The following is a 288,358-nucleotide window of genomic DNA, read 5'->3' as shown; positions in this document are numbered from 1 at the left end:
TTTGCCATCGCGCGCGTCCACAAAACAGGACCTCACGCAGCTTGAAACTTTACCTTTGGCCGATCCTTTCTTTTATACGTCGGGTCGGATCAATCTGATGATCGGAGCCGACCTCTACGGTCAGCTGCTACGCCCGGGTCTCAAGCAGGTTTCGAGCTCGGGCAAAACACTGCATTCGGGTGGATAATATCGGGCCCTACCTACAAACCCTCGTCACGGCGGGCAGTACACGCGAACTGTGCGTCGATCAAGGTCCTTCGGTGCGTAGTCAATAGTGACCTGAGCGAGCTGCTACAACGCTTCTGGACGCTTGAGGAGGTGCCGGCCGTCACCGATTCGCTAAAACCGGACGATAAAGCGTGCGAGAAGCTTTCCACTGAAACGCATAAGCGAGGAAGCGATGGTCGTTACCAGGTACGTCTTCCGCGTATAGGAGAGATACCACGCGTCGGTATGGAAACGCAGCGTATGGCCTTGCTCTCGTTGACTTATCAGCACAAGCGCTTGGCTCGTGATCCGCAGCTCAACCGCGCGTACACGGAGTCATGCAGACCTACTATGATCTCGGCCACATGGAGCGGGTCCCCGACCATGAGAGAAACAATCCCTACGCGTGGTACCTGCCACACCACGCGGTTATGCAGGCTGCCGCGATACAGCCGAAAATACGCGTTGTTTTCGATGCGTCGCGTCAAACTCGGGACAAGTACAGCTTGAACGACTTTCTCATGGCCGGGCCCCCGCTTCAAAGTGACCTCGACCTCATTTTACTCAATTGGCGCAGATATCGCTATGGCTTCACGGCCGACATAGTGAAAATGTTTCGGCAAATTCGTATAGCGCGCGAAGATCAGGACCTCCAGCGCATCGTATGGTCACCTGTCGCCGAGTCACCCCCCATTCACTATAGACTGACGACGGTAACCTACGATACCTCCTGCGCGCCATACTTAGCTATTCGTACTTTCCAACAGCTAGCTCGAGGGGATATAAAACTGCGACTCTTCTCTGTATATTGAACCTCTAAACATCATCCACTTCCTTGGACCTACCTAGTACTCACTCACTTTCTCTCTCTTCTGCATATACTATTGAATTTTGTTCAAATTAAGAAGTAAAAAGAAAAACGTCGCTACAGTAATACAGTTAACTGATTAGGGCCTTTTTGTCGACAAGCAATGTCACTATGCATTAGGAAACAGTAATCGAACATTTTATCTAGTTACAGATGAACCAACGCATCAAAAATATAAGCATAATATTCATATATTCTACAAGCAGAGCACAACACTGTTAATTATTGACCAAAAAGCCGTAATTATATATTTCTTACCATCGTTATTATTATCATCGTCATCACTGTCTGGACACTCAACTGCAACAATAGACGGGTAACAGAATTAATTACTAATATAAACATAAGTAATAGATATACTCGCTAAGAATTTATAAGCAGATACAAATTCGTACAGAAAAGCAATTTCATTTTTATATGTCTGTAAGAAAAAGATACTCAATAGTTCAGATGATAAATTTGAACGTATGGAAGTAGATGAGACGAATTAGAGAAATATAAAATCTCGACGAGAGAATCGCGAGGAAAGTATAATGAACATTGTGGAAAGCAGAAAATTTATTATAATCTTTAGCATTTTATAAGATCCCAATAGTTAAGTAGTTCGGAACCTGATAAAAACACCAGAAACCTAAGAAAAATAAATACGAATTTCTGTCTGAAAAATGTATAACCATTCAGAGAACCCATCAAAAAACCAGATACAGTCCTGTTGCTTTTCAAATTCAAATAGATTTTTAACATTCATCTTATAATACATAATTTCCAACGGATGATAAATAATTTAATTAGAAATCAGTTATAAGTTTGTACACCCTTTCAATGTATCAATGCGGCACAGGTCCCGAGGAGGGTGCCAAATTAGCGCTACGAATCTGAGAAAAGAGAATCCTCATTGAATCTGCAATCCACGTGAACGAGCTCGAGATGTGTGATCTCCGAAACCAATAGTGACTGTATGGCTACTTTGAAGCAGGTTGTGAAAGAACAATTAGACTTTTTACTCCAAAATTATAAATACCACGGAAACTAGGTAAGGTTCCGGCATTAAAATCGGATTATACTATGACTGAAAGTACCGTAACCATAAAAAATATCAATACTGTGTCGAGTAACACAATATTTGAAGACATTTCCGAAGATCTGTTGTCAGAGGAAGCTAATGACTCCGAAGAACGACCGCTGCGTGAGTGTCCTTCCATTCCTATTATGATAGAAGGCGTAGAAGTAAATGCGTTAATCGATACCGGCAGCAGCATTACCTGTCTTGCCGAATCTATATTCTTAAGTAACTTTTCAAATTTTAGTTTATGTCCTACTTTTCCAGCCATAAGCTTGCAAGCAACCTGTTTCACAGGTGAAAGATCGGCGCGAATCGAAAAACAGTTACAAGCTAAAGTTAAGATAGGTAGTATATTGTTAGAATTGAATTGTCTAATAATTCCGAAATTAGTGAAGCCTTGTTCGTTAGGGATAGATAGTCAATATATCCTAAACACAAATATAGAAGTGCGTAATGAATTAATACATTTCACATTTAACGATAAATTCGAAACGCTAACTTATAATAAAACGAAACTGTCTTCCGGTGAAAGAAAAAGAGTAAATTTGTTTAAGAACGACTGAAATACTCGCGTTGATGTTATTTATCATAAAAGATTCTAACGGTAAACGAGTCAAAAATTATCCCTACTAAAAATTATTCACACAATGGAACACACTGTAACTCACTTTACTCGTTTTGTTTACGAGTCTTAAAGCAAGATTTTTTTCAAAAAAGGCGTTTCATCCAAAACTGTTGGATTGGACTCCTCAGTAAGGATCCAACAGTTCTCCTCAGACGCCTTGCTGCAAGGTGGTATGCAGCGGCCTTATAGATTAGCGACGCTCTTACTTCTCTTACGAAGAGATGTAAGCCATCTACTAGCAAAATTTTCAACCAAATGCATAAATTTCTTTAAGAACGACTGAAATACTCGCGTTGATGTTATTTATCATGAAAGATTCTAACGGTAAACGAGTCAAAAATTATCCCTACTAAAAATTATTCACATAATGGAACACACTGTAACTCACTTTAACAAACTGTTGGATCCTTACTGAGGAGTCCAATCCAACAGTTTTGGACGAAACGCCTTTTTGAAAAAATCTTGCTTTAAGACTCGTAAACAAAACGAGTAAAGTGAGTTACAGTGTGTTACATTGTGTGAATAATTTTTAGTAGGGATAATTTTTGACTCGTTTACCGTTAGAATCTTTCATGATAAATAAAAAGAGTAAATGAAATAAATCTTGAGTTCACTGTATCGTACTTCTATGAAGATAGACAAGATAGATTCTTCCCAAGTTATGATCGGCCTTCGATTGAATTGTCTGATCATGAATTAAACGAAAAATTAGACGCAATCGAAAGTTTAGATCCACAACATAAAAATCATTCATGTTCTCTTATCCGGAAGTACAAACATATTTTTCGTAAAAAACCCGGATGGTTCAAATCATACGAGCATAAACTCCTTTTGAAAAATAAAGATCCTTATTTCTACAAATCTTATCCTGTACCGTTCAATTACCGAGATGCTTTCAGTGAAGAGATTAATAGGATGTTGAAAATGGGAGTGATCGATTATTCAACAAGTCCGTATATTAATCCAGTAGTAATAGTCATAAAGAAATGGCGATATACGTTCTTGTCTCGATGGAAGGATGCTGAACAACAACTTACAGGATGACCACGATGGACCTGAAGATATAGAAGATGTGCAGCGAAAATGCTCAGGTGGTAAGGTAATTTCTTCTTTCGATCTCATGAAATCTTTCTGGTAGATTCTCTTAGCAGCTGAATCACGTGCCTTCACAGCCCTTATGCACGCTGGTCGTACAATGCGGACGCGCAAAAGAAAAACAATAGAACGAAAGTACGAAGTTAAATATGGATACCATGTTCTCGTCTATTACAGAAAGAGCTTTCGCGACCATCCCATGGAGGATGTGCTCATGCATGTACTCATTGTGCTGATGAATGTTGCTGACGAAATCATTACTCATAACATGTTTCTCATACCATTACAAGTTTATGCACCGGTAAGGCAACGTGGTAAAAGGTAAAAAAAGGTACTTTGTTTGACACTTCTACGGTAGTGCAGTAATATCACCACCGTTCGCCAACCCAACTCCATTGAATATTTTATAGCCATGATAAAATTCAAGTGTATTATTATGCTTTTGAATATAGGGCATTCGACGTACTTGGTCGTACTGTGCTAGTGCGACTAGTATAACGCGACCAAGTGCATCGAATGTCCTATGCTGTCATGTAACGGAAAATGAATATTATGAGTCAGTTAATTTATATATATATGTCGATTAGAGCGACTTCATATACGATTTTTCCGCCGTTCGTTACTGGCCACAATTACGCAGGTGAATACGTTAAAGGCTCAGGATTAGAAAATATCTGACTACTAAGCACGTTGATTACAGGTTACCAATTTCTGAACCACGTTAATTGTTCTTTGTATTGTGAATGTTTGTCTTTGAAGGGGAGAAACTTTACAACAATAGCGTCTTATCGATATATTTTTGTTTTGCACAGCTATTAAAGAAGAAAGTGAAACGGATGAGGGCAACGACGATGAAAATAATGAATGTACGACGAACGATGATAACAATGGCGACGATGAACTGGATTGGTGTGCAACCGTATATAGCGATGAAAGTTCATCGAAATCGTCATCATTCAACGAAGCATCGAGTATACACGAGTGAAATGACGAATATGTGGCGAACCATCGCCGTGCCAGTAACGTCACCAGTTTTAGACTTAACAAGAGTTCAGTTTTCGAGATGACGACAAGAGACAATGTCCACGGTTTACGTTTCTAATTTGTGCGTGGTGTAGCACGTGTGCACGATTTGACTAAGATCAGACGAATTGACGTGGTGTATTGGAGCGTGTGGCGTTCACGAATGTTTTCCACGAGAAGCCAGTCAAACAATTGATCGATTTTTACGTACATGAAAAAAAAGATTTCGTCAAAATCATCGCTATTGCACACAACACGCGAAATTTATACTCGCTGAACTGAGTAAGCGTACAGAGTTACTCCCGAAGTCATGCTCAATGATCCTAGAATTTTCTTGCTGCAATTGCTCTATCTGCGGCGGTCTACTTGCCCGAGAAGACGACAAACATTCTCAAATAGCCTTTGGGTGGCCGTTTATTAACGCACAAGTATGTACTCCCAGAAGGTTTCATTATGAATGGCTGATACCCAACGCAGACAGCTCTTTAAAAGAAGTATTCAGATTCGAAGGTTCCTACGTGTCTGGGTGTTCCAATTGTTTATCCGAAAATCGCGATTGCAACTTGCACTTTGGTTGCACTTTCTACATTACTTAAAAAAATTAAAAAGCGAAAAGAATGTTCGAATTTGGAATATTAATACACGTGATGTGAGAATCAAAATTCAACCAAATGAAACTTAATTTTCAAGATTCACATATGATATAACACATATTGACGACGGTTTGGATTGCAATCTCATGCAGATGTCAAAGAGTATAACGAGAATTTGCTCGTATATACTGGTTGTCATGGATTCCTTATTGGAACACGCATTGACCAAACCATTGGAGGATAAAACGCGGCGCGTAACGTCGCGCAAACATTAGAAAAAATACTGAAACGCTCTAAAAACAGATGTTCGGTAATGCTTGTCTAACAGAATTCAAGAGTGCATTCTTCCAAGCAATTTTGAAGAAAAATAACTTCCGAGTTTAGGAACGTAATCCAGATATCAAGACAGCTGTCGTAGATAGATTGACCAGAACTTTGCGTAAGCACATTGCCGGATACTTTACGTACAGAAACACCAAAAAGTATGTAGGCGTTGTACGGCGTACGCATAAGATCGTAGTGTACATAGCAATACAAGAATGCGATATAGCAAGGTGAATCTTGATAATGCCAGCGAGGTGCTTGAAAATGTATGATAACGTGCAGCGAGCAATGGTAACGTTGTTGACAGCAGTAACAATAAAGGCAATTTAAAGGTACTAGATACTGAGTTAACTTATAAGTGCGCATCAGTTGTACAAAAAGTAATTTTGAGCGCGGATACGAAAAAATGTTAGCAGAAATATATTTTTTGTGAAAGGAGACCGTGTATACTCGTATAGTACATTTTCCAGAATTTCAATGGCGAAGAAATTAATAGATTTTTTATATCGGAGACTTGACGGGAGATAAATACAATTTTTCACGCACTCATCTGATGAGAGCCACGGCTTTTAGTAGCCGGCCTAATCTACATCTCTCTCTTTCCCTCTAAATCTGCGGCGCTGCCGTGTCATAGTCGACTATGTGTGCAAGTCATATTACATGCTCGATTTTTGTATTTGCAGCTAAAAGGCAGAGATTAGATTAGATTAGATTAAACCATTTTTATTTAGCCATGGGGTAGAACCCCGTAGGATTCAAGAAAAATAAAGTGCTATTACAGTAATAAAACAATAAAACAATAAAATAACAATAATAATAAGCAAAAACAAACATTAATAAACCAATAATACACAATAATAATAAAACAATAAAACACATTAGATAACATACGCTATACATTGGCATTATAACAAGAAACATAACAGGATAAAACGCAATAAGAAAGGCAATAAGAAATGACGGAGTGTGAGACAATAATATCACACTGATAAAATAATATAAATAACAATACAAAACTGGAGATACACAGGTCGCAGAGTACAGGAAAAAAATAAGTCGCATAAAAGAAAGAGGGAAGAGAGTCGTGTGAGCAAAAAGAATAAGTGGGCCTCAAAAAAAAAAGAAATGACCTCAAGGAGGCAGATAAATCTAGTTGGTAATGACAATTAATGCGAGTCATGTGACAACTACGTTGGAAGGATAAAGGGAGGCGAAAAGGGAGAAGAAGAAATAAGATCTAGACAGAAGACGGAGAAAGATTCAATATTCCAGGATTTATGAGTTAAAGGGTGGGAAATTATAGGAGAGGTAGGAACCAGGTGTCTGAGGGTAATTTGGACTGTCAGTGAAGGCTGAGACGTTGAAAGGAAGGGATACTGTGGGTAATTTTCGAAGGGATGAGAGATTTGTTAAAGATTCGGACGTGACCCTCTGGATAAAGTGCTGATGTTCCAGGACCGTAAAGAGGGAGAACAGCCATGACTTAAGCTCCTTATATCTAGAAATGTCAAAGTCAGTTATGGATAGTTGAGTTAGCAGGTACATGGAACGAACTGTAAAAGAGAGATTCCAAGTCGAAGTACGTGGAGCTGGATATGAGAAAGCTGAAGGTGGATTACGAGAGGAACGTTTTAAATAAAGACAGTTTGGAGATTGGAAATAGGTAGTAAGGTATGAGGGATGAGAAAGACAAACTGTTTTGTATGCAAGAAGGATTAGTGAAATATTTCTGTGAGATTCAAGGGAGAGCCATCCAAGACGTAGTCTATGAAAGGTGACGTGGGATTCAATGTCAGAAGATGGGATGAAAGGGATGTAACCAGTAGCAAAACGGACGCAAGCATTGTGAGCAACTTGTAGAGCAAGCCGCCTGGTTTTATCCAGGTTGTGGAAAGCAATAGAAGCATAAGTGAAGTGAGGGAAGATGAGGGATTTGATTAGGTAGGATCGGGTGGAAATCGAAAGGGACTTCCTGTAAAACTTAAGTGAATTTAGATTCCTGTAGATCTTTTTGAGCGTATTGTTGATGTGAGTTTTCCAATGTAATGATGAGGATATCGTGAGTCCTAGGCTTTTTACGGATGAGGAAAATGGAATGATGATATTATTGATGGAGATTTGGGGGAGGGAGTCAAGATGTAAAGAGGATAAGTAAAGCTCACTGCCGATAACAATGACACGGGTCTTGGAAACATTTAGTTGCAGACCATTTGAGGTAGCCCAGTCCGCGACTGCCTGGGCGTCAAGTTGAACTTTGGTGAGGGCTGGAATAATTTCAGAGGAAGAGCAATGATGATAAATTTGAGTGTCGTCAGCATATATCATATGCTGACAGAAATGCAGTACCTTGGGAAGATCATTAATGAAAATGGAAAATAGAAGAGGTCCAAGAACGCTGCCCTGGGGCACTCCTGAACAGACACGCAGCCAGTCAGACAATGAGCCCGCCCGATCAACCACAGCCTGCGACCGACCCGACAGATAGCTAAAAAACCAGCGAAGAGCTGAGTCAGCCAGTTTACAGGCCCGCAGCTTCCGGACAAGCAAGTCATGGGGAATACTGTCAAACGCTTTGGAGAAATCAAACAAGACAAGGATCGTGAGCTGACGCATCTCAACAGCACATCTGACATCCTCCAACAGACCAATCAGAGCGGTCTCAGTTGAGTGCCCCCTGCGAAATCCAGCCTGTCTTAGGTCAAAGAAATTGCTGGCCTCCAGATAGTTGCCTCAAGAGTTGTTTGTGAAGTAAGCTCTCCAGGACCTTAGAGGACTCGCAAAGCTGAGCTACCGGCCGTGTATCAGAGGGAGACTGGGGTGATTTAGTTTTTGAGAGAGGGCAGATGATAGTGCGTTTCCAGGCTGAGGGAAAGACTGAAGTGAGAATGGATTGGTTTATTATAAGTGTGAGGAAGGGAGCTAGAGAACTAAGACCAAGTTTTAGCATTCGGGAGGAGAGGCCATCGTTTTCCTTGCCTTTGGAGCGAAGGGCAAAGACCTCGAACTCAACTTCACGTTGGGAGACAGTAGAGAAGGTGAAGGATTGTGGAAAATGAGCGGGAATCGGTTCGAATATAGGAGCATTAATTATGTCATCGAAAGCTTGTTTAGTTAGAGCAGGGTGACGAGAGGCAACTGAAACGTAGTAAACGTTTAGAATGTCGGGGGAAAAGAGGAGTAATGGAGAAGGAAGAGGGTTGGAAGCTACACCCATGTCCCGGAGGGCTCCCTATTTGTGTGTGATAGACTTTGCATTGTGGATGGTGTCATGAATGAAGGAATTCTTTGCAGTGTCTAGGGAATTTGAGATTTGATTACGAAGTAACCGGTATTGGGAAAGTACTTCAATAGAACCTGTCTTTTTGTAGCGAAGGAAAAGATGATCACGTGTGCGCATCTTGGATCGTAGCTCCCCAGAGACCCAGGGCTTTTTCATGGATGGGATAGTGATCTTGCGAGGTGGGGCAAGCTGATCAAATGCAGCAAGTACATTGAGAGTAAAGATAGATTCAAGCTGATCAAGTGAGTGTGAGAGGCCCGGTAAAGGACCGGAGGAGAAAACTGAGAGATTAGTGTCGATTATCAAATTAAGGGCTGAGGGATCAATGTGTTGGAGAGGACGGGAGGAAAAAGTTTTCATGGAATTTTTGATGTATGTAGCTGAGATTGAGACAGCAATTAAGTCATGATAAGGAACAAAGGGTGAATTAGATTGAGCAAACTGTAAGATGTTAGTTGAGTAGTTGGTGATAAATAAATCAAGGGTTGTGTGTGTGATTTCCCCAGTGGTTGAGATAGGATGATGTGTAGGTACAGTAGAAACAACCCTTAAGGCAAGAGAGTCCAGGTGATCACGGAAAGCACGAACATGTGGAAGATCAGAGGTGAGATCACAGTTGAAATCACCTGTGATTAGGATATCGTTGTAATAAGGAAGAAAAGTAGAGATGGAGTCAAAGAAGAAAGTGGGGATGGAGGCTGAGGGACGACGATAAACTACGGCAAAAAGTAGCCTGTTACGTCGATTCTGTTGAATGTCGGCAATTATAAATTCAGGAGTATTATCATAGACGGGATCAGACTCGGCTAGTATTTTGATCATCAATGGGTTCCGCGCATAAAAACCAACACCTCCACCCTCCTTGCCCACACGATCATGTCGTACAAAATTGTAATCCGGAAGAGCAAGGTGAGCATCTGATACAAATTCGTTGAGTTTGGTTTCGGAAATAGCTATTAGGTCGTAAGGGACGGTCAGGACTTCAGCCTCAAGAAGAGAGAAATGAGAGGGTACATTTAATCCATTAATATTGACGTGCGCAGCAGTGAAAGATAAGTTTGACTCAGCTAAATTGTTGGATTTCAGTGTATGTCAGATTTGGTTGGTATTAATTTGATGGGGCGAAGAGGGTAAGGGGGACAATCGTCTGTGAGTATGAGTATGCTGAGTGGGTGGCCTCATGGCAGACGGTGTCACGCGTTGGAGAGGCACGAGCCCGCGTAAGTCAGCCTCAGTTAAAATGGGGATCAGCTCGGAGCGCTGAGTCTGCCTGCAGAACACTCTCAGATTACGGACCACTGGCCAGGCATAACCAAGCTCAGCACTAACCTTTCTCGCCTTTGTGAGAAGTTCGAAGACCGGCTTCGGCCATATGGGGCGAACGTAGACTCTCGTCGGTCCACCGGTACCAAAGATGGACTGGGCGGTGTGCTCCTTTAACTTCGGCGAGAAACGCAGAATCCTATCCCTGATTGATGGAGAGTCCACAAGAAAAGCGAATGAGCGAGTAGACCAACGAGCAGCGCCGGGAAGTGATAAAGAGCTTTGGGAAGTGACAGAAGAATGGCTCCAATCACGCGTATGTATGATTTACGGCAGATTGTGCATCCCGCCAAAACCAAGCGCAACAAGCAGTGAAGTTGCTGCTTGGAAGAGTGTACCTTGATAGTCAGAGGGAAGACCGTGGACGAGAAGTTCCGGCTCATCTGTGACTGCAAAGAGAGCATCCCTGACCTGGTGCTCCATGCGCAACTGGGACCACAAATCGCGCATCTCTTGATGTCTGCCGGCATTTAGTTGGGCCTCTTGTTTGAACCACTCAGGTGCATCCGCCATGGTAGTAGAGCGATCTACGCCTTGATGTGAGATTGAGTGCGACGACGATTGAAGGTGGTACTGATTCGCAGCGAAAACGTTGGTTGCAGAAACAGAGGACTCAAGCTGAAGTCTCACGTACATTCAGATTAAGATGGAACAGGTTATGTGACAACTGTAGATTGAGGTAATGTGTAATTCCAGGGCAAATTATGCACTAACTATCTCAAGCCTAGCTGCCCCTTGGACTACACATCACCTGGAACAAGTTACTCGCAGAGGTGCAACAAAATTATATTAGTAAAACTATAAAAACCTGGAGCCGATGTAAAGTGCGTGCGGCGCTCACCAGAGAGAGAGAGAGAGAGAGAGAGAGAGAGAGAGAGAGAGAGAGACGAAGAATAGTGAGCGCGTTCATGCGGGCACATTAGCTGTCAATGTCGCCGGCAACGTGCGAAGTGTTCGGAGAGGCTCGGCGTTCTTTCGCCTGAGCAGCGAAGCATCGACGGTAATCAAGAACATTCGTATATGCCGCTGCTGAGAGTTTAAGAGGTCCTTTGCTAGAACTCTCTGGCTACGCGAATCGCAGCGAAAGTTATATGAATATTGTAACGGCGGTCCGTCGCCGGTTGCACAAAGAGCAAAAACGAGCTCTAATTGTATTAATTAACTACGCCTACTCTCGTTTGTTCTCTTTTCGCGCGCGTGAGAAATATTGCTCTTTCGTGCCCTCGTGAAGCAGCAGAGCCCTCGGATTTTCACTCTTTCAATCAAATAATTTGTCGCTATTTTGATGGGTAACGTTAATCAAGGAATAGTGTGACACATAAGAAATACGATAGAGTTGTTACCGCGGATCGTCCAATATCAATGGCACGTGCCATAACTGACCAGATGTATATTTATTTATACGGATATCGGCACCCCGTATACGGTCGGCGATACTCTCAAGGTGCACTCTTGCGCATCCCTTCGTTTAAAAATTCCAATTATAAATTTGATAATAACACAACTAAAAATATTGCACCAAAGTACTACATTTGCAACGTACTACCTTTGTTGAATTATTCTTTTTAAGCTATTGTGATTGATACAAAGAATTCACAAGTTAGCGTTAAGCCACTTGAATACGGGACCTTTACAGCGACGTTATACTTTCAGAGAATATGCTAAGGCAGATGCATCGTCGTGGCGCTATCGAACAGTCGCACTACAAGTGTAACTACGATGAACAAGCAGGTGGTGAACTTAAAAATGATTTTGTTGGTTCAAGTTATACGAGAAGAGAGGAGTAGATGCTTGGTTCAGTGATTTAACGATGAAGACTCTGCCGTATATCGTAAAGGCCGTCGGCAAGAAAGCTGTGCGAACAGGTATAAATGCACAGGCTCAATATTCGATTTATTTTTATTTCCATTAAATTGCCCCCGAAAGTAAAATTTCCTGAAAATTTCAAACAACTTTTTCTTGAATTTTACCTTCAAGTGATTTGAATTTAATTGTTGAAGTCAAGCTATGTGTAGATCCGGATTCAACTTGTAAAAATACACGAGTATATATGTACATGTCGATTTTGATACAGACATGTATTTTCTAGACTACAGTAAAAAACACTGTTAATTCTCATAGACATATACGCATGCACGTATGGGTGTATAATAGTGTCTGTTACTTGGAAAAACCTAGAACCAGTCTCAGTGCTTTTTGACAAAATCGTTACTTGAATCCTATCACTGTCGCCTCCTGCCTAGATACTTTGGTTTATCGAAAGCAAAATGGACAACTAAATATTTTGACTCACACATTTGAAGGATTTTGTACAAGAATATGGCTATGAAGTAATTTATGCCCGAGTTTGATAGCAGTCAACATAGTTTTACCTTGTATATGATCATCCTTTCTGATACTAAAAATATACTTGATACAGGATTTACTTAGTCTTTGCATTTATCTAAATATGCAACCGCACAGTAATCCAATTACGGCTGAAATGACTCGACCGACCCCTGTCGAAGTCAATAAGAGGTACAATGTCTGATGAAGTGCAGACTATAAAGCTTTTTGTTAATTTTTTACGGCCCTAATCAATGTAGGGCCTCCGTGTTAGCTTGCTGTCCAACGCAACACCGAAACTGACCACCTTATTGCAAAGCATAATGAGGATTCCACCCCGCACCTCCAATTTCGGTATTTTTTACCTAATAATAGAGTTAATATTCGACCATCATTTAAATATAATTGCTTTTATTTTGCCAGCATTGAGCAGCAGCTCAATCGAACGTCAACCGTCCCACTCAGACATTCGCGCTATACGTTCTAAAAGCTGCTTTTTGTCTTCGCGTAAGGATATCTGCAGGTCATCAACGTAGAAAATATGGCAAATGTTAGATTCGTCAATGCATAAAAGTCGTTTACAAAAAAATAAAAACGTTAAGATCCTAAAATGAAACTATGTCCAAATTGAAAAAAAAAATCGCTACAGTCGTTTGCAATGCACTTTGCTATTCTGTTAGCTTCTTAGGAGATATACCGTTGCTATACCTGAAGGAATAATAGCATTTTACAGGCGTCGGTGCGTTTACATCAATGGTCATAACTATGATAGCATGCTTGCTGAAGAGAGGCAACCACTAATTAATGTAGACTCTAATTACGTCACGGTCATCCTATAGAATTACGTCGGGGTCATTGTCACTGTCTGGTCTGCAAAACACGTGTGCCTTAGCACTAATAGTTTGCTTCTTCGGATATCCGTTGGTGTTATTATCGGGCATTAAGGCTTTAAGTTATGAAATAATGGATAAAATATACATATTATTTATAGTAAATTTCAGCGTTTGATTCCTTGACGATCCTTACCCACCGACGTTCAAATTCTTTCATGCGTGCGTTCGATCGGCGAAAACTTGGTCTTTCAGCGGTAAAGCCATGAGTTTCATAACTCCCGATCAAATTAGGTCAATTCGCGTCCCGAGTTACTAGAATCAGTAGATTCCGATATAACGTTTACATGTATGTAAGAGTACAAATATAGACGTAAATATAGACATTTAGATGTTTTCCATTACAATATATACATACCAAATTTTTAAACAATAAAACTACAAAATTATGTATCTTACCACTAGTAAGAGGCGTGGAACTACAAATGTTTTCTTGATCAGAAAACCTGAACGGCCCAGACTCATTGATAGAACTACCAATGACTTCTAATTCGTTTGATTGTCCTGTGAAGTCATCAGTGGTATGCAAACATTATCGTCAAGTTCATCTAAAATACAGTTCATTTAGTTTATTATATCTGACATTATTGCCGAAATTTTTTTAACAATAGGTAAAAATGAAGCTCTTACTATCATTCCACGATTCAAAAGAATCTAGTACATCTTCATTAAGATGAAGATCAGGCTGCAGTTCGATAGACAAACTATTCGCGTCACTAGACTCTCCGGCTTGTGGTATAGTCAATGAAGTATTTGACAAAACAGCATCTATATATAAAATACTATCATATTATTATCCATTTAGAAAAACTTTACCGTACTCATGAGACATATTACACAGCCAAAATTTATAATATCAATGATATTTGACGTTTTCTTGCGTGTGAGAGCAGGCATAATTATACTTAATGATTTAGGCAGTAGTTTTTGGATTTAACAATACGTAAATAAGAAATATTGTAAGCGTCCCATTAACGGACATTCAACTTCGCTCTAGTAACTCAACGGCGTAACAATCTCGTTAAGAAAAAAATCAAGTATCTCAGAATTTATTTACGATCAAATACCCTCACACAATATACATAGATTAAAACAGTATATTCAAGACAATATATTAAGAACAGTCTAGATTTCACAGGCCTGCAAGGTTTTGTTCTTTTGCAACTGAGGGTCATTTCCGAAGTAATTTTTGGCGTAGAATTCGAATCCGTCGTCAGAATTTCTCCATCACGTCAGGTTTTTGAGTAATCGTCCCCTAAAGGTCGAAAAAACACGTTTTTTGGCCATATTCAAGGCTTGATTACATCGTGAGTTTATATTCTTTTCAAAAACGGTTGACGGCATCTTAAAGAAGCACTCTTACCCTTCAAAACCCATTTTTCAAATTTAAGATATCATTTTTTTTCATCAAGATATCATCAATGGAAATTTGCCATTTTTGAGGTTTCACCATGAGCTTAAAAATTCGGCCAATTGTCCTGGAAGAATACGATATATTTCTTAGTATTTTTTGGATAATGATTCTAGAATCATACGCCAAAAATTACTTCGGAAATGACCGTAAGTTGTAAAAGAACAGTGACGACTCTCTATTTTGCAAGCCTGTGTTTTTGATACTCACGTGACTCATACAACCATGGTTTTTATTACAATCCATAACTTCCTTCCTGCGATCTTTATAATCAAAAGTCAGTTCCTCTCCTGGATTTATATTTTTTGCCGCAAAAAATACCAATTTGGGCTCTGATTCAACCATCAACTTAACATTTAAATTTCCATTTAAATTGTGGTTGATCAGTCTTCCAAAATAAAGCATTTCTTCTGTCGCATCAATACTATAATAAAAGTAATAAAGTCCACATGAGTTTTGTTATAAAATATAATTCAAGGATAAGTATATTATGAGGCTACCTATTGAATAACTCAGAAAAAGCATACACAGCATCGTGAAATTGCAGTGTAACATACAGAAATATTATTCATTTATTATTCACGAAAACTATAGAGTCGATAATAGAGACACGCACGTACGCAAACACATATACAGACATACACAACATGGAAGATCCTTGACCACATAATCTACAGTAGGATTGAAGAAATCTTAGAGATACACTTGTCTGAAAAACAATAAGACTTGCCTGAGGGTCGCTCAGTCCGTGACGCGATCGACTTTGTCACGGGTATTGTCAAGGAAGCCATTTCCGATTGAAAGTAAAAAGAAGAGAAAACGAAATGGATATCAAGAATGCATTCGACTCGACGATATAGGACCTAGTCAAAGTAGAAATAAGTTATAGGGCTGAAAAAAGAGGCTAGTACTAACGCTTTGCATGATGTTATTTATAAGACATTTTTGCAAGAGTTGGATTTATTTGGAATAATCATTAGACATCTCTATGTAAAAGCACTATAAAATCTAAGTACGAAAAAAGGAGCTTTATCGTTAAAAGCCACCTTAGTAGGTTAAAATAACTGATCTCTCATCGATTACGATGAAATTCCAGCTAAATAACAGCAGCCTTGCGATTCTGTTTTCCGCTTTAGGTTGCGTGATTTATGGGTAAACGAGAAAACGTTGCGATTCAGCTAATAATAAAAATATATACCCAATGTATTGTTCAGTAGAAAAGTCAAAAGGTATTGAACAATGAAACCTCGCAAATTTAAATAAACAGATGCAGCAGGATTTTGACATTGAAAATCTTTGCGTCGCGGTGATTGTAATAATAGTGCAATAAAAGGGCATTTTTAAATCCAGATGCAAATACGCGCAAGAAGGGTAAAGGTTAGGAAATAAAATTACTTTCGAAACCAGTCTTGATGCTAAAAATTTAGTAAAGAAGGAATTAGATTTAATTTCAAGTGTATCTACTAATTGGAAACAGATATGGTATAACAATTTCAAAGGGCTTACCGACGCCACGAGTATGGATATACCTCATTCTAGATTTGAGAATGTAAATAAGCCGAATAAAATTAGGTTAGTGTTTGATACAGCCACTAAAACGGGGAAACTGTCGCTCAATGATTTACTTGAAACGGATCTACATTTGTTGGAGTCGCTACTCGGAGTTCGTCTACGTTTTCGTTCAGTTAACTATCTTTGTAAATGTTGACATTAAAGATATGTACTTGATAATTAAAAACATTTAAAGGGATGATGGATCGCAAGATTTCTTTGTCGAAAACCTGATCGTGATAGCAAACGGGACGATTATTAAAATACTAGCTTAATTTAGAATTCGATATCTTCCTAGTACGGTGATATTTACATAAAAAATATATTACATACAAAAATATACAAAAAATTTTTTAGAATAATTCATTTAATTTAAGTAAATAAGAGTTAGGGTTTTCCCAAATGAATCTAGCTCAAGGCACAATCAATTCCAATTCTTTCACTCTCATCCTTGGTGGGGAACAAATCTCTGAATTAGAAATCTAATAAAACTGCTGATCAGTTTATTGAAGAGAAGCCCAAAGCTCAAAGAGGATTCAGGACGTAATCTCGATCAACAGTGAAGCAAACTTCAAGATGCATGGATGAGTATTTAACGATCTCCATGAATTATTCAAGGTGTAAGCGCCAAAATAAAAATGGATAAGGGAGATAAAGCGAGTCTTCGTAATGAAGATGAGCACAAATCAGGTTTATATTGAGATAAGAATAAAGATTTGCTCAGTTTTATTAATAGAATTAATGCGCGGTGAAGTAGCACCGACGAAACGTGTAATTTATAGTAAGATTATATCAGTGTACGATTTTTTCGAAATTCTATTTCCAGCCACACTTTAATCAAACCTCATTATTCCAGATTTCTGGCGTAGCGAGGTCAAATAAAATAACAAAATTCGCCAGAAAGAGTTCGGGTAGTTTGGCTACAGAATTTTATTGCGATGAAGTACTAAAAAATATCGTGCTGTTATTTCAGAGCCAGACTTAAAATCGTCAATATACAGCTTCATATTTTCTGCAGTGTGAGTTTGATGTCGTCCGCTACAGTGCTTTATTTGCGAATTAATATGATCCCTGGCAATTTATCTATCAGTAAAATCAGAGCGGACACTATTTGGAATGAATTAAAGATCACGGTACACGAACGAATTGTTTGGTCTGACTCTACTGCTTTTTTACAATAAGAAACTCATATTCATAGCAAATCGTTTGTTGAAATTAACGAATTGTCCGCAAAATAATGTTCGATACATAGGAGTTTAAATCCCATGGATGCGCTATCGGACATGCTAATACATTTAACCGATTAGTGGCTGGCTGAACTATGCCATCTTTTCAAGGATTGCAATTCGTGGCCAAAACGAAAAAACATTGAAAATAGACGGAAAGAGTGGGATTGATTAGTTAGAAGCACAAAAAGAGTTTATCGAAGCAATTTTTATGGACGACCATGAGAAATAATAAAGTAGAACAATCTTAGGAAAATAACCATGAGCATGTGAAATATGTTTTTTATTTGGTAGCAAAACACAAAAATATTCGCAAGAAGTTCTGGCGCGGGATGGAGATCATATAGTACAGCTGTTAGTCTGTGTCAATGACAAATCGCCAACAGAAAGTGTTAGAAGCCCGATATCGCGATATTTAGTCGACATTTCTTCCTCATGAAAGTAAGCTTTTAAAAGTGGGTAGTATATTATTTGGATTAGAGTCCTAAATTGACGAAGGTTTGAAACACGCGAAAAGGCAAATGATGAAAATTCAGAGAAAGAGAAATGTGAAAAGTCTTCCTTCGACTCGACCGATCATTCTAGACGCAGGCCTTTACGAGACATAATTGACAATTTTTAAATTTCATCGCAAGACCGTGTCATGATCACAATGCTATAATCGGCTTCGTGAGATTCAATCCTATATAACTTTCGGGTATTTGACCTCCTAAATTTATTCTGTTTTATCCTGCTATTTTCGCTGGGTATTTCTTAACTGCAGCTGACTATAGCTTACGGGATAATTGAGGCACGTTAGATTTATTTTTAATTTATTGTGTAGACTGGATTCTTTGTCATGATGTTTGATGCAATGAAGGAAACTGATTTTAATTTGCATTGTCATTTCAAATGTTTTAGTCTGTAACAATTTCAAAAATTTTTTGTTTGAATATGTATAGTTATACAGATTTCAGAACTTTATGTGGCTCCTGAAGGTGATCTATATACAATGCATGTTGGAATGAGCTTATTTTTTTCTTTTGACCGTCTTGTAAATCTTCGTACACTGACAATTCTAAGTGTTTCTACCGGGAAGTAATAAGTACCACAAATTACAATTTTATCTAAATGTTAGATGTGAAATTTCCAAAGCTAAAAACATTTCATTTTTCGCATAGCATCATCATTTCAACTTCATAAATGTATTATATTTGCTAACTACATAGAGTCCGTCATTCACTAGGCGTACCTTAAAATCGGTAACAACATTTTCCGTTTAGTAATTAGAACAGTCCAACCGCATAAAAGAGCATACAAAGTTTGGAACGTTCTCCATCAACTTGAAAATAAAAAGGGTCCTTCATTTTAAACTGTAACAGATGTTACTATGACTAAATTGAAGATTAAGAGTTATGTTAAGAAAAATATGTTCTAATGAGTTACGGCGAGTATGTATTAACATGACTATGATCACCTGTGTTCTGGACTGTTTTCTGCCTGTTTTAAGAGATCTTGCCAGTTTTTTCGAAAAGAAAATGGAAAAATTTATTTAGATGTTCTGAAAAGAAGCTCTCTATTCCATCGCCGTCATAGATTCATCCAAATTAATTAATATCCGATTTTTATTCTGTTATTTTGAGTGGTTTTCATGTCACAGGAACTGTTTCCTGTTGATTGGACTTTTTCATGATTGTTTATCAGCTGCTGATTGCTGCGGCTTTTTTGTTGCCTGTTTTATGTTCTTGTTATTCTCTGCAAAAGGATTCGTGATGTCCTAACCGAGGTGCTTTTCATGCGCATCTAAAAGCGCTATAGTTGGTGATGCTATTGAGTCCTCTGGTTGTATGTTCTTTACTTCGATTCGATTTTTATGTGCGCCGGATTATTTAAATCAGCTTATGTTTTGCAAACGACCGGCAGCTGCTCTGTTCGGTTTGCTTATTTGTTTTAATCGACTCTGTCGGTCATGGCACTCATATCACCCTTGCTGCGTCATATACTTAATTGTTCGTTTCCCGGTTCAAAGAGCAGTTTCGTTCAATCTCTTTGTTTACATCTATTTAAATTTCCATCTCAATTCTGCATATTTGCTAGTTACATCTATTTCAATATTAAAGCTCTTTTCATTAGCGTTGGTTTGTTTTTCGTTCCTGTTCTTGTTGCCTTGGTGGTTGGATACTATTACTCCTCTTGTTCAAGTGTTATTAACCATAAGGCAGATCGCTCTATTCAGTGCTCCCTTTGTAACAAATTGATCCTCAGCGAATGCTTGGGCGCAGGTGGATTGACCGGCCCTTCCGACTTTTTCGTTTGCGTGATTTGGTTGCAGCCGTGTTTTGAAGTTTTTCACGGTTCCTCAGTGGAAGCGAGCATGTTCAGGCAATCGAATAAGAGACAGGCGTCTTCGCCACTATTGTCCTAGATTAAACAATCGAGGACAACTTGACGAGACATTTTGCTGTCCTCGACCTTCTGTTGATTTTTCTGCCATAATGACTGATCCGCCTGCGTGGTTTGAGCCATTTCTTCACCGTTACATGGAAGATACTCGGAGGAGCATGGAGATGGATTAAGCAATAAGTGAGATGGGAGAGCGTACACAGCTCTCGTTGAATCTCTCCACTCAGACTTGAATATGAAATCGACAGATGATCTCTTGCAAGATAAATACGCGGTCATGGCAAATGCTTACGAGCTCCTCGTGCACGATTTTCCCAAGGAGTACACTGGTAATCTGCCCGACGCTGCTCATGCCTTACTGCACGCCATAGGTTACGGGGATAGCCATAACTGCCCCGCCATCATCGACACTCAAATCTGGACCTTTGACAGGAATGTTCCGGATGACTCGCAGCACCACATCACGACGGCCTTCTTATTGGAAGTGGACATTTCCTTGTTGCGTGATAAAGTTTTGCAGAGAGCCCTTCAGTTCCACAATAAGCGCTTCTGAAATATTCAACTGAGGGGTAAATACTACTTTCTTTATCAGAACTCTCTAGCCTAAACTGATACACGAAATATTCGTGGAGGGCATTAAAATTTGGTAAGTCGCTGAATTATTATACCTATCATTAAAAACTTGATTGTTTGTCTGTGGAATAAGCTGAATAAAATTTTATTGGATAATTCGCATAGTGTTTCGTCTTACTCCACCTCCACTCTACCTGTGTCAGCAAACGCAAACCTTCTTTGACTACCTGACACAGTCTTAACTTATTCTCCTGGTCAAGTCATCTTTGCTCACATCAATATAAATAGACTAGACTCGTACTCGCATTTCTTTCTTCTCCAAGCTCAGGCCGTAACTACTTACTACCACGTTATCGCTGTCACTAAAACCTTCTTATCACCCGATATTCCTGACAATTATCTACAGCTTGATGGATTCAATTTCGTTCGTCATGATCGTGTGGACAAACAGGGTGGTGACGTTGCCATCTATATTCATAATCATTATCGTTTCAATACTCTTCTCACCTTTGACCAGCAGTTTGATAACACTCCGGAACTTATTATCGCTCAGATTAGCTTCAATAGTGTAAAAATATTATTTGAAGTGATTTATCGACGCCCTGTTGTTTTCTTTGCCTCTTTCTTTTTTAACTGTGCATCCTCTTTTCTCCCCCACTATAAGAATGTCATAATAACTATCAATTTTAACGCTGATCTCTCTCCAAACCTAAATAATACTTAAATTCTCAATACCCTACTAAACAACCATGCTCTCTCTGTAGTCCCTCTTACTTCAACACCCACAATTGCATCGATGAAGACTCCTTCTCATACCACTTTAGACCTGTTCATTGTTAAAGATTTTGATGAAATTGTCGATTTGTATAAATCCCCTAGCCCTTTCATAGCTGGCCATGATTTCATTAGCAATTTAATTCTCTGCGGTCGGGTCAAACACTTCACAAAAATTATTCATACTCGTCAACTTAGTTAAATAGATCCTAACAATCTTCTTAACACACTTTATCATAGCTTCAATAATCTGTCGCCCGTCTCCTTACAATCCTTAAACGCCGCATCTCAGTCAATTGTTCCTTCAAACCTCATTTCATATAAATCATCCATAACCTCACTATTAAATTCTACATTCGATCAAACAGCCCCTACACGTATCATCAATCATTCATTCAAGCGTAACCCACGTATAATACCTAACGTTCGTGCTTTAATGTCAAGTAGAAAAACCATGCATATAAAATTTCAACGTCCCTGCTCCTCGCACCTTGGAGAAGAGAAAGAACATGTATAAGTACATATCACTCACACAAGCTCTCGACCCCGCGGTAACAAACGGATTAGGCGAGAGCAAACGGCAAAACGCGCTCTAAAGCGATATTCTCTGTTACAATGGTGATAAGAAATATACATGTTATGTGTTACATTAATTATAGAACGCAGAATGAAATAATAAGAAAAGTTGTACAATGTGAACAGTAATAACTAGTAAGACAATAGAAACGCATAATAATAAAACAATAGGTTTTGCATGATAATAGGGAAGCGTTTAAAGTATAATAGTAAAATATACATAACGAGAAATAAAAAATAAGATTCACTAGAAAAACAATTTGTTTCACTACGTGAAATCTAAATATTGTTTTTAATGTCGCAATTTGAATGATAACATTTTCGTCCTCACCATTGTAAGAGGTAAAATCACCATAAGAATTTACTGATAAGAAGAAAGAAACATAGAGGAGAAGAAGAAATTTGAAAGGAAAAATGTATAATGTTGAAGTTTAGAGGGATGGTGGGCTGGATGTAGAATGGAGACCAAACGATTTGAATTTAGGTAGCGACCAGGGACAAGCAGATAGTCGGAGTTGCAGGTGAAGGACGAGGTATGAAACGGAAGGATTAAGTGAGGTGGAATTTCAGGCAGGGAAGAAGGTGTAAGGTTATCGTTGCAGATTCTAGAGCGCCAATTTAATCTTTTCATATTATATAGCAAAGACCGGAGCCAAAATTTGAATTCGTCGAGTCTGTCAATGATAATTTATTTAGAAGGCGCGAACCGGTTATGGTAAATGAATTATTCCAAGCTTCTGTTCTGGGCATATGGTAGGTAATAGATGACGGGGGTTTCTAGTGCCCTTTGGAATGTTACGTTGAGTCATGGAAGACAAAAGTAACTTAGAAAGATGGAAGGGAGAAGCATTAGCATATAACTTGAAAAATATGGAGCCTAGAGAAAGTAGGTATTTGTCAGAAATATTTAGCTAACTTAGAGAGAACCTATGATAGGTTATGTGTGATGTAACAAGAGGACCAGATATAATAGCGATAAAACCAATTAAGAATCGAACGCAGGCGTTTTGAGCGGTTTGTAGGTGAGCAGTTCGCCGTTTATCAAGGTCATTGAGAAGTAATGAGCAATCAAAGTGAGGGAAGATTAATTGTTCGACAACTTGCTTTTTCAAATCGATTGATAAGAACTTTTTATAGAATCATAAGGAGTCTAAGGAATCGTGAACCCTACGAATAACAAAATTGCAGTAAAGCTTCCAATCATGCTTGTTTGACAGTATGACTCCAAGATTCTTTACTATTAGAGAGTGAGCGATTGCAACGCCGTTTAGTTATAAAGATGGGAGTAAATTCAAGCTCATTCTTGAGATGTAAAGTTCATTACCGAAATTTAAACGAAATTTAATTTGGATTTAAACGAAGGCCATTTGCATGAACTCAAGCAGCAACAATTTAAAGTTAAAACAGAATGTAGATCGTCAAATTTACAGTTGAAATAAATTTGTAGGTCATCGGCATAGATCATATAGTTTAGAACTTTTGGAAGGTCATTTATAAAAACTGAAAAAAAGAGGAGTCCAAAGACACTGTGCTGAGGCACTCCAGAAGAAGTATCTAGCCAGTCAGATATGTTACCTTCATCATCGATAACCATTTCAAGTCAGTTTGAGAGGTAAGAGTTAAACCAAGAAAAAGTAGTGTCATCGAAATTTAGGAAGCGAAGCTTTTTTTACCAGTGAGGCGTGTGAAGTAGTAGAATTAAATACTTTAGAGAAGTCAAAGATCAATAGCAAAGTCAACTTTTTATTTTCAGTTGAAAGGCGGATATCATTAGTGACAACGATGAGGGCGATTTTTGTATCGTGGCTTCGGCGAAAACCGACCTGGCAAGAGTCACGGAGCTGTTTGAGGTGTTCTGATAATTGGTTAAACACAAGACGTTCAAGGATTTGAGAAAAATTACTAAGAAGAGAAATGGGGCGAGAATCTGCAGGAGTGGTTGGAGAATTAGTTTCTAATAATGGGCGAAATGAAGATTTTTTCCACTATTTAGGGAACACACCTATTTTAATAGATTCATTAAAGAGGATAGTGAGGATATATGGGAGAATAACGTCCAGAATAAGTTTTAACATTTTTTCAGAGATCTCAACCCTTGACCAAATGAGAGGGAACACTTTAATGATTTGAGTACTTTAACCTCAGACACTTTTTTAAGTGAGAAGATTGTTGGTATCTACTGGGGAGTTTACGAGTATAAAGAAGAAAGCGATTATATAAAACAAAAACCTAGAGAGCAAAGTCCCTGCCATTTAGCCCTGACATTTGGAGCGCTATCAAGTTGTTCATTTATATAATTATTTTTGCCAGTGTTGAAACGATTTAAGACTTAAGATCATAAAAACGTATAGGTGGTTAGGTCACGAGCAGCGCCGAGAAGATAGCGCGTGAGAGAGCGAGATAGAACAGAGAAGAGTTGCGTGTGCAAGTGGGTCCGTGCAGTAAGGATCCGCGAACCGTCGCAGCAGCGATGAACCGGCTCAGTCTCTCTCTTTGGATCATCCGTGGGATGAGGAAGTAATTCTTACGACGCGTGCTACGCATCGAAAAGAGATTTCCAAACAAAGGGTCTAGCGGCAGCAGATCCACGCAGCAGAGACACCGTGCCAAGGAATCAGCGGTGTCGTTATCTACGACCTACACGAGGACCTGGACAGCAGCAACAGCAGGTCATCCAACTTCCAGCAACGTCATCTGCAGTGAGCTCACCTCTCTCTCTCTCTCTCTCTCTTTCTCTCGGTGAGTAAACACACGCAAAATTTTATCGCTCCTGAATTTCAATTAATATTAGCTCTTCGTTCAACTTTTTTACATCGAGCTGCGTGTCTGGCGGATCCACCAGTGGTGAGGAGGCTCTTCATCCAAAAATTGCAACTTTTATTTGTAATTAAACTGCCACTGGTTGAATTTTCGCCAATTTCTGAAAAACTAACCTAAGAGAGCATACATTTCAACGCAAATTTCAACATCAAACTCTGCACACCAAACTCTACACACTCGTCACACCAGCTACAATAATCCATCCACCCACCCACATCGAGACTTCAACTTGCAACAACAAAATTAACCGACAATACAAGTTTGTGATTATTACTTCGTTCTCTAATTGCGTTTCTCTGCGACACTCTTGCAGCGTTGATTGTACCAAATTTGAATAGAGTGTGATCGCACGGGTCAATCACCCGTACTGTTATTATTGTGACTTGCTCCGCCTGACATTGGCCATCTCATATAATAAACACACCTGTTTTGTGTATGCTAATTTAAAAGTCTAGTTCACACTAGCATTATATTCTATTTACCTTTATTTAAATCGCTCTCCCCTATTTTCTCGCTTAAATTATATTCTTTCTGTCAGTTTTTACTGTTTATTGCTTTAATGGTAGCTTATTACTGTTCAATTTGTTCGCGAGAAATTGACCGCAAATCTGGTCGCTCAATACAGGGCTCCTCGTGCAAACAATTACTGCACAGTGACTGCTTAGGCCCTAGCACCTCTTCTCATCCTTCTGCTTTTCTCTGTGTGTCCTGATTGCAACCAAGCTCACAACTAGCGAATCCAAACTGCGGCACATCAGATTCTACTGATCTAGCCACCTCTCCCAAAAAGGGCAAGCGACCTCACCTCTTGCTTCTACCAACAAGTACTCACGATTTGCTTCCTGCGCTTCATTGTCTTCATACCCTTCTCCAGCATTAAATTCAGTTGACATTATGGCCGCGCCTCGAGCCTGGTTTTTCATTTTTGGATCGCTATACAGCAGATACACAGAGAAGTGTAGAAATGAACCAGTGCATGAGTGGTATGTGTGAACGTACGCAGGCCCCTGTGGAGTCTCTTCGATCAGATTTAAACAACAAATCTGCTGATGACCTGCTGCGTGACAAATACTCTGTTATGTCCGATTCTTGCGAGCTCCTGGTTCACGGCTTACCGAAGCAATTTGATGGCGGTTTGCCTGAGGCTTCTAGCTGTTTTTTGCGAGCTATTAGATTTGGCGACGGACATGATTGTCCATTAATAATTGACACTCGCCTATGGACATCTGATAGGCCTCTTCCTGAGGGTTCAGAGCAACCAATTATGTCTGCTTTCGTTTTCCAAGTTGATGGTCCCCTGATTCGCGATAAGGTTCTGTAAAGGGCAGTTCAACTCCAAAACTTGCGTGCCTCATCTATTTTTAAATGCGGTGGCAATACCTCCGTATTTATAAGGGCCTTATGGCCCAAACCTATACATGAACTGTTTGTTGAGGCTTTAAAAATCAGCAAATCTCTCAACTTCTCAAGGCTAATTGTAAGGAACTTGCGCGTCTGCTTGAGAAAGAACCTCAGATCCGAGCTCACACCAATATTATCTCTTGAACAATTACGAAAGTTTCATGCCGACAATTTGTCGTTGGAGTCTGAAAATAGCCCTACTCATCCTGCATCTTCAATCCCAAATCAGTAATAACAAACATCCTACATTGATGAACTTATGTCCACCGGCACATTCAAAGCAGCTCACATAAATATAAATAGTCTGGATTTTTTCTCATATTTCTCCCTAATTCTATTCGCAATCAACAGCAAATTACTATATTTATTCCGAGTGTTATCTACAACTTTATATCACATTTAAATTACTTTGTATATATTAAATCATGTATATTACACAAATACTGCGCATATTAATTTCCAACTTAAACTAAACACCATTTAAAATGTTTTAGTCTAACTTAATTTGCGAAAATGTAATATAAAATCTATTGCGTATCTACTTATTATTATTTTTACTCTAATGTTTCATGAATCTAGCTATAACATGTATCAATGCTTCTAATCATATTTAACTATTATTGTAAATAAACTATGTACATAACAAACCACCATATAGGGTACTACCCCAAGGTGTTAATAAAATTAATCTAATCTAATCTAATCTCTCTCAAGCTCACCGTTTTCCGCAAAAAGAGTTTCGGTTGTTTCGTTGCGCACAGAATATTGCTTCGTTGCACAGCTACCGTCGTTGCCGACGCGGTTGAGGCAATTTGTCTTGGTGGTGCATTAGTGCGCACCACGATATCTGCGCATTCAGCCGTTGGATCGCGAGGAGCCTCCGACCGCGGAGCTATTTTATATGTGATTTTCGAAGGCGAGATAAGTAAAAAATTGACTTCAATGTAATACATGAATTTCTTTGTATCACCCGAACTCTCTCTCTCTTCTTTCCCGTGCGTTTTCGCGAGCTTTATCTCACATTTTCATGTATAATTTAACAATACACTTGCAAAATTGGTGGCATCGTATTTTTAAAGTATTTAGTTTTGTTTTTTAAGTCTGTTATGTAGCTAATTTCATTGCATAAATTGGTTATTGTTTGATTTTTGCTTTTAAATTATATCTTTTTGGACCCTATACGTTAATTTCGCTAGTTATAAGTGTTATCTTTGATGTTACAGTCAAATCTTACCGTCTTAAACCAACATTATGTTTTATTTAATTAATTTCTTTCATTTCGCATGGTTTAATTTGTCTTATCTTTCATTCACATTCTTAATTTTTAGTCTAAGTCGTAAGTTATCTATGAATGTTTAAGAATCGAAGAATGAATTGGAATCAGAAAATGTAGATATATTAGAAAGGTTCCAATCCAAGACGACCATTTATCTAGTCCTCTTCCAACTAAATTAAAGAATTATACAGTTCGAGAAGCCGTGGAGGGGAAGACTGCTAAGCTGTATGCAGTCGAATGCATATAGTTACATCGTACACCATCTATTTACCAATATATTACAATTTGCATGTAACTCAAATACGCTTTTGCCAAGATTATAATATTTTTCAAACTAAGCGCTAATACAATATGGAGAAGTTGTTTGTTGCACCAGATAATAAAGGTCGAGGCAAAGAGCGGAGCACTACTAGCGGAGAATAACTAGGTCAGCAGGTCAAAATATATAAAAGAAAATTAGGTTAACATCTCAATAAAAAAAAAGACTACACATCAGCGAGTAGACTACACTGAAAACTAACTGGGCAATTCTTTACGAAAGAAAAAAACCTTTTTTCTATATAGATTCAAAGAAACTTATATAAGATCTTATAAAGTATGAAAAATCAAACATTACGAAACCAAACATAATATTGTGATCCGAATGATTACAAAAGTATATTAATCTCATCTATTTGTCAATTAAGAAAAATTAAAGGCTCCTAACGGTTATGTTTAAACCTCTTGGAAATATCAATAGCCTCAACCATTACTTTACTAATTACGAATAGTAGATGATATGAATATTTACAAAAAAATTAAAAATGAACTGCGTGAATTGTAATTTTCAAGATTGGTGAACAAATCTTGGTATTTTGCCCGTATCGTTTCTTAAGACTTACTGGGTATTCCTTTTCAAAGAAATGTAAAAAAAATTATTTTTTCCACATATTATATAGCTTTTTAAAATAAGTATAATATATATATATATTGTAACGGGGTAAAACCGTTTAATTATATTTTATTCGCGTAATTAAATCGAAGGGGCGAATGTAATTATCAATGCTCAAAATGCAGTCCGGAGAGCATGTGAAGACAGGCGCCAGTCAACCAATAATTCTTAATAACCTATAATCAATTGAGTGGAAGCTGTAAGATGTGAGCGAGTCGGGAAAAACACTTGTTAGTAATGCGGACTAAACCTTTTATTATTCCTCAAATACTACACAAAGTCGGCCCGCGCGTTTGTTTACATCGACGCTCGCTCATCGACAACGTACAATGTCGGGACGCTCGCTGCGCTTTGTCAATATCGCTATTACATACACGCTTCGGAAACGATACTTTATTTGTTAACCATGCAACCGCGATCGCGAGATTAAGCTGGCCAGCTTACCTTGTTATTGCAGACGTACGGAGAAAACGACAGTTACACACTGCGCGGAATTGTTTTTTGTCCGTTTATCGCAGGTCGCGAATGCGCGCACACACGGTTTCGCCCTCGATGGCGAAACCACACACACTCTACCGGTCTCCTGGAGGTCTACGCTTCCTCGCTGGCTCAGGTCTCTCTCCTGGGCTGCTGAACGACGCCTTGACGATAGCAATGGCTCTGGCTACTACTGGAACGGGCGTCCTCTCGATTTTCTTTGGCGTTAACTGCAGTGGATCGGTAGTGGCAAACAAACAAAAGCGGACGAGCGTGTCGGTGGTCTAAGCTTCACTCGTTCGGTTTCAATCGCGCGCGTTCCGTCTGCTCGCGTGCCGAATTCCTTCGTTATGAATTTCGTCCCCCCGGCAGGTGCTGCCCTCACAGGCAACAATTAAGTTATATTATCAGCGCTAATTTGACGTTTACCGTCACAATATATATAAGTAAAGTAAAATATATACTCACGATTTCTTTTTATTTTTATAATGGAAGAAGAACTGATATTCGGATTCTCCTTTTAAAATAGCATCTTTTGCATCCAGTAAAGTTCCTTTATATTCAACAACAAAATCACCTTTCCTAAAAAATTTTGTTGTTTCAATTCCTCTACCCTTGACAGGATATTAAACAACTTTTAAGCCATCTTGGCACTCGTTTTTTATTTTTTGGATGTTTTTTCTTTGGAAAAATTTTTTAATAATATTGATATCATTTCTTTTTAAAATGGTCGACTCTAGAATAAGCAATACATAATATATTTAGTAAATATATGAAGAAAGTAATATTACTCGTTACTTGAATAAGTTTCCACCACCGCATGATATCGATATATGAATATTGCTTCAAAAATAGATAATGAAATCAGCTGTGCAAAGAATCGTTATTGTTGATGACAAGTTAGATTTATGGCGGTAATTAAAAATCGAGAAGGTTATTTTAACCAGGCCAACCATGAACTGAAACGTCATAGTGGAATTTGTATGTAAGTAAGTGATGTTGTATATTTAGGACAAAAAAGGTATATCGCGAGTTGCTGAAAATGAATGAAATTATAACTGCTAATCGCTATGGAAACAGAATCATTCATTTTAGTAACTTATCAGAGAAACAATTTCGTAATATGCAAAAAAAGCATAACAAAATCATCAGTTAACTGTTAGGGGTGGTTCGACCAGGGAAAAAGTCATTGGCCCATTTATTCTAATTTTGTTTATGATTCACTTATCTTACCGAACGATAGAGCGAATAAAAAAAATAATTAGAGCCGCCACGTTACGATGTCAACACGGCTAACTCGAATGTAATCAAGGTCGTTACTGCCTTCCCCGCTCGCAAGAGTGTTCAAACACACATCTATACATGCACCTGTCGGACCCACTCCTATCGATCAAAGAGATAAGGGCCGTGGTCAGCTGCGGAAGTCCTTTACCTACGCTATTAATTTTGAGCTATGTTAAACTCTCAGCTATGACTTTACCTCCGTCAATTTTATAATCAAGTTATCGGTTAATTAATTTTACTCAAGGCTAAAGTGTGCCTGTAATTTTTGAGACCTAATAAGTAGCAATTTGAAGGCGAATTTGAATGGTCCAGCCATATGTTCGTAATTGTTGGAACAAAAGTGAAAATCTGAATTCCTGTAATCAAAGTTCAACGTAAGTTTATTATTTCTCATCTCATTTTTGCAATTATTTACGCCATGTTTGCTCCAGGAGATGTCAGTATCATTTATTAACTTAACGAGTATTCTGCTCACGATCGGCTCACTGTGAAAATCGGCTTAGATAGTCACATCGCAGTTCTCAATTTAAGCTACACACCTCGTGCGTTTACTTTGTATTGAATAAATTATAACATGTGCGAATGACACCCGTTATGTCTCTCTCTCTCCCGCTTTAGTTACTGTATATTATATTTATTCATATTTTTATGTACCACTTTCTTGTGTATAGCCTCCAGTAGCTGGCACGAGGTAAGTAAAAGAGGAATGGTCAGATAGAGAGAGAGAGAGACGCGTTTGATAAATCGACCGCGAGGACATTCTTTCGTTGCACTGGATCACCCTTTCCTCCGGTTTTCCACTAGACTTTCGTGCTGTGAGTGTTTGTGTGCGAGCCATGGACTTGTGCGGTCTGTATGTTAGCTTACTGCCGCCCACACCCAATACCGGCGAGTGAACTTCACCCGGATTTGGAATGCCTTCTGCGAGGAACTGCGACCGTTAAGGCTGCGACCTATAAGTACCGGCCGCGATATACCTCTCTTTCTCTACTTGCTCGCTTGTTTTCTGCTTTATTTCACTTCTGCTACGCTACTTATTTTGTATTCTTTTTGTTTTATATAAATTTCCACCTTTTCTTTTACCTTGCGACCACATTTATTTTGCGCCTTGTCTTAGCGATTTCTTTTACCGCGTGACCATAGGACGCACGAATTTGCACGCTCTTATTTGGTATTGATCATGACGACACCCAGACGGACCAAAAGGCCAGAAGTCCTAAGAGCTGAAGTCATCTGAACCAACACCAGCTTAACCTCTTGTTGTCTCTTTTTTTTATGATAATGGTCTGAATCCCCGTTAAATAGTGATAATTTAATTTTTGTTTTTACTTCAACAAATTATATTGCCTACCAATTAGTATTGAATTACACTTAATTTATGTATTTGTTTTATACTTATTTTCATTTTTTATTTAGCGTCTCGAGAGAGATAAAACTCTGTCTCTTAGTAGCGTTAATTTTGGATAAATTAAGTTCATAATTCAATTGGTTTTCCAATGGGTCGTTACGATCATCTTTCCTCCTCTCCTTTTCTCTTCCGTTAAGATAGTCCAAATGCCCCTATTCCGAAATAGGAAACTGAGGTTTGTAAGTCTATTATACATCTGAAAATAAGAAGTTTGCCGCCAACCGGACCTTCCTAGATTACTTTCTAAGTCGTCATAGCCAGTAATTTCCATGCTCAAAATTCTAAAAAAACGTTTTTAGCTATTTTTCGGTCTTTTAGCATATTTTAGATTAATTCCACGATGAAACGATGAAACAATAGACCATCGTATGTAAGGGGATAAATTCATCGAAAACATATATCTTATTCTCGGAAATAATTATATTGGCATCCCCTAAATAATTCAGCAAATAAGGCCAATCAGGGTAGACAACAATTATTTCTAGAATAACATACATAATATTTTTGGTGTATTTTTTCCCGTAGAATACGATAGGGCTATTAGTTTTATCATTTTTCTGTATAACGTGTCAAAGGGAAAATTATATTTACTTAATGCTAGACTCAGATGCCCGTGGTTTTCTCTGTGCCAATATTTTTTTATTATTGTTTTAGTCGTGGGAATCGGGAGGCACGAATACTCCTATTACCGTTTACCCGGGCGAGTAAATCGTCGTTCGTAGGATAGGAGACAGACGGAAAACAAATAAATACGAATGTACATTTCATTACTCAACTCAGATTTCAACATTGGTCGGATCGACACGAGTGAGAGAATTCACTGCAGCGTGCACGAATGCACCGCGGCAGCGAACACACCTGATGATCGACTGAAACTCCTCGCCGACATACGTCGCAAAAATTGCACACGAGCGTGTTGTCGAGGTTCGCGACGACGAAGTCAAAATGGCGCGAGAGAGAGAGTAAGCACGCGAGAGCTCACTGTCGCTTCCAACGCTGTTGTCGAAGATGTTTGGGTCGATGAAACCCGTCCAAACGCGTCCAGGGCTTCTCCGCGGCTGGGTTGTCCGACGTATTTTCCTCGTACCACAGTCCTTTCTTTCACGGTAGAGCGGTGTCGTTGCCAAACTATACAAATGCGGCTAGTCTTTCCTCTAGCCGGTCTTCTACTGAGGAGCGGCATGCACCACTCGTCACTCAGTTGCGGGGCCTAATGCGCGCAGACATGCTTTCTTTCTCTATCTCTTTTTCGAGTTTTTTGAGTTGGACGCGTAGACTAACAGTAGTGCTGCTGGAGCAATTTAAAATTAATTCATTTATTCCTTGATAATTATACAAAATCTATCTGACTGTTTTGCTAGACCTAAGCAGGAATTATTCCCCTCCTCATTAACTTATAAGTGTATTAGGTGTATTGTATATGTAAGATTATCCTGTACGTTGTCTATTCTAGTCTAACCTAGTCGAGTTGATAAATGATAAATATAAGTTATGTACTGTTTGATGCTTTAGACTTGACGCAGGAAGTCAGCTATCATATCCAAAAATTTACACTAAGTAATTTATAATAATACACTGTGATATTAATAATTCATCTGTGATACCTGACTATAAACGTAGAATCTAGTCTTTATGCTTGTCATATATTAATATATATATATACAAATGTACCTTATATTATATTTTATATGTAATTGTTGTTTTGCTAATCTGCAAATAAAATGATATCAATCAATTAATCAATCAATCTCTCTCTCTTTCTCACGCTCTCCGATGCTGCTCACGCCGTTGCCGTCGCCGTTACCACTGCCGCGTCCACCATGCTGCCACGTCGTACCTCGAAGACGAGAAAACATGTATGAGTAACACGCTCACACATTCTCTCGACCTTGAGCCGACGGACGGATGAGGAGAGTTAAACGGCGGAATGCGCTCAATAACGAACATTCCCCGTTAAAAACGGCTTAGGAGTCGTCTAGAACTGCTGTCACGACTACTCCGCTTGCCTCGGGGAGTAATACCTCATCTACTCTAGCTCCGTCAATGTCCGAACGCCATTGGTATTGGTGCAAGTGTAAGGACGTGACCATCAAGACGTACGATAACCCATCTTTTGTGGAGCGAAAGCAGCAATGGGGAAACGCTTGGCGGAGATGACGGTCAGGGTCGACATCGTCCCCTACGCCGACGACTAAGTAACTTCTGGCGAGATTGTGTGTGCGTGTTTCTTTAGCGCTTCTAGTAGCAGCCGCGCATACGATTCTCATTCTAACTGCCGTTGCAAGTGGATACACATCGATATCAGGTTGTTGTAGACTCTAGATCGATGCACACGTACTTTGTTCAGAGGACTTTTGACGATTTGTCAGCTGCACAAAAAAACGCAGTTGTATCTATGGTACGACTAGCGGACGGATCCACTGCAACCACTGGAGATGAGATTTCACTAAATCTTGCCCTTGGTGATATCTGCCAACCCCTTAAAGCACGCCTCTTCCCATATGGCTTCATCCCATATTTGGCTTATGACTGCGTGTTTGAAATCGATTTGGAAGGATTTTGAGATCAGGTTCGATTTCAGAACAAAGGTATGGGCGCTTTCTGGCTCAATGTTTGGTGAATTTAATACAGAACCCAACCCTGTGGAGCAAGGTTTCGTATCCGGCTTTTAGCTGCTCTTACTAAAGTCTCAATAGCAGAGGAAACTCAAATTAACGAAATCTTCGTCCGCTTTTAGAGATTTCCAGTGGCTGGTTCTGACGTGACGAACCTTGTGGAACACTCCATAGACATGCAGGGCCATGAGCCCATAAAACTCCGATACTATTTGGTCTCTACACCAGTTGAGGTAGCCCTCCAACTACAACTGGACTAACTCCTTGTCAGCGCCAAAGTCGACAGGTCCAACAGCTCTTGGTTCAGTCCGGTCGTAATGGTCATCAAATTAAACGGCACATGTTGCTTCTGCATTGGCTTTTGTAAAGTCAATGCAGTGACCCAAAAGGACGCACATCCTTCGCCCTACACGAAGGATATCTTGCGTAAGTTGAGCGCTGTCAGGCGTATACGCACCATTGACCTAAAGAATGTTTACCATTGAATACCCTTAGTCAAGGACAGTCAAGAAGTTACAGCCTTCATGATACTTGATCAAGGTCTACACCACTACATAGTGATGCCTTACAAGTTGGTCAACCCTCTAGCCGCATTTCAACGGCTCATGGACACGCTGATCACCGGAGACATCGACCAGTTTGTCTTTGCATACCTCGACAACCTGGTGATACAAACACTTTTCAGTGCTTACAAGGTACTCACCAGGATCCATGATGCCAACTTCGAAATTGGTTGGGACACGTGCGAGTTTTGTCGACTATCCGTCAAACATCTTAGCTATAAGCTGAGTACGGAAGACATCATCCGATGACGATAAAATCGCTCCTATTCTCAACTAACCAGCCCTGAAAATGTCAATGAATTGAGACGGCTGATAGGTATGGCATCATGGTATCGTCGTTTCATTAGTCACTTTTCGGACATTGAACTTTGGCTAAGGCTGATGAAAGAATATGTACGCTTCAAATGCCTTGAAGACCAGGAACACGCACCTACAATCATTAAGTAGATACTGACAACAACACCAATCCTTGCTTCCCTGATATGAAACTGACGATTTTCTGCAAACAGGCGCCTCTAATGTTGGTTTAGGGCTGTTCTCACGCAAAACCACGTTAGCATCGAAAAGATCCAAGTGTATGCATCTCGCTCCCGGAAAAATATGAGATAAAACATTCTACCAACCCTGTCTATCACCCAGAAATCAATATCGTGTAGTGAGCTAATCGCGTGGGGGAAACCATCATAAGGCCGTTTATTATCAATATCCAACGCGACTAAGACATTCACCTTCTTCAAATACGCTTGCCAATAAATTCAGCAGTCAACAGCTCCCTCAAAGTTTTGCCTGTCTTCCTTAATTTCGGCCGTGAATCTAGATTACCTGAAATGACCCTGCTACGTAATACCAATGCCGACATCGTACTTTTCGATACGTTAGCATAGAAGCAGCGCATGAAAAGTCTTGCGGTGGCCAACGACTCGGTAGTGCACGACCTCGAGGGTGCAACAAAGCGCCAATGGCCGTACTTTGACGTTAAACGTCGGTCAGCTTTCTTTAATATCAGTGACAAGGACTGACGCAAATTGCACACCCTCTCAACAACAAGCATTCTGGTCAGTACAGGTGTAATTCCAAAATTCACTGCGAACTGGTATATCACTGCTATTTTATTCCCCATGGTTGTCCTCATTACGAATACCTCGAGTCGTAAGTTAACAAAGGTCTACTTACAAGACCTAAAGCCCTATATCCGTCCATAGGTGGAAATCTCGTAATCCGCTAGTCTGGGACGGAGCCCGTCACCGCCTTCGACGTCACACACCAGATCGCCGACTCCACCTAGGGCGATCCAAATGGAGGACATTGTCCTGGTGTGTGCCAGCACCCACGTTTCGGAACTGCCGGGCGATGGGCCATTCGTACACCCGGTTAACGAATAGCTCACTACTACGAATTCTGCTACAGCTGCGGCCGTCATGCGCTGCCCAAATTATGAATGGAGCTACGCCCACAGCTAAGGTTTGCGTGGGCCGGACGTTCACTTGATCCACAGGACCAGTGGCGTATCTGGGCCGTCGTAAAGAAGGAATGTGAAGGGTAGGAGGATTGATCTCGCTTTTCTTTATAATTTTTTTTTCAATTTTATTTACAATATCCTGTCTTTAGTAACAGCGTAATTTTCTTTAGTTATTTTTAACTTTGTGATTTATGAAAAAAATGAAATTTAAGTTTCCTTTTTCCATTTATCACTAGTTTCATTCACTTTCTCTTTTCTTCTATGTTCATTTTATTTTCTCATTTATTTAATATACTGATTGTACTTTTGCATGAAGGTGGTACCACGTCTCTCTTTTTTTTTTATAAATTGCCGTATCCCCTCAAATTTGGCCCTTCCTCGATCCCTTAAATTCACGTCTACCACGCAAATTCCCCTTTATAGGTGATCGAAGATAATACAAGGTTGTGGTACAGTTCTCGGAGCTACAATCTTAAGCTTCACTTCATTTTATACCATTTCATTTATTTATTTTTTTGTATGCCTTTACTTACTATTCTTGTTTTACTAATTTTTAATATTTTTATTATTAGGCAGCATCACTATGCGCCTTCATGATCCAAAGCATAAAATTTTATCAGTTAGTAACTGAGCCAGGCCTCCGTCTGGCAAGGGGAAGTGTATCTAGTGGTTCGACCAGGTAAAAGTTGGTCGTTGACCACCGTTGGTCTCTCTTTCCATTAATGTACCTAAGCTCATAAGAACGATGTGCGATTACGACTTGGCCGGTTTATTCTAATTCTGTTTGTTTCACTTATCTTACCGAGCTATGGAGCGAAATTGTGGCTCTCAATTTAAGCAACTTATTCTTCAATTTTATTTTTTCTTTGTTTATGTCGTCGACACGTACGGCTCGTCTTACGCCGAAGTCCGGAAATAATACAGGTCGACAAAATTTTCTTAAAGTCCAGAACCAGAGACCAGACATAGAGTAATCAAAGGATGTTGATGCGCTGAATTAGAATCCGAGCACAGAATTTTCCGTATACGTCAGGTCTCCGAGATATCCTAACCTAAAAGTGCAAAAAACTCGTTTTTTGACAATATTTGAGACCTTACAACATTAACATAACATTTTTTTTCTAAAAACGACACAGCCCATCTAAAAGTGTAACTCTTTCCCTTCATAACCCATTTTTCATATTTGGAATATCTTTTTTTTTCATCGAGATATCAATAGTTTTTCATTATTTTCATCCGCCACATTGGATCTGCTTTATTGAATTTTAGGAAATAGATTAAGGGTTCGTAATCAGCGACATGATACCCCCTGACTAAAACCACTTTATACTTTCTAAATAACCTCTTGAACCCCTCTCGCATACTACACCCTGAAACTTTGAAACGTTCATCTTATTTTCAAAATTTAATATGGCGGACGAAATACTTAAATCTTTTGATATTTTGAAGAATTTGAACCGAAACAACTTGTTTCATTAGAATCTCATTAAAACTCATGTAGCGGTATTTTTTTGATCGCTGATTACGAACCCTTGATCTATTTCCTAAAATTCAATATGGCGAATGAATATAATAAAAAACTGTTGATATCTGGATGAAAAAAAGAGATTCCAAATATTAAAAAGGTGTTTTGAAGGGTAAGAGTTGCACTTTTAGATGGGCTGTGTCATTTTTAGAAAAAAAATTTTATCTTGATGTAGTAAAGTCTCAAATATAGCCAAAAATCGTGTTTTTTGCACTTTCAAGTTGGGATATATCGGAAACCTGACGTATACGGAAAATTCTGAGCTCGGATTCTAATTCAGCGCATCAAAATCCTTTGAGTACATTATGTCTGGTCTCTGGTTCTGAGATTTGTCAGCCTGTGTAATGAAATGGACAGAGGTGAAAGTAATGTTGTATCATTCCATTAGCACATCTGTTCAAGTACATTATTTTTGTACTATAAATGCACGAGCCTGGAATTTCGTCTAATTTGTGTAAGTAATAGTTTTTTATTGTTGTATGTGTGTGAGTGAAATTGAGCGAATGGCTATAATTGCAATATTTACTCCTAGCTATACCAAAATTTCCGTTTCGAAGAATCGACGTCGTGTTTAAATGTAACGTTGAAGGCTTTGTGCTGCGTATATCGCACCAAAGTTACAACTATAAGTATTCAGCGCGGAAAAGGTTGAGCCGTTAATCAAATAAAGGAAGGTTGTTGGCTTTGTTTTGTTTACGCGTAGCATAAGAGGGACACAATACCACTGGCAAGATCGCCGAAACGACCGTAGCTAGAAATGCATTGTTGTCGGAAATGCGAGTTTGCCGCGACATATCAAGAACAGCGAGATGTCAGTGAGAAAGCAAAGTGATACCGTACGATGTCTTTGGACTTCTCCCCGGCAATAGCAACGAGCGGTAAGAATGATTTAACCGACGTGGTTGGCTCCGGCTGCGCTTAAGAAAAAAATGCAGATGCACACGGCGAACAAGTTAATGTTCTAGAAAACGCGATGATGCGCAGTCCTAGAAACACCAGCACGCCGGGGCGTGGAAACGATGAGGCGATTCCTGAGACGAAGTATCAACCGCGGGAGCATATATACGAGAATACGTACTGATGGAGAAAAACGTTGCAGAGAGAGCACGCAAATACAAGCACGATATTGAAGAGGAGCATGAGGAGTCGTAAACGAACGATGCAGATTACGACTCAGCGCTCAACGATGACGATTCGTGGCACGACGACTCCTCGGAGTAAGACGGTGGAATGATAACCTAAGTTATTGAACGAGATCGCGTTTTCTTTGGCAAGGCAAAGATCGGAATCGAGAACCTGACATTTACGAGAATACGACTTTAATTTTCGGCTTAAAATCGTCTTCTTGTAGTGCGATATAGGTGAAACATAAAAATGCTATATGAGATCCGCGAGTACGAGATCTGAAACAGTACGGAGCATGATAAAAAACATGGATGATTATCTACCGTTAGATAGTTCAGAGGATGAAATGCGTACATGCGGTCATGTTATCGAAATCAACGCGGAGGCAAATTTCCATTTCCACGGTTGGGCGTCTTATTAATCACGACTCGTTAAAAAAGTTAAACAAGAATACGAACTCGGAAATCAGAGCAAAATAAAGAAGATATCTTTAGAATGCATGTTGGCTTAAAAAATTACACGCTAATTTATTTTACGGAAAAATAAAACCGACAAAGCGTGAATTTTTGTAGAGTAGCTGTGTTCGTGTATGATCCACTAGGCAGTGGAATAGGTTTGGAAGCGCAACTACAAGTCACAGAATTCGAAGCTTGGCACATATTGTTAAATAATCTAGAAACGATACAAAACATAAAAATAACATGCTGTTATTTATTCGCAAGGTCCAAATACGTGAGAACGCTTTTTGTAGATGCAAGTAAAAAAGCATTCGCTGCGGTTTCATATTTAAGATAAGAAACACTAAAGGGAACTGTTCACTTCTCCCTTACTATGTCTAAATCGCGAATCTACACAAAAAAAGCAATGTCCATTCCGCTTTTGAAATTACAAACGGCCGTACTTGTAACAAGAGTAGCAAAAACAACAGTCACTGAATTTGATATAAAAATTGATAAATGTGTTTTCTGGTCTGATTCAACAACTGTCATACCTTTGATACGAAGGAAGCCACGTAAAAAATAAATATTTGTAGCAAATCGTATAGGTGAAATTGGTGAAACAACGAAAACGGTGTAAAATGGCATTGGGTACCATCGAGTATGAACGCAGCCACGTAATGGACCACCTAAGAATTTATTTTTTATGGCGGTACCACCGGACATTCATAGATAAAATCGATCGTCAAAATATTCGATTACGGGGCAGAAGGAGAGAGAGAGGAGAGGTGATGAAAGTACTCACACCGCGAAGAACGCAAGAGGAATCACGACAGAAAAAATTATCGCAGCTCAAAAGGCTGGTACCATAATGCCAAAGTTGCGTGTTTTTCGCGAGAACTCAAAATATTACGAAAAAACAGTAAAATTTCCAAAAGGAGCAAGCTACAAGACATATAACCATATACAGATAAGCAAAATCTACTGAAAGCGAAAGAGTGAGTGGAAAAATTCTTCTCCACGCTTTTCCAAAATCAGCCACTAATTCTGGACGCGACTCATTAAAATTCTATGAAGTTGGTCTTCGCACACGTTTGCGGTGGCTCGTGAACAAAGTTGTATTATCTGTCAACTATGTCGAGCTAAGCTTTGCAATCCGCTGGTGGCAGAATGACCAATAAGTAAGTCGTAAAGTATACTTACAACGACAGTTCTAGTATCTATGAATAAAATACTTCCACATCGAACAATGCAAAGTCTTACAACTAACTTAAATACTTGTCTTATATTCAAACAAATATCCAAATAATACTCATTATTAAAAGCTATATTTGATTAATGTTTATTAAAATAAGGAAAGTAACACTTTAAGATATTGAAAAAAAAAGATCAGTTATATATTAGTTATGAATCAATTTTCTCGGGTTTCCACTCAATTAAAGGTAGCTCAATTTTTCCTTTTATTATATTTAAATGGTAGAAGCTTCTCAGGGAATAACCATTTTTTATTCTACCGATGAATGTACAAAATAAAAATAAAAATGAATCTAAAGCACAAAAAGCCACGTGTTAGTTATAGTGTCAGAAAATAAAAAATAATAACGAAAAATGAAATAACGTTGTATAAATAACAATGAATAATTATATAAATAAAAATAAATAGAAAACAACAAATTAGTAGTGTGAGTCACCATTTTCAAGCAATTATATCATTGCTGTTGTTAGAAACATAATAAAAATTAAAAAATAATTACGTAAAATAAGCATGTAAAATAAAAATAATAAATAAAATAAAAACAAATAATTGTAATTATAAAATGAATTAAATTATAAATTACATATTGTTAGTAGATGAATCAATGCATAAAATTGTTAATCGACGGTTAATAATGAAAGTCCGTGACGTCTCCGTTGCCAGCTATACGTAGAAGCACAGAAGAGAATTGAACATGATTTTAGATAACAGTACGCCCTGAAATATGCTCTAGATTTTGGTTTTCCTTCTTCATTCCTAACTTCATTCATCATTATAAAATTGTTTTACATTTGTTCTAGTGTTTATTAAATTTGCTATATTGATTCTTATTGTAATTAATCATTATTTGAGTTAAAAAAACAATTTTAAAACTATCATTGAGCATATTCTTTACTAGATCAACGAACTGCGGATACGCGACAACCAAAGACGATGGTTCGATATGATTTCTTATACGGGTTTGAACCGAAAAATATTTGGTTCGGGTTCGGAATATTCGCTACATGCCGTATTAACCAACATAATCAATTCACTTATTGAAAAACGTTTGAATTTGATGCACTTAACAAATACCTCAATGCACCATTATGTAGCTTCCTAAAAAAATTTAGCTCTTTTCCAGTAGAATATGTATAAATATATATACATATAGAATAATTGGTAGATAATTCAATAATTCTGGTTGCACTAATATCTATAAGTTTTTTTACAAATACTTTGAGAATTTGATTATGCCAAAACTAAATTATAAAACGTTGAACTAATTTTCCTACAGAAATCATTTCATCATACATTAAAAAATTTTAAGATTAGAATTCTAGGTATGTGTATATAAGAGAGGAAGAGAAAAAGTGAAACACATGTAGATAAGTGTATGTGCCCAGTCAGGTATGACGGAGCTTCGCGATCCCATTGTTTAGTTCTCCATAAGCACAGGAGCTACTCTAGTTATATGACCCATAATATTAGCATGACTGTAAACAAAAATTATTGAATAGATAAATCTCTTGTTACCGCTTACACCAATTGTGTAAATATTTTATATGAAAAAAATATTTAAATTTGATTGAACTTGGAAAAATCATTGCGCTATGTAACCTTTTTTAGAAAACAATCAACTCTAGGGAAGACAAAAACTACGTACACGATGAGAAGGTTTAGAAAAGTGATGGTGTGGATGTGATGTTTCTTGTGTTAGAGTCGAGAAAAACTGGGAAACATGTACTATACTACTTGTCAGTATAAATATACTATACATGAGAAACTATACTACTTGTCCGCCAAATTTTCGGGTCTGGCCGAGCGTCGCAGGTTTGGGAATCTTCAAGAAGCCCGGTAGAGTTGTAAACTACATAAATAAGGCCGGAGTAGGCTCTTATCGCAAATACGTTTGAATAGATGCTTTAATCATCAATCATTGGAATTTGTAATGAAGATTAAATTAGAGGCGAATTGAAAATCATGCATGCGTTAAATATTCTGTAATGTATAAATAACTATGTAATTAAAAAACAGTGAATTTTTAGTACAACATAATATTTATAATGATTAACGTTTTTATAAAACACTTTGCCTACTTGTTCTTGTATAAAGCATCTTTCGAATTTTTATAACAATTGTTCTGTACCCTTATATCAGTTATCCTATCTTGAAGCCTTTGCTATATTTGATACTTATGCGCAAACAATATATCAAATTAAGAAAGTGTGTTAGCTCACGTAGTTATACTTGGATAAGCATGTAAATGCAGCATTTTTCTATATTTTTTTAAAAATCTCAACATGAAATTAAACATCAATTAAGAAGAATTAAAAGCATGTCCACAAACATAAGTAAACTTTAACAATTTTCAGAAGAGTATATGGTCTAATACTACTTTATAAAAATAATTTTGAAACAATTTTTAATTCAACTGAGGTCATTAACGATAATATCATTTTCATATAACAATACTAAAAGAAAATTTAATGTACTTACCTTTGGATATGCTAATTGTGAAGGTGATATAATGCATACTTACTTAATTTTTTTTTCTATAAAAGTTACAAAAATGTTCTACAAACATTTTGGCATTTCAACTTGAAAAATTTTATTGGAAAAAGGGAACGTTTTTTAAAAAATTTAGCAAGGTTTGCCAATATTTACAAAAACTGTTTCTATCATTTCACATAATAAAAATAAGCACATAACTTTCATATATTAGCTGCACACTACGATAAAGCAAGATGTCTAAAGTATTTTTACAAAATGATTCTGACAATTACTAGGTAACATGAGCTGGAATCATACATGGTTGAAAATAACAAGTAACTAAATCATCGAGTAACAATGAAAATGCAGCCAGAGGTCTTTTTGGAAAAAAAGTTTAAATAATATGAACTGTAAAGTGTAAACTCATTAATTATTTTTATTTGTGCCTCAGACAACGAAGTTAGTTAAAACGCAATACAAAGGCGTGCGCGAACAAAAGAAAAAAGAGAGAGAGGTGGTAAGAGAAATAGGAAGATATGACCGTGTGTGAACGAATTGTCGGATGAGAAGAGAAAAGCATGACACTTTGTGATAAACCGGTTTTAATTAGTACACGGACAAGAGCATAGAAAAGAAAGTAAGAAGAAAAAAGAATGTGAGTATTAAAATGGAAGTTGCTCGAATGGCAACCAAAAACCGCGGATCGTAATTACGCACTTGCACTTGTAGTGCCGTGGAAAATGCTGAATTCTGTGAGTTTGAACTACTGATTGTCAGAGCGAGCACTAAGCAAATTTGTCAGAGGAAGAAAACATCAGCTTCATCTAAGAGCGACCGCTGGGGGTAACGTCCCATAAAAAGTAAAATCCAATGCTTAATTCCGAAATTTGTTTTCATACACGATTCTTTTAAATCGTCGCTAGAAGCAGCAATAGGACCCCGATCTCACGGTTTCAACGCACATCTGTAAAACTTCAATCCTCTCTCGCGCTCTCTCTCTATTTCCTTTATGCAATTCTGTATACCTTTACTACCGCGCTAATAATCTCTTGGCTACACAGATGAGATACTGCTCAATAGTAACAAATAAAGTATCTCGATCAAATTAATAATTTTTTTTGAAATAGTATCTCTTAAATGAAAATACTCGAGGTATCTATATATACATAATATTAACACTTTAAATATAATATATAAAATACTTCACGAAAAATTGTGTACGAAAAACACTTACCCATGACACATAGTAGCATAATATTAGGGATTTCAAAAATACTCACCTGAAATCAAAAAACAATTATTAATATAATATTTAAAATTATTAATTTCTAGTGATTCACTAATATTAAATTTTATTTCAAAACAAAATTATAATACTCGTGTGTGACGAACTGAAAGATTAAACTAGCCGAAAAATGTACTTCTTACATTATTCAATTAACGGTCCCTCATAGCACGAAATATTTCTGAAATGCGAGAATGTCAGGGGCAAAAATCGAACTGACAGATTTTAAGAAATATTTTAGACGACTTATTCAAGACATTTCATATATATTTCAAGAAAGATTTTCGAAATCTTTCAAAAGTATTTTGTAATTAGCTTTCATGATACCTTTCAAAAACATTTCTAAAATGTTTCGCAATCTGAATGTTTCCCTGAAATATTTCACGAAAGATTTCCTAAGTATTTCAAAGGTGTTTCGCAATTTTTCTGTAGCCATACCCACAGAACATGAAATGTTTTTGAAATATTTCAGATATATTTCATGAAATATTAATAAATGCCTAGGTTTAAAATATTCTCTACGAGTAAAAAACTTCACAAAACAGTTACTTCGACATTTCGAAGACTTTATTTGACTCCCTCTTCAGGCAATCAAAATTTTCCTCAATCAAGTCAAAAATCATTATATGAACTTGTTTATGTCAAATAGTTAACAAACACACATCACACATAGTCACGGTCCCAAAGGAAGCAAGCAGTCTACAGTTTGACTTGATTCAGGAAAATTTTTATTGCCTGAAGAGGGAGTCAAATAAAGTCTCCGAAACGTCGAAGTAATTGTTTTGTGAAGTTTTTTACTCGTAGAGAATATTTTAATCCTAAGCATTTATTAAATTAAGATTAAACGAGTATTAGAGTTTTTTATTAGAAAAAGTTCATGAAATATTCTCGAAAAGATTTCCGTAAGGTTTCAGAAATATTTCCTAAAATTTTACATTTTACCTTATTTTTATTTAACAATTTTATATCGTAGAATTCAGTATATCATAGTTCGTTTTATACTTGTATCTACAACTTTCGCAATGTAATTAAACAATTATTGTCGAAGAAAATTTTTGCTCGCGATGGGAATCATCGCATGGGGTAACTCGCTGAAGTTTAACTAGCTACGATACCGCAACGCTGAAAACCGGCAGGTACATTTTATGCTTTAAGGTCTAAAAGAATTCTATAACACTGCAATTAAATTTGTGAAGACAAATGTGTGTTTATATAAAATGAAAATAAATAAATTCTCTCGTCGGACCTCGTGAACCAACATAGCATGAAATATTTCAAGATGAATATTTTATGAAATATTTCATGACCGATTTCTAAGATAAACAAGCAATATACTTGTAAAATTTCGAAATATTTCAAGAAGATATTCTCAAAATTTTCTGAAATGTTTCATTCCAATAATACGTAAATATTTCGAGATCTATTTCTAAAAGACACCTGAAATATTTCTTGAAATATTATCCAAATATATTTCGGAAAGCTTTCATTGAATGTCTGAAAGGTAAGTAGATATGTTTCAGTATAATATTTCTGAAAGATTTTCGAATTATTTCAATGGAAAATTTTATAATCCTTCCACGAAATGTTTCACGTAATATTTCACGAACAATAACAACAAGGTTTCTTGTAATATATGTATGAAAGATGCAGACCATATTTCCCGGAAACGTTTCTGAATGATTTTCGGAATATTTCAAGGTCAGATTCCATTAACATTTTACGAAACATTGCACATTATATTTCAAAAATATTACAGTAAGAAACGATGGAGGGTTTTTACATGGTTTAGCGTACATTAATGAATCACAAGTAGAAATAACCAAGTAGTAGACCTCAAGCTTTGCTAAGTACTAAAAGTTATAGGCAGTTTTCATTCATATATTACAAAAAACCTTTTTGCCATCTTTCGTGGAATACTTCTCCAAGATTTATGAAATCTTTTACATTGTGATGCAGAAATATTTTTGAAACATTGTGTGAAACATTGCTTGGGAAGATAATGAAATCTTCCATTGAAATAATTCGAAAATCTTTCAGAAACGTTTCCCGGAAATATCGTCTGCATCTTTCATTGATATTTTACAAGAAACCTTTCTGCCATCTTTCGTGAAATATTTCTGCAATATTTGTTGGAAATCTGAGAGTCTATGACTTTTCCGATCACTCGGTAAGATAATATAACTATCGTAAATTGGGTCATATAAGTGTGTACTGTACGATTTCAATAAGGGAATACTCTCACAAATGAAACAGGCATATAACGGTACCTGTGATACTGCGAATACGATGAACTAGTCTACAGTCTATCAAAAGGCTACACATATTTTCTAGCCATTTGCGGATATAAAGTGCTGAAAGTTCCTTCAGTTCGTCGATACGTCATACAACAAACTCAAAAATATAAGGAGTGTAAGGCCGGTACCGACGAATTGATAAAAAATTTTTTCTACAGATAATCTTACTATATAATAGTTTCAACGTCGAATTCAGGCGTTATCCATACTGTTGTGAATTATCTTGCAATTGGTAAAATCTAAGGAAAAATGAAAATATAATTGAAACGCAACCGAGTAAGACGACTTTGGATGGCTGATTTTCAACGACTAAATGAGCGAGCCTGTGACTGTCTCTATTACTCGTTAAGATGCGATGACTATCGTAATTTGTGTCGTATAAGTTTGTACTGTATAATTTAGAATATCATATGCTCCAGTTGTCGTTCTCAAGGAGCACCTTTGGTCAATGAACGATCACTCTCACAAATAAAACAGACATAAAGCTGTACCTGTCATATTGCCAATACTATGAAATAGATTATCGATTATAAATAGGCTACACATATTTTCTAGCCATTCGCGGATATAAAGTGCTGAAAGTTCCTTCAGTCAGTCGATACGTCATACAACATACTCAAAAATATAAGGAGTGTGTGGCGGGGAATTTCGGGAGTCTTAACCGCGCTCCGAGTTTCTTCCGCCACAAGGCCTGTTCGACTCACTACCCCCGATTATTTATAGCGCCACACCGCCAGCTAATTAGTGTAGTTGTATCAGTTACCAGTGTATTAATTTAAGTGTAGGTATCAAACTTATTGTGGTTGATTTAAATTAGGATACGAGATAAAATTATTAATGAGTACTCTTGTTATTATTTCAGTCAAGTGTTTGATTGAAAGCTTATATACACACAAGATTTTATTCAATAATTTAAAAAGGTACAATTGATTCAAACAGTATTTTTCACTGAAATATCATTTGTATTGAATATTAGAGATTTCCTTCAAACACCTAAAAACTTAAGAGTACATTGGTAGTTGATACTTTTGATATTTTAAATGTTGATACTTTAAATGAAATGTATAGTATCAACTACCAATGTATTGTTCATTTTTTAGGTGTTCGAAGGAAATCTCATTTAAAGTATCCAAATTTAAGATATCAAAAGTATCAATTACCAATGTATTGTTCAGTTTTTAGGTGTTCGAAGGAAATCTCTAATTTCATTTAAAGTATCAAAATAAAAATATCAAAAGTATCAATTACCAATTATAACGAGTCGCATTCTCGTTATGTCTCTCTCTCCCTGCAGCCAGTTTGTTTATTAATCATATTTATACTTTACCATGCATTATAATAATTTGTAATTTGTAGCGCAGTTGAAATGTCAGCGAACAAGGTAAGAGTCGAGTCCTACGATCTATACTATCGATAGTCCCTAGCGCGGATGTCGCGGAGAGACCGCGATCGCGAAGGAGAGAGAGAAGGAGAGCGCGCAATAAGTCAGTTGGCATGCTAGCAGGGACAAGTACGGACGCTAGCATAGTTTGACAGTAACACCTTTTCTTTTGCATTACGAGAGATCTCGAGGGAGTGAGCGAGTACGTAGTGGCGATTATACGAGTCCAAAGATCGCCAGCGATAAGCGAAGGCGCATAGCTGATGTTGACAGGAATTCCGTCAGCTATAAGGCTGGGAAGCGAGAACGCCCACGTGAGTGTAGGACAGGAGTAAGAGTGGTCGCGATCTACTGTTCGTGCGTTGCTGCCGTTCTAATAACCGACGACAACTACTGTGAGTACCTACTCGATTCTCTCTCTCTCTTAGGCTCTCTCTCTCTTATTGCTTGCTAACTGCATTTGTCACTTAAGTTTTTCGCCCGACTTACGCTCTCTGTCATTTTGCTCGGCATTGCGTCTTGCCTCGAGCCGCTTTAAGCGAATTCGTTGTCCGATCTTGTTCGGTTACTGACAAGATCGGCGCGCTGCGTTGCATCGTCGCCTTGTTCGCTACCGCTCACATTTCGCCACCACGCGCACTTGTATGTATTCGTAAGTGCCTGAAATACACGATTCGTTTCTACCAAAATCCGCAGCAACTTATTCCGATACACCTGCCCTATTGTATAACTACTTCGCCGCGAGACTCTTTAGGTTGTCCCTCACCAAGTAACCTGTGGCTCACGACACTCTCCGCGGGCCGAATTTCTACGTAAGGAAGGAGGCAAGCTGATGCGGCTGGACCCAAGCACTGTTCGCACTGGCGCACAGGGTTGCCTTGGATAGCGCACTTCGCTTTGTTAAAATATTAATCCACGAGAACTATTTATTATATAACTGATTTAGCCCGGAAAGAGCACGAGCTAAAACCCCGTTATACAATGTATTCTTTAGTTTTTAGGTGTTCAAAGGAAATCTCTAATATTCTATACGAATGATATTTAAGTGAAAAATACTGTTTGAATTAATTGTAGCTTTTTAAATTATTGAATAAAATCTTGTGTGTATGAGCTTTCAATCAAACACTTGACTGAAATAATAACAAGAGTACTCATTAATAATTTTATGTCATATCCTAATTTAAATCAACCACAATAAGTTTGATACGTATACTTAAATTATTACTCTGGTAACTAATTTTGAATCTTAAATTTTGAATGATATCATAAACTACTTTATAAGTTATTGAAGGAATAATAGTTCAAATATATATATGTGATTTGTTTCTTGTAGTTTATGATATATATCATTCAAAATTTAAAGTATCAGCTACCAGTGTATTAATTTAAGTATAGATATTGTAACAGGCTGCCGTTTAGTCAATATATCGTTGAATCCACCTACAAGTGACTATACGACGCCTTGTTATCTGTGTGCTCTAAGCACAGTAACCTACCTTGCCTCGGAGTGCGCCTGCGCAGAGTCGCTTCGATGTTCCGAGTTGGGTTCCCCCAACTCGCCACTTGGCGGCGCTGTCGCTCTAACTAGTAGCGCTCGTGCGGCCGCTTTCGGAACCTAGATTGAGGATTCCCGTCTAACGTCTCACACACTTCGTGCTGCGTTACCGGTGAATTCGAATATAACGTAAACAAAGCTAGGCGCGACCTCCGGACAAAGGATTAAACACAATAACGGAAACTCGTTTAAATGAAACCACGGAACGATTTATTCAATTAGATAAATTACACGGGGAATTGGCCGAGAGGCTTATGCACGCACGCGTGATTGACAAAACACGCTGACCGAGAGAGAGAGAAAAAGACCGCGATTAACGCGAACTACCTGCTCGCACGCAATATATAAACTCTTCGCGCTCGCTGCGCGGATTCGCACGCCAAATTGTAACGACGGTCAAGAAAAGGGAAGGTGCACCTACCGCAAGGACGATGTGGATACGGTGGCCAACCGTATCCGACTAGCGAATTGTTAAACTGCCGCTTCGCTGCTTGCCGCACCACCGGAACTATTGCTGTTGCTGTTGTTGCTGTGGTTGCTTCTGTTGCTGCTATTGCTGCTGTTGCTGCTGTCGCTGCTAACGCAGTTATCGCGGCTGCTCCTGCTGCTGCTGCTAACGCACCCACGCACTCACGCTCGCAATGTCACCAGGGAAAACAAACGAGAAAACTCGAACGGATGGAGGTTAGGCGCACGGGTTGACTGAGTCTCACAGTCGTACTGCCGGTTGCTACCTCCCCTCCCGGTCATTGCCCCTTACGCGCTCTCTCTCTCGCGAACCGAGCGCGGCTACTTTCGTTTAGCCGCTCGTTAACCTCGCGCGAGTCCTACGATTTTCGACAATCGTTGCAGCCCCCTCCTAGCTTCGAACTACCGGATCGAGCTACCCTATTGACTCGCGCCCCAAGGATAGGATTGGTAAAGGAGAGAAACCAACACATCCTATTCTCAATATATACATTTTATTGGCCCATCCCGGACCACCGATGCCCCCCCGTCACCTGCCGGAGCCCCCTGGCGCCTTGTGCCTGGGGTAGCGCCAGTGCTCCGCTTTGTTGGGGCATTTCGACGTCGTCGTGATGCCGGGATGGCCGCAAATGTAGCAGCCCCTGCCCGGTCTCCTGGTGAGGCTGGGCTCCGCCCCATGGCCCTGGCTTCCGGACGGTTGTTGGGGCGGCGTGGCTGCTGACGCCGGGGCGGCGATGAAGGTAACGCTGCCCACCGTGGCGGATGTGCGTCCCCCTACGGTTCGCACCACCACGGTCGGGTCGGAAACCGACCCGTCCACTCGGACCACAAATTCCTGCCCGGCACCGGGGGCCCCCGAGACCTTCTTGGGTTGGGTCTTGGTCGGGGGCTTGGCCGGAGTCCTGGCCGCATCTCTACTTGTCGGGGCCGCCGGTGGCAACACTGCCGGCGGGCCCGCGGCCTCTGGGGACTCCAACCCCCGGTCAACGCGCAGGAGGGCCTCACCGTAGGCCCTCTGCCGCCGGACTACAGGAGCCCACTCCCCCAGCATCTCCTGGGCGCCTCGGAAGTCGAGGAACTCCCCCAGGTGTGCGTGTATCTGGCGCTGGAGTTCCCCGACGAATTCCCAGGCGTTCTCGAGCTCCTGGAGGCCCAACCTCACGTGCCTCCAGGTGTTCTCGAGACCTACCTGCTGGGGGACTCGTGGATGGGTGCAGACCCAGTGCTGTCGGCCGCAGGCCTCCCTTGGCCCGGGGCACTGGGTCGAGCTCTCCACTGTTACCGCGCTCGACCCTTGGGTCTGCACACCCTGGTCCGTAGTGGACTGAGACCGACGGCCCTCTTCGGATGGACCGTCGGTCTGGGTGGATGCTTCCCGGGTCACAGGCCTAGAGGTTTGAGCCCTCATGCCTTCCCGGAGGAAGTCATCCACCCGCTGACGTGAGCGGCCCTCTCGAGCGGTCGCCTCGACCTGGGCCCGGACGAATCTTCTTAAGTCACCGATCAGCCGATCGGCGCCCGGGCCCAATCCCAGGTCGAGCAGCAGCTGAGTGGCCGTCTCGAGGGCCTCCTCACTGATGACCAGCTTCCTCTCCATTTGTAAAAGAGAAGAAGTGGGGTCAAGGGGTTTCTCAGGTTCAGCCCTTAACCTACCCGTCGCCGTATGACGCTCGACGCTATTCTTTACGAGGACGTCCCGGTCCCCGGCGCTCTCCTCGCGAACATGGCCCATTTGCGGGGGCAGCTGGCAGCACCACCTTCCGCACGTGCTGAGCGGTTCTACGTGGTCTGCCCCTTCCCTTTACCGCATTGCCATCCAGGTCGCCTCCACCTGGTTCCTGAGGTGCGCGCGCGGGGTTCTTGCGCGGCCTTCCTCGACCTCGCTTAACCGGCGCCTCGATCGGTACTTCCGGAGCCGCCGCGGGTTTCTCACGCTCGTTCGAGGGGGCTGCATTCGCGACACGCTCGCGTATTGGATCCTCGCTGGATTCCTCGATCTTCGCTGGCGGGTCGCCTACGCCCTCCTCTTCGTCCAACGGTGCTGAGTCCCCGCCTCCTGGTTCCTCATCGTCCTCATCGGAATATGGGCCGAAATAGGGCTTGAGGTCCTTGGCGTGGATCAGCTCGGGCAACTCTTCCTGCTGGTTACCTAGGCGGTAGGTATTCGTCCCACATACCTCCAAAATCACGTAGGGACCAGCATACTTCGGTGCCAACTTCGCCGAAATGCCCTGAGCTGCGGAAGACAAGATGCGGTTCCGCCTCCACACCCAGTCCCCAACCCTAAAGTCGGCCTGACGTCTCCTCCGGTTGTAGTAGGCCGCCTGACGAGCCGCCTCCTCCCTGGACTTAGAGCCAGCGCGTTCCCACAAGTTTGGTAACTGGCGCATGTGCTCGCCCCATTCGGTCAGTTCTTGGCCCTCGGAAGCTTCCCGAGCCAACTGATCCTGGGCCCTCCGAAAGGTCGAGGGGGGAGTGGGCTGTCTACCGAAGACCAGCATGGCCGGGCTGTACCCTGTCGCGCTGTGAGTTGCCGAGTTCAACGCAAAGTTGAACTCTGGCAGGTGCTCATCCCAGCTCTTATGGTCCCGCTCCACATACGATATGAGCATGGCCTTGAGGGTTCGGTTCACTCGCTCCGTGGGGTTTGCCTGTGGGTGGTAAACTGGGGTAAGGGCGCGCTGGATGCCGTTCCTCGACAGGTAGGCATCGACCTCTTGATTTTTAAATTCGGTCCCGTTGTCCGAAAGAAAAATCTCTGGCGCCCCAAACCTGGTGACCACCCGCTCGTGCAATTCCCGTACGATGGTCCTTCCGTTGGCCTTACGTACGGGCACGCACTCCACCCACCGAGTGAACAGGTCTAAAAGGACCAAAATATACTCGAACCCTCTCGAGCTCTTTGGGAAGGGGCCAGTGATGTCACTGGCCACCACCTACCAGGGTCGCGAGACCTCTCGACGACCCATCAGCCCGCAAGGCGGCCTTTGCTCTGCCTTGCATTGCTGACATACCGGGCAACTCCTCACGTACTCTCTGACCTGATCGTACATCTTTGGCCAGAAATACAGGTGCCTAGCCCGGGAGAACGTTCGTTCTCTCCCCTGGTGTCCCGCTGCTGGCGCATCGTGCACCTCCTCAAGTACTTGATGCCTCTTCTCGGCAGGAACCACTAGCTTCCAGGCTTCCTCGTTGTCGATGGATCCTTCGCTCTCCTCAGACGGATGGTAATGGTACAGTCTCCCACCCACTACCTTCCAGGTAGGCTGAGAATGTGGGTCCTGGCATACCTCCCTGTACCTCTGAAGGTACCAGGCATCGGCAGTTTCCGGCTGATGAGTCATGGCACCCACTTCTACCACCCCCTCCTCATAGGCCCTAGATAAAGCGTCTGGCACCACGTTGAGGTCTCCTTTTCGATACTCTATATCGAACACGTGTCCTTGTAGGGCTAGCGCCCAACGCGCTAGCCTTCCTGTAGGATTCCTCATACTGTGGAGCCACTTAAGGCAACTATGATCGGTGATGACTTTGAAGTGGTGCCCCTCAACATAAGGCCGGAACTTCCCGATAGCCCATACTACTGCCAGGCACTCTCGTTCGGAGACTGTATAGTTCCTCTCCGCGCTGTTCAAGGAGCGACTGGCGTACTCAATTACGCGCTCCTGTCCATCGACTTCTTGCGTCAATACCGCGCCTATCCCGCTATCGCTCGCGTCCGTTTGTAACACGAACTGCGCGCTGGGATCCGGCGACTGCAAGATCGGTGCCGAGACCATTGCGTCTCGCAACCGTTCGAAAGCCTGTTCCTGTTCCTGCTGCCAAGCGAACGGGATGCTCTTCTTCGTCAGGCGGTTTATCGGCTCAGCGATTGTTGCGAAGTCGGGTATGAAGCGACGATACCACGACATCATCCCCATGAATCGCTTCACCTGTCTGATCGTCCGTGGTACTGGGTACTCCATAATGGGCTTGATCTTCTCTGGATCTGGCCTTACCCCTTCACGGTTCACCAGGACCCCCAGGTACTTGACTTCCGACTTACAGAAGTGGCTTTTGGTCTTATTCACAGTGAGGCCCGCACCCAGGATTCGTTGTAAAACCAATCCCAGGTGTCGCTTATGCTCCTCAAAAGACGGCGAGATAATAATCACGTCGTCGAGGTACGCAAAAGCGAAAGGATCTAAATCCGGGCCAATCACTCTGTCCATCAACCTCTGGAAGGTCGCACCGGCGTAAGACAATCCGAAGGGCATTCTCTTAAATTGAAAATGCCCCAGGCCAGGGACTGTGAACGCCGTAATGGGGCGCGACTCCTTTTTAAGAGGTATCTGGTGGTACGCGCTACTCAAGTCCAGTGTCGAGATGAACTTAGCATCCCTGATCCTTCGCAGGATGTCGCTCATGAAGGGTAATGGGTAGGCGTCCGGCTTGGTTACTGCGTTTACCTTCTGGTAATTTACGCAGAACCGATATTTGCCGTCTGCCTTCTTAACCATCACCACTGGACTTGACCACCCGCTGGTTGCTGGTTCAATGACGTCGTTGTCCAGCATGGCCTTGACCAGCGCGTGCATTTCGTCTCGCACCCTGTCGGAGACCGGGTAGTATTTCTGTTTACAGGGTCGAGCGTCTCCGATGTCTATCTCATGCTCGACCCCCACAGCACAGCCTAAACACTCGCCTCCGTCTGGAATTAATCCATCGACGAGGCTAGCCACTTCTTGACGCTGTGCTTCCGTGGCTTCTACCAGGCCTACGGGTGCGAGGCACGACGTACCAGTGACGCTTGCCACTTCCAACGGTACTGCCACTTTGGCTTTCGCCAAGTACAGCTGGTCCGTGTCAGGGTTCAGGTTGGCGCTGAATTCCCTCACGAAATTCGCGCCGACGTAGCAGTCATCAGACAGCAGTGGCGTTATGGCGACCCTTACGTCTTTTGTGATTCCCCCTACCGTGAAGGGGAAAATCACATGACCCAAGATGGGACATGGACGGCCGTCGGCGAGCTTCGCTTCCCCCGCTCGCGTGACGTCCAGGCCCAGTCCCATATCAGATGCCAACCTAAGCCCGAGTTGACCCATTACCGTCGATGAGGCCCCGGTGTCGTAGAGTGCCCTTAATTTATAGGCACCTATTCCCACCTGGTCTCATCCTCTGGTCTGTACCTGCGGGGAGCTTTCGCCGTCTCTCTCCCCTCTGTGGACGGGAGGCTTTCACGGCTCTTCTTGCCTTGGGCAGCCGCTACTCGCGTCGACGTGCTCTCGCCCGCAGGTGTCTGGGTCGCCGGCGTATCCTCCGGAGCGTCAGGTGGTCTCCTGGAGCTTTTGGGTCTGGTGGTCTCCGGCCCACTCAAACCCCTGCTCCACCACCTGAATCCGGCCTCCGTACCCTACGAGGATACAAAATGCCCGGTTACCCAGATCAGGCATCTGTTCGGTCGCTGTCGCTTCTAACGCCGCTGCACTGCTGGGTCTCGTGGGGTCCGATCTCCCTGATGAGACTTTCCTGAACCCTGGGGTCGCTGACAGGCCTTTGCCACGTTCCAGCGACCCGCGACGAGAGGTCACCTTTACTGGGAACGCGGAGGGGACCTCCGTCCTCCGCTTCCCTGCCCGTTTCCCTTGTTGCAATCCGGGCAGTACCTTCTGGTAAAGCCCAGTTTGCCACAAGACGAGCACTTGATCGGTTGGGAGTAATCTATTTTCCTCCGCTGACCCTCTCGTCGCTGGCCAGGAGACCCTGGGGGGGTTTTAGTCCTCCCCTTTTCTTGCGGCCGACCCCTCGACCGCCTGGGAGAGTTAGCCTTCCTCTCCTTAAAGTACCGGTCCATATCGCGTCGCAGGGTCGCGATCTGCGACGACAGATCCTCAATGGAGTCTGTGGCCTGCGTTGCAGCGATTGTGGGCCGGTCCTCGGGTCTTTTGGCCGGGGTTTTAACCGGCGACTCGGGTTGCCGCTGGTCCCTACCCCGAGGCTTGTTGGACATGGCCGCCGTACGGGGTCCTGCCCGGGGCGGTGGTGCCTTAACTGACACCCCCATGTGCTCGGGGTGCAACGTGGACGTTGGCTCCAACCTGGTCCTCGGGCGCTCGTCGTCCCGCAAGGCGGTCTCGATTTCGGTCGCCCGGGCGTGGAATTCGTCCACGTTGGAGAACGCATTCCTCCGCAGCTGCATCCGGATGGCGGGTAGGAGATTTGCATACAGCAAATCTAACTGCCTCTGCTCTGGTAACGGCGGACGTAGCTGGGCCAACATGAAGAGGAGGTGGCAGGCGTATTCTCGTACCAGCTCTCCCTTCTCCTGGTACCGGGCTTGGGCCTCTTGCAGCAATCTTTGTTGCTGAAGCTCACTCGACCCAAACCAACGTCGAGCGCCTGCCACGAAGTCGGCGTAATTCCTCCATTTAAGCTTGTTAAGCTCGTACCAGGTCCTCGCAACGCCTTCGAGGAGCTCTGATACCGAGCACAAGATTTCGCCGTCTGTTAGCCCAGACCCCGCGCGTAGATCTTCTAGCCTAGACAAGAAGGTGTCTACGCACTCTGAAGCCGTACCAGAGTATCGCAGCTTCCACCCTCTCACAATCCTACCCGCGTCCCGAGTCGCGTAGTACCCCGACGCCGCATTGGCGTCGTACCAGGCGGATCCTTCTGGGATCATCTGCCCTTCACCACTGTCGGAGTCTCTTGGTCCTCTTGTCGGTGGCTGTTCCGTCCTTGAAGGCACCTGCCGTTGGGGAGCCTCTCGAGGTTCGCCAGGGGTCGATCGCTGGGGCTCCGGGGTACTACCTGGTACCCTTGGGTCGTAGTGGCACGTATACGTGGACTGGAAGTCCACGGTCCTCCGGGGCCGCTCTGGTATGACTGTTCGTCGATTGGTGGGGTCCCTGTTTCTCAACTGCTGGACCTCAACCTGCAGAGCGGTCACCTGGTCGCTCCACCGTGCGCATACCTGGTCGTGTCTTTCTAACATCTCCAGTATGCGGTTGATCCCGACTCGGTTGCGCTCGATTTCTTCTTTCAATCGTTCAGTTACGCACCGTTCCTCTTCTTCTTCTTGAGGCTGTAGCTCCTCATTTTCGAAGCGTCGGGCTCTTCGCCTGTCCGGCGATCCGGTGGAGCCCTTGTGCTCACTACCGACCCCCTCCGTGGGCCCCTTGACCTCGCCGGTCCCCCCTTCCTCTGCGGGCTCTCGCTCCCCTATCTCGCTCTGGCTCTCCTATTCCAAGTTCTCGTAGACGGCGAGAGTCCGCGTCAGGTTCGCCTCCACCGCCTCATCCCTATATAGCAGCATGAGTGGGTGGGCGACCAGATCCTCGGCGTCGGCTGCTTCCAACTCCCGCCGCTTGGTTTCCAGCCACCTCTCTCGGCTCCGTCGCCTGCGTTGTGTGGCCTCCCTATCCAACGCCGCTCCTTGGAAGTCTAGGTCGATGTACTCGCCTAGCAACCAATATGCTAATCGGACTGCCTGCATCAGCCTGGGACCATCTGTGCGCAACTCCAGTTGCGTCAGGTATCTGTCCAGCTGTGTCGAAGGCAGTTCCGAAGCCCACCGGGTTATCGCGTCGGCGGTGTCCTCCATGACGCTTATGTTGGGGCGTGGGTGACGGTTGAGGTTAGTTTTCCTACTCGACCACTACCGCCTCCTATCGCCCAAGGCGCGAGCGGGGTGTTGCGATTTTTATCGCCAACTACCCACTTACGCCTTTATTTACAAGGCAACAATACGCGTGGCTTGTGGGTGTGTGCAGGTATCGCGTAGTCTAAGGAAGTACGAACTTCCGCTTCGCAGCTACCTGCCTATAGGTGGAGGCTAACTGTTTGTTAGCTCCACCGGGTTAGTTAGTCTAACCCTACACACACCCTAATTGCGCGCTCTGCTGGTACTGTCGCTCGGTGACTAACCCCCACTTACTTACTCTAATGTGTAATAAAACACTTAAAAAGTAAAAAGTTAACCCAAATACAGTTAGTCACCTTTTATTTTCACGTTAGAGCGACTACGGACGTCTCTTCGACCCCTGGGGTTAGTGTGCTCTCGGCTCACAAAAGCAGTTATTATTGGGTCGGAGAGGCGTCTTTCCCCTACCGCAGAGCACGTACCGGACGAGCCACGCGTTATTTTACCCGCTCGCACCTTATTACGCACGCGCGCAAACGTCTCTCTCTCGCGCGCGTTGCTCTCTTTTTTTTTTGTATAATTTTCCCCGTGTGTGAGTCCTAAATTAGTTGGGCGCCATGTAACAGGCTGCCGTTTAGTCAATATATCGTTGAATCCACCTAAAAGTGACTATACGACGCCTTGTTATCTGTGTGCTCTAAGCACAGTAACCTACCTTGCCTCGGAGTGCGCCTGCGCAGAGTCGCTTCGATGTTCCGAGTTGGGTTCCCCCAACTCGCCACTTGGCGGCGCTGTCGCTCTAACTAGTAGCGCTCGTGCGGCCGCTTTCGGAACGTAGATTGAGGATTCCCGTCTAACGTCTCACACACTTCGTGCTGCGTTACCGGTGAATTCGAATATAACGTAAACAAAGCTAGGCGCGACCTCCGGACAAAGGATTAAACACAATAACGGAAACTCGTTTAAATGAAACCACGGAACGATTTATTCAATTAGATAAATTACACGGGGAATTGGCCGAGAGGCTTACGCACGCACGCGTGATTGACAAAACACGCTGACCGAGAGAGAGAGAAAAAGACCGCGATTAACGCGAACTACCTGCTCGCACGCAATATATAAACTCTTCGCGCTCGCTGCGCGGATTCGCACGCCAAATTGTAACGACGGTCAAGAAAAGGGAAGGTGCACCTACCGCAAGGACGATGTGGATACGGTGGCCAACCGTATCCGACTAGCGAATTGTTAAACTGCCGCTTCGCTGCTTGCCGCACCACCGGAACTATTGCTGTTGCTGTTGTTGCTGTGGTTGCTTCTGTTGCTGCTATTGCTGCTGTTGCTGCTGTCGCTGCTAACGCAGTTATCGCGGCTGCTCCTGCTGCTGCTGCTAACGCACCCACGCACTCACGCTCGCAATGTCACCAGGGAAAACAAACGAGAAAACTCGAACGGATGGAGGTTAGGCGCACGGGTTGACTGAGTCTCACAGTCGTACTGCCGGTTGCTACCTCCCCTCCCGGTCATTGCCCCTTACGCGCTCTCTCTCTCGCGAACCGAGCGCGGCTACTTTCGTTTAGCCGCTCGTTAACCTCGCGCGAGTCCTACGATTTTCGACAATCGTTGCAATATGAAACTTATTGTGGATGATTTAAATTATATATAGACGAGTATATATAGACGCTTATAGAAGGATAGACCTGGGTACCCATTCTTTTCTAATTTTTTTTACTTTAGCGATTCTTGTGAACGCGGAAAATAATACATAAAACATTTCAACTAGAGAAGTCGATCGCAAATTGGCCACTCTAAAACTTTACTTCAATACATATTTGTGTTTTAATGCATAATTAAGGAGTAAAATTAATATAACTAGAAAAAAGTCAATTTTTTACTTTCAAGTTTTGAATATTTATATAACAAATATCTGATATATTAATACTGTTTTGCTGGAATCGGTCAAAAATATCATGAAGAATGATATTACAGCTTGCGGCGCGGATCGGCCACGGCTAACCGGGCTAGGCACATATATAGAAAAGATCTAAAATGTATAGTTTAAGCATAATTATTGAACAAAAGAGGTTGAGTCTATTTGAGAGAATATGAGTATGTATTTTATCCGAGCGTTTATTTTAATGTATACACACACACACATATATATATATATATATATATAAATTCATATTTGTTTAAAAAATATTATTTTTTCTGCTTGCTTGTCATAGTACTTTTCAGATTTTCATTACGATAAAAAATGGCGAAAATATGTAGGATATGCCGAGTACAGGGTGCTTGTGGTTTGAAGTTTGGAGCGCGTACAACTCGCAGAGTACAGGGAACTCGGGGCTTAAAGCTTGGTCTAATCCGTCTTGGCGTCCCTGTTGTAAAAATTCAGTTGAAAATCCAGGCTGGATATCCAGTTAGATATCCATGTGGAAATCCATCCTAGATTTCCAGCTGGATTTTTTCAACAGGGGCTGTAAACTCACAGAGTACAGGGCACTTGGGGTTTAGAGTTTGGTCGGATCCGTCTTGGCGTTGTAAACTCGCAGAGTACAGGGCACTCGGGGTTCAGAGCTTGGTCCGATCCATCTTGGCGCTATTAACTCGCCGAGTACAGGGTGCATGTGGTTTGAAATTTGGAGCGCGTACAACTCGTAGAGTACAGGGCACTCGGGGTTTAGAGCTTGGTCGAATCCGGCTTGGCGTTGTAAACTCGCAGAGTACAGTGTACTCGGGGTTTAGAGCTTGGTCCGATCCGTCTTGGCGTTATTAACTCGCAGAGTACGGCGTTCTTGGGGTATGAAGCTTGGCCCGATCTGTCTTTGCGTTATAAACTCGCAGAGTACAGGGCACTCGAGTTTCAGAGCTTGTGTTTGAACTTTCTGCGGGTACTACTATACCGGCGGTAACGCCGACCAGATACCATGCGATAGCGCGCGTCGAGTTACCGACGCACCGGCAGTCACCGCTAGAGGGTGCTCGGCCTCTAAGGCACCTTGGGGGACTTAGAGCTCCTAAACTTCAACACAGGCAGGGATAGCGCGCTTCGTCTCCTCTATATAGTCTCCATGGACCTAGGCTGCACTAACGAATCAAAGTTGTAATATAGTATAACTCTTTACATTGGCGATGTCAGCGCCCGCTGGTAGCTCGGTCACCTCACTAACTCTCAGGTTACCTAGCGGCTTAAAACGTGCGCCGTAAGAACTGTTCTTCTACAAGCATTTATATTCGTTGTCAAACGTAACATAGTATGTAGTCGTTTTTTATATAGTACGCTGTGGCGCTCGCTGGTGACTGACTAACAACACTAACTATGTGTCAGCCAGATGCTCGCCTTACAACTTCAAACCAGAGTAGACTGCTGCGCATGCGCAGTTCCGTATTACGACGACTGTGCGAAAACCAACGGCTTTGCATACAGAAAAGCATGTGCAAAATTGAACTTTACGCACGTTGTGTGAGAAATATATTTCTTGAATTATCCTAGTATTGTTGTTTTTGAGGATGAAGCGACTTTGAAAACGATTTTCATTCCATAATAATAATAATAATAATTATTTTTAGTGATCACTACTAGTTCCGAGATGGAGGAGTTTGAAAACAAAAGAGGTGTATTCAATATTATCAATAATACCGTCGTTAATGAGTATTATGATCAGCTATCAGAAGAGGATAGTCAACCAAAAAATAGTCCACCAAAAAAAATTACAAAAATAAATACCAGGACTAATAACGTTCATAAAGATTTCAAACATCAGCAGTTTGTGAGTTGCATATCTATATAATTTTATTACTTCTAGAGACTTCTTTTTGGTGTTTATTTATTTTCCTACTGAAAATAAATAAGCTATATGCGACCTCAACGGTGACAGCAGTCGTTAATTCAATATGAATGGATGAAAGTAAGTCTGTTGATATTTCAACGAAAGTTATGATAAGGCATGTAAATATTAATTCCTTCATTTTTACGTTGAGCAATGTGACGATCATAAAAAAATTATTTTCGGATAGCCTACTGGATACTTAAACTTACTTTCGCCTAGTTCGTTTCTATCCGCTCTGGCGCTTTGAAATTGCTTATACAGAATACTAATTACGTATATTATCTGAAAATCAGTATCTGTATAATTGCAACTTGAATTTCATTTCTTAAAATATGTCTTTTTCTGTACAATATTATAATACTGCTAATGATTTCAGAAATGTAATAAAGATGCGCAAAAAGACATCTTGGAAAGATTTCAACATGTCGAAACACTTGTGCTGAACACAAATTTAATAAATGAAAACCCAAAGAGCATAATCACATCACCTCTTATGGTACCACCGGTATTCCAATATGGTAACAGAAGTAATGACAATGAAACGATCAGTGCGCTAGAAAAAAAAATAGAAAGCCTCCGTAGTAGCAAAGAAAAACTTAAAATAACTTTAGAAATTCAACAGGGAAAACTGGAAACCTACAGAATTATCAACGAAAGGTTACAGGTTAAGAACCTTTACTTAGAAGAAAGAATTAAAGAGTTGGAAAAAAGAACGGAAGTTGGAGCCGAGGTAACTATTTTTATTTATTTATTTATTCATTTCTAGAGTAATCTACATAAATTACATAATAATATACATATATACATTACATATTCAATTTAACCCAGTAGAGGAAATTTACTCACCTTTAATTCACCTGGATTCCGCTCGAAAATCCACGTAGATCCACCGAGAAATCCATCTGGATTCCGCTTGAAAATCCATGTGGATCGACCGAGAAATCCACCTGGATTCCGCTTTAAAATTCATGTGGATTGAACGAGAAAACCAAATATCAAAGAAATATCAAATATCAAATATCAAATATCCACTTATTATTAAACTATATTTTAAAACAGCAGATCCAGGATTACTCAAGGAGCTTACCAACCAGGTCATCGACACCATTCAATATTGAGAATAATAATACTGAAAAAGTGGTAGTAGATGACGACGAAACGCAATGGACACCACATATTAATGCTGAATTCAATGATGAGGACAAATATGACAATCGCCATAGTACAGCAAAAAGTAATTAGAATTTTATACATTGTGACTAATTGCATTGAAATTTATTATCCTTTATAGGGAAACTGTCATTTGAACCGTCACTAGATATATTAAAAAGGCACATACCCAAAAAAATTCGTTCCAACGTACAAGATTGTATAATTGAAACGATTGGCGTAGAACCTTTAAATATTACAATGGGAGAGCAGCTATCAGACGAAGATTTGTTTGATGAAAAATCATTCGAAAAAAAATCATTTTACCTGACTCGGTGAAAAAACCGCGATCGCAAGTAGAGCTATCTGCTAAAGAGGCGGAGATTTTTACAAAAAATTTACTAGGTAAATAAAAAAAAAATACAACAAAAAAGGAAGACGAAGAGAATACAGACGAATCAGGGAAAATTATGGAAGATTATTTTTCAAACTTCGGAGAGAAACATACCATAACTAAAGACGATGGTGGCACAGTAAGTTTAATAATTTATTATAATATTATATTTGCCTCCTACACCTTTTCAAAAAGTAGTAGGGGAGACTGGTCTGCATCCCTCTCATGACTATAGGGAACTAAGGCTAATACGTACAGGTACTTTGTGTACCTTTGCAGAGTTCAAAAACTACACTTAGTCCTTAAAGTATAATAACAATTTAATTCGCGCTTCGCACGCTCATTTCTTTCACTTATTACTCGTTTGCTTTTCCATATTCATTTCGGAAAACTTATTCTAATAAATATTGCATATTTTACTCAATTTAATCACGAATCAATTAACCAATTTACATATTGGCGCCGTTATTTCCAGATAGTTTACATCTGGCTCAATAAAGACTTCAAAATTATATATGACGAATAGAAAGTTCTGACCAGGGCGAAAGACGCCAGTAAATTTACAAAAGGCATCTTAAGAGCGATGCATTCAAAAGGCGGCTATTATGAAATGTATTTGAGCCGTCGATGCCTTTCCACAAAGCCGTCATACACGCCAAGGGGCGTAAATAGACGAACACCCATAGACGAGTTTGAGTTAATGACCATAGAAAGTAAGAAAATTGAGTACTTGAAGTCAAATTCATTTGAGTTTTTATAAATATAATAATTATTTCATTGATTTACAGAATGTCTGAAATATTACTGCAAAAAAGTCCGGAAAATGGATGACGAGGATATAAAACAAATTCTAGCGAAAAAAATGGCTATATCACCGAAGAGATCAACACATGTCTCAAAAGTCAGAAAAAGTTATTAAAAACAGCAGAAATCGATGTTCTTACATAATTTATAATGCATTATTTATAATTATTGAAAGATTTATAATTTTATTTATTTATAGACGAAAAGTTATTTGATAATTTATTTATTAGCATAATAAACAATTTAGTGCCTTAACTTACCTTCCTTTTGTTTGAAAGATAACTCCACTTCGTTATCCTATTAATTATCGTACCAGTCATCAAACTAAATGCATGAATGACCAAATAAACGAACTAAAATGTACTTAAAAACTCATGTGGATTAATCTCGAAGTCTACTTGGATTCTGCTCGAAAATCCACCTAGATTCCACTAAAAAATCCATGGGTATCGACCGAGAAATCCACCTGGATTCTGCTCAAAAATCCATGTGGACCAACCAAAGAAATCCATCTGGATTTCGCTTTAAAATCCATATGGATGAACAGAGAAATCCACCTGGATTCCACTCAAAAATCCATGTGGACCAACCAAAGAAATCCATCTGGATTGCGATCGAAAATCCATGTGGATAGACCGAAAAATCCACTTGGATTCTGTTTAAAAATCCATCTGGAATCCTCCTGCAAACCAGCCTGGAATCCTCCTGGAAATCAAACCTAGAATCCTCCTGGAAATCTAGTTTGGAATCCTCCTGGAAATCCACATGGGAAATATATATGGAATCCATGGAAAATCCAAGTGGAATCCATATAAAATGCAACTGGATATCCACCTGGAAATCCAGACTGGATTTCCAGCTGGATTTTTTCAATAGGGTTAACTATTTTACCAACTGCAACAATGTAATCATTAACTAATAAGTTGTCAAGACATGACATAATGATAGCTTGATCGCACGTGTGACACTTTTCATTTAAAGTCTTATCTGAAAACTGTCGTTTTTCAAAGTCTTTAGAATTAAAGTTAGGAATAAACTAACGGTATCATGGTGTCTCCAGAAGGCAGATTGGTATCATAAATGCTCTCTGAAAAATTAGAGGACATTTCCACCGACGTATGAACAGCCATATTCACGGCTGTGTTTAACATGTTATATAACTATGTAGGGGCCAAAACCCACACAGTATAAGCATACGACGTAAACATACGACGTATCAATATAATTGAGGAGCAAATATAAATACGTCTGCTCACTTTTAATGCTCAAACGAGACTTGTTATGATAATCATTATGCTTACCATTTTTACATCCTGAATAAAAACAACGATCATATAATTCAATCCATGAACCATTATAATAAATAATTAGCACGTTTAGAAGAGCAAAATTTCAAAATGGACTCTACGGAGTACTGATCGTGAATGAGTCGAGAATACTAAATTTTACAAACAAAACTATAGTAAAGATGGAAAATATAGAGCGCTTGTAGTATAACAAAAATATAAATGTTGTTTGTTTTTGGGAAAAATCCAAAACCATCTCGTTTCCCAACAGTTAGCTAGTTTAAGTCAGTGAAAGGCGCATGGCGCTATAGTTGGTGATGTATCAACGATAGCGCCGCATATCTTAGTCAGTGCCTTATCGCAATAACAAACGAGGTTTTTCATCGTTACTATAGTTTTGTTTGTAAAATTTAGTATTCTCGACACATTCTCGATCAGTATTCTATAAAGTGTATTTCTAAATGGTAATTTGTTCGTCAATTAATTTGTTTAAACGTAATAATTATTTATTATAATAGTTCATGGGTTATATGATCATTGTTTTTATTCGGGATCTTAAAACGGTAAAAGCATTGTAACGGAAAATCATGGCATAGCCGTTGTTCTGTCGCCGAGCTCCACGTGCAGTGCAAAGTTGCGATTGTGTGCGTCTAGAGCACACACTCTAGCTTGGTTTTCTTTGTCGAGGTGCAGCGCATGGACGAGTGGCGAAGGAGGACAGAGCGAGGAGAGAGAAAGAGAGAGAGAGAGAGAGAGAGAGAGAGAGAGAGAAACAGACAGAAGAAAGAAGAAAGAGAGAGAGAGAGAGAAGAAGGAAAAGAGAAGAGATCGTGAGCTGCACCCTCGTGCTAATTTTTCGGGAGTATTCACTGGGATATAGCGAAGGCCCTCACGCGCGCTTTTTTTTCCTCCGACAGTTTTGAAGTTTTTCTCAGGTCCTCACCGACAAGTTTATTTTGTTCCTAGGGGTTGCGCCCGGGACACGGGATATGGTTATATTGTCTGCGTCCCATCCAGTCACTGAACTGAATTGGTGACCGACACCGGTGTGATTCTGGCGAGGCGTCGTGGGTGCACACTTGAGCGCCCATTGCCGCCAACAAGGTGTATGCGCCACAGAAATAGCAATAATAGGCGATAGAAGCAACAGTAACAACAGACGACAGCAGTAGGAACAACGAAAGATAACAGACGACAACAACATCAACAACTACAATGACGAGGATAACCACGACAAAAACAACGATGACGACAACAACATCGAAGCAGGGAATCCACGGACGAGGTCGATGTTGCGGTTTTCGTTCTCTCTCTCTCTTTCTTTATCTCTTTCTCTCTCTCTCTCACTTCTATATGTTTCGGGCGCCCATTTGTTGCGGGTACTGAGGCAGATTTGCCAGCTACATTGTCAGCCACGATTGCCGACGACTGTTTTGTATGGGCGTAATTTTTGTTGTGTTATATTAGCTATAAGGGTAGAATACAAATAGGGTAGCAGCCCTGCCACCGCTTTGCTTTCGCGAGCGTGGGAGGATTGTTGTTGAGCAAGTAGAAGAGCTTGCGTCGATATCGTCATTTTTTATTATTGTTGTTTGTCGGATAAAGACTTTCATGTGAAATCGCTGTCACATTTAATCATCGCCTTACTCACTCCTCATCTCAAAATTCTTCTCCGTGTATTTGGTTCGTTTACTCGGCGGATCATTTAGTCATAAAAACGTTCGCGCTTTCCGAATCCTTCTTTAAAATAATTTATACGGATGGTCGCGAACTACACTAGCGGGAACGGCCGGTTTTACTGTTACAGCATAATGATTATCTTTTGTACAAATTTTTTGCTATTAAAAACAGACAACAAGATTGGATCAAACTTTCATTTACGTTATATGCATTTTTGTACGAGTATTATTATACATTATATCGAAATTGAAGAGTATTTTGGTAAATAAACAAGGTACGCATACTAAATATGCTTCTGGTAAGCAAATATTCTCGAGTTTTAATGTGGTAGATACTGCAACGGTAGTCGGTTTAATTAATCAATCCGTTCGCGATTCTGCTTCTCGCGCGTTAATTCTAACAACTAAAAGAGAGAGAGGGGGCGCGCGATCTTTTGAATGAGCAGTTGCGCCTCAGCTTTGAACGCGAATTTACCGCCGATTTATGTCGCACTTTGTTTTCGCCGAATATATAGTATTCTGGGACAATTTCGTGCGTGAGTGTAACGGTATTCCCGAGGTAAAAAGCAGCAGCAGTACAGAAGAAATATCGTAGCTAATTGGAGGCAGTACAAGGCAGCACAGCTGATTAATCGAGGGGCAGGGGCAGTTGATAATTTTGCATCAACAATTACGGCTGCTCACCGTAATTGCACCGCATGGTCGATGCACCTTCCGTCATTATATGCGATACAAAATACATTCGGTATTTTGTCTATTCGTGTTAACGTTATTTTTTACATTCGCGTCGAGCGTTAGTTCGCGATAGAATTCGAATCTTCTCTCTCTCTCTTTCTCACCGAACATAGTGAATTGTAAAATCCTATTCGCGTGCGTTAGTCTTTCGGCCCTACAAAGACTGTAGTGATATTTATTAATTAAAGTCTGTTAAATTTATTCGCCGTTTTCGTCATTTAATTTTCCTAGTAGCTTAAGTAATTGAAAAAGGCTTAGGTTTTAATCTTATTACATATAGGGGATTAAGAAGATTGGGAGTAAAATCGCTCACACTTAAAATTCATCGAGTGTCACAAGACACTTGACTTAAGGTGAGTTCAACTCCGTTTGAAAGAAGATAACTAGGATAAATCATCTGACGTTAAGGCGAATACACGTACTATCATGCGTGTTTAACGGAGCGGCTGTTTGCTCTGCATCGAGGGAGTTTGTTCTTAAATAAATTTCCCATTTTTCAGATAACCTCCCCGTTACAATACTAATATTTATTTGAAGCATGATATTGCAGAATTTGATATAAACATTAAAAAATTAACAATCAAATCTTACACGTTCCAGTTAAATTACTTTCTTAGAAATACTACCAAAAACTGCAAACATAAAAGAAAAAAAAGAGTTTCACGGTTTACTCGATTATCGGAATATTTTCGACTCATCGAGAAGTATAATTAATTTGAAAACGTAAAGCTATATACTTCCATACATAGAAGATAAGAAAAATTCATGACAATTATTTATATGAATAGACTTATGAAAGGGAAAATCTTGGTACTAAATTCGAGCCGTTGCGTGATTGTTTTCCTTCATTATTTATCGCAAAAGATGCTGAAATACAGATTTGATAAAAAGTTATTTTGAAAAAGTGTTTTTGTTAATTACAAAAAAGTACGCCTGCAGATGACTTACGAGGTGTGATCAAAAAGTAAGGTGAATTTTGAAATTTAGCGGGCTACGTCCGTTCGATCTTCGACTTTTTTATTTGCTTATGTCGGTACACTCGTCTAGAACATACGATCCAAATTTCAGCTTTGTAGTATGTTTGGTTTGTTTGTGAGAGGCATCAAGGTTAGAAGTGTTTTGCGTGCTCCACGATTTGCTGCTGTCTAAAAACATGGATCAAAGAGTTTGCATTAAATTTTGTGTGAAAAATGGAATCAAATGTTCCAAAACACTTGAAATGCTGAAAGTGGCATACGGTGAGTCTACTTTAAGCCAAAAAAATGTTTACAAGTAGTATAAACTCTTCCAAGAAGGCCGAGAAGACACCGACGACGAACCTCGTTCTGGACGTCCCAGCACATCAACAACTGATGAGAATGTTGAAGAAGTGAAGAAAATAGTGTTGGGAAATCGTCGAATTACCATTAGAGAAATTGCTGATGATATTGGCATCTCATTTGGTTCGTGCCAATCAATTTTGACGAGTGTTTTAGACATGCGACGTGTGTCAGCGAAGTTTGTTCCGAAATTGCTCAATTTCGACCAAAAGAAACGTCGCATGAGCATCGCCCAAGAGCTACTGAATGACGTCAACGATGATCCAGATTTACTCAACAGGGTTATAACAGGTGACGAAACATGGGTATACGGTTATGACGTCGAGACTAAGACTCAATCGTCCCAGTGGAGGCATTCTGGATCACCAAGACCAAAAAAAGCACGCCAAGTTCGATCAAATGTAAAGGTTTTGCTTACAGTTTTCTTTGACTGCAGGAGCGTGGTGCATCATGAGTTCTTGCCACAGGGTAGAACAGTAAATAAGGAATATTACCTGCAAGTTATGCGCAATTTGCGCGAAGCAATCCGCCAGAAACGTCCGAATTTGTGGAAAAATAAAAATTGGCTTTTGCACCATGATAACGCCCCTGCTCACACATCGTTGCTTGTGCGCGAATTTTTGGCTAAAACCAACACAGTAACGATGCCACAGGCACCGTATTCCCCAGATCTGGCCCCCTGTGACTTCTTCTTGTTCCCAAAACTGAAGAGGCCCATGAAAGGACGGCGTTTTGCCACGATTGAGGAGATAAAGACGGCATCGAAGGATGAACTAAACAAGATCACAAAAAATGATTTTTTGAAACGCTTTGAGGATTGGAAAAAGCGTTGGCACAAGTGCATTATATCCGAGGGGGATTACTTTGAAGGAGATAAAATAAGAATGGATGAATAAATAAATATTTTTTGAGAAAAATAAAAATTCACTTTACTTTTTGATCACACCTCGTATGTTAATGTTTAATTATATCAATTTGTAGACAAAGACTTATAGTATAAGCGAGTTTTTTTCCAGTTTTAAAAATATTAATGTGATTAAAAGTTATCAACGCTCAAAGTATTAAAAAATGTTAAATTTTCGACCTTGAAAAATTTATAACTTTTGAAATATGCATTTTACGAAAAATTTTCTAAGGATTATCTCGTCTTAAAATAAGTCATATTTTCTAAAAAAACTTTATCTATTGTGAAAAAGCCACTGTTTGATGGTTTGTTTAAACAATTACACTTTAAACCAATTTTTTCGCAATTTTTGCTAAATCTTTAAATTCTGATTAATCGCCTCATAATTCATAAGAATAATGGGTGTTTAGTCAAGATATTTGATTTTCATACGGGAGTCTGAAAACCCAGGCGTCGAACTAAAATATCCATTTGTGCTTCAAGAAAAGAAAACACAAACATCTCAAAATATGAAATTGTAGGTACCTATGATGATTTATTCATCCCTCGCTTAAGCTTAGCCCATAATTCCCTCTCTACCTCTTACTACATTCTCTTATACTTCTTACTCGGTCAGCTCGGCTGTCTATTTCCAGCCCCTCATTTTCTCGATTACCATAGTTCCAATTGTGGCCATGAGGATCGCCCTAACAAAATCCAACGCACGAAGAAGCATCTTTAGCGATCTCTCTACTAATCTCTACTGTTTTCTTTTATAGTCCAATCAAGAGATACAAAAAAAGGTCATTTTTGACGAAAATTCAGATATGGAAAAACATATCGGAAATATGTCAAAAATAATATAAATATATGCCCTATATGCTGTGTAACTCGAGATTTTACATCAGTTTTTTTTAAGAGATCAAAGTTTGCAAAAAGAAGTCTGTAAGCCATGATATGTATATTAGACAAAAACGTTTAGATATAAGTTGTAGATAAATACGAAAGCTACATTTTGAGCCATTGCACGATAATTTTCGTTCATTAGTTATTGAAATAAGTACCAATAACTGTAAAAAATGGCCATTTTAAGATATGAAATATTTATTGCAAATTTTTTTTTAAAATTTTTTTCTGTTAAGAGAAAGCTTTTACAATTCTATAAAATATAATCTCTTGTTTGATTGAATATATTTTTTAAGTGCTTAGATATTTCAATTAGTTTACTAAGAGGTGGCTAAAGTACGGAGTTATAACATTTTTTGGCCAAAGGGATTGAATTGCCAAACGATTCAGTTTTTTTGTCAAAATATAATGGAAGCTATGACTATGAGTAGCCGACCTCGTCGGCGTCTCTCCCTGTAAGTCTGCGTAGCTACAGGGCCGTCGTCGAACATGTGTCTTGAGTTACTATGTATACAAAGTTGAATATGTAACATGTACACGTTCGACTTTGTGTACATGACAGATCAGCGGCATTGTTGAGGACAGCGTCAGACAGAGAGAGAGAGAGAGAAAGAGGGAGAGAGAGAGAGAGAGAGAGAGAGAGAGAGAGAGCGTAGCGAGCGTCTTCGGCAAGGCATAAAATTCGCCGCTGACTTCTAGCGAGGAGCAAGAGTTAGGAGAAGTAGTTAGTAGTTGATCGGCGACCAGAGTGATCGGTACAGTTGCGTGCGCGTGACTTGAGGGGACTTTCTTTGTTGCGACAGTCCATCGACGAGAGTTCAAAGAAGGTGATAAGAGTGCTATTGTCTTAGTGTCAAGGACTGTGGATTTTGCGATTTCGGAAAGCTTGCTGTACAAGGGGTCTTTTTGCAACGACAACATCAGCAACTTCAGAGGTTGGCCATTTGTTTTTTATAGTGTTCGATTCGAGATGTCGTTGGCAACACGAGAGGTATAGAGAGCGGTTTGACAGTCCTTTACATGAGTCACGGAGTTAAGAAAAGAGATAAGAAGCGGCTCCGTGGTCTGTCTTCTCGCGGTCCTTCGCTATAACTCGTCAGTGACGCGGAATCGCGTTTTGGTTTGTACCGGTGGTCATTCCTAGACCGAACAATGAGGCAAATTTGTATGTAAAAGAATTACAGAAAATATGTATATATGTGTTAATACCTTTACCAACCATAAATCCAGGTATATGAGTATAAATTATTTAGAAAAATTTAATGAATTTCAATGTATAATGCATCAATTACAATAAATTTTTTTAATCTGGGGTAGCTTCAAAAATTGTTAGTAATAACATACTTATGATCTATGTATTTATTAAGCTTAATTTATTATTTGCTGTACTTATGTAGCTAGTTAGAAGTTGCATGGTTAAATGATAATAATACGGAAAAATAATAGTCAACGAACTATTTTTTATAATGTTACATATTACAAATAAATAATTATTATTATTTAAATATATATAACGCTAGTCACTTTTTTTGAGGGCAGATTCATATGTATCAGTTGTTTCATACTCATTAATTTATTATTTGCTAAATTTATCTAGTCTACATGTAATGTTCTCTCATTAATCATTTAATCTATTTTCTTCATGTTATTGTCCGATGTAAGCTTATACAGCTTATTTTGAAATAACTTTACCAACCATAAATCCAGGTGAGTATAATAAGCCTCAGGTATACCAGATATGGGTTCTCACTTAAGAACCATCTATAACTATTCTTAATTATGGTTGGCAAGAGTCTATTAAAACGACTCAGTTTTAATAGACTCTTTTCACATCTGTGAAGGGTGAGGCAATCATTGAGATTGCTCGCCCTGTTTGCCTCTCTCTCTCTCTCTTCCGCGTACCTTCCCCTTCGCCTCTGCCACGTCGATGTTTTGGTAATTCGGACCAAGTATCGATGCTCGATGTAGCTTTGTTTCAGGTTTAGTTCCTGATCGGCGTCGGTATTTGGAGTTATGAGAGAGAGAGAGAAAGAGAAAAATCGTGTCGCTAGCGTGACTCGCACGTGTGTGCATAGCTAGCAGCGCTTGGCCGATGTTAGGTACTGAGGGAAGGGGCGAGAATACCTCGAGGAACAGGAAAGCGCGAGTAGCACTGGCCGGACCAGCGTCACGAGCGTTAGCGAGTGAAAGAAACAAGAAAGAGAAAGTGATCTACAACGAGCATCGACTCTCTCTTTGGCATGGGGAAGCAGCAAAGAGGCTGAGGAAGGCTACTAGCCCGCCCTAGATATTTTCCAAAGAAGTCGACAGGACCCGCAGCAGTAGTGAGGAGGACGTCGACGAGAGGCAGAGCAACATCAGCAGCTGCCGCTCGTAGGGTTACTGACGACGCCCCTTCCTCAGGTACTATTTTGTATTTTCGGTGTACCCATCGCTCTTCTCTCTCTTGAAGAAATCACCGGAACGTGGACAGGTAGTTGCGTGTGCTCTTAAATCGCATCCCTTCTGTTGGTCGGTCGGACAAGTGAGTGTAAGGCGATGCTTTGTCTTTGTTGTGTTTACTCGGAAGGAGTAAACTCGCATGGTCTTTCTCCCCGATGTGTTAAGTTGCATCGGACATTGTAATTAGAGAGTGAATAAAGACTGTTAACAGATAAATGATTTTTGATAATTCCTGTCTTTCCACCTGTCCCTTAATTGCACAATTAGGACTATTTGACGATGAAAGACCATCGACGCCTTCCGCGGCGAAGCGAAAGCGCCTTCCGTACTCTCTGCTTTATAAATAGTTAGTGACTCGACGTTATTTGGGTCGTTTATTTGATGTGCGAATCGCGAAGTCAGTTAAAAGAAACAAACGTGTTATACATCACTATCTTTAGATTTAAAAATGTCGCCCTTGAACTACAACACAATTATTGAAATGCCATTTTGGTCTGAATACCTAGTCACAAAGGTATACCAGTCAATGAAACCGCAGATAGCCTTACGAAAAGTGCACCGCACTCACGCATTTCACCGATCCTCTTTCTACCATACGAGGTTTGTCCGGAACATATCGGGCCTACGTTTATATCGTCCCGCTATAGTGTTCGAGTGACCTACACCGGACAGAAACGTCAACAGTAAAGCCTCACAAATCTATTGGTTACTTACTGTCACCTGCCGGACGTATAGTTCATGCGCAGCGTGTCTTTGTTTACAGTGCCTTTTTCGCGTTCGTCGGATTTTGATATTGTCAAAAATGACTGAAAAACAAGATCAGTGAATTTGCATCTAATTTTGCTTTCAACTCGGAAAAACGAGTTCGGAAACTATTGAAATGATGCAAAAGGCCTTCGAAAGCAAGTGTATGAGCAAAACACGAATAAAAGAGTGGTATAAACGGTTCAAAGATGGTCGCACTTCTGTCGATAGTGATTCTCGTTCCGGCCGACCTTCGACGACAAAATCCGCAGATAATATTGAGCGGGTGTGACTTGCAATCGAACAAGATCGTCGTATGACTGTGCGAGAACTAGAAGAAGACCTTGGGATACCGAAAACTGTCATTTCAGAAATTTTAACCGAAAATTTAGGAATGAAACGCGTGTGTGCGAAATTCATCCCAAAATTACTCACAGCAGAGCAGAAGAACATTCGCTTAGAAATCGCTCTGGACAATCTGGAAATGGTCAATAATAATGATAATGTGCTTAGAAAAGTTATTACAGATGATGAATCATGGGTTTCTGGTTATGATCCTGAAACAAAACAACAATTTTCACAGTGGATGTATTCTGAATCGCCAAGATCAAAAAAAGCACGTCAAAGTCGGAGCAATGTTAAGTCAATGTTGATTGTTTTTTTCGATTGTGAAAGTGTTGTACATCACGAATATGCACCAACAGGTCAGGCATTCAATAAAGAATACTATGTTCAAATTTTGAAACGTTTGCGTGATGCAGTAAGAAGAAAACGGCCGCACTTTTGGGAAAGTGGTGACTGGCTTCTCCATCACGATAATACACCAGCGCATTCATCCAATCTTGTGCAGCAGTTTTTTAGCGAACACAATATCGCATTGCTTCGACAACCTCCATATAGTCCCGACATAGCCCCTTGTGACTTTTGGCTGTTTCCAAAACTAAAAAAACCACTCAAAGGACACCGATTCCATGACAAAACAACGGTTGAAAATAATGCGACGAATGTACTCAAGACTATCCCTAAAAGTGAGTTCCAGGACTGTTTTGAAAAGTGGAAATATCGATGGAATCGTGTTATTCAATCAAGTGGGGATTACTTTGAAGGATGCCACCCATCAGATAATAAAGAGTAACGCTAGTACGAAAATATAAAGATAGGCCCGATACTTCCCGAACAGACCTCGTATACCGATTTTAAGCAAAAAATTAATAAATCATGCAACAACAACTTCAGAAACTTCCTCTTTAATAATTATTACAATGTCAGTTCCAAACCATGATTTCATAAACTTTCACCCTGTAAAAGAGAAGTAGTCATAATCACTTGAATGAGGAGCAACCGCTATAACCTAGCTTACACAGAAAAAACATAATCGACTCTGAACTATGCCTCGGTCTAAAGGACATAGAGGACCTTAATCACATTTTTTGGTTATAGATCCGATTCGACATCCAGCGTAGATCACTACTCATCAAACTCTTCAAGTTAAAAATTTTCCCTCCATATATTCAATTTCTTACTCAATTTCTATATAATTCTGATCCCAACATCGTATCAATCTTATGCAAATTCCTGAAAAATTGTGAAATTTCTCTCTAACTTATCATATTTACTATCATCTTTACTATTACACACCTCTACATAATCTACTCTCTATATTAATTATACTCTCTACTACTACTTATATTTACCGCTTACAGTTTGAAAGTGAGTGCACATGCGCATAAGTGGGCTGTAGCTCCGAACAAAACGTGTACGTTGGCCACGAGTTATCACATCTTCTCATTTCATTTCACTATATTAATTTGAACAAAAATCTATTGGTAAGATAAAAGTGACAGTGTACTACGAACAGACATTTTCTTCTCAACTAACATCTCGTAAACATTTCTATACTTTCTAAATAAACTATAATTCAAATATCTCTGAGCTAACCTATAATCTGAGTTGTTCAAGGAGCTCGCCCTCCGGAACTTACTGTAGCGCAGTCCTACCATGGACGTCCCTGACGATATGGAACGCCCTGACATAAATTTGTACTCCCCACTGAATTCAGATACTCAACCAATAATTGATGACACCGAAATGTCACTCATCCAACCATCTTCCCCCTCAAATACAACAGAAAAACAAAAACACAAAAAAAGACCCCGCACATGTACCTACCGACTCCCAGATAATATAAACAGACACAAACTCCCATACATAGACAACTCGCCCAATAATTCTCCCTCCCAACTCAATTTATCTCACAGAATAGAACTACCGAAAATCTCTGAATTCATTAGCGACATTCCTCCTCCATATAAAATCATTCTCCAATCACCACAACACAATGACACAATCATAAAATCTGGCCAACTATCCTGTAAACTCATCCCCTTCTTTCTAGACAATGCCTTCGATGAAATTAAATCTTCAGGAAAAAATAGATTTATCATTGTTACCCACCAAAGGAAAATTGCAAATAAAATCCTAAATAATGATATTGAAATCTTAAAAAAAATAATTGAGAAGCAATAGTCCCCCATTCCTTTGTTTACAAAAACGGCATACTCAAAGGAATCCCCACAAATTTATCCGAAGAAGAGATCCTTCAAAACATAGATCCCTATTCATTTTAAAGGCACTCACCCCATAAAAATACGTAGATTCAATAGAAAAACATTAGATGAAAAAAATCCAGATCAACCCACATTTCTTCCTACTGAAACCATCCAAATTAACTTCAAAGGACATACACTTCCCCACTTCATCTACTTATTCAGAGTTAAAATTAACATTAAAATATATATTCCTAACATAAGGCTCTACACGAACTGCAATCGATATGGTCACACTAAAACTATCTGCAAATCAAATAATCCTAGATCCCTATATTGTGTAAAGAATCATCCCTCCGATACCTGCCAAGTCATTGATAAAAAAAAGAACCCCTCCTGCCTCAACTGTCATCAAAATCATCTTCCCACCGATAAAAAACTGTCCCACCCAACAAAAAATACTTTCTATCTCCATAATAAAAAACAAATCTATACAAGAAATGAAAACAGAATACAAAGAAATAGAAAAATCTAAATCTCATTTTTCTAATTATCCTGATTTACACAACTCTCTCACCTACGAAGAATTATCTCAAAAAAATCCTAATAACTCCGAATCACCTCTTTCTAATCACCCTCTTCACTACCCCTCATCTTCATCTTCTCACAATATAAATAAATACACACTCTCATACTCTCAAATAACCTCAAAAAAAAACTCACACAACACTCCTATCTCAACCCACTCAACGAAACCTTCCTCTCCTTACCTCAAAAATCATCTAGAAACTAATAAATCCTAGTGGTATCTACAACTTAAATTCTAAAATAACAGGTATCACTCATGACTTCTCACAACAATATAAACCAACCGAAACAGACGAATACAACGTTGGTCATTTACATATCATTCAACATGATAACGGATACTTATTTAACAACATACTAATCTCACACGAAGAATATGCCAACATTCTTATCAATCTCTTGATAAATCCCAAAGTCATGCAATTTACATATCTAACACAGACATCTCCTCCTAACTCTCCCCAACTCCCACCATAAAACTTTCTCAATCTTATCACCTCAAACACTATAATCACATTTACAAAACAGCAAATTGACTCTCAATAACAATAATAATAATCAATCATATAAAAATCCTACAATGGAACACTCACTCACTATGGATTCCCTCTCACTCTCAAACACACATAACGAAACAGTAGATCAACTAGCTAAATCAGCTATCACAAAAGGCGTTAACACATTAATTCTGCTCCCATACACTGATTTTCTTGAAAATATTCAACACTCTCATAAAGCATATTTTCAATCCATTGTACTAGATCAAAGCTCCTACAAAGGATCTCACTACTTTCATAATTACTACTCATCCACACGTAAACCATGGTTCCACAAATTTTACCTTCATAGAAAACATATCACCTCTATTAAGAGACTCAGAAGCAATCACTATTCTCTAGCAGCTAGTCTATACAGAAAGAACTTTATAAATTCCCCCTCATATCAATCTTGATCTCCAATACAAGACATGAACCATATTGTTTGGTCTTGCCCTACATATTTATCTCAGAGAGAAACACTAATCAAAAAACTAAACAAATATTCACAAAAAATTAAAACTTCCTCAATAACTACAACAATCAATATATAAAACTCCCTACTCGTCCCTCATGTCTCTTCTTAACCGAATTTCTCAACAAATGCAAACTCTCAATTTATAAAAAATCCTAAATCACTAAACAAATATCTCCTTCCAATCCTTACTCTTTTCTTTATACAATCCTACACTGTACACAAATCTATCTAACCAATAGAATTAAATTTATCAACCTTAACTATAAACTACTTGTGGCTGTTTCTTGACTCGGCCGTCCACATCTAGATGGTATCGGCTAGCCACGAGCGGCAAGAAATACGCTCGCTAAATATATAAGTCCGCATAGCGGTACGAGCAGCACTTCGAGCGTATGAGGTAGATGTTACTGGCCGTCGAGCCTCACTGACCAGTCCAGCCGGTACCCTGCTATAAAAGTTCCATTGAAAACCATTGAAGAATTTCTGAATGGTTTTCAATCTTCGATCTGAACACTCCAAATGACCATTGAATATGATTCCTCATCCAACAAGAAATGTCAAGATATTAAATACTATTGGTTCCAATAATATAGATTACTATTGATTCCTAATCGAGATTAATCATTATCAATAGAAAAATATACTATTAAAGTAATGGTTTTCAATAGGATTCAATGAAATTTCTCATGTATGTTACCCAATCGATTTCAATGGTAAAATTCGTGGTCAAATCGAAGATTTGAAACCATTCGAATGCGATAATCAATTTGATTGAATTGATATCAATGGTTTGTTATTGCAACATTCAAGTCTCGTATCGTTGAATAATTTTCAATAGTTTTGAATATGAAAGTCCTAACATTTCAATAATATGCAATAGAAAATATCAATCTAATTGAATGGGTATTAATGGTCTTTTATCGCATGATCAACTTTTTTTCTGACGTTGAATAATTTTGAATAGTTTTTAATGTGAAGATCACATCAATCCATTTATTTACAATTGAAAAAAAATCGAATAACCATTAAAAATTATATTCGAATATGTTTTTACTTAAAAACTATTAAAATTGATAAAAGTCTATTCAATCAAATTATATACGGAGTTTTTTCATTCATGACCTATATAAAATTATAATATCCAAAGCATAAGATACGATTCTTCAATTATAGTATCGAACAACTATTCAAATTTATAAAAAATCATTCAATTATGGAAATTTTTTCTTTCATCATCTAATGAAAAATTATAGAATAAAATTATATTTGATAAGTTTGTAGAATGAAGGATTATTCAAAACTATACAAACAACTTCTCAATAGAATACGATTGAGTTTTACTTGCATTTACCAATCATTAGATTTCATTAAAAAATATTCAATTGAAAATATTTGAAATTTTTTTGTTTGCCTTTCATAAGAAATTATAGAATACTATACCTCATTGAATGCGATTGATATTCATTCAATGCAATTGGATAGATTATCATTGAAACCATTCCTATACAAAGTATTATTCAGAAAGATTGAATTCTATTAAATTTAATGGTAAGTTTTACTATTAGTTATGCTTACCATGAAGTATTATTGAAAATCATTCAGTTTCAATCGTCATCGGAACATTGAACCATTCAGTTCATTGATTACCATTGAATATGAATGATCCCGAATAGGAATGAATGGAACTTTTTTAGCAGGGTAGCATCGGGACGAAACGCTTTCTAACTTACCCACCTCTCGAGTGTGAGTTTGGCTACCTCACACTGCGACCAACCTTTTACACGAGACTCCTCATACACACACACACACACCTATACATACGCATACTTCTTACAGCCAAATACTCTTACTACTTGAATTTCAAACTTCGAATTCTCCTTGGTCAATGCATACGTTTTGGCATATCGGAATCTCAGCTAAGAGACTCACCGCCATCTAGTAAATTGAAACTAAAACTGGGCTGTAGCCCCTTTGGTGCCAATAACATGAACAGTGAACAGTGAACAGTGACCCAGCAATGAGCATTCGGTCACCCATCTTACACTTTTTTTTTCCTATTCGTAACGCCTCTAGGTCTGTTGTACACTTGTGGCTATTCTATCATCATACCGTGTCCGAATTCCGCGTTTCAAGTTCATTTTGTTTCAAAGAGAGAAAATAAGAAAATTCTCAATTGTACAATATGTAGCTATTGTTTGATATAAATTGATGTGAGCCTCGAGAAATACTGATTATTTATTTTCAAATACAATTCGATATGTAGCCTAGTAGTAAGAGCAAAAGTCCAAAAAAAGAGGTATTTTAACAAATATAGTTTATATTTTCATACTATTTTTTAAAGAATTAAGAAAAATGTAGACATATCATAAATTGTCAAATCCTAATTAGTTTATTCTTATTTGAGCTATGTAAGTCTGTAGGTTATATGGTAAATTTAGTAAATTATAATTCTTGTTTGAAACATTTTAAATTCTTTATTATAGCTAGACAATGTTTAAAGCGTAATGCTGAATCAAAATTCTAGAGCAAATTGAACAGAATATAAAGAGTTGACTTTGTTACTGTTATCGTCAGCAGTATGTTTTGACACTTCAGCATTTGGTTCAGAACTGTAATATCTAAATTAAAAAAGAATTAAAAATAATAAATATCAATCTATAAAATTTTAATAATTAAACATACTTTGACACTGTTTCACAATTACTTTCAACATTTTCAGTGTTAGACTCTGTTTGGACCGAAGTCTACTCTTTCCATTCTGTTCTATTTGCTCTGGAAATTTCAATTCGGTATTACGTTCTAGATATAATTATCTTATATTTATTGACTCATTTATTTTCAGCTGTTCTAGCTATAATAAAGAAAATGTTTCAAACAAGAATTATAATTTACTAAATTTACCATATAACCTACGGACTTACATAGCTTAAATAAGAATAAACTAATTAGGATTTGACAATTTATGATATGTCTACATTTTTCTTAATTCTTTAAAAAATAGTATGAAAATATAAACTATATTTGTTAAAATACCTCTTTTTTTGGACTTTTGCTCTTACTACTAGGCTACATATCGAATTGTATTTGAAAATAAATAATCAGTATTTCTCGAGGCTCACATCAATTTATATCAAACAATAGCTACATATTGTACAATTGAGAATTTTCTTATTTTCTCTCTTTGAAACAAAATGAACTTGAAACGCGGAATTCGGACACGGTATGATGATAGAATAGCCACAAGTGTACAACAGACCTAGAGGCGTTACGAATAGGAAAAAAAGAAGTGTAAGATGGGTGACCGAATGCTCATCGTTGCAGTGACCTCTTCAAAACAACTAATGCCAAATTTTAAGTTACACAGCCTATAGGGATTATATTTACGTTATTTCTGACATTTCCATTGAGTTTTTCCATATCTAAATTTTTATCTGTAATTTGCCCCTGATGATAATACTTAAAAAATTGATGTTGTAGATAGTGTCTGAATCGCTCTGTGAACGCCCTAATGTGGAAGAAATATGTTAATATGTACATACAAAGTAAAGAGTAGTGAATGTTTCATAAACTAAATATCTATTTATTCTTTTATTGATTATTGAGTTGATCATAAGTAAAATATCATTTATCGGTTGTAGCAAGCCAATTAAATATCATATTTCGTTATCTAAAAATATTCAATATTCAAAATTTGTGCGAGTTAATTAATTAATTAACCATAATTTTTAATAAAACATGATCTCACTACAGTCTCATAATCAAGTACGTATGAACATCAGCATGGTTTTATATATGTGTATTATAAATTATTAAATTGTTTAAGTGAATTATATGAAACATTTATCTAATGCAACAGTTTGAAATTAACCTGTAGTTTGTATGTAGCATTATTAACATTAATATGTATGCAAAAAAGTAACGGAGACACACATACATACACATGCATAAATATACAGAAACATAATCAAGAAAACTTCTAATTGTTGCATAGTTACTAAAAATTTATTTCACAATAATATATTGTTGACTGTTTAACATTATATTTTATTTTAAATATGATATAGTATTCTTTAATTATTTTGTGAAATTTGCAATTAAATAGTATTCTTATGTACTATAATTTTTCATGTTTTAGGTTCTTCACTATTTGACCCAGTTTACATCTGCCATTACACCTAAATCCATAACGTTTGCTATTCAAGTGCAAAAACAAAGTAATTCTTCTAAAATAAAAACTACAGACACCATTTTAAAAAAGAATAAATATTCAAAGGTAACGTTTTGAACTGTAGTTTAAGTATAATTAATTAAAATTTGATTGTAATGGAACTGTTGTTATATTTGTAACCTTTGTAAAAGAAAATAAGAAATTTCTTCTACAGAACAATAACATAGATAGAATGCATTAATTGTTAACAACAATTTATTTTTTCAATAATTAAAAGTATTCTATATATTTGTATATATGATTCAGATTAATGAAAAATGCAGTTATTTCACATTTGACCAATCAGATATTGAAAATTTAACATTACCTTTGAGGTTATTTAAAAGTGACGCCTGGCAAGTGTTAGAGAAATTATCTAAGAATGATAATATCAAGATTCCAATAAGTAATAATAAATGGAAAGTATCTTATATATCTAGTACTAGTTTTACGAAAAATAAGAATGGCTCATATTCTAGAAGCTTTCTTGATCAAGATAATATGTCTAGTATCTTCTTTCATATTAAACCTGATTGCAGGTTTAGAAAGAAATGTTTATCTACAACATTGCAACCCTATAACATACAGTTTAGATGTTTCAAAACAGATCGTAATATTAAAGCGGAATTGAATCGAAATCCAACATTGATTACTAGAATCCGTAAATGGTTTGGATTAAATACTAAATATGTAAGTAGATTAAAATTTTTTTTGTATAAAATAATTATATATTGTATATATTGAGTATCTATAAAAGATTTAGAGTTTTTACCTGTCATTAACGAATCAAGTTGTATTGAATGGTACTGATTTTTTAATGTTTTAGTAAATTCATATACATTTAGTTTTTTAAAAAAATACATGAGATGTTTAATGTTGTAACTATAAGTATTATATGTATTGAATATTCTAATATATAAGTATATATCTTCATGATAAGGATCACAATAGAGAAGGATTAATTAGTGATAAAATGAATGGCATTCTGTTATCCAGAGAATACACTGACTTAAATAAATTGAAAAAATTTCAAGGAGATAAATACATAAAACTTGATGAAGTTCAGCATATAAAAGCAGCTTTTGTAGAAGGATATTTAGCAGGTCATGGTCAAAAACCTCGTGGGCGTGCACAAATATTTTTCAAAATGTTACAACAAGTTTTTACAGCATTACCGTTTTTGGTGCTTATTGTTTTTATAATGGGTATGTAAGCAACATCTATTGTACTACATATTATATATGTAGCAATAGAAATATCTATCTATTAAATCGATTTCATATTTTACTTATCAGTACAAAAATTAGTTAGGCTTTTATCTTAACAAAATGATGTTAGTGGATTAAATATTGACTATTTGATGCATAAGGGCGCGAAAATGTTAATTTTATTATATTTTGAAACATGTGTTATGTATGTAGAAGTTAAGTCGGTATATATGTTAGTGATAAATTCAACTTATGAAAAATTTATATGTTCTAGCCTTATTTAACATGTTGGCACGTCTTTCTTTGTTTTTCTTTTATATGTTACATTATTTGTATCATTATACAGGGTGACCCAATTTAAACGGGCACCGCAAATGACTCGTCAGGGACGGCCCCAATCGAAGAAATGGTAGAGACCAAAGTTGTAGGATATCGAGAGGGAAGTCAGATGGTGACCTTGGATTTGATTTTGAACGCGATTTTAAAGGTCATTTGAAGGTCAACTTGGAGTTTATAAATAGAAACCCTACTTTTTAATTGCGAGAATAAATAGCGGAAAAATGTACGTTCAGAATGGTATGTTTGGTTGCACTACCGGAGGTCATCTCAAGGTCATGCAGTCAGTTTTAAATCCCACCAACATAAGTCCTCTAGCAGGGTCCCAATCAAAAAAATGGTAAAAACCAAAGTTGTAGGATATCGAGGGGGAAGTCTGATAGTGACTTTGGATTTGACGTAGTTCATTAAGATCATTTCGAGGTCAAATGTTTTTTTTTAAACAGTACCTTTTCTTGACTTCGGATTCTGAAAGCGCGTAAAATGTTACGTTTTAAATGAAGTAGTTAATTTAAAATAGAAGAAACGATTTTTATCATTTAGCGTACCATTTTCTGCATTTCGTCATCATTACGAAACTTGATGTCCAGGACCTACGACGAGGACGTAGTAGGCAGGATTTTTAGGTCCCATTGGGAACCGGCCGATGAATGCAAGAATCGTAGCCCAGCTGATGAAGGCAAGACGTGAAGGCACCTGCCGATGAAGGATTGAAATCATGCCCCGGTCGATGTTTATACGTTTAGTAACAAGATTAGTAGTTTCAACTAATTTCAAATTTCCCGCTCTTTTCATTCCCGCAATAAAAAAGTAGGGTTCCTATTTAAAAACTCCAGGTTGACCTTCAAATAACCTTGAAAATCGCGTTCAAGATTAAATCCAAGGTCACCATCTAACTTCCCCCTCGATATCCTACAACTTTAGTCTACCATTTTTTCGATTGGGGCCGTCCCGGACGAGTTATTTGCGGTGCCCGTTTAAATTGGGTTACCTTGTATATTTATTCAATGGCAATGATTTTCGACGGCCTCCGTGATATATTAGTATAAATAATCTATTTTAATATCATATATTATTTTGTTGCCTCATTGAAAACAACCATAAACATTCTTTAAATTTAATATTTTGATTAGTTTCTCTTTCCTATCATACATCTCACTTTACAATGAAAAAAAAAAATAAAAATGTAATTTCCTCCATTCTATTCTATTAACTTTTTCTCTCTTCAAATCACATTTCAATACGATACTAATAATTTCAGAAATTGTAATCAATTATTGATTAATACTAATTATCTCAGCATAATTTAAAAATATAACTTTCTATTTTCTTAAAACGATTTATTAATGGCATATTATCATTTTTACAGATTATTGACCATAATAATTACTCATAAATTGAAATTACTGTTGAAAGATAAATCTCTCACTTATAGATATATAATATAGCTATTTCAAACTATAGGAAAATAAAAAATTTCACACTCCTATTTCGCATCAATCAATCGTAACGGTGGATGTAGTGAAGTGGGGATTGCGAGCAGCTCGTACACAAATCAAATAGCAGAGTGAATTGTAGGTGGGAATTCAATGGGTTTATTGAAAAAAAAAATTATTTAGTGATTTTAGATCAATCTTTCCATCTCAAATTATAATTTTGCTTTTTTACCTTCTTAGAATGTCTCTGAAAGTAAATAAAAAATATAATTTTCAGAATAATTATATTTTTTCTATATGAAAACGACTAGTGATTGGTTGAATAGCTCTTAAAATTTCATCTTCTTACTTCATAAAATATATATGTGAATCGTTTTGAGCAGTAATCTATGACGTAGATCTTTCTCAAGATAACATGAAAGTCGATACTATTTTTTATAAAGAAAATAAATTTGACGTACAATACTACCTTTTGTCAAGGTCATTGAAAGTCAGTACTATTTTGTCAAGGTTAATTGAAGGTTTGTACTATTTTGTCAAAGTGACTTGATGATCAATGCTACTTTTTATGACTAGATCACCATTTATCGATTTTATAATATAAGTAATGAATAATTTTGCTCATAGAAATTAATTTTTGTGAAAGAACTTATAGCAAACTTATAACATCTATTCACCACGATTAAGATTATTTAAAAAGATTATTTGAAATTTAAAATGGTTTAATATAGTGTTAGAGTTGTATATTATTATTCCTATTTCATTTTAATGTCAATAACATTACAACTCTCTTGGTATGGCATGCATTTCTAACATCCAGTTTCGTTGAGCGGTTTGCTCTACTCCTTTAGCAAATTTGTCTGCTCTATTATTATTCTAGTACATTGAGGTCCATGTATTCAGTGATGAAAATCCGAGGACGCTACAAAAAATTTCATTTTTACGAAGTCGTATCACATCTATATCGTTTATACAGCTATGACCAATATGCTACGGGAATGCCGGCTTTGAATCTTGATCATAGTTATATAAACCAATTAGATACGATACAACTTCATGAAAATAAAATTATTTGTAGCGTCATCGGATTCTCATCACTGCATGTATTCAAGTGATGATAACGGTATTGGAATTGGAAAAGCTAACTTTAGCGCCCTTGCCGGCTGGAATCACGAGTCTTGAGACGGGTTCGCGTTGAAACGCGTCGGCATGTGTTTACATTGAAACTCGTACGAAGGCTATCATTTACATGGTATTTTATAGTTATACTTGGACTATTTGACTACACAAATTATTTGAATCCTTTGTAAAAGGTTCGTAAACATGTCTTACAAATTGAAAAATTAACAGCTTCCTCGGAGAAGCAATATTTATTGCTGTGTAGAAAATTGTGATTCTCGAGATCGCGTCAGTAATGAACTTACTTTTCACTTTTTTTTCATCGCCCACAAAATATATCTACCAAAAAAATATGTTTGGAAAAATAGGTTATTAAGGTCGAAGAAAATTGATAAAAATATCAATGATAATAATATTAATAATGAGACCTTAATGACCTATTTTTATATCTGCGCGCTTTTTTATTACTTTACTTGCCACGACGTTCTTTAGATTTTCATGAGATGGTAAATATAACGAGGGAACAGCTGTTTTCTTTAATCTTTTAATAGTTCCTTCAATAAAAAAATTTATGAATTAAAAAAGTACGCCCAACAAATAATAAGTTATTGCAGGTGGAATTATTTTTTTACTACTTAGGGAAAAATCATCTGCAGTAAAATGTTTGGAGCACACGTTTCAAAAACTTTTCAAGGGCCCTTTGATATTGAAAGCTTTGATCTACATGAGTTGCAAATTTCAATTTTGTATGTTTGCAAACATATTTTTTTGGTAGATATATTTTGCTGGCGATGAAAAAAAGTGAAAAGTAAGTTCATTGTTGACGCGAGCTCGAGAACCACAATTTTTTACACAGCAATAAATCTTGCTTCTCCGAGGAAGCTGTTGATTCTCCAATTTGTAAGATATGTTTATGAACCTTTTACAAAGTATTTAAATAATTTGTGTAATCAAATAGTCCAAGTATAACTATAAAAATACCATGTAAATGATAGCCTTCATACAAGTTTCAATGTAAACACATGTAGATGCGTTTCAACGCGAAACTATCTCACGGCTTGTGATTCCAGCCGGCAGAGGCGCTGAAGCTAGCTTTTCCAATCTCAATTTTGTCAATGCTACTTTATTTAAGTATGTTTGACCTCCTTTACTAGAGTTGAAGTAGTATACGGGTTTACTGATGTTTGCCTGTCGGTACATATTTCAAATATTCTGTTTCCAATATTGCTCTGTACCAAATTTTTGGCACAAGTCCTAAGACCAGATATATCTGTTTGGAACACTTCTTTAAACTGAGAGCTACGTCTATTTTCGTATTCACTACTTCTGTCTGTTTTGGAGCCATTTGTGAACCAGTTGTCTCCAAGTCCAAGAGCTTCTGTTAAAAGAATTCAATTAAAAACTATTGGAAATAAGTCAACGAGTCTTAATCATTGATCTGAAACGTACAAATGATCATTCAAACTTATTCAAAATTAAATTTGGAATTCTCTAGATGATTATTAATTTTCATTGAATTAAAATCACTGCAAATCATTTTTTGGATGTATTATCTTTAACAAGCTGCCATAGTAAAATAATTATTGAAACCTATTATTATTAATAGATTTCTATAACATCTATGTCAAAACGATAAGAACTTTTATTAACAACCAAAATGATATATAAATGCCTAACCATTTTAATTACATTTTGGTAAATTTAAATGAATGATATAAAAAAACAACTTATCATATTCAATTGCATCGTACTTTACAATTTTTTCTGACATTTCGCCACAGTATCTGCGATAGCGTTGTTTGAACCATATAATTTTCAGTTACGGTTGCTGCATATGTTTTTTGATAATTGTAACAGGCTGCCGTTTAGTCTATAATCTCTTGAATATACCTTTACAATGACTAGACGACGCCTAGTTATCTATGTGCTCAAAGCACATCAACCTACCTTGTCTCGGAGTGCGCCTGCGCAGAGTCTCTTCACTATTCCGAGTTGGGTTCCCCCAACTAGCCGCTTGGCGGCGCTGTCGCCCTTGCTTAGTGGCGCTCGCGCGACCGCTGCTGGAAACTCCGTTGACGATTCCCGCCTACCGGTATCCGCGTGACCCGTGCTACGCTACCGGCGAATTCGAATCGAATGTAAACAAATATAGACGAGACCTCCGGACAAAGGAAAGACAAAATAACGACTACTTGATTTAACAATGACGATTGACCGTTTTATTCAATAAGATCAAATACACGGGGGATCTGCCGAGAGTCTTGCGCATGCTTGCGCGAGTGACAATGCACACCGTATGAGAGAGAGAGAGAGAAAACCGCGATTACCGCGAACTAACCGCTCGCACGCAACAACTAATTTCCTCGCGCACGCTGCGCGGGATCGCACGCTATTAACAATAGTAAAATGGGGAAGGTGCACCTACCGCGATAACGATGAGGATACGGTGGCCAACCGTATCCGAACAACACGCTGCTAATAAGCTGTTTCGCTGCTTGCCGCACCGCCGCGATTACTGTTGCTGCTGTTGTTGTTGCTGCTGTCGCTATTACTGCTGTTGTTGCTGTTGCTGCTGCTGCTGCTATAGCTACTGCTGCTGCTGTTGCACCCAACGCACCACACCAAAGTTCGCACCTTTAAGTTCGCACCACCACACGAAAACTTAAACGGCTCGGGAAACAAAGGTTAGCTCGACACAGGCGGACTGAGTGACACAGTCATACTGCCTGTTGAACGCTCCCGTCCCGGTCATTGCCCCTACGCGCCCTCTCTCTCTCGCGAACCGATCGCGGCTTTTCTCGATCAGCCGCTCATTAACCTCGCGCGAGTCGAACGATTTTCGCTAATCGTTGCATAATCTATTAAAAATATAACGGAAAATATAGATATCGTTTTCTAACTTGAGATCCATTAGTAATGTAAAATGCAAGGGTATGATAATGAATGAAAAGGGTGACCTTTATGTATTTCATTAATTACCAAATATTATCGAAGCACAAAAAGGCAATGAAAAATAAATTATGATGATTATTTCATGATAATGTAATTTTTTTAAATATTTCACATCTTATACAAACTTGATATTTTTGCAAAGATAATTATAAAGGGACTTTTGTTGTATATAATTTATATATTATATATACGAAATAAAAGCTTATTGTCAGTAATTATAGATCTAATACGTAGATACAATTTGAGATTATTTTTTCCCATTTTTATTAATTTGAAATATTATTGGAAAAGATTGATTATTTATAAGTTACATTAGAAATCCTTAAAATTCAACGTTTAATTCAATTTCAAATATAATATAGTTAAAATTGAAAATTTTTTCTTTAATTCTGTTAACAATAATATTTTTTTCAAGATTTTCAACTACTTCGTTCTATTTAAAATATTATAATGTCTGAGACGAGTATCTATATTCATATATTTCTCTCACATCGATTAATGTTTTTATTCATGTTTGATCAAAACTGTAACAGGGGGAATAAGCCGAGCAAATGGGAAAAATATTTGTACAATATCCCTCGGTGCAGAGCTAATCGCCACTCTGTTAAGCATGTATAGGGTATACGCGATCTTGCCTTTACGTTTGACACAATCTCCAACCTCACATATCTTTACCAGTTGAACTCACCTTAAGTCACATGACTTGCGATACCTGTCTTCCATATTGTGTGTAGATATTAATATTTATCTGCTACAATCCCTTAGATCAAATCGTTCAAACATTTCTGGGAAACAAGCTTACTATATGTGAAGGTGAAGAGAAAATGTGGCAAGTTAAAACTATGATCCTTTTAATCGGTTGAGTACTAAATACAATAATGTGGACCGAAAGTCTTTCACGTACGCATATAGGTTTACAAACTCGGCGGGGAGAGAGAGAGAAAGAAAATACAAAAATAAAAATTGGCGCAAACTAACGCTCGGTACGGCTCAATCATAAATTTCTCGGCGTTAACCCTACTTACCACGCAATCCTAATCTAAAATAACGACGCGAATAAAGTAGGTGCACCCACCCTTCTTTGTGGTTACGGTGATCAGACGTATCCGTTCGTTCAATAATGTTACAGGTGCTCCTGGCCTCTGTGGTTGCATGCTGCTGCTGTCGTTGCTGGCTTAGACTGTATTATTGTAGTTGTTGTTTGCAGTGGTTAACATGATGGTTATTCCTTTTCCTGGTTGCTGTTGCTGTTGTCACTTACAGATCACTAATACTTTGCACACGAGAGAAAGTAGCATAACAAACAAAAAAATTCTAAAATAAATCTAAAAATAGGGTTTGTTGAAAAAGCTTTCGAATTTGGCGTCGCAGGTACGATCTCGAGGTAATTTTTCAAGGTCATTTCAAGGTTAAAATTATTTTTTTTTAATAGAAATCCCTATTTCTAACATCGGAATCAGATTAGAGCGGAATATTTTACGTCCGAAACCGTTTTTCAAATATTTTTTTGTGGCTTCCACAAGGTTCAATCAAACTTACATACTTTAAAAATGGTCTGAACGCGAAATGTCATAGTTATCTTAAGCAGAACAAGCCTTGATAGATCCATCCAATCAAAGGATGTTTCCTTTGTAGATACAACTCAGAATGCCGCCTAGCTGCTGCACGATAATTACCATTACATTGTCTTAAAACTATTATCATGTCAACTATTTGATCAGCTGGATAATTCACAGACACAAACCCGTCAACTTATGAATTTTGACGTACTAAAACCAAATCTGGGGTCAGAATTATGTCATCATCCTCTATTTTTTATTAAAATTCAAGAAATCACCCTCTCATAAATGAAAATTCATGATTTTGTAGGAATAAGCATTCAAAAAAATATAAAGTAAAATAAATTTTTTTTTATTACAGATATTCTCGATCGAGTAAGCTTCCACGCCCCAAATTACTACTCCCTAATTCCGAAATCCACGAGTCGATCATATTTAACTTATAAACAATAATATTCTCATATAATAAGCTGTCTCAACTAAAGCCTACCGCCTCCAAGTATCTTGCCATTTAAAACTTTCGATTTCACAAGCTTTAAATTACAGACTCGTCTGTTTTTCAGCATACCAGAAAACATACGAGGTCTGTCCGGAAAGTATCGGGCCTACCTTTATATTTTCGTGCTAGCGTTATTCTTTATCATCTGGTGGCTGGCATCCTTCAAAGTAATCCCCACTTGATTGAATAACATGGTTCCATCGATGTTTCCACTTTTCAAAACAGTCCTGGAACTCACTTTTAGGGATAGCCTTAAGTACACGCGTCGCATTATTTTCAACCGTTGTTTTGTCATGGAATCGGTGTCCTTTGAGTGGTTTTTTTAGTTTTGGAAACAGCCAAAAATCACAAGGGGCTATGTTGGGACTGTATGGAGGTTGTCGAAGCAATGCGATATTGTGTTTGCTAAAAAACTGCTGCACAAGATTGGATAAATGCGCTGGCGCATTATCGTGATGGAGAAACCAGTCACCACTTTCCCAAAAGTGCGGCCGTTTTCTTCTTACTGCATCACGCAAACGTTTCAAAATTTGAACGTAGTATTCTTTATTGATTGTCTGACCTGTTGGTGCATATTCGTGATGTACAACACCTTCACAATCGAAAAAAAACAATCAACGTTGCTCCGACTTTGACGTCCTTTTTTTGGTCTTGGCGATTCAGAATGCTTCCACTGTGAAGATTGTTGTTTTGTTTCAGGCTCCGGCTCACACCTCCGCCGTCGCCATGGCCAAATTGGTCGAATTAGGATACGAACTGCTGCCCCATCCACCGTATTCTCCAGATTTAGCCCCGTGCTACTTCTTTTTGTTTCCAAACTTGAAAAAGTCACTCGCCGGGCAGAAATTTGAGTCGAATGAGGAGGTAATCGCTGCCACGGAAGCCTACTTTTCAGACCTCGAAGAAACGTATTTTTCAGACGGGTTAAAGAAGTTGGAGCATCGCTGGGCCAAGTGTATCGAACTAAAAGGAGATTATGTTGAAAAATAAAATGCCATTTTTCCAAAATTTTCGTTTTTCTTTTGTAGGCTAAGTACTTATCGGACCACCCTCGTATGTAACGTAGTCTATGCTGATATGTTTTTTTTTCACCAAACAAGGCTTTCAACAATTTTGTCTTAGACTGAATTTAATAATGTGTATACTACTCTCAATACAAAGTTTTCTGTGACTGAAAGAAATAATTTTAATTTGTTGGGTTTTTTATTAAATTAAAAAATTTAATAGATCTTTAATATTTATGTTGAATTAAATGATGAATAAATATTTGGTTAATCTTTCAATATAGCTTGCGTATTTTTCATTTCAGTTTTCTTTCACTGAATATGGATGATTTTAATTCAACTGATGAATGCTGCTACTGCTACAAGAAAAATCTTAGCAAATCAACAGTTCAGATAAAGATTATCTATTCGAAGGATGAAGTTGAAGCTGTTTGAGAACAGCTAAATATAGATAATGTTGATGTTGGATTCAAACTTTGTGACAAATGCAGAAGACTTGTTTTTTGTTGGCACAAAAAAAACTATTGTTGATGAACAACCTTCGACCAGTGTAGAAAGTCAGCGAACGAGTTATAGTCGACTATGGAAATTCCTGAATCTGAAAGTTCACGGAGTGTATTCAAGATACAATTAAAATCTCAGGAAGAAAAAGCACCTACAGTCGAGCTGCGCCTCAAAAGGACATTTTCCTCTCACAAAGTGTGTTGTGTCTGTAGAAATAAAAATAACTAAACACTTGTGCCGTTGAAAGCTAGGTTGCAATGTTTCAATGAATTGAAAATTTTTATTCCAAGTGGAAATCGAGTATGCTCTGAACATTTAATAAAAAACGATTTTATGAAGATGATCTTAAACTAATACAAGTATACAGTAGTACAAGTTCCTTAACTGCAAATGAAAAATGTTTATTTTTAAATGAAATATCAAATTCAACCTCGCAAAGATTTTACTTTTAGATAAAGTAAAATTATCAGAGCTTAGTGAAAAACAGCTATTGTCTTTTACAAGTCTGACTGTTGATCAACTAGAAGGGCTGAGAAAATTATTAGTTTCTATGAGATCATCAAAAGTGAGGGATATTACACAATCTATGATCATATTTCTATTTAAATTACGAACTGGATCATTAAATAATTTGATTTCATCTATTTTTGAAATAGAAAATGACATTCAAGTTTCAGATTTTTGTGAATCAGTAATTAATTCTTTTGAAAAAGATGTCTTGCCAGAATACTTTGGACTAAAGAATATGACAAGAGAAGAACTCATTCGTGACCATAGTTCTATTTATATCAAGAAACTTCTTAATTTAACGAACGAGCTTGTTTTGATTTTCGATGGGACTTATTTGCGTCACCAAAAAAGTAAAAATAATGAGTGTTAAAAATGACTGGGATAAACACGATTACATCTGTTTAAATAAAATATATTATCATGCAAATATATACAACGTGGATCACATACTCAGAGACACGGTCCGCCTCAAGCAGCCGCTCTCTCTCAACTCACTTTTATGATACGTACAGATACATCTTGCCGTGTACTCGTGCGCTTCTGCGCATGCGCTATCACATACATATTTTACGCGGGAAATATGAATTCACATATTTCAACACACCTCCTTGAATTTATATTTCCTAGCAATAAACATTTTCAAAAATCCATAATATTCACAAGTTTCATAAATCTTACATTCTTTCTCTTATAATTCATTGTACAATATTTAAATCTTTCCTGAACATTTCGAACTTGTTTTTACCTAGTGCTTTTGTAAATATATCCGCAATATTCTTTTCGCTCTCTACTTTTACAATATCAATTTCATTTCTTACGTAGCTTTCGTTAACAAAATGAAAATGCGTTTTTATGTATTTAGATTTCTTTGTGAGATTACCATATTTGGCAATAGCAATTGCACCAGAGTTATCTTCGTAGATTTTTATAGGTTTAACAATATTTACGTCTAAATCTTTTAATAAATTTTTGATTACTTTTACCTCGCTAACAGCATCAGATAAAGCTACATATTCTGCTGCTGTAGAAGATTTAGCTACACTACTTTGTTTCTTTGCTTTCGAAAAAATTGTATTCCCATAATAACGTATAACAAAACCTGTCGTCGACTGTCTACTATTTTTGTCACCTGCCCAATCAGCATCAACATAACAATCTAGAATATTATTATTACTCGATTTTCTTATAAAATTCAATCTTTTTCCTTTGGTTAAATATAAATATTTCAGTACTCTTAAAGCATATTTAGAATGCGTTTTATCATAACAATTTTGTAACCTACTCAAATAATTTACACTATAGCTTATATCTGGTCGAGTACATGCACTGATATACAAAAGTGCTCCAATTAAATTTCTATATTTAATTTCATTAGATGCTGATTGTGCTGGAGGTATATGTAACCTTTCCTCCATAGGTGTTGAGTACAGTTTAGTATTTTCTAAATTATAAACATTTCCTAACGAGTTTACATAATCAGTCTGATCAAGACTCAATTTTCCCTTTTCAAGATCATATTCAACATTAATTCCTAAATACGTTTTTATTTTTCCTAGATCCTTTATAGCAAATCTTTTCATTAATTTCTTTTTAATTTTATCAATGACAGTTTGATTTTTTGAACAAACTAGCAAATCATTAACAAATAATAATATATAAATTTTTTCTCCATTCTCAGTTTTATAATATAAACAATAGTCGCTTTCACTTCTTTTGAAATTCATACTTTTAACAAAATTATCAAAACATTCGTACCAAGCTCTAGGACTTTCTCTTAAGCCATACAAAGCTTTTTCTAACTTTAAAACTTTATCAGAATTCTCATTAACATTTTCATAACCTTGTGGTATTTTCACATAAATTTCAGATTTAACTTTTCCATTCAAAAACGCTGTTTCAACATCCATTTGTTCAATATAAAATTCATTTTGGTTACAGTAAGCTAAAAGTAATTTCAAAGTTTGCAGTCTAGCTACTGGTGAATATATGTCCTCAATTATTTGATCTTGTTGGTATCCACGTACCACAAGTCTCGCTTTTTTCCTACCATCAGATTTATTTGTGTAAACCCATCTTAAATCTAAAATTTTCTTATCTATTGGTTTGTCAACTTTTGTCCAAGTTTTATTTTTTTCTATACTTTGAATTTCTTTTACCATAGTATCATTCCACAAATCAGAATCATTACAATTTACTGCATCATTATAAGTCTTAGGTGAATCAGCACTAACAGTATTTACATAAATAAAACTTGTCACTGGTTGACCGTACCAACCAGGTTTTCTTTTCTCTCGCGTTGACTCTCTCCTTTCAAACTTTGGGTTTGCTTTTTCATTATCATTACCGCTTGAATTTGTACTAGATTTTTTTCTTTTTTTAAATTCGTTTTCTTTCTTAATTTTCTCATTATCATAAAATACTTCATCATCACTCATACTTTCATAACTCATTTCAGATTCATTTTCACTCTCATTATCAGTATCTATTCCTATCCATTTCACATCATCTTCAACTACTTCTACGTGTCTAGCAATTATAATTCTACCATTCATTAAAACTCTATAACCTACGTTATCATATCCAACCAAAATTCCCATATCAGCTTTTCTGTCCTATTTTGAATGTCTTTTTTCTTCCGGAGTTTTTACAAAGATTTTACTTCCAAAAATTCTTAAATACTTCATACTCGGTCTTTTTCCAAAAAATATCTCGTAAGGTGTCTTATTAAGAAGTGTATTCGCAATTGTACGATTTTTTAAATACGCTGCAGTTTTTACTGCTTCAGGCCAATATCTAATATTTAACTTTACTTCCGATAATAAACATCTAGCGGTGTCCATGACCGTTCTATTGTATCTCTCCGCTGTTCCATTTAGTGGATGAACATACGGTGGGCAAGGCTCAAGATATATACCTTTATCTCTGATCAAATTAAAAACATTGTTATTTATGTATTCTTTTCCATTATCGCACCTCAATTTTTTAATCTTTTTACCTGTTAAATTTTCTACTAAATTTATGTACTCAAGAAAACATTGATATACTTCAGTTTTACTTTGAATTGGAAAAATCAATGTGCATTTGCTAAAGTCGTCAATAAATGTGAGAAAATATTTTGAACCTTCGTACCCCGCATTTCTGCGTGGGCCATTTAAGTCAGTATGAACTAATTGAAGGATTTCTGTTGCTCTTGTTCTATTGTTTTCAATACGTAAATTATGCATTTTATTTTTGATACAAATTCCACATTTCATATATTCTTTTTCTAAGTTTTTTGGAAGTCCTTCGATTAATTCATATTTGCAAAGTTTTTCTAAATAATCAAAATTTACATGGCCAAGAATTCTATGCAATTTTTCTTTTTGACTTATTATTCCAGAATTATTTACGCTAATATTTCTTTTATCAACATATGACGAAATTTTATATAGACCATTATCATTATACGCAGTACAAATTATATTATTGTTTCTATCGTAAATTTGAGATCGATTTCCTTGCGATAAGATTTAAAAATTTTTATTATTTATAATTCTTGCTTGACTTATTAAATTTCTATCCAATTCTTTTACATAAAAAACATTTGTCATAATTATTTCTGTTCTAAAACTTTTTTGATAAAATGTTGTTATAATATTTCCAACTTTTTCACACTTTATTTTTCTACCGTCTGCAATAGTTACATAAATTGGTCTTTCTAACTTTTTAAAATTTGAGAAATAAGAATCATCGTTTATAATGTGGTCTGTACAACCACTATCTAAGATCCAATTAATTTGTGTACTTTGACTCTGATTTATGGAATTTACTCTACTATTAAAATTTTTAACATCAGTACTTGCATGCAAATAAAACGTCTGTGGTGTATTATCGTAATACCTATCATTATAACTATAGCGTGCGTCGTGTTGACCTTCTTGTTGAAAACTTCGTTGTTGGTTGAACTCTCGGTGACCTCCTCGTTGACCGTAACCTCGGTTGTTGTTGTAGTTGTATCCTCTGTTGTTGCTGTAGCCTCTGTAGTTACCGTAGCCTCTATTGTTGTTGTTTGTATAACCTCTGTTGTTGTTGTTTTGGTAATTTTCTTCTTGATTGTGGCTGCCCCTTTGCCAGCTTCCACGAGAGTTGTTGCCTCGCCAGCTGCCTCGGGTTGTAGCACCTCCTCGCCAATTTGCTCGGAAATTCGGAAAGGCATTAGTTTTACAATCCATTTTTGTATGCCCTTTTTTGTGGCAAATAAAGCATTCAATGTCCTTCTTTTCAACTTTAAATAAATTTGACTTTTTACTGTTATCTTGGCTATGTTGAATTTCATACATTTTAATTTTATTTTTTATATAACTGCAATTTTTATCTTTATCTTGCAAAGTATCGACTAAATCTCCAATGTACGCAAGTGAATCAGGTAGAGTTTTTAATATATAATCTAATTTTTCTTGTTCTTTTATATCTGCTCCAGCACTTTTCAATTCATTAATTAATTTCTCAAATTCACTAAAGAAACTATCAGCATTTTCAAAATCTTTCAGTTTTAATTTATCCAGTCTATTTCTTAAAACTATTTGTAAAGAAGTTGATTTTTTTAAGTACATTTCATCAAACTTATTCAATATATCAATTGCTGTTTTTTCATCACATACAAACTCCAATTGTTCATTTGAAATACTAGAATATATTAAGTTCATAGCTTTACAATCATGCTTTTCCCAATCAGTATCTTTCAATTGTTTTTCGCGTGTGACTACCTCATCACAAGTTCTAAATTTCAGTAAAAGTAATAATCTTTTTTTCCAAAGGTTATAATCTTTGCCATCAAAAATAGGAATTTTCATATCCGTATCAGAAGCCATTCTGTATTTTACAACTTTCAAACAAAATTTTCACAACTTTACTCAACGTTCTCGTTCATGCACGTGTAGCGTATACTTCAATACTCAAACGTAATCTTTCAACATCAGTCACTTTTTTTCAAAATCTAACAAAATATTTATTAATCCTTGTTGATGTGTTATTAAGCTTCAATGCTTCAACTTTATTTTTGTTTCTAACTGTTTATGATTGTTTCAAACGACTTCATTCTTCGATAAAAAATTTATTACCTTGATATTTTCAGTATACTTATCAATATCCTCGGTGTTTCATTACATTGAGTACTTTATTATCTTCTTTCTACTCATTTAGTCGTATAGCCTCAAATTGCCATGTGCTCCTGCCATGCACCGCATGATGGCTTCAAAATCGTATCCACTTGCATTCTTGATCATTCAATAATTTTTTTCCACTTTCGCATTTAATACACTCTTGAATAATATTTCTAGCGATTCACGACACTATTTTTCAACTTTATAAACAAAATTTTATTCCTCATGACCTGATAACATTCTTTCCTATCTTTTCCATTCAACTTTTGACAACCATACACTCAATCAACCTCACTTTTAATCAACCACGCTCTGCTACCATGTTAAAAATATACTGGGATAAACACGATTGCATCTGTTTAAATAAAATATATTGTCATGCAAATATATACAACGGGGATCACATACTCAGAGACACGGTCCGCCTCGAGCAGCCGCTCTCTCTCAACTCACTTTTATGATACGTACAGATACATCTCGCCGTGTACTCGTGCGCTTCTGCGCATGCGCTACCACATACATCTTTTACGCGGGAAATATGAATTCACATATTTCAACAATGAGTATCAACGAAAGTCATATTCAGGGCAGAAGAAATGCCCTTTAGTTAAGCCATTTACGATTTTCGCCACAGACAGCTTTGTTGTAGACGTTTCTAGTCCATTTTCAGCCACTGAGAATGATGCAAGCATTATGAAAAAAGTGATGGAAGATCCAGATGGTATAAGAACTATTATGAGAAAAGGTGACAGTTGCGTTGTAAATAGAGGTTTCAGAGACGTGGTTACTTATTTAGAAAATCTTGGTTCTAGAATTCTCATGCCCGTCTTGACGGAGAAGAGTTCCAACTTAACAGCAATTGAATCCAATGAATCTCGTTATGTTACGAAAGTGAGATAGCTAATAGAGGCCGTTCACGGGATTCTCGGAAAAAAATATAAGCTTCTCCATCAACAGCTAAATAATAAACTTTTATAAAAAGTAGAGTCATATTGTAGAATTGCATGTTTTATAAACAACCGTTTTGGAAAACGTTTGAATAGTGATATTGATGATGATGGCTTGCAAGACGTTATTATTGAAAGAATGTTAAATTCCAATAAAATTGAAAATATTTTTGCATTAAAAGCTGAAACAGCCATATGGTCAAGACAGCCCACTACAACGACCAAGGTATCATCCGAAGATATAACTGACTTTCCTGAACTGACCGAGAGAGATCTCAAAATATTTTTTTCGGGTACCTATCAATTAGTTCAAGCCATTTGTTATCTGACTGAGTTAATGAATGATAGTGAAAATATCAATTTAGAGTATATAAAGATGAAACCAAATATTATTAAGGGGGCTCCAGCGCCGTGAGTTTAGAAAACTGCTATGGCAATTTTGGTAGACCAAAACGTGCTGAATGCAGTGATGTGCTTCATTACCCCTGTAGCCGTAGAAAATTTTGAAATATTTTACATCAAAGTTGACATATTTAACATAGGCTCTTATGGAGAGCAGTGACAAAATGGTACAAATTAATCATTGACAAACCTAAATGAAAGAGTTACACGGTGAAAAACTGATATTTTATCGATAAAAACTTAAGCTATCAGATAGTTTTTTGGAAGATATGGGTTAGCCGTGGAAAATATTGAGATATTTTATAAAAATTGAGCACAAAACTGAAGCAGACGTTATACACATCCGGCGTCTGAAAAGAAGCCATGTTTGTCTCGCTGACAAAGTAAAGCGCGCGCTTTTTGAATGATTTGAAATTTTATAATAGAATTTATTGAATAAAATTAATTGGATGTAAATACTAATAAATGTATTTAAGCTCTCTTTATTTTTTAAATAAATTATTTATTTATAACTATTATTTTTAATTATGTTTGAACGTGTCTTTATATAGTGAATCAAGTACATCAAACTATACAATATCATGTCAACATAACCATGTAGGTTATGTACGCGCAATTTTGGTATACACTTGTCATCCTGATCTAGTCAGACTGTAGCTATTAGCTCATTGGCTCATTGACAAAAAGTAAAATTGACGATGAAAAAAAAGTTTTATTTGAAATCGCGTTTTTTTGCAGTACTACTGCTTTAAAAACAATGATAAGATTTATCAATATAAATTTATACGACAATATACATATTTATTTTTTCGTTGATTTTCACTTTAGTAGGAGTCGCTGGAGCCCCCTTAAAGTCTTAGTAAGGTCAAGGCATATAAACACTAAAACTTACAAGTGATACGTTGAATATTTACATGTTTACGTTGATTCGATGGGATATAACGTTATTCTACGACATGCGTGTCAATGGTTTACGAACAGTAGGTTCTTATTCTCATATTGTCACAGTCGTATATTATCTTTAGTCATGCTAGATACTCAAAAATAATTAGACCACCAAAAATACTTACTAGTATATTTTGTACTATGGATATTGATCTAGTTATAGATAAAAATAGTGATGGAGACTAATTGAAAGTATTATAATTGGCTGTTGAAATAAGTAAGAATTTTGATTGATATAATATTGTCTTTTATATGTCATAATACATAATTACTTCTCTATTTTCTTGAACAATAAAGTATATTTATAACTTTTCTTATAAAAATTACATTCATTTCTATTAGACACTATACAAGTAGCTTACTTTTAGCTTTTAATTCATTATAATAATGAAGGATTAATCAAAAATATGAAGTTTTCCTGCACCTTGGCTAATCCAGGCCTTTCAATCTGTATGTATGTGTGTGTGTGTGGGTGTGTGTGAGCGTGTTTGTGTTGATTATGATTTGATTAATAATTCATATTTTATAATATGAACATATTAATGTGAATTGTGAAATCAGGCCTTTTGGAGCTTTTGCGATAATATTGATTGTTTTAAAAATATTCTGGGCTTGTGAAAGAAATTTTGGAGTATTTTTGAGTATTTTATTACTTTTTGAACTATATAATATTGAGGTTATATGCCAAAAACATGGTAAAAATGCCGAAAAAATCGGTTTTTTCAAATTTTGAGCAAGTTCCGGTCAGAAAATGGTGATTCTGGTGCCGTCATTCAAAAGAACGGTAAATGATCCATGAAAAATTAATATTTAGAAGTTAGCCAAGTATAATGTTCATAGTTAAAAAATTCATCGAAAAATTCAAAAATTTTTTTTGACTTCATTTTCCGTCTAAAAAATCTGAAAAAAATTAGGCCCTTTTCGGACGATAGTATACACCAATATGAATTTTTTCAAATTTTTTGCAAACAGTGAAGTAAAAAAAATAATTTTCAAAAAAACACGTTTTTTTTTATCATTGTAGGGTCCTATCACCCCCTAGGGAGCTAAAAATTGGCTGAAGAAGTTTCCAAGTATGTCCTTTCGAACAACTGATTCCAAATAAAAATACTGACAGGGGCAATTTTATCATTCTTTTCTCGCTATAGTATTTATTTTTTTCTGATGGTTTCAAAAACTTAAAGGATGCCCCGGAAAAGTGTATCGAGCTAAAAGGAGATAATGTTGAGAAATGAAAAAAATTCTACGAAAAAAAAATTGATTTTCTATCTTTTTCTGAGGATTTATTGACCCACCCTCGTACCAACGGGGCTACGTGTATCAAATGTGCAGGAAATGACACAGCTGATCAGTGTTTAAATAAAATGTTGAAGTGATTTAAACATTTCTAATTGTAAGTTTCATAACAATAATATAGAACAAATTATACCACAAATCGTAGTGTAAATAACAGTGATAATTGTGAATTGCTAAAACATAAACTTAAAAAGTTTATATAAATGATAACTATCCAACTCAGCCTACGTATTAAATGTATTTAGGTAAGGTAGAGTGCATAAATAAACCGCAGAAGGAAACTTACAGAAATTCAAGATTTATGAGTAGTACATTAATTACTTCATTATCATCATTAAGTCCAATACGACGACTTCCTACTCATAAGAAATAGTATGGAAGAACATGTTATTCTCTTTAATAAACAAATTTTGATAGTATGGACCAATTCAATGATTATATAACACAGGATAACTAGATAATATTATGTCTAAATATAAGAGGTTTGATAGTTAATTATAATAAATTATTATTATTATTCATAAAAAGTACGAATGTTTATCCTTATATTGTTGTATGTATAGAATCTTGGAATATTGAATATCGAGATTTCTTTAACATTCAGGGTTACAAAATGTACTATAATATTATTATTAATAGTATTATAATAATAGTAAAATAAATAGATCAGATGGTGTAGTTGTCTACATAAGCACTGACATTATGGAAACTGCTGAAATAAGAAATAAAAAAAATACAAAAATCATTAATACTGTCATTTTACTTGAAAATAAAAAAGTAATAGTTGTATCAGAATTCTATATATATTAAACTATATACATAAAATGGAATTCTTAATTGATCTAAAGGAACTAATTAACAATAATAAAAAATATCAAAATAATATAATAACAAGTAATTTCAATTGTGACATATTGAGTGACGAAGTCTAGATCAGGAATTTCTGCAAATATTACTTGAACATGGTTATGGACTAGGTATTAGCAACATAATCAGACCATCAACTTATAATCACAGTAAAGCTTCGTGCATTGACAATTTTTTCCTAAAGCTCAACAAAATTGAAAACAAAATATGAACTCAAAACACCTCTCAATAATCATTATCTACTAATGTTATTGTTGAAGAAAAAGTAAAAGAAAATCAGTTAGTCAGAAAAAGAATAAAAAAATTCATTTGAAAAAATATCTTAATATTTCTAAGAAGATATATCTGAAATTCAGAATATAAACGAACCAAATGAGTCGATAAATAAATTAATTGACACATTAAGAAAGTGCACACAGAAAGTAGAGGACAAAAATAAAAAATCCAAGCAACAGATAATGCAAAAGAAAAAATTGGATAACTGAAACTCTTCTACTGTCATATAGAAAAAAAGAAAAGTTATACAAAACATGATCTTAATAATAGAATAAAGAAAGTTAATGACAAGATTTATGTTACATTATTTAACAAAAAAATAAATAACACGAAGGAAGAAAACTATAATAATTTAATAAAACAAAACATAAACAATACTAGATATTTATGGAAAGTAATAAATAGCAAACTCGGCAAACAGAATAATAAAAGTAAGAATATAAATTACACAATAAATAATAAGAAAAATATCACAGAACCCATTGAACAGACAATCATATGAAAATTTTTTTTGTCACATTAGCAAAAAGTTATGTGAAAAAATACTTAAACTACAACGTAAAATTATAAAAAAGCCTTCAATGAATGAAAAAAGTAAATTACTACATCCTACTAATAAACAACAAATCCTAGAAATAATAAATCAAATAGAAAATAAAAATCGAAGTATTGATGTAATTAATATAATTGTATTAAAAAACCATATACGAGGTGTGATCAAAAAGTAAGGTGAATTTTGAAATTTAGCGGGCTACGTCAGTTCGATCTTCGACTTTTTTATTTGGTTATGTCGGTACACTCGTCTAGAACATACGTTCCAAATTTCAGCTTTGTAGTATGTTTGGTTTGTTTGTGAGAGGCATCAAGGTTAGAAGTGTTTTGCGTGCTCCACGATTTGCTGCTGTCTAAAAACATGGATCAAAGAGTTTGCATTAAATTTTGTGTGAAAAATGGAATCAAATGTTCCAAAACACTTGAAATGCTGAAAGTGGCATACGGTGAGTCTACTTTAAGCCAAAAAAATGTTTACAAGTGGTATAAACTCTTCCAAGAAGGCCGAGAAGACACCGACGACGAACCTCGTTCTGGACGCCCCAGCACATCAACAACTGATGAGAATGTTGAAGAAGTGAAGAAAATAGTGTTGGGAAATCGTCGAATTACCATTAAAAAAATTGCTGATGATATTGGCATCTCATTTGGTTCGTGCCAATCAATTTTGACGAGTGTTTTAGACATGAGACGTGTGTCAGCGAAGTTTGTTCCGAAATTGCTCAATTTCGACCAAAAGAAACGTCGCATGAGCATCGCCTAAGAGCTACTGTATGACGTCAACGATGATCCAGATATACTCAACAGGGTTATAACAGGTGACGAAACATGGGTATACGGTTATGACGTCGAGACTAAGCTCAATCGTCCCAGTGGAGGCATTCTGGATCACCAAGACCAAAAAAGCACGCCAAGTTCGATCAAATGTAAAGGTTTTGCTTACAGTTTTCTTTGACTGCAGGGGCGTGGTGCATCATGAGTTCTTGCCACAGGGTAGAACAGTAAATAAGGAATATTACCTGCAAGTTATGCGCAATTTGCGCGAAGCAATCCGCCAGAAACGTCCGAATTTGTGGAAAAATAAAAATTGGCTTTTGCACCATGATAACGCCCCTGCTCACACATCGTTGCTTGTGCGCGAATTTTTGGCTAAAACCAACACAGTAACGATGCCACAGGCACCGTATTCCCCAGATCTGGCCCCCTGTGACTTCTTCTTGTTCCCAAAACTGAAGAGGCCCATGAAAGGACGGCGTTTTGCCACGATTGAGGAAATAAAGACGGCATCGAAGGATGAACTAAACAAGATCACAAAAAATGATTTTTTGAAATGCTTTGAGGATTGAGCGTTGGCACAAGTGCATTATATCCGAGGGGGATTACTTTGAAGGAGATAAAATAAGAATGGATGAATAAATAAATATTTTTTGAGAAAAATAAAAATTCACCTTACTTTTTGATCACACCTCGTATGTGCACACTTAATAAAAATTATAAATAACTGCATTGATAAGGAAGTAAGGATATATGCGTTAAAGAAAGCTGAAGTTATATATTTATAAAAAGAAAAGAAAAATATTTTCCTATCAACTATTGTGGCCGGGAATTTCGGGGGGTCTAAGCCGCGCACACAAAATACTTCCGTTACAATGCCTGTTTGGACCGTTTCCCCGACTAGTGATAAGGGCGCCAGACTGCATTCTTTAATTACGGCGATCGTCGGGGATAAGATAAGAAATCGGCGGGTAGGTTTATCTGCCCACTGTGCGACTGCGCAGAGTGGACAAGTTGGTGGCCTCACGCCGATAACTTTTTCCTCAGGCCGTTTCAACAACAAATGGTTAATGTTATCCATTCTCTCCACATCCTGGCAATACCGGCAAATCAAGAAGTAACTCCTCGGCTCCGGTCGAGGGTTCGATAGAGTTAACGCGTACGTCACCTAACGTTCAGAACTATTAACAAAAAATCCTCGCTACAGACCGTCCACGGCTGAAAATAAAATCAGCATGCAGGAAGGAAAATGTCTACGAGGCATGAATAATAGATATCGGTTAAACTTCATTTTCCTTTATTCTCTAGCTAGGGTACATAGTCGATTAGAATGGCGGATGGTCAGCGTGGCTTGATGCGATTTAATACGCGGCGACAACGGATCGAAACGTCCCAGCGAATCAAACACGACGAATTATGCGCACAATTTCCAATTCTCGACGACGAGTAGCACTTCACCTAGCTATCTGAATCCTACACTTCTCTTACGCTCGTGTTAGTCAAGAAAAAAAATGGCGGTTGGTCAGCGCGATTTGGTCGGAGTACTTTGTTCTCAACATCGACGGATCTACGCATCATGAAGGAATCAAGGATACGGCAAATCACGCACAGCAACACCTAATTCTCGCTAATAATAAATCACTCGATTGTCTCGGCTAGTAGCGGATCTGCTCGCAGCGTAGCTCACGATTAATGGCAAAATGGATGAGCAACGGCTCTTCACAGTCAAAGATCCTTTACTTCTCCTCTTTTCGAGAAGAAATCATTTTATTGGCCAGTGTGCTAATTTGGATACCGGTAGCACCCTCTGAATATTCCCGTCATTGGTCATTATGCAAATTAGAAATATAACAGCGTTCTCATTTTATCTCCTACCTCATCGTTATTTTCCCTCTCTCACTCCCCACTAAGTCAGTCAGCATTGATTGATGAGAAAAATCTACCCCTACTCCTATTTATTTTTCGTTGCGGACGGAAATCAAATTTTATTCTAATTCGCTTATTAATCGTGACGTCACCGGCAAGTTTCATCAGAGGTTCAAATTTCATCAGTTAAATTAAATCATTAAATAAATTATGTTGATTTAATTTAACAGACTACTGTCACTTATGAGTACGCCTAGGAAATTGTAGCGGTCACGTAAATGTATTTCCAATTTTCCTTATGTACGTTACACATTTTAAGTCGCATCGCTAGGTATTTTTTCATATAATATAATAGTTGTAGGTCTGTTTCATTTTCGTAGCGCCCTCATCTTCGAGTTTGCGTTCGAATTAGTGTTGTATTTAAATTCTAGTTCGCTCGCTTTCATATGGTCTATCTCGCTCGCTCTTATTTAGTCTGTCTCGCTCGCTCCCGTTCAGTCTGTCTCGCTCGCTCCCGCTCAGTCTATCTCTGGACCTCAAAATGGCCGCCCCCGCTCCCGCGTGTAGACATCGTGTTCTGCTGCCGGTCTCTGGAGCGCTCCCCCTCCGTCGTATGTGTCTATCCGAATGTTCGCCGGTGGTCAGCAGCAGTGTATGTGGCGCTCAGGATGTCATCAATGGTGCGTAGCAGCCTGGCACAACTGATTGCCGGCTACTGCTTCATCTACGATTTCTTGGTCGCCGCATGTGTGACAGCTTCCCTAGAGTGTCTGTGATAGTACCTGGATGTGTAACGTGTCCGCGGGCATTTGTCATTCGCATGCATTTTTGCTGTATTTTTCTTTCAATTTTCCCATGCGTTTTCCTTCAGCCGGCAACACGTGGTCGAGAGTGTGTGTATGCTCCATTTTTCACTCATCCAGCGGATCGCGCGGTTTGCCTTGTTGCGTCATTTTTCTGGGCGTGGGTGGGCGAATTTGAAAGTAAAGTAGGATTTCTTTTAGGGCGCAAGTATAACAATTTTATTCGGCTGGTTACGGGGTGGTAAGGGACGGTAGTGGCTCCCTTGGGGTGTTGCAAGTAATGCAACACTCTCAGGCAAAGCCTTGTAATGCACCGCATTACACTATAAACCGATCATCTTGATTTCTAATATATTAAAAATATTTGAAAAATTCATACACAGAAGATTGATACATTTCATAGACAACTGCTATCTGATTTCAAATTAATAATATGATTTAAGAAAAAAGAAATGTATTAACGATACGCTATACTACATGAACAACGTAATATACAAACAACTTGATGCTAGCAAATCAATTTTTTTTTATTCCCATTTTTATTTACATTCTCTCGACAAGACAATCAGTAAATTTTTTTTAAGCTATAATAGGTACATTTAATTTGCGTACATGATGGTACTTCGCCAGTGTTCCGTACCTTAGCAATATTTAAATTTTCTTATTATATTAAATTAGTTAACTAATGATGTGTCAGTGGTGTAAATGGTGATTTATATTTTGTAAGTCTTAATATATTCGGTCTTGTTTTCAGTAGGTTTCTTGCCAAAGAATTTGGGTGCTCAGATATCCTGTTTATGTATTTTTTGTAAAATACTTCTATTTCTTCTTTTACAGTTGGTATGGTAACATCTTTCCTAATTACTTCATTTGTTACAAACCACGGTGCATTAGTGATTGCTCTTAGGGCTTTATTTTGGAATCTTTCAATAATATCAGTATTTCATTTTGTAACGGTGCCCTATAGTTGTATTTCATAAGTCCAAATTGGTTTGATAATAGATTTATATACCACAAGTTTGTTGTTTATAGAGTTTTGATTTTCTTGCTAGTAGCCAATATAATTTCCTAAGGTGTAGATTGAGTTACTTGCGTTTTGTCTAAATGTGCTCTCTCCAGGCTAATCGACAATCTAGGTGCATACTAAGGTACTTGGCCTTATCCCCTAATGGTATCGGTTGATTGTTTATACTGATTGCAGGACATGAACCTTTCTTTAAGATATAAGTTACTTAAATACACTTATCTTTATCATTATTCTCCATTCATTGTACCATTTTTCTGTTATGTCTGTGTATCTCTATCGCGCGGTCCCCTGGACTGCCGATAGATGAGAGGTAGAGATGGCTGTATCGTCCGCATATGTGGCTATTGTAATTCTGTTCATTTTGGGGAGATCCTGTGTGTATATCAAGTATAATAAAGGGCCTAGGACGCTACCTTGCGGAACCTCGGCTTTAATTGGATAAAGTTTTGTTAATACATTGTTTATTTTAATTTTGAATGTTCTATACTTAAGGTAGGAGGCTGAAAGTTTATATTATTTTTCTGGAAAGATATTTTGGAGTTTGTAAAGTAGCCCTTTGTGCCATACTTTATCGAAGACTTAAGCTACACTTACGAGGAAAGGTACCCCACCCGAACTCACCGATTTTGATGATTTTGATACATATTGTAGAACATAAAAAAATAAGACACGTTTTTTTTTATCGGCTAATTTTCACTTTTAAAGGGTAAAAGCCTCCCCTAAAGTTAACCCCCAAAAAGCGTTTTTTTTTAATATCTCGGCTTAAAATTAATATTTTTCAGTGAAACAAATTGGAGGTTATTTCTTACAAAAGGAGCAAGTATTTCATGGTGATTTGATGAGTAAGGGTAGCATCCCTTATATTTTAGGGGTTGAAAACATATATTTTTTAGCATAATTTTATAATAAAAAAGTTTAAACGGACTAAAAAAATTGGAAAAAATGTTTAAACATCCATAATAACAAAATTTAGTTGACGTCATTCGGTGTTTTAATAAATATTACCCCTAAGGGGGGTAAACCACCCCTAACACAAAATACCTGTAAATATGTAATTCAATACATAATATTTCATAGAAAGTTTGTATATAGAGGTTTTCGAGGTCGCTGATTACAAATCTATTATCAGATTTTGAAAATTTAAAATGGCGGAACCAATGTGGCGGACAGAAATATCGAAAAAAAATTTTATATAATAAAAAAGTGTTAAAGGACTAAAAAAATTCAACAAAATTTGTAAACAACTATAATAAACAAATTAAGTTTTTCGGCTTTTTTATAGATACTACCTCTAAGGGGGGGGGGAGGGTAAACCACCCCTAACACAAAATAACTATAAGTATACTTCAATCCATAATATTTTGTAGAAGGTTTCTATATAGGGGTTTTCGAGATCGCTCTTTACAAATGTGATATCAGATTTTGAACATTTGAAAATGGCGGAACTAATGAGGTGGACAAACGTGTCGAAAAAAAATTTTAACTTTCATAAAAACTTGTTTACAAATGTGTGATCTTTGTAGTCTGTACATGTGAACTAAAGAGCCTTAAACCCTAAACCCCTAAACAACAAATAGGCTAGATGCCTGTGCTTTTTAACCAAACCACCTCAAATTCCTAAATTTGTAAACAAGAAAATTCTGTGTTTGAAGCAGTTTTATAATTTACGTAGAAATAGTTATCAGAATGTTATTGAAATTCCTTTATTGTAAATTTATCTTATAATGTATTTTTGTTTATAATATTAGAGTATAATAATAATAATCTACAATCTTTTGTCTTTTGCCATAGTGCATTTTTTGTATTGAGTATAAAATATATTATTTTACGAAGTTTTTACAATAATGGTAGTCCTTATAAAAGTATTTAAAGCACAACGCTTTTTTGCACCAACCACATCGTACAATTGCAATGTTTGTGCACCCTTCTATTTCACAATGTGTTGCACAAGACTTTCCAAAACTGAAATCTATAGGATTATCAAATTTATCTGGTTTTTCATTGACGTAACCGCTTTCATATCAGGAATATTTAAACAAATCTATATATCTCGGCGAAGACAGTTGGTTGTGAACCAATGATTGAAGTTTAACCTTTTAAGGACGGGACTGGTCGATATATCGACCACCAATTTTATCAGGCACTCCACGTGACATATTCTTTCATTTTATGCACAAATATTGTGTAAAAAAAAAAAGTAAAATTTTAACGTAAAAATCCCCGTCCTTAAAAGGTTAATTATATTATTTCTCACATGTAAATTCATATCATGATTCATTAATATTACATTATCAGAAAATGTTTGGACAAAGTTTTTCCAAATATAGAATCTATAGACATCAAGTGGTTGTATTTTTCCTTTGGATCCAGTTGGAATTTTTTTTATTCTAGAACTTTGTCACAATGACCACTACAAGAATCAAGTAATAATATTGAGTGATGGCCTACATGGGGATAAAATATTTTTTCCAACCAGATTTTAATGTGATCTGCAATTAAACGACTTACTAATTAATTGATCAACGATATTACAATGTAAAAATTGTTATTAGTTCCCTTACTTGTTGTTAATTTTCCAGATTTAAATGCTTCCACGTACACGTTTTTTGGTCTAAATATGTTTTGTTCTACAATAGGGCCAAACTTGCCACTTGGTTCCTTTAAAACTAGAAATAGCGGACAACAGTTGTCCAGTAGCTGATATTAGTGGCTGTATAGTATAAATATGCGTTGTTGCTGAAATTAACTGTACCAGACATTGCACTTGCTTTTCTCCTTCTACTGCTAATGTTCTTCCAGAATGCATTTCTAGCTGAAATCCGCTCTGATATGAATTATACAAATTTTCGAGTTCAATCCTTCATATACACGATTTAACGTCATCGATAAATGCTTCAGCTTTAGCCGTAAGTTCTGCACTACTTTCTAGCGTTTTTCTTGTTATGAACTTATTTATTTTCCTAGAAACTATTGTGTGTGCTTGCTTAAATTTGCGTAACCAATGTTTAGAAGCTTTGAATCTAATATCATCAAAACCAATTTCTTTTTTAGCTTGTAAGGCCCATCGAATTATATCTTCATGATGGAGAATTGAACCACTGTTGAGAGCTGCTTTAAAATTATCCACGGTATACTGACAAATCTGTGCTACTTTTTCTCTATACGTGCCACCTTTATTAATTGAATGAGCCCAACGACGTAGCTGACTAATAGATGATACTTTTTTGAATCTGTTTTGTACTGTTTTGAGACTTAAATTTTGCTTCGTTCTGCTACTTCTCCAAAAATCTACAGCTCTTTTTTTGTATTCAAAATCTAGTTCTTCATTATCTGCTGTACATTGATTTGTTAGTGCTATATTCGGATCAGGAAAATGATGTTGCACTTCATCTTCAATTATTTCCGCATTATGGTCTTTATACTCTTCTTGAAAATTCAAAAAGTCATCAGTAATCATTTCTACATCGTTGAAATCATGTGTTACATCTATTAAAATTTCTTTTATTTTTTCGGCTAACTCTGTTTCATGATCATTCGTGACACTATATGGTATGTTTAATGCTTGAAAGTATGCTAATAATAAGTTTAGAACGTTTAACTGATTAATTTTCATTTTTCAGTCTGAAATAAAAACAAGCGGTAAAATTTATACAAGCTGTGTTTTTGCATGTAAGGCATGACTGCTACATTTCTATCAGAATAAAACGTGTGAATGTAAATTGAATCAAATCATTAATTTATGCATTGGAGAACAATTCTTGTTCCACTTTGTGATGTTCGGGAAACTCTATTTTTGGTTCACTTTATAGACGCCGAAAATGGTAGTTTTTATTCACATGTTATAAAAAAACTCTTTGAGTTTGTTAAAAAACTTTATTACATACATGTTGAAAATATCTTTTTGCCCTGCCTCCACTGAAGTACGATATGCTGTTATATGCATGTAAATCGGGCGAAAAATAAACTTACGGGCGAAAAAGTGCGGAAAAGGAAAAAATTTCCGTCGTAGGGCTTATATTCCATCCTAGGGCTCTAGAGCGGAAAACAGTGCTATAATTTCTACTCGCATTTACATGTATGTAATAGCACACTTATAGTGCAGATTAGACAAAAAATGTGGTGTGCATAATGGATGGAAAGAAGACGATCATAATAAGTGATTGCCACCCTCACTTCGCTAGGGTGACAACTTTCACACTCGTCTGTAATCGCCTTCTTTAAGCCCTTAATGCGTAATATATTAATGATTGTTTATGCCTAGTCGCAAGGCGAAAAATCACGTGATTTTCGTGGATCTTTTTGAGCAATTAAAACTGTCTTTTTGCTTACAACAAATTGTTGGTTCCAAAGTAGATATATTGAAAAACTTTCATGAATTTTGGTATTGAAAAATATTGTAAATTAAGGGAATTAGAGCCATGTTTGACAAGGAAACCTGTCTTTTTCAGAGTTGTTTTTCGGTGACCAAAATATCTTGAAAATCGTAAAAGCAATCGTCTTAAAATTTTGCTTCCTCGTAGAAGAAGCTTTGTAATAGTACAATTTTCAGCTTCATAAAAAAATTCGTTTGAAGTGCAAAAAACGTGTTTCTCGAAAATGTCCGTATGGATGTGTGTGTGTGTGTGTGTGTGTGTGTATGTACGTATACCATTTTTGAACTGTCCATCGGATATCGATAAAATTGCGTCAAAAGAATCCATTTTGATTTTATCAACACGTTTTTGATTTATAGTGAATTTTCGATTTTTGAAAAACGGTTTTTCCATTCTTCAGATGAAAAAAATTTAGATATTTAAATCGTACAAATTGTTTTTGGAAGAATACAAAATACTTATGTTTTCACTAAAAGAAAATTTACTTACAATTAGCTATAACCATAACTTTGTTATTCACAAAAAGGATTTTTTTTTAAACGTTATATCTTTTAAACTAAATCCGACTAGGCCCAAACATTTTCTAAAAATACGTAATTCGACCTTCAAACACCTTCAAACTTACTTCTATGAAGTTTTAACTGAAAATTTTACTATTATAAAGCTTTCTCTGGGAGGAAGTAAAATGAAAAATTGAGTCTTCGAAAAACCACGTTAATTCATAAAACGGCCGCCATTCTCTTTAAAATAATTTTTCGAAAAACCCTTTTGAACCAACAATTTTCTGTAATAAAGTACAGTTTTTAATTTCTTTTAAAAAAATCACCGAAAATCGCGTGTTTTTTCTCTTTGAAAACAGACATGGCAGCTTCAGGGAACTCATATTAGTTCAAAATTTATTTCACACATTAAATAATCATTTTTTAATTGGTTACACTTTTTGTTCAGGTGAAAATATAAGGCCTATTGTTTAGGAGTCGTGCCCAAATCGAATGATAAGTAACTATTACGATAGTATTCTTACACTCAAAATCGCTAAACAAGAGACTGTACTGGTCTAAACATTTTTATTTCTGAAGGAATTTTGAAAAAAAAATTATAAATTTTTTTTCGTTACAATAAATTTTCGAAACAAAACAGTATATTTTCTAGACGACCCCCTTGAGCGGTACCGAATTTAATTTGAAGAAGCAAAAATACAAAAGTTTATTTATTCATTTTATATGAAACGTAATAATTATTGAAAAGACGTTCAAAAAGTGAATAAAATACTTACGTATTTTAAAAATAATCACTTTTAAACTAATTATTTTTAAAATTTATAGAAACTTTTAATCACTTTGAAATTGAATAATGCAAATCTATACAAAATCACTAAAGAAAATTTTCTACAATTGTTTGATACCACTGACAAACAAAAAGACGTAATATTCGTACTTTCCGGCATCGAACTAGAATACCCACAAAACTCACTCACTGCCGAAAAAATAACACAGGCAGCTGATGTAAACACTCGATGAAAACAATCTAAAAAAATAATATACTGATTCGCACATATTGTCAACAACTTTTATTAGTGAAAGACAATTATCTGTGGAATTATCATTGAATGTATGATAACATTCATTAAACTAATGAATGTATATACAATTCCCTTTCAATAACAACGTGTTTTTTAATTGCAAATGAAGTTCGAGTATTAATATTCTTTTATGTATTTTTACCTAGAACAAAAATTATCATAGTAATATAATAATAATAATAATAATAATAATAATAATAATAATAATAATGCACCGGCTCCAAGGGAGAGAATTCCCCCAGAACTGACGGGCCGGCAAAGAGCGGAAAGACTGACAGACGAGACAGTCAAATTAATAGACAGCTTGTGCAGAGGCACAATGCCGAAACGTCAACAGACACAACAAAGACAACCACAATATTGGTGGACGAACGAAATAGTCGAGTTACGCAGGATATGCCTGACAAATCGGCAACGAATGACAAGGGCAGGGGCAGACCCGAAAGGGAAAACCTCCAAGCCATATACAAAATAGCATGGAAGACGCTGACAAAAGCAATACGGGACAGCAAGACGCGATGCTGGAGGAAGCTCTGCGAGGAGGTGAACGAGGATCCCTGGGGAACCGGCTACAAGATTGTGACCGGGAAACTAGGGGCCCGAGTCTCACCGGAACTTAAAGATGCCGAAATAGCAGAACGGATTGTTGACGGATTGTTTCCGACGCATCCGATTAGGACAAACGTGATGGATGACGTGGACGCACAAATGCCCCCCGCTTTTGCCGCTGAGGAGCTCATCAGAGCAACGAATGCGATGAAGACGGGTAAGGCACCGGGACCGGACGGAGTACCATCCGAGATCCTCCGGCTTGTGGCTCGTCTACGGCCGGAGATACTCCTCGACCTGTATAACACGTGTTTGTCGACAGAAACGTTCAGCAACCGGTGGAAGGTGGCAAAGCTCGTTGTAATCCCAAAAGGTAGGGGCGATCCTGGCACGTCTTCGGCTTACCGACCGTTGAGTTTACTTGACACGACTGGTAAACTCTTTGAACAACTACTGACACCGAGACTGATGGATGCGATACAGACCGGAGGAGGTTTATCAGATTTGCAGTTCGGTTTCAGGAGGGGTCGATCGACGATTGGAGCGATCCAAAAGGTGGTCGATTCTTTCCTGGAACTAGACAAACACTCCCACGCTGCGCGACCTATAGTGTTGCTGGCGACTCTCGACATTAGGAATGTTTTTAATTCGGCCAGGTGGAAGGATATCTTGGAGGCGCTGAAAAGCAACTTCGGGATCCAGCCATACCTGCTTCGGGTTGTGGAGGATTACCTAACAATCAGACGGATAACGTACGAGACGATCGAAGGACAAGTAACGAGACAGTTCACCGCTGGGGTGGCACAGGGGTCGATACTGGGACCTGACTTCTGGAATGGCTTATACGATAGCTTGCTTCGGCTTGGAATGCCGCTCGGAGTGACCCTCGTCGCCTACGTGGCTGATGACGTGACGGCGGTGGTTACGGAAAGGTCCCCCGATCTGGCGCAGCTGGCGTTGAACTAGACCATGAGACGAGTCGGACGATGGATGACAGACCACGGACTACAACTCGCAACGGAAAAAACGGAACTGATGTTTCTCACGAGAAGACGCATACAGACGATACTGCACATGAGGGTGGGGACATGCGAGATAGAGACCAAGAGGGAAGTCAAGTACCTTGGGGTAACCCTCGATACGAAGATGACCTTCTGGCCTCATATACAGAAAACAACCCGGCAAGCGGCAGAGAGGATAGCATCCTTGAGTCGCTTGATGGCAAATACAACGGGACCGAGATCGGGAAAACGACGACTGTTAATGGCGACAGCTCACTCGATCCTTCTATACGGCGCGGAAATATGGGCAGACTCCCTGAAGACAAAAAAATACTGTAAGACGACGATGATGGTACAGAGACAGGGCGCACTGCGAATCGCTGCTCCTACCGAACAGTCTCTGCGCAGGCTGTTTTGGTAGTGACTGGCGTAATACCCGTGGATCTTCTGGCCTTTGAACGCAAAAGGATCTACGGGAGCAGCGCGGACATAGGACGAAAGAGCGCGGCAATCGCTGATCGCGACAGGACAATTGACATTTGGCAAGGCCGATGGACAGAGGAACGAGGTGGTAACTGGACGAGACGATTGATACGGGACTTGAGGCTGTGGCTCGGAAGGAAATTTAGTGATGTAAATTTCTACGTCACCCAGCTCTTGACGGGCCACGGGTACTTCCGACGGTACCTCTACAATATGAACAGACTACGAACACCTAATTGTAAGTACTGTGGACACGAACGAGACGACGCGGAACACACGTTTTTCGCGTGTGACCGCTGGACAAGACTTAGACAGGAACTAGAAGAAACGGTCGGCAGCATCACCCCCGATAACATCGTGGCTCTCATGCTGCATGAACCCGAATGGTGGCGCTTATTCGCTACCTATACGGAAACTATACTGAGACGTAAGAACGCGGACGACTGCCTGACAGATGACTGAGCAGACGAAGTGACGCGACGTAACGAGATACGGAGAAACGACACGAACGGGCGATCAGAGACAGAACCTCCAGTCAGAAGTAATATCAACATAGTCCCTGGCTGGGGGGAAGGACACCAAGGAGATGGCGGTTTAGTGGGTAGGCCTATTTTTTTTTTTTCGGGGAGTTCCACATAACCCCTCATTCTGAAAGACTAAGGGAAATCCGCAAAAAGGATTACGCAACTTCTTGTAAAAAAAAAAAAAAAATAATAATAATAATAATAAAAATAATAATAAGAATAAGCATAATTGCAAAAGCAATAACAATAATACTGATAATACCAATGATAATGAACAATACGAATAATAATGAGAATAATATTTATTATTGAATTTAGATTTTTTGATAAATTTATTAAATTGTATCAAATAGTATTATTGTGGAATTCCAGACTTTAAATATTTTACTATAAATACAATAATCTTTACTTCGAGAATTCATCTAAAAAACTTTTGGCTTACGAAATAATTGTAACAATGAAAAACTCCTAAGTTTGACAACATTAAAATTTATTACACAACGCAAAAGAGGTTAATAAACTAATTTTATTAACCTATGTTTTTTCATTTACCAAAAAGTGTGGACTTTTTGAATTTATAAAATTATATAATTATGAAATTTACTAAATTAACTAAATTTTGCTATTGTGGATGTTTAAACATTTTTTCCAATTTTTTTTAGTACGTTTAAACTTTTTTATTATAAAATTATGCCAAAAAATATATGTTTTCAACCCCTAAAATATAGAGGATGCTACCCTTGCTCATCAAATCACTATGAAATGCTTGCTCCTTTTGTAAGAAATAACCTCCAATTTGTTTCACTGAAAAATATTAATTTTAAGCCAAGATATTAAAAAAAATCGCTTTTTGGGGGGTTAACTTTAGGGGAGGTTTTTACCCCTTAAAAGTGAAAATTAGCCGATAAAAAAAAAAAGTGTCTCTTTTTTTTATGTTCTACAATATGTATCAAAATCATTAAAATCGGTGAGTTCGGGTTGGGTACTTTTCCTTGTTAGTAAGACTGTTGCTCGATGTTCATTTCTTTCAAAGGTTTTTCTAATTTCAGTAGTGATTGGATTTATTTGTTCAATAGTAGCATGTTTATTACGAAATTCAAATTGATGTTTAGATATAATATTTTATTTAAATAGTTCTTTATTTAATTCAACTGCTATTATTTTTTAACAGACTTTCGAAAGAGTAGTCAGTAAGCTGATTGGTCTATAGGATGAAGTAAGTTCAGGAAATTTACTAGGTTTTGCAATAAGAATTATTGTTGCGATTTTCCATTGAGTAGGTAAGTATGACAGTCTGAAGATCGCATTTATTACTACAGTGATGTATCTTTTTGCTTTTAAGGATAACTCTTTTAGTAACTTAGTATTTATACTGTCATGTCCTGGGCTTTTTTGTTTTTCAGATTTGCTATTATATCGAATATTTCTTTAAGTTTAGTACAATATGGTTTGGAGCTGTTGCTGTTGACAGTTTGAACACTATTCAACATAGAAAGTTCATCAGTTTTGAGAATAATTCGTTTGTAAGGTTGAAGGTATTTTCTAAGTGTTCTGTGAAAACAGTTGCTTTATCTTCGTCCGTTCTGACCCACGTGACCTGATTTTTTAATATTGGAGAAGTAAATTGTTGGCATCGTTTTATTCTTTTAGTTGCCTTCCAAAGCGAATAGTCTGTTACCTCTTTAACTGATAAGTTTTCTAAATATTTTTGTATTCCCTCGTTTTATCCGTGTATAAAATTTGTTTTAATTTATTAATTGATCTATTGTAATTTGTTTTATCTTGTTTCAGTCTGCTCTGTTGCCATATTTTTCTAAGTTTTTTTTTCTTCGAGTTTTTCTAAAGCTTCTGTTGAGATCGGTATGTTGAATTTAGATGTTATTTTTAATTCAAGAGTTGCAATTTCAACAGCTTAGTGTATATTTTGGTTTAGTATGTTAATAGCTTTGTGAATATCTTCTTGAGTTTAAAGAGGTATTTTACAAATTATTCTTTAATTAATTACTTGTATCTTGCCTGTATATATCCCAGTTAGTCTTATTCTTATATAAGAAATTATTTTTTATATTAAATAACTTAATTTTTGCATCATATTTGATGATTATTGGAGAGTGGTTTGAGTTAAGATCAAGACAAGATTGGACTACAAAATGTTCAGGGCATAAGCCTTTGATGAGTACGAAGTCTATTAAATCGGGTAGTTTCTTCAAGTCAGAAGGTCAGTACTTCGGTTCTCCTGTTGATATCGGAATAAAGTTTCTTTCCTGCATTATTGAGTATAATTTAGCAACTTTTATATACGGGGTTACCGTTCTAGAGCCCCACCAGGGATGTTTTGCGTTATAATCTCCTCTTGACATAAAATAATATCGTAAGCTATCGAAATAATCTCCGTATTGTTCTTTTGTTGTCGCATATCTTGGTGAATAGTATATTGCTGAGAATACAATACAATCATTTTTATCTTCAATTTCTACATTTGTTGATAAGGTATATTTACGTGATGTTTAATGGAATTTTAAATTATAATTGCAGATCCTCCGTGTGCTTTACCGTTAGGATGGTTCGTATTATATACGACATAATGCGGTAATTGAAAAAAATTCTTTTGTCTGAAATGAGTCTCTGATATTAGCATTAAATCAATGTTATGATATGTTAAGAATGTTTTTAGCTCTAAATTTCTTTCAGCCAAACCGTTTGCGTTCTCAATTGCAATTTTAAATCCCAAGTTTATTTTATTTTATTTATTAGCGTAGTAAGCAGATGAAGCATTGTATCAATTCTATTCATTAGCTGCATCATTATAGCTTCTGAGTGACTGTTCTTGTTTACTTTAGGTTGCTGTGTCGCGGTCTGTTTGGATTCTCCAAGAATATTTGTATTACTCTGTGTGGCCTGTGCAAATGTATAATTTGGTTTAACGGTATTTTCGCGATAATCGATTTCGCTCGGTTGCATCAATCTTAGCGCGGGAAAAGTTTTTGTTCGAAAATTTTTCTAGCACTGCATCATTTGAAACTGGCTACATGGTTCCCGCCATAATTTGCACATTTAACTTCTTTAATTTTCATTTTAATTGGACAATTAGTAGTGAAATAATTTTCTGCGTATTTTACGCAAACTGGAATTCTATGGCAGTAATTTTTTGTATGGCCGTATCCCTGGCAGCGTATACGTGGTCTGTTCAAAAAGTATCGTGAATTTTGAGTTTCCAGGGGCTATGTAAATTTGATTTTTGATTTTTTTTGTAGCGTTATGTTGGTACTCATGTCCCTTAATTATGCTGACAAGGTGAGCCATTTTGAATGTTAAGTTAATTTTTGACAGCTGTTTTGCTTGGATGTGTTTCAGCTCGTCCGATTTTTTCCTATTTTAAAAAAATGGATCAAATAATCTGTATCAAATTTTGTGCGAAAAACAAAATAAAGTGTGCGGACGCATTCCAAATGTTGAAATGTTGACTGTGACATATGGTGAAGCTACCTTGGACCAAAGCAATGTTTATCGATGGTACAAAATGTTCTCAGAGGGCTGAGAAGATGTGAACAACGAACAACGTGCCGGGCGCCCGAGCACGTCAACAACAGACGAAAACATTGATAAAGTGAAGAAAATAGTTTTGGCCAATCGTCGAATCACCGTTAGAGAAGTTTCTGAGGATCTAAACATATCGTTTGGCTCATACCATTCGATTTGCACCAATGATTTAAGCATGAATCGGGTCGCCGCGAAATTTGTACCAAAACTGCTCAATTTCGACCAAAAACAGCATCATGTTAACATTGCTCAGGAGATGTTGGACTCGGTCCGTGACGACCCAAATGTTCTCCAGAGGATCATAACTGGTGATGAATCATGGGTTTATGGTTATGATGTGGAAACCAGAGCTCAGTCATCTCAATGGAAGCTGCCGCTTGAGCCAAGACCGAAAAAAGCGCGCCAAGTTCCGTAAAATGTGAAGGATTTGCTCACAATTTTCTTCGCGCATGGTGTATCTTGAGTTCTTGCCACAGGGTAGTACGGTCAATAAGAAATATTACTTGCAAGTTATGCGCAATTGGCGCGAAGTAATCCGTCAGAAACGTCCGGATTTGTGCAAGAAAAAAACTGGCTTTTGCACTATAATAACACCCCTGCTCACACATCATTGCTTGTGCGCGAATATTTGCCCAAAAACAATACAGTAATGGTGCCGCAGACCTGGCCTCCTGTGACTTTTTCCTGTTCCCAAAATTGAAGAGGCCCATGAAAGGATGACGCTACGCCACAATTGAGGAGATACAGATGGCATCGAAGGAGGAGCTGAACAAGATCACAAAAAATGATTTTTTTAAATGCTTCGCGGATTGGAATAAACATTGGCACAAGTGCATTGTATCCGAGGGGGATTACTTTGAAGGAGATAAAATAGATATTCATGAATAAATAAATAATTTTCGAAAACATATGAAATTAGCGATACTTTTTGAACAGACCTCCTACATTGAGGGATTTCTCTTTTTTTACGTGGAGGCTCAAAACTAATAATTTAGTGCATCAGCTTATTGATATCATAAATCTTTTTATTATTTTCATTAGATTTCAATTCAACGAAAAACATTGGTAAAGGCTGTTTGCATATTCGGTGTCTTACGTTAGATATTCTAATTACTGTATGGCCGTTTTGTTCAATTTCTTTCTTTAATTCATCCATATGAACTGATAGGTGAATGTTTTTTAATATCGTTTTGTATGGTTTGTTATCTCTTTTTTGAAATGTGTAAAATATAGTATTTTTGTTTTCTAATTCTTTAACTATCGGTGTATAGAATTCTGGATTTTCAGCTTGAATCTTAACTTCCTGATTATTAATAACTTTTAAGGAATAATTATTTAATGCTATTTTGTCCAATAATTCTTTTAATGGACTTATATTTTTTACGCCATTTACGAATATCGGCGGTACTCTTAAAGACGGTTTACTGTTGACATTGTTGGGAGATAAGGTTTTCAGATTCGGCTCAGTTTGACTTTCTTGTTCGAGAACGTTAAAGATATTGCTTATGTCCACTGGTTTTGTATTTGACTCTTTCAGCCAGTAATCGCTTAAACTTGATTGTCTTCTCTTAAACTCTGATTTCACGAGGGCTACTTCTGATCCTTTTGATGCTTACGGTTTTCTATTCGATTGTTTCATCTCTGGGTAATTCTTTCTTGTTATTAATTTTGTGTTGAGAGAGGTATTGCTGTTGGGTTACAGCCATGACGGCTATTTTTTATCTTGTCTGTTAACTAATTTGTTGTTTTCTATTGCTCTTGTGATACTCAATTTAGATGAACTTTGTTTATATTTATAATATTAAACTGTCACTTAACATAGACAAAACTATATACGTGAAATTCGGTACCCAGAAACATGAATATAAATGTACAATGCAATACATGATAAGATGTATTTATCACACAGACTATACAGGGTGTCCCATTTTAATTTACCACCCCCTAAAACAGGTTAATAATTTGCTCTGAGAAAAAAATGTTTCAAATAAAATTTGTTGGGTTCCAAGGGGGGCATCTTTTGGCTATTTCAGCTGCGACCTTGAACATGACCTTCAAGGTCATTTGAAAGTCAAGACCAAATTTTCATATGAAATGTGCATATTTTATGGCGGATTCGGATTCTACTAAAAAAGAGAAACACTTTTTGTCTGAATCATTTTTTGATCATCAATAGGTAGGTAGCTCTCGCTTTAACTGAAAAGAGAATTTGTTCTAGAAATAAGATGTTTTAGATGAATGTTACTAGCTTCAAACAAAGACAGAGGTATCCTTTGGATCACTTAAGGCAAGACCTTCACGTCCAACCACTTAAGGCAAGACCCCTTCGTTCAGCTAGTCACGGAAATTTCAATGTCTCAAGTGCTCTATCAATTGCCCATTTTGTTGAATGCACATTTGTATTCTCTGCCGAAAAATTCTTTGGACATCTATTAATGTTTGTGGGGTTAACGCCTGGAATGCTGCAACAATTCTCTCCATCATATTTTGTGCCGTCGTCGGGGCTTCCGCATAAACTCTCTGCTTCACGGCCCCCCCACAGAAAGAAGTTCAATAGGGTCAAATCTGGCGATCGCGCAGGGAATTCACAGATTGGACTACCAATTCCAATCCAACTATTTGGGTATGTCGCGTTCAGAAATCTCCTGACAAGTAGTCGACGATGAGCGGGAGCACCATCTTGCTGGAACCACATGTCTCGCCTTATTTCTAGCGGAATGTTTTCGAGAAGAGGTGGAATTTGGTTCTCGAGAATATCTAAATAAAGCTCGCCGTTTAAATTACGGTCATAAAAAATTGGACCCACAACGTATTCCCCAACTATGCCCGCCCAAACATTAATTGACCACCGTCTTTGTGTACGGTGATCTCGCTGCCAATGTTGATTTTCTTCTGCATAATAATGCGCGTTATAAAGATTAACTCCTCCCATATTGTCGAACTTTGCCTCGTCTGTAAAGAGAGTCCGATCAAAGAAAAATGCATCTATGCGCATTCGTGTTTCCGCCCATTGACAGAATCTAAGTCGTCTGGCAGGATCACCAGGCTCAATGGCATGTGTAAGATGCAAGTGATATGGATGAAATCTAAAATGACGCAAACCACGGGAAACTGTTGATCTGGGTACTCCATGCATTCGCTGAATTTGTCGCGTCGAAATATGAGGATCCTCGGCAATTACAGCACGAACCCCAAGCGCAATATGCTCTCTTGGGCCCGTCCGTCGCCTCTTCCTTCTTAAGTTACCTCCTTGAGCTCTTATCGTTAGAAGTTTAATATTCCTCCTGGTAGGATGATGAGCGTCCGGATACCTTTCAGCGTACAGCCTCGCTGCAGCCTTGTAATTGTCGTGACATTCTCCCAGAATCATGATCATGTTAACTATTTCTACTGGCGTGTAGTCAGCCATTATCTGTTTTAGGGAATATTTAATCTTAAAATAATAATTTAATTTTTATTTAATCTGAAATTCAGAAAGTCAATGAAAACCTAATGATGAGAAGCTTTGAGGAGCTGTAAGAATTTACAAGCCTTACCAATAGAACGATAACGAAGCAAAAAAATGTCTTTTAGCGAGAAATAAAGCATTTACGAGAAAAATATTCTAATTCTAATATTCTAATTCCTCGGATAAAATGTAATGGTTACCTGTAAATAAACATTTGACCTTCAAAAAATCTTGATGACCTTCAAATGACATTGATGGCTCTTAAGCAAGTTCGTGGTGAAGGTCACTACAGTATGTCCCTCATTGAATCTAGTAACATTCATCAAAATCATTCTTAACTGTGGGAAAAATTCTAACCTCAGTTTAAGGTAGAGATATCTAGTGATTTTTTCTACTTTTTTAAAGCCGTTTACAACAAAAATTTGGGATTTTTTCAAAAAATGATTCATACAAAAAGTGCTTCTCTTTTTTAGTAGAATCCGAATCCGCCATAAAATATGCACATTTCATATGAAAATTTGGTCTTGACTTTCAAATGACCTTGAAGGTCATGTTCAAGGTCGCAGCTGAAATAGCCAAAAGATGCCCCCCTTCGAACCCAACAAATTTTATTTGAAACATTTTTTTCTCAGAGCAAATTATTAACTTGTTTTAGGGGGTGGTAAATTAAAATGGGACACCCTGTATATATACAATAAAACAAAATATTCAACTTTTATTTTTTACAAGAGTCATGCCCACTGAGACTCTTAACCTTTAGAGGGCCGGAGAATCAATATATTGACGCTACCCCCGATTGACACTTTCCCTATGATCAATCAATGATATGAGATACCTTTTATACCAGTTTTCTGAGGGGGATAATATGCCTCTTGAAATCTTTAAAGGTTAATACTTATTTATTATGCATTTTTTCATCGTATTATTTCCTATAGTATCATTGTATGGGGAGAAGCTTACGAGTATGCTAGTAGAATTAAAATAATATAAAATTTATAATCAGTGATACGAAAATTAATAAATAAAAATTATTTCATAATAGAGAAAAACCTTCTTAATATTTATGAAATTTTTACCACTGAAGCACTGCTATATCATTATAATGAAATGCTAGAAATCTATTGATATAAAGCAAAGAAACTCGAAGAAATTGTATACAAATACCAAAAAGATCATTAAAAATTAGCACAACAAATAACTACATAAGGGCTACAATATGTTATAATAAATTACCTCACACTTTTAAAGCATTAAAGAACCATAAAGGTAAAAAAACAAAAATAAGGAAATAGATAACAGAGAATTACATATAAATTATTATAGATCAATTCAAGATATATGCTAGTGCATATGATACTACAAAACGATTATCAATTTCATAATTTGTAACGGGGGAGGTTATCTGAAAAAATGAGAAATTTATTGAAGCGCAAACTCCCACGATGCAGAGCTAACCGCTGCTTCGTTAAACACGTATAGTTGTACGTGTATTCGCCTTTACATCAGATGATTTCGCTTATGTATCTTCTATCCAACAGAGTTGAACTCACCTTACGTCACCTCACCTCTACTCAATCTGCTGCGCTGCTTCGCTCTCTTATCGGATGCAATTTGCTGCTGCTAATCTGTGCCACTGCTTCCTATTGCTGCGATCACTCCGTTACACTTTCGCACGTAAAATTGTCCCAAAAAACTTTAATAACGGCGAAGCACAGTGCAAAATTAGATTCGGCGGTAATGTCGCGTAAACAGCTGAAGCGTAACTACTTATTTAAATGCTTGTGCGCCCCCTCTCTCTTTCTCAATTGTTCGTACTAACGCGCGAGTTACAGAATCCCGAACGGATCGATTAATTGAATCGACTACCGTTGTAAATTATTTGAACGTTTATATTTTTTGCCATCGTTTCTTTTACGATATGAAACGTTCCCATGAGCATCAATGATTGTTTCTTCCTGATATTGTTTAGGATAATTTTTTGAGCAATTTCCATCGACTAAACACCAATCAGCGCATGGCCCATGTATCATATTGTTTATAATAATTTCATAGATCGGGAAATAATTGTAGATCAGGTATTTCTGCAGAAATATACTTATCGATTACATGAACAGAATTCATTCTATTTCTGCGAGGTAAATTGAATAAACAATGGCAATCTAGTAATTCTCGTTTTTAGAATTCAATCACGCATACGTATGAATCAACTAAAAATGTTGGAATAATCATCAACTCAAAATGAACAGATTAAAATTGTCTTTGACTACAATAAGGTTTGTTACGTACGTTGTTCGCGAAATTCTACTTTTATTGTCTTTACGCATCAAATTTCTATGCCGTCCTAATGAACTAAATAGATATAATAATGGATAGATCCATGGTTTAACATTAGGATTTATAGAGCTTACTCTTTCCAATTGTTTTGTACTTTTGTTTTTTACAACCACGTACGCATCAGGAATTTTTTCATCTGCAGTGGTAGAAAAGATTACAGCTACTTCATTTGGTCGTTGTGAATTATTGCGACGCTTGTCTAAATTCTCTTTCAATGAAAATAATAATTGTAATTCTTGCGCTAAACCGTTATTTATCTTTTTTAATTCTTCGCCCATCATTTCATTCAATTTCGTGAAAACATTGTGATTACGTACTGTTCTTTCTATAAGTTGTATTATATCTTGATTTAATTCGTTATTAAACATTATTTTATTTTTTATTGTTTCATTAGGATCTATTGTCTAAAGTTGTCCGTATGTTGGTTATCATTATTTTCTGGGTGTAATGCAGTATTTATTTGATAATAAATATGTCCTTGTAATTTAAAGCAATATGGACCTGGTTTTCTATTATTGAAATTCAGAATATTGACTTTAAATAATGCAAAAGAAAATATATTATTATAAACTCTAATATTTATAAAAAATTGCTAAGATAATTCATGTTCTGAATTAAATAAAGTTTTCAATTCATGATCATTCATTGTTACATTACCATGACTGCAACAATCATTAAAAGAATTTAGATTTATTTTGTTAGATATTCTCTCCAAGGAAATATTTAGTTTCACAGTGGTACCATTTAATATCCATTTTTCGAAGATGATTTTTAACTATAGCTTGATGTAGATCATTGTGATTGCTATTCACAGTAATAATATAATTATGATGTTGATAGATATTAATTATACTGTGCAACGGCAGTCGATTCAATTAATCGATACGTTCACGATTCTATTACTCGCGTGTTAGTTCGAACGATTAAGAGAGAGAAAGGGCACGCGAGAGTTTGAAATAGGCAGTTAAGCCTCAGCTGCTTTCGCGATTATACCGCCTAAATTTTTGCACTATGTTTCACCGTTAAAAGATTCCTGGGACTACTTTGATACGTGTGTGCGTGAGTTGCAAGGAAGTAGCAATAGCAGCATTTTGGTAGCAGCATTTTTGGTAGCAGCAACAGTATTGCAGATAGCAACAGATTCGAGAGCGAGGCAGCCAGCTGATTGATCCGAGGAGTAGATTTCTTCGCTTCAACAATTACGGCTGATCATCGTAATTGCACCGCAGGGTAGGTGAACCTCCCTTTATTGTTGCGTAACAAAATACGTTCAAAAGTATTTTGTCAATCGCGATCTTGAATCTTTTTGTATTCGCGCCGAGTGTTAGTTTTCGCGGTAATTTTCGAATTCTCTCTCTTTCTCACCGAAAATTAATAATTAATTGTAAATCCTATTCGCCTACGTTAGTCTTTCAGCCCATAGAAGACTGTAGTTTTTATTGATTAAACTTAGTTATTTTTATTCGCCGTTTATGTCATTTCATTTCCTATTAGCTTAACCGATTTATAAAGACTTAGGTTTTAATCCGATTTCATCTAGGGGATTAAGCGGATTAGGCATAAATTCAGTCTCACCTAAGATAGATCGAGTGTCACAAGGCAAGTGACTTAAGGTGAGCTCAACTCAGTTGGAAAGAAGACATTGAAACGAAATCATCTGACGTAAAGGCGAATACACGTATAACTATACGTGCTTAACGGAGCCCCGGTTAGCTCTGCATCGTGGGATTTTGTGCTTAAATAAATTTCCCATTTTTGTTAGATAATCTTCACCCCCGTTACAACTGGTAGGCATATTTATATCATATAATTGTTGTATAGTATTGCTTATTCCTTGATTAATATTTGATATAGAATTATGATTTTTATTCTGCCTTCTCACATTAATGTGGGCTTCTACATTTACGAGGGTCGTTTGAAAAGTCCGTGCAAAGTCAGAGAGATGGCGCTACTAGTGCGTATCAAGGTTATTTTCAGTTAGTGGCATATCTTGGAAGAGCATGCACCAAGTTTCAGCCAGATCGGCTAATTACTTTGCGTTTTACATTCGTTTCAATCAAAGAAATCGAGTGGTTGTAAAAAAATGGACGAAAAAGAATTTCGTGTATTGATTAAACATTACTTTATCAAAGGCAAAACGCCTCAGAAGATTAAACAGAAGCTTGATAAACATTATGGTGATTGTGCACCTTCGATTAGAATGGTTTATAAGTGGTTTCAAAATTTTCGGAGTGGCCATATGAGCACAAAAGACGCTGAACGTTCTGGACGCCTTGTTGAGGTTACCACTTCAGAAATCATTGATAAAATCCATGATATGGTGATGGCTGACAGAAGAGTAAAGGTGCGTGAGATTGCTAGTACTGTAGGCATCTCGAGCGAACGGGTACATAATATTTTGCACCAACATTTGGACATGAAAAAGCTATCCGTTAGATGGGTGCCGCGATTGCTCACGATTGACCAAAAACGATATCGTGTGAAGTGTTGCAAGAATGGTTTGCAGCTGTTCCAGCAAAATCCGCAAGACTTTAAGCGTCGTTTCATCACTGTAGATGAATCATGGATACATCACTACACTCCTGAGACTAAAGAACAGTCTAAACAATGGGTTACCAAGGGGGAATCTGCTCCGAAAAAGGCGAAGACAATTCCTTCCGCTGGAAAGGTTATGGCGACTGTCTTTTGAGATTCGCAAGGAATAATCTTCATCGACTATCTAGAAAAGGGTAAAACCATTACAGGCGAATATTATTTATCGTTATTGGATCGTATAAAAACCGAGTTGCTAGAAAAACGTCCACGATTGGTCCACAAAAAAGTCCTCTTCCACCACGACAATGCGCCAGCTCACGCCTCAGCAGTTGTGGCCGCAAAACTGATGGAGATAGGGATTCAACTCGTTTCACATCCCCCCCTATTCTCCAGACTTGGCTCCGTCGGACTACTATTTGTTCCCTAATATGAAAAAATGGCTGGCGGGTTTTATTCAAACGAGGAGGTGATTGCAGAAACGAATGCCTATTTTACAGACTTGGACAAGTCCTATTATTTGGAAGGGATTAACAAACTAGAGCAGCGTTGGATGAAGTGTATAAGCCTAAAAGGAGACTATGTTGAAAAATAAAAAAGATTTATTAAAAAAATCAAGCAGTTTTTATTTTTGCATGGACTTTTCAAACGACCCTCGTACTACTAACAAGATATCGTACAAACTTTCAGCTCGATTCATTAAGTCGTTTTTCTGTAAGCGTTGGTTGAACAAAATGTTATTGGTTTATTTGAAAAATGGAAAAAACAGAGTTTCGAGCGGTGATAACTGTTGCACTTTTATTACTTCCTGGTAACTGTTGATCGTGTAATGCATTTTTTTGTAAGTTATTAGCAATGTTTTGCTGTCCATTAAACGATACCATACTATGATTTATCATTTCATTCTTTTTTCTCTTTCTACAATTCGCTTGGTACTATTAGTTTTATTTTAAACGTCTTTTTTTTATTTCTTCTTCTTCATTTGTTCTTACAATTCTTTTTCGCCCCATTATTTTTATCTCAAATTATATATCAAAGAAATCACCAAAAATAGTATCATTTAACAAATTTCATTTGATTGTGCAATGTGAAATAATATGTCATATAATATTCGTTATTCACGTATAATATTCGATCTGAAATATACTCATATACTGTATAGTAAACTCAATAAAATTTGTCAATATTAAATCAATTTGAGATTATATTTAAATGTTATTCTCAGTTGGGCATATTCAAGATGATATTTCAAAAGTACATAGTATGATTAATCAATTTATTGATGATAGTAAATTAATACGTTCATACATGTTCATAATCAATATACTTAAAGTTGGAAGTACTTATATACGTAACTTTATACGTGAAAATGAAGATGTTAGAGGCGTAATTTTTTCACAAAAAATGTAGATCAGCTTCAATTGTATCAAATGTGTGTGTAAGTATATCATAAGTCATTGAGTGTCTTTCACATTTCTAATATGTGATGGACCAAGTATAAGTTTTTATTTCTTAATTTTGCTTATTCGTTTAATTTTCAGTGAGTTGGTCGGTATTGTAGATAACATGGAAATGAAGAATGCTGTACTTTAATTCACAGTGACCAATTGAACTGGAATCATTATACAGATGAATGTTTAGGAAGAAGATGTAAAACCAAATGTGAAGCCATTTATCACCCTGGTGGCATCGTTCATCTGGATGATCTTACAGTGACATTGAAAAATTCCAATTCGAATCTGAGCCACAGCAATATAAAGTATGATTTGACTTTTGGGATGAATAGTTCTATCCATGTTATTCGAGATACACAATGTTATGTTTCTTCAGACAGTTATCTAGACATTCTTGTCATTTCTATAGTAAATTCTGTTTAACACTGTGGATTAATCACTGTTGAAGCTTGGATTAAGCAGAAAATTGCAGAAGAATCGTTGCAGAGTTGTGCAATCAACAAGGGATATTTATCCGATTGCAGAAAATATAAGCTGGACATACGTATGTCACAGGTATGCGACATGTCAAAGTTCAATATTAGGGCACATGTTAAGGTAACATAGACAATGAAAGATGCTGTCCATCTATATCTTGTAATTTCATTCAAATCTGACATCATATTAGCTACGAAATGAAAAAAATTAGGGAAATTTTAGAAAGACACAAATATGCCAAAGCGGGTTTTGGCCGACGCAAGAAATTCTTGAGCAAAAAAATCCTATTAATATTTATTTAGTTATTTTAAATGGAAAAACATTTTCTTTGTTTCAATCTTTAGTCAATTTCTGTCTTCAAAAATATGCTTGTGTATTATCAAATGTTTAGTTCTATCAAGAATATTTAGTTAAATCATAAATATTATGTATTAGTTCGTTTGTCAAAGTGTATTTTGCCAAGAAACCACATTGTTACTCGCAGTCTACTTTTAATGTTTACTATAGTTATTTTTCTGTATTTATTTATACAGAACGCTAAATATATTTGAGTCTTTATCAGTATATTCGAAATATATAATCAATCTCAATTATTTGTTGCAAACCACTTTTCTGTCTTCTCTGACTTGAAAAGTAGGGATATATTAATATCTGTATGACTTAATATCTGTATTAGTAATGGCAACAGAAAAGTCAATTAATGTGTTCTTATTGATAAGTCTGCATAAATATATTTTTTAGTAGTTAATCTCTTCCTTCAAATGTATTTCATCAAATGTCTAGTTTAATCATGTAATTTATATGTGTATGAGTTTTATACGTTGTAACGACAAATCATCAAAGCAATAAAGCTTATCCATTCAATTTTATCCTTATTTTATTTATTAGCAGATATCAAAGAAGATATACATGTCTTCATGCTTCTTAAAGTAAAGATATATATATATACAGGGTGATCCATTTTAATCGCTACACCTGGATTTTTCGAATTCCAAGACAGATAGGAAAAAATGGTTCAGACAAAAGTTGTAGGGGACGAAGGGGGCCAAACAATGGTCCTAACAAATTTGACCTTGAACTTTACATTCAAGGTTATTTCAAGGTCAAGTGGTTTTTTTGAATAGGAATACCTTTTTTTGACCCCGGATTCGGAAAGAGCGGAAAATTTCACGTTCAAAACCATATTGAGACATTTTATTCACGGTCATTTCAAGGTCAAATCAATGTCAAACTCCGAAAAATTCATTTTAAGTCGTTTTTCCACGAGTCACAGACTTATGTGGTTCAAATTGATCGTTGATTTAAAACGGAAACCCATACACCCAAAACTTTCACATCCTAGTAAACAAAAATCGAACTTGCACATCCGAACCCTATTCTCTTCATAGCCTCACATGCTAAACTGTTACACCAGACATCCCCCAGTCCCACACATCTCTATCCCATGTATGATGTTTGTTTAACGGAAACTTCATGATCATTGAAGCTTCTGTTGTAAATGTGTCAACCTTACGTTTAGCGCTACCCAGAAACAACGACGTGGACGTAGTAAGGACTGTTTCCTTTGGGGTGCTTGAGTGAGTCCCCGTGCCTCTCACTGTTCAGGGTGCTTAATTAAAGTGAGTCCCTTCGCCTCTCACTGTTCAGGGTGCTTGATTTAAGTGAGTCCCCGTGCCTCTCTCTGTTCAGGGTGCTTGATTTAAGTGAGTCCCTTCGCCTCTCACTTATGTGTTTATCTAGCCTCGAAGCAAATGTTCGAAATTACGACCATTTGCTTCCAGGCACATAGTCAAACGCCTTTGGAAGTGTCGAACGGTGTTTAGCAAAGATTGCCTTGGAATGGCATCGCAAGCTCTACGAATTCTGTCCATCATGTCTAATCTTGTGGTGGGCCTTTCCGCAAAAACGGCATTTTTTAAGTATCCCCATAAGTAAAAATCTGGTGATGTAACCCCGGGTGAGCAAGCAGGTCATTCAACCGGACCACCTCGACCAATCCATCTGTTACCGTACTGATTATTCAAAAAAGTCCTGACAATTCGAGCGAAATGTGGTGCTGCGCCGTCCTGCTGGAGCCACATTCTCCGTCGCGTTTCTAAGTCAACATCTTCCATCAATACATCTCTTATTAGCGTTAAATACGTGTGTTGATTAACATTTTCTTCGAAAAAGTAAGGGCCAATCAAGTATCCATTAATAATCCCACACCATACCATAATACTCCAACGTCTTTGATGGTTTACAGTTCTGACCCAATGAGGATTAACATCAGACCAGTAATGACAATTATGTCTATTCAATTCCCCATCACTTTGAAATTTTGCCTCATCAGAAAAAAGAACAAAATTAAAAAAGTCTGGATCATTTTCTATCATTTGTAAAGCCCATTGGCAAAACACAATACGCTGTTGAAAATGAGCAAACTGTAGCTCTTGGACCAGAGTAATATGATATGCATGATATCTAAGCACCTTCATAATTCTAAAAAATGTACTTTTTGGAATACCGATTTTCCTTTCGACTCAACGAGCGCTTATCTGTGGGTAAGATAAATTATTGCCAGAATAGTCACAATCCGATTATCATTTTCATCATATTAATGGCGCCCACGTTGACGAACCATGTGTCCACCACGAGCTCTTTGAGTTAAACGTCTTATAGCCATAGCTTCGGGATGTCGTCTGTCTTGATAGCGTTCAGCATAAATTCTTGCCGCAGCACGATAATTATTTCGGCTTTCTCCTAAAGCCAACGTCATGTCAACGATCTCGTTGGGCGCGTAGTCAGCCATTTCAGAGGCAGCTATTAATTATTATTAAATTTGAATAGTGAAATGGTATAAAAAATAATAATAATTATAATATTCACCCGTATACGGTCGCGACCAAAAAAGAAAAATGTTCCTAGATTACGGTAACTTTATCTGACTAAGTGTATTTGCCACAAGTGTTCCGATTGTCACATTTTTGTAATTGTAAGTTTTATAATAAAGTAATAATCATTAAATTATTTCTAATTTGAATTGCACATAATACTAAAACTTGCTTTTATTTTAAATATTGTGAATTATTTCCGTTCAAACTTAAAAAATACTAATATTGATAATGTAATCATTAAAAGCACATTTACAAATAAATTCTGTTCAGTCAAAGATTCTTGTAATAATATCTGAACTGCTGACCGATTTTAATATTTTCCGCACATTTTTAATATTAAACTTTATTTTTGATACACTGCCGTCCATATTTATTTGCCCACCCAGAGAAAAAATTACATAAAATTAAAAGTTTTGTTACTAAGGAAGTATTCACCCTATCGCAGCCTCCGGGAGCTCATTTTGTAGGTTCTGGCGAGTACTTTAAGATACATGTCCTCCCGAATCGATTAATAATTTTTTTCCATGTTTTATCAAGACATAAAGGTAAGTAAAAAATCAAAAATTTTTTGCCCACTTTTAAGTCCGAACATTTTTATGGGAAAAATTTCCACGATAAATCTAAAAGGAGTATTTCGAAGCTTGTTCGAAGAGCTTTCGAATGCGAGGTAGCAGGATGTTTTTTCATAATTAGCTTAAAAGTTACAGACGTTTGAAAGAAAAAAAAACACTTTTTTTCGAGAATTATTATTTTGGTACCATCTACTCGCATGGAAAAACTTTACTCGGAAAAAACGTGTAATTTGTAGCGTAGAATCAACCTAAATTTTCTCAGATTTATTTCGTAAAATTTTTTTTCCTACATTTTGGAGTCGATTATTGTACGACTTTGTGGTATTCCATGAATGAAAAAATCGTTATTTTTATTTTCTACGGTTTTTCAATTCTTTGAAGCCGAAAGCAATCTAGGAATTTTCATAAATACAGCAAGAAAATTATCACAAAAGGTTTTTATCATCTCTAAATTACAAAGTATAAGTAATATAAAATCATATCCAATGAATCAACAACGTTGAATTCTTTCGGAATCATAAAAATAAGATAGACTCTAAGAATTGGTCACTTCACTTCAAGCGTAATTCAGCTTTGTTTATAAACATACGATGACACCGTGATACTCTAGGTAAACTCAGTTAATAAACTGCCAGTTCATTCATACAATCTCTTTAGTCGCCAGCATGGGAAAAACTGCGAATTTATCAATAGAGAGCCGTAGTGAGATCGTGGATCTTCACAAAATCGGAAAGAGCAATAGGGATATAGCTAAAACGCTCAAGTTATCACGGCGTACGGTTGATTATAACGTAAAAAAGTTTTTAAAATTTGGCACAGTGACCACAAGAAAAAATGCAGGCAGACCGAGGAAAACGACGAAGAAACAAGATGATAATATAGTTCACTTGAGTACTCGAAATCGCCGCCTAACAGCTGTAGAATTATCATCAGAAGTAAGTAAAAGTATTGGTAAATCGATTAGTGTCACTACAGTCAAACGAAGGCTCGCAGAAAAAGGGCTTCATGGAAGAATAGCAGTCAAAAAACCACTTTTAAGAAAAGTAAATGTGGCTAAGAGATTGAAATGGGCCAAAGAGCATAAGGATTGGACTGTGAACGATTGGAGGAAAGTATTGTGGAGTGACGAATCGAAATTTGAAGTTTTTGGTTCAAAAAGAAAAGTTTATGTTAGGAGGCGCAAGAATGAGAGTCATTCTCGGGAGTGCATTGTACCTTCTGTCAAACACGGTGGAGGATCTGTGATGGTTTGGGGATGTTTTGGAGGGTCCAGAGTAGGGGATTGCATCCGAATTGAAGGAATATTAAATAAAGAAAAATACAAAAGTATACTTCAAAGGAACGTAGTGCCTTCTGGAAGACGTCTGCTCGGTCCCAATTTTATTTTCCAACAGGACAATGATCCGAAACATACCTCGAACATTTGTAAAAATTATTTGGAGAGCTTGCAGAACCGGCAAATACTACAAGTCATGACATGGCCTCCTCAATCACCTGATCTGAATCCTATTGAATTATTATGGGAAGAACTCGACCGAGCAGTACGGAAAATTTGCCCTACGTCTAGAGAACATTTATGGACGATCCTGCAAGAAGAATGGAAAAAGATTCCAGCTTCCACCTTGGAAAATTTGATCCTGAGAATGCCAAGAATCTGCAAAGCAGTTATCAAGAACAAAGGTTGGCATTTTGATGAAAAAAACATTTAATTACAGTATTATAATTTTATAGTTCAATCAAATTCAAATAGATAATTTTTTGTGAGATTCTCATACTGTTATGTTATTAGGAGTGACTTGACTGTTTAGATGTTTCTCTTAATATTTATATATACATATATATATTATTATTATTACTATTATTATTATTACTACCAAGAAACATGAATTTCTAAAGCTATCAAAACGTATGGATTGATAATTTATTTATTTATTATATTTATTTCGATAATGGACTAATAAAAACTGAATATTTGATATTTTCTATACTATTGATTTTTTTATTGTTCCTTGTTAAGAAAATAATCATTTCAATCTATAATAAAGTATTCCAGTTATTACAGAATACCACAAAGTCGTACAATAATCGACTCCAAAATGTAGGAAAAAAAATTTTACGAAATAAATCTGAGAAAATTTAGGTTGATTCTACGCTACAAATTACACGTTTTTTCCGAGTAAAGTTTTTCCATGCGAGTAGATGGTACCAAAATAATAATTCTCGAAAAAAAGTGTTTTTTTTTCTTTCAAACGTCTGTAACTTTTAAGCTAATTATGAAAAAACATCCTGTTACCTCGCATTCGAAAGCTCTTCGAACAAGCTTCGAAATACTCCTTTTAGATTTATCGTGGAAATTTTTCCCATAAAAATGTTCGGACTTAAAAGTGGGCAAAAAATTTTTGATTTTTTACTTACCTTTATGTCTTGATAAAACATGGAAAAAAATTATTAATCGATTCGGGAGGACATGTATCTTAAAGTACTCGCCAGAACCTACAAAATGAGCTCCCGGAGGCTTCGATAGGGTGAATACTTCCTTAGTAACAAAACTTTTAATTTTATGTAATTTTTTCTCTGGGTGGGCAAATAAATATGGACGGCAGTGTAGTTTGATTCTAGAAAAAATAGCTTTGATGCTTTTTGTACAAAAAAGAAATGTTGCATATTTATTGTTTCGAAAGTTATGACTATTCTTTTTACACAATCACATTATTTACAGCTCATATCTTCAATTTTCTCATAACTTTCGAAAAAATAAATAAAGATACAACATTTCTGTTTTTTACAAAAAGCATCAAATTAGTTTTTTATAAAATTTACAATTAATAAAGTGTGACAAACGTTTTTCTTTTTTAGTCGCAACCACATAGAGGCGAATATTATAATTATTAATATTTTTGATACCATTTTACTATTTAAATTTAATAGTAATTAATGGCTGGCTCTTAAATGGTTGACTATCAGCCTAAAAAGATTATTGACACGACATTACTTTTAGGAGAAAGCTGAAGTAATTATCGTGGTGCGACAATCGGAAATCAGTATTTCAAGGTAGGGGCGAAGGGACTCACTTAAATCAAGCACGCCGTACAGTGTGAGGCGAAGGGACTTACTTTAATTAAGTGATGTAACTAAATCTACGATCAGGTTGAACCACTTAAGCCTGTGACTCGTGGAAAAACGACTTAAAATGGATTTTTCGGAGTTTGACCTTGATTTGACCTTGAAATGACCGTGAAAAAAATGTCTCAATATGGTTTTGAACGTGAAATTTTCCGCTCTTTCCGAATCCGGGGTCAAAAATAGGTATTCCTATTCAAAAAAACCACTTGACCTTGAAATAACCTTGAATGTAAAGTTCAAGGTCAAATTTGTTAGGACCATTGTTTGGCCCCCTTCGTCCCCTACAACTTTTGTCTGAACCATTTTTTCCTATCTGTCTTGGAATTCGAAAAATCCAGGTGTAGCGATTAAAATGGGTCACCTGTATATATATATATATATATATATATATATATATGTGTGTGTGTGTGTGTGTGTATATATAAGGGAAGATTCTTGCTGATAGAAATGGTGAACGAACAATTCACATTAATATCAATCCATTATTGATTCAGATTATTCGGATCTACTATTTCAATATCATTGGGATTGTCTATTTCCATTTGAGCATCCATTATGGTACGTAAAAGTCGAAGCGATGGATAATGAACGTTTCCGTGGTGTTTTGCGTATCCAAGGTACCAGATAACAGCAGCTACGTGACCACAGGTACCCAAAGTTCGAGCTCCTGCTTTGCAAGTACAATAATATCCGTCTATATCGTTATTTTCTTCTTCAGCGCCGTATTCTGGATTAAAAGCAATCCATAATTAATGTTTAGTAGCATTTCTGAAACGGGAAAGAAACCTGACTCTTATAAATCCTATTTCGTTCGTATTTAAGTCGATTTGGAAAGTCATGTCTTCTTGTTCACCGTCTTCCTGATCGGCTCTTAAAGAACTGTCTTGTATATAAGAAGGTGCTAAGTTAACTTGATATGTTCCATATGTCAGAGAATGTAAATCATCTACAGTTAATTCGGGAAATAACGGAACATGCTCTGGAGTAAGCAGAACCCAGCGCGCTCTTCTTTGTCTTAGATTTTCAGCCTCTACTCTAGCCTGTACTACATTTTCTTCTTCTGCTCGATGAAGCATTTGGTTGGCTAAATCTACGTCTGCGTTTGGCATTGTTATAGGCCCATAGTACTTATTTATAATTGCACCAGCAATGCAAAGAAAGTCAGACAAGTTTGCAGCATGAGACGTTGGTACAGTATTTGAAAATATTTTAAAAATACTTTTCAAGTGATCATTTCGTGCTTCAACAATCCACCTGGTTTTAGTAATTAAACGTGAAGCATTTGCTTCTTCAGTTCGAAACTGATTTTTGTTGCGATCTATCAATGGTGGCATCTTCGTAATGAGACCTATTTCTTGTAAATTGGTTTGCAAAAGGTGTGACATGTCTTTCTATGTATTCGTTCCTGGTAATAGCTTCAAATCCAATATTTTCGAGACAAAATCTATTTGATAATGATTGTCTGACTGTACTTATTGCCATGCTTGTAGCCTGCCTCGAAGTATAACGAAACATTACACATAAAAATTCGTCACTAAGACCTTGAGTTAACTTGCATAAAAAACAGAGAAGACCCTTTTTGCTAATATACCTGTATCCTCCTGGTATAAGTACTGGATCACAATAAGAAAATAGATCATTAAAATCAACTTTAGTTATAGAATAAAGCGTGCGAAACTCTTCGTCAGATACGTCGTGCTCATCTGCGTACCTGCGACGATCACCTTGTTCTATTTCTCCACACATACCTTCTAAAAATAATTGCAACTCTTGACTATTTATAATGTATGGCCTATTGATATATCTCAATTCGTCTATCTAAGCTTCTGTCAAAAATTCTCTATCATTCAAATGATTTCTACAACACACATATTTTCTGGGAAAATATATCTTTCTCTTTACGAAAATATGTATCCTACATTCTAATGTCAGTCTGTGGATATCATTATGACCATTACATATAAGGCACGATTGAGAAGAAGTCTGATAAAACATTTAATCTCAAGCATTGAGGATCATTGGCCATAATCTCTATTTCTTGACGCATTGTTACTATACAATTATTACACACGCGAGTATTGGGAGTTATCTCAGCTGGTGGTATACCATTTTCATCGCGTCTTGCAATTGCGATTTCACGTAGAAGAGAATTGTTATCACCACCAATAAATGCAGTAATACGTGGTATCTGACGATTACCACAGACATAACACCGTATTAATGCGCGGAAAGCCATTATTTAGGTGCTTTGATAGGAACTCTCAGAAATAAAACCAAATATCAAAGATTCAACAGGATTTTAAAAAGCTGTACAAAAACAATCACCGCCGTGCAGAGAGTATCTCCAACTATCCTGAAAAGGACTGTCGAAGAGGGAATCACCACCGTGCAGAGAGTATCTCCATCTATCCTGAAAAGGGCTGTCGAAGAGAAAATCACCGCCGTGCAGAGAGTATCTCCAACTATCCTGAAAAGCACTGTCGAAGAGAAAATCACCGCAGTACAGTGAAGATCTCCAACTATCCTGAAAAGGACTGTCGAAGAGAAAATCACCGCCGTGCAGAGAGTATCTCCAACTATCCTGAAAAGGACTGTCGAAGAGAAAATCACCGCAGTACAGTGTAGGTCTCCAACTGCCCTGAACAGGGCTACACATATATATCGTATATATATGATGTTGATAACCCAATAATACACGTATGCGGTTGCCTGGCCGTCGATATGATTTTTTGAGAGATATATGTATGTATATATACATGTCTATATATATGCATACATATATTAATAATTCTTTATTTGTTTGCTGTGTTATTTGTATGGGTGCGCGTATCAACATATGCATACTAAAAGTTGATCACGCAGACGTTACCGGTAATTCAGAAATCCATCATTTGGCCTATATTTGAGGCATCATATCTCGAAACCTAGTCATAGCCGGTCGATGCGCCCATGGAGACTTTTGATCTACATAATGTTGGCTACCTAATCCCAAATTTTGAACCATTTCGACAGAAAGTCCTTTTCCGTAAGGTTTGTGAGGGGTCCTTTATTATTTTCTTCATTTATGCACAGGGATGATCGGGCAAGGGTAAGATTAATTTTAATAACTCAAAAACTGAAATAACTTAATAACCCAATAAACCAACTCCAATAACCAAATAACCAAGTGATTTTTTTAATAAGAACTTTCATTTTTTATCATGGATTCGGAAAGAGCGAGAAATTTTAGGTTCAGGAAACATATTATGTGTGGGTCGTAGTCACCCCCCCCCCTCCTATCCCACCGGGGCAATAATAATAATAATAATAATAATAATAATAATAATAATAATAATAATGATAATAATAACCCAATACCCAAGATAAATAGAAGTTCGATTATCAAGGTCGTTTTTGATTAAATCATTACGTCTGTTCGTGCCACATTTAGTAACGTGAACCAATCTAACCAATGTATGCAAAGACGGAGTGTCCAGTCTATCTAGGCAAGGTGAGAATGCTGAGCCGATTAAGACAAGACGTTGGCTACCCAGCCAATGAAGGTAAGGTATTAATTACCCAGCCAATGAAGACAAGACGATGACTACAGATAGAGTTAAGGCCAAGGTTGTAACACAAACATTTATCTCATAAAATGTTAAAACTACCGCCGTTCAAATTTATGCAGTGTTGAATTCGAAAAAATCAGAGAAAAACGTCCTCACTTGAACATAAAAATACCTCTTTTCAAGACAATGGTCGAGTTCACACGTGTGCAGTTTTGATGGCAAAAATTAACGATTTAAAGTTCGAATTGACCATCCACCATATTCGCCTGATTTGACTCCTAGTGACATTTTCTTATTTCCTAACCTCAAAAAATGGCTTGCCGGACAACGATTCATGTCGAATGAAGAAGTCATCGCCGAAACAAATGCCTATTTTGAGGGTTTTCAGAAATCATATTTTTCTGATGGCTTAAAAAATCTGGAAGGCCGTTTAATAAAATGTATCGACCTTCAAGGAGATTATGTTGAAAAATAAAAACAAAATTACATACGCAAAACTTTTTTTTCCCTTCTTTTTGTAAAGACTTATTGACCCCCCCCCCCGTACGAGGCTCCATCTATGCTGATTATCAATATGACGTACCTAATGAGGGTTTTGGATAGACCAATAATGACTATTATGGCGATTGAGTTGTCCATTACTATGAAATGTAGCTTCGTACGAAAATATTACGTATCTGAAAAATTCAGGATCTTCACGAATCCTTGCTTGTGCCCAATTATAGTATTTGAGTCTGTGGCGGAGATCATCTGGCATCAAAGCTTGAGTAAAAGTTATGTGATACGGATAAAATCTATGAAGCCGCAAAATTCTACCAGCTATAGTTCTTGGGATTCCAGAACGTTTCTGAATTTCACGCAAAAAGATATGATGATCCTAATCAACCGTTGCCAAAACAACGAGAATTCGTGGATCATCGTTGTTCTGTCTCATAATGCGACGATGATTTCTGCGTATTCGTGGTCGACGTCTCTCTCTTCGTTCAATGATTCGGATTCTCACGTGGTTTGGGTACCGAAGTCTCCCTGGGTAATTTTGACGGTCAAGGCCGATATCGTGCTGCAGCAAGATATTACCGTCCAGTCATTTAGTTGGGGAGACAAAATATTATCAGCAAGTTATTGGGTTATTACAATTAATCTTACCCTTGTCCGATCATCCCTGCGCATAAATGAAGAAAATAATCAATTTGACCCCTACATGACTTTACGCTAGGGGGGGGGGGGTGGTTAACCGCATCCGACACATAATACCTTATCTGAACGTAGAATTTCTCGCTCTTTCCGAATCCGGGATCAAAATTATAGATTTCTATTCAAAAAATGACTTTGACCTTCAATTGCCCTTGAAAATAAATCTCAAAGTCAAATCCGAATTCTGGGAAAGGTGTCCCTCATTGTCCCAAACAACTTTTGTCTGAATAAGTTTTTTGTAGAACGCCAACCGTAGAAAATTTCGGGGTGGTTCCTTTAAAATGGGACACCCTGTACTATGTGTTTATGTATATAATATTTTTCATAAAGATTTGAAGAAGTTGAAAATTTCATCATAAAACTTCATCGAAAATTTCGGACTGTTATTTCTGTGGGTTTACTTTCAGAAATTGTACAAATTGAATTTATTTATTGAATAAAAATTAAATTATTTTATCGATTGCGGACTTAAATTTTGGACAATTTTCCTATGTATTTTAGAATAATAAGAAACTTATTAACTTTTGTTAAATAATGATTGACAATTGAATATTTATTTAACAACTATAGTGGCTAATGTTTTTGAAGTTACATCATTCATTGTGTTTATTCGAATCTTATAGGTTCATATCATTTGTTTGCGAAAATTCGATTACATTAATAAATTAATGCAAGAAACAAAAAGAGCTAGATAATGATAGTTTATACAAAATTAAATACTATAAATTTTTACTTTCTAGCTACAACAGGAGGAAGCATGTTCAAAATTCAAATTGGAAATAGATTACAAGTTGATCCCGAAGAAATTAATGTAACATTTAATGATGTTAAAGGAGTAAGTTATAAATCCCTAAATTATAGTTTTATAATTTTAAAAATAAAAACAAACAATTTATGCGCAGGTTGAAGAGGCTAAATCTGAATTGATGGATGTAGTTGAATTTTTAAAAAATCCTGATAAATTCTCAGCTCTTGGCGGAAAACTTCCAAAAGGAGTATTGCTTGTAGGTCCACCTGGAACCGGTAAAACATTATTAGCAAGAGCGGTAGCTGGTGAGGCTGGTGTACCTTTTTTTCATGCTGCAGGACCAGAATTTGACGAGGTACTAGTTGGACAAGGCGCTAGAAGAGTTCGAGATTTATTCAGTTAGTTACTTCATTGTTAATTTATTACTTATTTTCATGCAGATAATTGAATAATCAATTTTTTAGGAGCTGCTAAAGAACGTGCTCCTTGTGTAATATTTATTGATGAAATTGACTCAGTTGGCGCTAAACGTACTAACTCTGCTCTTCATCCATATGCAAATCAAACGATAAATCAACTTCTTTCAGAAATGGATGGGTACTTATAATTTAGTTCATTACTTTTAAATATAGACAATATTATGTGTAATACGATTGTTGAAATAACCTTTACCATTTCATATAGGTTTCATCAAAATGAAGGTGTAATTGTTTTAGGAGCTACAAATAGACGCCAAGATCTTGATAAAGCACTGCTAAGACCTGGTCGTTTCGATACAGAAATAGTGGTCAATAAACCGGATTTTTTAGGACGTAAAGAAATTTTAAATTTATATTTGAACAGGATTTTAACTCATGATGTTAATGCAGATATTTTAGCAAAACGTACTATTGGATTTACGGGTGCAGATATTGAGAATATGGTAATATATGCCTGAAGTTTAACTGAATATTTTTAAGTGTACTACAGAAAACAATTTTATTTATTATTTCATTATTTAATTTACCATTCAAAGATTAATCAAGCAGCATTGCGAGCTGCAATAGAAGGGGCTGAATATGTTACGATGCATCACTTGGAGCGCGCAAGAGATAAAGTAATAATGGGTCCCGAAGGCAAAAGAAAAGTAATAAATGAGGAAGATAATCATATCACAGCTTATCATGAAGCTGGACATGCCTTAGTTTCTTATTATACAAAAGATGCAGTTCCTTTACATAAGGTGACAATTATACCTCGAGGACAATCTCTTGGACATGTAAGCATACAATTTATTAACGATAATCAAATAATTTTATATACAAATTTTTAAATCGTATTTTTAAATTAACCAACTCCTTTTGAGTATGTTAGTAAAGTTCTTGCCGAAGAATTTAAGTAAAAACTACGTAAAAAATTGCTTAAGAAAGTAATTAGTGGGTGTGTCATGAATATATTTTTAGGTAAGAAATTACGACAGTTATATCTCAAACTTACTTTATACAACATATAAAACATAATTATTTAGTAAACTATTATTTCTTGTAAAATTCAAATTCTAATTGAGATCAAATGAATCAATTTAAACTCTAAATTCGAATTCCTATATCAAGAGCCAACTTTTCATAAAATCAAATGAAATGAAATCAACATTTTTACATAGTCCTGTTGTAAATGTTTCGCTAGATATATTCTTTGTTTCTTCAGTACTTTCTCATCAGTTAAATATTATTAGAAAAACATCATCATAGAAACATTATAATTTTTTGTAATTTTTACAACAATTAATATCAAAAGAAATCTAATTGGCTTCTTTTTATAATTGTTGTTCAATACTAGGGATATAAGTTAATACTTATGGTTCTGCGTTTACATTTCACATTTCAAATGTGCACTTTGTTGATTCATGACATAAAATGGAATAGCGTCAGACAAAAAAAATGAAAATTATTTTAAAAAAGACTTGAATTTATGCTTACCATAGATCAGTAATAAAATAAGCCTATGCAGAGGTTTATTTGTAGATCGTCGTACATGCAGATGCACAAAAATGGCCCTTTAATCGAACCTTGAGATACTGCTGCCATTAAATCGATTATTATTTCCCCTTTTTCAGGAATTATAACCAGCTTTCTATTCTTCAGATAGCTGTTAGTATCCATAGTAGATACTGTGGCATCTTTTTCTCTTTGCTGAGGGATTGATAGATGCGTTTCCAGATAACCGAGTTAAATGTATTCTTGGCTTAGCATTGAAATCGCCGGCTAAATAAGTAGGCCATTCCAGGTGTCGATAAATTGTTCTAGTATCGCCAGGTCTAGTTCCACTACTGCTTTATTAACGTTTGGATATAAATAACCACTACATATAGCCAGTGTTCCTATAGCAATTGCCACGTAACCACTGCCTGATGCCAGTTCTCTTGCGTTATAATATGATAATGTCCGTTATTTACGACATATATTACCACGTCTCCTCTTCTATCTCGAAATCACATAGCATCTGGTAGATCCCGGTTTTGTTCCGAGATAATAATACTGGGCCAACAAAGAAAATGACCTAGAAGTGTGATATCACTTATCTGAAGTACTTTGACGCTCTCAATTTTAATTCAACCTCAAAATTGAGCTATCATCTAAGTTTTCCGAGATATCCTGACTTAATAACACGGTTTTTCGCCATCTGTAGAGTCTATAACTTCGGGGAAAATTATTTATCCAACAACAAATTTAAAAAACTACCTTAAAGAGCTACTTTCTAGCTTTAAAGAAACATGATTATTTTTATGATTCGGACCTGTTTAAGAGAGATACCGTTCATTGAAATTTGAAAAATTTGAGATTTGATAGTGATCCTAATAATGGAAAAAAGTATATAAAAAGTATTTATTTATTGCACAGTACTTATTTGTCGTTCAAATTCCAGAAAGGTTAACCGAAGAAGGGAAACCAAATACAAAAGGTAAACCTGCGAGTCTTCATATCGAGTATACATCGAGTAACCGTAAATCTCTATACATCGATTAACCGTATATCTACCTTTATCTTCTTGTGAGTATCCTCTCTTCTCTGCTAAATAATGGTTTCAAAGATCGTGATTTGTGTTCTATCGATAGGCCGTTTCTCTGTAAAGACCAGCAATAGTCAGCCATCATATTCTCGTTTTTTTACCTTGATAATGTATTTCTTTTTGTTTGAAGTCCTGATGGAAACATTGAATGCTCCAACGTTTTCAAGGAAGAAGTTCAAATGAGAAAATAGGAAATGACATTTCAAACTCATAAGATACCTTAATGCTTTAAAATTTTTCAACATTATAGACATAATTGCTTTATAATTTCGATCTCTAGGATTCCCCAAAAAGTTCTCTACAACGGTTTGGAAACTTGTCCAAGCTTTTTTTTTCAACAGTTGTCATCGTTTTTTCGAAGTCATCATCCTTCACCAATTTTCCAATATCAGGTCCTACAAATGCCCTCTTTTATTTTGGCATCAGATAACTTAGGAAATTGAGACTGCAAATTTTTGTAACATTCGCTTTCTTGTTTCAATGCTTTCTTCGTGAATTACTTCATCAAGCCTAGCTTGATATACAGAGGGGCCAATAAAATCTGGTTGGTACTGATAAGGCTTTCATAAATAACGTTATTCATAGACTATACTATAATCAGAGAAAATATGAATTTTTTGTACTGACGGATTGTAAGCCTACCAAGATATTTATCATTTTAACCCCTTCAGCGGCAAAACTTTTCTGACTTTTCGTACTAAAACTGGCAGCCCTAATTCATACTTCTAGATGTATATAAATATGATTTCTAGGGATTTTCAGACCCGCTGAATCCATTCCCATAGTTATTTTTAACCAATAACTTACCTAAAAGATTTAAAATAGGAGTTGGAGGAGGTAAATTTTGATTGTTTTTTTCTTGAATTTTAAGCTTTTTACGGCCAGTTATTAGTTTTTTTCGTCATATCGACATTGGTTGGGATTGAAAATAAGGGTTAACAGAAGGAGTAAAAAAAATTTTTTTTTATAAAATAAAAATTTATTTTGTCTTTTTTTTTCTTGTAAAGTATATTATAATGTACTATTTATATCTGTTGCTCATGCTTCAGTATTTCACAAAAAATATATTTTTATTTGTAGAAGAATGATTAGGAAAAACCGACTTATGATCACAAAAACAATTTCCTCACTTCAAATTCTACTTTTCTTTCGTTGATTTTGTGGCTAAATGTCATGATGGAAATAGGATCAGTGCACTTAAAAACCATTATAAACATTAGTTCGTTATAACTACATGCATAATTATGTATAATATCGGCGGATACCAGATTTAGTGAAAAATGTTGAGAAAGTTTCCTCTCTTGAGGGTTTCAAAGATGCCGTTTTGAGAGCGCCATATTGAAATTATGCAATTATAATGTCAGATTTGGATTTAGCAACCTCAAAAATAGTTGTATACCGAATTCGGTCCATATTTTATACAAATTTTGAAAGTTATTCAAATATGTACGAGTACATATATAGTATGATCCATTGTCAGTTAACCCTTAAACACCCAAAACGCCACTACCAGTACACTGCTCTTCGACGGCCAATAACTAATACTATTCGTAACTAGAAAAAATTGAGATACATCCATTTTTATTGCTACAGATCTCCTCTATCCGATAGTGTGAATAAAATTTCCCCCAAAAATGATTATTTATTGCAAAATGCAGTTTAAACAAAAAAAAAAACGTGATTTTTCGTGCGTATTTTTTTTGTGATCGCTTTTTGAAAGGTTTCCCAGTCTGCAGTATACCTGGGACCTCACTAACCGGTGGAGTAAATGTCTAAACTTTAAGAATCCATGATTCAAAAATCGAATTTTCGTTTTCCTATTTCCAAAATGGCCTCTTAACGGCAATTTTTTTTTCAAAATATTCATAAATTTCTTTGCTAAATTAGGTGTACTTTTCGAAAAAACTCTCAAGAGTAAAAAGTTCTTAGAATCAACTGAAAAATACGTCTGAATTTTTTCAAAGAATTTATAGCAAATTTTTTAATTTTGCATATAACTAATTTTTGCAAAATTCAAAAAATTGCACGAAACGCTCCGGAAAAATTCAGGCGTATTTCTTGACTGATTCTAAGAAATTTTTACTCTTGAGTGTTTTTTCGAAAAGTGCACCCAATTTAGCAAAAAATTCCCGCGGTTTCTGGTATCATCTAAAGGTGTTGAAGATGATTGATGTGCATATGTATATCTATCGTCTGTCTGCCGCAAACAGAGTTTACGTTGCCCAACTATCACTAATGTGGAGGTCGACGAATCTCGATAGTTTCTTTTTTTTCTTTTTTTTTTATTATTTTTATATTTTTTTAATTTTTTTTTAATATTTTTTTTAGAGATTTTTGAAAATTTCAAGTATTCGTCAATTGAAATCAATTTGATCCTGCTGTTTCAGAGTGTGATTGAGAGAAACAACGCAAGCAATAATACATATCGCAATCAATGCAAAATCTTGTAGTCCTTTGACGACATTTTTAAAAATTACATAATAATCTTGTTCTTGACGCGAATCTATGAGTTTTAAAATCGCCTAATTTCGATTGCAACAAATATTTCCTGCTAATGTCTCTACAAAAATCTTTTGTTTTCAATTTATTTTTAGTACTCTTATTGCAAATTTTCCAAATTACTGTAGCATTTGTGATTGATGATTCTATTATTCTTGAAAAAATTTTAAAAGTCTATTTCTTCGAACTGATAGATGGAGAAGCTTTTTTACAACGGAAATCGTATAAATCTACCCCTTCCATGTATTTGTTGTACAAAGAAAAAGCATGAGGAAATCCTAGTTCTACTCTCTCTTGAGCAGTTCGTGAAAATCTTTTCACGGGTGTTATGGGAGTGACACCAACAGTTGTGGAAAGAATAGAGACTTGTTTTGAGTCTATGACAGTGATCAAATTCATACCACTGTTGCTATCATGACTTACTTTGTACGATCCTCGCGGATCTTTTTTTTCAAATTCATGTTTTTCTTTCACTCTATCCTTACGAACAGTTCCTGTTGATCGTAAACCATATTTATTCAGATGAATGAGTAAGTTTGGGCTGGTAAAAAAATTATCAAAGTAGATATGATAATCAGATAACTTTCTTATTGACAGGCCATTCAGAAGGGGATTGATCATTTGCACGACAACTCTCGAGCCAAGTGCACATGCCATTAACTTTATTCCAATACTTGTATCATTTTTGCCACAATAAACATCTACATTGAAAAGATATCCATTGGCTGCACATAAACCCCAGAGCTTTATCCCGTATCTATCAGGTTTACAAGGCAGATATTGTTTTAGGCTGGTACGACCAAAAAATCGAACCATCATTTCATCAACTGAAAGTACTGTTGAGAAAAAACCAAATTGTTGAATGTTTTTCCTGAATAAATTTAATAATTGACGCACTCTCCATGCCTTATCTTTATCATTTCTATCTTGAGTTTTTGAAAATTTTATTTGTGATTTGATTTCACAAAATCTATTACGGCTCATGACTGAAGCTACAGGAGAACATTTTACAAGAGGGTCAGTTTCCTAATACTCTGATTGATTACTTCGGATATTGTATGATAACAGCACTAATATACCGATAAAAGTGTTGAGTTCTTGTATGGATATTTCTAAGCCATTTTCTCGGCTAGCTTCAATGATATAGTCTTTTATTTCTCTGGAGAAAAACATTTCGAATATTTCCACAGATGTCATAGATGATATTTTTTTCCTTGTTGCATCTGTCAAAAAGATTTGATCATCTACATTACCAGAGCGAACTTTTTCCCCGGCCTTCCAAGAAAAAACGTGATCTGGTTCCAATTGTTTTTCAGATTCTGAGTAATTATGAAAAGTAGATCTATATGAAACATTTGGTATGGAATATTCCAAGGCCTCATTCTCGTCATCCGACGAGGAGTCTCCATCAGAGCCAGAGTCATCAGGATTTGGTATGATGGTACATTCATCATTTTCATCTGAATCCGATTCGGATTCAACATTTGTTGAAATTTCTGTGGCCCTGCGCTTAGGAATTTTTTTTTCGATGTGTTCGAAAAATTTTAGGATGAAAATCCGGTGAAGGTGTGATGTGGATGTCAGAGTGAGATAAAGGTTATTGAATCATTGGGAATTTTTTACTAAAAAACGATGAACTTTCCGAAAAAACTCTCAAGAGTAAAAAGTTCTTAGAATCAGCCAAGAAACACGCCCGAATTTTCCCGAAGCGTTTTGTGCAATTTTTTGAATTTTGCAAAAATTAGTTATATGCAAAATTAAAAAATTTGCTATAAATTCTTTGAAAAAATTCAGACGTATTTTTCAGCTGATTCTAAGAACTTTTTACTCTTGAGAGTTTTTTCGAAAAGTGCACCCAATTTAGCAAAAAAATTTATGAATATTTAAAAAAAAAATTGCCGTTAAGGGGCCATTTTGGAAATAGGAAAACGAAAAATCAATTTTTGAATCATGGATTCTTAAAGTTTAGACATTTACTCCACCGGTTAGTGAGGTCCCAGGTATTCTGCAGACTGGGAAACCTTTCAAAAAGCGATCACAAAAAAAAATACGCACGAAAAATCACGTTTTTTTTTTGTTTAAACTGCATTTTTCAATAAATAATCATTTTTGGGGGAAATTTTATTCACACTATCGGATAGAGGAGATCTTTAGCAATAAAAATGTATGTATCTCAATTTTTTCTAGTTACGAATAGTATTAGTTATTGGCCGTCGAAGAGCAGTGTACCGGTAGTGGCGTTTTGGGTGTTTAAGGGTTAAGGGGTTAAAGTCCCCACAGATTAACCAGTTGTAGCTTATGTAATCTATCTTATTCAGGAAGAATTTGAAACTTTAACAGAATTCTTTCAATTTAGTAGTGGCCTGTCGGGATCGATGCATACTCATTTCCGTTATGCAGAAGTATTGCCTTGAGAATTGTTACTGAGGAGCCTACAAAAATTACCAATTTTCTTGTTTTTAAACGTCTTTTATACCGTACAAGCCAATAAAACTTTCTATATCATTGCAATAAACAAGGTTATTTTCACTTTTGAAATATCTTCGAAATTTTTCATCTTTTCTTCTGTATGTAGTATATTGTTCCAGAAATTAGGAGATTTCTCTCTTTCAATCACGGTGTGAGCAACTATGCTGAATCTTTAGGAAGAATTAAATCATGAATCAAATCATCGAAGGCATTTTGATCGAATAGCTGAGATTCTTTGGATCCAGATGGAAATTCATTATCTCCTTTTTTATCCTCGAGATCTTCTTCACTATCTGCTGATTGAGATATAGGTTTAAAATTTACAGCTCTCTCTATCTTGCCATATTAAGGTCGTGTGACGCTAGATATATCTGGATAAATCAGCGATGCTTTATTTTTATGATTAAAACCAGATATGCCACATTTGCAGAAATAGCAATAATCAGTATGACTTATGAATTCACGCTAAACTATTGGCAACAACATTAACACTCGTTAAATTAAGTTTTTATGTTATCATTAATTTTGTTGCGATAACGAAGTACTTCAAATTTTTCGCAAATATAATAAAAATAGTCTTTCTTCTCTTTGCATTGTACTATAGACATTTTGATTGACTTATCTGTGTATAATTATTTGTAGGTAGTTCTTATGATATGTGGCATCTTGTATTTTATTCTAGTTGTAATTAAATATTCGACAGTGAGAACATTTGTTTATTCATAAAATAGACATTTAAATCAAACCGGATACTGTCATGGTCTGAGCCCAAACTCATATACGTATATTGTCTTTTGTGTATTTAGCGACACACGGTTTATAATTTAAATACCTCTTTATGTTGGATTTAGTATTTAACTAATCAGTTTTCTTTGTAATGTGGCACATTACAAGGCCTTTCCTGAGTGCTGCATTGTTTGCAACACCTCAGAAAGGTCATCCCCGTCCCTTGCCGCCCCGTAACCGGTTGTTTAAAATAAAGCTAAACACGCCCTATACCGAACAATTATTATTTTCCATGTCCGAACGACCACGCCGGAGATATGGGCGAAACAAACTTGCCCAACGCGATCCGACGGATGCTCAAAGAGCAGAAAAAAAAGGAGCGCACCACAGAAAAAGAGAGCGCACGCACACACTCACTCACAGACACTCCCGACCACGTGTTGCCGGCCGGCAAAAGAAAAATGCAAAATCTGACTGAGAAATGCAACGGAGATGCATGTTGATGACACATGCAGATCCGTTACACTCCCAGACATCAACACGAACACTCACGAGGCACTGACACTCCTGGGGCGAGCAGAAAATCGCCGATGAAGTGGCAGCCGGTAATCAGCTGTGTCGGGCTGCCGAACACCATCGGCGACATCCTGAGCGCCACACACACGAAAATCAGCGACCACACACACAAACACCCGGAACAACACCACAGAACCGACACGGGAGCGCCCCAGGAGGCGCTCCAACAACCGGCGCAAGGACACGAGGCGTACGCGCGAGAAACTGAGCGGCCATCTTGAAGCGCCGATATAGACTGAGAGCGAGCGAGCGAGACAGACTGAGACAGAGCGAGCGAGACAGAGCGAGCGAAGCAGACTAAACAAGAGCGAGCGAGACAGACGATATAAAATAATAGAATAATATGTAAATGCGAAGATGAGGGCGCTACAAATGAAACGGCGTATATTATATACGTATCTCCGATATTAAAATTAAAATTATAAATTGAAAATGATGAACACGAAACAAATATAGAATTGTAAAATTCGCACGCGACCGACACCCCTATTATGATGGCGAGCGACAACTACCCCCTTTAGGTTTAAATGATAATTTAACTAACCGAATTCGAACATCTGACAAAATTCGCTAGTGACGTCACGACCAATAGGCAAATTAGAATAAAATTTGATTTCCGTCCGCATAGACGAATAGATAAGAGTAGGGGTAGATCTTTTCCGACAATTAATGATAGATACCTTAGTGGGGGGTGAGAGAGAGTAAATAACGGCGAAAGTAGGAGAGTTAAGGAGGGCGCTGTATTATTCTAATTTACATACGGACCAATGATAAAAATTCGGAGGGCGCTACCGATATCCGAATTAGCATACCGACCAATAATAACATTTCTTCTCGGAAAGAGGAGAGGAGAAACGATCTTTGACCGCGAGAAGCCGATTCTCGTCCATTTTGCCACTGGATATCCGCAAGGAAGGAGCCTCTCTCTATTAGCTAATCTCGCTATCAGATTATTAGCGCTAGACGCCTCAGATATTTCGCCATTGGATATCTAGAGAGAAGGAGCCTCTGTTAGCTAATTTTTCGCTGTCGAACCTTTGCGCTAGACGCCTCTTAGACTCCCTGTTGCCAATTTTGTTTGCCAGTATCGTAAGGAAAATTTGTAAGTAGGCAAAATGCCGCTCATTTTTAATTAATCGCGGAGTGCGGGGACCAATAGTTCAGTGCCGTAGGTCGTCGCGACGCGTGGATCCGTCGACGCCGGTGCCTATAGGATCGTGCTGACCTGTCCGCCATTCCGTGAAAATAAATTGAGTGTTCGGTTACGAGAGAAATCGCGACTTAGTATTCGCGCTGACCTTTCGTCAACTTCTATTAAGTGTTCGGTTACGAGAGAAAATCGCGACTTAGTATTCGCGCTGACCTTTCGTCGAGTTTTATTAAGTGTTCGTTTTATGAAAGAGAATCGCTACTTGGTATTCGCGCTGACCTTTCGTCACGTTTATTAAGTTCGTCTTACAAAAGAAAATTGCAATTTAGTATTCGCGCTGACCTTCGTTAGTTATTTAATACAAACGTAGGTTCAATTGAATTAAATTGTTTTTGACTAATTAGTTGTGCTGACCTTTCCGCCATTTCGCAAACCGAATTTGAGCGTTAGGTCTTATAAAAGAAAATTGCGATTTGTTACTCGCGCTGACCTTTCCGCCATTTTAGGAACCGTTTAAATTGTATCTTTAGGGATTAATGAAAATTCAGAATTTTACCGACCATATTTATTCCGACCTCGTATGTGAGAAATTCTAATGCATCAATAAAGTGATTAGTTATCCTTATATCTATATATATATCTTACTTGATAACCTACCCCTGTTGCATGCTAGCGATTTTCAGCCGCGAGCGGTTACATACGGGTTTCATTAATTCGCTATATTTTCGGATTACTCGTTAGGTAAAATACGCGCGATTTCGAACGTCCTCACGACCTGACTTAAGGAGTCATCATCTGAGCTGCCGGCGTACTCTAGTCAAGGAGAAATCGAAGGAAAGTTGGACACCAAAGGCCTGAAGCTCGGATACAACGCGTATCCCCCCATCTGCCCACTCTGCGCAGTCGCCGTTAGGCAGACCGGGATACGCGTAACCCTACTGGCCTTACCCCCGACGATCGCCGTAATCAGCCGACGGTCTGGCGCCCTAAATAATCGGGGGTAGAGCCAAACAGGCCTTGTGGCGGAAGAACTCGGAGCGCGGTCAAACCCCCCGAAATTCCCTGCCACATCTTACTTATAATTATCGTATCGTCATAGTGTTGTTCGGTAATAACAGAAGTAAATTATTTTTTTCGGGACGATGGCCTGCGGTACGTTAAGTAAAACTCTTGTTCAAGCACTTTCACAGTTTTTATATTTCATAAATTGTTTCTTATTTTCCAAATAGCGTTCAAATAAGTCATTGTCTGAACCTGTTGTTCCATATCGTTCCAATTTTTTCAGTAGAATATCATGGTCATCTGTGTCACAAACTTTCGCTAAGCGTAGGAAAACAGTAGCCACTTTTTGTTTTTCATCAACTTCTTTAATCATTGAATAACTATATGAGATACGAGTCTTTTTCCCTTTTATTCTTTAAAATCAAAATGTTTATTACATATTACTTCGTTTTTTATAGAAATTAATATAATTTTATATGTATTGCTATGCTGTGCATTGCAAGTCTTTGCTGGAGAGTGCTGCACTATTTGCAGCATCTCAGAACAGCTACCTCCGTCTCTTGCCGCCCCATAACCAGCCGAATAATCACGCTCTACCCGCGCTCTAATGAAAACACTCTTTTGTTTTCACATTCACGCCCGAGAAAACGATGCAACAAGTTAATGAGCGCGGTTCGACGAAAGGCACACCATGAGAAAAGCAGGTGACCCGAAAAATGAAAAAAAAGAAAAAAGAAGTACACGACGGAGAAATTGAAAAGCCCGCACACACATACGCCCGACCACGTGTTACTAATAGAAGGAAAAATGCGGAAAATCAAGGGAAAAAATACAACGGAGGTGCACGCGAATGAAACCACGGCCATGTTACACATTTAGGTGCCACCAAAAACACTCCGGGAAAGCTGACACATTTAGGGCGACCAGGAAATCGAAGACGAGGCGGCAGTTGGCAATCAGTTATGCTAGGCTGCTGTACACCATTAACTGCATCCTGAGCTCCACGGACTGTGCTGCTTACTACTGGCGACACACCCGAAAAATACATACACACACATGATACAAAACCAAGGGGGAGCGGTCCAGGAGGCGCTCCAGAAACCGGACGCGAGACACGAGATGTATGTATGAGAGCGGCAGCGGCCATTTTCAGTTGCCGATACAGACTGAGCAAGAGTGTGCGAGATGGATTAAGTAAGGCGAGCGAGACAAATTAAGCAAGATCGAGTGAGACAAATTAAGCAAGAGCGAGCGAGACAAACTAAACAGGGGCGAGCGTGATAGAACATATGAGAGAAAGCGAGACCGATTTATTAATAAGATAAGAGGGAATTGTGAATTCGAGGTATATTGAAATTGGTGCTGTAAACTGACTATGCGTAGTAGATTATATCTTAAACGATATACATGACTCGCATATTGAGGTGAACAAGTATGCCTGAGATAGATTTAATAGATTTAAAATTGAAATAAGCGGAATAGAAATAGACAAAGTTTGACCAAGAAATAATTGTAAATGTACATAAATAATAAAGTAGCAGTGAATGAAAACGAGCAAATTATAATTATATTATATAGGACAAATAGGCAGGTAAGATCATGTATACCAGAAAATTATGATGAAATGTACTAAAACATGCGAATAATTAGAACTAGCATTGTGAAACTGCCCATATCGATATTAATTTCATAAAATTCGAACAAATTAGAAGAACGCCACTGATGTCACGCATTAGCTAAGCCAATAAAACGATGGCTTCTCAGAATTGATTTCTGCCCTCATCATTGATGCGCTTAAAGGTAGGAGTAAAAATTATACATGTGGCGAAATATATTGATAGACCAAGTGGGGCAATAAATCAGGACCAAGTTGCAAAATCTGCAAGGATGAGAGGGTGCATCCGATATCCGAATTAGCATTTAGACAAAAGACAAAATTTTTGTGCGCCGAGAAGGGGAGAGGAAACGGTTTTCGAAGAAGACAAGCTGCGTCTCGTCCATTTTGCCACTGTCCACTGCCGAATACGCAAGCAAATTGTTTTAAAGTGAAAACCAAGTCGCTGACCAGCATAGTCGATAGAGTTTTGCCGTTGTGAGGATCCGACGCAAATTGAGGTAAAGTGCCAATGTAAATTTCTGTGATAGTTGGTACGCGTCACTCTCGGAGAAAATCATGTGAGTAGGGGACAAGTGGATCTGTTACCGAGAGAATCGAAACACGAGTTCGCCGCGCTGACTTTCCGCCATTTTCGCCAGGAAATAACAGTGTAATTCGGTAGTAATAAAATGAATGAGATTTAACGGACTCTTTTCTCTGATCTAAGTTGTGGACCTTTTTTCCCGTGCATGCTGACATTTAATTTCAAACCGTGATCGGACAAATTAGACTTAGTTGGTAATTTGAGTGCTCGCGCAAGTTATCGGTCTTCGCAAATTCTTAGGTGAATCCGAGATTTTTGATAAAATCGACTCGCTGCCGAATAAATTCATAAAGGTAACAGAACTAGTTGTACGTTTCGTGATAAATTCCGCTCGTACCCTGCCCTGAACCATAGAGTTGCCGCCCTCGAGAGCTAGCCTGATCAACCTCAATCATCTGCCGAATGAGTGGTACGAACGTTTCGTTGGAAGAAGATAGCGCGCCATTCTGTGAAGGTTTACCTGGCCGTAAAACATTTTTATTTTATATATAAGAGTCACAGTGGCTCAGTGGATATTAACTCAAGTTTCTGTCCAAGAGATTGTGGGTTCGAGCCCCAAGCATGGATTTGAATTTTCAAAAATGAAATTTTCATATATTTGTTACCGTGATTCCGATGGTTTGAATTCCACCTCCTTAAACTATAAATTACAACTCCTTAAACTATAGGTCCAGTCATGATGCGTGAAAATCTTTCTTCTCCTGCACTATTTTAAAAAATGGTGGGAAGGTGGGTCTAAATAATCATGACTATAGTTAACCAAGATTAATGCGTACAGACAATTAGCATGACTATGCATCATTCCACGTGAACGTGATTCTTGAAGTCACAATAACAATAACAATATAGTTTTAAAAGCATTCCAATTTATTTTTCTCACCATGTTTTTGAGTTACTTATAATCAACGAATTGTATTTGGCATTATTTTGTTGTTTCTTTAAATTATTATCGAGAGTCAGTAGTGACAGATAGTGATCACTGAAAAATTCTGTTACTTTAAACGAGTTAGTGATGAGGTCTATTTTCGCAAATACATTATGTCCATATATGTCGCTTTATGTAGATTATTCATGTTTAGCCTTATTATTTTGATAAACAGTGGATTATAATTCTAAAATGTTTAATAACAGCTCATATGTATGATTGTTCTGCGCCAATAGATCAACATTAAAGTCACTTACTATAAAATGATTCTTAGTGAAAGAATTAAACTTTAAATATTCTTCCAAATTTCTTAAAACATTTTTTTATTGTAGGAATAATATCTGTATACTTGTGTAACTCTGATTCTATTTAAGTCTAATATTATATTACTAAATAGTTATATATATATTACTAAATAGTATTATATTACTAAAGAGTTTCTGATTGGTATTACTTTTTTCTAAAATCTTGTATTTATTACTAAAACTTGATCAAATTATTACATATGTTGTAACGATCCTATTTATGAGCTATTTATTAAATCTCTGAATTACTGCAACTAGTCTAACGTATCTATCTGTTTATTCAAATCAATACATTAAGCGGCGCTACCTCACTGTTTACGCGATTGTATACAAATAAGAGTCGAATCAAAATAAACAGCGTGACGTCACAAAGTAATAGATATAGATATAATGATTTTGGATATTAAGAAAAATATGTTAATAAGAGATAAATTTAATATAACAAAGTATTGATTATATAGATTTTAGCATGTAGATTCATAATATTATAACAAAAATTACATTCAATTATGAAATAATAATGAATATCAATATGCAAAGTTGATTTATTTATTACGTTAACATATGAAATATTAGAAAAATGTAAATAATTCATATGCAAAGTGAATAAGCATAGAACATGAGTAAGAATTGGTTTCATTAATAACAGCTGAATAATAACTGTTATTAGTAAATAAACAATTAATAATTTATTTAAACAATAAGCTATATATAGAACGAAAATATTAAGTTTATACTTGATAATGATAACTTTATGATTTAGAAATCTTAGATAATTAATCTAATAATTGCATAATAAGATTAGAAAAAACCGTTACAAATATGAAAAATTAGTCATAATTCAAATGTTATTAATTAATTTATATTATTTTATTTTTACGCATACTCAATCGAGCTGGCAGACTATAAGCCTACTCAAATTGTCGATATAATAATGATTTTAGGGAAATGTCATAACAATTATGCCGCTACATCGAGACTATATGCTGAACGATACCGAGACCGAAGACATCCTACTCATATGATAACAAGAAACTTGTCTGAAAGAGCACGTACCGGACGACATCTGGTGCGCGAACGTCGACATCATCAATACGGCGACAATGACATGCGAGTATTGGTTATTTTAGCAGCTGTTCATCTTGATCCACACATTAGTACCAGGCAGATTGAAAGAGAAACAGGAATACCACTACGTACAATCTTAAGAATTTTAAGAGTCCATCGCTTCACGCTTAACACATTACTCTGATGCAAGTCTTGAGACTACATCATCTTTTGGCACGTGTTAATTTCTGTCAATGGGCTTTGCAAATGATAGATGATGATCCTCATTTCTTTCGATAAGTACTTTTCTCAGATGAAGCTATATTTCACAGCGATGGACAGCTTAATAGGCATAACTGTCACTATTGGTCGGACAAAAATCAGAATCGATGGAGTCTAATGATATGGTGCGGAGTAGTAAATGACTATTTGATTGGACCCTATTTTTTTTGACGGAAACGTTGATAAACATACGTACTTAGAGTTGCTATGGAATTACCTGCCGAGACTGTTAGAAGACGTTGACTTAGCAATGTGAGTAAAAATGTCGTTTCAACATGATGGTGCTCCAACACATTTTTCACTCGTTGCGTGTCAGTTTTTAAATGAAAACTACAATGATAGGTGGATTGGACGACAAGGCCCACTTGGATGGCCTACTTGCTCTCCGGATCTGACATCGCCTGATTTTTATTTGTGGGGATACTTAAAAAATGTTGTTTATGCTCTAAAGCCAACGACCATAGACAATATGAGGAACAGAATTCGCTTGCGAAGCCATCCTTCGAGCGGTATTGCTTAAAATTATGGATAGTTTTGAAAGACGAATACGATTGTCTATTGAAAACAACAGAGGAAACTTTGAACAGTTTATCTTTGTCTAATGAAATCAGTTGTGGCAAACGTGAGAGGCAAGGAGACTTACGTTAAACAAGAACCCCGAACGTGAGAGTCAACCCTTTAATAACACTTCAATATAATCTCTCAACAATATCTCTGTGATGTTCTTATCACTTATAATAATAATTCGAACTCTCGTATCTAGCTAATGAGTAAGAATTTGTTTCTAATAATTTTACTCTACTTGTCGATAAAATAAATAGATAAATCAAATGTACTCTAATAATAATAAATAAATCAAATATATATAAATAAGTACAATGTTTCAGGGAAAGTCAGACGATGCCCTAGTTTCTTATGGTGCGAATTGTCCCATAAGTAGAGCTAAAGTCTTTCTTGGATAGGATATAATTCGGCCCAAGTTTCTTATAGCTGAGATGTTCTATAAGTCGAGCTCGAATTATAAGGAAGGAATAGTCTTGCTCAGTTAATCACAATGAGAGAAAGAACTTAGGTATTAGCCAAGTTTATTCAGACTCATGCGCTCACCTTGCAAGGCTAGAAGTGAATCCTAGCCTGTGCAAAGGTGGGCGTATTTATACATAGATTTTTCCGCTTATTTTTGCAGGAGAGATGTCATCGAATATTCGAGAGACATTCGCGAATTTTGAGAAATGAGTTTTCTTAATTTACAAGTAAATAACCATTAATAGTAAGCTTTTAACACATGTAAACTTTACAGAATTTGTTATTTGTTGATTTTATACAATATACAAATATCGCAAATAGTGTCGTCAAAAGTAATTAAGTAATAAAGTTAATTAACGTGATATTACGATATTTACAATAGAAAATTATTAAATTTTTATATAACTTTATAGTAGATTAATTTCGGAAGTATTTTCTAAAAAGAAATATTTAAATTAGTTAATAACATTTGAATTATAATCAATTTTCATATTTGTAACGGTTTTTTTTCTAATCATATAACGCAATTATTAGATTAATTATCTAAGATTCATAAATCATAAAGTTATCATTGTTAAGTATAAAATTAATGTTTTCGTTTTATATACAACTTATTGTTTAAATAAATTAATAATTGTTTATTTATTAATAACAGTTATTATTCAGCTGTTATTAATGAAACCAATTCATACTCATGTTCTATACTTATTCATTTTGCATATGGATTATTTACATTTTTCTAATAATTAATATTTTTAGCGTAATAAATAAATTAACTTTGCATATTGAAATTAAATACAATTTGTGTTACTATATTCTGAATCTACGTACTAAAATCTATATAATAAATGCTTTGTCTCTAATTAACATATTTTTCTTAATATCAAAAATCATGATATCTATATCTATTACTTTGTGACGTCACGCTATTTATTTTGATTATGAAATTCGACTCTTACGAGGGTGGTCCGATAAGTACTTAGCCTCACCGCCCGATGGCGCCACTCTCGCAAAAGAAATATTCTATCACGTAGTACAACCTTCTCGATGGTTACTGTCAAGATTTTAGTCGGATCGGAGTTGTAGTTTATTTTTGAGAGCGTGTGAAAGCAAGTGTGTCCTTTGATTTTTGAAAAATGGAAAAAGAGCAGTATCGGTTGGTGATTCGATTCTTGTTTTTGGGAGGGAAATCGCGCAGCGAAATCAAAAAGCGTTTGGATGCTGTGTATGGTGTCTCTTCTCTTTCGATGGCGACCGTCAAAAATTGGTTTAACGAGTTTCAACGTGGTCGTACATCGATTTTTGAAGAGCCACGTCCAGGTGCTCTGAAAACGGCTACCACGGAGGATAACGTGACAAAAATTCACGATCTTGCATTGGCAGATCGACGATTGAAGGTGCGCTAGATAGCTAAGATCGTAGGCATATCAAAAGACCGCATGGGTCATGTCCTGCATAAAATTTTGGTCATGACAAAGCTGTCGGCGCGATGGGTGCCGCGTTTGCTCACTCCGGACAACAAGCGCAACCGTGAGACAACTTCAGAGCAATGTCTGACGCTGTTTAAGCGCAATCTGAAGGAGTTTCTGCGTCGTTTCGTGACAGTCGACGAAACATGGATCCACTGGTATACACCAGAGACGAAGGAACAGTCGAAACCGTGGACTTTATCCGGCGAAAGTCCTCCGAAGAAGGCGAAGACTGCCCCATTGGCCGAAAAGGTGATGGCCACCGTTTTCTGGGATTCACAAGGTGTGATCTACATCGACTCCCTGGAGAGGGGCAAAACGGTCACAGGGCTGTACTATGCCGAATTATTGGGCCGATTCAACGTCGAATTGCAGGAAAAATGGCCCCATTTGGCGAAGAAAAAAGTGCTCTTCCACCATGACAACGCACCGGTTCACACCTCCGCCGTCGCCATGGCCAAATTGGTCGAATTAGGCTACGAACTGCTGCCCCATCCATCGTATTCTCCAGATTTAGCCCCGTGCGACTTATTTTTGTTTCCAAACTTGAAAAAGTCACTCGCCGGACAGAAATTTGAGTCGAATGAGGAGGTAATCGCTGCCACGGAAGCCTACTTTTCAGACCTTGAGGAAACGTATTTTTCAGACGGGTTAAAGAAGTTGGAGCATCGCTGGGCCAAATGTATCGAACTAAAAGGAGACTATGTTGAAAAATAAAAGACCACTTTTCCAAAATTTTCGTTTTTCTTTTGTAGGCTAAATACTTATCGGACCACTCTCGTATATGAATATAATCGAGTAAACAGTGAGGTAGCGCCGCTTAATGTATTGATTTGAATAAACAGATAGATGCGTTAGACTAGTTGCGGTAATTCAGTGATCTAATAAATAGCTCATAAATAGGACCATTACATAGCCCCCTCTTGGCACTGAATGATCTCTGAGAAAAAAGTCTCATGAATTCGTTCTTTGTGAGCTTTTATTAATATTTTTGTTTGTTTGTTTGTTTTTTGGTTTCTTTTTTATTTATTTCTTTATTACTACATTATAAAAATTTTCCAGGAGTTGGAGGTCGCTCTGGTTGTTTTGATGTCATCTTTTTCTTTATTTCTTCAATTTTTTCCTCCGTCTTGGTGACTCTTGCAGCCAGCTTTTTTATTTTCTTCTGGATCCTGCGCTTCCACTTTCTCAAGGTAGTTGGCAAGGGTGTTGAAGGCGCAGGAGCAGCAGTACGTGGCATACTAGAAGGCAGGAAGGTAATTGTGGATTGACTTTTTTTTTCCGCCTTTGCCACCCAAGAAGGCTTGGATGGTATCTGTGTGCTTTTGCACAAAGACCAAGGCACCATATTCTGTGATGGTACAAAAGATTTGGCTGATGGCGCTGGGATGTAGTGTCTTAAGTCAGACGTATTGGTCTGGGTGCTTTCACTCTTTCCCACCATCTTTCCAAATCGCTACCCTACTTTCTCCAGTATTTACATACATCAGATCAATGTGCAAATTTGCTTGGAGAGAGAATGTATCCCCTAGTGGCTAAATTTTGTACGGTTTTAGTAGAGAAGTATGTAATACACCTCTATCCTTACCGTTTTGGTATTTCAATAAGTATTCATCTAAGCCGATTATAGATTTAATTATATACGGGTCTTTATATAAGTTTAAGAATTTCTTAATAATTTCTTCTTCTTTATTACTTATGTTCTGACTCCGCAATAATACATAGTCATTAACTTTATATTGATAATGACGTATATTTTTATTGATGTTATTTACACGTTTTATAAGTTTAGAGTGCATTTTTTTTATATCTTCTATTTGATTGTAATTTGTTGGTACCTTTGTTTTGATATCAGGTATCCATCGATGCCAAAATCTATCTAGTTTTATATGGAAGTGAGCTTCTAGAGGAGTTATTTCAATCGTTTCATGATACACACAATGCATTATTTGTTGTATTTTTGGGATTAATGGAGCCCAACCTTTATGGTTATTATTTGCATAAGCTCTTAAATATCTTCCCAGTTCTCTGTGAATTCTCTCCACGATATTACTTTGTGGATGGCGAATACTAGAAAATATTAATTTTATATTGTTAGCTGAAAGCTTCTCTTTCCATGCTTTAGCTGTGAACTGTGTCCCATGATCACATATGATTGCTAATGGTTTTCCATAATTTGGTATGTAATTTTTAAAGATCTTTTTTAAAGTAGTGTATGTAGTTGATCTCTTTATAGGATACATAACTACAAATTTACTAAAACAATCTATTGTTGTTAAAATGTATTTGACTCATTCTCGTGAAGTAGGCAATAGTCCATAAAAATCTATAGATAATAAATCGTTTGGTTTTTCAACCAATATAGGCTGCATTATTGATAATATCTTTTTTGTATAATATTTTGTACGTTGACATAAGTCACAGCGATTTATTGTTTTAGCGACTTTTTTACGAAGCTTGTAGATATAAAAGTTTTCTTGTAACATTTTCGTCATTTTTCTAGATCCAATATGACCATAAACTTCATGTATTTCTTGGATCAATTCTTGAACAATTATTTTTGGCAATAATAATTTGTTGTTAATTTTATCTTTTTTATATACTAAATTATTATAAATAATATATCTATGATCAAAATTTTCTTTATTCCTTAAATCTTGTATAAAACCATCATTTTGTTGTAACAACTCCATATTCTTGAAATATTTAATTAAATCTCGTGAAGGTTTTTTCATTAGCATAGCAATCTGGATTTCATCCGTATAGTCGTTACTGCAGTCCATGATATGTCTAGATAGAAAATCAGCGGCTTTATTCTTATTACCTGGTAGATACTCATACGTAATATTGTAGTCTTGAAAAAACAAGCATCACCTCACTAATCTTGCATTGGTAAATTTACAAGTAGTTAAGAATTTCAACGCTTCATGGTCTGTACGAATTATTATTTCTTTCGCACCTCTGAGATATGTTTCTAATTTTAAACATGACCAAGCTACAGCTAAAAGTTCTTTTTCAGTTGTAAAGTAATTTAATTCTGCTCCTTTTAGAGTTCTAGATATAAATGTTATAACTTCTTCATCACCTTCATTATTTAATTGTGACAAAGCAGCGGTTATAGTATGATAACTGGCATCAGTTGTTAATATGTAAGGTTTATTGGGATCAGGAAATTTTAAAGTAATTATATCAATAAATATCTTTTTCACATTATTAAAAGCTGTTTCATGCTCAGGTAACCATTGATAGCCTTTGCTCTGCTGCAATAAATTCATTAAAGGTCTACATATTTCAGCATAATTTTTTGCAAATTTTGTATAAAAATTAACAAATCCAAGAAAGCTTTGCAAGCTTTTCAAATTTTTTGGAGCCTTATAATTTTGAATTATTTCTAATTTACTTTTTTGAGCTTTTATACCTTGTGGAGTAATAATATGTCCCAAACACTCAATTTCTTTTTGTACTAATTTAGACTTTGAAAATTTCAATGTATAATTATCTCTCCGACAACATGTAAATAATATTCGTAAATGATGAATATGTTCATTGAAGGTTTTAGAAATACATAGTATATCATCCACAAACGGTATAATAAATTGTTTTAAATCGCTAATTGACAGATTTAAAGCTCTTACTAACGCTGCTGTACTAGTACATGTACTGAAAGGAACTTCATTAAATTCGTAGGTATTACCTTCGATAATAAATGCTGTATATTTCTTACTTTCTTCATTGAGAGGAATTTGCCAAAAACTACTTGTCAAATCAAAACTAGAAATAAATTTTAATCCGAAACAATGTTGAAAAATATCATCCATATGTAGAGGGGCTTCATAATCTTCAACTAATTTTTTATTTAATTTTCGAGCATCTAAACAAAATCACACTGATCCGTCTTTTTTAATGCTTATAACAATTGGATTGATATAATTATTAATTGATCGACGAATAACGCCATCTCTTAGCATTTCTTTGATTGCAATTCGAACATTTTCTCGATAATTTAACGGTATAGGATACTGTTTTGAAAAATATGGCTCTTTATCTTTTAAAATTAATTTATGAGTATATACTTTCAATAAACCTAATTTTTTACGAAATACATCTCTGAATTCGTACACAAGCGAAGCTATCTCATTTTTTTGAGCATCGGTAAGGTTAGAGCTTTTATCTACTTTCTCATCAATTTCCCGTCGAGTTAGATTCACAGAATCATCATTTGTGATGCCTGCATCTATTTCATTACGAGTTAGATCAATGAGTGATGGTATGTCATTCCTAAAATCCGAGACAGTATCATACTGAATAGTTAAGATTTGATATATACTTTCATATATAAATGCATCGTTATATTTCATGTTTTCTAAAGTATTATTAATTTCAAAATAAATTTGTACATTATATGTGTCAAGTTTAAGCTTTATATTTTTCATAGTATCATAACCGATAATACAATCTTTTATTAATCTAGGAATAATTATGAAGATCATATTAATATATTGACTACCCCATTTTACATTTAAATAAATTTGTTTCTTTAATCTAACCAACTTTTGGCCTGTAACAACCTTAATAACGTGTCCACTAATCGGAAGAATAGGTTTATCTTTAAAATCACTTAAATTTTGATTGTAAAATTCCTCTGAAATAGCAGAAACTTCATTACCCGAATCAAGTAGAGCTTTTACTGGAATGTTTTCTAATAAAAGAAATATTTCGGGACAGATTCTGTCCCCATTGCTACTATCATTCTTTGATAATTCACCGATAATTTCACGTCTAGGATCTTCAAAAATAGTTAATAATTCTTTCGATAATAAATTGTTATTTGATTTTATTGTTGCAACTCGTTGCAAGCTTTTGCGTTTATCCGATTTTCTAGAAGCAACATTTACTCGTTTCCCGAGAAGGTACTTGGTACATCTTGTAAAATCGGTTTTGAAATATTTCTATTTTTATTTACTTTATTGTTCTTATTATTCCACTTACTATTTTCAATTGTTATGCTATTAATTTGTTGTTCTCCGCCGCTATCCTTTTGAGTATGACGTGAACTAATATAATCATCATTATCTAAAGAAGATAAAACCTTAATAAATTCTGATATCCTTTTTATATGTCTAACTTGAACTAATAAACTTACATTTCTATCAAAATGTCGAGATAATTTATCTATTAATTCTTCTTCATCTAGATTTTCATTTATACCAAATGCTAAATTAATTTTATGTATAGCATAATTATAACGTGATAATTTTCTACCAAAATATTTTCCAAATTCTATTTCGCGAGTAATATTTCTACGTATTTCAGCGTTCCAAAATTTCTCTTTAAATAACATTTCAAAATCTTCAAAATTTTTAATTTCACGCTGTACTAAGTCATACCAAGAAGAATTTACCCCCGTCATAAATTGAGATAATAAGCATAACAATTGAGCAGTATTATAATTACTTGCTTACCAATAACGTTTGAAATCATTTAAATATTTTACTGGTCGATATTTAGAACTATCGTCAAAAACTGGACACGTTAAAGCAGGTTACTTAATTGTTTCAATAATAGTTTCATTAACAATAGATCTATTTTGATCATTATTCTTAATTTTATCAATATTCTCACGAAGTACTGAAAATTTTTCATTCATTTCCATAGTAACATTATTTTTCGCTCGAATAATATCATTGAAATTATCTTCACATCTATCTTTTAAAATAGAAATAATCTCATTTGACTTTTCTAAATTTGATTCTAAATTCTTAATTATTTGATCTTGTTCAATTATTGTATTCGTCAATTTATCAACCTTATTGTTTAAATTGTTAATAGTTTCATAAATCGTTTTAAAATCATTTTGCAATTTAAACTGATCAGTATGAAATGTCTTTAATTCATCCACTACAGCTCTTTCCCATTCGTGCGTTTTTTTTTTGTTGCACGGTCAATTCCTCACCAATTAGTGATTCACTAAGTTCGTTTAGAATTGTTTCGGGAGCACACTCAGTAGAGTTGTACAGTGGACGTTTTTCGTTTGACATTGTACTATCAACTAAAAAAAATCCAAAACATATAACTAATTCAAAAATAATATATAGACGATATCAATCAATTAATTTGAACAATAAATAGGATTTGACAAATAATTAAACAAATTCAAATTGTGTATTCTAAATAATATAACGGGGTTTTAGCTCGTGCTCTTTCCGGGCTAAATCAGTTATATAATAAATAGTTGTCGCGGATTAATATTTTAACAAAGCGAAGTGCGCTATCCAAGGCATCCCTGTGCGCCAGTGCGAACAGTGCTTGGGTCCAGCCGCATCAGCTTGCCTCCTTCCTTACGTAGAAATTCGGCCCGCGGAGAGTGTCGTGAGCCACAGGTTACTTGGTGAGGGACAACCTAAAGAGTCTCGCGGCGAAGTAGTTATACAACAGGGCAGGTGTATCGGAATAAGTTGCTGCGAATTTTGGTAGAAACGAATCTTGTATTTCAGGCACTTACGAATACATACAAGCGCGTGTGGTGGCGAAATGTGAGCGGCAGCGAACAAGGGGACGACGCAACGCAGCGCGCCGATCTTGTCAGCAACCGAGCAAGATCGGACAACGAATTCGCTTAAAGCGGCTTGAGGCAGGACGCAATGCCGAGCAGAATGACAGAGTACGTAAACCGGGCGAAAAACTAAAGCGACAAATGCAGTTAGCAAGCAATAGGAGAGAGAGAGAGCCTAAGAGAGAGAGAGAATCGAGTAGGTACTTACAGTAGTTGTCGTCGGTTATTAGAACGGCAGCAACGCACGAACAATAGATCGCGACCACGCTTACTCTTGCCTTACACTCGCGTGGGCGTTCTCGCTTCCTACGGAATTCCTTTCCGCACCAGCTACGTGCCTTCGCTTATCGCTGGCGATCCTTGGACTCGTATAATCGCCACTGCGTACTCGCTTACTCCCTCGAGATATCTCGTGACGCAGAAGAAAAGGGTGTTATTGTCAAACTATGCTAGCGTCCGTACTTGTCTCTGCTCGCATGCCAACTAACTCATTGCGCGCTCTCCTTCTCTCTCTCCTTCGCGATCGCGGTCTCTCCGCGACATCCGCGCTAGGGACTATCGATAGTATAGATCGTAGGACTCGACTCCTACCTTGTTCGCTGACATTTCAACTGCGCTACAAATTACAAATTATTATAATGCATGGTAAAGTATAAATATGATTAATAAACAAACTGGCTGCAGGGAGAGAGAGACATAACGAGAATGCCACTCGTTATAATAACAAATTTATTTCATAAACAATAATCCATATTAAGCGCCTAGAGCTGGCCTAGATGCCAATATATGCTCTACTGTATCAGCTAAATAATTTAAATCTGAACTTATATTTCTTAAGCTAGTATCAAATAATTTCATATTTTTCTTGTAATTATTTCCTAAATTATCAAATGAATTCGCAAGTTCCATATATAAAGTACGTAGTTCACTCAATTCTTTCTCTAGTGACGCATTTTTACATAATATTGCTCGCATTTTTTTGTTTCTTTTTGGCATAATTAATAAAAAATCTATAATATAATTACAAACCAACAATAAATTAATAACAAATACTAAACACTAACTAACGTTACAAGAGTCCTGTCACGGTCGCCAAATGTGATGTTCGTATCACTTATAATAATAATTCAAACTCGATATTCGAAAAAATAAATAGATAAATCAAATGTACTCTAATAATAATAAATAAATCAAATATATATAAATAAGTACAATGTTTCAGGGAAAGTCAGACGATGCCCTAGTTTTTTATAGTGCGAATTGTCCCATAAGCAGAGCTAAAGTTTTTCTTGGATAGGATATAATTCGGCCCGAGTCGCGACTGACCTTTGCGCGACCGACCGATCCCTCGCGCGTGTGTTTGCCTTGATCGAACTTCTGAGCTTTCGTGTGCGAAATAAACAACTCGACGTTGCGTAATCGTGTTCGCAATCCTTGAGACCGTCCGCATCAACCATCGTCCACCCAAGTCGAAGTCTCGTCGTGGTACGCCACTCGCGCCCCTACCAGATTAAATTAGGTAGACCATCGCGAGCGATTGACCTTGGGCTGACCCGGGGATATATATTGTTATGTATTCTCCTCTGATTTCGAACGAAATATGTTGCTAAGCGATTTAGTAGTGTTGTTTGTTTCTCAGTGTGTTTTTGTGTTGAGACGAAAAACATATATTTGTGGTTATTTAAAATAAATACGTTCTCGTTCTTTTTATAACAAAGTTATTATTATTTTGCGTGAGTGTACGTGTGAGTGTAACAATATGAATTGGTTTAATAAACTCGAATCCTCATTAATTCATTGTTGTTATTGACGTTGCCCGTTTGACTGCCTCACCCCCCATAGCTTTCGCGGTCGGTCCCGAGATTAACGAACTCGTTTATATAAAATAATTGCCATTTCGACAATCGTTATCACGAGCCACGTAACCAGTCGATGATCGGGATCCTCTCCTGCCTATTGGATTGTCAGCGAGACGTGCTGAGACGCCACTTCGATGTACCTGCTTCTGAGACAAGAACCTCGTGCCCTGAACATTATTGACTAGCCGTCGAGCCGCAGCCGTGGGTGGCTAAAGATCACCCGTTGTCCCCTGTTCTCCGTTTGATTCTCTCTCGAACGACTCAGTCTAGGATTTCGCGCTCCCTTTTCTCTCTCATCTTCTGTAGGTGATTGCGCGAGGTCAACGTAAGACAATGACGAGGAGGGAAACAACGGGGAAACCACCCAATAACTACAGCGACCAGGAAAACCCACCACGACAGCCGATGCTGCAGCGCTACCTGCCCTCCTAACGCGAGGACACTGTATCTGGCGCCCAAATAAAAATAAAAGCTGCATAAATCGGCTGACTGTGCCGCTGGCGGCGGTCGAGGCCGGAAAAAGATTGACTACTACTACTTTATTTTCCCTTTCCCCTTGTCTCGTCGCAACCTAACTAATTGAAAATTTTTTTTTGTATTCGGTATTGGTTTCACATTATCATTCATTAAAACATCAAATTATTTAATATTCTTTCCTAAAATTAAAAATGTTTCTATTTTTAATTTTCTTGATTTTATTAAATAGACAACTTGTTCAGCAGGTATTGAGTCTTGTCTACTAGTTACTATACGATCACAAAAGTCTTTGACGGTACTTCCAACCGCGTCGGCTATACGTTTACCATGACTTGAGGCAGTGTAATTTCAAGTAGCATTATCTATTCCATAGCTTTTACAAAATTGTTGAAATAAAAAGAAATTTGTTTTATTTTTATATTGCGTAGTCGGTCCGTCACTTTGAAACGAACAGTTTTTACATTTGGTACTATTTTTTTAATTAACTCCATTATAGGTTTCAAATATGACCATATAGCTGGTACATCATGACTCAATGATTCCGAAACTGTAGAATGAAATGAATTTACTATTTCCTGTCTTTGAATCTGGATAAAAAAATGTACTAGTATGTAATGTTACTTGCTTCTTGGACGCACCAAAATGAGCACTGTGTATTTCTTCACTATACTTACATAAATAATTCTGAGAAAAGTCTATAACAATCTATGGAAACTTCATTTACTGTCAAATTATCCTTTATTTTTGTAATTTCTTTATGTTGGTGGGAAGTGTCATAAACATGCTTGAAATAAGTTGGTATTTGCTCATTGATATCATTAACTAATTGACTAATTGAACAATGTACTTTTTCTTTCAATGTAATTTTGACTTTGTACATGACACCTTTTGCTCCTGGTCTATCAACGTCTTGAGTGATCCATTTACAGTACCAAGTATCATCGGGATTAATAATGGTAAGTAAAAGTTTATCTTTACACTTTAAGCACTCGCTATAAAAACAATCCTTACTTTGTATATTGCAGGTGCGATTGGTACAAAACTTTTCATAGTTTTTTTATTAATTAGTTTCAGAAATAAACATTTTTCAACCAAATATTTCATATTATGAGTAGTGTGCGCTTTGCACATGGTGGTATTTCGAGTTGAAACTTTTTTTGTTTCAATCCAAAAAGGCTGGAGACGATAAAATGTTGCTCGAGACATTTTGACTAAACTTTCTACTTCAAATTTATCAAATAAATTATACGAAGTCAATTCAAAAAGTATCGCGAATTTTGTATGTTTTCAAGAATTATTTATTTTTTCATAAATATCTATTTTATCTCCTTCAAAGTAATCCCCCTCGGATATAATGCACTTGTGTTAACGTTCTTTTCAATCCTCGAAGAACTTAAAAAAATCATCTTTTGTGATCTTATTCAGCTCCTCCTTCGATGCAATCTTTATCTCTTCAATCGTGGTGTAGCGTCGTCCTTGCATGATTAGATCCTCAGAAACTTCTCTAACGGTGATTCGACGATTAACCAATACTATTTTCTTCACTTGATCAATGTTTTCGTCTATTGACGTGCTCGGGCGTCTGGCACGTTATTCGTCGTTCACATCTTCTCGGCCCTCTGAGAAGATTTTGTACCACCGATAAACATTGCTTTGGTCCAAGGTAGCTTCACCATATGCCACAGTCAACATTCGAAATGCGTCCGTGCACTTTATTTTGTTTTTCATACAAAATTGATACAGATACTTTGATCCATTTTTTAGAATAGGCAAAAATCGAAGACGAGCCAAAACAAATCCAAGCAGAACAGCTGTCAAAAATTAACTAAACATTCATAATGGTCAGCATAAGTAAGGGACATGAGTACCAACATAACGTTACAAAAAAATAAAAAATCAAATTTACTTAGCCCGCGGAAGTTGAAAATTCGCAATACTTTTTCAATAGTCCTCGTACATAGTTTCTGACAAATGTCGCTTTCTTTTTTTAACGCCGTCTTTACTATGGTGTCTTTTACTCCAGAAGCAAGCGTAGAATTTTTATTTGTTTTCAAGAAGTCCACAACTGATTCTCTAAACATTTTCATTTCATTTTGATGTTTTGTTTTATTTCTACCAAATGTCAATGATTTTTTATCTGTATTATATTTTTTTAAAATATTTATTAATACGTCCTGCTGTTTTAGTAATATTTCGATACTTTTTCATAATTTTTCCAGATACCACTTGAGCAAATAGCGATTTTTCTTTTTCACTTTTTATATCTTTTCTCTTTTCAATGAGTTATTGTTCTAAAACTTCATAATAAAGTAACCTGTCCCGATCACATTTTTTCCCATTTAATTCAATGGTTTGAACATTTTCTAATAAAGTATCGTCGTTTGGTTCTTGCTTTTTAATCCTGTAATATCTTTTTTCCATTTATTTATTTCTCTGTCTTTAATTTGTATTACTTTATTCAACCCCTTTATCTCTCGACATAGTTTTTGTTCTTTTCTTTTAGCTTTCAACGTAAATTCTGAGAACTTAGTTTCGGTGTATTTATTTTTTTTTCTTTCCTGATATGAAGCTAAAGTTTTTGTCTATCAAATCAAATTTCTCACTTTGAATTTCATCTTCTGCATCCCTAGAACTACTCGTCTTAATAAGAGAAAATGAGTCTTGATGTAGCGTATAATCGTTGCTAATATTATCGCGAATGGTTCCCTCACTAATGTTATTTATAGCCTCTAATTCAATATTTACATTGAAGCAAGCTTCCGAGGATTCTCCTTTGGGTGCCGAAGTATCTGATATTCTAAAAGTAAACAGAAATATTCCAATGGAATCAATTGCAACGGTAGTCGATTAAATTAATCGAACCGTTCGCGATTCTGATTTTCGCGCGTTAGTTCTAAGTATTGAGAGAGAGGGGGGGCGCGCGATCTTTTGAATTAGCAGTTACGTCTCAGCTGTTACGTCTCAGCTGTTACGTGTGTAGTACCGCCAAAATAGTTTAGCACAGTGTTTCACCGATTTGCCAATAAATAGTTTATTTGGATTTTGGATACGTGTGCAAGGGTGAGCGAGGAAGCAGCAACAGTAGCAGCATCACGGAAGCAGCAGCAAAATCGACAGCAATTATACAGTAGATTTGCGATCGAGGCAGCACAGCTGATTTGGATCGGAGTAGCACCTTTAATTTGCTTCAACAATTACGGCTGATCAGCGTAATTGCACCGAAGGGTAGGTGCACCTCCCTTAATTATCGCGTGACATAATATATTTGATATTTTGTCCAACGGTGTTAGCGTTAATTTTTTGTATTCGCGCCGAGCGTTAGATCGCGCCAATATTCGTATCTTCTCTCTCTCTCTTTCTCACCGAAAGTTATTTAATTGTAAATCTTATTCGCGTGCGTTAGTCTTTCGGCCCGACAAAGACTGTAGAGATTTTTATTAATAAAATCTATTAAACTTATTCGCCGATTTCGTCATATGATTTTTCCTAGTAGTTGAAACAATTGGAAAAAGGCTTAGGTGTTAATCCGATTATAGCTAGGGGATTAAGTGTATTAGGAGCAAAGTCGATTACACTTAAAACTCATCGAGTATCACAAGGCACATGACTTAAGGTGAGTTCAACTCCGCTTGATCGAAGACAACTAAGTTAAGTCAGCTGACGTTAAGGCGAATACACGTATTAACATACGTGTTAACGGAGCGGCGGTTTGCTCTGCATCGTGGGAGTTTGTTCTTAAATAAATTTCTCATTTTTGCAGCTTATCCCCCCGTCACACAATATAATTCGAACAAAACTTTATTTTAGGACTTTGAAAAAGTATAGTACTGTGTATTGTTTTATTTTAAAATTTTACTGGCTTCCTTACATTTACGTTTCCTTATGCACTCTTGCTCATGCTTAAAAGTAGCTTATTCATGTTTCCTTTTGATGTTTTCACGTTTCAGTCCCAATCGTTCTTCTCTATTTTGCTGTATTTTGTTATTTTTAATATTGAGAGTATCTGCATTCATAGTGGCGACATTATATGTTTCCAGTGCGTGTTGCCGTTTACAAAGAGGTTCAATCCGCTAATCATACCTAGTACGCACGATATAATTCTCATCGATATTTTTAATTTACTTTCCGTGAAATCGAAGAACAATGTAGCTTAGTAGGTAATAAAGTATATAAGATTAGTTGACTCTTCTCTTTGACATTGATCGCATTCCTTTCCTGTGCATGCTATTATTTAAATTGCAGCCGCACCCGGAAAATTAGGCTAGTTCGAGATTCGAGTGTTCACACGAATATGTGGTACATTAATACATCATTGTCGCTGAATTCTACGTTGATGTCTTTCACGTTTTTCTATCTTAACAAGCGTGTTATATGATGGACATTTACATCTATTGGGATATTGGTTTTCAATGCAGTATTTACGACACGTTGCACAATATTGATCGAGCACCAACAAAATATGAACTATTTTATTATTAGTAAAATTTAGCATTTTTGGACAAGTCTTAATTAAGAATTAATATCACGTGTAGACTATAAATATTACAATAAGACATGTAATTTGAAATAAATAATTATATCATTTGTTGTAAACAATAAGCAGAATGGTTACCAATATATGAAATATTTATTCAATTTTGTATTTAATCGATAGTCCAAAAATGGCTTTTTGAAATATTTGCCAATATCTGAAATGAATAGCCCGAAATAGTGCTTTAGAAAGAAAAATTATTATATAAATATTATAAGTAAATCTTGTCAAATTAGTAACTTTACTAGTAGCTTCATTTACTCGATCAATTAATCATTAATGTTTATCAAAACTTGGTTTTTCCACACAAATCAGTAATACGACGTTTCACTCAATCTCGAAAAATCACCTTTAAAGTCAGATCAAGGTTATCAAAATGTGTATTTCTCGAAGTTAAAATAATTTTTTCTAACATTTTTTTCATCTTTACTCAGGCAATCTCATTTAGTTATATTTCTAATCACATATTTCTAATCTTTTATCTTAAATATTTTTTCTTAATGGCCAGGAGAAGATTGAGAAAAAAAAATAAAATTAACCCCTACATAGCCTTGACGATCTCTCCGACCCCGACTATATTAACATATCTAAACATAGAATTTCCCGCTCTTTCAGAATGCGAGGTAAAAAATAGCAGTTTCCATCTAAAAAAATAAAGTTGATCTTGAAATGACCTTGAATATGACCTTCAAGACCAAAAGCATAAGAGAATGCGCAGTTGATGAAATAGTCAAACGTGTAATCTTCAGCTTGAAAACAACTGAGTTCGATATAGATGCAGACATTGTTCAAATTGCAGAAAAGTGTGGAAAGTTCGAATTCAATTCTTATTTGGTCTGACAAAAGATATTTCACAACATGGTACGAAAGTGACTGGCTTGTGTAACAAGAGTGGGATGCTCTATCTTCATGGGGAGTTAAAAATGACATTTCATCAAACTATAGTCGCCTTTAAACAATTTTTTGAATCATTATCAGAATCTAAAAAACGTTTCTATTCTACATTTGATACGCGATTTTTCATTTGACAAGTTATGACTCAGAATATGCTTCGAGAGTTCAATAGAATCGCTGGATTTTCTAACATATTAATAATATTTAAAAAGAAACTGAAAGATAGACAAAGTCATAAATAGTTCAACTTAGAACCTTTAGCAACAAATTTTTTAGATACCAAAGATTTGCAGGATTTTCATAATACACTTGGTGATGTCAGGATTGGGTTGATGCTTTAAAGTGTAGACAAATTCTTATCGATACGAAAAAATTTTATATTGATTGCTGTAATCGAATACTTGAGCAAGCAGATTAATGTAAAATTAACATTTTTGACTGAGCTGAATGTTATATCTCAAACGTTTTTGAAGAAATTAGCTAAGCACAGCATTACTTATCAACAAATAGAAGATGTTTATGAAAAAGAAGGAGCAGAAGGAATTACCAGTATATTCAGCGAAAAAATTGATAACCAAATAAAAATAACCAAAGATAAATAGGTATTAAATAAAGTAATTGAGGAATTCAAGATAAAAAAATGAATAAATATAAAAATATTTCATGTTAACCCATTATTACATTAGATAGGCAAAAAATCAAAGTTTAAAAATTTAGAGTTGTTATCATTGTTTTAATGAAGAATTTTAATTTATTACTATCATAATCATTTATTAGTTTTTATTTTTCAACCTTCTTAAATTTGTTCATATAAATAATTTATTTAAGTAAGTCAATTCAATTATTTCTCAAATATTTGTACGTAAAAAAAAATTGTAGTGCGAAATTAGGGAACAATTCAAACATACAGTTGAAACCAGCTGCTGCGGTGTTGTCATTAACCATGCAAGATTAACTACGAAAGGAGGGTCAATAAGTATTTACAAAAAGAAGGAAAAAAAAGTTTTGCGTATGTAATTTTTTTTTATTTTTCAACATAATCTCCTTGAAGGTCGATATATTTTATTAAACGGCCTTCCAGTTTTTTTAAGCCATCAGAAAAATATGATTTCTGAAAACCCTTAAAATAGGCAATTGTTTCAGCGATGGCTTCTTCATTCGACGTGAATCGTCCGGCAAGACATTTTTTGAGGTTAGGATATAAGAAAAAGTCACTGGAAGCCAAATCAGACGAATATGGTGGATGGTCAATTAATTCGAATTTTAAATCGTTAATCTTTGCCATCGAAACTACACACGTGTGAACTCGAGCATTGTCTTGAAGAAAGAGGCATTTTTTTTTGTTCAAGTGAGAACGTTTTTCTCTGATTTTTTCTTTCAACTAACCTGATAATGACGCATAATATTGTCCAGTGATCGTCTGGCCCTTTTCCAAGTAGTCGATGTAGATGATTCCATATGCATCCCAGAAAACCGTGGCCATCATCTTGCCAGCTGACTTTACTGTCTTTGCCTTCTTTGGGGCTGGTTCTCCTGCGGTAATCCATTGTTTGGACTGTTCTTTGGTTTCAGGAGTGTAGTGGTGTACCCATGTTTCGTCTACAGTTACGAGTCGACGCCAAAAGTCTTCCAGATTACGACGTATGCGTGTCAAAAGAGCCTCAGAGGTGACCATGCGGGTTCGTTTGTTTTCAACAATGAGCAAACGCGGCACCCATCTTGCTGATATTTTTTTCATCCCCAATTTTTCATGCAAAATTGAAATGATTGTACCCTTTGATACCCCTGTGGCCTCAACTAATTCTCGCAATTTTAATCTTCTATCACTCAACACCATATTGTGAATTTTGTTGACCATTTCGGGCGTACTCACTTCTACGGAGCGTCCTGAATGAGGTTCATCTTTTGTTGTTGTACGGCCGCATTTAAATTCATTTACCTAGATATGCCACATATAACAGTCATAGATAGCCACTATGGCTGTTATATTTGAGATATAGATTGGTATTTGTATGTGTGTATACGAGGAGTATCCTATAAAAGATTGTTCGTAGTGTGAGGTAGCCAGGCTCACACTCCAGAGAGGTTGGAAAGGTAGAAAGCGTTTCGTCCCGATGCTACCGACTGGACTCCTCAGTGAGGCTTGACGGCCGGTAACATCTTCCTCATACGCTCGAAGTGCTGCTCGTACCGCTATGCGGACTTAGATATCCAATGAGCGTATTTCTTGCCGCTCGTGGCTGGCCGCTACCATCTGTATGAGGATGGTTGAATTATGAGGCTGCCACAGTACTCGCCCCCTAGTGACGTGACCCAGGGCTTGAGTCACGAAGAGAAGAGGAGCGGAAAGAAAGAGAGATAGAATGGCGGTTTGAGGACGAAAGATTATTGCTACGTACAATCGAAGATGATTCCCTTAGCTTCAAGCATGAGATGCGTGCATGTTGCGGGCATGTGAGAGGGGTAGTAGAGAAAGGAACAATCGTTTGAGCTGAGTTTTTGCCGAAGGGATGTTCGAGCCACGTTGCTTAGGCTTCTCCTTTAGACATCTTTTGATCTGTTATTAGCTCCCACCTTAGGTGGCGGTGCGCGATGCGCTTATTTCTTTGGAGGTGTGTTCCTATTCTAATTAGAGAGTTGCGTAGCAAGTTCTACAGAGACGTGTTTAGATTATCACGTTTGTTGCGTGTTTTTAGATTATTACACGTCGGTTGCGTGTTTTTTCTTTGTCGGGGTCACCACTATGACGTAACGTTAGTTGCGTGTTTTTTCTTTGTCGGGGTCACCACTATGGCTGTTATACGATATATTTGAGATATAGATATAGATTTTATTTTTTAAATTGAAAGTGTTCTTGAATGTTTCCGAAGTTACTGATCTCCCTTAATTCCTCGACAGTCCCGGCGTGCTTTGGCATAACAAGCAATGGCAGAACAAGTAGAAAACTTGTTAGAATCGAATCCTACACAAAGCTTACGAGTTATGACTAGAGAATTGGGTTTTTAGTTTACATTTTAGTCTGGCAGATATGTTATAAAATCTGATAAACTTCAAATGTATCCAATGTAAAAATTTTTATGTTTCTAATACAAAATATATCGACCTCTAAGATTACTTTTTTAGATTTGTGAATTGATTTTGCAGCAGCTTTCGATACAGCTTCGATAAGGGATTGATAATATACTTTCGCTTAAAAAAATCAAATTTTTAATGAGAAATATTTTATATTTATATCTTATGTTCCCGGACTATTGAGCTGTTTTTCGCAATAATATTACTGTAACAAATTGTAGGAGTTTGGCAATTATTAACTTACTATTTTATTTGCTTTTTCATATTAACAATTTTTAAAGCTCGTGCGTGTTAATTTTTTAACATATATATGGGTAATTCCATAGAATTTTTAACATTCGTAATTCCGGGGGGTCACCGATCCTGCCCGAGGCCTTGATTTGTTGTTGTACATGCAAAAAAAGGACTTTTGGCTATCTCAGTTTTTTTTTTAAATATATAGCCAGTTATGTATATAAATAGGTAAAAAAAGAGCCTTTTTTTGACCATTTTTGAAGGATCGTAACTCCGCGAGTTTTTAAGATACCGGGACGGGCGACCTCGTATTCGATTCGTCTTTTCACGTACTTCTCCAAACATTACGGTCCAAAACCTGCAAGAACAGTTCTCTAAGCGCCCGCTCAATGTAAACGAATGGTATCCGGCTACGGTAATGGTCATATTCAAGGACCCGTAGCTCCGTCAATTTCGAAGAACGGCAAGGGACTTTCTTGTTCGTCTTGAAAAGACCTTTAATTTTTTTATAAAAAATATGGTTTACTCATTTTTTTATACATATTTTGATTTTGTTACTGTACATAAGTCTTCATTTTTAATTGTATAAGTTGTATTTTTGAAAATACGCAATCGGTGATTTGTTATAAAAATTTTTGCACGATATCGGGAATTTACAGAAGTGTGTCAAGTAAGAGTTAACAATCGTTATAAATTATAAACGTTTACTAGTAAAAAAAATTACCATTTTCTTCTCGTACTATATTAGCTTTTCTGATCATATAACTAGAGCAATCAACATGTTGTTGATCATGAGTCCAATTTTTTGGGAATAAAGTTAAAATTCTTATTCTCTCCCGACTTGCAGTTTGTTTATCACAAGCATCTTTTATATTTTCTAATATTGATTCAAGCGACTTACTATCTTTTTGCAACTTTGATAATTCTGGAATTTCTACATTTGTACCAAAAACACCATTCATTTGATCTACAACCCGCTCACAAACACTATGAGCCATTTCCAGAGTCAAGTTTTCTCGACTTACATCGGATAATTTTTGTCGTTTTGGCAAAGGTAACTCTACAGCATCAAGAATTCTTTTTAGATTTTGCTCTTGGCAAAATTCAGGTTGAAATCCTAAGCTGTTTCCAGATGTAGACGGTGTACTAGTCGGCGTATTAGTCGAGTTGCTATTATCACCTACACTACTTATTGCCGAAATAACTTGTGAATCCGGCTCACTTTCAGTACAAGTAAAAGAGACAGATTCATCTTTATCTATGAGTTCATTTTGTTCGTTTTCCCACTTTGTAATTGCTTCTGAAATTAATATTCCGCATTTTGCACACACTTTGTGGCCAGGTGGTATTAAAATGTTACTGGCTTTATAAAAATCTTCACATTTTTGTAGAGAAATTTCTTTCAAACAAGTTTTAATGATAGCTTTATGTTTTTCATAAGGATCAAAACATTTCTTCTGGTACATAGCATAATTTTTTAGCATATAATTATTGTGCAAAGGGCAAATTACTCCATTTGGATTTGGTGGAAAGTTTGGCACTCGATATTGAAGAGCTTTTAAATCCTCCTCGCACAAGTCTTTCAGATTAACTGATTCTTTTATAAATAAATTATTTCCACATTTAGTATCTAATAAACGTCCTACTAAGCATCTTTCATTATCCATGTTGAATAAAAATGACAAATTCTTCAATAGTCGTAAGATTCTTATACTTTCAAAAATAAAACCTGGAATTTGAACATATCATCATATTTTTTGTAAATTTAATGTAAAAAATTGTAATAAACGCAGAATTATATTGAGGACCAGCCAGTGCTTCAGTTATACGCATCATTGTAGAACAGTTTATTACGCTATTTTTTGTAAAATAGCAACTTTCACTTCTCTTTGGCTCATAAACATTTTTGTCATCAAATAGTAAGCTACTTTTATTCTCTAAAAGTATTAACTCATGTTGTAAAAGATTTTTCATTGTTTGGTTACAATTATTTATTCTTTAACTTTTTACAACCATTTGAAACTAAACTTTACATTTTATATATTTGTACTAAGAAAATAACATATTATTAAAAAAGTATTATGATAACAAAAATAAAATTTTGTTTGAGCGACAAAGACTAAATACAAAATAATCTCATATCTGATTTGACTTGTATAAAAGTACTCAGTATAAATCAAATGTCATGACACAGTGAATGACAGTACCAATAAAGGTTGTTGGTTTTTGATACTTATTGTTATCTTCAGTTCTGTGTAAACTTGATAACAATTGTATATGAGTGATATTTCTGTTTCGTTGAAACCTCAAATAAAAGAGTGAGTGGTCAAGAAAAGAAATTCAATAAAAAAACATCCTATCTTTTTTTGAATAAATATCTCTAATATTTTTTATAATGCTATTATTAAATTGTGATTTTTCATAAGTTTTATCTGACACTTGACAGGTTTCATGTAAGAGAATTTCAATAAGAATAAACTGAACAAAGTACTGAAGTTTTTCAAAAAACATGCCGAGAGATATGAAATTGTTGGTTTTAATAAAATTTATACAAATAAGCGTGTGGCAAAATTTTCAAGGATTATTCATAATCGTATTGCTACATTACTGAGAATCTAAAAATGTCTATAAATTTTAAAGAAATTTAGAAAATTTTGTTATTTTTTTCATTTAACTGTTGTTGAATTTCATATTTAACAATGGCTAGATCCCTTAAACGTATAATATTCAAAGGAATTTAATTGTCTTGGTGGTTTGAATAAATTTTTGATAACATGATAACTTTTTGATAACAGTCAGAGCTGTAGTGTTTGTCAGATCCGACAATTATTTAGTAATAATGAGAAAGTTTTTTTGAGCATAATCACCATCCAAATAAAGTCAAATACAAAATGATAATTTTCATAAATAAGCATAATAGATCATGAAATAGTATTCAAATTACAAGACAGACAATATATGACATAGATATATTTTTTCGAATTACATTAATATTTTTCTAAAAATTAAAGAATAAATATATAATATTTATCTTTACAGAAATATTTTTTTTAAAATGTGTAGAGATGTTTTTCTATAAAAATGAAGAAAAATGTGTTTTCATAAAATGTAATATATTTGCTGACTATATAACGATAAATTTATTTATACCTTAATGCTATATGCAAATTCAGAATGATATTCCAGAATTATACTTTCAAGTTACCCACAAGCGGATTATCATGTCACACCAAAAGTCTATATCAACATATAAACCGAACATTTAAAAAGTTAAAAAAGGCGTAGTATGTACTGACATATTTTCTAACAATCGTTCGTCAATTACTTTTGTGGTATTTCATATTTCATGTTTTAATACAGTTTTTTGTTATGACTAATACTTATTAGCTACTTAGCAACAGCGGCAACAACAACTAAACGGGTCTACTTTACAAGGTGGAAAAAGGACTTCTGATGTCAGTACCTCAAAATCAATAAAATTGAATATTTGAAAAACCAATTGCACCATTCAATAGTGCTTTTAATCTTCTACTTCAAAAATTCATTAGACGTTTTTGTGCGCTATCTTTTAATGTGTGTAATTGACAAAAACTTTCCTGGCTACTACACAATATACACAGTCTTGTTGACAAGTCATGTAACTACCAAGATGGAGTCCTATTCGCGATCGCAATGAAATCGAGGGGGCGCTTCGTTCGCCAGCCCATTCAATTAACATGGGAAAATGACTGAATTTAACAGCAGCAAACATGCTGTTGAAGTAGTTTTAACCATCCGCTGCTATCGAAAGCATTCAGTGCTGCAGTCAACTTTACGATCGCGAATATTATATTAGGCTTTCGTGAATGTCAAAATAATTCAAATACGTAAAAAAATGTAGTGTACATAAATAATTGTATTTATTGTATTTATCAGTCATTGTCATTGATAACTTCAAAATAATTATAAAAAATTATCTGACATTGTCTATCATCTATTCAGTGACAACGTTGACGCATATTGAAAAACTCTCTTTTTAGTCTTAGATGTGATTTCTCGCTCAATCGAAACTATTATAAATCTAATTAAATTAAACTCGAAAACAAATTGTCTTGTGTATGATATGACATGATGCCTGATCCAGTTACGAGAAGATTCGATAGACGGCCAGAATCACATAATTTTGGAAACAACTTTCAATGCATGTAAGTTATTTGTATTTGAGTCTTTCTGAATGAAGTTAATAGAAGTTCTTTGGTTTTCATAAGAGTTTCAATTTCGTTGTTCAGACTTTTGTTGGGCGTTTTAGAACCAGAGATGAGTGGGCTGGAAAACGGTGTTTTTTTCGACAATTAAAAAAGTGAGATTTTCAAACATTTTTTCTCGAAAATAAAGCAAAGTACCCTCGCCAAATTTTAGGAGGACGTTCTACATACTATGCACTATAAATTAAAAAAAATATATACGAAAAATTAAATAGGTTTTTTTAAATCCACTTTGAAAATTTGAATTTTTGCTATTTTTGGAAAAATAGCCAATTTCAAATAGCTGTTTCTCTGGTCCAAATAAAGCTAGCGAAATAGGCGAGGTCGTAAATTAAAGGTCTTTTCAAGACAAACTAGAAAGTTCCTTGCCGTTCTTCGAAAAAATCAAAATTGACGGAGCTACTGGTCCTTGAATATGACCATTACCGTAGCCGGATACCATTCGTTTACATTGAGCGGGCGCTTAGGGAACTGTTCTTGCAGGTTTTGGACCGTAATGTTTGGAGAAGTACGTGAAAAGACGAATCGAATGCGAGGTCGCCCGTCCAGGTATCTTAAAAACTCGCGGAGTTACGATCCTTCAAAAATGGCCAAAAAAAGGCTCTTTTTTTACCTATTTATATACATAACTGGCTATATATATTAAAAAAAAAAACTGAGATAGCCAAAAGTCCTTTTTTTGCATGTACAACAACAAATCAAGGCCTCGGGCAGGATTGGTGACCCTCCGGAATTGCGAATGTTAAAAATTCTATGGAATTACCCATATATATATATATATATATATAGATGCGGATAAAGAAATTGTTTCGTAAAGTTGGTTCGAAAAACGAGATACCCCTACAAGGCTCAGTCATTATTATCAAGAGCTTTTTTCGTTGCGATTGAACTATGCACAATTCATCACAACTGAATTGTATGATGACAACGATTTTCTTCGAAGAGTTTTCTGTACTGACAAAAGTATCTTCACGAAGAAAGGAATGTTAAATAGGCAAACTATGCAGCATTGGCACCTCAAACGAAATAATAAGCCGCTGTTGAGGGAGGTTAATAATCGAAATAAGTCAGTCTACATCTAGACAAATTCAACAAAATTGCATATGTGTTCAGTTACAGAAGCGTGAAAATATGAATATTACATTTTGCTTTTATTATCGTCGTCGACTTTAATTTGACACATAGATAAAAGTGAATTCACACTCTACAAATTTTGAATTTAGTTAATAAAAATAATTTATTTATAATACTTACTAAAATAAACTTTAATTTATCAGTTTGATTGAAAATTTATTTATTTGTTTTGTTTGAATGTTTCAATTTACTTGAATGAATAATTGATTACGAATGCCATGATGGCTCTAATTTCTATAATAGGATTTTGTTTGAAATAAATACTTTTCTAGAAAAGCTATAGATTACCTATATTATTACAACATTATTTTTATTAATTTCCCCTTACATATTATACTTAGATGGTCAGACATGGTATGGACCGGAATCATTAACAGCCGACTAATTAGGCCATATTTCCTTGAGTAAAACCTTACTACAGGCACGTATAATTTATTTTTAAGGAATGATTTGCATGTAATGGTTGAAAGATCTGGACTAGTAATAAATGATATGTGGTGGCGTCAAAATGGGCATCACCGCATAACACTGTCTAAGTCACAAGATTTTTAAATGACACTTTCGGTAAGTTTATTTTTCCGAAAGCCTTGTGACATGCGTTGTTATTTACTGTTAAGAAATTGTTAAATCAATGCTGGATATTGTTAACTAAACCCTTTGTTAAGTGAGGCTAAAATAATCTGCTTTTTATATAAATTTAAATAGATAAGCGTTGGTTTAGTGTACATGGACCACACATGTGGCCGCCATGACCGCCCGTTTAACATCAATGGACACGTTTCTGTTAAGGTTCGTCAAAAATGTCATTTATAAAGATCCATCAACGAATTTGGAGGATATGAAACAGAATAAGTTGGGCATTCAGATGTATCAGCTAACGAGTACTTACAAATGTCACAAGGAACATTGCAAAACCTGTTGAATCCTACGTATAAAGACAGGGAGGACACATTGAACCGTATTTTTGAACATTTCGATTTTCATCCATTGTGAATTGATTTATTTTAATTTTTATGTGTAATCAGATTAAACAGCTACAAGAGTAGAAGAATAAACTTTATTATTAAGTTATTCAATTGACTTTCAGATACTTGACTATTTTATATAAATTATTATATTTATATTTTTTTGTTTCTAGTTTATTAATTGTAATTTCTATTCGTGTTGACGAGTGGACGTAAAATTAGATACATTTAAAGTGACTCGAAAATTTATTAAATCGGTGAATCACATAAATCAAATGAAGCTGAGATATACGAGGGTGGTCCGATAAGTACTTAGCCTACAAAAGAAATACGAAAATTTTGGAAAAGTGGCCTTTTATTTTTCAACATAGTCTGCTTTTAGTTCGATACACTTGGCCCATCGATGCTCCAACTTCTTTAACCCCTCTGAAAAATACGTTTCCTCGAGGTCTGAAAAGTAGGCTTCCGTGGCAGCGATTACCTCCTCATTCGACTCGGCGAGTGACTTTTTCAAGTTTGGAAACAAAAATAAGTCGCACGGGGCTAAATATGGAGAATACGGTGGATGGGGCAGCAATTCGTAGCCTAATTCGACCAATTTGGCCATGGCGACGACGGAGGTGTGAGCCGGTGCGTTGTCATGGTGGAAGAGCATTTTTTTCTTCGCCAAATGGGGCCGTTTTTTCTGCAATTCGACATCAAATCGGCCCAATAATTCGGCATAGTACAGCCCTGTGACCGTTTTGCCCCTCTCCAGGTAGTAGATGTAGATCACACCTTGTGAATCCCAGAAAACGGTGGCCATCACCTTTCCGGCCGATGGGGCAGTCTTCGCCTTCTTCGGAGCACTTTCGCCGGGTAAAGTCCACTGTTTGGACTATTCCTTGGTCTCTGGTGTATATCAGTGGATCCAGGTTTCGTCGACAGTCACGAAACGACGCAGAAACTCCTTCGGATTACGCTTAAACAGCGTCAGACATTGCTCTGAAGTTGTCCCACGGTTGCGCTTGTTGTCCGGAGTGAGCAAACGCGGCAGCCATCGCGCCGACAGCTTTCTCATGCACAAAATTTCGTACAGGACATGACCCACGCGATTTTTTGAGATGCCTACGATCTTAGCTATCTCGCGCACCTTCAATCGTCGATCTGCCAATACGAGATCGTGAATTTTTGTCACGTTATCCTCCGTGGTAGCCGTTTTCGGAGCACCTGGACGTGGCTCTTCAAAAATCGACGTGCGACCACGTTGAAACTCGTTAAACCAATTTTTGACGGTCGACATCGAAGGAGAAGAGTCACCGTACACAGCATCCAAGCGCTTTTTGATTTCGCTGCGCGATTTCCCTCCCAAAAACAAGAATCGAATCACCGACCGATACTGCTCTTTTTCCATTTTTCAAAAATCAAAGGACACACTTGCTTTCACACGCTCTCAAAAATAAACTACAACTCCGATCCGACTAAAATCTTGACAGTAACCATCGAGAAGGTTGTACTACGTGATAGAATATTTCTTTTGCGAGAGTGGCGCCATCGGGCGGTGAGGCTAAGTACTTATCGGACCACCCTCGTAAGAGTCGAATTTCATAATCAAAATAAATAGCGTTTTTGATTTCGCTGCGCGATTTCTCTTTCAAAAACAAGAATCGAATCACCGACCGATACTGCTCTTTTTCCATTTTTCAAAAATCAACGGACACACTTGCTTTCACACGCTCTCAAAAATAAACTACAACTCCGATCCGGCTGCAATCTTGACAGTAACCATCGAGAAAGTTTTACTACGTGATAGAATATTTCTTTTGCAAGAGTGGCGCCATCGGGCGGTGAGGCTAAGTACTTATCGGACCACCCTCGTAAAACATACTACGAGCTTCTTCGTCGTTCTTTTTCTCTCCCCACTTGACCTACTTATTAGGCGACGCGTGACCAATACGCTAATTGGTTCGAAACGCGCGCCTGCCTAATCTTGCGTAGGGCACGCACGCCCCCGACTATTCCTCTCTCTCTCTCTCTCTAACACCTCTATACTCTCTGTCGCCAGCGTAGCAACTTCGGGCCTGTTCGGCTCCGCTCGGCAATCTCCGTCAACTGAAACAGAGACCATGTATTAGACGCATTCTTAAATGCGCCTAACGCCGGTCATCGTGCCTTGTCGAGAGAGAGGGGAATTTGGGAAAATTCGCAACGCTTGCTCTCGTTACAAGTCAAAGCAACATCAAGTTAATGTTGATTATTTTTTTCGATTATAAGGGCGTTATGCACCACGAACATGCTCCTACAAACCAGGTAATTAATACAGACTACTACATTGAAGTTTTGAAAAGTTTGCGTGATGCAATCAGGAGAAAATGACCGCAACTTTGGGAAACCAGTGACTGGCTTCTTCGTCATGATAATGTTCCAGCGCACGCATCAAACCTTGTGCAGTAATATTTATTGAAACACAGTGTTGCGTAGCTCCGCCAGCTTCCATACAGTCACGATATAACTACTTGCGACTTTTAAATATGACCAAATTAAATAGTTTAATAGCAAGAAGTGCTCTGAGCAATTATCAAACGTAGAAAATCACCTGATTACACGCCTTTATCATGAACAACACCTCGAACAACTAAGCTACCAGCTATGGATTCCTAATGTAAACCTGAACTTAATACCTACCGCCACGTCATGAGGGTCGCATCGAAGATAGAAGTGACGTACATCGAATATCTACGAGATTAGAAAGCGACGAAAACTTATCAAATATTTGTGGGAGAATGGAGAGCAGAAATGTAGTGATAGTGAATAACTTGATGCTGACCATGGTTTTGTCGTCTGCCATTTAGACCTGTGGCATCGCTTCTGATTACTTATTTTAACAGCACCAAGTGCTTCGAGTAGCTTTCAATGATCGATAAGATAATTATACCGCGGTTTTCTTAATTGTTCACATAAATTTTGAAATATTTTTCAATGATAGAGAAAAACTTTGAGCAATTAGTTATCGTTTCAGGCTTCTTGGTATCGTTGGTCTCCAAGATCCACATAACTTGTACATAATATCATTACTCAAATTGCACACAGCAAAAACACATGCGCGAACGACGAGGTTATGAACAACGATGCCCAAGCTACCGCCACATTGTTTGCTTATAATTATTTTATAGATTAACTAATCAGTAATCTACTCTATGGTAGATGAATCGATTAGTAACTAATTCGACCATCGATTCCGATGATCTCTTATCGACTCGGGCGTTTGACCCGAAAAATTACTTTTTCAAATAAAACATATCAATACTATTCTTAAAATTAAATTTACCTACAGAAGAGGGATCATTAAATAGAATTTAGTCGTTATCATGTTATATTTAAACTAGCCACAGCGTTTTTTTTTAAATATCCCCCTACCCACCCCCTCATAACAGACATACTGTATATATTTTGGTTTACGAGGTGTGTTCAAAAAGTAAGGTGACTTTTCAAATTTGACGGGCAACGTACTTTCGATTATCGATTTTTTTTGTTTTGTTATGTTGGTACACTCTTCCCGAACATCTGTACCAAGTTTCAAGTATATAGCATTTTTTGTTTGGTTGTGAGAGGCGTAAAGGTTATAAGTGTTTTGCGTGCTCGGCGATTTCTTGCTATCGAAAAATATGGATCAAAGGATTTGCATCAAATTTTGTGTAAAAAATAAAATAAAGTGCTCCGAAATACTTGAAATGTTGACGGTGGCATACGGTGAAACTATTCTAAGTAAAACAAATGTTTACAAATGGTACAAACTCTTCCAAGATGCCCGGGAAGATGCCAATGACGAGCCTCGCTCTGGACGCCCAAGCACGTCAACAACTGATGAAAACGTTCTAGCAGTGAAGAAAATTGTTCTGGAAAATCGTCGAATCACTATCAGAGAAGTTGCTGAGGATGTTGGTATATCGCTTGGCTCGTGCCATGAAATTTTTTCTAACGTTTTGGGCATGAGACGTGTGTCAGCGAAGTTTGTTCCGAAATTGCTAAATTTTGACCGAAAGAACCGTCGCATGAGCATCGCTCAAGAACTGTTGAATGACGTCAACGACGATCCAGATTTACTCAAAAGGGTCATAACTGATGACGAATCATTGGTATATGGTTATGATATCGAAACCAAAGTCCAATCGTCCCAATGGAAGAGCCCAGATGAGCCAAGACCGAAAAAAGCACGCCAAGTTCGATCAAATGTCAAAGTTTTGCTCACTGTTTTCTTCGATTACCATGGCATGGTGCATCAGGAGTTCTTACCATATGGACGTACGGTCAATAAACAGTATTATCTTGAAGTTATGCGCCGTTTGCGAGAAGCAATACGAAGAAAACGCCCAGAATTGTGGAAAAACAATTCATGGCTTTTGCATCACGATAATGCCCCTGCTCACTTATCTTTGCTTGTGAGAGATTTTTTGGCCAAAAACAACACCACAATCATGCCTCAGCCACCATATTCACCGGATTTGGCTCCATGTGACTTTTTCTTATTCCCAAAACTAAAGAGACCTATGAAAGGACGGAGATTTGCAACGATTGAAGAGATAAAGACTGCATCGCTGGAAGAGCTTCAGGCTATACTGAAAAGTGCTTATGAGAAGTGGTTTGAGGATTGGAAAAACCGTTGGCATAAGTATATTGTATCTGAGGGGGATTACTTTGATGGGGACAACATAAATATTGATAAATAAATAAATATTTTTTCTTAAAAATACAAAGTCACCTTACTTTTTGAACACACCTCGTATTTATATTTTCATTAAATTATGTTTCTTAAGTCTGGTAATAGTAAACGTTGTCTTGAGGAGTTTGTAATTAGGATTTCTAGATCTACCATTTGAGGTTAGCCCTCCCGTTCACGTATTGTCGCCAATCCTTGAGAGTACGTTTGTTTTTTATACATTCACGTTTATTTTTCCCTTTTGTTGAGTTATCAACTACTATCCTGTTCCCCCTCTCCCTAGGTGGCTTGCTGAAGATGGAAGAAGAGGAGAAAAAGAGGGACGAAGATTCGGAGTGAGTGTGCGTTAGCTTCACTTTTGGGCACTGTCATGATTGCAATAGGGCCCGTAAGGAGGTCAAAGACAGAGAGAGAGAGAGAGAGAGAGAGAGAGAGAGAGAGATTAGTTCGAGGTCACTATGTAAGACGACGCATCGCGGAGCTTGGAAGCCGGCCGATGAGCATGCTGACCGGCGGCCATAAAAGATCGGTTTTTGATAATGGCACTTCGTCTCTCGCCAAGAATTTTTTCTTTATTCTCCGATCAACACCTCATGCAATACGTAGTTTTTTGTAACAATAACGAGTAACAGCAAAATCAGCTCATGGCAATATCAGCAAGTAGACAACAATCTTGATAGGCAACAACAATAACGCGCAACCGCAACAACACCAGCTGTCCCCAATCGCATCGACTCCTCGGAACAACAATAGCCTCCCGCAGTAGCAACAACATTAGCAGCCCTCAGAATTGGCAGAAGAGTAGACCAAATAGGTTTCTCAAGGAGCCCTAGTGTCGACGGTTTGTATGCGGCTTCTCTTTCTTTCCTCTTTCACGTGCGAGCATACGACCTGCAGGCGAGCTTGCATTAGCAGGGTAAGCAGTGCAATTTTTTGATTTTGGGTAAAGTAACGTGCATTTGGCCTGGCACCCTGGCTTGATAATCAACTGGGGTCGCGGATTTTTCTATGTTGCAACCGTTTCAGCGAGAACGAATATAGATCCTATCTAAGCGTGTCGTCCCAAAGATGTTGCAAGATAGGATGGACCTTATCGAATACGTGATTGACGTACAGGGCACGCGACGGATGAAAACTCGTATGTGGCGTTATTTACCGCAAATGCTAGAGCTTATCCGATCTTAATACGCTGAGTGATATGAAAACATCCTTATTTGGTCGTCGTAGAGCCAGTAATGCAGTGCGCCTATAGTCATCAAGAAATCAAATAGAATAAATAAGCTGATTTGCCACCTGTCAATAAGGTCATGTTAATAGAAGCATACCCGACACCCGGAGTTGGTAATTTCCTTAATAGTCTGCGAAAGGTGTAGTTCATTTCTAAGATCGATTTGAAATGCGCCTACTTGCGGGTGCTTTTGACAAAGAAAACCATGAAATACATGATTTTCAGAGCTCCGAACTGTGGGTTCTGGAAGTGCAATTACATGGGGGAAGTGGGCTAATTACAGTACCGGTGACAATCACAAGAGTTATGGATGCATTGTTTGACCCCAGGTACGAGCCTTACATATTTAAGTTTTGTATGACGTGATAGTGTTAACGGAAACCTTCAAAAAACATCTAGCTTAGTTGGAGAGAGCATTATCGCGGATCGTTAGCACAGGTTTGGAGATCAATGTTAAGAATTGCAAGATTGGTTGTTCGAGCCTGATCTTCGGCGACCATTTGGATGCTGATCGATTGTGCCTGGACCCGGAGCATGTGAAGGCCGTGCTGAAATTTCCTGCATCATAGAATATAAAACAATTGAGACGTTTCTTAGGGAATGACGGGATGGTACTCTCGGTTTATTGACCACAAGAGTGAGATTAAAACGCCACTAATGAAGTTGCTTCATGAGAAGGGGCACTGGTACTGAAAATTCGGACAGTAAACTGATTTTGAGCGGTTAAAGCTTGTTCTTACGGAGGCTCCGGTATTAGAGATGTCAAATTTAGTAAGCCCTTCGAAGTCATTGTGATGCATTATCTTATGCGCTGGGCGCATGTTTATTGCAGAAGGACGATAATTGTGACGTCTATGCTATCTGCTATGCTAGTCGTGTGTTAAATACTCATGAGCGAAATAATACGTTTTCCGAGTTGGAATGTCTGTTCTTGCTCTTCGTTATTAAAAAGCTCAAACCCATATATCAAGAGCACGCATTTTATTGCTGTTACTGATCATACGTCTATGATTTGGTTGCGGGAGCAAAGACCGATACGTCACGACGGCTCGCAAGAGAGGTGATCAAGTCAGAGCAATAAGACTTTGAATTGGATTACTGGAAGAGAAACCTTTATCAAGCTCCAGATGCGTTTTCTGTGGCGAGTTCGATAATGTGGAGGAAGTTGCTGCATTCGCTTCAATTACCAATCCCTTATATATTAATTATTGTTAATATTAATTAATTATTTAACGCATGCAGGATGAAGAAAAGAGACCTGTAAAGTATAGAAATTGAGCGGTGGAAGATAGAATATTATGTTGATTTTGCATTAACGAATTCCTCGATGTGGGAATGCACAAAATACAGTGCTGGTACCTCATTGTGCCCCTTGAGTATAGGGAGCGCGTCATGCGTGATGCACTTTACCAGCTGTCCAGTGGACATTTCGATCGTGAGAAAATATACAACCGTGAAAGCGTGATAGCGTGAAATTACTTCTGGCATGGAATGTAGTATGATGTCCGAGAATTCTATGCATCATGCTAGGAGTGCCAGACGTACAAAGCAGATCAGCTAGCATCAAAAGGGTTAATGAGTAAGCATCTGGTGGAGAGGCCATGAGCTGTCGTTGCAACCAACGTGGTCAAGTTACCCTGCAGTAAGAATTGGTTTAAGTATTTGGTCGTGTTGCAGGATTTGTTCACGAAGTGGGTAGAGTTTAAGTTTCTCACTTCGGCGACGGAGAAAGTGCTGGCACAGGCATTAGAAAAGTTAATCCTCTTCTGATGGGAGGTGCCGGTTTATCTCGTCAATAATGTCAAGAATTATTGCGGCGCACGTATTTTAAGAGCACATTAGCCGAGTATAGAATTGAACATGTGTTCATCCCGCCGTACCATCAACACTTCGATTTCTGTGAACGAGTCATCGGAACACTGAAACCCCTGATCGACATCATTATCGGCCATAATCACTGCAGTTAGGATTAACACCTTCACAATTGTCAACACGCCATTAACACTACCAGGCAGTCAAGCACAAAGTCCCCGGCCTTCTTTTACTTCGGTAGAGAGCAGCTCATAAAGGTTCTGCGACGAGAGGTGAAGAAGCTTGACCCGATGATTAGGCTTTTCCGAGGCATGGAAGGACCGATTTCAGTGCTCGGCTGTCCTGTGTAATCTGGATGTCAGGCATATTGAGGAAGCCTAAGATAGCTAAAAAAGACAATAAAACAAATGGTATGGATAGAGGCGCCGTCTAGTTTAATGTAGATAACTTAGTGCTGCGTAAAGTTCGTACTCTGTCGAATGTCGCGGCAGGGTGAAACCTGAAACTTGATCCGAAGTATTCTGGCTCATATATGGCTCTAAAGATGATTTTGCCGCAGAGATACATCGTAACAACGGATAATTGGAAGCAGGTCGCGTATCGAAGCTGAAATCATATGTCCCGCCTAACTCGGCTGTCTACACAGTGGCGGAGGGCTCAATGGTTGTTGGAGGAGCCGATGCAAGCCTGAACGTTGTCCCCAACCCAGCATTAAATATCCGCCGACTTATTTCTACCTCGGAATTTTCCGTAGAGAGCTAAAAGCTGTGGATTGCTGATTTGGTGATTTGATTTTAACAATTTTGATGGATTTCCGGAATCCAATTCAGCGACCTCAAAAACATAATTTTTTTTTTAGTTCGAGATACATCAAACCAAAAATCTGATATGTCAAATTTATCAATGTCTTGGGTTTCATAAATAACCCTATTTGTATTTGTATAGTTTAATTTATAGTTGTAGTCAATTCTCTATTTCACATATCTAACGTGAAAATCTTAGACCAATGTTTTTGAAAGATCCAACATACATAGTCTAATATGTACTGTTTCATTAATGCTGATGATTATTAACGGCATTTATATTGCTGTTAAATTTTCATTAAAGATGGAGCTACTATGGAAATTAGGTAGTACCATCCGAGCATCTGCACCATATCTACCGCTCCACTGGTCAGCAAATTTCACATCAGTTTGCTTTCTCTTATTTTCAGTAGTTTTTCCATAAACAATGTTAATCATTAGTTTATAAAATAATTTTTCGACATATTGCTAGCTTTCATTCATTTTTCTAAATTTCATATTACATAAAATTTCAACCATGGTGTTTGCTTAAATGTAAGGAATTTTCTTACGTTTTTCTATTTTGTCACCTTGTTCACGTACAAAATCAAACATTCTTGTTTCAAATAAATCGTAAAATGAATGGCTTGAGTCATGAAGTTTACATTTAAAGTTTTTTTCAATTATGTTTTTATTGTTTGTTTCTGATATAATAAACTTTACAACATTCAGTACTTTTCTTTTCAATAAATTAAGATTTGCCTAGAATTTTTGTAGAAATTTAAAAGAAATTACAAAATTTTTCTGTTTAGCAGAACGCAAAATTACGATCAATGGTTTTTCATGAAACCACATTTGAAAAAGTGATATTGAAATTGAGTCATGTTCTGAGTTTATTTGATCACTAAAACTATTCTGCTGTGCAACACTTTTTATAAGTTTTGATTCCACATGTTTGTTTGTTTCGCTCTATCCGCACGACTTACACTCTTTACTAAATTTTCGATTAAATTGGTCTTATTACATTGATGCTTTTTATCTCGAGCTATCAAACTGTAGGATTGTGAATATCGCTTTTCATTACTTTGTGTTTTTACAATTGCAGCTTTCTTAACTGTCTTTGTTTGCTCATATTCAAAATTAAATTTCGTATATCACTAAACAAATTTCAGGATCTATCCTGAGAAAGCAAAATTTATAAGAGACACGAATACTTTTTACGTAACGACGACGTTCGAACTTCTAAGAATTTTTATGCTTTAGGAATTTTGATTTATTTGTTGGCTTGTGAAGCTCTATGTAATTTCTCATTACACGATGGATACAATACTTTAGAAACTTTTCTAAAAACATCACTATAATATGTACAGCATTTATTCAATTTTCATTTGATTGTATCGCTAATTGTAAACTTTTTTCAGACTTTTATTTTAAACATAATAAACACAGTTTGCAAAGACAATCTCATGATTCTCGGATTTTTTATAATTTGAGAAAATATTTTATTCACAAATTATCATGTAAAATTACTATTTTCTAATTAATTATAACTTATTCAATTATAAGCACTGATAATAGCTACTGCTATCAGCAAGTACTGTCCACAGATGAAAAATGTTTGACAATAGTCAAAAGTTACATCTACGCTTATGAAGCTTAACTAAACATACATTTCAGGTGCGATAATCAAAACGTGCCGAACCAATTTTTCTTTGATTTTTCAATTAATATAATTGTTACTATTTTCTGTAGAGTGGGAAAGTATGATAATATAATCGAATATTGCATTCATTATAATGATAATGAATCTTATTGCTTCATGAGGTAGTTACTTAAGTAATTTTCTATTTATGATATGGTATCTTGACCTTTTTTTATTAGTAAGATTTGCTATTATATGATTTATTTCATTTCCTTTTACATTATTTACTATGTAATTACTACAGTTAAATGCTTCGATATTCTTAATCAAGGCTATTCCTTTTTTATTATACTACGTGGTAAGGATTTAAATGCGTTTTCTAAATGCTTAGCATAGGAGTTAGCTTTTTCTATTTCTATTTTTACCCATGTTCTATTACTGTTTAGTATAGGAAGAGAGAACTGTTAGGGGCAATTTATTTTTATTTTTGATTTCCAGAGTAAATAATCTACGGCTTTCATGACAGTTAAATTCACTAAACAAAATTTTATTCCCGCAAACAAATTATTTTTAGTTTTTTTACTGATTGATTATAATTTATTTTGTCAGTGTTTGTTCTAGTTTGTTGTCATATTTTTCTAAAATTGTTTCCGAGATAATATGTTGTGTTTTGAATTGATTAAGTGTTTAGGGGTTGCACTATTTATCACTTTATAAATAATTCTAGTTGAATTTTCTATTGCATTATCTATATCTAGAATAGTTTTAAATGGTATTGTTCACCTTAATTTTCCGTTTAATATTTTTCGGGATGTATCCTAGTTTGTTTTTGTATTGTAGAGAGAATTATTTTTGTATTTATTTCTGAAAAATAGTGTATGATTATTGGGTAATGATCTGAAGTGAATTATAGGCATGATTTGGCTTCTAGTTTTTGGGCATAGTCTTTTGATGACTGTAAAGTCGATTACACAAAAGGCCGGTACTGTTCACTGCTCTCCAACAACGGCCGTGCGCACGCCGTTGATGCGCGTCTGTCCAATTCTCCACACGCACTGGCATTGAGGATAGATGCTGGATGGTCGTGACCCAGCCACAACTCATAATCACCAAACTGTATGCACGCTCCGCAGATCAGACGTGTATCCTTGTGAAATAAGTCTTCGGCGAGGGTGTGTACTGAATAAACAAAACGGAAAACTTCTGCAGAAATAGACATGCGTGGTTACTAAAATAGCTAGCAGTTTCTAACCAACTTTCTAATAAATAATAAAATAAATAATGAAAAATATGAAAATAAGAATTGTTAATTAATAAAATTAAGTTATTGAATAATTATAGATCCAAACAAAAAGTGAGAAGGATAGGATACTCCCGGTAGAGGTGCTTAGGAGGAGTATAACTCTAGGAGTAAGCAAATAAGCGACTGCTCTTAGGGTCTCTTTTTCTGAAATCTGCTAAGAGCTATCAAAAGGTACTAACAGCTGTCTAAGCAAGTATAGTATCCACTGTGTTAGATCAGCTCTGTAGAGAGAAGACACAGACACCTATATCTCTCTCTCTCTTCTTCTCTCTATTCGCCAACCACTTAGGTCAGTAAGTCAGGACATACTTATATACTTATCGCGTTGATCCTGAATATATACGTAGCATATGTACTAGAGTGCAATCAAATATTTAGCAGGAGTACGGTGGAGCCGAACAGGCAGTAAGTTGTGTCGTTTCCGTTCCCGCCAAAATGCATCATCCTGCTTGAAGAGAGTCTATCCCAGACCTGGGCGACGCTTACATAGATGCGACATCGAATGGAACAGAACCGTGAACTCGACGAGAATGATATAAAATTCATAGTCGAGTATTTAAACCTCAGTTATATGAGGCTTTTTGTAGTCTACGAACTCACCACGCCTCTCGCATCAGCTAATTACATCCCGAATCATAGTATCAGACAGCAGCATGGACTAGGATAAGATATTCCGCGTCACCTTTAATTTGTCTCGCCCTGTCTTCATAGACTACAGTGTGAACGACGCCTTGCACACCGGATTAAAACTGCAGAGGATCATATAGCTACCGTCATCGTCTACTGAAGAAAGCATCGCATCGGTGAGATGTACGTCTCATACTTCGTCCTTCGTACGATTAAGCAGCTATGTTTAGGCGAAAGAGATTGTTTTCTATTGATGCAAAAGATAATTGAAAAGAATTTCTACATGTATGACTTTCTGAGCTGTAACCACGATCTGGCGTCCGACTGCCGTCTGTGGAACCAGCTCTTTGCACTCTTCATAGCGAGCGAGTTCTGTCTCAGGAAGTAGGTTATCAGTGATACCGCTCTTTCGTTCGAGGTCTCGCAAACAATCACCTGTGACCCAGCTAAGTACCCTTTTCCCAATGCATTGTAACGTTTGAGTCTATCTCGCGTTATCAAAATAATAGTTCAGACTCTTTCTATCGCGTTTGTAATCGCGTTTCCGAAAGTAGCAAGAAGTAGACACGTGTATATTCTGCTAGAAATGAAATATCAAAATTTGTCGAGTAGTAAACGAAAAGTTTTCTATCTCGATGAACCGTCTTGAAATACAATTGGGCGTAATTGCATCTATCGGGGAGAGGCCCGACAGCGTCACAACCAATACTCAATCTAAATTCTCAACAATTCATAAAGTTGAAGGAAGGAGATCTCTAAGGCTACTTTTTTCTCATAAGAGAGATAGTCTTATGAGTTGAGCGCTCAGGTATCAAAAGGAGAGGAATTAGCAGGCTAACCACTGAATAAAGAAATTAGTCTCAGGAGATTGCTGAGCTTTATTTCTAATCAATGCTCCCGCTGCTAAGCAAGGTAGGATAGTGAATCCTCTTGCCGCAGCGACGAGCGAATTTATACTTGTGAAAACAGGCTCCTTTCTACGCTTGGTAGTCCCTACAACGCTATTTTTAAATTGATATAAACTTTGCACATGTTTTGTCGCAAAATGGCTCGGTCGAAATTGCAATTTTATGATTTAAAAAATTAAATATGAAATAACGAGTTTTTTAACATAAATTGTTTCTCGAGGAAAAATTGCCTTTTAGAGTTATAAGTAGTACAATTTGATAATCAAATAACGCCAATTTTACAATAAATTTACGGAAAATTTTTACATTAAAAAATCGCTTGTGATTAGTGGAACATTATTTAAATTAAAAACGATTAATATAGCTATCCAATTTTGAATAATAATTAAACAACGAATTTGCAAATTTCTTTTTTAGCCATTTAAAAATCAGCAAATTAGTGACAATCATTGTCATTAATTTTACAGATATGTACAATTAACTCGCTATCTAACAACGCAATTTTAATTGTTTAAATAAATTATAACTTTTTTATTTATTGATAATTCAGTGAATAATCAGTTACCAAAGTGTCAAATTCTTGCTTCTCTGTTTCAATACGTCGCGGACTTAATCGCATATTCGAATTAACAATATAATTATTTATTGCAAAATAACTAACACTATTAACTTGTAAATTAAATTAAACCAATAAATACAGACTTGAGAATTATAACAACATGAAATTCAATATCAGCGCATCAAAATTGACTAAAAAAATGCTCTTGTTCATTTGAAAAACTTTATAATTGTCGATTTTCCATTGTAAACAATAAATTTTCCACGGTCGTGACGTCACGCTCCTTATATGGTAATATTTTCGCTGAGTTGCTCTAACACATTTACATATATGTGATAAAAGCGCCTTCACTCAATTACCGCTTTTCTTTGATTGTCTCGTGCACGACGGGTTGCTATTTTGCAGAAGGAAAAAAGGGACAAATCAGACTGGACTGTTACAGCATAAACTCGGCGTCGGCTGGGAACTGGCCACTGATGTGTTCAGATTCTGACTACCTCCTATTAATACAGAATTTTCGTTCACGAAGCTGAAGATCCTCACCGAACTCTCCAGCTTCTTTAACCCTCCTGGTTGACAAACACCTCTTCTAGTTGTGGTCAAGCTAATTATCCAAGATTTCTGGAGGAGGGAAATTAACTGGGACGAACTTTTTTTTCAAGGCTTGGGTCGACAAGTAACTCGGATTCCACTTAAGCATTAGGAAAACCAAAATTTATTTATTCTGCGGTGGAACGGCCAAACGACTACTGGAGGCCTTATGTTTCATGCTTTCGCGGACACCAATTGACAAGCCGTCATAGCGGTTCTTTACTTGCAAATGACAACGACATTTTGCTCTACATCGAGACTGTTCTCGATGAAGAGTTTTCAGTCTTCATCTTCCAGCGGGTTACACTCAATAATTCCGCCCCTGAAGTTCTATACCGTCCTCATAGTCGCTCAAATTAAATCCGAGTAGTGACTGCTTATTCGCTATAGATCCCACTGACGTTCTGCTATCTATGGAATAATTTCAGGGTCGCTGTGCATTAATTTCGCACCAATAATTCCGTCAGAAATGATTACGTGGACAACGTTTTGCCCATTACCAGAATCAGACAGCTGGAGTAAACTTATATCACAGCGCCATGCTCACCTCAAACTTACTTTGGTAGAGTGTCTCAAACTGACTGTTGTATCTCTCGACAAGTTGATATGTACTCGTATAACAATCCAACACACGGCGGCATTAGATTTAGAACTTTTTTAAGATCTCAAAATAATAGTTTGCTACGATCTTTTGATTTTGATGATTTTTTATAACCTGTAAATAAAAAAAATATATTTACTTCCACGATATATCTAGGCCTAATTATTTGTATGCCATGTAATATGTGGTACATATAAATAAAATAACTAGTTCGTAATGGACGTGATAATTAATATAGGTAATAGTATAGTAAAGTATGTAATGTATTGTAATAGTATAGGAAATTCATACTTCAAACGAACACCGCTTATTTCTAAAATATGACTATTATTTTTTAAATTCTATAAATACATTTAAAAGACTTTTTTTTAACAGACATCATTTTTACCGGAAAAAGATATGTATCACATGACTAAAGCACACATGCTTGCTTCAATGGATTCATGCATGGGCGGTCGTGCTGCTGAAGAATTGATTTTCGGTCAAGATAGAATAACATCCGGAGCTTCAGTAGATTTTTTGGTAAGATTTCTTTATAATTCATCTTTATTGTTACAATTATTATTTAAGATAACTATAAAATAATATATCAAAGAAAAATAAATTATAATTCTGTATATTATTAAAATATCCGCTATAAGTATCATAAGGATTTCTCATATAAATAATAAAACATGTAGCAATAATTGGCGGTACATCACAGTCTGTCTTGTCAAAATTAAAAAAAATTTCAAATTCAAAGTATGATTTCTAGATAAGTTATTTTTTTCAACCTAAAAATACAATAATATTTTTGTATTGTATATTTTATGTTGTATGATTATTATATGTTGTTATTATATATTATTATTATTGTGCACCGTTATGTCCTGTAACGCAATCGTTTTTGAAATATCTTAATGAGTTCACGATTTTGTAATTAATTGAATTCAACGCAAAATTCATATGCCGAAAAATCAATACACTCGATTGTACCTTTACTTTTCGGTAGTTGATTTGCGACAGCCAAACAGCTAATGGAAATTGTTATAAATGTTTTTTTACTATTGTCATTTCAATTTATTCAATTAGACTTAACACATAACTTATTCAATTGGCCAAATACCAAGTCTAAGTCAATTTAGTCATTAACCTTACGTAAGTTTACGTATTCATTAAATACGTGAGGAGCAAGAAACTATAAAAAAGGGAAAGAGAAGAGTAAAGTGAGCAACAATAAAGAATAGTAATATAAATCAGTTTAGTTCTGTCGCTTATTGTAACCATACCGTAAAGTAATAATACGAAATTAATAATACAGGCCGACAAGGAAAAAAACCCAGAAACCAGACAGTACATTCCCAAAGGTTTTTGGTGCACCGAAAACGAATCTGACCTCAGAATTGTTACATCGTCCTAGGTTTTCAAGAAATCCTAATCTAAAAGTTCAAAAAACACGATTTTTCACTATATTTCGCGTAGTATTACGTCGTGATCCAATTTTATTTAAAAAAACTAGTAAGACTATTTTAAAGTACTACTCTTACCCTTCAAAACCGCTATTTCATATTTAAAAAATCTTTTTTTCTATCGAGATATCGTAGATTGAATTTAAATGATTTAGCAATTTCGTTACAGCATGAAAATAGTGGCGAATTTCCGAATAAGGAGTTATAGTATAATTTTATGTTTTTTTGGTCACTGAATCCAAATTTAACGTCAGAACGACTCTATAATCGCAATTTCCACAATCCTAGAGCCTTTTAATCTGCTATGATATAACCCCCGACCCTCACACCTCAATTTCCATAACTTTCGGACATGTAACTTTGCCACGCTATAACCCTCAACCTTCCCTCACCAATTTTCTTAACCCTAGAGCCCCATAACCTGCGACGCAGTAACCCCGACTCTGATACCCCAATTTCCTTCAAGCACTTTAACCTGCGAAACTATAATCTCCGACCCTCACACCCCAATTTCCTTAACCTCCGAGCCCTTTAACCCGCTACGAAATTATCCCCGACCCTCAAGTCCCAATTTCCGTAACCCTCGAGTCTTTTAACCTGCCACGCTATAACCTTCGACCCTTACAACTCAATTTCCTTAACCTTCGGACACGTAACTTTGCCACGCTTTAACCTGCGACCTTCACTCCCTAATTTCCTCAAACTTCGAGCCCTATTATCGCGATGCTATAACCCCCGACCCTCATACCGAAATTCGCTACGCAAAGTACCTCTACCCTCCAAATTATATTCAACCTCCGAGCCCTGCAAGTCTGCAACCTTAGACTGCTTTGCCAGAATTTTCTCAATCAGCACTTCAAGCTGATATCGTATAACCGTATGTTTCCACATTTCAATCCCTTCAATATCCAAGCCTTGTATTCTACGCAGCATTCAACTACGCCTTTCAAATCTCATATACGAGGTCTGTCCGGAAAGTATCGGGCCTACCTTTATATTTTCGTGCTAGCGTTATTCTTTATCATCTGGTGGGTGGCATCCTTCAAAGTAATCCCCACTTGATTGAATAACACGGTTCCATCGATGTTTCCACTTTTCAAAACAGTCCTGGAACTCACTTTTAGGGATAGCCTTAAGTACACTCGTCGCATTGTTTTCAACCGTTGATTTGTTATCGAATCGGTGTCCGTTGAATGGTTTTTTTAGTTTTGGAATCAGCCAAAAGTCACAAGGGGCTATGCCGGGACTGTATGGAGGTTGTCGAAGCAATGCGATATTGTGTTTGCTCAAAAACTGCTGCACAAGATTGGATGAATGAGGTGGCGCATTATCGTGATGAAGAAGCCAGTCACTACTTTCCCAAAAGTGCGGCCGTTTTCTTCTTACTGCATCACGCAAACGTTTCAAAATTTGAACGTAGTATTCTTTATTGATTGTCTGACCTGTTGGTGTATATTCATGATGTACAACACCTTCACAATCGAAAAAAACAATCAACATTGACTTAACATTGCTCCGACTTCGACGTGCTTTTTTTGGTCATGGCGATTCAGAATGCTTCCACTGTGAAGATTGTTGTTTTGTTTCAAGATCATAACCATAAATCCATGATTCATCACCTGTAATAACTTTTCTAAGCACATTATCATCATTATTGACCGTTTCCAGATTGTCCAGAGCGATTTCTAAGCGAATGTTCTTTTGCTCTGCTGTGAGCAATTTTGGGATGAATTTCGCACACACGCGTTTCATTCCTAAATTTTCGGTTAAAATTTCTGAAATGATAGTTTTTGGTATCCCAAGGTCTTCTTCTAGTTCTCGCACAGTCATATGACGATCTTGTTCGATTGCAAGTCGCACCCGCTCAATATTATCTGCGGTTTTTGTCGTCGAATGTCGGCAGGAACGCGAATCACTATCGACAGAAGTGCGACCATCCTTGAACCGTTTATACCACTCTTTTATTCGTGTTTTGCTCATACACTCGCTTCCGAAGGCTTGATTTGTAACAATATCAAAATCCGACGAACGCGAAAAAGACACTGTAAACAAAGACACGCTGCGCATGAACTATACGTCCGGCAGATGTCAGTAAGTAACCAATAGATTTGTGAGGCTTTACTGTTGACGTTTCTGTCCGGTAGAGGTCGCTCGAACACTATGGTGCGAAGATATAAACGTAGGCCCGATACTTTCTGGACAGACCTCATATTCAGTTTGTGAGTGTTGCATCTGAATATTGGCAACCCTACAATTTTTCACTTTTTTTTATAAAACTCCTGTCGTTTATTTTGAAATCAACGTATAAGAGATTTATGTTTATGATGATTTGTCAAATATATCGTGTCGGTGTAGAGCCCAGCAGTAGGCAGCCATTATGCTTCTATTCCATCTACCTTGATAATATTCTCCTTTGTTTCTGAAATCTTGATGAAATCTTTCACCAATTTCTTCACTGAACGCCCCAACATTGTCCAGAAAGTATTCCAAATGTGAAAATAAAAACTGTATTTTCAGGCTCATCGAACACCCTAATTTTTGAAATTTCTGTAGCATTGTGTCGACACAATAGTTTGATATTTACGGTCCCGGTGGTTACGGAGAAAATTTTCAGTGATACTTTTGAAACTTATCCAAGCATATCTCTCTTTAGTTGTCATTGTTAAGAGGAATTCATCATCTTTCATAAGTGCTCGAATATTTGTCCCTACAAATATGCCTTCCTTAATTTTTGCTTCAGACAATTTAGGAAATTTGCTCTGAAGATACTTGTAACATTCGCCTTCCTTATCTAATACCTTGACGAATTGCTTCATCAAGCCCAATTTTCTATGGAGTGGAGGTAACAAGATGCGTTTAGTATCAACAAGACTCTCGTGCACGACGTTGTGTGATCTAACAACCATTCCGATTCTTTTCGGCCATTCTTTCCCAACCCAATTCTCTTTTCGTGCACAACTGTCCCAGAGACACTAAAAACAGGGGTGCTTCGTTTTTCTAGATTGCAAGCCAACTAATATATTGATCATCTGGAAATCACCACAAACCATCTATTTGTGTTCATTGTAAGTGATTTTCTCAAAAGGGAATCAAAAGCTATCATGAGACTCTTTCATCACAGTGGAATGAGTAATGGGAATAACTGCATACTTATTTCCTTTTTGCAGAAGTACTACCTTGAGACTTTGTACAGATGCATCGATGAAGAGTCGCCAGTTCTCTGGATTATAACCTCCTTGCACTCAATATAAACTGATGAGATGCTTTATATTGTTGCAGTAAACAAGATTATCCAAGTAAAATATGGCCGATATTTTATATCTCTCTTCCTGTAAATATAACTTTTGTCTCAAGTAATAATAGATTTCTTTCTTTTAGTCTTGAAACTAAGAATTCTGAAGAATCTTTAGGAAAATTCAAATTACGGATCAGATCATCCAAAGAATTTTGGTCGAAAAGGTTGGGCTTTTCTGAGTCAGAAAAATCTTCTTCATCACTCCTATTGCTTTTGTTTGTTACTGGAACTTCTATTGGTTCAAGTTTTTTTGGCTCAGAATCAGAATTTTTTTTCTTTCTATTTTTCGATACTGAGCTGCTGTTACACTAGAAACGTTCGGATAAAGGAGAGAAGCTTTGTTATTATGATTAAAATCTAAAGTATCACATTTACTAAAGTAACAGTCATCATGGTGATTTTTAGATTCATGTTATATTGTTGGTTGGAAAACAACTTCGGTTTTAGTTTTATTCCAGTTTTTCAAACTTCCGCAAGTCTTCACAAATATATTTGGAAAATCATGGTTTATCTAAATTCTTCATAGCTGTCTCGTAACATTCTTCAATCTGATCTTAAATGATATCAATGATTGATCGACGAAGTTGAGCTACTTCAAATTTACCGCAGATATTACAAAAGAAATTGATTTTTCCTTTGCATGGAATTAGACATGCCGATATCTTCAATAACTTATAAGTCAACTAGGAAATCATGAATAATATTATAAACTTATTCTAATAACGAAATAGGTAAATATAAATAAATTTTTAGAAGACGAAGCAATAATATAAATTAAATGAAACTACTGCACGCAGTATTGTACGAGAAATAATATCAAAAAATCAATTCCAGTGACTTATCCGTTAGCCTGCAGCTCAAACACGATCTCAAACACGGATGAAGAACGAAGCATATAAATTTATAGTATTTGAGCAATGTCATACACGGTTATCCTCAAATGAGGAAAAGTAGGCCCTAAGTGAATTCGATATTTGTTAACGTAGATACCTTCTTGATACCGTAGCACTTTAAAGGGCTCGAGGGTTAAGGAAATTGGAGTGTGAGGGTCGAAGTTTAATGCGCTCAGGTTAAAGATTTTGAGGATTAAAGGAAATTGGGGAGTGAGAGTCGCGGTTTATACGGTAGCAGGTTAAAGGGCTTACGGGTTAAGGACATTGGGGTGTGAGGGTCGAGAATTATAGATTCGCAAGTTAAAGGTCTCGAGGGTTAACAAAATTGGAATGTGAAGGTCGAGAGTTATACCGTAGCAGGTTAAAAGGCTCAAGGGTTAAGGAAATTAGGGTTTGAAGATCGGGGGTTATAGCGCTTAAGTTATACAGGGTGTCCCATTTTAAAGGAACCACCCCGAAATTTTCGACGGTTGGCGTTGTACAAAAAAATTGTTCAGACAATAGTTGTTTGGGACAATGGGGGCAATCTTTCTGTGAAATCCGATTTGACCTTGAGATTCATTTTCAAGGTCATTTGAAGGTCAAAGTCATTTTTTGAATAGGAACCCATATTTTTGATCCCGGATTCGGAAAGAGCGGAAAATTCTACGTTCAGATAACGTATTACGTGTGGGGTGCGGTTAACCCCCCCCCCCCCTCGCCTAAGGTCATGTTGGGGTCAAATTTATAATTTTCTTCATCTATGCACAGGGATGATCGGGCAAGAGTAAGGTTAATTGTAATAACCCAATAACTCGATAACCCAAATAACCCAATAATCCAATAACCCGATAACCCCAATAATTTATTAACCCCAATATCTCAAAAAAATTGTAGGGTCAAACAACAGTTACCTTGAGCTTAAACTTCAGGTTGATTTTCAAAGTCGACTTCATGTATTCAAAGCCTTCATGAGAAGTGTCATTTTCCATTCTGTGGGATAACATGTTATTTCCATTCTTTTTTCTGGTGTGATTCCGGCCAAGCCTACAAAGTTTCAACTAAATTGTTTAATAACACTTTTTTAGTATTATTTATGACAATAGTGATTCGCGAACAGTCCTTCTCAGGATAGTTCAAGTGTAATTTTCTTAGTTGACTTAAAAGGAGGGAATATGCCGGATTATTCAAGAAACGATATTGTTGATATTCTGTTGTCTCTCGGGGCATGTCAAGGCCGATATCATGCTGCGGCAAATTATTACCGCCAAAATTTCCCAGGGAGGCTTCACTACCCGAACCACATGAGAATTCGAATCATCGAGCAAAGACAGAGACGTCGACCCCGAATACGCAGAAATCGTCGTCGCATTATGATGCCGAACAACGATGATCCACAAATTCTCGTCGTTTTAGCAATGGTTGATTTGGATAATCATATCTCGTTGCGTGAAATTCAGAGACGTACTGGAATCCCAAGATCAACAGCCGCTAGATTTTTGCGGCTGTACAGATTTCATCCGTATCACATAACTTTGACTCAAGCTTTGATGCCAAATGATCTCCGCCGCAGACTCGAATTCTGTAATTGGGCACAAGCAAGGATTCGTGAATATTCTGAATTTTTCAGATACGTAATGTTTTTGGACGACGCTACATTTCATAGTAATGGGCAACTCAATCGCCATAATAGTCATTATTGGTCTATCCAGAACCCTCATTGGGTACGTCATGTTGATAATCAGCATAGATGGAGCCTCGTAGTTTGGTGCGATATAATAAATGGTTATCTGATAGGACCTTATTTTTTCGATGGGAATGTCAACGGCGCAGCATATCTTGATTTCCTGCAGAATAAATTACTAGAATTATTGGAAGATGTAGACTTGGAAACCAGAAGACGATTATGGCTTCAACAGGATGGTGCACCGTGTCATCGCTCACTAATGGTTCGTCACTTCTTGAACCAACGATACCGAAGACGATGGATAGGCATTGGTAGTGACATTACTGAGTGGTGTCCAAGATCACCAGATCTGACAAGTCCAGATTTCTTTTTATGGGGCTATTTGAAAAATGTTGTTTATGCACAGCAAGATATGATGCAACGCATCATACAAGCTTGTAGAGCTATTCCGCGTCACGTTTTGATGTCCACAGTTGAAAACTTTGAACGTAGAATTCAACACTGCATAAATTTGAACGGGGATATTTTTGAACATCTTATGAGATAAATGTTTGTGTTATAATCTTGACCATAACTCTATCTGTAGTCAACGTCTTGTCTTGATCGGCTGAGCATTCCCACCTTGCCTTCATTGGCTGGGTAATCAATACCTTGTCTTCACTGGCTGGGTAATCAATACCTTGCCTTCAATGGCTGGGTAATCAATACCTTGTCTTCAGTGGCCGGGTAATCGATACCTTGCCTTCACTAGCTGGGTAATCAATACCTTGCCTTCATTGGCTGGGTAATCTTCATTGGCTGGGTAATGTTCAAGTTTATTATTTGTGTTTACTTCGTTAGTATGTCTACTTACAATTAGCTCTGCTTGAACAACTGTTTGTTTTGATATTTCTATCTCAATCTGATCGTTTTGTTTTGATATTACCTGTGCATATGTTATATTTGGTCTAACTATTGACGTTAGCGTTTAAATTTGAATTTTTAATTTTAATAAACTTAAATACTGTTTTGATTTATCATTTTTTCTCTTTGTCTAGGAAATAGTTTTCAGTAATTGCTTATGAACTGAGCATCCATTATAGTTTGCGGTGTAATTTCCTTTACAATTTGGACATATTACTTCTTTTCTTTTTGTTTAATTGGTCATTCTTTAGTTTGGTATTGTTTAGCATATTTCACACACACAGCACTTTTGTAACAATAGTTTTTGTATGCCCGTATTCTTGGCAGTTTTGACATTGAAAAATGTTTCTTTTAACATTCGGTGGTTCGAATTTGATTACCGTGTTTAATAGTCGGTTTATTTTATAAATTTCCTGACTTTTATAATCATGTTTAATTTCAACTGTAAATAGCGGCAATCGTACTTTTGTGATGCCATGACTTATATTATGAATACTCAATACTTTATATCCATGTTCTTCTATGACTGTTTTTAATTTATCTATATCAACTGATGGGTGAATACTTCTCAAAATAACTTTCAAACCTTTTTTTTTCTTTGCACTGATAAGTGTAAAATTACGTGCTTTTTCTTTCAATGCCGTAATAATTGGCAAATATTTTTCGGAAATTGTTGGCTGAATTTTAATTTTGCCTAGTCCTATTACTTTTAAGATGTAATTTTCTGTGGCTATTAAGTTCAGTAGATTTTCTAACGGTTTGATATTCTCTATATTATAAACGAAGATCAGAAGGGATTTGCTTTTTAACTTGTTTGCTTCGTTGTTTTCTTCTTCACAATGATTTTCTTTTTTTTATTTATTTTCTTGAATTATTTCGTACCTGTTTGTTGTGTTACTTAGCCAGTAGTCCAATAATTTTGCTTGTCATTTTTTGTTTTAGGTTTGGTTTTCTCGGCTGTTTCTTTGTCTTTTGTCGCTTACGATTTTCCTGTTTTCGTTGTTTTTATTAGGAGTGGTCTTGTTATCTTCTGACTAAGTGGCCATTTCAGCCATTGTTTTCTTTTTTTGGAGTTTATTAAATTAAATTTTGAATTTAACTGTCATTTCACTGATTGACTAATATTTTAACGTTTCGGGTAGAGCGCAGTGTTGGCACGTCTGCACACCTCAGTGGTCAAACACTGAATGTAATCCAAAATATAAAACAATATCATCAACAATAGTGTTGTAAATTAACAAGAAGCAAGACTCGACCTGTCGTTCTTGTACATGAGTGAGAATTTGCACTGGCGTATTTCGTAAGTGTCATTATTTTTAAACTTACGAAATACGTAGTAAAAATTGTAATTTTAATTTTCGTAGGTACGTAAACGAACATTTGAAAAAACAAATAAATAAATAGCTAGAGAAAAATACAGAAAAATGCTCACAAAATTATGTAACGATGTATGAAGACGAAAATACAATAATATTTTGTTTTTAATAAATAGTTATTTAATTACTATATTACATGAGTTTTAAGAGTGATTGAGCGAATCAACCACTATGTATTAATATTTCATCATACTAATTCACTAAAATTGTAACATATAAAGTTTCATTTTCGCACGCCGCGATTACTCATTATGTCAAACTGTGATAACTGTCACTCACTGTTTTCATACGAAATTTACTTTGCTAATCTTTTTTTTCCTTTTAATGCTTCATGTTACGGATTACACAGGCCGATAATTTTTACAGGCCTATAAACCCTATATTAAGGGTTTTAAACCAATAACTTCTTTAAAAGCATTACGTTCGGAACCGAAATCATCATCTGATGAAAACATTACAAAATTTAATCCTATAGAAACGGTTTTTGATATTATAGACCAAATGGCTGAAGCTAACAACATTAAAGCAATAACAAACAAAATTGAGTCAGTCTCAGGTAAGGCAATAGAACAACGAAATTGCATGAGAATGACTTATGGTGACATCAATTATTTAAGCAACAATAAAGCTATTCTTTACTTCAACAGAGGAATGCAAGGTACTCAAATTTATACCAATTCCGTTTACGGACTAAAATTCCAACCTAAGCACAAAGATATAATAGTTGTTGACGATATAGTCTTTACATCAAACTGTAAGTGCTACTCTTCTCAACAACATCAAAGCATGTTTCCCCATTATAGGGTCACATGTACAGTAGGACTTACATGCCCGGCCAGACTCACATAGAAAAAATCTGTTATGCAAGTAATAGAAAAGCAACTTACAGCAATAGAACTACAGCCAGAACAATGCTCATTTGAGTTTGGTGATAAGTGTATAATATTGTGAAGTACATTAATTGAATTACAATAGTTTTGCTTGACTTGATAGTTTCTTGATTATCAAATTTCAAGCGGATTATACAAATATATTTTTTGATTTCATTACTTTTATTTTGTTTCATTAGTTTTTAAGTTTACGAGGGTGGTCCGATAAGTACTTAGCCTCACCACCCGATGGCGCCACCCTCGCAAAAGAAATATTCTATCACGTAGTAAAACCTTCTCGATGCTTACTGTCAAGATTGCAGCCGGATCGGAGTTGTAGTTTATTTTTGAGAGCGTGTGAAAGCAAGTGTGTCCGTTGATTTTTTAAAAATGGAAAAAGAGTAGTATCGGTCGGTGATTCGATTCTTGTTTTTGGAAGAGAAATCGCGCAGCGAAATCAAAAAGCGCTTGGATGCTGTGTACGGTGACTTTTCTCCTTCAATGTCGACCGTCAAAAATTGGTTTAACGAGTTTCAACGTGGTCGCACGTCGATTTTTGAAGAGCCACGTCCAGGTGATCCGAAAACGGCTACCACGGAGGATAACGTGACAAAAATTCACGATCTCGTATTGGCAGATCGACGATTGAAGGTGCGCGAGATAGTTAAGATCGTAGGCATCTCAAGTGCCAAGAGAGTGCTGGCAGAGAGAGAGAGAGACCGAGTACGTGTGTAAGTATAGCTATGTGTGACGAGCCGCGCGCCGCGTGCCGCTTGATAAAGGACCGGCAATTTGCTGATAACTCGTCAACTGTGCTAAGGCATTCGACCGCACTTGCGCCTATCGGTGTGCCTTATTAATTTTGTTTGTGATCCATCTCGTGGCTAGTGAGTACTCTTCGATGGGGAAGTGATAGTGAGGTGCAAATGTGCGCACTGTACCTTCTTCTTCGTGTGAGGAGTAACAAACTGCATTCGCGTATTCTGTAACCTTGCCGTCCGGCCGATTTATAACAAAGGGGCATCGCCGAATGTAAGTACTAACCGTCCTTTACGTCTCTCTCTCGCTCTGCCTAACTCGCCGCTCTCTTTGTGCTGCTATATACACACCTTTCACACGTACATAAACCGTACACCTACTGCTATAATTGTATGGTTTTTCTTTTGAGCATCCTTTCCTTCCTATCGCTTTCCTAAACTTTCGTGATTTCAGCTGCGCGATCCACGACGCTCTCCGAGGGCCTGTTGGCAATCTGATCTAACGGGCCGGCCTTACGTGATATAACGCAAGCCCGCAAAGAGCTGCAATTGTAGCAGCAAATACTAATAAATAAATAAATAAATTGTAATAGCGTGGGCCGTCCTTGGCCGGCAATCCTTTCTCGCTATCATTTAATTATTTAAGAAGGAGGTAAGGGAGGCGGTGTATCGTTCCCAGCAAGGCAGAAGAGGAAAGGCGATCGCAATATACACTCTAATCTTTTACCAACCAATTATGTTTATTATAAAATCGCTACCTTGAGCGATGACGAACAGAACAATCTATCAAAACTTAACCTAATACACAATGACTTCTCACCACCTTAAGATGACCGGCACGTAAGCGCCTTACCATCTGATCACCGACTCCATATACAATAAAGAAAGAAAACTTAACCACTAGTTTAGCTGTGTCGGCTCGCAAGAGCCTGGCACAGCGGACAAGTCGCAAATAGCCATAAAGGGTTAAACCGATTAAGGAAGAGAAACGAGAGGAGAGAGTATGATCTGTTTAATTGGCGAAGTCCACTGGGCTGGCACGTTGATCTTCTTTCTCCCGGCTGGTGACTTCCTCTGATATAGCGTAACTGGTGGAAAAAGGCCGCTCTCGAGAATACTGTGCCGGTGCGTTAGGCTGGTATGCTCTCGCTCGCGGGGTCACTTCCTTAATGCTCGCGAGAAACGACGCAATAGTACACGAGAGACTGCTTCTCACGCCCTCCTCACTCACTTACCTAATCGGCGGCATGCGGCACCGCCAAGCGTGGCCAGTGTCGCGCGCCTAGCCGCACTATAGCTGCACTCTCTCTCTCTCTCTCTCTCTCTCTCTCTCTCTCTCTCTCTCTCTCTCTCTGTGGTACGTTATTATCGTACCACGCTATTATCATACGCTATTACCCCTACTCGTGGCTCTCGACCCTTCATTCCACGAAAGTCCCAGTGACTGCAGCACCCACAAAGTAAACAGCAACAATACTCGCATCAGCTACCTTCACTTCTGCAATATCAACAAGCGCAGCAACCGCCACAGCAACAACAGCAGCAACCACCTCAACGACAGCAACAACGGGAACTTCACTATAGTCACCAGTTACCACAGCATCAGCCACCCCAATTGTCTCAACAGCTCTATCAACAACCCCCGTCCCTGCAGCAACAATATCACCAGCCTCAAACTTTCTATGCCCAACCCCAGCATTAACCACTCCAACCGCCCCAGCTATCGCACCCGCAAGCTGCGCACCAACATCATACTCAACCCCTTCCACCAACCCTGCAAAATCTTCCACACCAACTTTCGCCGCTTTCTACAACCGGGCCGCTCACACAGACAAACGCCCCACAGTGTGTAACTAAACTGCCGCAAAACGCACGCCCGCAAACTCCCAGAAATACTTGCAGAAAAATCGTGGCCGAAAACCGGCGCAAACCTCTGGTCTACATCTGCTCCCTCTTCTGCCTGCCCATCCCTCACTCGCTGTTACAGCATCCTCCACTTCTCACACTAGCCAACCCCCACTTCAAAACCATCCGCGCATCAGTCCCGAAGTTGCCCCTCAAATGTCCTCACTTGCAATGGATACGGCGGAGCCATCACTCTCAAGTGGGACAAACTACTATCCTCCTTCCCACGTCGCAGACGATGCATCCCTCGCCGCTGAAAGCACTACGGGCAATCCACCTACCATCGATTGACCCTCAAGGTCAACACAGCCCTCAACCGTTGCCCCCCCTCCCATTCTCTGTGCAGCACATGCAAATGTGAACCGCCTGAATCACGGCGGCCATTTCGCCCTCCTTGAGGACAGAGTATCCCACTCACACTATGACGTTGTTGCCATCACAGAAACGTTCCTAAAGGATACTGTGGCTGGCTCTCACCTCTCACTGCCTGGATTCAACCTATTTCGACACGATCGCTCAGCCATGGAAGGTGGTGGTGTTGCTCTCTACATACGTGACAGTTTCTCCGTTCGGACAATCTCCAAATCTCATCCAGATGACTACAATGCGTCAGAATTTTTGGTGGTGGAATTACGACAACAAGCAAAACTGCTACTTGCGGTAGTCTATCGTCGCCCGTCTGCGTTGGCTCCACTGAATTTTTTCCAAACCATTGTCCCTCTTCTCCTAAACTATCATAATATGATAATTTATGGGGATTTCAACTGCAATCTCTTATCGCACACACTGCACTACGTGAATGTGCTCCGAGAACAAATCGAGCGCTACGCCCTAAAAGTCGTCTCCATGCTGCCTACTTGTCATCGATTCCAGGATGTTCATGCTTCTTACACTCTTCTGGACCTCTTCTTAATTAAAAATGACACAGATATCCACTCCTTTTCAAAAACACCGGCCCCTTTTATTGACTGTCACGACCTTATCGAGCTGTCTATCTATGCCACGGTTCCCCCCTCAGCCATGAAAACCTTCCTCATTCGCAAATTCGAAAGCGTTGACACAGTGCAGCTAAACTCACTGGTTGCCGAGTGCGTTGCCGCACAGTACCCATCACCGCAGACTACCCTTACTGACCCAACTCAAATGTCCCTGGATTCACTCGAGCGCTTCCTCTCAAACGCCGTGCTGAAAGCCTTCGACGCCCTTGCCCCGGTTCGCCAGACAAAACTCTGCCAAGGCGAAGCCGTGGGTATCAGCCGACATTCGCATCCTCATGCGTGCTCGTACGGCGGCGTACAAGCGAGCAAGAATAACTGCGCTTCCAGGTGACATTGGGAGGTACAAAGACCTTCGAAACCGCGTTTCAAACGAGCTTGACACTGCAAAAAATAATCACATCTCGGCTAAACTTGCATCTGCCACAGATCCCAAGAACAAATGGAGAGAGCTTCGCTGTCTCGGCATTGCCCAAAAATCCATGCCCTCTCCACTATCATTTTTCTCACCCACAGCGTTAAACTGTCACTTCGCCAAGATCGTCAACCAGCTTCCGCCTATTACTGTTTCTTGCTACAACAATCTGACATCGATGCCACTCTCTCGCTCATTCTTATTTCCTCAATTCAATTTAAACCCGGTGTCGGTCAAGGACGTAGAGGCTGTTCTCGCGGATGCCCACTCAAAGTCAAAAGGAGAGGACGGGATCTCGCTGAGAATGCTCTCGATGGTTTCGCAAACTATCCTTCCGTACTACACCATGCTTTTTAACCACTCAATTGCCAACTCACTTTACCCCACGCTCTGGAAACGCACGCAAATCGTCCCGCTCTCCAAAGTGAAGTCTCCGACCTCCCTTTCGGACACGCGACCTATCGCTAAGCTATGTGAGTCCTCGAAGCTCTTTGAGCGCCTCGTCCATTGTCAACTGTCAGCCTACCTTCAGCAGCATCACCTACTCGACTCCCGCCAAGCTGGGTTTAGAAAGGGACACTCCACCGAGACCGCGCTCCTTGGTCTTCTCGACGATGTTCGGTTCGCTACCGAAAATAGGCTTCTCACCATCCTTGTGCTTTTTGACTTCTCAAAAGCCTTTGATCGTATCTGCCACTTGCGATTGATCACCAAGCTGCGCAACATAAACCTCTCCGACAAAGCCCTCAAATGGTTTTTCAACTATTTGGCGGATCGCCTACAGGCGGTGGTCGATGAGGGAGGCGTTATCTCCGAATGGCTCCGCGCTGCTACCGGTGTCCCGCAGGGGAGTGTACTTGGCCCCCTACTCTTTGCCATCTACATCAACGACCTTCCGATGGTCCTGTTATCTGCCAAGTATATCATCTATGCGGATGACACGCAGATATATGTGCATTGTTCCCCGCGGGACATTGAGCGTGGCATCGCCGAGGCCCAGCGAGATACACAGGCCGTGGCTGACTGGGCCTTGGGGAATGGCCTTGATCTTAACCTTGCTAAAACGAAGGCTATGATCTTGGGCAGCGAATTGTATGTAACTGCCCTTGACCTCACCATCTTGCCCCGCATCACCGTCAATGGTCATATGATCCCCTTCGTGTTGGCGGCAAAGAGCCTTGGGGTCACCCTCTCTCCTACGCTCCAATGGAAGTCACATACCTCAGACGTTGTGAGGAAGGTTTATGTCTCTCTCAGCTCTCTTAAGTTCTATCGCCGGGCTTTGTCGTTCGCTCTCCGCAAGACTCTGGTTGAGTCACTGGTACTCTCACTACTAAACTTCTCGTCCACCGTCTTTATGGATCTTGACAAGACACGTACTCGTGACCTCCAGGTGGCGCAAAACGCCTGTGTCAGATTCGTCTCTGGTAACGTCCCATTCCTACCAAATAACGACCTCACATCTCACGTTACGTTCCACCGCCTGAAACTACGCTGGCTCACACTCGCATCGACACGTCAACTCGCCCTCGCAAAATTACTTTATAAGGTCGTCTGCAACAATGGTCCGTCGTATCTGACTGGCCACTTATCACTACTGAACCAACTTACTATCGCTCGCCGCTCTACCCGCAATGTTCCCGCGGCCTTCCATTTTCGCGCTCCACGTACTGAGTCCTGGAAGAGATCATTTGCAATTAGAAGTATGGTTCTCCTAAACCAGCTTACGGTGACCACTTTTTCCTTGGAACGACTCACTGAATTCAAGTACTGGTTATTTGATCTTCTTTTACTCCTTGAAATCGACAGATTCTCTATCCGGGTTGTCCAGGAGCAAATGAGAGGTACAGCCGCCCTCGCTTACCTACCCCATATCTCACGCCCGTATAATGTCTCTGCGTTCGCTCCTAACCCCTCATATCTACTGGTGGGCGGAAGATATTTGCATTCTCGCTTCCTGACTAATGGACCAAATCTCTCCCTCCAATCAAAACTGTAAATACACCCCCCCCCCACTGCGTTAAATTAAGTTTATATATTAAGCTCGTGCGCACCTCTCTGAGGTTTTCTTATTTGTAATTCTTAGATTATACAATTAGCTTGAGTCTTTACATTTGCGCTGCCTTGCACTTCTATGTATCAACAAGATTCGACTACTGTCATGCAACAACCGCTTGCTAAACAAAAACATGCCGTTTGAACGCTTACAACACTACTATTGTTACTATCACTCTTATATATTGTCAACGCTGTATTTCTTCCAACCACACGGGGTTCTACCCCATGGTTTAATAAAGATTAATCAATCAATCAATCAATCAATCTCTCTCTCTCTCTCTCTCTCTCTCTCACTTTCGATGACTGACGAGAGCGCATGTTGTTGCGCGCTACTGCCCACTAACACTGCTGCTGCTCTCTCTTTCTTTCTTGATGAAGAGAGAAACCGATGCTGAAACAAATGACTGGCATCAGGCACGAAACATACGTGCGCCAGATGCTCGCCATGAGTCCTTGCCAATGTCGGAGAGAGAGAAGGGACGCACGGTGTAGGTCATGACCAACTTACACCGTTACAAAATTATCAAAATAAACATGTTATTTATCTAGTTCCTATTTTTTGATAATCTTTAGTAAAGGAAAAAGTAATTTCATCACTACTCTAGATCCTAAACCAACCGTAAGTAAAGAATTTCGTTCATCAACTCTTAATTTTTCGGTGTAAATATCGACGTCATATACATACCCATCAGAAGAACAGAATGCCCATTCCTTTATTCTAAATCGAATAGGCTTATTCCTTATACACTGCTTGATACCGAACTTACCATAATATTTTATCATCACTTCATCTATTGTTAAATTGTAGTCAAAGAAATCAAATTGCATACAATTCTTACGAAACATGTCATATACAGTTCTAATCTTCCAAACTTTGTCATTGCCACTTTTTTCTTGAAATTTATGAAATCGCAAGTTCTTCTAAACGGAAAAAGTTTATTTCTTGGCATAAGTTCCGAAATTACTGGGTTCTGAAAGATTCGCCTTGTTGAGCAATAGTCACAAAAACTTTTGCAGTAAAATCGCGGCCGCGGCTGGAAACTTTTAGAAGAAGAGTCATGAGAGAATACCTGCAGTTAAATTGATATGGAAGCGCATGGAGAAAAGAAGGATAAATCGATGAAGAAATCCGTAGATGGGAGCCGAAGCCCAAGCGAGGGAAGCTTGATTCAGCGAGAAGCCGTGAATCCATCTGAAGCGTTGCCGAAAGACGTGGTAGCAGCGTTGTCAGAGCTCATACGTAGTCACAAGTGCGTATCGAAAGGAAGCACGAGTACTGCAGCGAATAACGCAGCGGGTCGCGCAACCTTTCAGGGCATACGAGGGTGGATTGATAAGTTTCCGGCCTGACCAAGAAAAACAACGTTTTTAAAAATATTTTTTTTATTTCTCAACATAATCTCCAAGGCTGATACATTTCTCATAGCAGTGTTCTAGTCTAGTAATGCCATCTCTATAGGTTGATTCGTCAAGTTCCTCAAAATACCCATTTACAGCTTCGATTACTTCTTTATTGTCCGCAAATCTCTTACCGCCAAGTCATTTTTTGAGGTTAGGAAATAGATAATAGTCACTCGGAGCTAGGTCTGGAGAGTAGGGAGGGTGCGGCATCAATTTAAACTTTAGCACGTTGATTTTAGCCATCGCAACTATTGACTTGTGCGCTGGTGCGTTATCGTGATGAAACAAGATTCTTTTCTTCGCCAGATGAGGTCGCTTAATTTTCACATCGTAGCTCAAACGTTGCAATAAGTCTGCGTAGTATTAACCAGTGATAGTTTTACCCTTTTCAAGGTAATCAATGTATATAATACCTCTTGCATCCCAAAAAACAGTAGCCATAACCTTGTTCGCCGAAAAAATTGTTTTTGCCTTCTTTGGAGTTGGTTCTCCTAGTCTAATCCACTGTTTAGACTATTCTTTGGTTTCAGGAGTGTAGTGGTGGACCCAAGTTTCGTCAATGGTTACGAATCGACACAAAAATTTGCTTGGGTTACGCTGATACAACGCCAAATTGTCGGTAAAAATGTTTTTTCGAATCAATTTTTGGTTGACTGTTAGCAAACGCGGCACCCATCTTGCACAGAGCTTTTCCATATGCAAATGTTGGTGCAAAATATTTTGCACACGTTCATATGACATCTTACAGGTCTCAGCTATCTCACGCACTTTTAATCTGCGGTCTTCCAGCACTATTTGATGGATTTTTTTGATCATATCTGGAGTTGTGACCTCAACAAGGCGTCCTGAGCGAGGCTCATCAGAGGAGCTTTTCGACCCTTTTTAAACTCGGAAACCCACTGCTTAATGGTTGAATACGGATGGGGAGGATGTCCCCAGTGTTAAGTCCATCTTTTTTTTGATTTCCTTCGGCTTTAACCCCTTCAAATAGAAGTATTTGATGGCAGCACGATTTTCCAGCTTTTCCATTTTTAAGAAAAACACAGAGGCGTCTTGTTCAGTGTGCTCTCAAACCTAAACTAACATGGCGATCGGGCTGAAACTATAGCTACAAGCTATCTAAGGATGGTACTATAGAACGCCACCTCAAGGTAGGCCGAGTGGCGCCATCTCTTGGTCAGGCCGGAAACTTATCAATCCACCCTCGTATTCCATAGATGCGGGGGCTAGGACATCAAAAGGTCGAGTGCCCAAGCCCAGAGAGCTTGCAATCCACGCGAGCAGGTGCGGAACCGATGGGAGGAACCGTAAGGACCCAGTGCGTTGCTATAGCCAGCAACTAGACCGTTATGCGAATAATTGTACACAGAGAGAACAGACGATACTAAAGTGTCAAGACAATGGTAGGGAAAATAGTACATTGGAAACGTTTCCGCAATGTCAGGTTTGGCTTAAGGCCCGGGGAAACTTGAAAGCGGAATCCAGTTGCCCGATGGGTTCCGTGTGAGTGCGCGTAGTAGGACGCTCATCAAAAGGAAAATTGTGTTCATGAGGTTGTTCTATAGCAAGTCACAGGGGGCGAGATCGTGGAAAAATTCTAAAGAAAATAAACAAAAAATTAGCCCGCGTGACGGCCCTTTGCAAAAACCTGCAGGAACTGTTGGAAAAATCGTGTCGGTGTGCGCGCACTCGCGGTTCTTTCTTTCTCTTCTGTCTCTGTCTATTCTTCGCCGCTCCCTCTTTCACTACCAGCTGTACGCCTCCTATCCTGGTACAGTCCTCACGCTACACCTAGAAAATAAATAAGCAAGCATGAGAGTGTGCTTAACATGTACACAGTCGCAGCTTGGCATGGTGTACGGATATTGACGAGAGCTGAACAGAAGAATACCGATGGAGCTGTGATTCTCCGTTAGAAGGGCATAAATCTGTCAAAAAACAATCAGAGTTACACCTTTTTTTATTGTCTTGTTGAAAGGAGCACTTTAAGTAGTTCATGTGGCGTTTTCGAACAAAACTCGGAAAATGAAAGATAACGCCTTGTACGAACTGCAACGGTAGTCGATTCAATTAATCGATCCGTTCGCGATTCTATTACTCGCGTGTTAGTTCGAACGATTAAGAGAGAGAGAGGGCGCGCGAAAGTTTGAAATAGGCAGTTAAGCCTCAGCTGTTTTTGCGAGAATACCACCAATTTGTTTTGTACTGTGTTTCACCGCTTTCATAAAGTTTACTAGGACGATTTTTTTACGTGCGTGAGTGCAACAGTATTATAGCGGCAGCAAGTAGCAGCAGTATAGCAGCAGCAAATTGCAACAGATTGGAGAGCGAGACAGCGCAGATGATCAATTGGAGGAGCATCGACAGTTGATTTTCTTCATCAACAATCACGGCTGATCACCGTAATTGCACCGCAGGGCAGGTGCACGTCCCTTTATTGTTGCGTGACAAAATACGTTCGAAAGTATTTTGTCAATCGTGATTTTGAATTTTTTTTTGTATTCGCGCCGAGCGTTAGTTTTCGCGGCAATTTTCGAATTCTCTCTCTTTCTCCCAACAAATTATAATTTATAATTGTGAATCCTATCGCGTGCGTTAGTCTTTCGGCCCATCAAAGAGTGTAGTTTTTATTGAATAAACTTAGTTAATTTTATTCGTCGTTTACGTCATTTCGTTTCCTATTAACTTAATCGGTTTATAAAGGCTTAGGTTTTAATCCGATTTCATCTAGGGGTTTAGGCGGACTAGGCATAAAGTCAGTCACACCTAAGATAGATCGAGTATCACAAGTTAAGTGACTTAAGGTGAGTTCAACTCGGTTGGAAAGAAGATACTGAAACGAAATCATCTGACGTAAAGTCTAATACACGTATAACTATACGTGTTTAACGGAGCGGCGGTTAGCTCTGCATCGTGGGAGTTTGTGCTTCAATAAATTTCTCATTCTTACTAGATAACCACCCCGTTACAGAACACATTTTTTAATAAAAAAATGCTTGGGAGTGAATAGAAAAGAATAAATGGCATGGATCCGTATAAAATTAGATTAATTAACTTTTTTCACAAAATAGAGACAAATGTCTCCAAATTTAATTGAAAAGATGGCTTCGATACAATGAAAATTGATGGAGTTATGCGAATTCAAATAATGGCAAAATTTCGATCAAAATGTTTGTTACGACAATTTTTGTTATGTAGTATAAATATGTAAATATATGTTACAGATCTCTGCAGTAGTATCTTATCTTCGTATATAATTTATCACGAATTGTATTGTAACGTTCCAGTCTAATTTGCCTTTTCTCCTACTGCAAAATAGCAACTCGTCGTACTCAAGAAAACTGAAGAAAAGCGGTACTTGAGCGAAGGCGCTCTTCTCATATATATACGCGTAAATGTATTAGGGCAATTCGGCGACAACAAAATCATATAAGGAGCGTGATGTCACGAGCGTGGGAAAATTATTGTTTATAATGCAAAATCGACAATTGCAAAGTTTTTTCTAATGAACAAAAGCATTTTTCAGTCAATTTTCATGCGCTGATTCTTAAGTTATTATAGTCATGAAATATGTATTTGTTAGTTTTATTTAATTTACAAGTAAATATCGTTAGTAATTTTGTAACAAATAAATATGATGCAAATTCGAATATACAACAGCGATCCTAGCACATTAAGACAGAGAAGCAAGAATTTGACACTTTGATAACTGATTTTTGACTGAGTTATCAATAAATAAAATTTTATAATTTATTTAAACAATTAAATTTGCGTTGCGAGATATCGATTGGACTGTATATATCTTGTAACGGGGGAAATTATCTGAAAATGAAAAATTTATTTAAGCACAAACTCCCATGATGCAGAGCTAACCACCACTCCGTTAAACACGTATAGTTGTACGTGTATTCGCCTTTACGTTAGATGATTTCGTGTAAGTGTCATCTTTCAAACGGAGTTGAATCACCTTAAGTCACGTGACTTGTGACACTCTGTTATGTGACAGAAATTGACCAGTGATTAAAACCAAAGTCTCGACAGATAGTACAAGCGTCAAGGCCAAGACTTCAGCTATAAGCTGCTGAAGTCAGCGGCGCACGTGTGCGCGCTTGTCGAGCCTTTGCAGCAGAGACAAAACAATTAGACGGAGACGAAAAATAGGAAGGAGAGAGAGAGAGTAGGCTACTGCAGCGAGGCAGGCGCGCGACCAGTGGCGATTAGCCGGTTCTTGAGTACGGACGCTATTTTCGCCAGAGTTATTACTTAAATCAAACCCATTATCTATATTCGACTTGAGTTAAGTCTCCGTGCACAAAAAGAAAAGAGTGTGCCATTATTTATTGTGTTTCGAATTCCAATTATAAAACTAACACCGCAAACCAAATTTATACAAATCAAAAAGGACCAAAACAACAGAGTGAGTACTTCGACGTTCTATTCTCGATAAAGCGAAATCTCTTCCTTGTTTTCCCTCTCTCTTTATTTAGATAATTACTTATTATATTCAGTGTTCCTCTTGCAATGAATCCATATGTTTGCGTACCGGGACCGGGTGCGTAACGACCACCGAGCGCGTATTATTTATTATTATTATTATTAACCAGAGTATAGTACAAAATATTACAACAAGTAGTAACAATTATACAATTTTACATTACAAATTTGTAACCCGGCAGAGGATAAACCTGTTCGCTGGTCTGGTATTTTAAAACTACTAAACACTTAAAGAAAATTAAGAAAAAAATAAAAAAAACTATAACGGCCGGGGCCGTTTTCGCGGAAGATTGTCCGCGCGCGAGGCCGAGCATGGCCAAGCGAGCAAGCGAGCGAGGAGTGAAGAGAGAGAGACAGAACGAGACTCGATCAGGCGTGTGCCGTAGCGGTAGAGTGGGGAGAGAAAACGATTTTCGTGGACTTCGACTTAGACCGGCGAGCTCGAAGGATTGTCACGTGCGCGTGCGAACGAAAGAAAAAGGAAAGCGACCGGTAAAAACAAAGGTGAAAGTGTGCAGGAGGTGAAGATCATCCCCGAGGATCGCCGGAGCCTGTGGATCGTCATCTTGAGTGGGCGATTACCAAGGGCAGAACTTGCCCGCCCGAGCGAGGGCGATAACGCGGGCGACTAGCGAGGGGTAGTCTGTCTGCAGCAGCTACTTCACGGTGAGTTTCGTTGCGTTTGTAAGCGATTATTTAGCGTGCGATAGTTGCGCGAGCGAGCGTCTCTCTCTCTAAAATAGGATACAAAGCAAAATCTCGGCACGCGATACTGTGTATAAGATTTGCCTAAAGGAATAAAGCCTGATTTGACCTACTCAAGTGTTGTCGTTGTGTTGGGCGTACCCAGGAAGGCACCTCGGTCCCTTCTCACGCCCGTGATCAGAATTCACGCACGCTCTCGTGCTTAGCCGTGCTTTCGCGATCCCTTTTCAGGGCAGCGCGTACCCGCCCGTATTCGGTGGAACGCCAGGAAGTGGCTAGCTGATCGGGGCGGCGGTGAGCCCCGCACCGACCAGTGAAAATAAAATTCTTAACGGGCCGCGAGAATAATTTGATTATTTTCCAGGCCGTTACAAAACAAAGAAAATTAAGAAAAAAAAAAAATAAAAAAAAAAACAAAAAACTTAAAACTAAGAGTCGGTTTGTAATAGATTATAATATTTCACAGATGAAGTATGGCTTAATATTGGTAGCAAGAATGCTTCCTATAAAAGCTTACTTCACCAAATATCTTCGATTTTGTTCTTCTATCTCCAATATCTGATTAACATTTGTCTGGCCGTTACGATTGTCGTCATTGATGCTTTCATTTTTCTTGCATATGATATTCTTTCATATGTATTTAGTCTAACAGGACAAGTAAGTCCTGTAGCACACGTGACTCTATAGTGAGGGAACATTTCAGTATGCTGTCTATGTGAATCACATTTACATGTTGCTGTGAATACTATGTCATCTAAGACTATCAAATCTTTATATTTAGGTTGTTGTTCAAGTGAGTACAATGAATTAGTGAAAGTTTGATATTCTCTGATACCTCTATAAAAGTATAATAATGCTTTATTGTTTCCAAGATAATTGATGTCTCCATAGGTCATTCGAATATTATTTGTTTGTAGAATCGGTTTTCCTGGTGTATTTTTTGGTTTACTTGTTTCTATTTGCATACTATTATTGTCTGCAATGTCATCTATTTGTTTAAATACTGTTTCTATGGGTTTATATCTTACTTTATCTGTATTTGGTTCTTTGTGATCTTCTTTGTTTTCTTCTTTTATGAAATGTATATGTTTTTTACCAATTAATTGTTTGTATGTGCAATATTCACATTTATTAATGAAATTTATGTTGGTTGTATCTGTTTTTGTTAGAATGTAAGTTTCGTTTCTTTTTCCCTCTTTGAGTCCGTTTTTTGTTTTGGTATTAATAGTTATCCGTTGTGAGTTCCATGCTATGTTAATCACATTTGCAATTGTTTTTATTATTTTTCTGTAGTTATCTGATACATTAATTTTTTTCATGTTATATTCAGACATTCGACGATGAGAACGATTGTGATGAAGTGTACAAGTGCCTTGTGAACACAAATATGTCCTTACATCCAAGAGAAACTTATCCTTATCCACATCCACATGAACTTCCAATGCTGAATGTAGACTATTATCAAAGTTCCCTTGTTGCTTTAGTTTGTAATATATTTGTTGTAAATTGTTGCAATGTATTTTGTGGTTCATTGTATTTCTGTATCTAGAATGGATGGCCTTTTATCCATTTTTTTATTTTGTCCTTTATTGTTTTTGTATTGCTATTTAAAGTTTTGAGGTAAGAAGGTAGTTGATTGAAGGTGGCTAAAGCTCTTGTATAGCTATCTTTAATGCTGATTGTTAATTTTCTTTTAAGGGGCTGTATAGTTTTTTTCCTTGTTACGGAATTTTTCTTCAGGAACATATCTTGCAGGTTGACATAGTGATACACTAGAGATTCCATGGTGAATGTTTGATCTATGTTTAGTGGATTTTTTTCATTTATAAACTTGTTTTTATTTATTATTTGTAATAGTCGTGTTTGTAGAGTTTGTATATATTTGACTCTTCCAATGTATGCTCCACCCCATGCTATAATACCGTATGTTGTTATGCTATGGAAAAGTGCATAGTAAATCATACGTAGATTATCTGTGCTCATTATCCTAGATAATTTGTAGAAAATATAAGTTAGATATTTTAGTCTATTGTATAGCATGTTTGTATGCATGTCCCATCTCATATGGCTATCGAAATGCACTCCAAGGTAATTAGTGTTATCAACTTTTCGAATGGATGCATCCTTTATATTTATATGTAGATATGTTGAGTTGCTATTGCAGTTATTTCCAAATGCCATGTATACTGTTTTGTCAATGTTTAGTGACAGTTTATTCAATGCTAGCCAAATGGATAGTTTGTTTAAGTAGAAGTTCATATTTCTTTCGACTTCATGCCATATTTCGCCTTTCACGATAATTACCGTGTCATCAGCAAAAGCCAATACATTATCATTTGGTAGCAATTGTAACATATCATTAATGTAGATTATGAAAAATAAAGGTCCCAATATTGTACCTTGTGGTACGCCAATGTAGACGTGTTGATATTGACTATATTCACCATTAATTTTAACTCTTTGTTTCCTATTACTTAGATAGCTTTTGATAAGTTCATACGCACTACCTCTAATTCCATATCTAATAGAGTTTTTTGAGTAGAATTTTGTGGTCCACAGTGTCAAAAGCTTTCGCTAGATCCAAGAAAGTTGCTGCTATTGATTTACTTTTGTCTAGTTGATTGTATATTGAGTTAGTTAGGTAGTATAGGGCATTTTTGGTGCTAAGACCTTTTCTAAAACCAAATTGTTTATTAGAAAATAAATTATGTTTGTTGAAAAAACTTGTAATCCTGATTTGTATTAATTTTTAAAAAATTTTGTCGATATTTGATATTAAAGATATAGGTCTATAGTTTGTTGGTAGATACTTCTCTTTAGTTTTGTGGATAGGAATAATTTCAGCACTTTTTAATTCGTCAGGCCATATTTCTTTTTGTAAGCATAAATTAAAGATATAGGTCAACGGATCACTTATATGGTTTATTATCATCTTTAGTACCTGAGTGTTGATGCCGTCAGATCCTCCATTTTTGTTGCCCATTTTCCTTATTGTTTATTGAACTTCTATTCTGTTTGTTAAATGTAGAAAAATACTGTTGTTGTTCATAGATGGTAGAGTAATGTTACTATTTATTGGTTGTCTAATATTATCACATATCTGTTTGCCTACAGTACTGAAAAATGTATTCATTTGTTCTGCAATGTCGTTTGAGTTTGTAATTTTATTATTACCTATTAATAGATGATTTATGTTATTGTTTTTTTTGGTTTTCTTCCCAATTTTGTTGTTGATTATTTTCCATAGTTTTCGTGGATTGTGTTGATTTGTTTTGATTTGATTTTTTTCATATTTTTCTTTAGCTAGATCTATGGTCTTTTTTAAAGTTTCTACATAGTTTTTATATTTTTCTCTTTTTGTTGCATTATTGGGATCTTTTTTACAATTATTATAAAGTTTTTCTTTGTGTGCACATGATATCATTATTGCTTTAGTTATCCAATTACTCCTTGGGTTCATTTTATTCTTATTGTGTTTATTGTTTTTAAATGATGCCGTAATACATGTTTGAATTTTTTCTATTAATTTGTTCGTAGCTAGATTAGGGTCTTTTATAATTTGTATGTCAGTCCTAACAGTTTTTTTGGCTTTATTTTTTAGTTTAAAATAGTTTATTATTTTAAAATTGGTTTTTTGTGTACATTTATAATTATTCCTTAAACTCATCATTATTGGGTAGTGATCATTGAAGGGTACGTTGAGGACGTAAGTTTTATATTTGACTTTTCCTAGTCTAACATAGAAATTATCTATACATGTACCTTTGTTAATATCAATATTGGATGGTCTTGTTATGGTATGTAGTCCAGGGCAATATCCATTTTCTAGCAGTACTTGTAAAACATCTTGATCTAGTATTTCTTCACTCAATATATCAAAATTAAAGTCTCCCATTAAAATATTGTTTTTATATTTTTTGTTTATTTTCAATAATTCTTTGAGATTCAATAGGAATTCAGATTTAGATAAATCATGAGATCTGTAAATTGCAGACAGCACCAAATTTTGGTTGTTTTCTAGTGTAATATTAGAGTTTATTATTTTTAATTTATCTATTTCAAGAAATTCTGTAATTTCGGTGATTTCTTCTTTCATATACAAAACAACTCCATCTGATTTGTTTATTTTACTTTCATTGTAATATATTTTATAGTCTGGAATATTGAACATTTCATGATTGTCTAAATTCCATGTTTCTGTGCATACTATTATACATGGTTTTTTTTCGAGGTTCTTCAGAAATACTAGTAATTTATTGTAATTTTTTTTTAGGCTTCTGATGTTTATACAAAGAATGATATTATTTTCTTTACATATATATTTGTTTAGATCATCAATATTATCTGTTTTATGTTCATTTTCAAATATAATATCATATAAGCTGTTATCCATATTGTAATATTGCAGAAAACTATTTAGTATTCCTGGTTTTATTACCTGTTGCACTTGGAGTAGATAATGATGATAACGATAAACTGTTATTTATTCTCGGACTGTTATATATCTTGCGGGTGTTTGTTTCAAAGTTTATTCTACCAAAATATCTTTGATAAGTTGGTTGAATTGGATAATCTGTCATTTCAATATACCTTTTTATTTTCATTTTTAAAACATTTTTAAAACTGTCGATTGCACTATGGTTTACGTTGTAGTTTTTACTATATGTTTCATTGTGGAAAATGCAGTTTGGACATTGGAGTATGCTGCTACTACACATTTTTGCTTGGTGCTTGCCAGCATATTTATAACACGTTGGCTCTTTTTCGCTTTTTCACACTTTCCGCCGCCGTGGCCAAAACCTGAGCAGTTGTAACACGGATATGTGTTGATGACGTCAAAGACTCTACAGTTTTGACATCCAATAAATAATTTGTTACTATTGATTTTTATATGTTTATATAGAATAGATGGAACTTCTATTATTGCAGTTACTGTTTTATTTTTTTCATTTGTAAATACATGATTTACTTTGCATTTTTCTTCGTATTGACTAAAATTTCTTGCATTAATATCAGTTTCTATATCTTTTACATTTGTTGTGAAAGCTTTAGAAATTCCTACTACTTTAACTATCGGTTTGCGTATTTCTTCTTTTAGAACAGTAAGTACCGGTAGTTTTTTTTGTAAAGTTTTTTCTAACACTGTGACATTTTCTTCGGTCATGCAGTTGATAATTATTGTGTCAGTATTTTTAACTTGTACACTTTTTGTTTGTATGTTTTTGTCTTTAATTAAGTAATGTGCTACTTGATTTTCTAAGTTTATGTTATCATTACTCTTTTTCTTTATTATTAATCTTGGTATTCTTTTGGGCTTAGGTTTTGGTAGTGCAATTGTTTCAGCATATGTTTTTCTCATAATGTTAGTATTTGCATTATTATTTTGTTTTTCTTTAATTAGTAGTTCATTGAGCAATTCATTTTTTTCTTTTGTTTCTTTGTACAGTTCTTTCAATAGGTTATTTTCGGCTTTTAATTGTTGTAATTCATCCAAATCATTGATCTGTGTTACATCCATATGATTATCTTTTTCATTTAAAATTTGCTTTTCATTTACAAGCTCATTTAATATTTCCTGTTTTATTTGTTATCTACTTACAAGTTTGAATTGTGTTATGAAAGCACTAGCTTGTTCACTTAAGTCCCCATATGGCAAGTTTGATGTTAGTGCAAAATTTGGATGCTCCTGGCATATTATGAATGAGCTGTTTATTAGTTTGATTGCATTTCCTGCATTGATTTTTGCTACTATTTCACTCGTATGATAGAAATTTCCACATACTAAACACACAACTGCTCCTACTTTTGTATTTGAATGACACTTGAAATGCTTATGTAGCGATGATGCGTCAGGCGGTTGCACGTCCGCACTGCTCGACGGCGACATCGTGACTGAAATAGTTATTTAATAAAATTGTAAATTAGATAGTAACGCGATAGAGATATCAATACTAGATATCTTACCTTATGTATCTATTGTAACGGGGTGAAACCCGTTTAATTAATTTTATCCACGTAATCGTATTGAAAAACGCACGTAATTACCTATGTTCAATACGGAAGTCGGAGAGCAAGGGGGAACAGGTGTCAGTCAACCAACCAACTACAGGAGTGAAATCAATACGGCGTGAATAAGGTTAATATCGCTGACGGAATCTTTTATTATCTCTCAAATGCTACACTAGAATTGGCCCGCGTGTTTATGTTTACATTGGCGCTCGCACGACGACGATATACAGAGTCGGATCGCTCGCCGCTCTTCGTTAGCAGAGCTATTACATGCACGCTTCGCTTCGAGTCCGGAAAATTAATTATCATGCATGCAATCGCGGTCGCGAGATTAAGCTGGCCAGCTTACCTTTTAGCAGTCTTGCGGTGAACGGATGAGCAACTCGCACTCTCGTAGCGGTAAAGTTTGTCTGTTCTTTTCGCGGATCACGAATTCGCACGCACGTGGTTTCGCCCACGATGGCTAAACCTCACACACACACACTGGATTCCGCAGGGACGACACTGCTTCAGCTGGCTCAGGTCGGCACTCCGTATAGTTCAGTAACAATTATTTGTTGATCTCTGGAACACGTACGGGCATTTAAGTCGCGAACCTCAACTTTTGTGGCCACCGTATCGGTAGCTGATTCTTCACTCTTGGACAAGCGTGACGATGGTTAATCCCTCACTGGTTCATTTTCAATCGCGCGCGTTCCGCCTCGTCGCGTGCCGAATTCCCTCATTACATTTTCCGTCTCCCGGTAGGTGCTGCCCCCAAGGGCAGCCACTAGGTTAGGCTATTAGCGCTAATATGACGTTTACCGTCACACTATATATTTATAAATCTATCTTATGTTACCCGTGTATTTTCATTTTAATATCCAGCGAGCCCCACCCCCTCCCTCATTACTCTCACTTATCCCTCGCGTGGACGAACTTCGGACATTGTAGGCAAAAACGCGATCCATTCGCTGAGACGGTCGGAGAACCGTATCGAAGGTTCAATTGGCCCGAGTCAGGACCACTCGAAGCTAAAACGGTCTAACACGTGGTCGTTTTGAAAAAATATCAAAACTGCCACTCAACACACTCGATATACGAGGTGTGATCAAAAAGTAAGGTGAATTTTGAAATTTAGCGGGCTACGTCCGTTCGATCTTCGACTTTTTTATTTGGTTATGTCGGTACACTCGTCTAGAACATACGTTCCAAATTTTAGCTTTGTAGTATGTTTGGTTTGTTTGAGAGAGGCATCAAGGTTAGAAGTGTTTTGCGTGCTCCACGATTTGCTGCTGTCTAAAAACATGGATCAAAGAGTTTGCATTAAATTTTGTGTGAAAAATGGAATCAAATGTTTCAAAACACTTGAAATGCTGAAAGTGTTACAAGTGGTATAAACTCTTCCAAGAAGGCCGAGAAGACACCGACGACGAACCTCGTTCTGGACGCCCCAGCACATCAACAACTGATGAGAATGTTGAAGAAGTGAAGAAAATAGTGTTGGGAAATCGTCGAATTACCATTAGAGAAATTGCTGATGATATTGGCATCTCATTTGGTTCGTGCCAATCAATTTTGACGAGTGTTTTAGACATGAGACGTGTGTCAACGAAGTTTGTTCCGAAATTGCTCAATTTCGACCAAAAGAAGCGTCGCATGAGCATCGCCCAAGAACTACTGAATGACGTCAACGATGATCAAGATTTACTCAACAGGGTTATAACAAGTGACGAAACATGGGTATACGGTTATGACGTCGAGACTAAGACTCAATCGTCCCAGTGGAGGCATTCTGGATCACCAAGACCAAAAAAAGCACGCCAAGTTCGATCAAATGTAAAGGTTTTGCTTACAGTTTTCTTTGACTGCAGGAGCGTGGTGCATCATGAGTTCTTGCCACAGGGTAGAACAATAAATAAGGAATATTACCTGCAAGTTATGCGCAATTTGCGCGAAGCAATCCGCCAGAAACATCCGAATTTGTGGAAAAATAAAAATTGGCTTTTGCACCATGATAACGCCCCTGCTCACACATCGTTGCTTGTGCGCGAATTTTTGGCTAAAACTAACACAGTAACGATGCCACAGGCACCGTATTCCCCAGATCTGGCCCCCTGTGACTTCTTCTTGTTCCCAAAACTGAAGAGGCCCATGAAAGGACGGCGTTTTGCCACGATTGAGGAAATAAAGACGGCATCGAAGGATGAATTAAACAAGATCACAAAAAATGATTTTTTGAAATGCTTTGAGGATTGGAAAAAGCGTTGGCACAAGTGCATTATATCCGAGGGGGATTACTTTGAAGGAGATAAAATAAAAATTGATGAATAAATAAATATTTTTTGAGAAAAATAAAAATTCACCTTACTTTTTGATCACACCTCGTATCTTAGGTGTGATCGACTTTATGCCTAATCCGCTTAATCCTCTAGACGAAATCGGATTAAAACAATTGCCTTTACAAATTGATTAAGCTAATGGGAAATTAAATGACGTAATCGGCGAATGACATTAACTAACTTTAATTAGTAAAAAAACTACAGTCTTATATGGGCCGAAAGACTAACGCACGCAAACAGGATTTACAATGAACTATTATTCGGTGAGAGAGAGAGAGAGAGCGAGAGAGAGAGAGAGAGAGAGAGAGAGAAAAGATTCGAAAATTACCGCGAAACTAACGCTCGGCGCGAATACAAAAAATCGTTATCACGGTTGATAAAATAACGAATGTATTTTGTCAGGCAATAATAACGGGAGGTGCACCTACCCTGCGATGTATTTACGGTGATCAGCCGTAATTGTTGATGACGAAGAATCAAGTGCCGCTGCTCCTCCTGTTAATCAGCTGCGCTGCCTCGCTCTCCTATCAGCTATAATTTTGCTACTGCCAATCTGCTGCTGCTTGCTGCAAAAACGTTGTTGCACCCACGCACGTAAAATTGTCCCAGAAAACTTATTATTCGGCGAAACACAGTGCAAAATAAATTTAGCGGTAACGTCACGATAACAGCTGAGACGTAACTGCTTAATTGAAATGCTCGTGCACCCCCTCTCTCTCTTAATTATTCGAACTAACGCGCGAGTTACAGAATCGCGGACAGATCGATTAATTGAATCGACTACCGTTGCAATCTATAAAGTTAATGATAACGATGATTACACGTTTCTTGATTTTATAATGGCTAAAAGAGGAATTTTCGAATTCGTTATTTAATTATTATTCAAAAATGAATTGTTAAGTTGGTGGTTTTTATTTTGAATAATGTTCCACTTATCACGAGTGATTTTTTTTTTGTAGAAATTTTCCATAAATTTATTATGAATTTCGTGTTATTTAAATATCTAACTTATATCATTTATAATTTTAAAAGGCGATTTTTCCTTGGAAAACGATTTATATAAAAAAATTCGTTATCCTCTACTTGATTTTTTAAATCACTAATTTTCAATTTCAATCGAGCCATTTTGCGACAAAACCTGTACAAAGCTTATGCTGATATCAAATATAGCGTTGTAGGGGCTACCAAGCGTAGAAGTTCGCAAGTATAAATTTGCTCGTCGCTGCGGCAAGAGGATTCACAATCCTACCTTGCCTAGCAGCGCGAGAATGAACGAAATAAAGATTCAGCTATTTCCTGCGACTGATTTTATTAATCAGTGGGTAGCCTGCTATTCTTTTTCCTCACGATAATCTAACTGCTCAACTCATAAGACTCTCCTCTTTTATAAGAATAAAGTAGTCTTAGATTATCTCCTCTATAAAATCAATATTGCCTAGATATTAAATTGAGTATTCATTGCGGCGCTGTCGGGCCTCCCCTCGATAGATGCAACAGTACTCAATTGTATTTCAAACGGCTCATCGAAGCGGCGAACACTATGTTCGCTATTCGTTGATGGTAGAAATATAATACCTTATAGAGCTTCAACGTATCAACTTCTTGCTTACTCTCAGAAACGCGATTATAAATACGAGGTGTGTTCAAAAAATACCCGGAATTTTTTAATTTCGCGGGTCTGGAGAGTCCGATTGTCAAAATTTTTTTTTATTGTGTTGGTATACATGCCCCTGAAGTATAATAAATTTTTCAGCTATATTCACTGTTTACTTTGTCTGCGGTAGTCGCTAAGGTTTGACGTATTTTTATGAGCTCGGCGATTTTCGTTTTTTAAAAGAAATGGATCAAAGAATTTGTATTAAATTTTGCGTAAAAAATGAAATAAAGTGTAACAAAGTGTGTGAAATGTGACAAAAAGCCTATGGTGAGTCTGCTATGAAAAAAACAAGTGTTTACGAGTGGTATAAGCGTTTCCAAGATGGCCGCGAAGACGTTGAAGATGACGAACGCTCAGGTCGACCCAGCACGTCAACAATCGATGAAAATGTGAAAAAATTGGAAAAAATGGTTCTGAATGATCGCCGAATCACAATTAGAGAAGTTGCTGATGAAGTTGGCATATCAATTGGTTCATGTCATAACATTTTTTCAAATGTTTTGGGCATGAAATGGGTGGCAACAAAATTCATTCCAAAACTACTGAACTTTGACCAACAAAACAATCGCATGAACATCGCTCAGGAGCTGTTAAACGACGTCAACGACGATCCAAGTTTGCTTGAAAGGGTCATAACTGGTGATGAAACATGGGTGTACGGTTGTGATGTCGAAACCAAAGTACAATCGTCCACCTGGAAGCATTCAACGTCACCAAGAGCGAAAAAAGCACGTCAAGTTCGATCAAATGTGAAGGTGTTGCTTACAGTTTTCATTGACTGAAGGGGCGTGGTGTATCATGAGTTCTTATCACAAGGTCGTACGGTTAATAAGGAGTATTACCTTGAAGTTATGCGACGTTTGCGTGAAGCGATCCGAAAAAAACGCCCCGATTTATGGAAAAACAATTCATGGCTTTTGCATCACGATAACGCACCTGCTCACTCGTCGTTGCTTGTTCGTAATTTTTTGGCCAAAAACAATACCGTAGTCGTGCCCCAACCTCCATATTCACTAGATATGGCTCCATGTGACTTTTTCCTGTTCCCGAAGTTGAAGAGACCCATGAAAGGACGGCATTTTTCTTCGATTGAAGAAATAAAGGCCGAACCGCAGAGAGTGCTCAAGGTCATACCAAAAAGTGAATATCAAGAGTGCTTCGAAGATTGGAAAAAACGCTGGCATAAGTGTATTATATCTGGGGGGATTACTTTGAAGGGGACCACATTGATGTAAACGAATAAATAAATATTTTTTTGGAAAAACGATAATTCCGAGTACTTTTTGAACACACCTCGTATATCTAAGAGTCCGAACTATTTATTTTGATAAACGTAAGATAGAATCAAACGTTACAGTATTCTCATAAAATTTACATACTGTTACATGCTGTTTTATTAACAGATTGTAAATAAAAGTGGTTGAAAAAAAATTCTGTACAATATGTTATAGGCCAGTTTATGTTAACATTATGGTAATGTATTCTGTACTCTAATCGTCTCATATAATATAAGTTTATATACTAAATTTTAAGTCTGTCCGCTGGTTTTGGCATTTTCACAGCTATTTGAATTTTATTTTTTATTGTATTGTAACGGGGTAAAACCGTTTAATTATTTTATTCGCACAATTATACTAAAAGGACGCGTGTAATTATTTATGCTCATTACATAAATCGGAGAGCATGTGGAAACGTGCGTCAATCAACCAGTAAGTCCTCTAATCTGGGAAAAGTGAGTGGAAGCTATACGAAAAGAGCGAGTCAAAATTACTTGTTAATAACACGGACGGAGCCTTTCATTATCACTCAAAAACTACACAAAGTCGGCCCGCACGTTTGTTTACATTGACGCTCGTTCATCGACAACACGCTTTGCCGGTACGCTCGCTGCTCTTTGTTATTAGAGCCGATACACGCACGCTTCGAATATCGGAAATTAATTATCAATCATGCAACCGCGATCGCGAAATTAAGCTGGCCAGCTTACCTTATTATTGCAGGCGATCGAAGGAAACACAAATAACTCGCACAGAGCGGAACAGTTTCGAATGTTTATCGCCGGTCGCGAACACGCGCACGCGGTTATGGTTTCGCCCTCGATGGCGAAACCTCCCACACACTCTCTTGATCTGGCTCCGAACTGGCGATCGTATGGCACCTTGGCGGCAACGATTGTAGATGGCTGGATGTTGCTGCTCTGGATATTCCACTGGTGATTCAACTCAAGCGGCACTCGGATTAACAACGGCGAAATAGCAAAGGCGAACGGGGGTGTTGACGGTTGACGCTTCACTAGTTCGGTTTCAATCGCGCGCGTTCCGTCTGCTCGCGTGCCGAATTCCTTAGTTACGAATTTCGTCCCCCCGGCAGGTGCTGCCCTCACAGGCAGCAATTAAGCTAAATAATCAGCGCTAATTTGACGTTTACCGTCACAGCCCCCTTCCAGTCTGCACCTATAGGTTCCTCGACGATAATTCCATTAGCGCTGCCCTTTCCGAGGAGGAGAAGAGGAAGGATAATAAAGGGTTATAATCCATGTGGTGTCAATTTACTATTTATTTGCCGGGTAACATGACGGTGTCCCTGCCCACGGGGGCAGGGGAAGATCACCTGGCTGGTCTTCCGGGTAGCTCCTGGCCCTGGTCATCCAGTGGAGGACGGCCGCGCGCCTCCCACCCCAGCCTCTCTTGGACCAGGTCGGCATGTTGTCGCACGCGGGGGCAACGGTCCGTGCGGGTCACCCCGGGGTAGTGGCATACGTTGCACCCTTTCCACTGAGCGCGGGAAAGGGTGCCCCGTGGGAGACCGCGTTCTCTGGGGGTCAGAGGCAACCCGTTTCTACGGTTCGGGGCGGACCACAACGGTCTTTCAACCGTGGGGTCCTCACCCGCGGGGCCTAATACCACATTGATGTGGATGGGCCCCGTTGCTTGACCACCCTGGCTCCCGTCCACATTTACCACCAGGTTTACCCCGCACGTTTGCGGGCCCTGGCGCGATGTGACCCCCGACCTGACCTCCGGAGCCGCTGTTCTGGCTCCGGTGATCTGAGGCTGAGGGAGGCTCGCGAGACTGTTCTTCGCCGGGCCCTCGATGGCCTGGCGGTGGCGCTGCTGGACCTCTCTGATTGCCGACGCGAACTGGCGACGGCGGGACTCCACCTTATCCCAATGATCCAAATCGTCCGGGTGGTGCCCCGCGGCTGTGTACACGTCGTACTCGGCGTACACAGCCCGTTGAAGGGTGTTGAGGGTCGCCCAGCCTTGCTCGACTTCCCTCAACCCCTCAACTATGTCCTCCCAGGTCCACCCGCCAGACGGGGGTGTCTGGCTGGTGAACCTGGGGCGCCAGGTCGCGTCGGCGGCACCCTCCTCCGTCTGGGTGCCGATGGTCGAGGTTGGGGCCTTCCGGGGGATTGGTCCCGCTGGGGGCCCGGGCAGCGGTGCGGCATCACCACGTGCGATGCCGGGGCTCGTCGACGGCATCGCGGTCGGCTCTTCCGCTGGGAGCTCCTCTATGAGCACGGATGACGAGCTCTCGTGAGCTCGCACACGTGCTTGCTCCTCTTCTTCCTTCTTTGCGCCGAGAAGGTGTAGGGCGGCATGCACCACTCCCTCGACGGCGGGACCTAAGTCCAAGCCGATGAGGGCGGCTGCCGCTTGCTCGAATCGTTCGAGCGTGATCTGCATCCTGTAATAATCCAGCGAGTTAGTATCCTGAAATAATTTTGGATATCGAAGGTGGGCGCCTGTTCGGCTGCCCAGGGCCTTCGTCGCCGGAGTCGAAGGTGGGGTCCTTGGCGTCGGTCTCCCAGGTCCTTCGTTCGCCGTTTTCATGCATCCACGGTTGTCACTTTCGATGGTCTGCCCCTCTTCCTCTTCCCGATGATGAGGAAGAGGGGCTAGAGTAATCTGTCGGTGTTGTGTAATGTGTGTAGTTCGCGCGGACTTACGAGGTCTTCCTCGTGGGCGCTTCATCGGGTTAGTAGGAGGGATATTTAGTGGAACCCGGCTGGGGGGACCACGACGAGTACGGCGAGGTGAGCTCGGAGTTGTCGCGTCGTCATTTTGGAGTGTATTGTCTGTAGTGTCGGCGCTCCCGTTTCCGTGTGTCAATGTATCGCTCGCATTGGGCGGGACGCTCATCGCCTCGGTTCCCTCGGTGGTAGGGGTCTCGTCGTCATCTCGTGTTCGGGATCCATCTTCCGGTGTATCGTCCTCTTGCCCATAATAGGGTTTGAGGTCCTTAGCGTGTGTTAGCTCCGTGACCTCCTCCTGTTGGTTGGCGAGGCGATATGAGTTGGCGCCGAGTACCTTCGTGACGATAAAGGGGCCTATGAACTTGGGTGCTAGTTTCGCGGAAATGCCCTGCGCCGCGCAGGACAGTATGCGATTCCTTTTCCACACCCAATCACCTTCTTTAAACCTGTGGTCCCTGTGGTTGGCGTTGTAGTACTTGGACTGCCTCAGGGACTCATCCGAGGCGCTCTCGTGAGCTTGCTGAATGGCGGAACGGCTATTCTGCATGTGCTCGTTCCATTGCCCGATTCGAAGCAAACTCTCCTCTTGTGCGGCGAGCTCGTCCATCCGTTTCCGGAGAGTATTCGGGGCTCCCGGTTGTCTGCCGTAATTGAGCATGGCCGGACTAACCCCGGTGGAACTATGGACGGCCGTATTCAACGCGAACATGAGTTCGGGTAGCGCTCGGTCCCATTCCCTATGATTCCCCTGCAGATAAGACGTTATCATCGTCTTCAAGGTACGGTTAACCCTTTCCGTAGGGTTAGCCTGCGAGGTATAGGTTGGGGTGAAGGTCCGTTTTATCCCCTGATCTCTTAGGTACCCGTCCACCAACTGATTGTGAAACTCGGTGCCGTTGTCGGACAAGAAGATCTTTGGCGTGCCGAAACGTAGGATTACCCGTTCCCGAAGTTCCTTCACTATCGTCTTGCCGTTAGCACTACGTATGGGTATACATTCGACCCATCGTGTGAATACGTCGATGAATACTAGGACGTATTCGTGCCCTCGAGGGCTCTTCGGAAAGGGTCCGGCGATGTCGCCCGCGACCACTTGCCAAGGCATAGACCATGTTCGGTCCTGCATGAGCCCGCGCGGCGATCGCTGCTCGACCTTGCACTGTTGGCAGACCTGGCACTTTTGGACGTATCCCTTCACATCCGTGTACATTCCCGGCCAGTAATAGGACTGGGCGACGCGGGCGAAGGTCTTCTCGCGTCCCAAGTGTCCTGCCGTCTCTAGGTCATGATTTTCGAATAACACCGCTTTGCGTTCTTCCGGGGGCACGACGAGTTTCCATTCGTCGTCATATCCGTCTCCTCCTTGATGATCGTAGCTCGGCTTTCGGTGATACATCAACCGGCCGACAACCTTCCAATTCGGGTATCTCTCTGGGTGGCTCTCGACGCGTCGGAATTGATCCGTGTACCAGGCGCTGTCCCTTGACTTCGGTTGGTCCATTGCGCCAACCTCTGCCTTCGTGGGCTCAAAAGCGCGTGATAAGGCGTCGGGCAACACATTGTCTGCCCCCTTTCGGTATTCGATCTCGAAAGTATGGCCTTGAAGTTGTAAGGCCCATCGGGCGAGACGTCCAATTGGGTTCTTCAGGTTGTATAGCCATTTTAGACTATTGTGGTCAGTCACCACCTTGAACCGGTACGCCTCTATGTATGGGCGGAATTTTTGGATGGCCCACACGACCGCCAAGCACTCGCGTTCCGTAGCTGAGTAGTTTTGCTCAGCCGAGTTAAGGACTCTGCTAGCGTATTCTATGATTTGGTCTCCGTCTCCTACATTTTGTATCAGGACGGCACCGATTCCTGTAGCGCTAGCATCTGTCTCCAGCACGTACTGCCCATCGCGTTCCGGTAATCCGAGGCATGGTGCGGATATCATGAGTGCCTTAAGTTTAGCAAAGGCTTGTTCTTGATCCTCTCCTCACACATATTCGCTCCTTTTTCCTGTTAACTTCGTTAACGGTTGAGCGTGCGTGGCGAAGTCGCTCAAGAATCTGCGGTACCATGAAGCAACCCCCAGGAAGGTTCGCAGTTGTCGCACGTTTCCTGGTCGTGTGTACTCCACGATAGAGCGCACCTTTTCAGGGTCTGGCCTGATTCCCTCGCGGTTGATCAACAGGCCCAGGTACTTGGCTTCAGACTTGCAGAAGATACTCTTCTCTCGATTAATCGAGAGGCCAGCTTTGCACAACCTGTCCAATACGGTTTTTAAGTGTCGTAGGTGATCCTCGAAATTGGACGATACCACTATGATATCGTCCAAATAGGCGAAAGCGAATTCGCCTAGTTCGGGGCCGATCACGCTATCGATCAACCGTTGGAAGGTGGCGCCGGCGTACGAGAGGCCGAACGGCATCCGTACGAACTGGTAATGTCCCAGCCTGGGTACGGTAAAGGCCGTAATTGGCCGAGATTCGGTCTTGAGTGGGATCTGGTGATACGCGCTGCTGAGGTCGAGCGTCGATATATAGCGTGCGTTTCGCAAACGCCTTAATATATCTTGCATAAACGGTAGGGGATACGCATTCGGCTCGGTGACTTTGTTGACCTTTCTGAAGTCAATACAAAATCTGTACGAACCGTCCTTCTTGCGTATCATAACCACTGGGCTCGACCAGCCACTGTCCGCTGGTTCGATTACCCCTTGGATTAACATTTTCCTTACCAATCTATGCATCTCCTGCTCGACCTTGTGCGATACCGGGTAGTAACGCTGTTTGATTGACTTCGTATCACCGACCCGAATCTCGTGCTCGATGCCTGCTGCACATCCCAAGCCCGCCGGGGCTTGCGATAGGGCCTCATCGATGGTCTTCTGCACTATCGCCTGTTGGGTTGCCGTTACCTCGGCTAGTCCGATTGTAGCTAATCTCGGACCAGCCTCCAAGCTAGCTACTTCTAGCTCCATTTTGGCTTGTGATCCCTTGAACAGCAACGTGTTATCGTCGGGATCAAGTACCGCTCTGAACAACCTGACGAAGTTCACTCCTAAAATACATTACTCGACGAGGGTAGGGAGGATGGCTACTCTCGTCGGCATCGTCAATCCTCCCACGGTGAATGGTAGCAGGGCATGACCGACGATCGTTAACTTTCGGCCGTCTAGTAGTCCTGCTGTACCCGCGTGGGTGGTGTCCAATTTGGCGCCCAGCACAGACGCCATTTCTAGAGCATTACTACCCATGGCTGTGGTGGAGGCCCCCGGATCATAGAGGGCCCGTATCTGGAAGTCCCCTATTTTTACCGGTAGCCACCAACGCGTCTCCTGTTCCGGGGAATATCGGGAAACAGTTTCGACGGCTCCACAGTTTTGCTCCTTATACATCATAGCGCTAGCCACTGTGCTGTCGCGTGGTCGAGTGACGTCACTTGTCGTCCGAGCCCCCTTGGTTCGGACGATCGGAGTTTCCATGGGGTTACGTTTCGACGATTTATCTGCCGCTACCCTTGCCCCCGAGGGCGTGTGCGATCCATTCGCCACCACCTCGGCCGGTCTAGGGTCTTGGGCTTTACTAACGTCGATACCCTTTGACGATTTACCTGCCTTTGCCCGTGCCCCCGAGGGCGTGTGCGATCCATACGCCATCGCCTCGGCTGGTCTAGGGTCTCTGGTATTATTAACGTCATTACCCTTCTCCTCCGCGTGCACTCTATCGCCACGTTCATCTTTGGCGTCACTAAGGTAGTTCTCGTAGCGACGAGTCGGTAAAGTGATAGCTTCTTGACCTTCAATGTAAAACTTATTATAACCAACGTCAATGTTTGGTATTCAATTAAATGTTAATAGCTCAACTAGACCGAGAACGTATTTTTTATTTGGTATCAATTCGATCGGTGGAAAATAATATGTTTCGACTACGGACAATGTTCCCGAGAGACTCAATGTCAGTGTATTCTCTATGACAGATTCATATAAAATGATAGTCATTCTTTGAATGAGTATTTTATATACTACTCGGCTTTTCTATAGTTTGTTTAAAAGAAATTTGAGACAAAGATGGCCGCAATTATATGTATGAAAATCTTGATATCTAATATAATTATACATGATTCTATTAACTTTGAGATAAAGCAATAGATCTATAGGCGGTTGTAGATTACCAAAACTATCAAAATACATAACCTCATCACCTCATCTAAATTTACAATAGCTGTCTCTTTATATCGTGGTCCATCGGCTGGCAGTGCATTACGCATAAAAACACCTCTAAAATTTGCAATTTTTAGTATTTTAGCATATTTTCTTATATCATGATCTGTCAGTGCACGATTAGGTCAAGTTACTTCGAGCTTTTTTTTTAAAACCCTTTCCACTTGAATATGGGTTCAGATGAAGACCATAACCTTTACGATATGGTTTCAAATAAAGTCCTTTACTAATAGCAATAGCTTCCATAGTTTTATTGTGTCTATGAGCTTCTTTCAATTAATTTTGAGCGGCCTTAGCACTGTTAACGGCTTTTGCTATTGAAGCAGCTCCTCCAGCTAGAGCTCCAGTGGCGCTTAAAGCAGCAAATAATGGATTTAAAAAAGGAAGCACTCCACCAACTTTACTGGGAATAGGTAAAATACGTGGTATATTTATTTTACTTCTACCGCCAGCCTTTTTCACAGCTTCTTTGGCTCCTTTTATAGCTGAACGAATTACTACAAGAGCTCAATTGTTAGGCACACTACTTTTCGAGACAGTCTTAATAATTTTATTCAATGTAACTGGCGGCCTTTTGATTTTTCTACATTTCTTTCGTGCTTGGCGTTTTTTAAATCTTCTATCTCGTTTCTTACTACCTTTCTTCGTATCAACACCCATACCAAGCTTACTTTTAACTTTCATAATGTTGGCTAGAGGGAAGGCAGCTGCTTTCTCACCAAAACTGCTATCTTCAGCTTGCACTCTTTCCTAAGCTTTTTTTTAGCTAGAATTTTGTCAGTTTTATTTCTTGTCGCAATATCCTCCAGATTTTGCGCATAAGCAATATCATGTTCTTTACAAGCAACGTGTTCAAAATGTTGGAGAGACGATAATCATGGGTTTTTGGTTATCGACAGAGACAGACCAATAAATCATGGACGATATAGAAAGGGATTTGATTCTTTTGCTATAAATATAGAGGAGTAAGTGGATGAAGATTATTTAACTTTAGAAATTACAAGCGTAAACATGGCTTACTTTGAAAGAGAAAAGAAGGTGCTCGAGCAATTATCCATAGCTCGTGATGCCATAAGACGCAAGTATCAACTAATAAAACGCGGTAAAGCTGATTTTGAAAAGACATTGCATGAAACTTTTAAACCTATGGTTGATCCATTGAAGAAATTCGTAGAGGTAACTACTGATAAAAGTAACGCTACTACTACTACTACTACTACTATAGAAGAGCCAACGAAAAAGGAAAAGAAAATCGCGTTCGGTAATGTTTTCAAGTCAGAAGTAGCAGCTGACACTCCCTACAAAACTAGATATTTCAATAGTACTGCTAATGAATTAAATTCTACATTGCAACCGCTTGATACTACATTTGAGTTTGCTATTTCTATTGATGATGATGATGCTGATGATGAATCATCACTTGATACAACTGATATAAATTTGAACAAAAGTAGTTAAAATGTAATTACAGAACAGAAACAACAGCTATTGGATGATTCGATTGTAGGAAACTATGTTCGACTATTGCATGAACCTCAGCAGAAAAGTAATTTAGACAAGACCTTTGTTGTTCGCTTGCATAAAAATACATATGTCATAGACAATTCTCCCATTTCCTTCGGAAACGATAACATAACTGTGAATGATAAAGCATACAGCAAGACACCTGGTTTAATGGAACTTCTGTTTCGTAAAGAACCTGATTCTAAATTAATCAGTTCATCGGATATTAAAAATTATATAAAAATTCTTGAAATCACTAACGCTCTTCGAAAGAGATACGAAACAAATGGAGAATATCGCAATAAGCATGTAAATAAATTCAAAAACTATATTGGTCCAAATTTATCTTTGAGCAGTAGCGCTAAGAAGCGAAAATCGACTATTGATGGAAGAGGTGTTTTTCCTAACTATAAAATAGCTACAAAAGGAACATTATTTGATTATGTATATTGGGATGATCCAAACGAGCTCGTTGATCGATTGAGATTACTTATTGCCGAACAAACCGCCGGTAATTCTAGTCATGTTAATGAAATTCATTCAATTATTGAAGAATTACGTGAAGCTGGCTATATATGTTAAGAGAATCCTAAATATTGCTCAGTAATAAAATGAGTGTTGATGTGTTTGGACGTATATTGAATAAAAAGGAGGGTAATCGAGGTCCTCCTGGTGTAGGGTATAAAATCACTAAAGACGGACAATACGACGTGAATGACAAAAGAATTTGTAATATAGCCAATCCTCAGGAGCGTAACGATGCTGTAAACTTACGAACGTTACGAAAAATCAGTGAAGCTAACGTTACTACGCTTACGAGTACAATTAATGATCTTATAAAATCATTGAATACAATAAGATTAGAATTAGTAATGCATCGAGAAGTTATTAAACAGTTAGAAGAAGATAATAATAATAAAAATAATAATAATATTAATAATAATAATAAGGAGAAAGAAATATAGATTGGACCGTTTGACTTTTTACATCAATTTAACAAATAGATTGAAAATAAAACATCAAAGAGTGGTGGATGAGTTACATAAACCAGCACGTCGAAACTATTCGCGTAGAAAAGCTGATGTACGTGGAATAGATGAGACTTGCAAGCTGATCTTGCAGAGATGCAAGGCTACTCGAGAGAGATCAAAGGCTTTCGATATCTATTAACTGTCATTGATATATTTTCAAAGTACGCTTGGGCAGTTCCTGTGAAACAAAAAACTGGTGTAGATGTTGCTTATGCAATGGAGTCTATGTTAAAAAAAGGACGCATTCCTAGAAATCTACATGTGGACCGTGGCAAAGAATTCTACAATTCAAATTTTCAAAGACTAATGATAAAGTATAAAATAAATCTATATTCAACCTATAGCAATCTTAAGGCATCTATTTGTGAACGTTTCACTCGCACGCTAAAAAATGTCATGTGGAAAAAATTCAGTCTACAAGGAAATTACAAATGGATCGACATTCTAGCTGATTTAATGAAATCTTACAATAATCGAAAACATCGTACGATAGATATGAAGCCTAAAGACGTAACTAAAGAGAATGAAATGCATGTGTTGAGACGATTCTCTCACGACTGACTTCTTTTTGTTAAGAGCCCTAAATTCCAAGTAGGCGATAAAGTACGTGTGAGCAAGTCTAAACACGTTTTCGAAAAAGGATACACTCCTAACTGGTCTACTGAGATATTTACTATTCAATGAGTTGCGAAGACAAAGCCTATAACTTATCATTTAAGAGATTACAAAGGCAATCCAATTGTTGAAGGTTTTTACAGAAAGCTATGTATGCTGATGTTTATCTCATTGAAAAAGTTTTAAGGAAACGTGGTAATCAAGTATACGTTAAATGGTTGGAATTCGACAACTCGCACAATTCATGGATAGATAAGACTTTATACGTATAAAAGAATAAAGACGTTTATATAAAGTAACTTTTATTCAAATAAAAATCATAATAATAATAATTTTTGTTTTATTTTTAATGGTAACAACCCCAACCTTCGCTTTCACCTGTGAGGTACTTCCATTTGAGCATCATCACTTGTGAGTCCATTAGAACAAGTCGAAACCTGCTTTAGTAGAAACACCTGTAACTCATTTACCTCTCCATAACATATTTTATAATAATTTTATTGTACATACTTTATTGAAATAAAGATACATTTTTGTTACATTAAATAATAAATTGAAATCTACCAGCGCTATGATGTTCAAACTGTAAACAATATTTTTGTACATGATCTGAAAGTAATATATAAAGATCATAATGTTTCATGATGGCTCTTGAAATTCGTTCTGGTAAAATAAGTTGGAATTCAGCATCGAGCTCGAGAATGATTCTATTGTTCTTTTCTTCCTTAAAGTTTGTCACTAAATAACAATGATTATCTTCAAATTCATAATGATTTTTCTCCGGTAGTGGATCAAAGTGCTTCATAACTATTTTATTTAACAGTTCCAAGTCCATCTTGCTATCGAAGACTGGAGAATAGTGGAGAAGGAAGTGGATACTACTGATGATGATTCTTCTAATAGAATGACGTTTTCCGAGCTTTTCTCTCTCTCTTAAGACCTTTATCCCACTAGTACACTTTTTTCTAGCCGCCACGACCGTCTCCCTTCACTTGCTGCTTCTTCCACCTCCACTTAGATTTTTAGTTTGTTAAGTTTATATACTATACAATGATTATTTAGTATAGGTTCAAGAATATGATTCATCATTATTATACGTTTTATACATAGTGCTCGCAATATTATACTACTTAGTTGCATAATACGACGTTGGAAGCGTTCTCGATCTCGTGCAAGCTGCTCCCACACTCCTTTCCTCGAGTCTTTATCTTCAATAGGAGAATTCGAGAGGCACGGAAGTTTCCACGACTCACAAAACAAAATCCAAATAGCCTTACGCTACTAAACAAAAGAAAAAAGTACAAAGCTACTTATCTGCGTGTGTACAGGGAGAGATTGGCGACAATATTGCCGTCCCATTCTCCCCCGAATGCCTTTGCGCCGATAACTAATAAGCCCGGTACATCTGGTAATACTGTTTAGTCACATGCTTCGCAGAATATATATATATATAGAGAGAGATAGATAGATAGCTAGATAGTACATTTATTGCGCCAATGAGGTAGAACCCCGTCCGGCCATTTGAAAAATGCTTGAACATACAAATAAATAAACAATGACGTGACATAGAAAATTTACAAAACAGAGAATAAATATAGAATACAGGCGTTAACCTAAATTGGACGGCATAAGAGACAAAAATATAAAATGAAAATGTAATAGAGACGCCCAAATTTACAATACGAAACGCAGAAGAATATTAGAAGGTGCTCACTCTCCTATTACAAGACAATACGAAAGAATAAGATACGGTACAATAAGATTGATTTACATAGACATTTACATTAATCAGAGCTGCGTGAAAAGAAACGTGTGAGGTGTTCGTCAGAAAAGATTTGAGTTAAACAGATGTTATTTATATCGCGCATACAAACGGTTCCATTTCTAATAATCGGTGGTGCATAACCTATGGATTCAGACAGTTTTCTAGCTTTTACAAATAATAAGTATGTGTGTTTTGGTAGCAAGTTTGTTACGCATAATTTACTTGAGGTTTGGGCCCCGAAGAGTAAATTAAAACCTTTATGAGATCTCGCTCTCTTTACAAACTCATCGCGGATTGTCGGCGACGCAAACTTAACAACAAAAGAATGAGATGATCTTTGCAGATTTATAGTTTTTACCATTTTCGGTTTCCATTCTCTAGTATACATAACATGACTGATGACATTTGCTAGATTCAAGAACGTGAGAAATTTGTTTACGATTTGAATGGGATTTAGCTGTACAAACGATGGAATGCCCGTTATAAGTACTTCACATGGATCATCACTTATTACGCTCTTATGATGTGATGTGATTTTTTGGCGAGATGGAGATATACAAGATTTTGATTTTGATTTTGAGGACGCGACTACGCCAGCATCCGGCTTTGCAGAAATATTAGGTTGTGGTACATTGAGTTCAGCATGAGACCTAGCTGGCACTGAGATATGAGATTTCAGCAAAGCAACCTCATCTTCGAGCTGAGAGATACGCGAGGTTAGACTTTGAATTAGTTCAAGTTGTTTTGAAGATGTTTCGCTAACCATATCAATGACCTCGCGAAACATATCTCTGACTTCCTTTGTTATAGTATCGATATGCGTTTTTGAAAAAGATTGGAAACATACATTAAATTCACGCCGCGTAACAAATTTATCGAGATCCAGGTCAGGCATTCTGAAAACAAGGGCCCACTGGTTGCCAAGACCTAGCGACAGTTATATAATAGATTATGAGTTCCGAAAGATTTTAATTAATAGCGCGGGTGAAAACAGTGGCCCAGCAGAAAACTAACCACACACGATCAAGCGAAACTCACGAACAGGCCGGAGAGAGAGCGAATTCGCAAAGAAACGATGTGGAGGTAAGATAAATGCCTAAGCCACTTAACGGGATTTGTGGTATAATAACACGTCGTATTATAGAACAGAAACAGAGATAATAGGTTGCGAAGTCCACAGATAATCAATAAATAGGGAGCACGAGATTATACAAATACACGAAATTATAAATATATACAAATTAACAAAAATTATTGCTTGAGCACCATGTTACACGTTATTTTGCAATAATAGTCCATAGAAACAATAAAATTCGATTGCAACTACACCACTCTACACAACAGGATACACAAAAAGACTTGATTTAACACTGAATCGTAATGTAAAGACGTAAGAGAAAAACGATAACACAGTCACTAGTTCACATATTCAGAGAAGACACAATTTTCACTTCCAACGCTTTTTGGTGCGATTGACTGCAGAGACAGCAAATGATGAACCCAATTCAGTTTTTTCTTCTGAGTAAGATGTAGAGAGCCAGGCCTTGTGTGTGCTTATGTGTGTCTGGATGTGTGTGTGACAAAACTTTGAAGACAGATGGTAAAACACTCGGCTGATGCACAACAAAGAATGCAATAGTTAGCGAAAGCTTGGGCCGAGATGTCCACCCTGCCTGAAAAGAATTCAACTCAAAAAGTTGAAGAAAAGAAAAGATTAGTATTCTGTATACTTTGCATAGATACGAGCGGAGCCGTGATAAACACGTCCGACACCTACCGTGGCCAGTGAGAGAGAGAGAGAGAGAGAGAGAAGAGAGAGAGTTCATTCTTGATTTGATTCTATTCTTTATCACCCTATCTGGTGATAAGATAAATACAAGTTATATTCAACATAATAGTTAGATTATAATATAAGTGATGAACACAAAATAGAGTTATACAGTATAACAAAGTAGTAAATAATAAAACATATAACGCATAGTAGTGTTATTTACAGTGATTACGCGTTTAATAGTAGGAGAATCGATTGGAATTATAGAATAGATAATAGTGAGTTATGCAAAATTGCAACAGAGTTATTAGTAGTTCAATAGAATATAATTAAGTTGACTGTTAGTTGATTATACTCTGGGCTTATTTAACATAGTAAATGGTATAATTACATACGATTTAGAAGATATAACGGGAAAGAAGTGAGAGGGGAATGAAGAAAGAAAGGGAAGTTGGCTGGATATAGAATTGAGACCAAAAGATTTGAGTTTAGGTATTGATCAGGAACAAGCAGATAATCAGAATTACAGATAAAAGATGAGGCATGAAATGGAAGGATTAAATAAAGCAAAAATTCAGGTAAGGAGAAAGATATTAGGTTTTAATTGCAGACTCTAGAGTACCAGTTTAATCTCTCCATAATGTGAAGCAAGGACCGGAACCAGGATATAGATTCATTAAACCTATCAAGATCAATTTCAGTAACTGATACTTTGTTTAGAAGACGTGAACCGGTTATTGTGAAAAAATTATTCCATGATTCGGTTCTCCGTGCGTCATAGGTAAAATGCGAGGAAGGATTTCTAGTACTCTTTGTACTTAACTGAGTACTTAACTGAACTGTGGAGGACAATAGCAAGTTTGAAAAGTAGGAAGAAGTAGCAATTAATTTGAAAACCAGGGAGCCGAGAGAGAGTAAACGTTTGGTTGATAATGTGAGAGAGAGAGAGAGAGAGAGAGAGAGAGAGCCAGAGAAATACGGCGCCGACTTAGTCTGGGACTACTGCTGTTGGTTACGCTACTTGTCACTTTTCGCCACTTCTGCTGCCACCGATTGCCCTTGATTATCGCTGATAGCCCTGGTTCTGGCCGATCGTCTTTCGCTCCTCTGGTCGAGAAAATGGCTGCGTGCACTTCGTCAACGTGCACCTCGTCGGTTTCCTCATACGCATCAATGTTGGGGATGACGTTGGCTGGGCACGATCCAATATGTTCGGTATAATATGCTCCATATTCATCCAACAAACTCCTGCACTCTCCGCTTAACAGGTGAGTATCCTGAAATGAAAAAAAAAGTTTACGGCGACGACGTGCATGAAAAAAACCAAAAAAAAAACAAAAACGGGTGAAATCGGGCACGTATGGCTCACGAAGCAAGAGTCTTTTCCTACTACCGATTCTCCGCTCAATAGGCTGCCACTCGCGCTTTTCTTTTTCTCTCTCTTTTACTCTCTATTTCTCTCTCTCTTTGTTCTTCGCTCTCCGTCGCTCTGTTCCATTGCTCTCTCAGGTCTGCCAATCGCTTTGCGCCGTTTCTCAAACAGAAAGAATAGACATGAAAGCGTACACAGATATGCATATTGTCAGCCTGGCACAGTACTCGGAAGTCAATAAGAGCCCAACTGAGAACACCAGTCAAGCCATGATTCTCCGTTACAAGTAGTTAATCGTAATAGTATACAAATAATCTTTCATATACAACTTTGCTTTATATATGTTTTTTTTTATGAAATATAAGTTATTTTTGCTAATTACTTTGCTAATAAATTTTGTGTACTTAAATACCTACGAATTTATACTACTAATTTAAACTCTGGAACTTATTTTGTTCGAAAACTATTGGTCGGAAGTTCAATTCAGGAACAACAAAAAGGATCTAATAAATTCTGTTTTTTTGCAATGCTTAAATAGTAGGAGTCCTTAAATTCAAGAACTTCTAACTCATAAACTGTAATGAAAAAAGTCCTGAAATCTATCTTTGTATTTACCTATTTACAAATTTGAAATGGGTTGGAAAACAATTTAAACAAACGTTTATTTTATCTAACAATCATTTTCTTTTATAAACATTCCTTTTAACTTACTATTCTAGCTTGAAATTTCTTATTCGGGGGTTTTTGGGGTCGCTGAGTTCGAATCTACTACCAAAATTTCAATTTTTCCAAATCCAAAATGCGAATTTAATATGGTGGATGAAAATCATAGAAATAGCACATTTTTGGCTGGAAATGAGTACCCTAGGATTTTTGGGGTAGCTAAGTTAAAATATACTATCAAAATTTCGATTTTTCGAAATCCAAGTTGGCATTGCCATTAAACTTTGAACTGTTAAGTAGAGGCAAGGGGATTCCATAATCAAACACCCCAAGTGAAACAGAGCTTACTACGTCCACGTCGTTGTTTTTGGGTAACGCTAAAAGTAAGAATAAGGACGATAATCAGGTCATCATCTTAAAAAATACCGTCTAAATGTAAAGTTTCCCGACCTATTGATTTCTAGTACTAAAACTAGGATTTCCGATTAAAAAATTAATTCATCTAGAATGACCTTGAAGGTCAAGTGAAGGTCGAGTTGGAGGTCGAAAAAATGAGGTTGACCTCGTAATAACCTTGAAAATGAGGTTTAAAGTTAAATCTAAAGTCATCATCAGATTCCTAATTCAAAATTACTACAGGAATGACCTTTTTCAGAAATGAAATACTTTAGAAAATATGCAGACGTCCCGGAACTTTATTGACACCCTGTATGGTTCAGTGTACCTATAGAACTTTTATTTTTTCTAGAGTCGAATTATTTATTTAAAATCACATTGCAGTGATTCATAAAATTTGATAGTCTTTTGTTTATAAGATTTTCAAAATTTTTATTTAGGTTAGATGTAAATGGCATTGGCCTATTCAACTACGAGGGTCGTTTGAAAAGTCCGTGCAAAAATAAAAACTGCTTTTTATTTTTTAACATAGTATCTTTTTAGGCTTATACACTTCATCCAACGCTGCTCTAGTTTGTTAATCCCTTCCAAATAATGGGATTTGTCCAAGTCTGTAAAATAGGCATTCGTTTCTACAATCACCTCCTCGTTTGAATAAAATCTTTTCCCCGCCAGCCATTTTTTCATATTAGGGAACAAATAGTAGTCTGACGGAGCCAAGTCTGGAGAATAGGGGGAATGTGAAACGAGTTGGAACCCTATCTCCATCAGTTTTGCGGCCACAACTGCTGAGGCGTGAGCTGGCGCATTGTCGTGGTGGAAGAGGACTTTTTTGTGGGCCAATCGTGGACGTTTCTCTAGCAACTCGGTTTTCAAACGATCCAATAACGATGAATAATATTCGCCTGTAATGGTTTTACCCTTTTCCAGATAGTCGATGAAGATTATTCCTTGCGAATCCCAAAACACAGTCTCCATAACCGTCCCGGCCGAAGGAATTGTCTTCGCCTTTTTCGGAGCAGATTCCCCCTTGGTAACCCATTGTTTAGACTATTCTTCGGTCTCAGGAGTGTAGTGATGCATCCATGTTTCATCTTCAGTGATGAAACGACGCTTAAAGTCTTGCGGATTTTGCTGGAACAGCTGCAAACCATTCTTGCAACACTTCACACGATCTGGTTTTTGGTCAATCGTGAGCAATCACGGCACCCATTTAGCGGATAGCTTTTTCATGTCCAAATGTTGGTGCAAAATATTATGTACCCGTTTACTCGAGATGCCTACAGTACTAGCAATCTCATGCACCTTCACTCTTCTGTCAGCCATCACCATATCATGGATTTTATCAATGATTTCTGAAGTGGTAACCTCAACAGGGCGTCCAGAACGTTCAGCGTCTTTTGTGCTCATATGGCCACTCCGAAAATTTTGAAACCACTTATAAACCATTCTAATCGAAGGTGCACAATCACCATAATGTTTATCAAGCTTCTATTTAATCTCCTGAGGCATTTTGCCTTTGAAAAAGTAATGTGTAATCAATACACGACATTCTTTTTCGTCCATTTTTTACAACCACTCGATTTCTTTGATTGAAACGAATGTAAAACGCAAAGTAATTGGCCGATCTGGCTGAAACTTGGTGTGTGCTCTTCCAAGATATGCCACTAACTAAAAATAACCTTGATACGCACTAGTAGCGCCATCTCTCTGACTTTGCATGGACTTTTCAAACGACCTTCGTATTTTTCCTCATCTTTCTTCTTAAGAACGGGGAACATTGAGGAAACATTCTTTCGTGTTACCGCACTAAAATATTTACATACTATTTACAAGTTTATATTTACAAGTTAAGGTAAACACTATTTCGTCAAGTACTATTACGTATTTATATTTAGGATGTTATTTTATTGAGTAAAGCGAGTTGGTGAAAATTTGTTTCTCTTTACCACCTCTAACGAAATACAGTACTGCTTTATTATTTTCAAGGTAATAAATACCCCTATATTAATATGATCGTATTAACAATTACTTTTTCCACGTTACTACGAAACCGTGTGATGATTGGGGTAAGTTCTTGACATTTAAATTCTTAGACCATCAAAGGTAGATAAATGAAAAATGTCAATATATCCAGATATCAAAAGTTATTATATAACATCCTTTCCAAGGTATGATTAACTAATGTAGATGTTTATAGAACCTCAGACTTGTATATAAAAATCAGTAGTAGTATTTTGCGGTTAGATATAAGGGAAGTGCCAGAGAGGCTGGCCAACAGCAGTACTCCAAAAAGTAGCAACATATGAGCGCTTAGTTAGCTCAACTCAGTTTTTGTGTTTTCTCACTTTTCACCGTAATCAGAATTGAATGAAATTGTGTAGAGTATTTCAAATTTTACGATTCCAAGAAAACGATCATTTATTAACTTAGAAACGTTTGTGCAATATTTAATTTAGTACAAATTTTTAAATAGAAAAAACTGTTTGCTTCTTAAATGGTTTTTTTATCCAATTACCTAAAAGTAGCATTTCCCGATCGCAGTTTGATCGATAACATGCTAATTTTGATTTCGTTGGATAAAACAATATTATATGCATTGCCGTAGACCTATAAGCTCGTGAGAATTGACAATCGAGTCAAAGCCGAGATCAAACACGTTTAATGGATTTACCAATATTTTTCCGAAGTAGATACATTTATTTTTGTACTGTGACTTTTTTAAAAGCAATTAATTAAAGTTTAGATGTGGATCCTCCCCCCTCCCCCTCTCAGTGTGCAGATAGTAACTTATATTCTCAAAGCGGCTAATTTTTTTATGACTCATTGATCGTTTTATATTTCAAAAACATATTAGTAATAGTTTAGAGTTTATTGAATGCTTATTGATTTTATTTAACAGTATCTTGAAAATGAAAAATGTCTAAAAAATATCTTGCGAGTACAATTTGGCATGTATATGTCGGGTAGAAATCTTCGAATCGTTGTTGTCGGAAGTAATGAAGCTTGGACGCTGATCACAAGAGATGACTGGCCTGCTTATGAGTAGAATGGCCAGATCAAGAGCGCCGCCAATGTCACACTACATATCAAAGCCATTTATAAAGAAAGAAAGCTAGAGAAATGTAGAAAGCAAATAAATAGCCATAACATAGGTAGCTGTGACAGAGATTGCGCGTAAGTGTATTTGTGGCATCCATGCCTAGCTGTTCTCAGCTAGAGCTAGCTGGTAGCACTTTCCTACAACTATAACGGGCTCAGGAGCAGACGCTCGTACCAAGGACAGACTTTCAACGGCAACAGATACGGCAGTATATAAGCTGCACAGATCAGAGAAGCAGCTCAGCAGTATCCTCGATTTGACAAAATCTACTTTGCTGCTCTACCCTCGCCTTTCTCTGCTAGTTAGTTTGCCACAATACTGATAACGATGTCTTATTAGCACAGTCCACTAATAAAACATTCGCTAAGCTCAACCTCAGTGTCATCTTTTGTGGAACTCGTTCTCTATAAGGCCAGTTGAATTATCCAGAGCGCAAAGTTGATAAAGGACATTGGACTAAACAAGAATGCGAGGGAAAGCCGCAATTCTTCATATATTCATCTTCATCTCTGTGAGTAAAATTCAGAAAGAAATGTCTTTCTATTTCTCGCTGTCTCCACCACTTTCGTTTTATAGGTATACAAGAAAAAGTTACAATAAATAAGACTGATCTTTATAAATGTAATTTTCCCCACACTGTACGTAAAGTACTGACTACGCACCCTCCTAACAGGAATTACATAATCACATAAACAATTTAAGAAGCAATGCACTTTTTCCGTTCTTACCTAACTGCTTGAATAATAAAAGAGTGCATCGCGTGTACATGAGACACTTTATTTTTAAACAGTCAATACTGTTCTTTGTTATTTTCTAAAGGCATAGTATCATTACTTTACTGAAATATATGGGAACGAGTATATGCACCACGGAAGTACAATTACTCCCAGGGTGAAATACCGACGTCTTTTCCCTCGGTCAATAACATTACATAATACATCCATTATCCAATATGCTGCCTTATTCTATAATATACCATTATTACAATGACTTTTTTAGTGAATATTTTTTCATCTATGTAAAAATGCAAATGTAAACATTTTTTCCTATTGTTATTTTTAGCATTTATTTTAATGTAATAATATATTCTACAGAATGCTACACAAACAGCTGAAGCAATGGTTAAGACGTATGGAATGTCAGAAAAAGTCGGATTTAGAGTACATAGAGATATGAATCGGTCTGGTTATAGTACAAGCACGCGGGAGTTGATTGACAACGAGGTAAAGCGACTCTTACAGGTACAAAATTTACTTATCTAACTTAATTTTCTTTAAAAATGATACTATGTACAAAAATAATTTTATTTCAGGAGTCTTATGATAGAGCAAAAACTATTTTAAAAATCCATAGCAAAGAACATAAGCTACTAGCAGAAGCATTGCTGAAATATGAAACTTTAGATGCAGAAGACGTTAAAGCTATAATTAATGGCAAAAATTTACGACATGAAGCCAAAAAAGACATTAATCGAACAATCGTAGATGTACCCAATAAGAGCATAATGTGAGATTCTTGTGTATATATATATACATATATATAGTACTTCATCACATAATCTTGGTAATTTTGTACTATTTAAATTGTTGTGTAAAAAATTTATGAGGTTATGTTAATAATATAAAATTTATTATAAAATTTCCTACCCCATTATTTTTACTTACTTTCAAATTTTAGTTTTTTTAACGTATTCTGTTTATAAAAAGTTTTTAGTATTATTTTTAACCTTCATTTTTACAACTGTTGTATGAGCTCGAGAATGAGTAGTTGTATATTTGTAAAATGGTGGTAATTATTTTTCAATAATTAAAATGAAGGGAAAGAACGAAAAGAAACTTATATGCTTCCTTGAAGAACGAAAATTTTTTTTTGTTTTCGTTACTGCAAAATTTAATAAACAAGATACCTGATCTCAATAATTGCTTAATAATAAGGAATATTTAATATAATTTTCGATTGTATCGGCATATAGACTATTAGGAACATCCAATGGTAAGCAATGTAATTTTTTTTCAGTTTTAATTTAGTTATTAATGTTGATTTCAGTACCTCATCAGTTTGTCTCTAAAATAATAATATTCCATAACATGTACACCCGGATGTGCGATGATTGAGTGACGCAAATGTTTGACTCCTTCCCGATGAAATAACAGGTTGCAATCTTTTCCATTTGATTTTACGAGAAACGTTATGGGAAGTGAAAAATTGTCAAAATTACAAATTTCCCACTCCTATTATAAAAAATTTTATTGCAAATAACAAGTTTTTTCGTCACAACTTGAAAAACATTGATTCTTTGGAAAAAAAAGTTTAAACAAAAGTTTGTATTTTTTTTAATTCCAAACAACTTTTGTCTCTTATAATATTTTCGATCAACCAATACTTAAACAATATTTTTTGAGATAATCGAGAAAATGTGTTAGCATGCTTGGTATATCTATACAGTGCATATTATAACTATAGAATATACTAGAATGTTATTACCGCATTTGTCGATTATCTCGGAAAATAATGGGTCTTTGAAAAAATACGAGGCCAAAAAATTTCGAGGCTATGATAGGGCTGCGTAGCGGCCTCCGAGAAGGCGTATAGTATCATAAGCATAAAACCATATACAATTTTTCGATAATATATATTATGAATAGTTGTCATCGTAATGCGATCCTTTACGATACATGAAGTAATACTTTAGTTTCTCAAATTGTCTTTTATCTATCAAATAGCTTTTCAGCTACTCATCATCATGATGTATAATTTTATATCTTCCTACTTTTCAAAGTAGAATTTTATGGTTATCTGTACAATATCTCTCAAATTGCAACAATATTTTAACTGTAATTATACAAACAGATATTCGTACATAAACAATACAGAAATGTTTCGCACCGCGCAGTGGCTCGTAACATAAGCGACTTACTCAAAAAAACGAAACCGCAGTGCCAAGCCAGACGCGTACGTCTTCGTTCAAATAATTGTGAGGTTCGCCGCGCTAACGCTGGCTCACCCGTAAAACATACGCCCGGAGGCAAGAGAGAGAAACGAAAAAGAGAGAAGCCATGCACTAACCATTAGTATTGGGGTGTCAGGGAAATCTTCCTCCAACTCTTCTGATGTTATCTCCAACGGCTTACAATGCGAGTGGCTGTTGTTGTTCTGGAGAGTCGAAGCAGCTGCGGAGAACTGATGTTGCGAGTACACGTTACTTTTACCTACTAAGGATGTTGCTACTGTTAACAAGAGCTGTTGCTCACTGTCGATGCTGCTTGCTGTTGCTGCCAAAAGTTGCTTATTGCGCGAAGTGTTGATCGAGGATCAAAAAAACCTTGGCGAGAGTGCTTACACCAAAAACCAATTTTTCACTGCCAGTCAGTCAGTATATCGGCCGGCTTCTGAGCTCTGTGGTGCGCTTTCTAATCTAGCGTCTCAAACTATGTTTTCCCTTTCTACTTCTTTTTCTCTCACGCACCTTGGACCAAGTGAAGCTAACGTGCGCTCACTTCGAAGGCACGCTTAACCGTTTCTCTTTTCCACCAGGTCACCTAGGTGGGCCAGGATGGTAGTCAACAAAGTAAAAAACCAAGTATGAGTGTGTGAGAAATAAACATACTCTCACGGCTTGGCGACGACACGCGAACGAGAAGAGTAAGCGCAAATGGCGGATCCAGAGATACCCATTCCAACCTTCACTCTATCTACACCATTTCACTCAGTATTCTTTTAGATAATCTCTTTATTTTTCATGTTATTCTGAAGATTTTCGGTTTGAATCTCTTCCACTCCTTTCCATCTCTCTTCTACCTTGCTCTTCTTCACTCCTATACTCTATTTTTTTTAGTTTAAAAGATCAAAATTTTTATTTCAACAGAAGTAATATGAAAATTGATGTACGAGGTCTGTCCAGAAAGTATCGAGCCTACGTTTATATCTTTGCGCCATAGTGTTCGAGCGACCTCTACCGGACAGAAACGTCAACAGTAAAGCCTCACGAATCTATTGGCTACTTACTGACACCTGCCGGACGTATAGTTCATGCGCAGCGTGTCTTTGATTACACTGCCTTTTTGGCGTTCGTCGGATTTGGATATTGTCAAAAATGACTAAAAAACAAGATCAACGAATTTGCATCAAATTTTGCTTTCAACTCGGAAAAACGAGTTCGGAAACTATTGAAATGATGCAAAAGGCCTTCGGAAGCTAGTGTATGAGCAAAACACGAATAAAAGAGTGGTATAAACGGTTCAAAGATGGTCGCACTTCTGTCGATAGTGATTCTCGTTCCGGCCGACCTTCGACGACAAAAACCGCAGATAATATTGAGCGGGTGCGACTTGCAATCGAACAAGATCGTCGTATGACTGTGCGAGAACTAGAAGAAGACCTTGGGATACCAAAAACTGTCATTTCAGAAATTTTAACCGAAAATTTAGGAATGAAACGCGTGTGTGCGAAATTCATCCCAAAATTGCTCACAGCAGAGCAGAAGAACATTCGCTAAGAAATCGCTCTGGACAATCTGGAAATGGTCAATAATGATGATAATGTGCTTAGAAAAGTTATTACAGGTGATGAATCATGGGTTTAGGTAAGGCAAGTGATGGCGCTGCTAGCAAAGTGATAGCGCTGTAGAACGTAGAAGAGATAGCTATAATGAAAAGTAGGGAGAAGTGAATTTTGAGGCTATGAGATGGTGTTTCAAGCAAAGCGATGGCGCTATAAGCAGCGGTATTGGCGCTGTAAAACTTAGAGGGGATAGCTCGAATGAAAGGGGAGAAGGGAGAATCGACTGTAACGCTCTCTAAAATAATTTCATTAATGTTATATGATATATTATATATATCATATATATAAAAAAAATAGTTATTATTGCTTTGAGTCATGATACAGTTTACATTTCTCGGAGAACAATTAGATTTATAATCTCCGTATCAGTGGTGTAAACTTCCTATTGAATATCAAAATAGCAATAAATGGCTAGAAATATATCATCATGCTATTTATTTATTTTATTATTTATTTATTATTATTAATCAGAGTACATATACGTTATAACATAGAATGATTGTACGTATATATTACAAAAATTTTTTACTCAATTTGCAATCCAGCAGAGGAAAATTTCCTGTTTGTCGGTCTGGATGCACTTATTACTAACTTAAAACTAATATGGTAGTTTAGATACATTTTTTATTAAATAATTGCAATTTTTCGATATTCTTCTTCATCAAAATCTAATAAATCTTGATTTAGCTGTGATATAATTTTCTATTATGGTATTGTGTATTTTATTCTTTTGCTGTGGTTGAATCTTGTTGGACAAGTAAGTCCAATTGCACATGTTGTTCTGTAATGAGGGAAAATTCTTTGGTGTTGCTTTATAGAGGTAGATTGGCAGGTTGAGGTGAATACGATCATCAAGTACTATGAGGTCTTTGTGTTTAGGTTGAAGTTCAAGTGAGTAAACAGAGTTTACAAAAGTTTGTATACCTTGTAAATCTCTATCAAAATAGTGTAGGGCTATGTTACTTCCTATATAATTGACGTCTCCGTAAGAAGTCATGCTATAGCAATTTGGTTGTTTAATTGGGTTATTAAGGACTGATGCTGGTTTATTTGAAATTATTTTATTGCTATTATCTTCAGTTATTTTGTCTATCACGTCAAAGACAGTTTTAATTGGTTTGTATTTTATTTTGTCATTTGCTATTGTAGATTCAGATTCGAAGTGAGAAGTTTTTACAAATTTTATTGGTATGAAGCCCTTATGAAAGGGCGTATTAAAGTCGTCTTTTTTCTGTTTATGCGAGTTTGAATGTTGTTTATAGCAATCTTGAAATTCATTTGCCGTTTTACTGATTTTGTTGAAGTTTTTGGTGGATGTAAATAGTATTATATTATAATTATAGTTTGTTAATCTGTTATGTGATCTATTGTAATATAAGTTACATTTGCCTTGTGAACATATGTAGGTCTTAATATCTAGTAGTGTCTTTTATTGGAAATTTGTATTCTCATGAACTTCCGATGCCAGATACATTTTTCCTTTGTATCATGTATGGAGGAGCTGTTTCAGTTGATTACAATTTAGTTTATCTTTAGTCTTCTTCATTTTGTTTACGTTTAACATTGTTTATGGATTTTATTTTATCCATTTTGTTTCGTTTATTTTTTATTGTACGCGTATTGATAATTGTTTGACGCTTATTCGGTAATTTGTTAAACAGTTTTATGGCCCTTATATAACTATTTTTGATACTTATTTGTTTAGATCTTTTTGGTAGGTTTAAGCAGTTATACCTAGTTTTCTTGCTTTTGTTTTTGTATATTTGTGATAGATTTTAATAATGATGTACTAGAGATTCTAAAGAAAAGGTTTAATCAACATTTGAAGGATTGTTGTCAAATATAAAAAATTATTTTTGTTGATTATTATTTTTATTAGTCTAGTCTGGAGGTTTTTAAGTTCTTTTATTCTACCAGAATATGCTTTGTCCCACGCAACTATTCCATAGGTAATTACACTATGGAATAGTGCAAAATAAAGCATCTTTAAGATATTTGTTGTCATAATTCTTGGTAACTTGTAAAATATAAAGGTGAAGTATTTGATCTTCTTGTATAAATTTTGCAAATTAAGATACCATTTCATATTACTATCGAAATCTACTCTAAGAAATTTTGTGCTTTCTACTCTGTTTATTGTCTTACCATGAATTGATATTTTTAGGTTTTTAGGAGTGCTGTTACAGTTATTGCCGAATTCTAGCTAAGGTATTTTGCCTACATTTAGTGATAGTTTATTTATTGCAAACCAATCACCAATTTCTTTCAATTATTTATTCCTATTTGTTCCTACTTCTTGCCAAGTTTTACCAGTAGTTACTATAGCTATATCATCTGCGAAAGAGAGAATTGTGTTTTCTGGCATTGAAAGTATTATATACATATAATATGAAAAGCTATAGTACAAGGATAACGCCTTGTTGTACTTCCATTCTTACTGTTTTTATTTGACTCTGTGTTAACTCGTTGTTTTAACTCTTTGTTTTATGTCTACTAAACAATTTTTTATAATATTATAAACTTTACTTCTAATACCATAATTAGATAATTTCTCAAGTAAAATTGTACGGTCTACTGTGTCAAAAGCTTTGCCAAAGTCGAAAAGTTACAGTAATCGGATCACTTTGATCAAGTTATTTGTATATAATATTAGTTACATAATTTAATGCATCTTTGGTGTTTTTGTTCTTTTGGAAGCCAAATTGTTTACTTGATATTCAGTTGCAATCTCCTATAAAGCTTAAAAATCTCTTGTGGATAATTTTTTCTAAAATTTTGGCTATGTTACATATGAGCGATATGGCCTATAATTATAATTATTAGGTGCAACGGTAGTCGATTTAATTAATCGAACCGTTCGCGATTCTGCTTCTCGCGCGTTAGTTGTAACAGTTAAAGGAGAGAGGGGGCGCGCGATCTTTTGAATAAGCAGTTACGCCTCAGCTGCTCACGCGAGTTTACCGCCGATTTGTTTTTCGCACTTAGTTTCGCCAAAATAAAGTTTCCTTGGGACAATTACGTGCGTGTGTGCAACGATAGTATTGCAGCAGCAAGCAGCGGTGCAGAAGCAGCAGATTGCAGCAGATAAAGGCAGATCGAGGCAGCGCAGCTGATTAATCGAGAGGCAGCGGCAATTGATAATTTTGTATCAACAATTACGGCTGATCACCGTAATTGCACCGCATGGTAGGTGCACCTTCCGTCATTATAAGCGATTCAAAATACATTCGGTATTTGGTCTAATCGTGTTAGCGTTATTTTTTGTATTCGCGTCGAGCGTTAGTTCGCGGTAGAATTCGAATCTTCTCTCTCTCTCTCTTTCTCACCAAACATAGTTAATTGTAAAATCCTATTAGCGTGCGTTAGTCTTTCGGCCCTACAAAGTCTGTAGTGATTTTTATTAATTAAAGTCTGTTAAATTTATTCGCTATTTTCGTCATTTAATTTTCTTAGTAGCTTAAGTAATTGAAAAAGGCTTAGGTTTTAATCTGATTACATCTAGGGAATTAAGAAGATTAGGAGTAAAGTCGCTCACACTTAAAACTCATCGAGTATCACAAGACACGTGACTTAAGGTAAGTTCAACTCCGTTTGATAGAAGACAACTAGGATAAATCATCTGACGTTAAGGCGAATACATGTACTATCATACGTGTTTAACGGAGCGGCGATTTGCTCTGTATCGTGGGAGTTTGTTCTTAAATAAATTTCCCATTTTTCAGATAACCTCCCCCGTTACATAGGTAAAGATTTTTCTTTGGTTTTGTATATAGATATTATTTCTTCTTCTTTGAGTGTATCTGGCCAAATGACCCCGCAGAATCTTTATAGGAAATGGCTTTCGGCTAATTTTTTTGAAACTTTGTAATATGATAGTTTTTAACACGTAGAACAAAAGTCTCCATAGGCCCAAAGCTCCAAGAATCTTAGTTTAAGAGTTACAGTCTGTCAAAGCAGAACTTTTTTACCCATACGCTGTATAGCGTAAGCACGGGAATGACGTTTTTATCGAATATATATAGATATATATAAATCGGTATTTACTCATATATTGGTATAGGTGTTGTCTACACATATATACAGGGTGTTTCATTTTAATCTAAGCACGCACATAACCTAGTAAAAACAAACGTTATCAAAAAATGGTCTCTCTATCAACAAGATTTCCATCGAAAAAGTACGGGCCTATAAGGTATCCATTAACAATTCCACACCATACGTTAAGGCTCCATCGATTTTGATTATCTAATTGCCTGTGCCAATGCGGATTAACATCAGACCAATAATGACAATTATGTCGATTAAGCTGACCATTACTATGAAAGTTTGCTTCGTCTGAAAATATTAGGTATCAAAAAAAGTTTGGATCATTAACAATCATTTATCATGCCCATTGGCAAAACTGTAGACGTAATCTCATATCAGCAGATGTGATGGCTTGAGTCAAAGTGAAATGATATGGATGATAACGATGGTTTCTTAGTATTCTCCAAACAGTAGCCATTGTTATACCAGTTTACCTTTGAATGTCACACGTACTGAAATGAACCATTGCCACAACCACTATTACACAAATATCTTCTTCATTGTAACGACGTCCTCTAACCCGTGCTAGTTGCCCTTGTTGAACTCTACGGTAAATTTCACGAATTGTTGTATGACTCGGATGTCTCATGTCAGGATATCGATTTCGATAGAGGGCAGCAGCTTGTCGGTAATTACGCCTACATTCACCAAGAACCAATAGAATATCAACACTTTCAGCCGCTGGGTAATGAACCATAGTGAAAATTTTAATTATAACAAAGTAAAAAAAAAATGAGATAATTATTCTGCGACTATTGAATTTAAGAAGAAAACAATGTTAAACAAAAGAAATGTAATTAGTTTAACTACTAAATAAGTCGTGCTATATTAAATATAAACTGTATGTAACAATAAGCAGGGGTCAAAGTCAATATGAAAATTTATTTTTAACTGAAAAAATTATCTACTTCATTAATAAATAGGGGACAAATTCATAATGGAGACCTTTAATTGACCTTCTGAAGTCACAAATACAAACTTAAAATATCATTTTGGATGTAATTTTTTCCGCTCTACACAATTCGGGGTCAAAAAAAGAGGTTCTTATGAAAAAAAGCACTTTGACCTTCAGATGACCTTGAAAAACGTATTAAGGATCAAAGTTGATGGTAGCATTTGGTGGCCCCCTCTGTCCCTTGCAACTTTTGTAGGTCATTTTTTGATAACGTTTGTTTTTACTAGGTTATGCGTGTGGTCGGATTAAAATGAAACACCCTGTAGTATGTATGTATACATGTATATATACAGGGTGGTGAAAAAGTATGGAAACACCTGAAAATCTCAGAGGGTTGGTCATAAAAATAAAATTCTTAAGGTCAGGTCCTATATAACTTTCAACGAGGAATCCAGTGATGACCTTGAATTTGACCTTGGACCTTACCTTCAAGGTCATTTCAAGGTCAACCTCATTTTTTCAAATGAGAACCCCTATTTTTGATGCCGGAATCAAAATGAGCGGGAAATTTTACGTCCGGATACGTGGTTAGGTATGAGGTTAAAGTAACCTCTGGAGGTCAAATAGAGGTCAATGTCGGAAAAAGTATGGAAACCCCTGAAAATCTAAGCGTTGGTCGTAAAAATAAAATTGTTAACGTCAGGTCTTATGTAACTTTCAACGATGAATCCATGAATGACCTTGAATTTGACCTTGGACCTCACCTTCAAGGTCATTTCAAGGTCAAATTTCTTTTGTTAAATGGGAACCCACACTTTTGACATCGGCAATTGAAAGAGAGTCAAATTTTACGTTAAAATATGCCTTGAGGTCCAAGGTCGACGTGACCTCTGGAGGTCAAATAAAGATTAACAGTATATTTATATCGAAACTCCAAAAATGTGTCTATTTTGATTATTAAACAAAAAAACTAGTTTCTCAATCCAGAATCCTTCTTTTAGCGCTATCCTGGAACAACGACGTGGACGTAGAAGGATTCTGTTCCCTTTGGGGGGCTTTTTTAGAGTAAGATCCGCTTGCCTTTCACTTGGGGTGCTTTGTTGAATAGGTTTTAGTATCTCTGATCTCGATCACGCTACCCTGAACCTGAATCGGGATACACGGCTACACGGAAACACGGCGATTTCCAAAATTACTGAATAAGTTGGCTAAAATAAGAAAATAATTTAGAAAATCAGATATGTAGTTTGTAATAATTTGCAAAAACGATTCACTTGCAGAAATTTGCAAAAACTATTCATTTACGAAAATTTGCTAAAATGATTCATTTGCATAAATTTGGTAAATCGTTTCATTTGCAAAAAATTTCTAAATCGTAGCCTTTCAAACAAATAGCGAAAACGAAGTTGGATCCCGCAAAAATTCGTTTCTATTTTCATTAACATTCATTTACCATTCAAACCATTACATTAAAAAAGTATTGCTAAGTTTAAATTAGACAAAAAAAAATTATTTTCATTACGCCCGCTTCTACAAGAAAGAAAGAAAAGAAAGAAAGCCAACGTATCCACATTTTCAAATGAAAATCCGACGTGTCCGCTTTTACAAATAAAAACTCAACTTGTCCGATTATTCCGCCAAACTGACGAAATGTATCTTTAACAAAATAGCTGTCTCATTAAAAGTCGAAAATTCAATATTATGTGTGGCTTTTTCATGTCCGCGTAGTTACATAAATGATATTGTTAAAAAAAGGTTTTCTTTAGATAGAAAATAAATTTATGAATGAATGAATTTTTATTTCAATTCGCTTGACGAATACATTTTTGGTATTACTGCATAAATAACACTCTGTAGTTGCAAGAGATAAAATTTGACAAAATCACCAAATATTTTTGTTGTAAATTAGTTTTGTACGAAGAAGTCATTTTGAAACCAAAATGTTTCGATTGTCCGAAAGAGAACGGATATCACTTTTGATGATGAGAGGTTGGGGTGATATGCATAGGTCATATACACAGGTAACTAATCTGTTTAATGCAACATTTCGAAACGATGGTACTCCTATATCAAGAGGAACTGTTTCAAAAACAATAAGACGTTTTGATGACACGGGATCTGTTCGAAATCGTCCTGTTGCTGGTAGACCATCGACAGCAACAAACGAAGAAAAATCTTTACATGTTTTACAGTCTTTTGTAGAAAATCCTCATGAGACTCTTCGATCTGCAGCTTTACAACACGACATCCATCACACATCTGTTCTTCAAATTTTGATCAGAAACAAATTGCATCCCTTCAAAATTAAACTCGTGCAAGAATTAAATGAAGATGATCCTGATCGTCGCACTGAATTTTGTGAGACGATGATGGAAATGATAACTGACAATCCACAATTTTTAGGAAATATTGTCTTTTCAGATGAAGCAACGTTTCAGTTAAACGGTAATGTCAATCGACATAACTTTCGATATTGGTCTGATACAAATCCTCACTGGATGGACGCAACTCACACTCAATATCCTCAAAAACTAAATGTGTGGGCAGGAATTGTAGACGACACAATAATAGGTCCCTTTTTTATCGAAGGAAATTTAAATGCACAAAATTATGAACAGCTATTGCGAAACCAAATTGTTCCAGCAATACAAGCTGTAAAAGGAGACGATTTCGAAAACACATGGTTCCAGCAAGACGGTGCAGCACGATATTTTGCAGTTAATGTTAGAGGATTCTTGAATGAAACATTCTTCGAAAGATGGATAGGTAGACGAGGTAGCATAGAGTGGCCTCCAAGATATCCAGACTTAACACCATTGGATTTTTTCTTATGGGGTTATTTAAAAGATCGCGTTTACAGAACAAATCCAGAAAATCTTGATGAATTAAGACGTAGAATTATTGAGGAAACTGCTCTCATTACAAGAGATATGATTCGACATGCAGTTCAGTCATTTTACATCAGGATTGGTTACTGTCAAGAAACAAATGGAGAACAATTTGAGCATCTGTTATAAATTTACTCATCTACTATAATAATTCATAAAAACGCCCTAAGTGAGAGGCAAGGGGAATTCACGATAATCCAGCACCCCGACGTGAGAGGTAAGGGGAACTCACGATAATCCAGCACCCCGACGTGAGAGGCAAGGGGAACTCACGATAATCCAGCACCCCAAAGGGAACAGAATCCTTCTACGTCCACGTCGTTGTTCCTGGATAGCGCTAAAAGAAGGATTCTGGATTGAGAAACTAGTTTTTTTGTTTAATAATCAAAATAGACACATTTTTGGAGTTTCGATATAAATATACTGTTAATCTTTATTTGACCTCCAGAGGTCACGTCGACCTTGGACCTCAAGGCATATTTTAACGTAAAATTTGACTCTCTTTCAATTGCCGATGTCAAAAGTGTGGGTTCCCATTTAACAAAAGAAATTTGACCTTGAAATGACCTTGAAGGTGAGGTCCAAGGTCAAATTCAAGGTCATCACTGGATTCATCGTTGAAAGTTACATAAGACCTGACGTTAACAATTTTATTTTTACGACCAACCCTCTGAAATTTTCAGGTGTTTCCATACTTTTACACCACCCTGTATGTATATACTACTGTGGGCAAAAAGTAAGGTGAATTTGTTTGTAAAATGAAAAATCTTTATTTATTCTTCTACATCAATGTCATCCCCTTCGAAGTAATCCCCTCCCGATAAAATACACTTATGCCAACGTTTTTTCCAATCCTCGAAACATGCCAAATAGTCCCTTTCCGGTATAGCCATCAGCGCCTTCTTCGATTCAGCTCTTATCTCCTCAATCGACTCGAAACGCGTTCCCCGGAGTGGTCTCTTGAGTTTTGGGAATAGCCAGAAGTCACACGGAGCCAAATCAGGCGAATACGGTGGTTGCGGAACGATATGCGTCGAATTTTTGGCGAAATGGTCACGAAGAACGAGTGCAGTGTGAGATGGTGCATTATCGTGATGCAAAAACCAAGAGTTGTTGGCCCATAATTCTGGTCTTTTTAGACGAATTGCTTCACGCAAACGACGCATAACGCTCAAATAATATTCCTTATTAACAGTTTGGCCGGGTGGAAGGAATTCATAGTGCACCACACCACGAAAATCGAAGAAAACTGTCATCATGACCTTGATTTTTGAACGACTTTGACGTGCTCTTTTCGGTCTGGCCTCGCCTTTAGCACGATATTCGCTTGATTGGTCGGTTGTTTCAGGGTCGTAAGCATAAATCCAAGTCTCATCTCCCGTAATCATGCATTTGAGCTTGTCCTGATAGTCAGAAAGCATTGTTTCACACACATCAACGCGGCGACTTTTTTGCAAGAAATTGAGCGTTTTCGGTACCAAACGAGATTTGACTTTTCGTAGGCCCAAATGGTCTTTCAAAATTGTTTTCACAGATCCTTCTGATATTCCGATCATATCAGTAAGGTCTCTAACAGTCAACCGACGATTTTCGAGCACTAATTCCTTCACTTTATTGACGTGTTGGTCATCTGTTGACGTCGATGGTCGTCCGGAGCGCTCCAAGTCATCAACACGTTCTCGACCCTCTTTGAAGTCTTTGTACCACTTATAAACATTTTTCTGCGACATGGTAGAATCACCAATGGCCTTCCGCAACATCCTCAACGTTTCCGCAGCCGAAATTTCATTCCGCAAACAAAATTCGATGGCACTTCTTTGCTCAATTAAATCAGACATTGTAAAAATCGAAACATGCACTCTTGGTCGTTTGGTAAACACAAGCGTAAATATATTACTGATGATGACATTGACATGAAATTTGTCCCAGATGTCATTCGCAGTCCTACCAACTCAAGAAAAAAAGAACTAGCCCGAAATGTTAAGCCCGCGAAGTTTAAATTGAAAATTCACCTTACTTTTTGCCCACAATAGTATACTATAACGGGGTGGATTAGCTAGTACAAAGGGAATTTGTTAAAGCACAAACTCCCACGATGCAGAGCTAACTGCCACTCCGTTAAACACGTATGAGTATACGTGTATTCGCCTTTACGTTTGATACTTTCGTTTCAGTGTCTTCTTTCCAACAGATTTGAACTCACCTTAAGTCACCTGACTTGTGACACTCGATCTATCTTCGATGTGACTGACCTAATGCTTATTCCACCTAATCCCCTAGATGAAATCGGCTTAAAATTTAATCCGTAATAGATCCGTTAAACTGATAGGAAACGAAATGACGTAATGCGACGAACAAAATTAATAACGTTTATGACTAGAAAAATTACAGTTTTTGATGGGCCGAAAGACTAACGCACATGAATAGGATTTGACAATTATTAACAATAATACGGGGAGAGAGAGAGAGAGAGAGAGAAAGAGAGAGAGAGATTTCGAAACTTTGCCGCGAAAACTAATGTTCTGCGCGAATACAAATTAACAGTTGCGATAGACAAAATACTCTCGCTAGTATTTTGTCTAATAAAAAGGGAGGTGCAACTACCCTGCGGTGCAATTACGTTGATCAGCCGTAATTGTTGAAGCAAATTAATGATGCTCCTCTGATCAGCTGAGCTGCCTTGCTCGTTTCCAAATTTGCTATTGCTTAGCCTCTGCTTTATTTGCTGCTGCTGTGATGCTACTGCTTCTCATGACTCGTGCACGTCCAAAATCCCAGAAAACTTTTTATTGGCAAAAACGGTAAAATACAGCGTAAAACTAATTTGGCGGTACTATCCAAGTAACAGCTGAGGCTTAACTGAAATTTTTTCAACTCGCGTGCGTCCTCTCTCTCTTAGTCGTTCGCTCTAACGTCACGAGTATTACCGAATCGCGAACGGATTGATTAATCGAATCAAATACCGTTGCAAACGTATATACATTGGGTTATTTGGCTAAACGATCAGCTATGAATAACTCAACAAATTGTTCTGATGACACTAGCAGTGATATATATTTATTCATATATATATATGGGACGTTTCACGTTAACCGAATCACCTGCGTAATAAAATTTGTGTTGATGGATCATGACGTTTGAGGTATCAAAATGTATGTTTGGACAAGAATTTTCATAATTTTACCGGCGAAATTCAAAATTCAATATGGCGGCTACAATATGGCGGCCGGAAGCTGGAAAAAAACCGCGTGTAAGGCATAAAAAGCTTGCAGAAAGAAAAATGCGAAACCTATCGGGTCATTGTTAGGCTTAAATTGTAGCTTAGGGATACCCTTTATTAGCTGTTGGGGTTGGATGAAAAAATCCAACATGGCGGTTCCAATATGGCGGTCGAAATTCACTATGGCGGACAAATTTTTAAAAATCAACAAATTTATACCAAATTCGATATATGGGGGTTTTTAGGGTCGCTGTTCACAAATCCGGGGTCAGATTTACAAAATTGAAGATGGCGGATCTAATATGGCAGACAAAATTTTAAAAATTAACCGACTTTTTTTAAATTCGTTATAGGGAGATTTTTGGGATCGCTGTTCATAAATCTGCGGTCGGATGTACAAAATTTAAGATGTTAGATACAGGATGATGGACCTAATTTTAAAAAATCAATCGATGCCCCCAAATTCGGTATATTGGGATTTTCGTAGTTGCAAAATTCAATGTGGCGGATGTAAGTGTATAGACCACTATTTTTAGTGAAAATTGCTACTCTTGGCACTACCCAGGAGCAACAACGTGGACGTAGTAGTCTTCTGCTCCCTTTGGGGTGCTTGTTTTTAGTGAGTCCCCTTGCCTCTCACTATCAGGATGCTTATTAATTTTTAAAAATCAACTTATTTGTAATTATAATCAATTTTTGCAAGTAGTTTTTTTGCATGAGAGTATTCTAGTACAGATAGAGTTTTATCTGTATTCGGAACGAATCCATGCGATGATTGGATTTTTGTAACTTTTGGACATTTATCAAATCTCTTTTTCAGAACTGAAAGGACTTTTTCACGATCCTTCTTAGAATATAAGAAAAATGTTATGCCAAATTCTCGTTTATTAGCCCAATTAAAGAGGCTCTGAACATTCAAAATTGCTTCATTTTCTGAAACTTGCAAGCTCGCTCTTGTAACTTCTCTTTTTACAATAGCTCCGACGCCATCTGGAGCTCCTTTTCCGTGAGCAGTGGCGGAAGTATGCCATTCAGCATCCACTCCAAAATCCATCTTGTGGTTCATTAGATTAACCATCTGATAATGATTTTTGAAGTGCTGTTTGGCACCGTCACTGATATATATGATCTTTTTAACATTCGGTATGACTTTGCAGATTTCAGGTACAAGTTTTTTTTTGCATTAAGTATACAGCAGCAGCATCGTGCTTAGTACACTCCGACATCGATAAACAGCTAAAATGTTTTAATTCACCTTCTGATTTATAGTAAACAACAGCTGGAAATATTGTAGATTGATCATTATTATAATGAAATTGCTGGGCGGCATTTTGAGCAACGTAAGCATAATTTTCTGAAAAATCTAATTGTACGAGCACTTCACCAGCTGAAAGATTATTCTTTTTTTCTTCAATAAACTTAGACTGTTGCTTAGCAATAAAGTGATGAGGTATCAACTTTTTCAATGCCGAAGAAAGAACTTCAATGAAATCTTGCGTTGATAGACACTGCTTTATCAGTGTACATCTGTCGGTTGCCTGCCAGGTACTGAAGATTACTTGACTAATATTATTCTCTTCCATAACATTTTCAACGTAGTTTATGAATTTTTGAATTTTCGGACAAAGATCACACTGCTCCAAATAACAGTTTTCTGTCGGATTCTTACAAAGAACATAATTTATACAGTCTTTATAATCTTTGAGAGTACCATTAGAGATATTTTCTAGATTAATAGCGTCAATCATCGCTTTGAAGTTTTCATGTATAATACACACGCATACATTATGCGTACCAGCGGATCCTGCGAGTACACACAGCCTTGGTCTGAGCTCGGCAAATTTGGTAAGACCAATCGGATATTCAGGAAAATTCTTTTTAAACTCTATGTGAAGATTTTTAATATCATTTAGTAATAATCTTTTTTGATTTTTTGTCTTTTTATCATCAATACGAACGGTAACAGTATCTTTTTTATTGGACATGATTCTGCTGTTAATATCGTTTTCATAATAATCTATAACTGCTTTTATGGTTTCTGGCGGTAAAGTTTTTCTAGATTTTGCAACTGGAGACGCCAAAATCTCAGCTGATTTTTTTAACTGTTTGGATATACGTGCTTTCCTATAAGATGTATAAAATTCCTCGGTAATTCTACGTATACTCCATCTTTCAGGCAAAATAGTGAGTATACTCGTACGTAATGGGTCATTCTGTGGAAGAGAATTAAATTTGTTTTTAAGTCCAGTTAAAATGTCTTTAAGATCATCAGCAGTATTTGAATCCTCCTCTGCCTCATTTGAGTCAGAAGGAAGCTCACTATCTTGTAATTCGGCATTATTACAAGAGTCCTGCTCAGAATCGAGACTCATATCGTTTGCTGAAGATGAGGTATATAGTGTATCAAAAGATTTTCTGCATGCATCACAAATTACTGACCATTCTGGAAATTCAAGATGTACTTCGTGAATTTTCTTAGAGATCTTTCTGATAATTTTGCTATGTCCTCTATTAATACCGAAAGGGTTAATACATCTGTCTCCACGGAATTTTTTTTCTGGAGGAGACATTGTTCAGAAAATGGACGAACAAATTGGAAAAAAAAGGAAAATATAAATAAAACTGAGAAAATAAAAATAAAAAAACCAAAAAATGTGTGAATGATAAAATAAAATTTAGAAAGACTGGCCTATCAATTATCCTAAAAAGAACGATTGGGAAAAAAGTTGCCTACAAGTTGGTATTAAATGTCGCTGTTGGATTCTGAAAAAGATCTTTGAAAAACTCAGATAGAAATAGTAAACATCGATAAAAATTGCTGTATTTATAATTTTGACAAAGTTAATCACTTGTATCTAGTCATGCATCACCTAATGATGATAATTTGAAGTTTAACTATCGTATGATGACCAAAATGGAAAATTCAAATTAATTTGATTCTGCACAAGTTTGCTCTAAAAGAGTGTCAAAATTCAACGTTGTAACTCTAATTTCCTATATGGGGGTGTTTCGAATCATGAATCCAGATCTGCAAAATTTAAGATGGCCAATGCAAGATAGCGGAAGAAATCTTTAAAATTTGACTGATTTACTCAAAATTTGGTATACAGGCGGTTTTGGGGTAGCTGCTTGTGAATTCGTGGTCAGATTTTCAAAATTCAAGATGATAAATTAAAGATGGCAGTACATATTTGCAAATTTGTTCCGCATCTTGGATCTGTCATATTTAACCCTTAATTGGCACTGTGGGTAAAAAATATCCCGAGTAATTTTTGAGCTTAAAATATACGTACGTACTAAATTCGATAAAATGGATCATGTGGTGACATCTATCAGTAGTTGATATTACTAACTACAGGTACAATAGGTACGCGTAGTGCAGCAGGCGTCAGTGTATGTTGGGCAGTCGCTCAAAGTAGACGCCAAAAATTGTTGGGAAATTGATTACTCTGTGTATTTTGCAAAATGAATACCTTTTTTTGGAAGCATCAATGTCGCAGTAAATTTTTTCTTAAAGTATAATATCTCAAGCATTTACCCATAAATTTATAGCTAAAAATATTAAAAATTATGCGACTTATGATTATTTACGTGAAATTTTTTTCATGTTTTTTTGCAAACTATTTTTCAAAAATTTTTTTTACTAGATTAATTTAAATAAATGACTATGAAACCAATTAGACTTCGAAAAACATACCCTAAAGTACATTATATAATGTTTTTGAGCAAAAATATTAGATATTAGCTGAAGAAAACTTATTTTAACGCGTTGGGATATTAAATACCCCATGTGTCAGTTACGTATATTGGAACCAACAGTGCCAATTACGGGATAATTCCAAATTTGACATTCAATTTATGAATAGCAACTTTAACAATCCCATATACCGAATTTTAGGGCAATCAGTTGATTTTTGAAAATTTTGTCCGCCATATTGGATCCGCCATCTTGAATTTTGTAAATCTGACCCCGGATTTGTGAACAGCGACCCTAAAAACCCCCATATATCGAATTTGGTATAAATTTGTTGATTTTTGAAAATTTGTCCGCCATAGTGAATTTCGATCGCCATATTGGAACTGCCATGTTGGATTTTTTCATCCAACCCCAACAGCTAATAAAGGGTATCCCTAAGCTACAATTTGAGCCAAAAAATGACACAATAGGTTTCGCATTTTTCTTTCTGCAAGCTTTTTATGCCTTACACGCGGTTTTTTTCCAGCTTCCGGCCGCCATATTGTAGCCGCCATATTGAATTTTGAATTTCGCTGGTAAAATTGTGAAAATTCTTGTCCAAACATACATTTTGATACCTAAAACGTCAAGATCCATCAACACAAATTTTGGGTACGCAGGTGATTCGGTTAACGTGAAACGTCCCATATATATATATATATATATATATATATATATATATAAATCCTTTCTAGATTTTTAAGAATAAACAGGCACAAACCTTTTTATTATTCCAAAATAACCCTTCTCAAATTAACCCCGATTGATACGTGATATTACGGAGGATTGAAAGTACAAGGTTATTGTTGCAATCGATTGTTCTTAACCTTTTCTATCAAATAATTAAGAGAAATAAACAAAAATACTAGAATAATTTAGTTTTCGAGTTTTCGAAAAATTAAGTATCGAACTTTTCGTCGAATGCAGACGTGGTACCAGGGTTGTTTATTCTACTGTCCTTTTGAGGATAGTAGAGCGGAATATTCGTGGAAACCTTCCCTTTGATTTCTTTCTTTGGCTTGCATAACAGTTCTTTTTAGAATAGTTGTTGAATTTAGAAATTCTTCGAAAATGCGGTGCTACATGTGTAATGTTTAGTTGAATGCACGTCAGCTGGCATTTATGAATGGTATTCAGAATATCATTAAAAGACAAATAGCATTTACTAGAAAAGATGAACGTATTCATCCATCTCTAGCCCTAGATGGAAACTCTAGAATATGTGTTATACACAGACAGCAAGGCGCGGAGAGAGAGAGAAACATAGTCGCGCCTTAGCGAGTGACCGCGCGCACTGATTGGCTCATTAAGACGGAATCGCGTAGTTGAGCCCGCTGCGCGAGCAGTAGCTGTCTAGACACGCGAGTGAGCATACAAAGTCTTTTTTCGACTGCCTTCTTTTGTTGGACCTTGGCTATGGCCTACTGCCCTTTTTCTTCGCCCCTGGAGTGTGTGTCCCTGTTCAAGAAGGAATTGCGACGTCGCCTGACTCTGCGGACGATTCGGACACGTGGGCTGCGGCCGTTAGTGTGGAGGATCGGTCTGCCATTGTGTTATGTACCATCACAAAGGGAGACTGAGCTGCGTAGTACACGTGGTGCCCTATTGTTCGCGCGTACGCGTCAACGCAAACTATAAGTCGTCGGTGTACCTAGAATTCAGGCACCTGTATTGTAAATACCGGCTTGATGGTTTACTCTCTCTCTCTTTATCCGTTCACTCAGCATACTCTCTCCCTCCTTCCGACCGCCTGTGTTAACTTTTTATTAATTAAAGATATTTTATTTTGTAAACGTTTTAACTTAATCGTATCCCGCTGCTTTATTCGAACGTTCTACCTTTTCTTGTCGACAACCGCTTTTAAATTTCCGACTTTTGCGTTCCTTAGCCAATACTAGGAATCTGCGCTGATCCGGCCGTCCTGTTACCGGCGTGACGAGCATCGGACCTGGGAGGACGACTACGTCCAAGAAGCTTCAGGCTTCGTTTGTTCGATCATTCCCCATTTAGTAATGTTTAGTAATGTTATTTTCGAGTTAATTATTTTCAAATTATTGATTTGTATTATTTCTCTGTTTTCTTTGATGTTATTATTAATATAGATCACTGCATCATTTGATCTGTTTAGTTTACTATTATTATAATACATGTTATATCTCTCTATATTTAGAATTTGCTCATGTTGCAGATTCCGAGTTTCTGTACATATTATAATGCTAGATCTTATTAGGAGTCTGATTATGAAAACTACTAAATTTATTATAATTTGCATTCAAGCTTCTAGTGTTTATGCATACTATTAGTTCTTTTTCTATTTTTAAATATTTATTTAAGCTGCATACGTTGTTAATTGTTTTTTCTTCAGTAAGTAGATTACTTTCACTATCATTATCCATGTTTCTTCTTACTGTTTGTTTGTTTATCCGTTGGACGTGGCTTCGATGGGGAAGCGAGCGATGCATTGCTTGGAATTTCAAGTCTTAAATTAGTTATCCTTTGTTGTGCTGTAGCGCACTCTGTTTTATACCATTGATACAAAGTACCATTGATAAGTCGTTTAAATGGGATAATTTGTCATTTGAATGTATTTTTTAATTTTATTTTTGAGTATTTCATAATTATGACTATCATTTGCCGAATGTTTATAATTATAGTTTGTTTGGAATTTTTAGTTATGATATGTGCAATTTGAATACGTGAGTGCGTCTTCGTTGAACCTGTCAACTGTACGATTGCCAGCGCATTTCATGCACATGGCTTCGTTTCTGCATTTACTGCCACTGTGACCAAATCTTCAGCAATTGTAGCAAGGAGTTGTATTTATAATGTCAAAATCTTTAAAATTTTGACAGCCGACAAATAGTCTAATATTGTTTTCATTGATGTACTAGTATAAATTTGGAGTTACTTCAATTATTGCAGTTACTGATTGAGCCTTATCATTAGTATAAACATGTAATACTTTACATTTTCCATCATACTGATTAAAGTTTCTTCGGTTAACATCTGATTTAATATTTTTCTCATTTGTTATGAAACCTTTGAAAATATCCGTTACTTTTAGAGTAGGTTTTTTAATCTATTCTTTTTCAATTTTTATTGTTGGTGATAATTTTGTGATAAGAGTTTTTTCAATAGAGTTAATACTTTCTTCATTCATGCTGTTTATTATAATTAATTCGTTATTTTTTGAATGGATTTTTTTTGTTTGAATAGTTTTATCTTTTGTCAGGTAATGAGCAACAATATTTTCTAAATTAGTATTGGTCTTTTTGACAACTAGTCTGGGCACTCTTTTAGTTTTAGGTTTAGGTGTGGTTGTTACTTCAGCAAAAGTTTTTTTGAAAGTATTTGTTGGTTTGTTTTGTCTCTCTTTTGTTAGTAATTCGTTCAGCAAAGCATTTTTTCTTTGGTTTCTTTAAGTAATTCTTTAAGCAAATTATTTTCTATCTAATGCATGAATCTCATCATACTCTTCATAAGTAGTTGTTTCCATTTTTTTCCGTTTTAAGGAATTGTTCATGAACTATTTTATTTAGTATTTGTTATTCAATTTCCTCTCTACTTACGAGTTCCAGTTGGGCGAATTTCCTTGCATCATCACTGAGCTCTCCATGTGGTAGATTGGGGATTAGGGCAACGTCCGGATGTTAATGGCAAATCATAAAGAACAAACAAACTATTCATAATTTTTATCGGATGGTCTTGATTGAATTTAGATAAAATTTCATTGTATTGTAAGTATTGTATTCATAGTATTGTAAAAATTTACGCAAACTAGGCATACAACCGCACTCACTTTAGTGTTTGGATGACATTTATAGCATTTTGTTAGCGAGGTAGCTGCGTCGGGCGGCTCCGTTCCGCTCAACATCTTGATGACAACTGATTTAATTATACAGGGTGTCCCATTTTAAAGGAACCACCCCGAAATTTTCGACGGTTGGCGTTGTAGAAAAAAATTGTTCAGATAACAGTTGTTTGGGACAATGGGGGCAACCTTTCTGTGAAATCCGATTAGACCTTGAGATTTATTTTCAAGATCATTTGAAGATCAAAGTCATTTTTTGAATAGGAACCCATATTTTTTGATCCCGGATTTGGAAAGAACGGAAAATTCTACGTTCAGATAACGTATTACGTATGGGGTGCGGTTAACCCTCCCCCCCCCCTCGCCTAAGGTCATGTAGGGGTCAAATTTATGATTTTCTTCATCTATGCACAGGGATGATCGGGCAAGGGTAAGGTTAATTGTAATAACCCAATAACTCCAATACCCAATAACTCGATAACTCTAATAACCCAATAACCGCAATAATTCAATAACCCCAATATCCCCAAAAAATTGTAGGGTCAAACAACAGTGACCTTGAGCTTAAACTTCAGGTTAATTTTCAAAGTCGACTTCATGTATTCAAAGCCTTCATTAGAAGTGTCATTTTCCATTTTGTGGGATAACATGTTATTTCCATTCTTTTTTCTGTTGTAATTCCGGACAAGCCTAGAAAGTTTCAACTAAATTGTTTAATAACACTTTTTTAGTATTGTTTATGACAATAGTGATTCGCGAACAGTCCTTCTCAGGATAGTTCAAGTGTAATTTTCTTAGTCGACTTAACCCATTAAGGCCGAGAACGCCCCTCCCGCTACACCGCTCTTTCACCTATCATAACTCGTGCAATTCCATGTATAAAAAATTGAAAGATACAATATTTCAAAGCTTAAGATCTCCCCTTTCCAACGGTGTGCCGAAAAATGCGATAAAAAAATGTTAACTATGTGAAAATATTGTTTAAATAAAAAAAAACACGATTTTTTCATAATTTTTTTTTATAAAATCAAGTTTTCAGAATGGATCTCGGTTTGCAATCCACTTGGAACCTCAATAACTGGTGGCATAATTGTCTAAGCTTTTATAATATATATTTCTGAGAGCGTTTTTTTATCTCAGTATCATCAAAATGGCGCTTCAATGACGGAATTTTCGTTCAGACATTCATGAATTTTTTCCTTGAAAAGTATGGACTTTTCGAAAAAGTCAAAGAGAAGAAAAAGTTCTTAAAATCACTCGTATAATACATCAGAATTTTTTCGGAAAGTTTGGAGCAATTTTTTGAATTTTGCAAATTGTGAAATTTTGAACATTTTCAAAATTGACCGTAATTTTTTGAAAAAATTCGAGTGCATTCTTTGCTCAGTTTTGAAAACTTTTTATTCCTGGTAAATTTTCATATGAGTTCATTGTTTTTAAGAAAAAATTTACAAGTGTTAAAGTAATTGCCCAATACGTAAGTCATTAACATCCACTCTTTGATCGCCTGTCCGCCGCAAACAGAGTTTGCGTTGCCTAACCATCACCAACGAGGAGGTCGACGAATATAGATAGTTTTTTTTTTTTTTTTCATATTTTAGTTATTTTTTTTTTTTATTTTTTATTTTTTTTTATTGATGAATTTTTCTGGAATCGATAATTCATTTCGCTACCTTTCCTGCGTGTAATTTTCAAAAACACTCGATACAGTAATATTCTTTGCAATCAATGCAGTATCTGGTAGTCCTTACACAACATCCTTCGCTATTACATTTGTTTCTTGTTCTAGTATCGTGCCTGTGAGATTTGAGATCACATATTTTCGATTGCGCCAAATACTTTCTACTCACTTCTTTACACATTTCTTGCGTTTTCATTATTTTTCTATCCTTTCTGCAAAGATTGCTTATTGTTACAGCGTTCGTTATTGACATTTCAATAATTCGTGAGAAAATTTTGAATGGCCACTTCTTTGAACTGACAGTTGGAGAAGCTTTCTTGCATCAAAAATCGTGCAAATCCACTCCTCCCATGTACTTGTTATACGAAGAAAAAGCACAAGGGAATTCCAATTTTGATCTTTTCTTAGCAGTTCTCGAATATCTTTCCATTGGGTCCAAGGGAGTGACGCCAGTTGCCGTAGAAAGAATAGAAACTTCTTTTGAGTCAACTACACTGATGAGATTCATTCCACTGTTACGATCATAACTCGCTTTGTTCGTTCCTCGTGGTGCTTTTTTTTCAAAATCATGTTTTTGTTTCACTCTATCTTTACGAACAGTTCCTGTAGATCGTAAGCCACATTTGTTCAAGTGAACGACTAAATCAGGAGTAGTGAAATAGTTATCAAAATAGACATGATAGTCAGACAATTTTCTTTTTGAAAAGCTATGTAGAAGTGGATTAACAATTTGTAATACAACTCTGGAGCCAAGTGGACATGCGGATAAATTTATCCCAATGCTTGTATCGTTCTTACCACAATAAATATCAACGTTGAATATATATCCATTTGCTCCGCACAAGGCCCAGAGTTTGATCCCGTATCGGTCAGGTTTAGAAGGCAAATATTGCCTCAGACACGTGCGACCAAAAAATCTAACCATCATTTTGTCAATGGAAAGAGCAGTTGAAAAATATCCAAATTGTTTAATTTTGGTCCTAAACAATTCCAAAATATGACGGACTTTCCAAGCTTTATCATTATCATTTTTGTCAGTAGGTTTTGAATATTTTATTTTAGATTTTATTTCACTAAACCGATCGCGTGTCATCGCTGATGAAACAGCAGAGCAGTTTTCGAGAGGGTCGGTTTCCCAATACTCTCTTTGATTCTTTCGAATATTGTAAGATGATAATAATAATATTCCTATGAATGTGTTGAGTTCTTTTGAAGATAATTTCAAATCATTTTCTTCACTGGCTTGAATAATATAATTTTTTATTTCTTCAGAGAAAAAGATTTCGAACAGTTCCACGTGTGACATTGAAGATATTTTCTGCTTTACGGAATCAGGCAATAACAATTGATCTTTCAAATCTACAGAGTAAACTTTTTCTCCTTCACACCACGAAAAAGTATGATTTGGCTCTAACAGTTTTTGTTTTTCTGTATAACTTTCAAAAACAGATCGATATGAGACATTTGGTACATGAATTTCCGATTCAGAATTGTCTTCATCAAGTAGTTCTGATTCAGAATTGTCAGTATCTGACGAACTATCTCCATCAGTGCCAGAGTCATCTGGATTAGGTATAAAAATATGCTGTTTATTTTCATTCGTATCTGACTCTTCATCAGTCAATTCACAGTAACTCCTTTTCGCGGCTCTCCTTTTCGACATTTTTCTCAACCTACTGAAATAACTTCAGTGGAACGTCCTGTTGGTAGGAAGCCTGTAGCAACCAGCTGTATTATTCGGGCCGATTTACGGATTTTTGCTTCAATTGATGATAGTCAATTATACTCAATGACTTGCAAGATTCAAAATTCAATGTATTTCATGAATCATTCCAATGCGATGAATTTCGCTAAAATTGAATTTTCAGGCCACCTATGAACGAATGATGGGCTTCTGCGACACGATCGGCTATTCAGGATTTCGCTCCGATATAGATTGCAGTTATAAGTAGATAGTTTATTTTGTTATTTTCATCACCAAATTAGGTTTTTCTAAAAATGTATTCCTTTTCATATCTTTTTTCACCAGTACAAGCTCACACACTAATTGCAGCGTGGATACCTCGGACTATACATACTGTGCAATTATTTTGACACTTGTGAATTTTTTTCTTAAAAGCAATGAACTCATATGAAAATTTACCAGGAATAAAAAGTTTTCAAAACTGAGCAAAGAATGCACCCGAATTTTTTCAAAAAATTACGGTCAATTTTGAAAATGTTCAAAATTTCACAATTTGCAAAATTCAAAAAATTGCTCCAAACTTTTCGAAAAAATTCTGATGTATTATACGAGTGATTTTAAGAACTTTTTCGAAAAGTCCATACTTTTCAAGGAAAAAATTCATGAATGTCTGAACGAAAATTCCGTCATTGAAGCGCCATTCTGATGATACTGAGATAAAAAAACGATCTCGGAAATATATATTATGAAAGCTTAGACATTTATGCCACCAGTTATTGACGTTCCAAGTGGATTGCAAACCGAGGTCCATTCTGAAAACTTGATTTTATAAAAAAAAATTATGGAAAAATCGTGTTTTTTTTTATTTAAACAATATTTTCACATAGTTAACATTTTTTTATCGTATTTTTCGGCATACCGTTGGAAAGGGGAGATCTTAAGCTTTGAAATAGTGTATCTTTCAATTTTTTATACGTGGAATTGCACGAGTTATGATAGTCGAAAGAGCGGTGTACCGGGAGGGGCGTTCTCGGCCTTAACGGGTTAAAAGGAGGGAATATGCCGGATTATTCGAGAAACGAAATTGTTGATATTCTGTTGTCTCTCGGGGCATGTCAAGGCCGATATCGTGCTGCGGCAAGGTATTACCGCCAAAATTACCCAGGGAGGCTTCACTACCCGAACCACGTGAGAATCCGAATCATCGAGCAAAGAGAGAGACGTCGACCCCGAATACACAGAAATCGTCGTCGCATTATGATGCCGAACAACGATGATCCACGAATTCTCGTCGTTTTAGCAATGGTTGATTTGGATCATCATATCTCGTTGCGTGAAATTCAGAGAATTACTGGAATCTCAAGATCAATAGCTGCTAGATTTTTGCGGCTGTTCAGATTTCATCCGTATCACATAACTTTGACTCAAGCTTTGATGCCAGATGATCTCCGCCGCAGACTCGAATTCAGCAATTGGGCACAAGCAAGGATTCGTGAAGATCCTGAATTTTTCAGATACGTCATGTTTTCGGATGAAGCTACATTTCATGGTAATGGGCAACTCAATCGCCATAATAGTCATTATTGGTCTATCCAGAACCCTCATTGAGTACGTCATGTTGATAATCAGCATAGATGGAGCCTCGTAGTTTGGTGCGGTATAATAAATGGTTATCTGATAGGACGTTATTTTTTCGATGGAAATGTCAACGGCGCAGCATATCTTGATTTCCTGCAGAATGAATTACCAGAATTATTGGAAGATGTGGACTTGGAAACCAGAAGACGATTATGGCTTCAACAGGATGGTGCACCGTGTCATCGCTCATTAATGGTTCGTCACTTCTTGAACCAACGATAGGCATTGGTAGTGACATTAGTGAGTGGTATCCAAGATCACCAGATCTGACAAGTCCAGATTTCTTTTTATGGGGCTATTTGAAAAATCTTGTTTATGCACAGCAACCAACAACACGGCAAGATATGATGAAACGCATCATTTAAGTTTGCAGAGCTATTCCGCGTCACGTTTTGATGTCCACAGTTGAAAATTTTGAACGTAGAATTCAACACTGCATAAATTTGAACAGGGGTATTTTTGAACATCTTATGAGATAAATGTTTGTGTTACAATCTTGACCATAACTCTATCTGTAGTCAACGTCTTGTCTTGATTGGCTGAGCTTTCCCACCTTGCCTTCATTAGCTGGGTAATCAATACCTTGCCTTCACTGGCTGGGTAATCAATACCTTATCTTCATTGGCTGGGTAATGAATGAATACCTTGCTTTCACCGGCTGGGTAATCAATACCTTATTAACCTCACCCTTGCCCCGGTGGGATAGGGGGTGAACCGCTCCCCCAACATAAGACTTTATCTAAACGTAGAATTTCCTGCTCTTTTCGATTCCGGGATAAAAAATGGATGTCCTTATTCAAAATATCTCTTGGTTATTGAGTTATTGGGGTTATTGGAGTTATCGAGTTATTGGGTATTGGAGTTATTGGGTTATTACAATTAACCTTACCCTTGCCCGATCATCCCTGTGCATAGATGAAGAAAATCATAAATTTGACCCCTACATGACCTTAGGCGAGGGGGGAGGGTTAACCGCACCCCACACGTAATACGTTATCTGAACGTATAATTTTCCGTTCTTTCCAAATCCGGGATCAAAAAATATGGGTTCCTATTCAAAAAATGACTTTGATCTTCAAATGATCTTGAAAATAAATCTCAAGGTCTAATCGGATTTCACAGAAAGGTTGCCCCCATTGTCCCAAACAACTGTTATCTGAACAATTTTTTTCTACAACGCCAACCGTCGAAAATTTCGGGGTGGTTCCTTTAAAATGGGACACCCTGTATACACTCCCGCCCAATAATCTTTGCCCACCTAAGAACAAAACGACTATAACTTTGAAACTCCATATCTCAGCTGGAAATACACCTACAGAGCTCTGCCGAGGCTCATTTGAAAGGGTTTTTCGAGCACTTTTCAATGGTGTATATTAAAATCATACTTAGATATTTCCCTTGCAGATAGAGCGGCGAATATCAAAACAAAAATTACGAAATTTTTGCTTTTTCTTTAACCGCTTGCCATTTCGAGAAAAAAAATCGTAGAAAAATTCTAAACATAGCATGTTTTAGCTCTTTTTTTGCACTATCCAAAACACTCATTCAAAAATAATTTTCGTTTAAATTCAGCGATGATATGAGCATTTCATTCAAAAACAGCATCTATATTCATTGCTCTGTATCTCGGAAAATTCGAATTGTAGAAAAAAATTTTCTTGGAAGAAAATGCTCTATTTTGTAAGTAGAATACGTGAACGAAATTTCATAATCATATGAAAACATTTTTTTTCAGTCGTAATATCAAGTAGTCTAATTTTTTCAATATTTCACTTTGGAATAATAAATAGTTATTTACGTACCTTGGGCTGTATCGACGTGAAATAGCCCGAAGTGCGTTAACAATTTTTCAATTTTGGCGCCCGTAAACTGATTTTTACCGTTAGCCGGTTGTAATATAAATAAATATTGTAAACATTTCAATTATATTTTATATATTTATTTATAACTTTTATATTTTTTACATATATAAATAAAAAAATAATTAGATAATTTTTTCTTAGTTTTAATAATTAATAATTAATAAAAATTTAATAAAATTAAAATATTTGTAACTAATTAAAAGAATCAATATATTAATTATTAAAAGTTACATTGCAGTTTTTACTAATACTGGCACTTTTTACTTTTCTCGATTTTCAAGTTCGGACACGTTAGACAATCCCCTCTCACTTTTTGAAGGCGGAGACTATACTTTTCCGCAGCACGGAAAAACTTCCATGCAGAGCCCTCTACATGGAAGTTTTTCGTACTAGTCCTCCGACGTATTAAGTGCTGTCACGTAGAGGGAGCCAGGGTCCTGGGCTGCATTGACTCAATACAGCCCAGTGTCCTAGGCTGTATTGAGTCAATGCAGCCCAGGATGCCCCTCCGCTGTACTGAACAACTTTCTACGCTGAGCATGCTCTGCACGTAAAAAGCTGCTTACGGGCGCCTAAACTGAAAACAGATCATTTATACTCGAAGCTATTCTATTAATTGTAGACAAATTTTAATTGTATGCAAATCTCGATCAACGAAAAATCTAAGTAGAAAAATTAATCTAATCTACCAAAACTGACATAACTAATGATTAGTGAAAAAAATTATTTTTTAATGTTGTTCTAATCTTCTAAAAAATTGTTTACCATAGTAAAATATTATTGAAGTATGGCACCGAGAGATTTTAGTAAACGTTATCAAGTTATTGGATTTCACATAAATGGTAAAAGCAATCGTCAGATTGCTAGTATTCTCAATATTCCTCGTCGAACCGTAGACTACAATGTAAATAAATTAAAAAGTAGCGACAGTGTTGAAGACAAGAAGCGCTCTGGTAGACCGCGGAAACGATTGCTTTTACCATTTATGTGAAATCCAATAACTTGATAACGTTTACTAAAATCTCTCGGTGCCATACTTCAATAATATGTTACTATGGTAAACAATTTTTTAGAAGATTAGAACAACATTAAAAAAAAATTTTTTTCACTAATTATTAGTTATGTCAATTTTGGTAGATTAGATTAATTTTTCTACTTAGATTTTTCGTTGATCGAGATTTGCATACAATTAAAATTTGTCTACAATTAATAGAATAGCTTCGAGTATAAATGATCTGTTTTATTATTCCAAAGTGAAATATTAAAAAAATTAGACTACTTGATATTACGACTGAAAAAAAAATGTTTTCATATGATTATGAAATTTTGTTCACGTATTCTACTTACGAAATAGAGCATTTTCTTCGACGAAAATTTTTTTCTACAATTCGAATTTTCCGAGATACAGAGCAATGAATATAGATGCTGTTTTTGAATGAAATGCTCATATCATCGCTGAATTTAAACGAAAATTATTTTTGAATGAGTGTTTTGGATAGTGCAAAAAAAGAGCTAAAACATGCTATGTTTAGAATTTTTCTACGATTTTTTTTCTCGAAATGGCAAGCGGTTAAAGAAAAAGCAAAAATTTCGTAATTTTTGTTTTGATATTCGCCGCTCTATCTGCAAGGGAAATATCTAAGTATGATTTTAATATACACCATTGAAAAGTGCTCGAAAAACCCTTTCAAATGAGCCCCCGCAGAGCTCTGTCGGTGTATTTCCAGCCGAGATATGGAATTTCAAAGTTATAGTCGTTTTGTTCTCAGGTGGGCAAAGATTATTGGGCAGGAGTGTATATATATAATAGCCGAAATAGCGACGCCGCGTATTCGCGTTGTTGTCATTGTAATGTCGTTCCGTGTAACCGCTTTAGCTGCCTATCCATACATGTCAACGATTCTCTTTTTCTCTCTCTCTCTATATGGCGTTAATAGTAAGTGTGTGGCTCCGGGCAAATGTGTAAATTCGCTTGCGAATAATGGAGTTCTTAAGAAGTTGATGAATAAAAGCTTATACCCTATAATTGAGTGTCCGTGTACCGTGATTCATTCAGTTACAAATATATGTTTAGTTGAAATGTAGGTATTAAAAAGATTTTTTTGATTTGGCCTTCAAATTACCTTGTAAATGAAAAATGATCTTGAGTACAATACCATATTCCTATGTGAAATTTAACACTGAATCTATTTCCGGCCTTAAAAAAATATAGCATTCAAATGGGACCAGATATTTTCAATTTTCGGAAAATTTTTAGGAGCATCTCAAGTTTCATTTGCCGTAATGAGTCCGCCATTTTTCATTTTTATAAAAGGCCACTGTGCTGTAAACTAGAGGAAAAAAGGAAAATATAAAGCTATTGCGTGATTTTTTTGAAAATCACCAATTTTAGAAAGAGTGGGGGGTCCAGTTAACAAAGAATGACACACATATATATATATATATATATATATATATATATATATATATGTATAACAAACAGTTCAAATATAAAATCCACGTTTGTAGCTATGCTAGGTTTTCGTGTCGGACTTTATTTAATCCGATATTCGTTATTTACTTGTCTCTGTCTTCACATAAACGTTAGCCTCATGTATGCTCCGCATATTTTTCCTCTCAATCGCTAATCTGCTTCTCAATCGCATGTCAATATAAACAAACACTTCAGCTCTACTCAAGTGTTGCCGGCCGAGCACTTGAAAGTCAATCAGCACAATACGTAGTCGGACAAAGAAAAGCGTTCAAGCGTTTAAAATTCCATACGAAACTACCGCGAGGATTAAACAGGGTGTATTTCTGGTCAAAATGTCATTCAGCTGGTAAAAGCTCAAAAGTCTAGCTGATTAAAGCAAGACTTAAGAACTCAGCTGATTAAGGCAAGCCTTGAGAGCCCATCCAATTAAGGCACGCTTTGAAATTCCAGTCGATTAAGGTAAAGATTAAGATCCAACACAAAAATTATTTTTTAGATTAAGAGAGGAAAAAATTCTTTAATCCACTTTTGGAGCCAACCCGTTGTAAAAAAATAATCAAACAATCATCTCAGGTGGTTACACACGTGTGTTTCGTTGGTAAATATCCAACCTCATCAGATCTTTATTAAAAAACAAAAAGAGAATAGTAACAGATATAAACACCAACAAATAAAAATCACGCTAACAAAACATTTACCTCAATTCGCAAGTCACAATCAAATCAAATATCACAATAAAGTCAAAAATAAATTGTTAAACTCATCTTATAACTTAACATTCGTTCAAATACTCAAAATTCAAATCAGACAACGACTATGAAATAATGCAAATCAAACAGTGTCTGCTACCTTTTATACCAAAACAAATCACAGGTAGACACACAATCAAATGTATCCCCTCTACTATGCCAAGAAAACCGGTACATTAAGCATCATTATACATCAAAACAAAATTTTTAAAAAATATTATAAATAAATGTGAGATCAGTTAGCTAAAACATCAAATAAACCTTTATATTGTTTACTCAATAAACCAGTGTCCTCTTGTCTATTTATAGTGTTATCAGACAAATTAATATATATCATTTCCGAAATTAATCTCTTACAGTAATTAGACTCTCTATCTAAAATTATTGTGTTGTCCCAGTCAAACGAATGTGTAGGATAATTTTTCAAATGCATAGGCACAGGAAGAGATTTATCTAAAGGTGTCTTACTATGCTCATCTATGCGTTTTTTTTAAACTTCTCTTAGTTTGACCAATATATACAGACGGGCAACTATCACAACAATGATTGTGATGAGTGATTGTTTGATGATTGATGATTGTTTGATTGAGATGATTGTTTGATTATTTTTTTACAACGGGTTGGCTCTAAAATTGGATTAAAGAATTTTTTGCTGAACAAAATGGAGAGTGCTAATAATAACATAACTTAAGAGAGGAAACTTTCACTCAAAATAGTAAGCAATCCTGTGACACCTTGAACAGTTTTAATTAATGCAAACATAGACGTCATGTGAATAGCAAAAACATACTCTGCAAGCATGAACTATCTCAACATATCAAACTATACTGTAATCAAAATGATTCATCCATTTTAAAAAGCACATAGAAGTACAGCAATTATAATAAAATCAAAACTGGACAAACTTCCTCCAAACTTTAGTGCATCGGTTTATAGCAGGAGGCCATTATAATGGCCATTATAATGCGAAAATTGACAATTCCAACGTTTAAACGCAGAGGACTATGTGAAATATTATTTTCTAGATTAAGAGAGTAACAAAATAACTGCGTTCTAATGTCCAATGAGAAATCAACATAATAACCAACAGATTTAAACAATCTTCCTGATCTGATTAACTTTACAATCATAGAAGGTATAAACAAAAAATATTTCGAATAATCATCATGCCTTGATCTAACATCAGATCACTCACCAGTATTAATTACTCTATACTTTCAAATACTCAAAACTGTAAATAACTATACAAAAGTTGGCTGAAAAAAATATTGTCTTTTTATTGAGGAACGCATAACATGTAAAGTTTCTCTCAAATCAGCTATTAATATAGAAAGCAGTATTTAAACACTTAACTTACTCCTAACCGAAGCCATCAACAAATGCTCTAATACTATAGA

At 37.1% G+C, this 288,358-nt stretch overlaps 2 protein-coding genes across 2 annotated transcripts; both read left to right on the top strand.

Annotated features, from left to right (window-relative positions):
* Positions 1-545: 545 nt before the first annotated feature.
* On the top strand, positions 546-1,019 carry LOC131675221 (uncharacterized). Its single transcript, XM_058954129.1, has one exon. It carries the CDS (start codon positions 546-548, stop codon positions 1,017-1,019), a length of 474 nt encoding a protein of 157 aa, XP_058810112.1.
* Positions 1,020-81,620: 80,601 nt separating this feature from the next.
* On the top strand, positions 81,621-255,308 carry LOC131675185 (ATP-dependent zinc metalloprotease YME1L). Its single transcript, XM_058954076.1, has 12 exons — positions 81,621-81,842; positions 82,216-82,353; positions 82,555-82,977; positions 83,228-83,492; positions 142,661-142,755; positions 142,823-143,066; positions 143,133-143,265; positions 143,353-143,590; positions 143,684-143,926; positions 200,481-200,627; positions 254,773-254,919; positions 254,991-255,308. Exons 1-12 carry the CDS (start codon positions 81,816-81,818, stop codon positions 255,186-255,188), a joined length of 2,298 nt encoding a protein of 765 aa, XP_058810059.1. The 5' UTR covers positions 81,621-81,815; the 3' UTR covers positions 255,189-255,308.
* Positions 255,309-288,358: the final 33,050 nt, after the last annotated feature.

This window comes from Phymastichus coffea, unplaced genomic scaffold, assembly GCF_024137745.1.
Source record: "Phymastichus coffea isolate CEN01 unplaced genomic scaffold, Cenicafe_Pcof_1.1 PCOF00017, whole genome shotgun sequence".
Classification (NCBI taxonomy): domain Eukaryota; kingdom Metazoa; phylum Arthropoda; class Insecta; order Hymenoptera; family Eulophidae; genus Phymastichus; species Phymastichus coffea.
This window is presented reverse-complemented; position numbering and strand designations above follow the sequence as displayed.

Bases quoted from the DNA above. Each gene is read 5' to 3' on its own strand.
- LOC131675221 (XM_058954129.1), top strand. From the start codon at position 546: ATGCAGACCTACTATGATCTCGGCCACATGGAGCGGGTCCCCGACCAT.
- LOC131675185 (XM_058954076.1), top strand. From the start codon at position 81,816: ATGATCTCACTACAGTCTCATAATCAA. The intron at 83,493-142,660 runs GTATGTAAGCAA...TTTACTTTCTAG, and splicing joins GCTTATTGTTTTTATAATGG to CTACAACAGGAGGAAGCATG. The intron at 200,628-254,772 runs GTAAGATTTCTT...TATATTCTACAG, and splicing joins GAGCTTCAGTAGATTTTTTG to AATGCTACACAAACAGCTGA.